General features: G+C 47.4%; 2 protein-coding genes across 7 annotated transcripts in view; one reads left to right on the top strand and one right to left on the bottom strand.

Moving 5' to 3' along the window:
* LOC126525502 (cerebellar degeneration-related protein 2-like) overlaps positions 1–23781 on the top strand; it is a 135839-nt gene extending 112058 nt beyond the window's left edge. For 3 of the 4 annotated variants that reach the window (XM_055067715.2, XM_050173391.3, XM_050173392.3), the window contains 5 exons: positions 2374–2522; positions 5854–6073; positions 7234–7356; positions 11052–11149; positions 21256–23781. In XM_055067715.2, coding sequence (XP_054923690.1) covers positions 2374–2522; positions 5854–6073; positions 7234–7356; positions 11052–11149; positions 21256–22201 — 1536 coding nt within the window. In that variant the 3' untranslated portion in view covers positions 22202–23781. Of the gene's footprint in view, positions 1–13; positions 292–2373; positions 2523–5853; positions 6074–7233; positions 7357–11051; positions 11150–21255 lie in introns of those variants that run through there. The other variant, XM_050173393.3, reaches the window with a different exon arrangement.
* Positions 23782–44801: 21020 nt separating this feature from the next.
* On the bottom strand, positions 44802–233618 carry LOC126525485 (uncharacterized). 3 transcript variants are annotated; one of them, XM_050173374.2, is made up of 9 exons: positions 233444–233618; positions 113141–113476; positions 63649–63737; positions 60890–61182; positions 58661–58991; positions 54451–54741; positions 53162–53425; positions 51826–52026; positions 44802–48530 (listed from the first exon to the last, which is right to left on the bottom strand). In XM_050173374.2, exons 1-9 carry the CDS (start codon positions 233472–233474, stop codon positions 48420–48422), a joined length of 1947 nt encoding a protein of 648 aa, XP_050029331.1. In that variant the 5' UTR covers positions 233475–233618; the 3' UTR covers positions 44802–48419. The 3 variants fall into 3 exon arrangements, with proteins under 3 accessions (XP_050029331.1, XP_054923664.1, XP_054923662.1); XM_055067689.2 differs by lacking the exon at positions 233444–233618 and adding an exon at positions 163845–164189 and having other exon boundaries at positions 63658–63737; XM_055067687.2 differs by lacking the exon at positions 233444–233618 and adding an exon at positions 163845–164189.
* Between the last annotated feature and the right edge of the window lie 30990 nt (positions 233619–264608).

Below are 264608 nucleotides of genomic sequence, written 5' to 3' on the forward strand. Positions count from 1 at the left end.
ACGTCCAGCCCTGCAAGATGAGTCATTTCGCTCGTCAGAAAGAGGAGGCCTCGACTGCGGCGCCTGTGCCGGCGTCCGCGCGCTGGTCCACGTAGTGCCTGCTCGACTCGAGCGCAGATCCCCAGAGCGGGCGGGCGTGCGTGCTTTGTGCCGTGGATATACCGTGGCACCCGAGAGGAGCGCCACGCCATGTGGTCGTCGGATTCGCTTCTTCAGCGGTGCCTCGACGCCATGCTCAGGGGGGACCCCGTGCTCAGCAGCTGCGCCTCCTTTTGCTCCCTGTGTGTCTGGGTGGGTGGTCACTGTGACGTCTTGAGTCTGGACTGTGCCAAGGTATCGGCAGGTTGGTCAGCCATGCGCGCTAAAATTCCAACTTTATCAGCCCGCATGAAAGATTTCGACCTGCTAAACTGGACTGTCCGAACTGCCAGCACCCTTCCAGAGCGATACTTAAACAGCGCGACCGATACGAGGACACACGGAGACGCAAATAACGGAGAACAAGCGCAGTATTTGTGTCACATTGTGTCCTTGTATCGGTCACGCTGTTTGATTTTAGTTCTGAAGATGGACCAACTAGCCATCACCAAAATGTTACTAATGCCAGCACCTGCTTGCTTCTTTCTTTGTTTGTATCGAATGGTTTTGAAGTTACAGATGTGATTTGGTACATCATTTGAGTTAAGCCAATGATTTTTTCTCATGCTAGATATACAAAAAGAGATGAGTCATGCTGGGCGCTTTTCTGTACTGTTGCGTACCCTGTGTCTTTGACTGTTAGCACCACGACTTCAGCGTTTCTGTGCACCTGAATGAACCTGTGTGCGCGCTGAAGTGTCTAATGTTCCTTCCAGTTAACATTTTCTCTTGGATTCTTCCATTGTCATCTATATATTAACGCATATTGTGTGTCTCTTCTTGGTTCGACGTCCTGTCTTTGTGCGCGCATAAGTCTCTAAAGAATCATGTACAACCAACTCGCCCAAAACGTAATGCTTCTGAAATATAGTAACATAGTGGACACATCGTTCTCTGCCCAAATATTTTTATAACGAAGTAGCTTTCTGCCTACGGTTCCCACTAATCTTTCTGTCGATGTGTAAAATTGCTAACCTTGCACGCTGTTGATTCAATCAAACTACGATTGTCTGAAATGCTTTGTAGAAATGTGTTCTTCTATGATGCAGCAAGGCAAATTATTACCATCACTGGTCCCTTTACATCTCTGTTTCCTGCACCTCCCAACTTCTCGTTCTTCTTTTTTCGTTTTTTTTATGACAGTCCTCTTTCTTTATTGATGCGTTTAATGCAAGAGCCCGATTATTGTACCAGTTTCCTATCAGAAGCTCTAGCTGAACTTGCGTCACTACTGGCGAACGTTAGTTTGTGTGTGGCGGGGGATTTTGGGCGGGGGTCATTGAAATTGGAAGTCGGTGCAATGGGGACGTTTTGAATATGCCCATCGAGTGTGTAGCATTTGCATTCAGCTACGCTTATTGGTTCTGAAATGAAATCACCCTGCGCTTCTGGTTATCGTATTTTCTTACTTCTTTTATGGACAATACAGTGCTTCTCAGAATTGTACATGCTATGCAGAGAAACGTCAGGGAGCAATGTACTCAAGGTACTTGAACTGTTTCCAGGTACATTAGGCAAAGCCTGCGTAATACGTGACTATGTTCGCCATTGTTTGTATACAACGAGTATGGTGGCTTGAACAGTAGAGACTGTGGTTGCAGTTATCAACCCACTGTGCAGCTCCTGTGGCTACATGTTGACATGACGACGCGCGTGAGCACACGGCTAATAGCTGTGTGCACTAAGGCATTAGAGTTCTTCGTGTACAAAAGCACGAAGCACATGCTTGTATTGTTTTGGTTCTCGCTCTCTTGTGGATGGTCTATTATAGGCCTGCCTGAGGGCATTTCAAAATTCGCTCATGTTCTCGCAGTACAAGTTGTCCATGTCTCGTACCTTCAGAAGGCCTTTGCATTTTTCAAGTTTCGTATAGTTTTCTTCTGGTTTCTGTCTTAAATCCGCTGTCATTCTTGCATCGTATATCGCTGCCTACACGTAGCCACTTTGTTTGATCTGCCGGGTATCAGCTCCCCATTTTCGTGCAACTTGGCTGGGAGACGACATATTGAAACAACGCACAGGATATAATGAAATGAGACAGCGCAGACGACGGATGCGTCACCGTCAGCTGTGTCATCTTTCCTTTGTGCTGTCGTATGCACGATTTGTATATGTCTCGTCCGGCCTTTGCTTGGCATAACAGTGAGGTCCTGTTCAAAATAACGCTGTCTGTGTGTGATCATGACTAATGGACATGCTTGCGCACTGTTCACGTTTGCTCGTGTTTTCGTGCAGCACTTGAGTCGACAAGCGGCGAGCCTTCGGGAGGTGAATGAATCTCGGCTCAAGATCTACGAGCAGTTGGAGCAGAATGTGGCTGAGCTGGAGAAAAGCAACCAGCGGCTGCAGCAGGAATCGCGTGCCGACAAGAAGCGCATACGCAGGTGCGTGCATGTATGGGATATGCCCTTTAGCAAATCAAGGAGCACCCCCGTGGTGGGCGTTCGTGGTGAGGTCTCCTGCTCAACATGCTAGCGAAGGCCAAGGTAGAGTGCTGAAGCAGGCCTTGGCCGAACTTTATTTCCACACTGCGGCTTCCCTCCTTTGGCCCCGTCTTTAAAAGGCAACGGGTGCATGTACAGACAGTAGTGCCCACCAAGTTTGTATCGAGAAATTGCATGTGTGCACCAATGACCACATGACAACGCAGTGAAATGTAGCCTCTAGTTGTACTTGGAGCATGGTGCCTAATTTAAAGCGACGTACTTTTTTGAGACTGTTAACCCTGAATAAAAAACTCGTTATATTCGTGCAAATACATTAATTCTCTGTTCCTTTGCGAAGCAAACTGGAATGCTATGTTAAAAGCTTATTGTTAGCTTTCGAAATCCGATTACACGCTTTTGGAGGGATTAAGCTTGCAGCCTTCACTAAAAGCAGAATAATGAACAGTATTGTCGATTGCTAAATGCCCACGTTTCATTAAATCATTGTGTCTGCTGCAGTCATGAAAATGCTTCTAGTGTATGTTGTCCTTGTGCTTTCTATACGTCAATTTAAATTCTTGCCACTACCCCTTACCCTAGTGAAAAGTAGCAGGCTAGAGACACGCTCTCCAGGCTGATCTCTTCTCCTTTCATTTTATTAAAATCTCCTCATCCTTACCCGTTTGTCTCGAGCGTGAAAACTGTCCGAAGGACACAGCAAACTTGGACTGGTTTGTTAATTTGGATATGGCTAATTTGACAGCACCCTGCACTCCGTAGCGTTGTTTGGGAAATGTAAGCGCTGCGGAATGACTGGGTAGAGCAATCTTTATAAGAGCAAAGAGTGACTGAGAAATCACCGGCGGGAAAGATTTTTTTACCGTACATTCCAGAAGGGCCCGTTTTCATACCCTTCGCCCTTTCAGGTGTCTGTTGAAAACGTAGGTTCGCCTTAACACCCCCCCCCCCCTGGTTTCTGCAGTACATTAACCTTTATTTCTATGCGTCACGACAAGGCCTGGTATGAAGGGTTCCTACCAAAGGGAGGGGAGCGACGCGAGTGGAGCGAGGGGAGTGAAGCGACTAGAAGGAGGGCGGGTTAGGTAGACCGCAGATGCTGCTTTACCGGCCACAAACATACACAGACAAATGAATAACGACAAGGTGTTAGTATCATTTTTGAAAAATTTTGTACGCACTCTGCGAACGCCCGTATAACTACGAAATATATATGTTACAATGAAATAATAAAGAAACATAAATAGTCAACCAATTGTCGGCGCTGAAGAAGGCATGGTCGACGTACATGGTGATTCAAATGATTCGAGGATGAAATGTTTATTATATATCTTGCCTCTTCTTCATGTTCATGATTCACTCATTTCGTATCTTATTCGTACCGTATTTCACGCGCAATTACGTCTACGTTGTCTCTTTTAGCACCGAGACTTGGTTGACTCTTTCTTTTGTTTGACCAAGATACCAGGCGCAGCGGTCCCAGAGAGAGTGCAATCTATGGTGCAACGAGGTTGATTTTCGAACATATTGGTGTTAATTACGCCCGTACCGTTAATTTTATCTTATCTGTGAATAATTCTCGCTTCTCGTGGGAACCGCCAAAGCCGCCTTCCAGATAGATACCATTACCTCGCGCGAGTGCTGCTTAATTCAAGCGAACTCGTTCCAGTTCGCAAAAGCGTACCTTACGGCGGCTTTGCCTCAACATACCTTTATTTGTGGTGGTGCACCCTTCACAGGGGTATAGTGCAACCTCGGTATTTTTTTTTTCTTTTTAATATTGTTGCTAATTACGGCCGTATCATCAATTTTACCGACTCTCGTACTAATTCTCGTTTCTTGTCTTGTTGAGACCTACATTTTGATACGTTTTGCGATTCGCTACGAAGCTCTGGTGGCGCGAAGGTGCCATTGTTTTCTGGAAATGGTTACAAGATATCCAGATACGCCAAAGCTGTGAAGTCAGCTAAGAAAACTTTATCTTCAAAAAAGAAAAGAAAAAAAGGAAATAGAATAAATGGCAGTAGCAGCGTGTAATTATTCATTGGTTGGCAGAAGTCTTATGCGGTGAAGCACACATAGTGTATTGCGGTGAAGGGAAGTAAGAATTTGGGCAAGTACTAAGTGTAATCAACGTGCCGTTATTTGATATACTTTAGCGACGCCTCCAGGACACCAAAGCGGCAACGCGGGCACAAAAGCTGGACCCCGGCCAGCTATCTGCGTCCTCCGCGTGCCTCGAATGTGTAAACTCTGCTGTCCGTGACAGCGGACAGCCGATCTTGCATGCGGACATTTCCGGCATGCTCCGGCTTGGGTGGCCCCTACCCACGCACCGCCCTGTTTCCACCTTCTTCAGCCCTGTAAATCCTGCGGCGCCCGCTTGGTTATAATCTCAGGTGCTCTACTGAGGCCTCCGTTTCCGATATTTTTATTTTTGCGTGCTAAGTGATCTTACTGGAAAACACTGTGTATGCTTCATTGTATAGCAAGGTTGCATTGCAGTGAAGCTAACTGAAGAGAAGTGGTTCAATATGAAACGGAAAAGTTGGTGCTATCTTCTGGAGCTCTTGAAGGAGCACGGATCAGCACCAATAAATGAAACCGGTTATGGAACGCGTATAAAACCTTACACGTTGGTCTGCGGCAGCTAAATTTGCCTTATTGCACTTACCCTCTTCCACCCCCACCCCCATCCGTGCAGAGCTTAGGTTGCTCTGCTCGAAAATTTTGGCAGCAACCCTCTGCACCAGGCCTTGTGGTCAAGTATGGTAATAAACAACAAGTATTGTAGAAGCCAAAGGGGTAAATGATATAGAGCAGAAGCACATCTATGTTGCTGGATGATACCTCGCGGGACCAAGCATATGTAGAGCATGCCTTCTGGAACATATTGTAAACCACCTTTACCATCACCGATTCTTCAAAAAACTCTTGATACAATTTTGTGTCGTATGTTCATATGTCGCTTTCAAAGCTGCCTTGTTCTAGTGCGCTAAGTGGCTGGTCCATGCACGTCACTGCGGAGCATATTCCTGCGAAACTGCACAAGGCAAAATTAGCATTCAATTGGATGTTCATATATTGTTTAGGGCACATAAATTTAGCAGAAAAAAATTGTATTTTGTATCGTGCCTTATGTGCATGAAGATTTCACCCGATAAACTTTAGCAAACGCATTAAATTAATATATTAGTTGCTACAAAAGAATGTTGTTCTGTTTGATTTGCATGTCCTATTTGTTGTAACCTGTGCCTGCCATGTCCTGCAGCCTCAGCACGAGCGTGGACGTGCTTGAGAAGAAGTGCGAAGAGCTCCAGGAGCTTGCCGACCATCTGCGGCTCAGCCTGAGACCCAGGGATCAGCAAGAGGACACTGACGAACCTGTTACAGCTTGTCACCAGAACACACCACTAGAGGACACACCCAACACAGACCACATAGTGCCTTCAGGGAGCCCCAGTGGAGACACCGATTTTCTTGGCTTTGAGGTATGCCACTCCTTATAGTGAATTGACTCCTTATTTATCACCAGAAAAGCAAGGATTGAAAAAAAGAAAAGCTGCTTTCTACTTCATTTTGCAGGAGTTTTTTTGTTGTTTGGGCTTCTGCTGGGTATTTGTGTGCTGCAGCTGAGTCTCTGTGCCTGTGATGCAGAAGCATTATGCATGTATCATAATCTCACTGGTGAGCTGAGGGCTAACTTTGAGAAGGCTGTGGGACTTTGAGTCGTCAGCTGCTTTCAGTGCATACATAAGTGTAATAGTACTTTGCAAATGATATTCTCACCGTGATTTGTGTGTTTCTAATGTCCAAATTTAAAGAGAGCCCTTTGTGAATAGATTTGGCCCCCGAAGCAGCCTGGGTCAGATTCTTTTCTTTTGCACTAATGTTTTTAAAGCCATTGTCAGTTTACTGCAGCTGCCAGAATTGGATCCACATGCCTACTTTATGTTCGAGTTTAATGAAGCCTAAAGCTGAGGGTGGAGTTGCGCTAAGCCTCTCTGAGGAAGGTGAAAGTTGATGTTGCAACCTTTTATGCAGCACACTGATACACATTTGCAGCAATAGGCGGAATGTCCTAGTTAACCCGAGGAACGTGGTGAATAAAAAAGTTTGTACTGTTCAAGCAGACCGTACATGGCAAGGAACACCAGGTGCATTATTTACAAGATTCATATGCTTAGTGTGGCCTTGTTGACTAACAAGCTAGCCAAAATAAATGTGACACTGATGACGAAAGCACAAGACAGCTCTGCCTAGTCGCCTTCTTTTCTTTCATGCTTCCTGTGCAAAATAGCAATATGAACCATGTTACACACCTTTGGAAACTGCATTCATACTCCAAAAGCATGCAAAATGTATTGTTAGTATTTGTGGTTAGCATAGCTAAGTGAAATACTGCATTGTGAAATTAATACACTGCCTGCTTTAAAACTGCCTTAATTTGATTTTAAGCATGGAGGTTTCTAAGCATAGAGTAGTTAGTCTCAAGTGTATGTTTCAGTGTCTGAACTTAAGCCACTGTTACAAATCTAAGTAAACCTGGAAATGTAACGAAGCATTGAAGTACTCTTGGAATTGTTTGCATTTGAATTTATGCTGATAGTACCTGTAGCGCACAAGGGGACAACCAGCCTACTGTGTGCAGGAGAGCCCTTTTGGTACAGAGCTGGTGCGTCTGCGCTGCTCTTTGTCACGGCTCAAGTGCCAGCTGTCCAAGGAACAAGATACTCGGGAGGAACTCCAGGCTGAGGTAGACAACCTGGTTCAGGTAGGTTATGCAGTCTGTGTGCTTATGGCTGTGCCAAAAAAAGGAGAAGACGTGGAAGCAACACTTGACGTGGAAGCAACAATTGAGCAAATGGCATGAGTTTCCACGTAATATTTTTGCACTGCTGGTGTTGCGATGGCAATGCTGTTAGAATATTCAGTTTGCTGAGCATTTTAACAGTGTGAACAAGGTGCAGTGTAATGTACTTGTACAACCGGTACTTATGTGTATGTCATTTTGTTTGTGCATTCTGCTTCTTTGTGGCCTAATAAGTAATGTTCCAAAAATTGCACCAGCTCGCCCATGAACGAGGCCTTGGATAATTACTTGAGCTATGGATAGGCTATAAATGTCCCTAAGATGTTTTCAGTAAAATGTACAGTCCATATGAGGTTATGTAGTGGAAAATCTGTGCAAAATTTGTTACCAACTAGACCTGAAAGATCTGCAGCTACGCTTCTGACACTCAAAAAATTAGTCACTGCAGGAACTTCAAGACATTCTGTGAAAAATAGCCACTGGAAAGATTTTTTGCGAGCACCACTTCGAAGTTTAGGGGAACCTTTGTAGTACTCATGTTGACATGTTGCCTGTTTACGCTGCTCTAGTCTCGTATTCTTGGCTCCATATAGCGATGTGCACTTGCCTTCAAATTGTGCTCAATCTGTTCACCAACTTCATGAAGCATAATTGAAAAAATGGCACCTGCACTTTCTCTTCATAGGTCAAGCTGAGTGTTGAATGTTTATTTTTTGATCTTGAATACAATATTAAGAAAGGTGCAGGAGTAAAAGATGCGCAGTGTCTGACAGGGGTACCTGTACCCGCACTATATATTGTATAACACGGAGATAGTATTGGTGGGCTAGCTGATTGGTCATTGATGTAGAAGTAGCACATTTGCAAACACATACACAAGCACTAAAAAATACAAGCGTGAGTGATGGCATCTGCTCAACGCTTGTGTTTTCTTTTTCTTTTAGTGTTCATGCATATACAGGCACACCACTTTTACCACAACGATAATAGGTCGAGATTGTAGCCACTCTAAAGAAGGCAAAATAGATTTCATACACTGCCAGCTATTAAGAAATTGAGCAGATGTTATTGTGTTACTCACATGATAAAAGAAATACATGAATAATACAAACACATATAGGGAGTCTGACACCCCCTCCCCAAGCAATGTGGCTCAATGGCAGATTTGGGAGTTTGTTGGCAATAAGACTGTGTTACAAAGTGAATCCAGTGCACCCTTGAAAGGCAACTGCAGTTTAGGTATTGTTAACCATTTGTAGAGCTCTATTGTCAGAGAAGTGGCTTTTAGTGTGCTTATTTTTTTTTCTTTTCATAAGCAGATGTGGAAACTCCTGGTAAGCTCAGGGCATATTTTAATGCTTCCCATGCAAAGAAAATCTGGTGGTTGCTCTGCGATGGCCAGATGGGCAACTTTGCAACACGGCTCCCGTGTAGCATTATATCATGCATAGAAGCTGCAATTATAACTTTTCCTTAGGCCAGTAGGTGTACCGCAAATAACAGTGTTATAAAAAAAAAGAAAAAGATATAAATAAGGTGCACGTTAGACAGAATGAGCACTACCCTTCCAACAAGAGGTTTGTTTGGAAGCACCCTGCACTTCATTGCATCACCCAAGATTTTATATAATTTCCCAGTGTACAGGGACATTACAAATGCCAGGAGCCAAATCATTTAGCCATCGAAGCCTTCGTCATTGCATCACAGCAGAAAAAAGGAGGAGAAAGAAAATGCAAGATGGAAAGAAACACACAGTGAACACAAGTGCTTACTCTCAAAATGAACTTTAATCGAAAACCCATGCCAACTCACCAGTTTTTAGTACTTCTGTAGATGTGAGACATTATCAACGAACGACAGCAAGAAGCATATAGGACAGAAGCACGCAGGTCCATTGTCTTTGTCACGCTAGTTAATATCTCAAGTCTGTAATATTTGTAATAAGCACCAACTAGCCCAACTGTCTTTTCTAATCCTGTGGCCTCGAGCGGCCAGTCGCACGGCAATTTTGCGTGAATTTGCAGGCTTCTTTCATGCTCGGAAAAACACTTTTATGTAGCACGCATTGAGCAGCAGAAAGCTGTATAGGGAGTTTTTTATGTTGCTCTACGATTTTTCATGAACACTTTTCATCTAATTATAATATTTGACAAGTTGATTAATTAATTATGACTGGCTATCTAAGTAGGCAGAATGAAAAAAATAATTTGAATATCTCCTAGCGACGGCAAACAATGTTACCTAGGTTATGTCCAGCTACGTGGCATTTGCATATCTTTAAACTCTGGCTAAAGTTAGCTGGGACACCCTGTATAGTGAAGTGATAATACAGAGACCTGTTGTGGAGCCACAGCATGGCATGATAAAGCATGCTATGCTACCTGTGAGAACTCCTTGGAATGCCAGCAGTTTATTGATATGCGATATAGACAGATGACATCCAATAAACTAGATGGCCGATAGCACTAAGGATTGATGAACATCGTTGGACCTATAAAACTCTCTTCACATTTTTCTCAAGCACAATAGCACCGCCTTGACCTGCAGAGTGCTCTAGCCATGGCTGATATATTGCTTTGAGATTGTAAACTTCAAACATTCTTTCCTTATTTTTGAAGAAGGTGGATTCTAATTATTCAGACAAACAAAATATTTGATGGACATTGAGAATGTTCTTATCAAACATCCAACATATTTGGCATACATATATGGCCCTATATGATCGATACCCAACATGCCCTACATGTCTGAAATATTTGGCAAGGCATGTTGTTCTAGTGTTCCCTTCAAATTACTTGACTTCTTGAACCTGCTACAACATTACAGTGTTTGTGCTATGAACACGCACAGTAGAGTAAGCAGCCTGTGCTGCCAAATGTGCCAGCTGAGGAATATGGTCTTGTGTCTTGGATAAGAAAATGAATCGCATTGTAATATTTTAGGCTGCCCTTTTTTCTTTATTAACTAAGGTTGGTTGTTCCAAATGTAGGAAAATGATGCTGATTTAGAATGTTAATGCTACGACTAGTATGACCCCTTTGAATGCAGAGTGTGAGGAGGCCCTACAAACATTACGAATTTTGAAAACTTTTGAGATGTACTAAAGGGAGCCTTTTTGTTAGCTGAATCACTTTTACATTCGTACCTGCCAACTCTCCGAAATTTTTGTAATGTTTACAAATTTGGGCTTGTTTTACGATCTTATGAGTAATGCATCAGGTTTTTATGAAAAATAAATTCCTTTAGCAAAAAAAAGCTTCACTCGTGGACCCCCGAACCGTCCATTGGAATTTCCAAAGCAGGCGAGATCAGCAACAGCAAGTTCACTAAAACAGCTATTGTTGTCTAAAAACATTATGTTTCATGTCAGAATTTGCTGTGCCAAGTTTGTTGCTGCTCATGTGCTTTGTCTAAATTTAAATCACATTTAGTAAACTTCATATCTATCTTCTGAACAAACTTTTAAAAGAATGCAAGCTATTCCCCACCCTTTTCCATAAAATCTTATGAATTCTAAAGTTCACAGGTTGGCAGGCATAGTTTTACTTGTTACTCTCACTTTGGAAGTAAAATATGAGTTATGTCTTTTGTCTCCATGCTGTACCTGAGTAACTGTGAAACAAACTGACATATTATTTGTTCTTGACAACCTGCAGGAAAACATGAGGCTACAAGAAGAAGTGCTAGCATCTCAAGAAAGGGAGCACCAGTGTCTTAACCTCCAGATGGAGATGGACATCCTCGAAGATGACAAGCAAGTGTTCACGCTGTTATTTTTATGGTGTCTGCCTCAACTCACTGGAAACAGTGCCTTCGTAACCCAAACAAGGTTTTTTTTTTGCAGTGCAGGTCAGAAGTGAAGTGTAATCTACATAACCATTTTTCTGAACTGCAAAATTTACATTTGTGTCTGAAGTTCAGTGTGGAAGCAAACACAAGACATTATGAAAAAGACACATAATTCATCTTCTGCATGAAATGCCAACATGAATCCTTACAAACTGGCTCAGTTCACTTTTTTTTACTAAGCATGCTGGATGTTGGAGCTTGGGTCAAACAAAGGCAGCTGAACATTGTTGCATCAGTTTTCTGCCTGTAGTGAAGCTTGTGTGATAGACATCATTCGCACATTGCTTTAGGGCTTTTTAATGCTTATCTTTTTTACTGAAAAAGGGACTGTAATCACCTGAAAAAGGCTGTATGTGGATTCACATGATGTTACCACTTTCAAAGTGCATGCAGTTAAAATTACGTATTCAAACCTTTACAAGTTACATGAGCAAACTCTTGTATGAAATAAATAAGCAGAACAAACAGAAGAAAAGGAATGTTTGCAGTAGCATGTTGAATAGGGCTGGTTGGTACATTACCGAGCTTGAAGGTAACAGCGCTAAAAAAAAAGCAGGACGATGATGAGAGTAGACAAACACGATGCTGACCAACAATAAATTTTGATTGCATGTCAACATCAATACTATATGCTGTAAATACAATCAGTAGAAGGGACAACAAATGAACAAGGACATAAGTATCACCCTTAACAGTGCAATCTCCCATGCTGGATAGGTTCATAATTTCATTGTGTAATAGCAATAGCAAATGCATATTGAAATAATTTTCACCACTTTTTGGATGGCAAAGGCTTCAAAACTTTGTGTTCACGTAGTTTAGGTATTTTGTAGGCATCATATAGGTATTTACCGAAAACTGCACGCTCAAGAAGCATGAGTTTACAGTTAAATTTCTTGCAATGCCCAGCCAGTGGCTGTTTAAGGAACCTTTTAGCAAGTGCACATGCTCTCGAAGTCTATGATTAATACATTGGTCCATCTGGCTGATGTAGCAATGCCCGCAGGAAAGTGGCATTCAGTAGATCACATACCCAGACATTCGACAAATTGTTGAGCATGCATTATTTTTTTGCAGCATGGTTTTCCACCACCTCGGTTGACTCTCTTGTAAATGCCAGGAAACTTACTGTGTGCATTAAAGATGATTCGTACTCTAGCTTTATGTGCCACTTTTTTTAAATTTAAGCAAGACCTAGTGATGTGAATATAAGGTATAATGGCAATGCTTGTATACTGATCCTTCTTCTCTTTCCTATCGTTTTTTGGTAATTTCTTAGTGACTCAATCACACAGTGACTCAGTGACTCAGCAAATTCTCAGTGAGGCAGAACAGAAAGTGTTTAGTTTTGGATAATAATTATAACGAGCCGGACAATCAAGAACTAATTGATAAGATATTTGGCAAGTTTTTTTCTCTGAAATGAAGCAACCAATTCTGACGTCTGAAGTTCCCTATCACTTGAGACATGCAATTACATTTTAGCAGTGACCACATGTGCTGACAGTACGTTCTTGAAGGGGCCCATTCCTTGAAGGAGGCCTACTTTCTGATACGTAGTGCACTCCTTGTTAGTAAAACGTGGCATTGCGAAATCATATCTATGGGCAGCGCTTTCAAGATCTTGCAATCACAAAGTCAATGCCAGCTTCCAAATTCAAGTGCAAAAGTTACATCAAGCAGGTTTTCCATTGGGATTGAGAAGCATTGCTGTCATTCCTTATGTATTTACATCACAATGTCTTGTGTGACAAAAAAAGTAGCTTGAAAAGCCAGAGCACAAAACGCCTTTAAGAGGAAGCTTTAGCTCAGGTCCAACTCTGATGCCGCCTATTCAAATAAATGTAAAGCACAGAAATGCTTTTCTGAGATAACCCCTTGGTTGATTTTAATGAAACTTGTTGCCTTTGAGAGAAAAGGAATAAATTCTAGTGACTGTTGGAAGCAGAATTTAAATTTAGGTCCTGAATATTAAAAAACAATTGCCAAAAATTGGTAAGGTCAAAAAATAAAAGCACGCTTTTTAGACATCTGTAACTCTCCACCAAGAACAGATATCACAGTTCCGTTAACTGCATCTGCTAGAACATCCGAACTGGACAAATTTAATATGCTAATTTATTTCTTACGTGAATTCTTTTACAATGTTTACAAGAGTTTTGCACAAAGTCCTACTCACACATTACAGCGAAGATGTTTATGGCTAGGTTCTGGCGGATCTAATCTCCATGGACATAGACCAACTATTTATACTCCTCTCCACTGCCGACGCTTCTTTCCCAAATTGTGTCTACACCATGTGCAAAATGCCAACAACGCCACCTGTCGCCAAGGCTGCAAAGCGTAGGCGGGCTCAGGTGAGCACTGTTCCCGTTAGTGCCTATGCGCATGCTGTCATCTTTGCGTTCTTGATCGTAATTTAACGCTTCTGTCAGCCTTCAGTGATGTCTAGAAGCAACTGTTGCATAGTTGGGCGCTTTAACACTTACGAAAACTCGTCAGGCACACACTTAGTTTTCGGTGCTACTTCGCGAGCAAGAGCAGCGGCGAAGGTGGATCATGGCTGTTTGATGGAGAAGATAAGCAATCGCGCTTTGTTTACTGCATTTTTAGATCAGTCACTGTGTTTTTATTTTTTGTTTGATGTTGCTGCGCCTTTAGTGAATGCTTCCACGTTTAAACTTAGATTATTAGATTATGGCGTTTTACGTGCCAGAACCATGATCTGATTATGGGCACGCCATAGTGGGGGAATCCGGAAATTTGGACCACCTTGGGTTCTTTAACATACACGTAAATCTAAGTGCACGGTTGTTTTCACATTTCGCCTCCATCGAAACGCGGCCGCCGTGGCCAGGATTCCATCCCTAGACCTCGTGCTTAGCAGCCCAACACCACAGGCACTAAGCAACCATGGCGTGTTGTTTAAACTTGGTCGCCTCATCTACAGTCCAGAAGATATGATAAACATTAGGTTGTTGTTACTAATGAGATACATGCCCCCTTCCGGAAAAAAAAAAAGTATGTGAAAAGCTAAGCCAGAGAATGCGGAGCGAAGCTGTGAAGCGCTCATTGTGTTTAGATGTTTTGAACAATGGGCGCCATGTTAAAGAGCATGTGATGGCGCCTTTAAAAAAATAAAGTCAAGCAATCACCCACGCGTTGCACGGAGTCGGCTGTTGCTCTACCTATCGATGGCACTGAAATGCGACCTGCACCGTGTAGTGTTTGGTGTACACTCACCTCTGCTATCTGGACTTGCTATCTGGACTCTGCTATCTGCTAGCACGCCTCTGCTATCTGCTATCTGCATGTTGACTGTACAACCTGGTGTCTGTGAGCATTAAAGGCTTTCGACAGGGCATCCAACCTCATTTTGAATGCCTCTTAATATCACTTCGCGCTAATGGGAAACGGCTGAACTTCGAAGCCCAGATGTCCCCAGCTAATGCAGGTTCACTTTACCCCAGCGGTGTCATGCGTTGTGGTCAATTCTGAAACCTTCATGTTTCATTTTTTCTTTTTCTTTTTCTTGCTACAGTCAAATGTTGATACAACGAATCTCAAGGGACCGCTAAAATTGTTCGTTATTTTGAAAAATCGTAATATTGAAAAACATCTAATTCTCATGTAAAATCATAAATGCAACAAAAGCAGTTGCCTACCTGTGCTGGGGAACACGTCTACAAACACGTTAATGTGTAAAAGCACGGAAAAAAAGCACTGAGTATTCGGAAATGAATGCACGTTTATTTGAAGAAATGGTTCTATACCCCACATCTTTGCAATGTTGATTTGCTTTCTTCCAGCGTCCGCTTGAGAAAGAATATTTCAGCGTCCACTTGAGAAAGGGTGATATTAGTAAAAATGTGGGTGACAATAAAAAAATAACGTAAGATATAAAAGCAATATGCTCTCGACTGACCAGGGAGGCAAATATTCAGCTATGGCATCTTCCGTTATCTCACTCGTGTGCTCCCGTGAAATCATCGGACCGCTCTGCCTGTTTAACTATGGAACGGGTGAAATCCATGCTGTACAGACAGTGGTAAGATGCAAGCATAAAGACATTCAACCCTTAATTTTTGCCGGAGTGCTATATGTGCTGTTTTTCTCAAGCTCATTGTGCTGATTTGCAAGCCTTGCCATTACTGGCTTCTCACATTCGCAAGCGCGGCAATGCTCCCTCAACCTACTATAAAAATACACGGCATGTAAACGAAGCAAGTGTGTGCATAGAGAATGTTGGCTCACGGGCCAACAGATGACGAGATAGGCGGCCGGGGCGTTATAATGAAAGCGGCACACTGGCAATGAGCTGCACTTCGTAGGCAAGCTTGTTGATGCTCATCTGCGGCTAACACTTGGCACGTAAGGAGAGAATATCATCCCAGACAGCCGTGAAGTCGGACATGTCTACTATTGTACAATGCAATTTCCTTGCGCACACTGGCACCGCTGGAGTAACTATTTGGGACGCGCCCAAGCAGCAAATCACATGCACACATTTCAGTAATGCCTGCAGTAGAAGCAGGCGTATCTGGCACAAGGCCCGCGTGCGGTTCCAACGGCCGCCGCTACACGGCTTTCAGTGACGCCCCTATAGGTGCTGCACATGGCACATACCGCTGACCATGAGCGCCGTGTCTCTCCCAACATTGCACAATACCACAGCGTGCGCTCTTCGGCGGCCACAGAAAAAAACAATAACAGGGAAGGGGAAGAGAAATGCAGCCATAATGAAGCACAGAGCGCTATGGGGATACAATAGGTACGAGGTGCTCCAAAGGTGTAATGGTTCCAGGACTTACTTTTGAAAATGCGGTTGTTTCCTTTAAATCAGGGGTACAATCAGTATGGGAACCAAAGGTCAGTAGGACGCGTCGCATTGGGCTCTCACGGGAAGGCTACAAATGAACCTGTGCAGGGTGATATGGGCTGGACTAGTTTTGAAGTGAGGGAAGCTCGCAGTAAAATTGAGTATGAGGAACAACTGAGGAATATGGAAGAAAGTAATAAGCTGGAAGAGTGTTGAGGTATCTGTACAGGAAAAACATTGATTTACAGTGGAGGAAAAGAACTAAGTATGGACAGCTGGGCTAGTTGATTATGATTAGCATTATGAAACATAGTTCCAGCGCACATTTGGACAAGGACGAGGAGAGAAAGACAACACGAACGCCGGAAGTTTACCAGCAAATTTGCGGCCTGTAGGGTGGGCAACACAGCAACAAAGAATGTCAAGCGGGAACTCAGAGAGGCTGAAATAATCTCATGGGTGGTGGCATAGGAAAAGAAACCTGCCATGATTAACTACTTAAGAGGAAAAAACAATTATGATAACTCAAAGGGAAGCTCATTACTTTTCGAAGCGAGATCAGGATGCCTTAGACCACGCACCTGTAAAGCGAGATATAAAAAGGAAGAAGAAGCATGTGGTTGCTGCGGTAAAGCTAGGGAAGCTATGGAGCATGTTTTATTAGAATGTGAAGACGTCTGCCCAGCTGTCGATTTAGGCACCACTGGCCTCCTTGAAGCCCTTGGGTTCAGCGAGAGCAGGGGAAACGTAAACATGTCTGCAATAGGGATTAGTAAGAGGCGATTGGAGGATTTGTGGAAGAAAAGTAGGGAAACAACAAAAAACGGAGACGAAGAAAAGCAAAGTTCGCAATAGAGGATCAGAAAATTTGGTTGTAGGAGCTCATAGTGTTTTTTTTCTTTCTTTTTTTCTTGTTTAACCTAGGTAGGACATAAGGTAGTATAATAGCAAGAGCTTGGTGGCACAACCCAACGCCCCATTCCAGAGGGGACGCTCATAAACTCCGTCCATCCATGTGCGGCGTACTAGAGCGCGCACCATGACTGGCGTAGCCGCGCTATAATAAAACGTCGTTGTCTCTATCCACCAATCGTGTGTGACTGTCTTTGGTTCGTCAGAGACTTGGCCACGATTGGCGGCGTGCGCGTTGTGGCAGTGCATCTTCTCTGTAGACGTGGAGCAAGAGACTGTGCGTGGGGCGTGTCGCGATCGAAATGTTTATGGTGCATACATTATGGGAAGATTAGGCCTGCCGACAATACATCCATTGCCATCATGGGAGATCTCAATGTCGATGAGAGCAGACCCGACAGGGCATGGATATGTACCTTCATGTTGGAGCGCTTTGGCCTCAACTGTTTCACCGATGCCACCATAAAAAAAATTAAATTATGGGGTTTTATGTGCCAAAACCACAATTTGGTTATAAGGCATGCCGTATCGAGTCTCCGTAAAGTTGGACCATCTGGGGTTCCTTAAGGTGCACCTAAATCTAAGTCCACGGGTGTTTTTGCATTTCACCTCCGTCGAAATGCGGCCGCTGTGGTGGGGATTTGGTCCCACAACCAATGCACCAATCGTGCATTCACCTAGCCTATGGGAAGAACATAAACACAGTGAAAGGGCAACCACCTGCCGTTTACCAGTGATCACAAGGCAATGATTACAATAGTCACGAAATAAATGATGACAGCTGGGATCTTTGAGTAGATGTCTCTTTATTCACCTAATACAAAACTCACAATAGTCAAATTCAACATAGCAAATCCCCAACATAAAAAAACCCCAACATAGAAAAACCTCAACATAGCAAAAGCAACCATGGCACCAGCTTCGCTGGACTTCCCTTTTCACAGTGCGGAAGGGCTCTGAACTTTTAGTGCTGTAATTAGGATCCATGTATAATACATCAATTTTGTCCACTTTAGATGTACTATTAATGCAACCTACAGAATTGTGGTATTATTTTCGATTGCGGAGTTACACAGTTGCAAACTTGATAGTTTCGTTGTCCAAAGATTTGCACTCTTCAGCAGTGTTTAGTATTAAAACATTGAGAACCTACATCAATAATTCCGCTTTCAAGTCACTAGATTATAGCTTTTTCTATTAAAGACAAGAAGCTGCATCCAATTTAGTGCAGTTGTTGCCAAGAAAAACGATTTCTCCTTTCCCATGTATTTAGATAGGAGCCCCTGTCTAAAGCTTCCTCTTGTGTATGCTACAAGCTTTATAACCTTTGCTAAAGACTCACCAGAAATTGTGCAATGCGACACTGGAAGAACAAGCTTGAGCAATAATTTGTTGAATGTCGAATGCTGTGATCTACCTAATAACGCACAGCTGAAGGCATTGCTACATCGGCCAGATGGGTCGATCTATTAATGATAGACTTGGAGAGCATGCACACACACTAAAAGGTTTGTTTAGCTGCCATCTAGCCGAACACTGCAAGAAATGTAACTGTAAACCCATGCTTACTGACTGTGCAGCTTTAGGCAAATGCGGTATCTTGAATAACACAAACATAAAATACTTGAAGCCTTTGCCATCCATAAAAGTGGTGAAAATTGTGTCGGCATGCATTCGCTATCTCTATGATGCAATAAAATGATGTATCTATCCAGCACAGGGCGTTGCACTGTTAACGGTGATATCTTCTGTCCTCCTTGTTTGTTTTCCCTTCTACTGATTATACTTACAATATATAGTGATGTTGACAAGCAATAAAAATTTCTTGTTAGTCAGTACCGTGATTGTCTCCTTTAGTCATTGCCCTGTTTTTTAGAGCTGTTACCTTCAAGTGAAGTTTAGTTTCTTGAGTCACATCAAAATTTACTTCATCCTATCTATAATTTGTTATCTGTGTTTGATATATCGAGGTTCAAATACTCTACCAATTCTTGTGCATGGTGCAGGAAGCCAATAATCTTGGTCAAAATTTTGCTTGCTCTTTCTCTAAATTTCTGGACGTCCATGCCACTTTTCATGTTTCTTTAACAGGCAATGAAACGTTGTTGCCTTTGGACATATTTTATGCCGTGTCACAGCTAATCAGTGGGTCCAGCAGGACCAAATACACCCTCATTAATGGTATTATTGTTCACTCTGAATTTGCTAAATCAAAGTTTTGAATGACCATCTTGAAAAGTCTAATGACTGCAGTGTTGTATTTATGAGCTTGAGTCCAATCTTCTGATCTTGAGTCTGCTCAAGTTGTGCTGCCTCCTTTATAGTGGAGAGTGCCGCCATCATTAAAGTTAGCTTTTTTGTCTAGGCAGTGCTTTTCCTGTTCCAGTTATGTTTGCATGTACTATCTTCATGAATTCACACTTGAACAACTTGAAAACAACTCTAATGCATTGTTCCATTTCCAGGTTCACCTGAATTTGTAACTGTGGCTTAATTCTGACTCCAGAATGTACATTTGGGATTATTGCATGCTTCAAAACCGGTTAGAGAGTGAATACACATCATGCTTGTAATAACGTGTAATAGGTGCTCTGAACAGATATTTTCTCTTTGCAGTTCAATTTATGCTGATGGCGCCTGAGGCTTATGTGCTCACAACGTGAAATTATCTCAGTGTAGGCTGAGGTATTGTCATTCCCAGGATTGGTTGTTTCTTCTTAATTCTAATTTGCATGTGCACATCATTGGGTCATGTTTTTAGTGGTTGAGTCAAACAAAGGTAAACGTTGCAAAGGGGGAGTGATGACCATCAGGTTTAGTGAAGGTAACGATGTGCTTTGTTCAGAATGAGCTACGGTAAAGTAACCCAACAGCTGCTGTGAACCCTCATAAAATAAACAGGGAAATCTTGTGCCTAATAGGAAAGTGGTGGCATCTACTCAGAGTAAACAATACGATTACTTCAATGCTGTGGTGCTGCCCCAGCCCTTCATTGTGCCACCTAATTTTGGAGGTCATGTCAACACCAAAGGTGAGCGTGGTGGCAAACAGAGCATTGCAAGCATCTCTTTGCATCAGTGCTGCTTCCAGCGCAGTGAAAATGACAAAAAAAAAAAAAAGTAGAGAACCTTTAAAGGCATGGTGTCAGTGACATTTGGCAGCTGATGATTCCTCTTGTATGAGGTGGATTCAAAAACTTTTAAAAAAACATGCCTTTCATGCAAAACTGCTTTTAGTATGCTGAAATCTTATCACCAAGGATAAATGAATGTCATTGTAGCGGCATTTGCAAAGTTTTGACACTCATTCCAACTCTCTTGGTTATCTGCTATGCTGCTACATCGGCCGTCACAAGTAACAGCTTACGAGGTGACCAAGCGAACTGGAGTGAGTGTCAAAACATCGCAATATCCTGCTCCCACATGACGCATACTCTTTCATGATGCAGTATCCTCCTGGGAAATGAAATCAAAACTGGCTGTAGAAAAGCTATTATATTACATTATTTATGCCACTTCTAGGCTTGTCACTACTTTTTCTAGAGTTTACAGGTCTAGCGCCTTAATTTAACACAAAAAATGAATAGTCCAAAATATAATGTCAGTACCCCTTTAATCATACTTCAAATGCAACTGTACTGTGTGGTGAGCCCTTGATACGAATCGAACGCTTGGTAGACAGAGCTGTAACAAATTGTAATAGACATTTGTAAAACAAAGGACGAAAGAATAATATTGCGAAACTTTCATTTGCTAAGAATTAAGCTTCACATTCCAATATATAATTTCTGAAAACCCATGTACATCATAGCCAATGTTAGGTATTGGTAAGAAAAACTGTGTCGTAAATTGTGCTCATGCATACAAGAAAGACAGAAATTCACAGGAAGGTGGAGGCATAAAGTGAATAACAGGGGTCGGTTGTGGAATGTCAGGGGAGCTAACGAGGGAAATCTTGTCTGCAGTAAGAAAGCAGTGGCATCAGGTGATGGTAAACAATATCATTGGTTCAACATCATGGCCCGGTGGTGCTGTGACAGCCCTTCATCATGCCATCCGATTTCTCAGCCATACATTGTCTTCAATATTCATACTGACGTTAAAGATACGTTGAGATTAATAAGTGCACATGATAGTGGAATTAGTTGCAGCTAAATGGCACAATCTTCACAGAGCACCTTGATTGTAGAACTTCTGCTTATTATAATGCACAGCTCTTTTCGAAGTGCAGACACAGGTGAAATATCATGGTTTACTGACACCGGCACTTCTCTCGTGCAGGCGCCTGTGCTCAAACTGCAGGCTGCTAAATAGGCTGGAGCGCTGCGAGGAGCCAGAGGAAGAGCTTGCAGAACTCGACCACTTTTCCATGGTTCAACTTAAGGATGGCCTTGTGGTTTACGGGGACCAAGACAGCTTACCCGATGTTGTTGATTCACGACCTGTCAATCAGAGCCAAGATGCCGAAAGCCAGGTGTCGCTACTGAGTGAACTGGATGCACAGTACCGCCTCCTTATTGACAAATACGAAGCACTGCTAGATGCACGATGCCGGTCGCTGGGTTTAGATGGGCCAGTCACAGAATCCACCTGGGCTGACACCAAGGCTGCCAGTCCTGTCTCGGCTGTGAAGAAGAACGACTACCCATCGCTTTCAACAGGAAGTGATGCAGAGTCGGCAGAATCTGGTGAGGTGTCACTCTCCTCTGGCTTCTCAGAAATGACTACAGAACGAGTATTCACCGACCAGGCTGTTCAAACTGACACAGCATCAGCTGAAGCGAGAAGGCAGTTGGCTTTAGATTTAACTGCAATCAAAAACCAAGGTTGCAATGACCCACTGGGGCAGCATTTTTCACACAGCCCGCCGGAATACAAAAAGTTGTTCGCTGAGATCTTTGCAGTGCTGAAGCGGACAGTGACGGATGGGGCCATCGTAGAAAAGGCCGACTTGTCGCCCGCTGCAGAAACGGCGATAGTGGCTTCCTGTTGCAAGGCGGCTGCAACTGCTAGATCTTCGAGTCCAAAAGCAAGCCGCACACCACCACCGCGCAAGTTGAACACCCACTTGGACATTAGTAAACTATGTGACGTGGCACCAGGACCAGCCTGCCCAACAGAGGAGGTCAAGTATCGTCTGCCAGGTGGCATCACCTATGCCGAAGCGGTTCGAAGGGGTCGGCTAATGCGCAAGGGGACCACGGAGCGCAGAACAGTGAGGAAGTGAAAATGTGGGACTTTGCAGCACTGCTTCAAAAAGGATTTGTGAGGGAGGCCGTCTTTTAAATCATTTCGTTTTTAAGCTCTCAGGACGAGAAATCAAAGTGAGAAGAGAAAGAACATATTGTGCAGGCACAGCGCCAAAATTAAATTTTGGTGCACCAACAGAGTGACCACAATAGATGGATTGAAGCATTGGGCACAGAAAAAGTCAAGCAGAATGCTTTGTAGATAGTGTTTTCACATGTGTTTTAAACATAGGCCCTTTATAAGTAAATGTGAAAAGTAATTTAATATTTTATTTGCATAGCGCACCTCAGCAATGTTACAGTTAAAGTGGATATGGTGAACACTGTTGTGTGCAATGTGAAGAATATCGCTCAACCTTACGTACGAGTCTGTTATTACTAAGTCATCTTTGTGTACCATTGTGTACGTAGATTATTAAAGTGTTCAGCCTACTGTAAAAACTTCAGGCAGGACTCTTATGCTATTCTTTACATTATTAATACAGGGCGTAAAAGGTCACCGTGCACCACAGATATCTACCCCGAGTCAGCCACAGGCATTGGGCAGCAAACATAGAAATGACTAGCTCACTTTATGCTTAGTTTTTAATTCTCTCATTTGGGCAGGAAAAAGCTTTGATTGCATGGTTAACCTTAACTTCCTTTCTCACTGCACCGGTGATTACATGAATGATATCATGAGTGGCAAAGAGGTTGTAGTTTTTGTACTCAACTTTCTTCAGGTATTTATGTATGCTATCTTTACTTTTGCTGGTTCTCCCGTTTTTTTTTTTTGGCTGCACTGTGCTTTGTTAGTCACGTTGGAATTTGTTGTGCTCAAGAATGTGGCACAATAGGGGTCATGCTGCATGACGACTTTGATACTCTTTCATTTATAAGTGGCAACATCTACATAGAAGTGAAAGATTTGAGGGCAGCTTGTTCATTCCGATTATTCATGTATTAAGTTCAATCTTGACTCATTTACAGCAGATTTGTTGAACATCTCAGACAGCAATTACTGCCATTTGATTTGTTTGCTGACTGTTTTGAAGTTTTAAAAACACTCATATTTACACGAGTTCAAGGAATCTCTCGTGACAACACATGTTGGGGCAGAACGCAATGCATTCCATGTTGGTTTTCTAGGCCGAGCACCTGTGGCTAGGATGTTATGATTGTTAGTTCCTAAGGCACAGGTATTTAAAGAAAAGGTACCAAAAGTAGTATTATGTGGCTAGCATATATGCCACCTTTTTTGACCATGTGAAACACTGGTTGCTGTTTGTGTACATAAAACAGAAGAAGCATCTGTATGTTCATGAAAACAACAATGGGAACATGTATGTGTAAATATAATAGGTTTGTGAATGCTTCTAAAAAGTCCCAGAGTGCCAATGCAGGATTTGCCAAGCATACTTTTGTTTGATGCAAAGTTGAAGTGTGTGCATTATATCAAAGTTGTACTTTTGTCATTGTTTCAAAGCATATCCACCTTTTTTTAAGGTGCAGGAATCGGACATGTACAAACACATGTAAACCGTGTAAATCTTGAAAATAAAGCTATACAACATTTTAATTTGCAGTTGACCCATTTCCAGCATCCAGACAGTGGAAAAATCTGCCAACCACACTGACCTTCAAATTATTGTGAGCTTTAATTATTTATGCGAAAGTGGATGCATCAAATTTTAACTCGCATTGTTGAATAAGAAAGAAAAGTAAGCTAAATAACATGAAAGCAAGAAATCGGCAGATTTCACGCATATGGGAGCATTGGTGATAAGTGAGGCCTTCTTTGAGGTTTGTGAAAATGTTAAAGCAAATGTTATGCAAAGATAACACTAATGACATAAATTCAGTGCTATGTTTGTGGAAATGCAGAACAGACATGTAAAATGCAACACAATGATCGAAATGTTCAAAGCAGAGGTGGTGTCCATATCAATGTGACATGGTTACACATTAAATTTGTTTGCAAATGATCATGTTCTGTAGCACGCTTTGCAGCGTAAGAGTCAAAGAAGGCTTTGTTTTAAGAAAATTGGCAGTTGCACCCAAAGGTGAAGCATTGAATGCGACAACAAGCTTTAATGTTGTGCTTGAGCTTCTCTCGTGGTGTTCCAACAAAACCTGAATGCGATATGGTGTGACGTAGCATGAGTGACAACTGCTGTACAGCAGCAACAGCACTCTGGCAGATACCAGCACATAACAGTTAACGCTGATTCGATGAGCGCCGGCATGCAGCGTCGTTACTGGTGTCGCACCTCGATGGTGCTTGAAATGAGACCGACAGAAAACAGTCAGCGTTTGCCAGCTCCCTGTGAAGGGATGAGGTAGATTTAACTTGACATTTACTGTCTCTTCTGCTCAAGCTGAGGGGCGTGTCTGGGGGCTTGCTCAAAAAGGTTCTCAACAAGGTTGCATTTTATGGTGCAGATTGTTCAGTATAGCACTTGGCACTGTCACTTGCTTGATTTTGAAGGAAAAAAAAAAGGGCCATGTTGGCTTCGTCTGCCCCTCCCAAATGCAGCCCCACACGATCAATACAAACAAATCTGCAAGGCCATGCTTTTCCGTCACGCAAACGCCGAAAGATAGCTACCATGTTTTAAACATTACTCGCTGCATAGAGCGCAGTGCACCATGCACCATGATGTATTATGCATGTTAATGTGTGTGCGCACAGCGCTGATGTCGGCAGTGGAAGCCAGATCGCTACCCTGGCTCCTGCAGAGCCGCCTCAAAGGAGTGTTGAAATCGAGAGTCTGATGAAATCTCGTTTGGTAGAGAAGAATCTAGGCGAAAACGGCAAACAGACGCCGACCAAGGTGATCTGTTTTTCTTGACCGACGTTTCGTCCCCCACATGGAAGCCTTGGTCACGAAAGCAAAGCAGGAATGGAACGAGGTTGTATGCGGTTGAGTACGTTACGTAAGGTGTGGGTGAAGATCGGATTAAGATTTCTGCCGTTATGGTTGAAAGCGCGTGCCATTGTCTGAATATGAAGTGACTCGAGATAAAGCCGTCGACTCGGGTTTCTTACACTCGATAGGACGCAGGCGCCGTTCCAGTCTATCTGGTGACCCGTGGAGTCTGCATGTTCTGCAGGGGCTCTGGAGCCCATGTGGTGCTTGTTTACGTCGTATCGACACTCTTTGAGTCTTCTTTCAGAATTTCTGCTTTCATCGATATATTTGTAGTTGCCCTGTGCGTAGGGGATAGCATACATCGCGCCAGGGAACTTCTCACGTGCTAGACTGTCCTTAACGTTCATGAGGGCATTGTTGAGCGTGTGCGAGGGCACGTGCAAGGGTCTCGCTAATGTCTGGAACATAACGAACAGCCACCCGTTTAAGAAATGTAGAGGAGAAGCACGGACGGGCCAGGTTTTGCTGAACGGATTGACGAAAGAGGCGGGATAGCTGCCAGGTCGCGCCACACGTTCTCGTTGTCCAAGACACGGCCTTCTTCATTCGAGCACACCTTAGCAACGTAGACACGACTGACCTTTCGTGTGTAGTTAGATGCAAGGAATTAAAATGCAGGTAGCGACCAGTGTGTGGGTTTTCTGTACACCACAAATTCCAGCCTTTGACCAATCCACTTTACTAAGATATTGAGGAAAGGCAACTGGCCGTTCACTTCCTCTTCCATGCTGAACTGGATCTCACTCTCTATCCGACTGAGACACAAAACGGTCTGACCAGTCCCTCCTGATTGCACAGAATCAGCCATCCTCATAGCGTACGAATACTTTTGGTGGCGGCGTGAGTGAGGCGAGAGCTTGGCTTTCGACGACTCAATTTCATTGCCAAATTAGCAGCTGTGACCGAAATCGATGCACCCATGGCGGTGATGTGCACTTACTTGTAGAAATTTTGCTGGAAGACGAGGTAGGTATTTGACACAGAATTCCAGCAGTCTGTTTATGTCGGGTACCTTGAAATGGGACCTCAAAGGCAGCAAAGTATCCAATTTCAGCACCTTGGTGGGTGCACACCATTGGGCCAGGTCGATTGGTGCACTAGTAAAAAGCGACTTTGCTTCGAAGGATACCATGACCCCGTCGTCAAGTATGACGTCACGGATCTGGTCGACAAAAGCTTCACATTACACACATAGGATCCGCTCTTGCCAACGAGAGGAAAGATGACTCTGTGTAGAAAATGGGACAACTTGTGAAGAGGGGAGTGGGTGAAGTCATCGGAAAAGGCGTCGCTGTAAATTCGCGGCCCTAGCCTTCGCTGCACTGCACAGAAAGACGGAATGGAGTGCCCTGCCTGCTCCGAAGCACTTGGGACCTCCAAAATCCTTCGTTATACAGGCCACTTCTTTGTAAAGATCGAACACCGCACCGCTTGCAATAGAGCAAACTATGCACCTTCAGCGAAATAAAACCTTTATTTAACAAGAATTGAAGAGGCACTTAGCTAAGAAGCTGCACACTTCATCCGACGGAATGTGTGACTGTAGCCGACCTTGTAAGGCATCGACGCTCGCTGCGTGCTCTACGGCGAAACCCGCGAGCGATGCAAGCTACGCCTTCAGAGCGTCGAACGCCTCTATTGCCTCCGTTGTCAACATTCTTGGGCCGTTATTCACGAAAAATTTCTTACGCTAAAGCCGCTCGTAGGGGCAGGTGCCAACAAATCGGAATACTCTATATATTGCTACGGAACAATACGTGCGATCACGAAAAGGCGAGCGTGTGAAGAAGACGACGACGATTAGAAGCTAGCGCGGGCTGTTGCCTCTTGGCCAAGCGCAGCGTATTTTCTTGTAAATATACTTGTAAAATATACTTGTAAACCGGTGGGACCCTACTATTATGCTCGTCAACGTAGTCTTTTACCTCGGTGGCACACCTAGAGTTTGGTATCGCACGCACGAAGATGAGCTCACCAGTTGGGATTCACTTAAGACACAGCTTCGAGACTTGTTCGGCAACCCCTACGGTCACCAACTTGCCGCGCAGAAGGCGCTTTCCGGCCGTGTGCAGACGTCAACAGAGCCCTATGTTACCTATGTTACGTACATTCAGGACGTCTTGGCTCTGTGCCGCAATGTTGACACCCACATGACTGAGTCAGACAAGGTTGCCCACATCCTCAAAGGCATTGCCGATGACGCCTTCAACTAATGCTCGTTTACAACAACGTAGCGACGGTGGATGCTGTTATAAAAGAGTGCCGCCGCCTGGAACTCGCTAAAAGCCGACGTATTGACCAGCAGTTTGCCCGTCTGCCGAACACCCCAGCGACATCTTCCTGTGCCGACACTCCTCGTCCCAACAACACTGCCGATGTTACCAGGATCGTCCGGCGTGAGATCGATGCCGCCTATCCGGCTGCCTTCGACTCCAGTCCCACCAACACATCTGCAGTCACGGTCTCACTGATCCAAGCAGTTGTCCGCCAAGAGTTCGAAAACGTGGGTCTTCACACCATCTGCTCGGCCCATCGTCCTGATACCCGCCAGGCTTCTTCGATTCCGCCCCGTCACGCATCTTCTTACCCACCACGTTTCCGCAACCCATCTGAATGGCGCACTGCTGACGACAAGCCCATTTGTTTCCACTGCCATCGAATCGGGCACATTTCTCGGCACTGTCGCAGTCGCTGGAGTTCCCCGACCCGGTCTACTTATACTGCCTACTCTCGCCCCCCAGGTGGCTCTTCTCATCCCTATGGGAAGGGATGAGGAGCGCGGGGAAAGTTCATATCAACAAGGGACTGAGGCAGGGGTGCCCTTTATCCCCGCTGCTGTTTATGATGTATATGGTGAGGATGGAGAGGGCGCTAGAAGGAAGTAATATCGGGTTTAATCTCTCATACAAACAGGCAGGTACAGTAATAGAGCAGCAACTCCCAGGTTTATTTTATGCGGACGACATTGTGTTGCTCGCAAACAAGCAAAGTGATTTGCAACGTCTGGCTAATGTCTGTGGACAGGAAGGCAATAATTTAGGTTTGAAATTTAGTGTTAGAAAATCAGGTGTTATTGTATTCAATGAAAACAGTGAACAGACAGTGGAGATACAGGGCCAAGAAATACCTCGGGTAACAGAATATAAATACCTTGGTATATGGATAAACGAAGGCAACGGATATATGGAAACACAGGGAAAAACCATAACAGTCAAGGGGAAGAGAAATGCAGCCATAATGAAGCACAGAGCGCTATGGGGATACAATAGGTACGAGGTCCTCCGAGGTATGTGGAAAGGGGTAATGGTTCCAGGACTTACTTTTGGAAATGAGGTTGTTCGCTTTAAATCAGGGGTACAATCAGGACTCGACGGGAACTGTTACGTTTCGCCTACAACGCGTGGTAATGCCGGCGCGGATGCAACGGACGCCGGGGCTTTGTTCAAAGCGGCGGACATTTTGGCCCGTTCGACGCCGCCGCAACGCCTACCCGCCAAGCGTGTCCAGGCGTGTTTCAGTGCCACGTGTCTTCGTGTGTGCGTGTGTGTGTGTGTGCCCTCGCTTGTCAGAGCGCGGCAGCCGGGGAGCGGAGTTCCCCGAATGAGGAGCCTGGAGGTCTCTCGGCTCAACCGTTCGCGCCGTCGTGTGGGCGGGTTGGCGATGCGTCACTGCACTCGGTTCAGCAGGTCTCTCGGCTCGACCGTGCGCGCCGTCGTGGGCTCATGCTCCGCCGTCCCGTGACCTTCATCCCGTGACCTTCATCCCGTGACCTTCCCTTTTGGACCGCGACGCCGAGAGTATAAGAGCAGCTGCCCCCGGACGCCAGGAGAGAGGCTCCGATTTGTACTGTTGAGTTACGTGCTCTCCCGTCTCTCCACTCCGGTCGACCTGACCGGCCGCTCTTTTGCTATGTTAGAATAAACAAGTTGTTCTGTTACCAGTCTTCTCATGCTTTGCCGGGACCTCCAGATGCTTCCAGTGCCCCAGGCCGCCAGGCCAACGCTACCCTTGGGGCTTGCGACCCATTGGCAATAACGGGCGTCAACACCGAGATTCCAACATCTGGTTGCCAGCGGTGAGATCGCGACAACGGAGGCCAGCAGCGAAGAGATGCGGTTGACTGTATGCTGAGCAGCACAACGACCATCCGGGAGCAGTGCAACGAGCCCTGTGTGATGACTGGTTGCCTGCAGCGGAACGACTGCGCTGAAGTCTTGGCTGCGAGGTTTGGTGAGTGCGGGACTTTCTTCTTCTGAGTTTTGCCAGGCTTTTGTTAGTGTTAGAAACAGAGCTGGTAATTGTGGTTGTCGTTGCTGCCGGGTTAGTTTGCGGCAAGACAATAGTGGACAGTAGAGAAAGCAGCATTCAGAGCAGCCATGGATTTGAAGTCGTTGCGCAAACCGAAATTGCTGGAGCTTGCAAGAGAGTTGGGTCTGGATGTCTCAGACAAACTCAGAAAACCAGAACTGCTAAGGGCTATTCTTGAGTTAGAAGCTGAGGATGACGAGCTGTCGGAATGCCTTGAGACCATTGAGGAGAGGGAGACGGCAAAAAGACAGGAGCGTGAACTTAAAGAACAGAAAGAGAAAGATGAGCGCGAACGTAAAGAACAGATAGAACGAGAGCAACAAGAGAAAGAAAGAGAGCGCGACCGTCAACACGCTTTGGAAATGAAGCGTCTCGAGTTAGAGATGGAACGCGCTCGTAATGGAAGTCAGGCACACGGTGCAGGAGAACGAGTATTGTTCAAAATGACTGACCTGATGCGGCCGTTTAAGCTTGGAGAGGACATTGGTTTGTTCCTGGTTAACTTTGAGCGAACGTGCGAGAAGCAGGGGTTCTCTCGGGAAACGTGGCCACAGCGCTTGCTCACTTTGCTACCCGGCGAGGCGGCCGACGTAGTCGCTCGCTTGGAGAGAGAGGAGGCAGAGGATTTCGACAAAGTGAAATCGAGTCTGCTAAAAAAGTACCGGCTGTCAGCGGAGGCGTTCCGTCGGAAGTTTCGGGAAAATGAGAAAGGCAGAAGTGAGTCATATACAGAGTTTGCGTACAGGCTTATGTCAAACATGCAGGAGTGGCTCAAAGAAGAGAAAGCGTTTGGTGACCACGAGAAAGTTCTGCAGTGTTTCGGGCTAGAACAGTTTTATAGTCGGTTACCTGAGAACGTGCGGTACTGGGTCTTGGATAGGCCAGACGTTAGTACGGTGGCTAGAGCCGCTGAGTTAGCCGAGGAGTTTGTGACGCGTCGGGCTCGCGGAGCTAAGGACGGTCAAAAGGGTGAATTTGGCTCCAAGTTTGAGAGGCCGAAGTTCACACCCATGAGAGCAAAGGGGGATACACGTAGTGCGGATGCGAGTGAAAGCAGTCCGACCGAACGTAAGGAGACGGCGGCAACCGAAGCCGAACGCAGAAAGCGGTTCGAGACGAGGCAAGCGCGCGTTTGTTATACGTGCCAGAAGCCGGGTCACTTTTCGGCGCAGTGTCCAGAAACAAAAACACAAGTCGTGTTTTTGTCTATATGCAGCACTGACGAGAACATGAAGCTTCTCGAGCCTTACATGCGAGACCTCCTCGTGAACGGGAAAGAGTGCCGAGTGCTTCGCGATTCCGCAGCTACAATGGATGTAGTTCACCCCTCTTACGTAGAACCCGATATGTTCACGGGCGAGTGCGCATGGATCAAGCAAGCAGTGGAAGCTCATAGCGTGTGTCTGCCGGTAGCAAAAGTGCTTATTGAAGGACCTTTCGGAGCACTTGAGACGGAGGCCGCAGTGTCATCTATGCTGCCCCCCCAGTACCCGTACCTATTTTCGAACAGGTCCGATCACCTCCTGCGCGAGAAGGGGCTTTTGTTTGGTGAGGCTAGCGTTCAGGCCTTAACCAGATCGAAGGTTCGGGAGCTCGCTGCAAAGGCGGTAGTTGCGGGGCCGACGTTGTTGAACGATGAGAAAGGGTCAGAGGCGCAGCAAGCTAGTATTCAGAGCACGCCCGAACGGGATAAAATTGAGCCTGTAGCGTTAAAGGCACCAGATACTGGAGAGGAAATTCCCGATGCGGGAAAGTTAGAAGAGCTTCCGGTCGAGCTTCCGGGACTAGGCTCAGTGACAAACAGGAAAGACACCGATCAAGTCATTAGTGACTTAATAAGTAAAGCATCGCTGTCGCCTGAGCAGAAAACCGAACTACACCAGCTCTTACAAGAGTTTCAAGGTCTGTTCTCTGAGAGGCCTGGTAGGACTTCTGTCCTTACTCATGACATAGAACTTACCTCCCCAGAGCCAGTACGATCCAAGGCGTACCGGGTGTCACCCCGCCAGAGCGATATTATGGAGGCTGAGGTAAAGAAAATGCTACAGCTCGGTGTTATTGAAGCGGGTGAGAGTGATTATACCTCCCCTTTGATTTTAGTTGAGGTATCGGGCAAGGAACCTCGTCCTTGCGTCGACTACCGCAGGCTTAATTCCATCACTAAGGATCAAATTTATCCGATCCCTAACATCGAGGAGCGCCTTGAGAGAGTGAGTAGCGCTCAGTTTATTTCCACCCTAGATCTTGTCAGGGGTTATTGGCAGGTTCCACTTACAGAAGAGGCTAGTAGGTATGCGGCGTTCATTTCACCAATGGGGACATTCCGTCCTAAAGTTTTGAGTTTTGGTTTGAAGAACGCGCCATACTGCTTTTCAAGCCTCATGGATAAAGTGTTGCGGGGACAGCAAGAATTCGCTTTACCGTATCTAGACGACGTAGCGATATTCTCCGCATCCTGGCCGGAACATATGGCGCACTTGCGGGCAGTGCTAACCCGCCTGCGCGATGCGGGCTTGACAGTCAAGGCTCCCAAGTGCCAGTTAGCACAGGCCGAGGTTGTCTACCTCGGACACGTGATTGGTCGGGGTCGTCGCCGCCCCTCTGAAATAAAGGTGGCCGCTGTGCGAGACTTCCCGCAACCGCGCACGAAGACCGATATTCGGTCGTTCTTAGGTGTCGCCGGCTACTATCAGAGGTACATTCCCAGGTACTCGGATATCGCGTCTCCCCTAACGGATGCTCTAAGAAAGACAGAGCCGCAAACAGTCGTCTGGGATGAGACAAAGGAAAGAGCTTTTAGCGCCCTAAAGAGCGCCCTAACAAGCCAGCCTGTGCTACGATCGCCCGACTACACAAAAGGGTTCGTTGTTCAGTGTGATGCTAGTGAGCGAGGCATGGGCGTTGTACTGTGCCAACGGGAAAATGGAGAAGTAGAACACCCCGTCCTGTATGCTAGTCGTAAGCTGACCAGTCGTGAGCAGGCGTATAGCGCCACCGAGAAAGAGTGTGCGTGTATCGTGTGGGCCGTTCAGAAATTGTCATGTTACCTAGCCGGCTCGAGGTTTATCATTGAAACGGATCACTGCCCTCTCCAATGGCTGCAGACCATCTCTCCCAAAAATGGCCGCCTCCTGCGCTGGAGCCTCGCTTTGCAACAATATTCCTTTGAGGTACGTTACAAAAAGGGGAGTCTCAACGGTAACGCCGATGGCTTAAGTCGAAGCCCCTAACGTGGGAATCAGCCTCAAAATTGCTTGTTACTGATGTTTTTCTTCCTGAGGCAGGATTTTTTTTAACTTATTGCTTTTGTGTAGTGTTTCAAAGTGATGATGTGCTTTCTAGTGCAATTTTCCGATTTGTGGACGCGTTCTGAGTGCTGCTAAACTACTGTAAGGAACTAGGCAGCAGTATAAAAGGGGAAAGAGCCTGGCAGGGCTTAGTGAGGGTTGTGCCGTGCTTGCTGACTGAGCGGTTGACTTTCGGCGTAGTTCTAACGCTTGCCGGAAACGAGAACAAAAATGTCAACTCTCCCGAAGTCACTTTGCAGTGTCCTGTGTGCACCTGAACGTGAGAACGAGGCCTTCTCTGTGCACTGCGCTCAAGAAACGCCAAAGGACGCCCGACTTCGGTTATGAGCATCATCGAGCGACATCCCTCCGGACAGCGGATGCAGTCCCCTGACCATCGGGATCTCCTTCCCCCGGCGGGGCGGTCTGTTACGTTTCGCCTACAACGCGCGGTAATGCCGGCGCGGATGCAACGGACGCCGGGGCTTTGTTCAAAGCGGCGGACATTTTGGCCCGTTCGACGCCGCCGCAACGCCTACCCGCCAAGCGTGTCCAGGCGTGTTTCAGTGCCACGTGTCTTCGTGTGTGCGTGTGTGTGTGTGTGCCCTCGCTTGTCAGAGCGCGGCAGCCGGGGAGCGGAGTTCCCCGAATGAGGAGCCTGGAGGTCTCTCGGCTCAACCGTTCGCGCCGTCGTGTGGGCGGGTTGGCGATGCGTCACTGCACTCGGTTCAGCAGGTCTCTCGGCTCGACCGTGCGCGCCGTCGTGGGCTCATGCTCCGCCGTCCCGTGACCTTCATCCCGTGACCTTCATCCCGTGACCTTCCCTTTTGGACCGCGACGCCGAGAGTATAAGAGCAGCTGCCCCCGGACGCCAGGAGAGAGGCTCCGATTTGTACTGTTGAGTTACGTGCTCTCCCGTCTCTCCACTCCGGTCGACCTGACCGGCCGCTCTTTTGCTATGTTAGAATAAAGAAGTTGTTCTGTTACCAGTCTTCTCATGCTTTGCCGGGACCTCCAGATGCTTCCAGTGCCCCAGGCCGCCAGGCCAACGCTACCCTTGGGGCTTGCGACCCATTGGCAATAACGGGCGTCAACACCGAGATTCCAACAGAACCAAAGGTCAGTGGGTCGCCTCGCATTGGGCGCTCACGGGAAGACTACAAATGAAGCTGTGCAAGGGGATATGGGCTGGACTAGTTTTGAAGTGAGGGAAGCTCGCAGTAAAATTGAGTATGAAGAACGGCTGAGGAATATGGAGGAAAGTAAATGGGCTGGGAGAGTGTTCAGGTATCTGTACAGGCAAAACATTGATTCACAGTGGAGGAAAAGAACTAGGAAGCTTACCAGCAAGTATGCGGCCTGTGGGGTGGGCAACACAGCAACAAAGAAGGTCAAGCGGAAAGTCAGAGAGGCTGAATTAATCTCATGGGTGGCGGCAATGGAAAAGAAACCTGCCATGAGTAACTACTTAAGAGGAAAAAACGAAATTAGGAAAAAAACCATTTATGATAACTCAAAGGGAAGCTCATTACTTTTCGAAGCGAGATCGGGATGCCTTAGAACACGCACCTATAAAGCGAGATATAAGAAGGAAGAAGAAGCATGTGCGTGCTGCGGTAAAGCTAGGGAAACGACGGAGCATATTTTATTAGAATGTGAAGACTTGTACCCAGCGGTCGATTTAGGCACCACTGGCCTCCTTGAAGCCCTTGGGTTCAGCGGGAGCAGGGGTAAAGCAAACAGGTCCGCAACAGACATCAGTAAGAGGCGATTGGAAGATTGGTGGAAGAAAAGTAAGGAAACGACAAAAGACGGAGACGTACAAAAGCACAGTTCGCAATAGGGGATCAGAAAATTTGGACGTGGTAGTTCATAGTGTTTTTTTTTTCTTCATTGGTTAACCTAGGTAGGATATTAGGCAGCATAGTAGCAAGAGCTTGGTGGCGCAAGCCACCGCCCCGTTCCAAAGGGGACGCTCATAACATCCATCCATCCATCCATCCATCCATCCATCCGCACGCTCCGATAACGCCGCCGCTGATTCTCCTGCACCGAACCGCTCCTATTCTCGTTCGCCTTCGCCCCAACGACGACAATCTCGCTCTCCCCAGCCCCGTCGCTCCTATTCGCCGACTCCCTTCGGACGCCGCTCCCAGCCGGAAAACTAGACGATGCAGCGCCTCGAGGTAACGCTGCATTGCTCCCTGCGCCGCCAAATCCTCTACTGACGTTGCCCACTCATCTCAACCTTCTTGACGTGCAAGTCGACGGTGTTTCTGTGTCTGCACTCATAGACACTGGGGCGCATTTGTCCGTAATGAGCGCTGACCTTCGTAACCGGCTCAAGAAAATTATCACGCCCGCCACGACGCCTGTTGTCCGTGTCGCCGATGGCGGAACAGCCCCGTAATTGGTATGTGTACCGCCCGCGTTTCCTTCGCCGATCGCTCAACAATCGTGCTATTCACAGTCATCGCCCACTATCCCCACGACATCATCCTCGGCTTAGACTTCCTCTCCGCACATTCTGCTCTCATCGATTGTTCCGCCAGTACTCTCCGCCTTGACCTGCCTGTTCTGGATCCTGCTGAACCACACCCCAGTCGCCTCAGTTCCGTCGACTTCGTTCGCTTGCCACATTCGGCACTGACCTACGTTGACCTAGTGTCTTCCCCACCAGTCCCCGACGGTCACTACATCGCGGCTCCTATGCAAGACGTCCTCCTTACACACGGGATCACAGTACCTCATACAGTTTTATCTATTACGGCGAATTGCGTCTGCCTGCCAGTGGTCAACTTTGGCTTGACGACACAAGTGCTGCCACGCGGGATGTCTCTGGCCCAGCTTTGCTCATTCGAGGATCACTCAGTAGCATCCATTGCAGTAGACGACACTTCATCCGATACTCCTCTACCATCGCAGTCGGCAAATTGTACCATCGCTGACTTACAGAAAATGATCGCGCCCGACTTGCCGTCCGAGCACGCTCGTGAACTCTACCGCGTTCTGTTTTCCTACCACGATATTTTTTTTACTTTAACGATCGTCCTTTGGCCCAAACTACAGCTGTCAAACATCGCATTAATACCGCGGCGGCGATGCCCCTCCTATTCATCGCCGCCCGTATCGAGTGTCACCAGCTGAGCGTCAAGTTATTCACGCAGAAATTCGCAAAATGCTTGCCAAGAACATTATTAAACCATCATATAGTCCATGGGCGTCACCTGTTGTACTGGTCAAAAAGAAGGATGGCTCATGGCGCTTTTGCGTGGACTATCGGCACCTTAACAGGGTTACCAAAAAGGACGTGTATCCCCTACCTCGGATTGATGACGCCCTTGACTGCCTCCACGGTGCTCGCTTTTTCTCCTCTATTGACCTTCGCTCCGGCTACTGGCAGATTGCCGTGAACGATTTCGACCGCGAGAAGACTGCTTTTGTAACACCCGACGGTCTTTATCAATTCAAAGTGATGCCGTTCGGTCTATGTCCACGTGCCTGTGCTACTTGGACGACGTTATCGTATTCTCCCCAACGTTCGCTACGCACCTCGAGCGCCTCTCAGCAGTCCTGGACGTTTTTCGTCGAGCCGGTCTGCAACTCATCGCATCGAAGTGTCAATTCGGCCGTCGCCAGATTACTGTCCTTGGACATCTCGTTGACGCGAACGGAGTGCAACCCGACCCAGGCAAGATACATGCTGTTGCGCACTTCCCTGTTCCGAAGTGTGTCAAGGATGTGCGCAGCTTCATCGGCCTTTGTTCGTACTTCCGCCGTTTCGTGAGAAATTTCGCCGCCATAGCGCGACCACTAACCGAGCTTTTGAATAAAGACGCCCCTTCCCAGTGCTGCGATAACGAGGCCTCTGCATTCTCACATCTAATCGACATTCTCACAACGCCTCCCGTTCTGGCCCATTTCGATCCTTCTGCGCCTACCGAAGTCCGTACTGATGCCAGCGGTCACGGAATTGGCGCAGTACTGGCACAACGCCAACGTGGGCACGACCGTGTTATCGCTTACGCCAGCAAGCTCCTCTCACCCGCGGAGCGCAACTATTCCATCACTCAGCGTGAGTGTCTGGCCCTAGTTTGGGCGGTTGCGAAATTCCGCCCATACTTATATGGCCGACCCTTTTCCGTTGTCACAGACCATCACGCGCTTTGCTGGTTATGCTCACTGAAAGATCCTACAGGAAGACTTGGTCGCTGGGCCTTACGCCTCCAAGAATATTCGTATACTGTCACCTATAAATCTGGCCGACTACACAAGGACGCTGACTGCCTGTCTCGCTACCCGGTCGACGAGCCTGACGACGCCGACAGTAGTAGCGCCAACGGCATTTTCTCTGTGTCTGCCTTCGCTAACCTCGCCGATGAGCAGTACCGAGACGTATCGCTGCGAGCACTTATCGAGCGTCTGCGCTCTACACCTACCGACGCATCCGTTCGCCGATATGTCCTCCAGGGCGGCATTCTGTATCGAAGGAACTTCCTCCCTGACAGCTCTGATCTTCTTCTTGTCGTGCCAAAACAGCTACGACAGACTGTGCTCTTTGAGATGCATGACGCACCCACTGCAGGACATCTTGGGGTAAACCGCACGTACGACCGCGTCCGCCGCCGCTTCTATTGGCCTGGTCTCGCTCGCTCCGTTCGACGCTATGTTGCTGCCTGTGATCCCTGCCAGCGTCGGAAAACACCTCAGGTGCTACCTGCCAGTCATCTCCAGCCGATCACCGTCCCTGTGGAACCGTTCTTTCGTGTTGGATTAGACCTGCTCGGTCCCTTTCCCACGTCATCCTCTGGGAACAAATGGGTAGCCGTCGCGACTGATTACGCCACCCGATACGCTATCACTCGGGCTCTCCCTACCAGTTGCGCCACTGACGTCGCGGACTTTCTCTTGCGTGACATTATCTTGCTTCATGGCGCCCCGCGACAGCTGCTTACTGACCGTGGTCGAAACTTCCTCTCGAAAGTTATCGCTGACATTGTGCGTTCCTGCTCCATTCAACACAAACTGACTACCTCATACCATCCTCAAACCAATGGCCTGACAGAGCGGTTAAACCGTACTCTTACCGATATGCTGTCCAAGTACGTTTACAAAGACCACCACGACTGGGACATGGCCCTTCCTTACGTAACATTTGCGTACAATTCTTCCCGGCACGACACCGCCGGATTTTCTCCATTTTATCTACTGTACGGTCGCGAGCCTACCTTGCCCCTAGACACGGCACTTCCTCCTGCTGCGATCTCAACAACCGAGTATGCGCGCGACGCCATCGCCCTCGCCGACCATGCACGCCAGCTTGCCCGTGCTCGACTGACGGCCTCACAAACCACTCAGCAGTGTCAGTACAACGCCCGTCATCGTGACGTACAGTTTTCGCCTGGTGCGCTCGTGCTCCTGTGGTCGCCCTCTCGTCACGTCGGACTTTCAGAGATGCTCCTTGCGCGATACACAGGGCCCTACCACGTGCTGCGCCAGGTGACGCCTGTGACTTACGAAATTGCTCCTTTGAGTTCAACCTCGTCCTCTCCTCTGGCATCTAGTGATGTCGTGCATGTCAGTAGGCTCAAGGCCTACTACACTGCTTCCGAGTCCGATCTTTAGTCGCTCCGGGACGGTGCTTTTGCAGCCGGGGGTAGTGCTACGGAACAATATGTGCGATCACGAAAAGGCGAGCAGTGCGAAGACGACGACGACGATGAGAAGCTAGCGCGGGCTGTTGCCTCTTGGCAAAGCGCAGCGTATTTGCTTGTAAATATACTTGTACATAGCTTTTCGTCTGCGTCTGCGATAAGCGAAGGCGTCCGGCAAATGGCAAACAGCGCCTACGAACTTTTCGGAAAGCTATGTGAATTCATCTGCAGGCTCACTGCTACCTTCATCGACCCTCGACCCCTTCCTCTCCATGATAGTGTCAACGATGTCGTCGGGCGCCAGTTTCGAGCGTCGGTCCAGGGGTTGTCTAAGAAAAACATTTTTGCGTAGGAAGCTTTAGCTCGGGCCCAACTCAGACGCGGCCTGTTCAAATACATGTAGAGCGCAAAAACGCTTTTATGAGATAACCCCTGAACCGATATTGATGAAAGTTATTGCATTTGAGAGAGAAAGTTAAATTCTTGTGACTGTTGGAAGCTGAATTTTTATTTAGGGCCTGAATTTTGTTACATGAATTTTCAAAAATTCGATAGTTTGGAAGAAAAATAGGAGCACGAAGTTTACAAGTTAATAGCTCTGCATCAAGAACAGATATCGCGATTCAGCAAACGGCATCCATTAGATCATTGAAAGCGGACAAATTTGATATGTCATTTTATATCTTATGTGAGTTTATTATGTTGTGTACATGGGTTCTGCAAAAGCTGCATTTCTATATTACTCAATGTTTCGAGATTCATGTATAACATATCAATTTTGTCCGCTTTAGATGTACTATTAGATGCAAATCACAAAATTGTGATATCATTTTTCCTTGCTGAATTGCAGAGTTGTAAACTTGATAGTTTCGTTTCCTGAATTTTTTTATTTCTGCCAATTTTTAATAAAAAATTGACCATCTAACTCAACAATTCGAAACCAACAGTCACTAGATCTTAAGTTTCTCTTTTGAATGCAACAAACCTCGTCAAATTTGGTGCAGTGGTTGCGAGAAAAACGAATTCTCCTTTTACATGTATTTACATAGGAGCATCCAAGCTAAAGTTTCCTCTTAATAGGCGACCAGTGCATGCCTTATTGCACACATCACGTCGCAGGCATCTCGCTGACTATAGTGCGTCCGTCATTGGGTGGTGCAAGTGACGGCGCGGAGGAGGTGGCGCCACGTCTTCAGTGTATAAAATGAGTGTGTTGATGACCTTCCTAGGTCTACAAACTTTTTGCAGGAATGTTATGTTATGTTTGGAATGTTTGTTATGCCCCAAGGCTGAGGCATAACAAAGCACAAGAGAAGGCAGAGGACGAGAGGTGGGCGAGACAGAGCGCTGTATGTCAACTTCTCACTTAGTGCACCATCTCGTTTTCAGTACCGCACAATAGGGTTCTGTATTCTCGGAGTTCATTTTATGCCACAATCGGAGGGTGTTTTTCGGACTTTACTTTTTCCACGGAAATGAGGAATTTAGCGGAGCTTTCTTTTTATGTTTTTCGCTCTCATACCCCAAAAGCAGCCTTGATTGCAAAAAAGAAAACGCAGTTAATACTATTTGGTTTCTCCACCAAAGTTTTGTCACCACGGAAGCTGCCGCCCCTGAGTGCCACATACACTGTGAAAGTCGGTAGAATTGGGAGCATATACAGGGTGTCCCGACTATCATGCACCTACATTTAAATATATACAAACGGCGCGTAGCTGGACAGAACCAAGGTAATGTTGTTTGCCGTGGCTTGGAGATATTCAGGCAATTTATTGCTTTCCGTCTAATTACATAAGCAGTCTTAAGTAATCAACTTCTCAAATATCATAATTAGATGAAAAATGTCAATGAGAAAATTGTAAAGTAACATCAACTCCCGATACAGCTTTCGGTTGCTGAATACGTTCTACAGAAGAATGTTTTTCCGAGTGTGAAAGAAGCCCATGAATACACGCAAAGCGCCTCGAGCGGCAAAAAGTGTGCGCATCCCACCCACACGTTGTATAGCCAATGTGAAGCGATTAACGTAATGACAAAAAGTCGCAGTATCGCCCAAAAGGCGAAGCATCGATTGCGATAGCAAATCAGTGGACAGCTATACGAAGTAAGGATAGTAGTTTTATCGGCCGTGTAAACTTGTAAACATAGGCACACTAAATAAATTAGCAAGCATGGTGTCGCGCACGCACAACCAAACATGAACACATCGCAGTCGATGTAGGGAGGGTCGATTAATTTTTTTATTCTATTAACGATTAATCATTCATCATTTTAGCCTTTAATCGTTTATTCGCGTTTGATGCAGGGTTATTCATCGATTAATTGAAATTTTTGCCAGGCACTCTTAAAAAGCCTGAAACGGTTATTTGGAAGGAAAAATGTGTTGTCGATCTCTGTTTACACCAACTAGCCCAACGTCGAACCCTTATGCAGTTATGTACTTTTGCAGGACCCTATTTTAATGTTTGAGAGGTGGGACCAAGTTTGAAACACGAGTGAATAAATGTTTGATAAAGGATAATATTTAACTTGCTAAAGACTGAATATTGTTGGAACTAGTGGCATTTGAAAAGATAAACAATATATCTTATAAAATGACACTTACTGCACAATTAAATAAGATACGTGTCACTAGCTAGTGAATCCCTCTACAGTACATTCAAACAATAAAGAAAAAATGAGAAAAGTGAAAGGTGAAGTCCAACTGAAATATGCAAGAAATTGCAATATGCAAAGGGGGAAAGAAAGTTCCTGGTTTAGGATTTTGAACCACACGCTCTTTTCTACAGTGCGAAGGAATGCCGATTGGCTGGGGAGTTTGGGTGAAACCGACACCGTATTTGAATGACCAAACAACTGCAGCATGCGATAACAGATGCGCGGGCGCTATAGATTGCCTGGAATCGACTGAACTCCATCGCTGTGTCAAATACGTGCTCCAAGCCGGTGCGCAAATTGTGCCACTTCTTTAGTGGACTGGGAGTAGCACGACGATCAACGACTGGGTTGCTATGTATGCCTTGCATTGTGAGGGAATTTCAAGCCTCTGCCTTCGGGCGGCGTGGTGGCCTGTTGGGATTTAGTCGGGAAGCGCTCGGATCGGCATCATCCGGGACTTGGAAAAACAGTAGACAGTCGCTCTAGCACTGCTCGTGCGCCACCATTCGAGTACGATTTCAAAATTTTCGCGCCACTCCTGTCAAACTCTCGAAAACGATTAATCGAACAGGTCTAATCGATTAAATGAACAGTCAACATCGAAGAATGATTGTCTTGCACGATAAAATTGATTGATTAATCATTAATCGATGTTACCAACTCTAACTCGATGAACGCGGACACTCGCTGTCGAAACGCTGGCGTGAGCAAGTGCGGCAGCAGCAGCGAGCGAAGTTACCTTGCGGTCTATCGCTTCAACGCAACAGCGGCGAGAACACTGCGCGTACAAAGGTGCGAGGAGTCTACAGATCCCTTTCGAGATACGGAGCGCGTGACCACGCGCGGTCGTGCAAAGTACTTAATTGTTGGCGGAGTCGAAGCCATCCCCAATCCTCCCCGCGCTGCCTCCCTGCTTTCCTCCATATATGGCGCGCTACATTGAGCCACGATCGTCAGTTCCCCTTGCTCCCGGTCGCGAAGTGCGCAGTTACTGCCGGAGTACAACGCCGCACCCCCCCCCTCCCTCCCATCCCCCCCGACCTTTCGTGTGACGGAAGACGTCGCGTTTGCCCTCCGCAGTCTTCCTTCGCGCGCGCCAGATTGACCCGCGATCCTTGGCTTCCCTCGCGCGCTTTCACTCGCACATACAGCATACGACGCGAGCGGCAACGGTGTTATCTCCCTTGGACTTTATACGGAACATTACGGCGACGGCAGAAATATGCGCCCGGCGTGTCCACATAGTTGCTATCGCAATAAATATTTCCCGTTTCATTCGTGCGTCAGCGGCGCAATGCGAACTGGTGCGCGCGCGCCCGGTCCCCGGGCACCTTTCGATAAGCACACGGGCATCGTTGCTTCTCTTGCAATGCTGCAACGCTCAAGCTGCTGGCCGTCGAATTTACAGCGCTGGATGAACCGTTACGGTAGCCGAGTGTAGAAAGCGTTCAGCTCGCACCATCGTAAGGACATTGGCTCGAATAGCATTGCTGATAAAAATATTGCTGGCTCTCCCATAATCGAGAGTATATGTAAGCGTGACTTGGCAATCGGCAAAGCAGATTGGTTGGAGATACTGGCCACAATCTTAAGACGGGTGCAGTGCATGTTCGAAACGGCACATTCCGCTACACAACACCGCACCACGCCATACTGTGCACTGTTCCATGTGAACGCTGCCCAGCTAGAAGAAATCCGGCTGAAGGCGGCACGACAGGCAGCGAAAGACGCCAGGGAGAAAGCGCGCACTGCCCAACTAGAAGAAGACTAGCACCTGAAGGAGGCGCGACCAAACGTCTCGGCAAATCTCGATTGTTGCTCCGTGATCTCGACGCAAGAGCTCACTTGTCGGGCCGCCACTGAGCAAAAGGCCGGCTTCACGGAGCGTTCGCTCGCCAAGGCTGGCTGCATGACGTAATGCTCTCGTCTAACTTTTTCCTTCCTCCCTCGAAGGCAAAGCAGCGCATCAGGCGCATTTTGCGCCATGCCACACCGCAGCTCGGCGAGCGCAGTAGATCCTCAGCAAATTCAATTTCTCATAATTGAAGTGTATGGTGCCCTGCCTTTTGAACGTCGCCTATTGGAAATGACAGAGATAGAGAGATAATTTAATTGAAAGAAGGCAGAGAGGTCGGCCTGAGCTAAGGTGCTCTAGCCTGCTACTCTGCACAGGGGGAGGGGGAACAGGGACATAAAGGTATGATGATGGATGATGATGACATAGCAAGAGGGATGCGCGAAGGTGAAAGCAAGTTCAACACTCTGATGATAAACATTCACAAATGTCATCCATGAAGCCACAATCAGGTTTCGCATCAAGTCTGTAGTCACCAATTCGAGTGAACTTAAAAATAGAGGTGCTAGGACGAAACTGGTGCGTGGGCCTCCCCTGTGTGAATAGCACAAGCGCCAAACGAAATCTTTATAGATAGCATATAAAGAGCTGCGATAAGCGGCTCTAGCACGGCGAGCACTTGTAGGGCACTTTTAGCGGCCTGAGTCTCGAGAGCACCGAGAATCACGCGCATTGACTCTACTAGGTGCTTCAGCATTTTTTGTACACTCTCCTTCTCATTGTGTTCATCTCCTTGCTTGCCCGTAGTGTCACCGGTTTCATTGGCCCTATAATCCTTGGCCTCATGGTGCAGAGGATCGCTAGTGCCCGCTGACATGGCCGTGGGCCTAGAGGGCAGCAAAGGCAATTCCGTGTCTGTATCAGCCGGAGGAGGTGAATGAAATGACAAATAAAGCTTCAGCGTAGTAGGAGTTACAGCTTGAGTGATATTGTGAACAAACATTAGGAACAAATCGGAAGCAATATTTTTTGTAACTTGTTTGGGCAGTAATTAGCGTATGTAGTGCGGTCCTCTACAAATGATTGGGGGCCCGAGCCCTCTTTAGTTTTTTTTTTTTGAAGTTTTGGCTGGTTAACGGAATGATGTAAGTGCCCGGATAATGGCTCTGGCTTTTGGTTCAAGGTTAATTCAATTTTATCGATAAGTAAATTAGTACAAAATCAGTTGTATACAGGAAGGGGTATACGATGATGAATTATAAATCGAGAAATAAAAAGGTCTCTTGAAGGTTGGAGAAAACGGGAAACAAAAGCATTTCATGCTTAAAAATGTCATGGCGCTGCGGCCACCGGGATTCAAACGGACATGCTGCGAGGGCCCAGCTGCGTGCTCGCGCCCCTCGGCTGCCCGAATGCGGTGGACAAGAAGTATACTGTGCCTTTTATAGGTGCACTACTACTCGCTGCCCCGCCAACCCCCTAGGTACCCTAGGAGAGTGGATACTTGGCCCTCCTTTTCTTTTTCTTTTTTTGAGCACTGGTATCTTTCGTGCAAGAGTGGCCGCATCGTCTGGGTTCAGCGACAGTGCAAGCCTCGGTACACGCATCGCAGTGAAACTTTTATGTTGCTCTCACGATGATTCGAACCGAAAAGATGAGGAGAGATAGGCAACATGCTAGATTACAGTAGATGTAGTAACATCTGATTAGCTCAAGCAGGGTAGGTGACTATTTGTCGCTGGCCCGTTTCGAAGGGGATGGCACTAGAAATCTTATCAGAACACACTTGTATGCGCAGAACCGCAAGCTTCATTTTAGATTAAGACTTAACCTTTTGAAAACGTCATCACAATTTATTCGTGCTCCGTTGGAGAACTCATCCGACGGCGTTGCACCTTTCAGCTGTCGATGTCGGCAAGTCGTGCTGGAATTGTACACCCGGAATGACGTCAGAGACTCGCATCTCGGAAGTACATTTTCTTTTATTGAGCGCGCGTGTGACATATACAAGAGCCTCTTCCACTTAGGACGCAGGCAAAGAATAAAAAAGATGGAATGCAAGAAGGAAACCGTTCACACAGAAACAACAACCAGGGCATCACTGTACTGTACACTCAGGCGACTCACATGGTAAGTAAAATCTATCTTTCTTTACAAAATTCCGGAAACGTCTCGTACAAAAGCAGCTGCAGTTCACCTTCGTTAATAAAAACGTAAATTCGAGTGGTAAAATAAAACGGCAGGAAACGTTGGAAAAACGCGAAATAAGTTCTACAACACTAAAGTTATCAAGGAGCTCTAATAATCACGGCCTAGGCAAGTTGTGTGGACGTGTATAAGAACAAAAGCAAGGACAAATCCAAGTAATCGAAGCTGGGACTCGAGGGACACATGTGTTATTCGATCGAAGTCCACTACGATGCCTCGCCAATGCATTACTGGTTCTCTATTAAAAATATCTCTTCAGGACAAAAAGAAAGAACAAAAAAAAAACGTTACAACAAAGTAAGAAGGCATTTTTTTTTGGTCAATTAACATCCTGTCAAGAAGCCCGCAAAACAAGAATAATAAGTGAAGATAGAATTCTTAATATAGTTATGATCGCCTTGCGACTGTAGAACGAAAGTGAAGAAATGGAAATGTAGAAGCAGTCGGAAGCGACCGCGCCTTTGTATGATACACATGTACATGCCCACAAATGCCAAAAACATCAGAATGAACGCATCTTTTTCTTGGCGTACGCAAAGCTCGTCAGCTGACTATTGTACGTTCGCTAACACTGCGGTCAAATTTTTATTGGTATATTTTTAACGCGTATATATAAGTGCGTAACCACATATCGGGAACGTGCAAGCGAATTTCGGCTTGGACGAGTTTGTGCACGAAATTGCAGCCAGAATGTAACTGCGAAGCTGCCTTGAACACGCGAGCATCGCGACGAATTGAAGGCCGCATTCGACGGGAACCCGCTCGTTGGTCGCACAGCAGTCGCGAAACCGGAGCCTCGCATTGCACGCGAACATTGACGGGCCTCGTTTGTACCCGAATGCTGAACGGAAGCTCGCTCTGAAATTTGGTGGGAAGGGAATGGCTGCCTGTTTACCAACTTTAAGCAGGAAGACTTGATATAACACGTATGATCTCCGCGATCGATTGCCCATCAAATGCCTCTAAACGGGTGCTGCTGTATCTTTTCCATTTACAACTTGAGTGAGCATCTCAGACCAACATGGCACTACAAGCTCCCAGTCCAAATGCTTGTTACGCGTGATTTTTTTTTATTAGAGCCGAATTCCCCGAGAGTTCTCGCAAGCGACGTTTTTTAGCTCGCTTCAGAATGCATCACCTGATCCCTTATTTCACCTCATGTAACCTCATCTCAAGTACGACAAAACAATTTTTTTTGTTTTGTTTTATCCATGCAACATCTACGTCTCTACCACCAGCAGCCTCATCAAGCTCTGCACGGTTTTCGGTGAAAAAAAACCAACAACGCAGCGGTGATGCAACTTGAAAATGGAGGGCGCGATGAGAGACGAGTACTAACTTGTTTTTGTTCACCGAAAACCATGCTAACGAGCGGGGCCGGCTGGTGTGAGCCAGGCAATATTGCAAGGTAAAAAGACTCGCTAACTAGACAGCCTGCACACTGCTACTTCTAATGCTACGTTACAGGCTAACAACGTTAAGGCTGACGCCTGACATTGTGCGCTAAAGAAGAAGAAAAAAAAGCAACAACAAGAAACTTCTAAGTAGTCGCGCCTTTCTGCTGCATTACCGTTGCGTTGTTCTCATTCAAAACTGAGCATAACGACAGTCTTACATTAACCATGTTCTGCTTGCAGCGGAAGAGAGGAAATGAAATGTTAAATGAGATGATATAACGCTATAGACGATTAAGAATGGGCAAGACTACGAGACATTTCTCCTTCAGTATTGCTTGGTTGTGACACATTAAAAATGCGATTACTGAATTACTATCTGCAGCTAATTCCATCTAGCTGAAGTGCAACTACAAAAACAAATTGCACATTTTATTGTGAAACTTATTTTTGTGCTCAGCCGTCACTTAACTTGGTGCGCGTTCTTTAACTTCGTGTGCTTGTGCGTCAACTGATTAGACTGACAGCGGTCATCCATTGCGTAACAAGGATCATAACAGGGTAACTGAACAGCAATGCGATCACCGCGTTTCAGCCCAGCACTTCAGACAAGTAATGGAATGTGACGAAAATATCAATTTAACCGCACAGCAAAACGATCTCACTTCCCCCAGAAGTCCTACACAGGATGAAGAAAACCAAAATGCGCAAGCTGCATGGTAAAAGGTAACCTTAGATTCTTCTTTTTTTAATTTTATTGGTAAGCCTGGTAAATTCATATCAACGCAATACTGTGTTTGGTTCAATTCCTTCTGCTTGCCTTCCAGCCTTCTCCTATACCCTGTCAATGAAACGACGATGATGGATGCATGTGACTGATGAGTGCTTGTTTAGTAAAGTGACTTTTCCCAACTCGGGCGAGCACGCGTTTCAGGAGTTAAGTACACGCCCGGCTTCTTGTGCATATACACACAATGGCGAGTCAGCATAGCGAACAGAGAAACCTTGCGGGTTAGCGTGTGGCTTGTGATGTCGTAAGCCGCGGTGTATTTCCTGGTTAAGAGTGATCGCGGCTCGCTTGTGACGTGAATTCTCGGCTATATGTTCAAGAGGAGAGTTGTGGCATCTCAACCTGCACTTTGGAAGAGCAGGATATCACCGTGATGCTTCAGCTGGACCCACTTGCGACACAACTGGAGCTTACGCTGGTGCGCTCTGGACAGAACGGCAGGCAGCTTAAGCAGACGAGCACCTCGACGGAAACCATCCTTGGCTGGTCGCGACGTAAGAGCAAGGCACTTGCTTTCTGTATTCCCATTTTCCTATAAGACAAGATTCACCACGCTTTCGTTTCCAGTTCTGTGAGGCTGTTTTCTTCATTAAGCGTGGTTATTTCCAGCCCGTGATGTGCCCTTGACAGATGATGTGCTCTTGCTATTTAACCCTTTGAATCGTGGCCAAAAGTGCCGCTTTAAATAAATGTATCAATACTGGCAGTAAGATAGCTTTTGTCTATGATATTCTATTATAATACAATATTTGCATAGTAGTGAGTTCCTGCCCAACCGGTGTCGACAGACATTGTTATGTACCGGTTATTTAAGGGTCGTGCCTGGTGAATGGCTAATAATTAGCTCGAGCAGTCGACCTGACGTTTTATATAACGCTGCCTGACACCGAAAGGAATGGCCCAACACCACATAATGTGACAGCAAAGCTTCTGGGCGAAGCACTTGTTTGTCGGCAAGGCGCCAGGGAAGACGTTCATTTTGTGCATAACTCGGTCAGTTTCGGCCCTCGTCCATGCCCAGCCTTGCGTTGAGGACCTCCTCTATGGTCGCACTCGGAAGGCCCTACAGCGCGCTAGCATCACGACCAGCGAGGGAGGACGGCGCTGTGTCCAGTCGCTTGTCCAGGTGGTGCGATACGTAGTGGGTGCAAGTGAGTGACGTCATGGAAGCAGACAGGTTTGTCGGTGACTCAGTGGTGGTATGCGACTGCGTGGTGGTGCTGCTGTCCGTGCTGGTTGTGACCCAGGCCCACGCCCTTCTCGAGCACGACGCCGAACACGACCCTTCCATTGAGGTTCACCTGAAAAAAAGAACACCAGTTCGTTCTGCATTCGACCTTCTCTTGCTCAAGCAAAAATTGCCAGAAAAGTTTTGTTTATGTCAGCCGAACGTTAATAACGGTTACTTGTACGGAGCGACACCGACGACTGATTTAATTTATTTGATAGTACTGAAAATGCAAGACAATTTTTTGTCCCTGCCTTTTCGACAGCTTGTAATTGTCCATTGAATACACATAAATGATATGTAGAAATGGGGAAAAAATGAGTCACCTAGACGTATGCCAAAGAGGATGAAGGCGGAAGCGTGCGCGCTCGAGGGACGTCCATTAAATAACTTCACATTCTCATTCGAATGCGCTGTTACTTCTTATTACTTGTTTTCTCCCACCAAAGGTCGTGGGGTACCTTAATTTACACTACCTTAATTAACTGTGCCTTAATTAACTTCGCCTCAACACAAAAGGTCGTGGGCTCGACTTCTACATAAGCTCAAGGGTTCGACTCCAACCGAAGGTCGTGGGTTCGAGTGCCTGCATTTACTCCGTCTTAATTAAGAGGAAGCTTTAGCTTGGATGCTCCTATCTAAATAGATGTAAAAGGAGAATTCGTTTTTCTCGGCAACCACAGCGCCAAATTTGACGACGTTTGTTGCATTCAAAAGAAAACCTTAAAATCTAGTGACTGTTGGTTTCCTGTGCTTGATATAGATCGTCAATTTTTGAGTAAAAATTGGCAGAAATCGCAAATTTTCTGAAACCGAAACTATCAAGTTTACAGCTCTATAACTCAGCAGTGAAAAACGATATCACGATTCTGTGAATAGCGTCTAATAGTAAATCTAAAGCGGAGAAAATTTATATGTCACACATGATTCTCCAAAAATTTAGTAATATGGAAATACAACTTTTTCCGAAGCCTTGTACGCAACGTAACAAATTCACGCAAGATATAGAATGACACATCAAATTTGTCTGCTTTCAATGATCTAATAAATGCCGTTTACAGAACCGCGATATCTGGTCTTGATACAGAGTTATTAGTTTGTAAACTTGGTGCTTTCATATTTCTTAACTTCCAAGTTTTTGAAATTCTTGCAACAAAATTCAAGCCACAAATCGAAACTACGCTACAAACAGTCACTAGAATTTAACTTTCGTTCTCAAATGCAACAAATTTCATTAAACTCGGTCCAGGGAGTGTCTAAGAAAAGCGTTTTTTGCATTTTACATGCATTTGAATAGATCACGTCGAAGTTGGGCGTCGAAACGGACAGAATCGAGACACGCAGCATCACCGTGTTTCATCGCTTTTCTGTTTGCCGTGTTCCGTTCGCGCTATTGTCCTTTGTATACCCGGTTTCTTAGGTGCCGATGAGCTCTAAGCGCACCACTACCAATAATCTTGTGTGGCTGCCGAAGAGGCTATTTGTTAAGAATATTATTAACAGATCCTAAGAAGATTACAAAGCGAAAAAATCGTGCGCCCAGCAGACTGCAGATATAAGAACGTGGGCTTACAAATGGTAGACTTCATTTGATCCCTTTGTCTGTGTTATCGCTCTACTGTGTCATCATTTCCAGAAACATGTCTTTAGATGACAAAGAACAGGGATGCTGAGGTTCGTACGTTGCCCCGGCGAGGGATCTTTGCCACAAAAGGGAAGAAACTCGGAGCTTTCGTAAAGTGTCACCGCTGCAGCAAGGCGGGAATCCGACGCGCTTGCTGGTCGCGCATGCTGGCACTGCCAAAACACGTGTGTATTGAATTTCCCGCGTCGCCGTCGGACCACCCGCGTCCCATTGATAAGGCGGACACTAATCTCGCGTTTTCTAAATTCGAATTTGGTGCTCTGACCTTGAGAACGCACGCACAGCACCCGTGGAACCACCTCTCACAGTTGCTAAGAGATGCCCACAGCGTCACAAACCGACGCCGGCCACGATACTCTCGAAGTAGCCCTTTCAGCTTTCTGGTGAACACGAAAAAAAGAAAAGCTAGGTAAAGCTTAGCACCGCAAACTCACTAAGTATGGGACAGCATACTTAGATTGTCTCGACAGCTGCGCGCGCGCGTCGAAGGCAGCCTTGCATACTCTCATTTATATCTCGCACCTCTTTCGCAATTTCGTGCACACTGTGACGCAGACCCGTAGGCTCAACAAACCTCGAATTTTCTGACATGTACCTCTAGCGTAGGTGAAGCCTGTGCCTATGATGCTGTAAGGAAATGCGCGACCGACGGTGGGACGGAGGCTCCGTCTTCAAGCACACCGGTGCAACAGCCATCAGGTGCCAAGTTGGGCCCCGCTCACATGCTTGCCTCTCTCGTGCCAAAGTCGCTCTACCAAACGACTGACGCGTGCAACATGTGCCAGTTCCTCGCATTTTTACTCCTGACAGCTAGGACTTTGAGAAGCGCTTTTAGACTGCACTGGCATCAGCCCACCTTTTTACTGGTGGGCTGCCTTTGGGATCGGCCCAAATATTTAAATGAGACTGCACTGTCTTCAGTATCGGCCCACATTTTTAAGAGACCGCACTGCCTTCGGGATTGGCCCACATTCTTCGCCACCCGGTTACCTACAAAGTGAGTGGGGTCCGCCTGTACAGCGCTATAACATTAAAAGAAGCAACCCCACCCAGGCCGTCGCAGTTTCGCCTTAGCGGCTACATGGCGTTGAGCTGCTAAGCACGAGTTTTCGACGACGGTTCCGGGCCGTGGTGGCCGCATCTTGATGGGGGCGAAATGGAAATGTGCTCGTGTACTTAGGTGAACGTTAAAAAGCTGCAGGAGCAGCGTACAGAATCCAGCTACTACCTTGCCACTTTGAAGCACAGTGCGCTTGAGCTGGGCCATGGCTCGAGACAACGGGCTGACCGCTTCACAGTGATGGTTAGGCGTCATCTTAATGGCCACGTGGGCGAATCGGCTCTATATACATGCGAAAGTAGATGCCGATCGAGTGCACTGGCAACAATAAGCAAGAGATGTATGACGCCAACATATACCTGGCGCGATTTAAACTGGTGGGTGTTACACGGCTTCGCCGAATGATGTGATCGATCGAGAGTACGCGTTGCCACTGGCCGATTGGTTTGATCATCCCGAAGTTATAAGTTCACTGCAAAACGGCGGAGTGAACGGCTCGATCCGTATAGTTTTCGACCGCCTGAGGCGAGCCGAAATCTCAGCGAAGGCGCATCCTGCATTCCACGCTCATCGAAACGCGGCCTGCCCAGCTCCAACCAGCAACATCGTGCCGGGCAGTTCTGTGGGATGGAGGCGCGTCGACAGACACGCCACCGGGCTCACCTTTGGCTTAGGCAGGAATGGCAGGAACAGGTTCTTGATGACGCCCATCGGACTGACGCCGTAGTCGTGGTGCGGCGACTGGTGGTCCCCGCCGCCGATGGTAAACGTGATGCCCTTGCCGTGGCCTCCTCCGTGGCCGCCGCTGCTGCTGCCGTGGCTGGCGTACGAGTCGCCCGCGTGGATCTCGAACCCGCTCCGGTCCTGGATAAGCAGCAGATTCGTCAAGCACCTCAGGCAAGTTTCCATGGCAGGGATCGCCGATGAAACCATCCAAAAGCACAAGGAAGTATGCAGAGGTGGGAATCCGCCTTTTGTGTGTGCGAAATACGCTTGGCTGTGCCGCAACAGAGATCAGCTCTCGAGGTTCTACTGGATCTTCTCGTGGACGGTGGCCAGATCAATTATATGTGAAAAGTAGTCTTTGCACATTTAAAATTTTCTCTATGATCAACCTGACCTGTTCATTCTTTTTCTCACGTCTATTTTGGCCGTGATCCACGGACTTGCTTTCTTAGTGTTTTGTAATATCGTTATAGACTTTTGACAATGTTTTGTAATTTCATTACCATTTCTTAACGTTGTTTTTCTTAGCTAAGGTTTTCTGATGGCAGGTCATTTTGTCACCAAACTCATCATCATTTCACAGCTGATGAAGAATAGATTTTGCTCGTGCTTTGTGTAATATTGTGTTTCGCGAAACACCGTTGACTCAGAGAAAGTTGTCATCAAAGAAAAACTGTAGCTAGAGGCTACGTACACGTGTTTTCATGTTTCTTAAAAATTATGGGGTTTTACGTGCCAAATTTCATGTTTCTGACTCCGTGTTTAAAATGGCTCGGCGCTTGAAAAGACACGTTCCACAGCTTCATACGACGTACTGATTGGCGGTAGCTTTTTGCCTTATAGATTTCTTATTCAAAGTATACTGCGCATATTCAACAAGCTTGACCACATGACATACACGAAATTATCAGGATCAAGCACTAACAACATTTTTCATGCTAATAGGGATGCTTATGGTTCCCATTTTTCTTCGCACAGTAACTAACTGCAATAATTATACCGAGCATTACTTGCCAAATTCCTAATAACGACATTTTTTCTGCATTTTGTCCATTGTTTTTCTTCGTTAAGTTATGATTTACGTTTACATATGTTTTAATTTTGTACCATGGTGCGCCATCACTGGTTGGACCCTGCAGTGTGTGCATTAATAAATGAATAAAATAAATAAATATAACGGATAAAGGAAGGTCTGGGATCTATGCCGGCAATTCTGAGCACCCGATTTCACTCCGTGAGGTGGCACACTGACTGGAACTGGCTCGTCGATTACCTTGTTGGGGAAGGCCGACTCCGAGGCAGGGTGCAGCAGTCCCCGCTGAGAGTCGACGGCGTCGTTGTAGCGCGACGGCGAGCCGTAGCGCGAATGGTGGTGGGACACCGGCGGCGGTGGCGGCGGCGGCGGCGGGTTGTACGGCGACTGGGACTGGGCCGCAGGCGCGTACATGTCGTGGTTCTGCGATGCGCTGTAGCCGCCCACGGACTGGAAACCCGGCGCCAGGGGCTCCGGCTCGGGCGGAGGCGGAGCCGGGTTCGCCTGCACCAAAGGACAGAAAGGGGCTCGAACGACGCTGCGCTCTCGTGCGATCGAGAAATCGGATCGTGTCAATCGCTCGGTCACGAAGCCGGCGGCTGGATAACGCCACGCGAAGAGCGCGGAGAAATGCCCTGAGCCGGGCGCTTTGATAGGCAGTGTCTGGCTACACGAACCGGAAGGTGGCGCCGACATGTAGCGAATTTTGAGTTATTGTGAGTCGGGAGAAACGTTTATGCGTACACTATAAATAAAGGTGTCGTTTATGAAGAAGAGCTTCCATACAAACGTTGACCACTACCACGTTATCGAGCAGCGCAGGAGGGCGCAGTTTCTCAAGTTCCGCGTGCCATGCAACCAATCTACCAAACATCGTCATTCGTCAATAAACAACGCAAACGCTTTACACCAGTGTTGCTCGGCTGGGGAGAAGCGGACGGGGAGAAGTCGCACAGCGACAGGCAGTCCGCACGAAGCCGTTGGCAGTGTTCCTGAGGTCCGGTTTAATATACTTTGGGTTATTTCAGTATTAAACCGAATGATCTGCTTGAAAATATTAATTGCAACTAGTAGCAGGCACTGTTGCCGGGCTATCAATGCCGCCTTGTTGATAATCGTGCTCATAATCACATTGACTCGTGACGTTTCTGATCACCATCACTTCCAGGACCACGCGGTAGTTGGGATCCGTCGCTTCGTGATCCCACTTTTGTAGGAGGGTATTGAGGGTCGTCGCACCATGAAGTGTGCCGGAGTTGGTCGGGTTAGTGGACTTGTACGACGAAACCACGGGGATCGAATTCTGCGTTCTTCAGCATAACGCTACAAGATCTCGCAAACGTGGGAGGGAGCATTTCGTGCAGAAATACGCTGCATGCGAGAATGAAAAATGCGTTACTTGTTTCCGTATAACCTTTTTCCTACTCTTTTCAGATCACTTGACGGTCATCTGCACAGGACACTTAAACAGCGTTGTTTGCGCATGCGTATTTCGAGCAAAAGCAAGAGAGCAGTCGCTAGGCGTGTACCTGGAAGCCAGGCGGCGGCGGCGGCGCCTGGAACGGGTTCGGGTTGCTGCCGTTCCTCCGGCTGAGCACCTGCGGCGCCGGCAGCAGGTACTGCTGCCTGGGTGGCAGCGCCGCCTCGTGCTGGTGCGGGTGGTGGTGCGACGCCAGAGGGTGGTACTCGTCGCGCGGCCGGATCGGCACCCTCAACGGCACCGGTGGAGGAGGAGGAAGGTGCGACTGGTGCGGGTGCTGCATCGGCGCGGAAATCACCTCCTGGCTCACCGGTGCGCCCACAGGGTGATAGCGGGTCGCCTGCGGCACAAGCATCGTCCGAAACACGCCCGTTGCAACAGGAAGACACCTCTAGGTGCAGTCATCTTGCCGCGGCCCAGCGCCAACCTCTGCTGAATGCTCGACTTCATCATTAATCTCATTCTATGTCATACGCCATTAATCCACATTCCTGGATATAGTATATAGTCATCCTTGTAGAAGATCTGCCAGAGCACTGCTGCATTATTTAAAGACGACTGGGCTGTGCGCGACCACCTTTAATTATGGGGTGAAAGCTGCCGTTCGTGCTCAAGCATCACTTCCTGTCCCTTTCCTTTTCCCTTTGTTGGCGCTTCCCCCATTGTAGGGCAACAAACCATGTGAAACCTGCTTAACCTCCAGAAGAACTTCAGTTTGGCCCAGTTGGTGTTTACTGCATATCATACTGGCCGCAAGTAAAGACGGGTACAGCGGAAGAGAACACAAAAGAGAACACACGCCCGTGTCGTTATTGTGTACTCTTCCGCTGATCCCGTCTTTATTTGCGGTCAATATGATATGCTACTAGACTTCCCTGCCTTTCCTTCTTTTTCTTTTCCTCTGCGAAATAGTTCGGCCAACACTGCCTGAAACCGCATGATAACCATATTGCCCGTAGCCGCGATGCACTGGGCGACCAAAAGATCTTAGTAAACCTCCTCAACAGGCGTCAACCATATTTTGTGTCCAACAGTTCCGCATCGTCATGCAACACCAAAACCAGGGTGTCTACCAAGTCCACATTTTCAAATTCCCTGAGTTTTCCAGGCTTTCCCTGAGCGACACAGAACTTTATTTTATGTCAAGACTGGCTGGGAGGGACACCACGTCGCCCGATGCTGTCACTCTCAAGTAAGCATAAAAAAACCAACTTGAGCGAGTTTTAATAGTAAGGAGCAGTGTTTAATTTACTCAAAATAGAAAACTGAAGGTAGGGGATAGTAAAATGCACAGCAAATAAAATATCTTCGAGAAATAAAAATGATAAAGCCCATTGTAAATCGAGTCGAACATTTCCAAATAGGAATAAAAAGAGATACATACAGAAGTAAATATTTCAAAAATGAGCTATTTCTATCAAGTGATAGCAAGATCATTGGTATTAGGCCCGAACTTTGTTACAAGCGAGATTTTCTAAGCAGTTGGAAAGTCAACCTCAGCTGTCCTCACATACTGTTAGCCCACGCACAATGCCTCCGTTTTGTGTTTCACTGCTTTCAAGAGTTTATTTTGGTTTGGATTTGCGTCAGCCAACACTTTTCTTTTTGAGCTCAAGCTCCTTCAAAGAAGAGGTGGCACAGCTCCTTTCACGATCATTCCTCAATTCGACGATCATTTCTGTTCTTGTTATCGTTCCGCCCCGCGTTCGCCCCACGGACCATTCGAAGCATCCTCTTGGTCAGTTGTACAGTCAACGTCTGACTTTTCGGACTCCCTAGGGGCAGCGAGAACGTCCGAAAAATTAAATCAGGCAGTCCGAAAAAGAATGCATGTCTTTTACTGCCCTTAAGGGCTCAAATCCTCACAGGAAAGTCCGAGGAAGCTCTGAAGGCATGCCAGTACACTTATTAGGCATATCGGTGCTCGTACTGTGACAGGAGACGGCGGGTGCACGCGCGTATAATTATGGAATACGTACTGCGTCCCGTGACAATTGCCCCCTTCCCACGCTTGTTAAGCTTCACCGCAATACTTTACGTACGCTTCACCGCGTAACACTTCTGTACTGAAGCGAAGCTACCTTTCGAGAACCGGCTTTATGCAACGCGTCATGCTAAGCTTCGAAGCCAATTGCGAGGATTACAAAGGCGGAGTCGGTGCCATTACTGACAACGGCGAATTCTTTCGATGAATAACACGGCACTGAACGGCAAGAACCGTCGAAGCAGCTAAGCCTAGCGTTGCCGCGGGGGTTGCTACGGTTGCCAGCGGATCTGCGTGCGAGAGCGCTGGTTCGAGGCGGCGAGATAATCAAAACGACGGTGTTGGCTTTTATTAACGCCATTTCGGACCTGCGGTGGCGGCAAAAAGTCCGGAAGATTGGACAACGAAGGGTTCTTGCGTCTTAAATTACAGACGTTCTTATACATTGACTCTATGGGGCACGTGGTGGTGCCGCGAAATCGTCCGTATTATCGGGCATTTCACAAAAATCGGGCGTCCGGAAAGTCGGTCGTTCACTGCACACTGGCAACTGCTCCAGCCGACGACACGGCGTCAAAGACAATTCCTTACGATTCCTCTCTTTTACTCGAGCCAGCAGTAGAGCGACTTTCGTTCCCTTTCAATAAAATGGCAGCTAACTTTCGCTGATTGAAGCACAAATCCCCTGAGTTTTCCCTAAGTTTTCCAGACTATTCAATATCCCTGAGAATTCGCTGTTCTTCCCTGTTTTCCCGGTTGGTAGGCACCCTGCAAAGCACTTCTGGGACAACAGGGTCGGGGCTCGATCTTTCATGTCTCACATGAAGCGGCCTTCCCCTGCCATCACTATAATAAATGTAGATATCTTTGCGCATAGGCAGCAGCGGCAAAAATGGCGGCAAGGTGGAGCGCTCTTTGGAAATGAAAGAAAGTGAATTGCGTCTTTATACCTCCCGCCACGAGGAGTGTCACGGCCCCAGAGGAAAGTGCAGAGACACACACAACATAAATAAATAAATAAATAAATAAATAAATAAATAAATAAATAAATAAGTAACGAACCAATGCGCACCGGAAGGTACTCGATGGGACAAGATATGCCAAGAGCTCGACCTCACGTATTAACTAGAACTTCTAGCTCATTTTCGTTCTGCTCCGGATGTCTGGCGACACAAAGGTTGATCGACACGTTATCAACAGCCGATGAACTGTTTGGTTTGCTTTTGGGAAGCATGCTGCCAGGTCCGAACAACACCTAAAATACTAACGGTTATGTGTTCCAAGTATATACAGGTGTCCTGCCAAAGTCAGCTCTTTCTTCTTCATTTTAGCTGGTGCACAGTGAATTCTGGAGTTAGTTGAAGTCGCCCATACGTGGCTCGTTTTCTATCTCTTGGCGTGCAATTTTCATAACTCCTTCTTCTTCTGCTATCAGTTGCCTTTCGAATGCGCACCATGCTGAGGTTGCACGTGCATTATTTCCCGTCTTCATTTTCTGAGTGAGAAATACTTGGACTGCGTGTGGCCCCACGCGACGCTGACGCAAAAGGCTATTCGCGCACTAGTGCAGTTCATGAAGCACGCGGGCCTGAGTGTCCGCTTGGTGTAGCCCTCCCGTGCATACACTCATTCGTGCGCTATGCTCATTTTCACCCTTTGATGCGAACGCGTCAAATGCCCCACCGAGTGAAAAAGGCGGCGTCAGTCGTCTGTAGGAGCGAGACGGCCCCTAGTCACCCGCTTGCTTCGACGCCGCGTCACGAGCGCACCTCGGTGGAGCAGAGCGCGCGAAAGGGAACACCTGCTGGGAGTCTGGACACCGCAGTATTCACATCCACTTTAAATTTACGCGGCACATTTTGGACCTTGAAGCAGTGCTCTATATAGTGCCTTGCGCTATGAAGGCTAGTCTTCCTCCTGAACACTGGTCTGAACGTCTCTGGCCTGAGCTATAGAAAATCTAGAGGCTTCCTACCGTCTGTGGTTGTTCTCGTTACTCGTGCATGTTATGTGCGTATGTACCGAGTATGAGTTAACGGTATGGGCCCTTTTATGCGTCGTCAACGTAATCTGCAGTAGCGTGCTTGATCTCCAGCACCATTAAAAAAAAAAACTTTTCTATCCTTGCTTTATTTCTCTCTCAAACCGACGGAAACCCCCGTTAACGTCGTCTCCTCCCCGCATTCTCCCGGTAGCGTCAAAAAAAAAAAAAAAAAAAAAAGGAAACGGCATCTTTCTGTCGCAGTCACCAAGCAATGTTCTCCGCGAGACTCACCTTGGACAAGTGTTCCAGGTGCTGCTTGTTGTGCTCCGTGGGCATGGGCGCGAACACGACGAACTGCGGAGAGCGGCCGAACCCGTTTCTCGAGGCGTTCAGGATGTGGTTCAGCATGTCGGCGAATTCGGGCGAGTGCGGGTTCAGCGTCGACGTCGCCGGAGGCGGCTCGCTCGGCGCCTGGCTCGTCGTCGGCCGCGGTCGCCGGGTGGTCGTCGTGCTCGTCGTCGTCGTCGTCGTGGTCGTGGTCGTGCTGCTCGGTGTGGTGCGCCGCTTTGTGGTACTCGGCGGCGTGCTTTGGGTACTGGGGGCCACGCTCGAGGCCGGCAAGCTGCAGACGCATGGAAGAGAAAGGTGGGGGTATTTGCCCAAACATGGAGGAGGTTCCACCACAGCAAATCGGTGACTGCAAGACTTCCGTGCTATACCGCGGAAAGCATGGTTATCCTTACGAAGAAGGAACAAGGAAGAAAACAGGAGCTGCATTTTGTAACGATCTATTGTCCGTTCTCAACACTAGTCGTGCTGAGTGACCGATCCCGGTGATAAGACACCGGCGTCCTAGACAACGCCAAAAGGCGAACTAACAGGAGGGAAACGAAACGGATTGATAGAAAGCAGTACGTACTCAGAGACTTATGTCAAAGTGAGCAGCACTCTTACCCTTCCTATCACTGTCATCTTTCCAGAATCTCTCTCTGTTCTCCTCCTTCCCCACAATTCTGATCGATGCTCAGGGGCGGGATCTTACAATGGTTTAAAAAGCGAACCGTTCGCCTGCCCTTACGTTATTGGCCAGAATCGCGCTTTCGTCAGCACATATGCGATTCCGACCACTCACTCGAGGACGAATGAGCGGTTCGCTTTCCGAACAGTTACGGCTCACTCACACTAGGCCCACCCGACACCGATTTCGGTCTGCCGACTGTCGGCGACAGCGTTTTTTTTTTCCTTCGTGTCGGCGTCTCCGTCACACTGTACCGACGGCGAGCTCTCCGCCGACCGTCGGCAGATTGTCGGCGTCGGTACAGTGTGACAGGTAGAGGCGCCGACACGAAGGAAAAAACGCTGTCGCCGACAGTCGGCAGACCGAAATCGGCGTCGGGTCGGCCTAGTGTGAGTGAGTCTTTATAAGCTCGAACCTCAGGTGTTAGCCACGAGCTAGACAATTACGGTGCGGTCAGCAGCTTTTTCTTCTCTGTCAATTTTAATGCAAAAGCTACATTAATTGGACAGACTGACAGTGGAGCATGCGAGGTCTGTGGCACGGAAGAAAACATCGACCACCTGCTGTGCCACTGTCCACGATACACCCCTGAGAGACAAGAACTTGCCAAAGCTTTTCAAAAACTGGACAATCGGCCGCTTTCTATGCAGGTGCTGTTGGAACATCGCCCCCATCGCCCGTCGGCCCATAAAGCGGTGAAGGCACTTTTGTGCTTCTTAAGGACGACGGGCTTGTGCGACCAACTGTGACTATTAATGCAATTTCTGTAAGGCCACACACGTCAGCGAACTCACTGCAATTTCCTTCTTTCCTTCCCTCCTCTCTCTCCCTGTTATCTTTGTTTTTCCCCTTTCCCTTTCCCCCGGTGTAGGGTAGCCAACCGGACATGATTCTGGTTAACCTCCCTGCCTTCTTCTCATCTCTTTTCCTCCTCCTTTAATTCAAAAGCATTATATGTCCCATGAGGCAAAAAAGCCGGCGTTGTACGCAACGAGTGGTACCAAAAATCAATGTGACGTCGTCAGCGTCTTGTATGACGTCAGTAGTAATACTGTAGAGAAGGTACTTAATTGCATAACACCGTTAATTAGTACGAAGCCAACAGACACTGACACCAAGGACAACATAGGGGAAATTACTTGTGCTTAATAAATGAAATAAAGAAACGGTAAATTAACGGAAATGAAAGTGGATGAGAAAATAACTTGCCGCAGGTGGAGAACGATCCCACAACCTTCGCATCCATCGCAACTATCGTTTCCCACCTGCGGCAAGTTGTTTTTCATCCTTCTGGTTATCCTTCGCCACTCTGTGAAAAAGGATGACCAGCGAAGCTGTGTATGTGGGCCCCTTAATGATGAACTGCACCTCCGCCGCGGGTCGGGCCGGCATTGCACTATCGTCGGGATTTTTTTTCTACACGCGGACACGATAGCGGGGAAAGTAGCCCTTAATAACTTCGCTGTAAAAACATGCAGCGCGCGCGACGGTTGCACACTGACCTGTGGGTCGTGGTGGTGACCCTGTCGCGGCCCTTGGCGTCCTTGTCGCCCAGCACGAAGTGCACCACGTACACGGGCTTGTCGCCGTCGACGGCGCCCGTGGTCGTGGCTTCGACAATGGCGCCCGGCTTGGCTTGTGCTGGGAGCACGGGCAACGAGTTGGACGCGTAGTCCATCGACGTCTCGGCGCTGCCGCTCTCTTCGGGCGGCGATGGCGGAGGGATCGCCTTGGCCGGAGGGAGCTTCGCGTACGATGGAGGCTCGTCGAGGCGGTCGTCGTACGAAGACCGATCCTGCGGCATTGACAATGGGCAGTTCAGCGCGTGCGCGACGCTCGGGTCCAGGACAGAGAGCAAAGAAACGTTTGTTATGGACATTCTTCAAGCTTTTGCACCATTTGGGGTGTACATTTGTCCCACAAAATTAATCGTCATCTGCTTTGCTTGCGTTTCCTTTATTGAAAACTCTGCGCTCGCCCCAATGGATGTAAACTGTTTTTATAGTATAATATTCAACTTACACACAGAACATACAACTCGAATGGTGTAAACTTTTTTAAGAGTGTGTACACCGTTTGCGCCCTTTCGGGAGTATCTTTGTCCTGAAACGATAATTGTGATCTGTCTTGTTAGCGTTTCCTTTTTTAAAAAGAACTCTGCGCTCTCTCCATTGGATGTAAACTGTTGTTAGAGTATGCTGTTCACCTTACACACAGACTGATTTGTCTTCCTTTATTTTAAAGGGACTCCGGAGAGAAAGTTAACTTGAGTTATACTGGGTTACCTTTGTAGAATGTATTGGGTTACCTTTGCGGGAGCCACTGTCACCGCGCAAGGAGGCTGGATAAGCGAGAAAGGACGCGTAAACGAAAGCCTGGTGGCGACATCGCCTTCAAGTTCCCGCACCAGCCAGCCGTGAAAGCCTGTAGCTATTTATGCTATCCGTAAGGATGGACTACATTGCGTTCCAAAGGAGCCGAAGACTGGATTGAGCAATTTCCAAGAACTATCGGTGCTCCACAGCGGCCCAATTCCTTGAACGTACTTTGGGACTCGTGACGTCCCACTGTCGTGTACCGGCGCTGGAGTTTCGTCGAGAAATTCAAAAATTGAAAGTTTTGCCTTTTTTTTTTATAAATTATAGTAATTACCCCTCATCGAGAAGTTAACGCAAATATGATATTTAAAGTACGTTTTAAAAATCAATTTAAACTGATTTAGTGTTTGTCTTTGGAGCTCCTTTAAGTTTCTTCCCCGCTATACATTTCCTCGGCACCTGCATATCTAATTTCTTTCACGGTTCGCACGCGTCATGTGTTTGTGTCACACAAACATACGTGTCTTGTTTTATCGGCTCGATTTGCTCCTAGATAGCCTAAGGCATCAGGTCTATCCGAGTTTCTGAACTAATTCACGAGGTGCTGCACGGGCCATTCGTTTCACTCGCTGCAGGCTCCGTGCGGGTTTGACAGCGTCTCCTGCACTCGTCAGAAGCGTAGAGTGCAGCGTTCGCGCGGCAGGTGCCGTGCCGGTTCCGAACGAGCGAGAACTGCACTAGAACTGGCGGGAACTAGTTCGGAAAGTGCGGGGCGAATCGAATAAAACCATACTTTCCAACAGAAATTACCAGAAGGAAGTGTAAACACTACCGTGTTTGCGAGTAGGACGGTTCAGTCTGCAAAGAATTGATTGGTTAGCCTAAACTTTGTCCTTCCGAGTTCAAACGGCTTCGTGGCTTTCTTTGCTAAACTGTTCATTTTCATCGTAATATGACGTTATAAGTACAACATTTTCCAATGATTATTCATGCGCGCAGATACTTTTTATTGCCTTGCTTGGTTTAGAAGGTTATGATTGCTTGGATATTGGGAAATATAAAGCTAACACATAACGCAACAAGAACCTTTGAAGCCACAAGCACGAAGAGCAGAATAATCCACGAACAGTACACATCGTAAGCATCTTCACTTTCTTTCAGTGATCTTTCACTTCCATCTTCTTCTTTTTCGTCCCTATATCCCCTCTCCACCAGCGCAGGGTAGCAAACCATACGTACATCTGGTTAACCTACATGTATTTCCTATATTTTCTCTCTCCCTCTCTTGCGCTAACTGCCAACGGTGGCAAGGGCTGGTGTGTTATGAAAGAGTAAATTAAATACGAGAAACTAAAGAAGCGGACCAAAACAAGAAAAGGATCCCAACTTATAAGGAAAAAAAAAGAACACATTCCTATCCGCACATGCCTCACAAGTAGTGAGCGCTACGCTGGGAACCAGTTCCGATGCCAGAGTTAAGCGCTCAGTATGTATCTGGGTGCGAAGCAAACACCTTCAAACCTTGAGCAGTACAAGATATTCGCTCCAGCCATTACAGCTACTCCGCGGCTAGATAACCGGCCTGCGGATACCTTTTGTGCATAACTGACCACAACCACTCTCTGTTTAGCTTAGCATGAGAACAGCAGGACGCTGTTTCAAAGCCGTCCTAACACGTCATGTATCAACAGCGGCCGCCAAAACATTTATCACGCACACTGAGGCTATGGTATAGGGCGCCGAGAATGTATGAGACCGTAAATAACTGTAAACACAGGATTTTTGAGCGACATGTTTCGGAATTCGTGCTCAATTCAGGCATCGTCTCTCGATATACAAGTAGAAATTCGCCTGTCGTGATGCAACAAGACAACGTTTCGAAAGAGCTAAAATATAAAAAAATAAAAAGAGAGGAAGAATAAAACTGTCCGTTGGATACTCACGTTGCTCACCTGAATTCGGATGGGAGACTCTGTCCTCTCCATGGCGGACGCCATGACTGTCTCAGCGCTCACTGCCCACGCAACAACCCCTGCGAGGAGGAGACAAGAGCTACAGTCCCGTATCAAGACATCTAGACAGCAAGTACTGACATGCATTCATTTCCGTCAAACTTCTTCCCATAATAGCACACGCCTGCAGCAAGTTATGAATTTCGCAGCATACGCACCGGTGTTACTGAATGCATTGTTACAAAACCCTATTGTGACATGGTCTTCACCAGGTGTTACCAAGTTACGGACTATTGCCAGCTCGCACTGCTGTCATTCTACTGCCAATTGTGTACCGGAAGGCATTTCCATTTCATGGCATACCATATGCACCTAACACCAACAGTGTACTTAATGCTTTTCCCTCTGACATGCGTGCTAGTTCGGAGGGCTTGCCGCGAACCAGTGGCGTAGCTAGGTCGTCTGGCACCCGGGGCCCATAGTTCTTCTGTCACACCCCCGCAACCGCCCCCCCGCCCACGGGTGTAGTCGAGGAAGGCGAGGATATCGACAATTTCCGGGTGTCTTCAGACGTCCCCGTTGCTACGCCACTGCCGCGAACGCTCCACGTTAACCACCAATGTATGCGCTGAATTGAAGTGAACTGAATCGAATTGCAGCGAGCACCTTTCTGGCTAGTGCGCCCGACGATTTCTTTCTGCTAAGCACTCAAACATGTGCTGGCCCACTATAATTTCATGGGTCTGTATATTTTCACCCGTCAACGTGGAGAAGTCTTCCTTTGGAAGGCAGCAAGCAGAATACCGAGATTTTGGTTGCCCATGACGTCTCCTGTAAATGTCTTTGCTATTTTCAGTGTTCCACATTCAGATAGATTCCGCATGGTTGATACCAAATTGCCGTCAAAAACTGTTTGTTTAAATAAATAAATAAATAAATAAATAAATAAATAAATAAATAAATAAATAAATAAATAAACCGCAATGTCCTATGAACGCAACAAAAACAGCGGCTTTCTATATAATTTTATCTTGTGGATTACGCTGGGCAAGCGTTTTCGCATGCTCTCCACCAAGTTATTGCCTCGCATTAATCGGGTACGACGAAAAACGCGTAAGTATGTGCGTAACGTGACATGATGTGGAGCAACTCTTTTTATAGCGTGTGAAACAGGCTGTCCCTCTTCCAAGAAACTTCACCGTAGCCCCCTTTCATGCAGTGAGACAGGAGCACGGAGCTCACGCACCGCTCGTATAATACGGTTAATCGTACGAAGCAGAAATCCTACCGCGACTATATCTATAGAAAGGCCATAGGAAACAAAGAAAGCGCTCGGCCGAAAGCCAAGGCAGCAAATTGCATGAATTAGGGACAGCCTAAAATACAAAAGAAGAAAGACCGTAGCTTTCATTTTAAACCCGCTGGTTCTAATCACTTGAGCGGCTTTGTTCTGGTAGGAGACGACTGCGTTCGACCGGACAAGCGACTGCGCGCGAAGCGTCGACGGAAAAAGAAAAAGAAAAACAGACCATAGACGACAAGTGCGCGAGAAGCAATGACTGCTCGCGTCTCGCTCAAGTATCGTGCTCCGTTTTCTGCCGCGTCCGTGAGAAAGAGGCGGGAGAGACGCCATTGTTTTCCAGCTCCCCAACCGTGAAAACGCCAGTCAGCCTTCCGAGCTCGCCGCTTCGGGGTGGTGGTATACACGCGTGTACACAACCTCGCTTTCCCGCCGCTTCTCGCATCACCCGATGCCCGTCAAATGTCCCTGCGTCTTTGCTTGTTATTTTTTTGTGACCACCCGCTGCACGGTCGTCGATCCTTTTAAGTAGATAAAGATACACGTGACTGGCGCGTACCTACATCCGTGCTCTTCAATGCAGTTGTATGAAATACGGCGGCTGCTCTATGAATATGCGGAACCTGCAATGCGGTGGGAGGAGTGACTACTCGTGTACACAGAGATGTGGTTTTATGCCTTTCAAGAGGCGGCGGCGAGAGTGGGAAGACCGCGCGGAATCATTTGTTCTTGCTCATATGCACTCCTTCTTTCGCTGCGATGCCGTTCTGTTTTTCGCCTCACCGCCCAGCCAGAGTGCGTCAGTCGAGTGAGGATGTGTTGTCACTATAAAACCGTGCAGAGCTAGAAGAGCTGGGGCTAGCTTTAACCAGTCATAAGCGCAAGTACGATAACTAACTGGGTATGATCGTCTGTGGTCATACTAAAGAGAATACCGGCTGCTTCGGAAAGACGAGTAGCCTAGCAACGTGGGCTACCAGAATGCCGTCAGCTGTCGAGAGGAGCTACTGTCAGCAGACGGCGTCTCACTGAGGTACAACAACGCCTGGCTGGTCACCTCGAACGGAAACGCATGCGCACCTCTCGTAGACGTCAACTAATGCTAGGGCTTTCTTGCACGTATAATTTCAATCGCGCTGAAGCACCCGAACGGCAGAATATCCGCGCAGAGCCATTTGACGTTCCTCGAGAAAGCTTACTAAGCCACTCAACTAGGCGATGAGAAAATGTTCTTATATTAAAATATTTCGCACGAGAAGCTCGAGCGAAACCGGGCACCCCTTTCAGCTGCACGGTCGCCTCGTGGCGGCGGCGGCCCACGGCTTCCACCGCGGTGCACCGTTTTCGTGTGGCGTATAGCGTAGGGGGGCCCCACTCGCGTGCGCCCGTCGCGGGCGTGCTCGAAGGCCTATGAATAGAGCCGAAGCGAGTCGGTTGCGGTTTCTCCGCTCAAGACGTGCACGGTCGAGCGCCGGAGCTGTCAATCGCGAGAGGCGCGCCGGCGATCGCCGCTGGCTTCGCATGTGCACGCGCTGCTCGCTCGACTGCTGCGCGGCCAACCTCCGAAACGCACCCTCGTCGGTTTCCCCCTGCGCTCCTTTGGGGCTTGTGCGCGGTGATCGAGGATGGCAGGTGTGCAACCGCGGCTCGTTTCCTCGTTCCGGAGGTGGCCGGTGGCCCCGAACTCGGTTGCAGCGGTCTCGTCGCCAGCAAACGCTTCGTCTCTATGTAACCACGCGACAGTGCTTTCTGACTCCACCATGCACACACACACACAGAGAGAGAGAGAGAGAGAGAGAGAGAGAGAGAGAGAGATAGAGAGAATTAAATTACGGGGTTTTACGGGCCAAAACCACTTTCTGATTATGAGGCACGCCGTAGTGGAGGACTCCGGAAGTTTCGACCGCCTGGGGTTCTTTAACGTGCACCTAAATCTAAGTACACGGGTGTTTTCGCATTTCGCCCCCATCGAAATGCGGCCGCCGTGGCCAAGAGAGAGAGAGGGAGCATGAGGGATTAAAGGCAGATAGGTCAGCCAGTGTAACTGTCCGGTTGGCTACTCTTCACTGGTTGACGGGAAGAAAAGATGAGGACGAAAGAAGAGTGGATGCGGAGGTCCGGATTAGGAGTTCGAATCGTTCAAAGATGTGCAGATGCGCGCCGTGTGGATGCAATGCGCTCTCTCGAATAGTAACGCGGCCACTGCATGCCACATGGTTGCGCCACTCAGATCACGCTAGCTGCAGCTGGTGTTTAAGGATAAGGGAGTCCTTTACGCCATTTTCACCTCTGCTGACTTACATGAGTTAATTTTATGCTCTCGAAGGCTGCATTTGTTTCGTCTTTTTACTGTTTTCCTTGCGATCAGGAATAATTTATTTATAAGAAAGGACAGAAAGTCGGCATGGTGTGTGTTCCTCCGGCGAGATATTCTGTGGCAAGAGAAAATGGAAGGTATTTAACCACAGTTGTATTTTTTATTTTTATTTAATCTCTGTTCAAGGAAATGTTTGTGCCTGCAGACGGCGCCGGCTACTCCTATTTTCTTAATTACATGATTGACGGATGTGTTGCAAACTAAAATCGATGCAAAAGCTTCAGACAAAGAATAGATAATATGATAGAATAGGAAAAGCACAAAGGCTAATGGTCACTGACAAAGTTAAATTATGAGGTTCTACGTGCCAATCTGATAATGAGGCACACCGTAGCGGGAGACTTCGGAATATTTTGGACCACCTGGAGTTCTTTAACGTGCACCTAAATCTAAGTACACGTGTGTTTTCGCATTTCGTCCCATCGAAATGCGGCCGCCGGGCCCGCATTTGATCCCGCGACCTCGTCCTTAGCAGCCCAACACCATCGCCACTAAGCAACTATACGGCGGGTTCACCGACAAAGTCAAAAGTTAATCGACGGTTATTCTTGCTATTGTTACGTTATTACTGTGATGCTGCTACACTGCGGGTCGCGCAATGAGGGGCTGCACAACGCAGGCGACCGAGCGAGCCGGAGCGAATGCCAAATCGTAGCAATGCCCTGCTCCCACGTGACCATCTTCTGCGTCATGATATACACCTCCCGGGAAACGAAACCGAAATTGCTTCGTAGAAAATATATCATAGAACATTTATGGCCCTTTGAGGGTTGCCTGTATTTTTTTCTACGATGTTCGTGCTCCATGTAGGACCTTTATGTAACTCAAAAAAATGATAAGTAGGAAATGTCATGTCAATACTTCTTTAAGCCATGCCCGTGTCTTGAGTACTGATTGGCGACTCCGCGATTGCAACGTATTAAGTGGTTAACTAAAATGTAATCACTGAACTTGGTTTAATGGATTGTTAATAATTTATTGCCGCGCTATCCCTGGTGTCCACAGATGCGATTAATGTGTAACCTAAAAAAAAATACCTTTCCATCTTTCGCGTACATTCTGGAATAACAGCCTTCTCCGGGGTACACGCATGCCGCGTTAATGACGGTGCTTCTGAAGAAGCGATCGTCGCCACTACGTCCGGGCCGCGCGCGTCGGAACATCGCGAAGCGCCGTGATGGCAGCCCCGCCGACCCCGCGTTTTCGAGAAGCATTTCCCGAGTGTTTCCCAGCTTCGTCGCACGCACACGTATATGCGGGAGTCGTGATTCGAGTATGAGAGCGCAGCGCCTGCGAGCACGGTACACTTATCCGCCAGCCGCGCTTATTTCTGGAACAAGGAAATCGGGAAAGGACTGTACTCTCGCCACTAGTTTCTTATGAGGCTTTATCTTCTTTTTGCGTTAGCGGTCATTTTTCCTGTTTTTTTTTTTTACTAGCTCCCCAGCAAACGTCCCGCTCCCTTTCGCGTGCATACTTGCACCAGAGTTGCGCGCGCGAAGTCTCTCTCTTATGCATTCTCCCATTTTCCTCGTTCGTTGCGCTCGCGACGTTTCAACTCGCCCGAAACCGCTCGCCGGATAAGGACCTTTCCCTCTGCCCTTCCTCCTCTCTCTCGGCAGCCAAAAAGCCCCCAGAAACTGCGCAAAAGCAGCTTCCAAGCGCACCAACAGAAGCGGCAAATTTCTGACGTTCAAGAATGCCGCATCCCGTACGCACAGCTTGAACACGACGCGCGCATGCATACCGATTCTCGGCGACGCCGTTCAACGGCGCAGCCCGCGTATAAACTCGCCCAAACGAAGCGCGTTCGCGGGGCAATGCGGGTTGGCGACAGTCTCTTGGTGAAACAAAACGGAAGTAGATTAAACGGAAGACGTTTTCCTGCGCGCGAACTGGGACGCGCCAACTTCTTCCGATGTGGGAAACTGATTAGCGCGACTCGTCGCCCCTTTCTCATTGTCTCGTTTCTTCTTTTTCTTTTTTTTTCCCGCATCTCTGGTCCGCACCGATTTGTCTTTGTGCTAAAAGTGCACGTGCGTTCACCTCTGGAGGAGGCCTCTTCTCTTACGGCTCGAGAAAAAATAAAAGAGAACAGCAGCAGTGGCGCCAGAGACGAAGTGGCGCTGCTTGTGAAAGAGGAAACGCTTTCGGGCTGCCTCGATCGGGCCGATCAGATAAGCAGCGTGGTTGACTGTGCGCTCCCCTTCTTTGCGGGCACCGAAGAAAACTGAGGGAAAAATAAGAGTTCTAATTGGAGACGTTCCTCCACGTGGCTTACGGTGCTTCGAGCTGGCTAGGGCGCATGCACCTCGGCAACTTTGGCGTCTATCGACACTTCTGCGCCGACTGTGCCTGCAGGGTGGTGACGAAACTTTATTGTCATTACCGCTTGCTTCAGGTGTTTTAATGAACTTGTCTGGGCGTGGTGCTGGCGCTCTTCTCACTTTACCGTTAAGTGGAAAATGAGAGAGTGAGACTGCGAAGAACTGCACGAACAGTGTTGCGACCTCTCGATCATTCAGACAGTGGCGAGACGAGTAAAGAACGGCCGCCACGAACGATTGCCGATTATAGCTCTAAGCACGACATAGTGGTGACCTGCGCGTCATTTGGTGCGGTCATGAAGAGAGAGAGATGTACTTTAAACGCTGCTTAAGTAAGGAAAAACCATACAATAAAGGAATACGTGGTCCAACTAGCAAAAATAATTTATAACAAAAACAAATATCGCATCCTACGCGCTGTATCTTCTCCTTATCTTGCTCACTCTCTCACACACACAGACAAGGCGTAGCCCCCAGAAAATAGCGAGATGGCGTGCAAGCCTGCAAAGCACTCTCCAGCAGTGTTCTTTACCTCAGCAGTGCGCACGCCCTGCTGTCGTTATCCGTGAACCCCCATCGTTCACCTGAATTCCGTGCAACACCTCTCGCCTAGTGATAAATTCCCATTTTTCTTTTTCATCCTAATTCCCTATAGCGCAGGCGCGGGTCTAGTAACACGAAAGAAGAACGGGAAGGTCAGCGCAGACGACGCATGTTATGGTGGTTGCCGTGCTCTGCTTCGAATCGCTCTTCTGTGAACACTATCACGCAGGTAGCTCTGGGAGGGTGCGCGTCCTCCTCAAGTGGAGTGCTATGTGCCTTGTGCGAACTATCGCGGTTAGAAGGCGCTGACGTGCCGTGCGGTCGATGATCGCTCGTTACCCTTGTAAGTTCGGGGTGTTGTATATTGCGACGAACGCTATGTACATCCTCATTCAATATGAATGGAATACCTCACCCGAAGATTACACACTGCTACTTGTTATGTTGTTCTCCTGTTGAAGAATCTTGCTCATATAACGCGTCGTCATTACGAGAACATGCAAGGAAAATTACCAACTTTGAACACAAATCCGGTGTTTCCCTTCATATTGGCCGAGGGTGTACATTACGTAATATTCAGCAAAATGCTCTCTAAGTAATCCAGCGCTGCTGTCGTTGCAAATCCTGGCGAAATTTACTCGCCGGACTTTCATTTTGTGAGGCCGATGACAGATGTTTGTGGACATCTCCTCATATCAATCAATCAATCAATCAATCAATCAATCAATCAATCAATCAATCAATCAATCAATCAATCAATCAATCAATCAATCAATCAATCAATCAATCAATCAATCAATCAATCAATCAATCACACGAGCGATCAAGTGAGTACAAAGGGTGCCAAAAAGATTATAAGACTAAAGATTGACAGCAGGAAGAGCCGACATGGTTACACTACAAAGGAAAGGGCGGAAGCATTGGAATTGAGAAAGATATTCAAGACGTAAGGTGCACATGGCGCATACGCGCAGAATGTAAGATGGCAGGAGGAGGAAGAATGCGGCAGAGTGAACTGGCTCACGACTATATATGGCGTACGAAATCTGGAACACCGAGAGGGAGCAAAAACAGGGGAGCTCTCGTCTACAGGCGACACTTCTTGTGAAAAGCCGCGTGCGTTTCTTGGGGCCATTAATATCCGACACCGAACCGACGGCTCGAGATGACCGTACGTCCGGGAATCGATAGTGCCCGACACCCACAACGCACAACGAGGACACCCGAGAAAGCCAGGCTGCCTTTCGTTTAACCTAACGCCGTTCTATCACGACTACGGGAACAGCATGGTTACAGAAAGAAAAAAATCCATAAGAGCGCAGTATACAGCCCCCGACGAGTTCCGAATATGCAGCGGGAAACATGCCCAAAAACAGTAACCGGAAAAAAAAAAAAATAGCGGCGTTCGCAAATGATCGTATCGCTGCTGCAGTGGAACGTAATATAGCTGCTCCCCTGGCCGAGTGTCCAGTCACGACTTGGGCGCGGATATCGCGGCAGCGGCGCCGTCGATGGTCCCGCGTGGTCTACTGGGCCCGGACGACGGAACCGCTTCCTATATTGGTGGGCGAGGAGAGGCCGCCCCGAACCGACACACGGTCTGGCCTCGTATATTTCCTGCCCGGCAGCGCCTCTCGGAAGCGCGGTTCGTGGAATCGGAGAGCGAGAGAGTCAGTGAGTGTGAGAGCGAGCGAGATTTTTTCGAAAATGTATTTAAAAATAAGCATTATCGTTCTTGGTTAAGTGGAGGAGAAATTGTCCTCGACTCTCCGTCGCTGGAGCCAAAATGAATGCGACGAAGCAGGCTTTGTGCCTGAACCCGCCACCGCCAACCTGGTCTGCTGTGAACGAGGGAGTCCCCGAGGGAACGTAGTTCGAGGCTCCTTCCCACGCGCCGTTCGAGACGCAAGACAATGGGCACCTTGCGGCGCGCTGCGGGGGTCAGCTCGGGGAATAAAAGGCACCTTTCCTGACACAAGCCCCGAGTCCTACGAAGTCCGTCTGACATCGGCTCCGGACCGTGAACCTGTGCGGAAGTGTGTGTGTGTGTAAGCCGTCCCGCAGAGAGGCGGCTTGTTTACGATGGCTGGACGAACGTTTCCCTCACCTTGGGATCGAGGGAGGACCGAGTGTTTATAAACCGCTGTTGTGCGGCTGCTCAGTGCACTTTCTCAAGCAGTCATGTTAGACTGATGCACTTTCTCTCGCAGTCATGCTAGACTGATGAACTGCTACGTCCTTATGTAGATACTGTAAATAAACCCATATTCCTCGTTCTCGATGAGAAGCAGACCTTCCCTTCAACAACGTCCTCAGCGTGGATAAATTGGACGACGGCATGGGCCAGCTACCTTCTAATTCATGCCCGACTCCAATCTTGACAACTGATTACGAGCGATGGGATGGAGCACCCCAATCCTAACACCATGCTCATTTGAACTTTTGGTATTGGTGTATTCAAAAACCTTTTATCGAATGAACTGTATCGCAGAAAGTTGGCTATGGCGTCCGCAATGCTTAGCGATCGCGTATCAAAGTTACTAACATCGACCGTCAGCCATTTCGGTGCAGTTAGCTATCGCGATCGACCAGCGTGCGGTGCCACCAAAAGAGTTCAACAACAGCTTTCTGCGTCCCTTATAGCCTGATACACAAAACATTTCGTACCAGAGTCATTGATACGACGGTAACAAGAGCTGTTTCGTTCGTTAATGGCTAAATGTAGGTCAAACTTAGTGCAGATGCAGCACATTGTACGCGAAAACCTATGCAGCATCGACGTTGACGGTGCTTGAAAGGTCAATTGCGCATGTGCTGGACCCTGCTATTCTGCCTCGAAATTCGTGTTTCGATCGCGCTCGCTTGATAGCGTATCGTAAGGAAGCTTTGTGAACCCCACGTGTCTCCTTGCGGGTTACAACAGACGATATGTAAAATTCCGTAAGCAGGCTTTCCCACTCACCTAACTCGCCTTAGCAAAGATGGCCGACATCCGGCTGATAAGCGCTGCTGAAGCTAAAAGACGCGTTCCGGAAGCTTGGCTGATGCGTGCCGCGAGGAAACGAGGACCACAGGGACGCCTTATTTGTGATTACAGCCCCAGGTCCACCATCCTTGGTTAGGTCTGCTGTGGTGTGCGGAGAAACGCACTCGTGCGTTTTGCATATAGTCTATTGTGGCTACCCTGACGGACAGTCGGTGTCTACTCTGATTTTAGTTAAGAAATATTTTGCTTAACTGGGCAGTTTTCATGGAGCGATGCTAGTGCCGTTTCACAAAACTGGACTAGTGTTTCTTAACGAGGAGACAAACAGGCAAAAAGCAACCATTGAGATTAAGGTGTAAAAATTCCGTGTTTGGCTCCCGCTCTTGCACAAAATGAACTCCTTTGTGGCTTTTCGGATGGTTCTTTCTGGCCACCCATGGCAAATCGACTTGAATGAGCTTGTAAATGACCAGTATGAAAAGGGTACGAGAAAGGGCGCCGATCAATCGTGACGATTAGAACGAAGTGATAAGAAAGGCGCTGACAATGACCAAGAGATCCTACGGGGTACAGAGCTTAGCGTACAAGGACCTAGAATCTGATTCACAATTTTTTTAGCTGAAGACACAATCTCGTCGCCAGACGCTGCTGCCTTTACCTTGCACGATGCCATCGCCGAAGCGTTGAACAGCGCACTACGCTTGCTGCGCCACATATCGCTGCGGGACATTCTCGGTCACGTGCGCGTTACCCACTAAGGAAGCGCTTCTGGTTTTTCCGAGAATTGCAGGTCTTATCGAGACCTCGCGGATAGATTTAGTCGTGTTTCCGCGTCCGTGGGTGCATGTGCCGATTTTTTCGTTTGTGCGATCACTGTATACGTAATGAACGAGAAAAAATGGGCGCATTTTTGTTAGTTGACAACCATATGAAGCCCACACCCTCCGCATAGGTTTACATATCGTATTTCTCGCGCAACACAGCATGCCGTACCGTCCGCAAGGCTAACATCCCTAGCTTCTGATTATTGTCAGTAGATATCTCTCTCTCTCTTTCAGCGCATGTTCTTGTGGCTCTTTTCCCTGTTGTGTACGACCACCACCCCGAGGGCACTTATGACATGATTGTGCGTAGTATACTGCAGTTCCGGAGACTTCCAGTGTTTTCTTTTTCTTTTTTCAAAGCACACAAATTGTTAATTTCTAGGCGTATCTGTGTACACCTAAATCTTTCATGCGCTCACCCCATGGCATGGTTATTTTTATATCTAGTATTCGTGTAAAATTATATTCTGTATGTGGTAATAGACCAACGAGCACGCTTAAACGCGTAGAAGATGTGTAGCGACTCTTGTCTGTACGCATGAATATTATGCATATCTACTAGCACGCAATATTCTTGTATGCACAGCGCAAAAAAAAAAAAAAAACTAAATAGAGGACCTCATTTTACGGCTCTTCCATTTACTGAACGCCTCCTCTTCCCTACCTTTCCACCAGGCCCTCGCACTTAAGAATTTAAGGAACGGAATAGCCGGTGCCACTTTCTAGGTATATGCTGACTACTCTAGTTGTGCACGTGGGCTGTTTTGTTACTTTCATTTGTTTGAAATAATTATATTTCTCCAATGTCCTTCTCTTACACATCCATCTGCGCGGATGTATGAGAGGCGTCTCTGTCGACTGCACGGAGATGGCGCTGCTCGCGCTCGTCGAGGCGGCAGGCCGGCGTGAGCAGTGTTTGCCGCGGCAGCTGACCGTTCGGCAGCGGCGGGCAGTCGGCTATGTGGGTCAGTGGACCCGGCGAGGCTACCTGGCTGCCGTGCAGACTCGGGAGAGGGAGAGAGAAAAACGAAAGAAAAGCGGGGAGAAGCTCCCGGCCGCCGCCGCCGAATAAACGGCCTACCCCGCGGGCAGTCGTCCGAACTCGAAATATGCGCGATCCGTGCGCCGCTGCTAGGGCAGCGCGCACACATGCAGACTCTCCATTGACGCCGCAAAGGGAAAGGGAGGCGGCGTTGAGGCTGAGCCGCTCGGCCGGACCGTTTTCAGCCCGGGCGCTTCACGTGGTGTGGTTTGTTTTGCTGTCTGCCGAATAACCGTGCCTAACATATCGCTGGAGAAACGGAAATGGAAAAGAGAAAACATGGATGCCGATCAAGCGTAAGAGGCGTCTGGTTGACTGCCCTATGCTGTGGGAGTGGAAGAGGGACACAGAAGAAGAATTACGGAGTTTAACGTTCCAAAACTGCGCACTATAGGTTATCAGAGACGCCGTAGTGCCCCTTCGATTTCAACCATATATGGGGTTCTTTAACATGTACCTTGAGCACTGCGCACGAGATATTTTGTATTCCGGCAACATGGGAATGCAGCCCGTACCTGGTGCTCAGCAGCACAACGTCAATCACTGATCCACCGCGGAGGGAGAGAGAGACAGAGAGAGAGAGAAGGGAAGGGAAGACAGCAGTGAATGCGTGCACGAGCGTGGACGCCATGCAGTCATAGGCTTTCGCACATACCAGTCAGATATTTCAAGAAATGACCAATGGAATTAAGCTGTTGGGTTCAGCGACTCAACTACGGAAGCACATAAGAGCCACTGATGCTAAGTGTACCACGGACACACACACAAAAAAATACTAGTCCAGAACTTAGCACCGCTGTTGCTCTGTGTGCGAGAGCATACTTAGATTGTGATGATTCTGAAGCCTCGGCATTCTGCGCGTGCGTGCGTCAAGAGTGACCTTGCATGCTCGTTTATCAAATTGACGTTTGCATACTTCGCACCTCTTACAAACTTCCGATTTCGTGCACACCACGGCGCACTCGATGGAACAGGGTTCGGCAACTGTCCTCTGTGCATTCTTTCCGCGTCCCGTCCTCAAAAGGCGCCGCCGTTATAGCCATGAATCCACCAGGCCAGCAACCAACTAGCCCGTCTCTTCATCGCGACGTGCCCGCGTACGCTCAACGCACCTCGAGTTTTCCGTTAGATACCTCCAAAGTGGGCGAAGTCCGCCTACGATGCCATAAAGAAATGCGTGAATGATGTTGGGATGGAATCGCTGCCTACCAGGGGCAGCGGCCCGATTCTCTAATCATTAGTGCTTCTCTCGCGCAAAAGTCGCTACGTGAAACGTCTGGCCCGTGCGTCCCGTATACCAGTTTCTCGCATTCGTCCTTCGCAACAAGTAGCGTTCTGAAACGCTTCGTTAGACCGCACTGCCCTCGGAATCGGCCTACATTTTTTAGGCCAGACGATGATACCTCCGAAGCGGGTGAAGTGCCTCTATATAATGTCGCATTAAATCATCTTACTTGTAGGGGCCGCAAGGCGTCGCACTGAAGCGCGTGGGGAACTGCCGCAGTGGCTATGGCCTTCTGCCCGGAGATCGCGGGTTCGATTCACGGAAGCGACCGCAGTGCAAAAAACGCTTCTTTGTCGCGCTTCGGGATCACGTTTTAATGTACACCGGGGTGGGGTGGGCGGGGGAGGGGGTGTATTCTCTAAGTGTCCACTTAGGGGACATGTCCATTTCATCTACTGCTGAAGTGACGATTGGCTGGGCGTGCCTGTTTCCTTCTGACGCATATCCCAGCCCAGCCAATCAGAACTTCAGCAGCAGAAGAAATGGTGGTCAAAATCCTCTACAAGCAGAGTTCTTTTGGTACTGCTCTGAGAGGAAAATTTGTACAAAATCACACAGCTTCGTTTTCAGACAACCCTATAAAGCGCGTTGAAGAAGGCACTACATGCACAGTACGTTGAAAGATCCCTTCGAACAAACCGAAGTTACGAATTATGCGGATTCGATTACCCCGAGTTGACCATAGGATACTTCCCGGTTATTTGATGGTGATTCCTTCTTTAAAAAAACTGGTGTCGCTTTGCGAAATTCAGTTTAGTGCACCTTGGCAAAACGTTTAATAATGTTTCGCTACCACTCCATCACCTAACTTAAGCACATTACCCCTGCAGCGGGTCACCTCATTTTCCACGAAACGACGGTGAGCGCCAAAGTTTGCTACAAACTCAATATGAAGGACAGAGGTCGCTGAAGCTTCGCTTCGCACGCTCGGGTTACGTTTGTGGGCGGTTGTGCATTCAAATGTGCACGTGGGCAAACGAGATTGGGTACTAGGATATGTGTAAATATAGCGCAACACCCGACAATCACTTATTCTATAAGGACGCCCCGGAACAAAAAAAGAAAGTCGGAAGAGCATTGTGGCACTTTATTGCTTCCGTTTTGGAGAAGCACGAATATGGGCCAGGAGCGAGTCACGAGCGAGTTGCTTATGTGGAACACTTCAGTTTTTGAAGCTTTGTGCTACTTCCGTTCCGGCTGTTGTACGAAGCTATTCGGTCATTTTAAAGCTAGGTTTCTCGCGAGGCATTTTGACAAACTAATGGCGGCTTGGTCATTTTTGCATACTATACTATACGAACACAGTTGGCTTCTCTTATGTGATGGAAAACGTAGACGTGGATCTCGTGGTGAAACCATGCACAACGCCTTAAGGGCTGTTCTCAAGTTTTTAAGGGCTTGTGAATTTTACGGCTGTCTTTGAATGTTGTAGCGCTAGCATCGCGTTATTGTGTGAATTTTCCTCACCTTTTTTCTTCTTTCTCCTTTTATTCCGCTTACCCTTTTCCCCAGCCCAGGGTAGCCAGCCGGTACTTACACTGGCTAACCTCCGTGCATTTCCTCCACTTTTGTCTCTCTCTTCATTCGAACTACGATTGGTGTCGTTATTCGGGGCGAAGGCGCAATGCAGAGACATGCGCACTAGATAATTAGGAAAAGGACCATAAAATTGCAAAACAACAACAATAAAGCTCGCATTAGAGGAAAGAAAACGAACAAAAGCAGACCATGTCGGCAAAAAGAAAAAAAAAACTAAATATACATGTTGAAAGTCTTTTCAGAAGTGCCCTGACAGCGTTGGTCTCTTTTAGCCAAAACAAATTACAGTATAACTAGTCAGCGCTATTCAAATAACTGGATCTGAAATACCTGGACGTTAGCCTGTTGCTGTTCCGGCACAAACCGAAACGAGGCACAAAGAGCAGGCATTGCGAGACACCCAGTTAAGCCGCTGGGAAACGCGCATAATTCGGGCGCAGCGTGCCTGGCGCACTTCGTGGCGGGCGGTAATAGGCGGCGTTACGCGCCAGCGCTTTACAATTGCGCCGCTGTTGTCGCTAGCTGCTTGCCCCGGAGAACGTCGACGCCGCCGTCGCTTTTAGAGACCTGTCAAAAGACAGGTAGTGTCGTGTCTTTCCATTTTGAAGCTTTGTTGTTTTTCGTTTGATGATAGTTTCACTTGTCGTTGCTGTTGATAGACTTGTTTTTCTTTCCTTCTGCCTCGGTGTCTTACTCGTTAACTGCCACGCTCGGTTGGCGCCCAATAGCGCCCTTCACAATGGCGCAGGCGTTCCATTAGTGACGCCCGAGCAGACGCCTTTAGCAGACGGCGCGCAGCTCGGCAGACGATCAGGTAAAGTCCATGGAGCTGAGCGCTTTCTCAATAAAACGAAAAAAAAGAAAAGTGCGAAACCGAAAAGAAAAACAAGAAAGCAAGAAAGAGAAGTGCATTCCGAACAAAACAGGAGATGAAAAGTCGATCCTTTAAGCTCGTTTATGTTGTCGTGTTCATTCTTTTTCGAGCACTACGCAGCACTTTCGATGGTCCGTACTGTGCATGTTCGAACTTTTGAAAAGTAGTTGGTCAGGAAACGCTTAGTGCACTAGTGCGACCTGTGGCATCATCGTGAACTAAAAACCATCATTAGCTCCGCCAGAGGCACTGAGGGGCGTCACAGCAATCTACTTCCGGCGATGGTTAGCAATGACTTATGGTTTCTGTCGTTCTTATTTTTTCTATTTGCTTTTTCACTTACGGTAGGATGAAATAAGTCAAATTACCATAACATATGCTGTTTGAAAAAAGCTTTAAAATCAAAGAAGCGTGCTGTATGGATCCTAAAGTTTCAAATTTCATTAGTGAATTATTTTCTCGGGTTTTACACGCGAGAACATCGACATGATTATGAGGGACGCCTTCGTGTAGGACTTCGGATTAATTTTGAACGGTACACGAGTGTTTTTGCATTCTGCCCCCATCGAAGTGCGGCCGCCGCGGCTGGGATCGAACCCGCGACCTCGAAGCTTAGCAGAGACACGCCACCCGCGCTAAGCCACTACGGCGGGTCGAATTATTTTTGATGCGCTCAGTTTGATGCCTAAATTTTCACACTTAAGCGCAATAGACTTAACAGAAAGCCAGTAGTAGCGCTTTTGACACTCTCGAGCGAAATTCCAGTTATATTACTAATAAATAATTAATTACCTTGCTAATTTATATTTTCGTTCAAATTGCATTTCATTGCTCTTATTCTGAGAATATATTCTCCGTGGCCAGAAATACAGATGGGCAAGTTCTAGCTTTCCTTCGTGTGGAGTCTTGGTTGGGATTCCTGGGGTTACACAGGCCCATCTTCTGATTTCGAACTGTTGAGAGCGACGCTTGACATCTATCGTTTACGCCCGTTCGGTATAGTTTTGGCGCTACACGTACACTTGGACAACGCGTATCTTTAACGCCGACACCAAGAGGCACGCGCGCGCACTGTCTGAAGAGTGTGTGCGCACGTGGGCGACGCGTGCTCGAATCATCCCCCCCCCACCCCACCCGCAGGTCGTGAGGAGGCCGTTATATCGCAGCGGCGAGATCTGGTTCCGCCGCTGCCCGCATGCGCGTGCTCCAGCCGGGGCAAAGACACAAGCGGGCCACCAGCGCGTCCATTTCCTCCTTTTCGGGCTCGGCGATCCAGATGGCAGCAACATACGCGCGGCGCCGCTCACTTATGGCGAGGGCGGCGCGCGCTCCCGCAGATCACCGCGAAACTCGCGCAAATGTGGCTCCGCGACTTCTGTAATAATCGTTTGCGACTGGGTGTAAAGCTGCGGTGAAATCGCAACAGCCGAGAAAGATGCGCAATTTTCGAAGCGTGTTTGATGATGTTGTTTCTGTCGCCGTTATATATGGTTGCTGCTGTTGGTTGTTGTTGATACGTTATTTATCGCATAATTAGGACCACCACGATTATCCGCATAAATGAAGAGTCTACTGGCTTAATTTATTAATTTTTCCTCTATCTGACGCTTTCGTCGCCTTTCTCTTTTTTCTCATGTATGAGCAAATACAACTAAAGTGGCCGCTTCAACTAAGTAACCCAGGTTTCGCAGAAACAATGGTAATGAATGGGAAAACGCATTCTTCAAACAGTTTCTTCAACACTCTTACGTCACACAACTTTCTACACCGGTGGTACCGGTATAGGAGAAGCACGACTTCATGAAAAGAAGAAGAAAAAGGCTGAAAAAAACATACCAACATTCATATGCGATCTTTGCATGAAATTTAGCACCGTTTGCATGTGGAAGCACTGCGAGAAAATAGATGCGGCATTTGGATTTCGTGATTTTCTTTCAAGAGAGTACGCACGGGTGAGCCGTCGTTCGCAAATGCGCTGACCGGCCTTCGAGTAGCCGATACGGCGCCGCGTGCGTTTCGCGCCGTCTTAGCTCGAGCGTGTATCGCGAAGGTGCGATCCACGAGGAGAGAGGCTCGCGCACGCCACATGCGTGCGCGAAGCTGCCCCGGACTAGCGCGCAGCGTGTTGATACGTAGGCACGTATAGATGCACTTAATGGTACCGCCATGTGGAACCGCGTTCGCCTGCCGAGACGCGCACGTCGCTCGCAGAACCGTTACGACGGCCGCCGCGGTAGCACCGTATATAGGCTGTCCGAGATGAAAGCCTGCAACATTGCGAGAGCAAGAACTGCGTCAGTCTAGCGAATCGCACGGCCTTTCTCAGTGGCCACATCGTCTTCTTTGGGAATATGGGAATGCCACGGGGGGTGAGGGGATACGGCCGTATCGCCGTCTGCTGCGTGGAAAGTCGTGGAAACTCCGCCATGTGGAGTGCTCTTTCGAGCCTGTCCTTCAAACAGCAACCATAACGGATCAGGATTTACAAACGGGCATTTATGTGCACGCCTTTTTTTGCCGCAGCACGCTGCTGATGGCCTCACAATCGCACAACACATGTAGTAGATCTGCATTGTTTTATGGCGAAGTATACGGAGGGAAGGCAGCTGGGGCGAGAATGTTAGAAAATCTACAAAGTAAAGTCACTTCGGCAGAGTGAAGCCTGAGAGTAAACATCGGGCGGTTACACCAACTTATTCCGGTCACGCGCTGAACTGTGCGCAGCCGAGGATGACGCGGCACATATTACCAGCAGGTACTCCGCCACGAGCTATATCTAGCCGTTGAGTAATGGCTCGAACTCCATAATCTGTGAGAGAAGGCACCCATGCATCTGTCATACCGTTTACGACTATATCACTATATATCTGAGGGTTCTCCACCTTTGTTATCACTACGACCTCTCACGTGACTGATGAATGAAAAAAAACTCGCGTTTGTGAAACAGGTGACAAAGGCAAACTTGCTTCAGATTTGTGTCCCTTCTGCCTGTAGAATTTTAATCATTTTGTGCGCATTTATCACATCAAAATATAGGGGAGTAGTCGCCTATACAGGCGCCAACTACTCCTTAAACATTATTAAAAGAAAAGAAGAGGAAACGCTTCGTTTGCATGAGCCATGGCTCTTATGGGAAGGTGCCTGTGCTGATTAAGGAGCTACACACTGTCCTCGACACAAACATCTCTAGCTGTGTGATGCGGACATGCGACGACGTGTCAGCCTCATGCCTTCCCAAACTGACACGTCGCGATGGCCGTGCCACTTTCCACATCTAGTTCCTAATGCTGATGCAGACAGCGACCGAAGCCGCCTGTGGAAGCGCAGTGTCGATCGGGAACGACTTTTTTGATGCGTGGTAGCTGCCCTTCGAGTGGAGCAGTTCGCTACACGAAGCTCTTAAATCTGCAGGCGGTGCTGGGCCAGCTCGAGCTCGAAAGTTCCTCGTAACGTGTTGCTGGTTCGACAACCTTCAGTGTGTGGAACGTGGGAGTGCATCAACGCTTACGGCAAGCACGTGCTTCCGTATACAAACGCGAGGTCTTAACATTTCTGTCGTTATCGTGCCGACGCCTACAGCCAGGCGATCGATGCATCGAGAGCGCAACGTTCGTCGGCTCTCTGTGCCTGACGCGAGCCGTGTCTCCCGAACTGAGGTGAAAAAACAACACAAAACTGTGTGGCGGATTGCGACGTCTCGAATGCGCACTCCAATCCTTGTTAGATGGACAAGTGTCGCCTGCGTCGTACCGCTTTCGGCTGCAGCCCACAGAAGCCGGTGCTCCAGATTGCTCGCGTTCCGCTTGACAGGAGGTAGTCCCTCGATCAATCATCCACGATAGGCGGCATTCTCGGCCTGAGCTCGCAGTCCAAGAACTTAAAGAGGAAGGCGGGCGCATCAACCTCTATTCTTGAGCGCACAGCGAAGACTGCACATGCGCGCGTTCATCTCTCAATTAAGGGTGCGCCGCTCCGCGTGGCTTCTTCCGTGGCGTTGCGAGGCTCGGAAGAAAGTTTTGGTTTTTACTGCCCCGGGCGAAGCGAAAAGGTCAGCGAGGCCCTGTCGCCACTCCGCCTCTTCTCGAAGACTCGCCATTAAGATGCCGGCGCGCTAGACGAGATGGAGAGTACGTGAAAGGAGCAGGGAGACAGCACTGTGAACGATCGCGACAATGACGCTGTTTTGGAAGGAATGCCCGCTTGCTGGCAACGACGTTTAGTGATTCTGCCTTCTTCGCCAGCATTTTCGACAAATTTTACAGGCGTCGATATGATTTTCTTTAAATACATAATTTAGGCCCTGCATGAGTATCAAAACAGAATGCTATGAAGATTTTCTTGTAAGTGAAACGATAATCGAGGATAATATTACGCGCGAAACTTCTCACTGGATCTCTGAGCTTCACCGAAAATAACGTGTTTCTCATAGCTGCTGCGACAGTGCCAGCGTTAACGTCGCTGTGCAGCATCCACAAACACAATTGAGCTTCTGTCTAGAAGCCGGTAAACCAGCCGTTTTTCTGCCACAGGGCTACTGTTGTGCTAGCCGATTCATTTTTTGACTAGCAAATAGTGCGCAAATGAACGCTCCACAAGAATAAACGAGCAGTGCGATCTCTGTCCTGTGTATGCTTCCTTGTTCCCATTTATTTCTTGTTGTTCTGTTTGGATGACTTATTTGTGCATTGCTTCTGCTAGTAACAACCGTCTTCTTGTGCAATTGCATAATTTCTCGCTCTGTCTCAGCTACAAGAAAGTATACCATGTAAAGAGCCGGGTTCTCGAAGGCACTAACTTCTGTCGCCCTCTTTTTCGATGTAGTAACGAGAGACTTCGCAAAGGCCACCCGAGAATAAAATTCACTTACGATGTAAGTGAAAACGCTCAGCAGCGGTCAATGTGCGATCTCGAGGACACGCCTCGCATGAAGAAACCGAGAGCGCTCTGCAGCGCATTCCAGGGATCTCGCACCTGCGATAACCGCGCTCACACGCGGAGAACCCGTGTTCTTTGTCGCTGTGAAGAAAGTACTCCTCGATGCGTGTGTATAAATGTATATATGTATGTATGTGTATTCTCTTTCGATCGAGCATGTCCTCTCCATTCTCTCGCCAATTATCTACGCAGTGGCGCCAAGCGGCCGAGCCATCGAGGCAGACTTGCACGCGAGCCCGCATCCACAGACACTGCGGGGCATGCGCGACAAGGCTGCAGGCGATGGAAAAAGATACAGGGGAAAGAGGAAGAAAGCGCAAGCAGGCAGAGGGGCACCGTGCCGTCGGCATCCCGCATCGGCTAATGCGCCTCGTCCGTCGTCGCTTCGGTGCGGTGATTCGCGCCGCGAGCGCTCTTCGAGCAGCGAATACCGAAGTTGCGCCTTTTACGCGGGGGGGACGCGCACTTGACCCAAATAGCGTTGCAGCTGCAGTCTGTACCCGCCCTAACGGGGCCCGATGTCGGGCACTGCGCGGGCCGGCTATCGAACATCGCGAAGCATCGACAAAACAGTGCAGTGCCGTTGAAATGGAGTCACTATGTATGCGAGCTAACCGGACAGCGTGTCGCCGGATACACTCTGAGAAAAGTTTACACCATTTGGAGTGTATATTTGCCACACAACGATAATCGTCATCTGTCTTGCCCGCATTTCCTTTCTTGAAAACGATGCGCTCGTTACTTTCCTGTCGGGAATGATATATATCATGCTGATAACGCGCATGCCGTTTGTTACTGGAAAGTACCGGGCTCGCCGCGTTAAAGAGAGCAAATGCGGACAAGACAGATGACGATTATCGTTGTGTGGCAAATATACACCCCAAAGGGCGAAACTGTTTTTAGAGTGAATACAGATGACGATTATTGTTGTAGGACAAGATAAGCCCCAAAGGGTGTAATTTTTTTAAGAGTGTCGCTTCAGACGGCACTTGCAGCTATAGAACACCGCCAAATATAGAGAGCCGCAAATTAGGTTGCTCTTTTTTTGTAATGCATCGCACTGTACAATCTGAGGCGTTCCTAATGTGCTTTAGCAGGATGGGATATACACTCTTAAAATAGTTAACACCCTTTGGGGCGTATCTTGTCCCACAACGATAATAGCCATCTGTCTTGCCCGCATTTCCTTTCTTTAACGCTGCGAGCCCGGTACTTCCCAGTCATGAACGGCACGCGCTTTATCAGCGTGACGTAGCATTCTCGACAGGAAAGGAGCGAGCGCAGCAATCTTAAGAAAGGAAACGCAAGCAAGGCAGATGGCAATTATTGTTGTGGGGCAAATATACACCCCAAAGGGTGCAACAGTTTTAAGAGTGATAGCTGAGGTATAGGTTGGAAATGGTGTCACACTTCACTGCAGCACGGAAAGAAGCAGACGGAGACAACAAAAGAAGACGTGTCGCGTTCTTTATTCGTTTACGCCATCTCGCGTTGCAATGAAGTATGAAAGTGTTTCTTTTTATGGCTATTTACTACACAAGATCACGGCTGCTGCGCAACCGACTATCGCGAGCAAATTGGACAATAACCCGCATTAGCGATCGGTTTTCAGTTTTGCACTACCAGAGCTAAGCGTTCGCTTTCAAGAGGACTTTAGGAGAGATGAAGAAACGGTCGCTATAGTGGGCTAAATTATCGGGTTATAGTCTGAACACACTACCTAGGCTCATTGTTAGAGCGGTTTTGCCTATAGTCGGATGATCGCACAGATGCATCTGGCATCGCGCGGTTCATTAACATGGCGAGGTCTCACGCAGCACAACTGACCTTAACGTCGATAATGCCGCATTATTATTGCTTGAAAATGTTTTCGTACCGGTTGCCCTCGTGCGATGAGGATGAGTTACCTATGCACGGGACATGTATCCCTTCGTTTCAGTCACTGCTTGGCCGATCACCGTCATATCGCGGCGGTTTGTACAGTCAGTACACAGCAGCACAAGAGACGTTCGAATTCGGCGTTACCTTTTCAAGCGAACGTACGACTATTTCAGTATGTTGTTGCGTAGCTTCCGGCCATGCTGTACGGTTTTAGTGAGCACGCGCATAGGCTCAGGGGTAAGTACAGGATACAGCAGGGCGAATAGAGGGGCGCACAGGGGCGGTCGGCTTGTTACATTTCTTTTTCTTCGGAACGAAGCGGCCTCTATATAGGGCGTCCTGGCGCGCACGCGAAGTCTTTCTCCGGGGCATAACAAATGCGCGGGGCCCCTGGAAGGGACGCGAGGGTGCAGTTCTTGCGGTTCTCCTGGAGACGAGAGAAAGTGCTGGCCGCCGCGAATTAGTCTCGAGTGCACACCGCGCGGCAAGGAACTTCAAAAGTTGAAACGCGTGCGTGAATTGGTCCCCGGCACGCGGATCTGACCTTGAGTGGTGCCGAAATTCGATACACCCGAGATGATCTGTAGCCGGAAATGATCGGCTACAAGAAGACTCACATATACAGCACAAGCGAGAGTAAGCAAGCCACCTTGACTTGAGGAGAAAACGAAACCATTGAGAGGAAAATGTAATTTCACAGAAAACAAAAGGTTCTTTCTTTAAAAGTGAAATGCGAAGATCGTGCGTGATTCCTGGACGTGTTCCTGTGCGTCCTCACTTGCGATGCATTCATGCACAGTTCTTAGCTAATCTTGCGAAGGTTTTAAATTCAGCCTATAGGAGGAAAAAATAGTGAATTTGTTCCGCGATAGCTATTGCGCGAATTCAGGCGCAATGTCGTGGGCGAATTTGGTAAATAGGGCCCGGAATATAGACGTCTACTAAGGTGACTTCCGTATATGGTGCATGCCGCGCGAGGCATTGGCTCTTTAAAAAAGTTTAGAATGAGCTGAACGAAAGCTGCGACATCACGTTCATGGAGTCACCTCGCTTTCCGTCGGTTCTCTTTCCTCCAGGGGGAGCCTTGCTAGCTGTGGGCGCACATAGCGTCGCAAAAGCTGTCCGCAACTGCTACGCCGAGCGCCACTCGTAAATCTAGTTAGAGCCAGTCAAAACGCGCTCAGGGATGACTAACTGCGAGGATGGAGTTCAACCGGGGCGCGTACTCCGCACTGTGCTATGCACGACTCCCCATTCACACTCGAGTTCTGTATCGCGGAGGAATTTCCAAGAAAACATCCTTGGAACACCTTCGTTCTGTTTCACTGCGCCAAAATGAGCGGAATCATTGATTGCGCGTCGGCGAAGGAGTAACTCCTGCTACCTATAGTTTGACAGCGCATTGATGGTAGAGCAGGCGCATAAACTGATCTCAGGCTGTAAGCAATGAAATAACAGCTAGTACATTCGTACGATACGCAAAGCGAGGGATACTAGAGAAGTAAGCGCAACGGCGGAGCCGTTGGAGAAATTTCGCGCTCCCGAACCGCAGTGCATGTAAACTACAACTAGTTTGAGGGGCACATACTGCTCTATTTTATATCTTCCTCGCTGACTGGAATGCGCGTCAGAGGTGCCGTAAGCTTTGTCACAGTTTCTCAAATACGATAGCTTGGTGCCAAGGAAAGCTTCAGTGCTGAAAAAAGAAAAGAAGAAAAGAAAAACGCATAAGGAAGAGAAGGGAGGATGAGCTCTAGGTGTACTAGCACGGAATGCGCCACTAGCTTTCAGGCTTTCCATCTAGGCCTTCTACGACGCAACCTTGTCATCTTCGTCGCTGCTGTTGTCTCAAAAATGGCTCATACCCACGAGGGCGATTGGCCTCACTGGAGGTAATGAACAGTGCACCCAACAAAAGACAAAAGGTGCGAAAAAGCGAACAACCAGAAACGATACATTCCTCAAGCAAGTAATTGCGCGAGCACCTCTCCTAATGTGCGACAAGATGCTACCGCGCCTTCCGGAATTGCGAGCCACGTAGTGCATCTCGGCTACCAGAGAGGCCGCGATGCACTTGGCGATCTGCGAGTGCCACGCGCGCTGTCCAGGCGCTACCCGAAGGCAGCCGCGGACGCGTGTGTCCGCGATTGCGCCGCGCGGATCGGTGGTTGACTTCGCCACGAACGAAGCCGGGTGCCCGACGAATAAGCAGCCGCAGGGAGGCCGGGTTCAGCGCTTACAGTGCCTCGCACGGCTCTTCGGCTGACTGCCAGGCTACGAGCCCCCAACCGCCCGCACCCCAGTCGCGCCTCCATCGCGTGTTCGCGCCCATAATGCCCCTGGCTGCGTAGACGCACGTGCATCGGTTCTGCTCCCTTGCGGCCAGCGGCGGTGGGAAACGTGGCCGCGAATAGCTGCCGAGGCCACCGCTGCCTCGAGCGAGCCGCTCTTCCCGTTTGATCTCCGCATGAGGCCAATCACCGTGATGCCGTGGGCATAATTCACGGAGCGCGACCTCTTCGCCAAACCTGCCGTGCGCGCTGTTTCTCTCTCTCTCTCTCTCTATTCGTTTTCGTTTTTTTTTCGCAACGACTGCGGGGCACGATGCGTTTTCCTCGGAGATTCGTGTCTTGCCAGTGGTGCCACTTGGCCGAAGAAAGTTTGAATTGCAAAGAGGAACCGTGCCACTTCAAAAGCAAACTGAGCGCATGGTATCCCAGTGTTTCGAGCCTGGTCGTGAAGATGGTCGTGAAGGGCTTTACAAGAGTTAATGCTTGAAAGGTAGCGCGACAACTTGCACAAGATGAAAGAAAGACACGGAAAGACAGGTGATAAACGTTGACTTTCAGCCTTCCTGTCGTTCTGTGCGTTTTTTTTCCCCGTCCCGTGTTGATGTTCGCGTTACCATACCTGCCACCTCTCTGAAATTTTTTTCGTAATGTCTACGAAATTGGGTTTCCTTTACGATTTTACGAAAGTTGTGTCAACTTTTACGAATAATTCTGTTCGTGAAAATCTTTGCGCTTCCGCTTTCGAACATGTTCTCGGAAATCTTCGAACTCTTAAAGGACAAGAGAGGGATACTTGCTTCGCGCAGGTTTAGTCATACAAGTGCTTATAGCAGATAAAAATAGCTACATCATAGTCGATGCAAATGTTACTGTTATCTAAATAAAACTTGCTCCAAGCTCGTCGGTTTAATGCTGTTAGAAGTTTGTTGCTGATTGTGTATCTAAAGGTAAATCATTGTAATAAAATGCCCACGTATCCCACAAGCCATGCGCGCCCTGGCTAAACTATAAAGAAAGGAAGTTCGGATAGCTAGGTTTATGATGAATACACCCCTGTTACGTTTCGCCTACAACGCGCGGTAATGCCGGCGCGGATGCAACGGACGCCGGGGCTTTGTTCAAAACGGCGGACATTTTGGCCTGTTCGACGCCGCCGCAACGCCTACCCGCCAAGCGTGTCCAGGCGTGTTTCAGTGCCACGTGTCTTCGTGTGTGCGTGTGTGTGTGTGTGCCCTCGCTTGTCAAAGCGCGGCAGCCGGGGAGCGGAGTTCCCCGAATGAGGAGCCTGGACGTCTCTCGGCTCAACTGTTCGCGCCGTCGTGTGGGTGAGGGTTGGCGATGCGTCACTACACTCGGTTCAGCAGGTCTCTCGGCCCGACAGTTCGCGCCGTCGTGGGCTCCTGCTGCGACGTCCCGTGACCTTCATCCCGTGACCTTCCCTCCTTCCCTTTTGGACCGCGACGCCGGGAGTATAAGAGCAGCTGCCCCCGAACGCCAAGAGAGAGGCTCCGATTTGTACTGTTGAGTTACGTGCTCTCCCGTCTCTCCACTTCGGTCGACCTGACCGGCCGCTCTTTTGCTATGTTAGAATAAACAAGTTGTTCTGTTACCAGTCTTCTCTTGCTTTGCCGGGACCTTCAGATGCTTCCAGTGCCCCAGGCCGCCAGGCCAACGCTACCCTTGGGGCTTGCGACCCATTGGCAATAACGGGCGTCAGCACCGAGACCCCAACAACTCGGGCCAGCGGTGCGATTCCTACATCTGGTTGCCAGCGGTGAGATCGCGACAACGGAGGCCAGCAGCGAAGAGATGCGGTTGAATGTATGCTGAGCAGCACAACGACCATCCGGGAGCAGCGCAACGAGCCCTGTGTGATGACTGGTTGCCTGCAGCGGAACGACTGCGCTGAATTCTTGGCTGCGAGGTTTGGTGAGTGCGGGACTTTCTTCTTCTGAGTTTTGCCAGGCTTTTGTTAGTGTTAGAAACAGAGCTGGTAATTGTGGTTGTCGTTGCTACCGGGTTAGTTTGCGGCAAGACAATAGTAGGCAGTAGAGAAAGCAGCATTCAGAGCAGCCATGGATTTGAAGTCGTTGCGCAAACCGAAATTGCTGGAGCTTGCGAGAGAGTTGGGTCTGGATGTCTCAGACAAACTCAGAAAACCAGAACTGCTAAGGGCTATTCTTGAGTTAGAAGCTGAGGATGACGAGCTGTCGGAATGCCTTGAGACCATTGAGGAGAGGGAGACGGCAAAAAGACAGGAGCGCGAACTTAAAGAGCAAAAAGAGAAACAGGAGCGCGAACTTAAAGAACAGAAAGAGAAAGATGAGCGTGAACGAAAAGAACAGAAAGAAAAAGAAGAGCGCGAACACGCTTTGGAAATGAAGCGTCTCGAGTTAGAGATGGAACGCGCTCGTAATGGAAGTCAGGCACACGGTGCAGGAGAACGAGTATTGTTCAAAATGACTGACCTGATGCGGCCGTTTAAGCTTGGAGAGGACATTGGTTTGTTCCTGGTTAACTTTGAGCGAACGTGCGAGAAGCAGGGGTTCTCTCGGGAAACGTGGCCACAGCGCTTGCTCACTTTGCTACCCGGCGAGGCGGCCGACGTAGTCGCTCGCTTGGAGAGAGAGGAGGCAGAGGATTTCGACAAAGTGAAATCGAGTCTGCTAAAAAAGTACCGGCTGTCAGCGGAGGCGTTCCGTCGGAAGTTTCGGGAAAATGAGAAAGGCAAAAGTGAGTCATATACAGAGTTTGCGTACAGGCTTATGTCAAACATGCAGGAGTGGCTCAAAGAAGAGAAAGCGTTTGGTGACCATGAGAAAGTTCTGCAGTGTTTCGGGCTAGAACAGTTTTATAGTCGGTTACCTGAGAACGTGCGGTACTGGGTCTTGGATAGGCCAGACGTTAGTACGGTGGCTAGAGCCGCTGAGCTAGCCGAGGAGTTTGTGACGCGTCGGGCTCGCGGAGCTAAGGACGGTCAAAAGGGGGAATTTGGCTCCAAGTTGGAGAGGCCGAAGTTCACACCCATGAGAGCAAAGGGGGATACACGTAGTTCGGATGCGAGTGAAAGCAGTCCGACCGAACGTAAGGAGACGGCGGCAACCGAAGCCGAACGCAGAAAGCGGTTCGAGATGAGGCAAGCGCGCGTTTGTTATACGTGCCAGAAGCCGGGTCACTTTTCGGCGCAGTGTCCAGAAACAAAAACACAAGTCGTGTTTTTGTCTATATGCAGCACTGACGAGAACATGAAGCTTCTCGAGCCTTACATGCGAGACCTCCTCGTGAACGGGAAAGAGTGCCGAGTGCTTCGCGATTCCGCAGCTACAATGGATGTAGTTCACCCCTCTTACGTAGAACCCGATATGTTCACGGGCGAGTGCGCATGGATCAAGCAAGCAGTGGAAGCTCATAGCGTGTGTCTGCCGGTAGCAAAAGTGCTTATTGAAGGACCTTTCGGAGCACTTGAGACGGAGGCCGCAGTGTCATCTATGCTGCCCCCCCCAGTACCCGTACCTATTTTCGAACAGGTCCGATCACCTCCTGCGCGAGAAGGGGCTTTTGTTTGGTGAGGCTAGCGTTCAGGCCTTAACCAGATCGAAGGTTCGGGAGCTCGCTGCAAAGGCGGTAGTTGCGGGGCCAACGTTGTTGAACGATGAAAAAGGGTCAGAGGCGCAGCAAGCTGGTATTCAGAGCACGCCCGAACGGGATAAAATTGAGCCTGTAGCGTTAAAGGCAGCAGATACTGGAGAGGAAATTCCCGACACGGGAAAGTTAGAAGAGCTGTCTCCAGATTTGCTCATCGCGCCTACGTCAGACGGACTTAACAGGTTGCTAAAAGTCAGCCGCTCGGCTTTGATAGCCGAGCAAAAGAAGGATGGCAGCCTAGAAAACATACGCTACATTATCAAGGAAGGTATCGCCAAGAAAAATGCTCGCTTTGTGGAAAGAGGTGGGGTCCTGTACCGGAAGTATCTAGACCGCAGAGGAGTGGAGTTCGATCAGCTGATCGTGCCTCAATGCTATCGTCAGGATGTGTTGCGCTTGTCGCATGGGGGTTCGTGGTCCGGACACCTAGGAGTTAAGAAAACTAAGGACCGTCTCTTGCAGGAGTACTATTGGCCAGGGTGTTTTCGGGACGCAGACCACTTTGTGAAGACATGCGACACCTGTCAGCGGGTGGGCAAGCCAGGGGACAAATCGAGGGCGCCGTTGAAGTTGGTACCTATCATTACGGAGCCTTTTAGACGGCTCGTTATTGATACAGTGGGACCTCTGCCGGTAACAGCCACGGGGTACCGACACATTTTGACTGTGATCTGCCCAGCGACAAAGTTCCCTGAAGCAGTGCCGCTTAAAGAACTCAGCTCAGTTGAGATAGTCAATGCACTACTGTCCATATTTGCGCGAGTTGGTTTTCCTGCAGAAATCCAGTCAGATCAGGGCACAGTGTTTACTAGCGCTTTGACGACAGCCTTTCTCGAAAGGTGCGGGGTAAGGCTGTTACACAGCTCAGTGCACCACCCCCAGTCGAATTCCGTTGAGAAGCTCCACTCCGTCATGAAGCGCGTGTTGAGAGCATTGTGTTTTGAACATCAAACTGACTGGGAGCTGTGTCTGCCTGGAGTGATGTTTGCTTTAAGAACCGCGCCGCATGCGGCTACGGGGTTCTCGCCAGCTGAGCTGGTGTACGGTCGCTCGCTGCGATCTCCGCTTCGCATGCTTCGAGAATCATGGGAAGGCAGGGGCGACGACCCAGTCGTGGTAGAGTACGTGCTTAAGCTCCTCGAACGCTTAAGAAGGGCACAGGAGTTGTCAGGTGAAGCAATGGCAGAGGCCCAGCAGAGGGCCAAGGTTTATTATGATCGGACAGCCAGGGCCCGTCGTTTTGAGGTGGGCGATGAGGTCATGATATTGCGCACATCGCTAAAGAACAAACTCGACGTGCAGTGGGAGGGCCCAGCACGGATTGTTCAAAAACTGTCGGACGTTAACTACGTGGTGAGTCTGCCAGGAAAGCGGAAAGCACAGCAAGTTTACCACTGTAATCTGCTCAAACCCTATAAGCAACGGGAAGCAGTGGTGTGCATGATGGTAAACGTGCCCGAAGAGCTTCCGGTCGAGCTTCCGGGACTAGGCTCAGTGACGAACAGGAAAGACACCGATCAAGTCATTAGTGACTTAATAAGTAAAGCATCGCTGTCGCCTGAGCAGAAAACCGAACTACACCAGCTCTTACAAGAGTTTCAAGGTCTGTTCTCTGAGAGGCCTGGTAGGACTTCTGTCCTTACTCATGACATAGAACTTACCTCCCCAGAGCCAGTACGATCCAAGGCGTACCGGGTGTCACCCCGCCAGAACGATATTATGGAGGCTGAGGTAAAGAAAATGCTACAGCTCGGTGTTATTGAAGCGGGTGAGAGTGATTATACCTCCCCTTTGATTTTGGTTGAGGTACCGGGCAAGGAACCTCGTCCTTGCGTCGACTACCGCAGGCTTAATTCCATCACTAAGGATCAAATTTATCCGATCCCTAACATCGAGGAGCGCCTTGAGAGAGTGAGTAGCGCTCAGTTTATTTCCACCCTAGATCTTGTCAGGGGTTATTGGCAGGTTCCACTTACAGAAGAGGCTAGTAGGTATGCGGCGTTCATTTCACCCATGGGGACATTCCGTCCTAAAGTTTTGAGTTTTGGTTTGAAGAACGCGCCATACTGCTTTTCAAGCCTCATGGATAAAGTGTTGCGGGGACAGCAAGAATTCGCTTTACCGTATCTAGACGACGTAGCGATATTCTCCGCATCCTGGCCGGAACATATGGCGCACTTTCGGGCAGTGCTAACCCGCCTGCGCGATGCGGGCTTGACAGTCAAGGCTCCCAAGTGCCAGTTAGCACAGGCCGAGGTTGTCTACCTCGGACACGTGATTGGTCGGGGTCGTCGCCGCCCCTCTGAAATAAAAGTGGCCGCTGTGCGAGACTTCCCGCAACCGCGCACGAAGACCGATATTCGGTCGTTCTTAGGTGTCGCCGGCTATTATCAGAGGTACATTCCCAGGTACTCTGATATCGCGGCTCCCTTGACGGATGCTCTAAGAAAGACAGAGCCGCAAACAGTCGTCTGGGACGAGACAAAGGAAAGAGCTTTTAGCGCCCTAAAGAGCGCCCTAACAAGCCAGCCTGTGCTACGATCGCCCGACTACTCAAAAGGGTTCGTTGTTCAGTGTGATGCTAGTGAGCGAGGCATGGGCGTTGTACTGTGCCAACGGGAAAATGGAGAAGTAGAACACCCCGTCCTGTATGCTAGTCGTAAGCTGACGAGTCGTGAGCAGGCGTATAGCGCCACCGAGAAAGAGTGTGCGTGTATCGTATGGGCCGTTCAGAAATTGTCATGTTACCTAGCTGGCTCGAGGTTTATCATTGAAACGGATCACTGCCCTCTCCAATGGCTGCAGACCATCTCTCCCAAAAATGGCCGCCTCCTGCGCTGGAGCCTCGCTTTGCAACAATATTCCTTTGAGGTGCGTTACAAAAAGGGGAGTCTCAACGGTAACGCCGATGGCTTAAGTCGAAGCCCCTAACGTGGGAATCAGCCTCAAAATTGCTTGTTACTGATGTTTTTCTTCCTGAGGCAGGATTTTTTTTTAACTTATTGCTTTTGTGTAGTGTTTCAAAGTGATGATGTGCTTTTTAGTGCAATTTTTCCGATTTGTGGACGCGTTCTGAGTGCTGCTAAACTACTGTAAGGAAATAGGCAGCAGTATAAAAGGGGAAAGAGCCTGGCAGGGCTTAGTGAGGGTTGTGCCGTGCTTGCTAACTGAGCGGTTGACTTTTGGCGTGGTTCTAACGCTTGCCGGAAACGAGAACAAAAATGTCAACTCTCCCGAAGTCACTTTGCAGTGTCCTGTGTGCACCTGAACGTGAGAACGAGGCCTTCTCTGTGCGCTGCGCTCAAGAATCGCCCAAGGACGCCCAACTTCGGTTATGAGCATCATCGAGCGACATCCCTCCGGACAGCGGATGCAGTCCCCTGACCTTCGGGATCTCCTTCCCCCGGCGGGGCGGTCTGTTACGTTTCGCCTACAACGCGCGGTAATGCCGGCGCGGATGCAACGGACGCCGGGGCTTTGTTCAAAACGGCGGACATTTTGGCCTGTTCGACGCCGCCGCAACGCCTACCCGCCAAGCGTGTCCAGGCGTGTTTCAGTGCCACGTGTCTTCGTGTGTGCGTGTGTGTGTGTGTGCCCTCGCTTGTCAAAGCGCGGCAGCCGGGGAGCGGAGTTCCCCGAATGAGGAGCCTGGACGTCTCTCGGCTCAACTGTTCGCGCCGTCGTGTGGGTGAGGGTTGGCGATGCGTCACTACACTCGGTTCAGCAGGTCTCTCGGCCCGACAGTTCGCGCCGTCGTGGGCTCCTGCTGCGACGTCCCGTGACCTTCATCCCGTGACCTTCCCTCCTTCCCTTTTGGACCGCGACGCCGGGAGTATAAGAGCAGCTGCCCCCGGACGCCAAGAGAGAGGCTCCGATTTGTACTGTTGAGTTACGTGCTCTCCCGTCTCTCCACTTCGGTCGACCTGACCGGCCGCTCTTTTGCTATGTTAGAATAAACAAGTTGTTCTGTTACCAGTCTTCTCTTGCTTTGCCGGGACCTTCAGATGCTTCCAGTGCCCCAGGCCGCCAGGCCAACGCTACCCTTGGGGCTTGCGACCCATTGGCAATAACGGGCGTCAGCACCGAGACCCCAACAACTCGGGCCAGCGGTGCGATTCCTACACCCCCAACACCCTCGTAGAACATATTTCGTCGTCAGGATGCGCCTTACTTCGCTTCACAAGACGCCGGAAAGGATATTGCAGATGCGCACATCTCTGTCATAACAGCACATACCGGTCAATGTGCAAGCTTTCTGTTCGCTCATCGCCCTATAGCCTCTTTTTTTCATCGATGTATAGATGCTGGCATTAATGAGAAGCTGTAGATGTTTGCACGTCCGACGACCTGGAACGCCGCTACAGGCATTCGGTGATAAATGTGATATCACTCAGCGGTCATACAAATTCACGAACAGTACATACACGCCCACTCGTACGCACGCGCACTGTTCACAAAGTCTCTGTCAATCCCGTGTATCTCGAGAGTGACACATCGCTCCGGACAACGCTCGAGCGCGCGGCGCTTCAACAGACAAACAATGCAGTGTTCACACTTATATCCGTCGCCTCTGTAATCGTCCCTGTGAATTATAAAGGTGCGATGTGTACTCTTGTGTCTTACTCATGTAACTTCGCACTTCCGTTAAGCGTAGTAAAAATGAGCAACACCGAGAGTATACGTGTAATCCTAACGCACACGCAGACGCGACGAAACGTACAAGCATTGCTAAAGTTTCCCTCCCAAGCGGCCGCCACGCCCATGTTCTCGCGTAAATACATGAGTAGATAAATAAGTAAACAAACAAACAAATAAATGTGGAGACGGCGGGAAACTGCTAAAGGAGGCTTCCCTGGGATTCACGTTCTCTCGCTCTACAGCCGTGTCCGCGGCTTCGATGGCGAAACGCTCGACTGCGCCGCCGACGGAAGCGCGCACAGCGGCAGCCTCGAACAGTGACACACTTCGGCCTCGGCGGCACGGCGGCAGCGGTCAGGGTCAGGGTTCAGCCCTTACGACCTTGGTTGTACCGACACGCCGTCTAGAGGACGACGCTGCGCGACACCGTTTCCGCTCCCCCCCTTTCATTTTTTTTAACGCCTGTCGTATTTGACGGGACAGTTTGCTCGCCGCGCTAAAGGCGCCATTGAGATTCTGTGCGAGGACAGCTTCGGAAACAGCTCGCGAGAAAAACTCTCGTTTGCCTGTGCGCACGCCCGGAGCAGGCTCGCAGCCATGCAGACCAGAGGCCCGCTCGAGGTATCTTCCAGCTTAGCTAGCGTGGCTGTTGGATGCTTAGCGCGGAGTAGGGCAGAGGCCAAAACCCACAACGACCGCGATGCGATTTCTAGATGGTTGCTTTATGTTTTGAGGATGGCAGCTGGTAAAAGATTATTGTTTTCCTCCTTTCTGAAGTTTTATTATTCGCTTGGGTTGTCACGCCGAATAATGTCGGAGTGAAATTATACATAAGCATCTAGGCCCGCCCCATGCAGATACTGCAAGCGTATCTGCAAAGGCCACGGCCCGAAGTCTCCGGAGAAAGGCTTCCTCCACACGAAAAAAGTTCGCAGACACACGTGCACATCTGCTCCCGGTTCATTTGATTGATTCCGTTTTCCTATGCTGTTGTTTTCTTCTGTTTTTCTTGTTCCTGCGAGTATTTATTTAGCGCGGGTCTTTGTCTCTTCCATAACGTTTACCATTATAACCCTGGTTTGAAAAAAGCTATCTTTTCTCCACCTACATACATCCAGGTTGGATCACAAGTATACAGTAGAAGTTCCTGTCTCCCGTACGAATATATTAAGCGATTCCTTCATCCCTACGACAAGCTCCGACTGGAACCACCTTCCTACCACTATCGCTCTTATCCCAGATTCTGGAAAATTCAAATCTGCCGTTTACAGTGATTTTTCTTGAACCAATTGCATATGTATCCCCCCTCTTCCACTTCTCTCTGTAACGCCAACTGGCCTTGAGAGTACTTGAAATAAATAAATAAATAAATAAATAAATAAATAAATAAATAAATAAATAAATTCAAAGTGTCTGGCAATAAACGTTATTTGAAAGCTAGCGCCTTTGCCTGTCGCTTTGCGTTTTGTCGTCCGTCCTTATCTGCACGAAAACTGGATTACCATCTAGCCGGAACCAACGTCTTGCTTGAACTAGACTGATGGTGCAGGTGCGAAAGATGACTGTGGAGTTACACGTACGCACGCAATAAATGCATACGCAACGAAAGTAAATACGCAGCATCGAACGTAACAATAGAACCATTTGAACACAATGTCCAGCGTCAGAGGTGATCTGCCCCTGCGTGTACCACGGATGTCCGTCATCTACTATGGACATGCCCCCAAACAAAGGCGGTCCGGGAAAGGGCAGTTGGGAGAGATGTAAAATTAAGAGCGATGGTTCGTGACCAATACATTTCGTAAGCCGTTGTCATAGTATCTGCATCAAACGGGCCTTCAGGCTTACATATACCTTTATTCCTACATTATGCCGCGTGGCAACTCAGGCGAATAACAACAGAAGAGAACCTCCACTTGAGAGCCGCGTGAACTTGAGCATAGTGTTTGAGTAACAGCACGGCGACTTGGAACGGATTGGTTTGTAAAGCTATTCAACCGTCAATCCGCGTATTACAGCGGCGCGAAGGCAAAAGCTAAGCGTCAAAATCAGGACAGTTACTGCGGTAGAACGTCCCAAACGTGCACTTAGACCTACGAGACGCGGTTGTGAAATGCTTCGGAATCCGCAGAGTGTGAGAATACTGTGGGCAACACGAGGCTCGTCGCTACATGTGACGCGCGTCACAGCGGTAATAAAACTTTGCTTGTAAGCAGCTTCAGCGCGGATGGTGCGTGCATACGGTGTGTACGATCTCACTTTGTGCATCACATTCCTCACCCCACACGTGCCAGGCGATCAGTCAGGCTAATATATATCTCCCGTCTATTGCTATAGCCATTATATTTATCTCTCTCTCTCTCTCTCTCTCTCTCCTTATAATACATCTATACATTTTGTTTATTTCAAGCACATTTGAACTTTCCCGTTGGCCAGTATTTCACTTTACTATGCGTCCCCGCACCCCGCCTTCTTTTTTTTTCCTTTTTTTTTCTGATCCACGTTTTCTTTTAGGGAGGGTTCGTTATTTATGGAGAGATAGCTTGTTGTTCCATAGTCTATATCTTCTCAAACTTTCAGCGTGATGAATAAGGGAATCCGAAGATCTGGAAGGATATCTGGCTTCGCTGCCTGTTTTCTCATATGGTTGTGGTTAGCCGACTTTAGTCAATAATCGGGGCAATGAAATTAGAGGCTAAATCCCATTCACATTAAGCTAGCATAGGCGAAGTGAATCTTTCCCCTTCTTCTCGACGGCATGTCGTCTGCGCCGGTTATTTGAAGGACGTCGTGTGCTTCTCCCCTGCTCTGTTCTGCGCGCGTACATTTACATGCAAGTTCCCAAAGAATGCGACTCACTTTTTTTTTTTTCTTCTTTCGTCGGGCGCACTTGACGCATCCCAGGCGATGCGGAAACCGGGTTTATATACTTCACGACAGACATTATGAACAGAGACGACGCCCAGCCAGCCCAGCCGTTGCCTTTGTGTTTTCGAACGCGCCGGTGCGTTTCTTAAGCCTCACGCAGCGCGGTGTGCACTATGGCGACGGTGATGCTATAGTAGCTCGCTCCGCGACGATTGAATCGCGTGCTAGAAAGTGCACAGCACCGTCGCTCCACGCGTGTGCGCAGAGCAAAGCGACGGCTCGCGGTGAATAAATTAGAGCTTTTTGGACTGTGACGTTTGCAGTTTAAGCGCCTGTGTCGGACCGGCGACGGAAGGCGGTGGCCAGCCTGTCGTCTCGTGACTTGTGGACCTGTCCACACGCTCACGCGAACTGAAAAGCCACTTAGTTTTCTTTATTTTTTAATTTTCTCAGATTCACGACAGTTTTCAGATTGGATTTTGCGAGCTGTCGCGTCTGCGGACACTTTTTTGACAGCACATTGCCGGTCTAGTACTCATCTAATTTCACAGAACACGGAGACAGACGGCTGACATTATCTGTCACTCATCTGCATTTCTGTACACCTGCGCTTAAAATCATTCTGCGGGGTAGACAGAGCAAGCTTGTGACAGGTATCTCTTGACAAACGCAGACAGGCATGTCGTCTGCCTCGTCGTCACATAGAAAATTGTCCACTAGTCGTCACTGGTTCAAAAGATTTTCACGCAGTTTTCGTGTGCCTTTGGTTTGCACTTCATACGCGCAACGTGTGGTTTTGTCGGATGGCGTTACTGGAAATGTCAGCGTCATGCCAACCGTGCTCGCGGCTTTGTTTGACAGACTCTCTCGATTCCCCGTGACTTGCTTTTCACGCACCAGCCCACACTATACATGGCGACACATTCGTGATCCGGCTTATATACTGTCTCTTCTTTCTACACACGAAGAGCTTCTCGGGCATCAAAACTGCGTTGAAATTGAGGACGACGTGGCGTAACGTCCAGGACCTAGAATCCTTGACGGTTCTAGGTCCTAGGCCTTTGACGAAGATAGGTCCTCCTATCGTAACGTTGGCCAGCCTTTCTGTGGTACCTTACCCCTGTTTATAACCTTTATACCACAGTGTGCTACTCCATCTGTCAGCCCCATTCTTCATTTTGGAGGACCTAGAAAGAGTAAGTTTCATTTTGGACAAGCGCATGCTCCGTCAGGTTTTGAGTGGAGACGTGTTGGCTATACCTGTATTTTTGTGTCTCTGTACCATAGTAATGTTAGAGCTGTTTCCCAACATATAAAAACTTTCCATGGTGGTTTCTCATCTGTGTATTTGACATATATGACTGCAATGTGTGTGAACACCACTTTACATATGAATACATTGTGTATCTCGATTGGCGACACAGTTAACTTTCCCGTCCATGAGCAATGGCACTGCAGTCACGCAGTCCGAGATATGACCAGTCTTTCACTGACGTTTGTTGTTTAATGCACGTTATCAGAACATGCACGCACAATTCACTCCTTTCAGACATCAATAGCCTTATCTCTGACGCCTGTAACTATATGTATACGCAGCATTTTAGCAATATTATTTTTGTTTCTTTTCTTCAGACACATTTAGAGTGGAACGGCCTACAGTTTTTCATTTTCTGCAAAAGCGCACTGCCGAAGCGGCGTTCATGTTTCGCAAGACGTCGGCTGTCAACGTGATTGATGCCCTAAGTGAAGTCAAGCCTTCTAATTATTTCACTCAACCATATTTATCTCGCCAATTATGTTTAACTTCTGCATAAGCGCTTATGTCGTAAAAAAGAAGCGTATTCCGACACGCAGTACGCGATCAACTTCTCGAAGGCTCATTATTCGCATAGCGACGAATCAGACAGACAGCGGGACAACGCTTTCGTGGAGACGGCCGGCGCCATTCTGCGAGCTTCTATTTTCGGCAGCAGGCGCTCGCATCGCCGGCGCCCACTCGCGAATGACATCAAATCGTTCTCCGTCAACTCAATCCTTCATGTTTTCGATTTCGCGAGCCGTCCGAACGCGCGTACGAGTGCCTCGCTTCGGGGCGCCGTGGCGAGTTTACTGAAGGTCGCGTCGTCACCTTAGTCGCGGCTTGCAGTTGTAGGTCGACGACGTTGATATAAGGCATGCCTCAAGCGCGTCACCAGTGCACGGTTCTCACTTGCACTCTGCTTTCGGCGCGAAGGAGCCCGAAAAGCGCTCCCAATTGAGTTGATCGACCCGCAACCTTGATTCGTTGATTGATAATGGTTGCCGTTGCGCGAGTGAGACCTCTCCCAAGAACCGAGATGGCCGACCACTCTGCCAACCATCGTTCTTTATCTCTCTTCCTACGTTCTCCCTTACTCTTTACACCGTGCCCCGCTAAATGCGTGCAGTGCTGCAGGGGCGCGGGTAGCGTCAGTCGTTCGGAAGCGCGCGCATACCACAGTGCACCTTAATCATCTGCTGAGGAAGAGTACCTGACTTTACGTCGTCTGCTGTCGGGGCAAGGTATAAGCAGACGACGCTGGAAAACGTGCCGAAGTTTTGCAGTGCTTTCTTCAATTTGGTGATAAGTTGTCCTTCGCCACGCACAGTGAAAAAAAATGGTTGCGCGAGTGAATGTGTCGAGCTTGTTAACTAATATTGTCACCCCGTCAACCTACCAGAAAGTTTTCATATTTAGCAGCCAAGTAGTACTTCCGAAATGGCTGCTCCCATGATCTAAAAATAAGACCAGTGAGATATATCAACGCTGTGATGCATAACGTAAGCTTTTCACACCTTCGGCTTATTGAATTTTATCACGATAATACCTGCTGGTAAAGCGAATACTTGGCCGAGTTGGTAATATATCGCAGCAGCAGCATCGTCATGACCTACTCCGCACAAAAGTAATAAGCTATGCACACATTGGAGCACTGTTGATCAGTTCGCCAGCGTTCCAGTTCATGTGTTCAATATCAGACGGCCAGGAGAGCAAATATAGCCCCGCCATCAAAAATGCGCCAGAGCATAGGTAGCTGCTATTGCTTATGACGAGAGGTTGCTATTCGAGGCACCGTTAAATTCCGTCATGTTGTCGAATTCCTCCACATTGGCGTTTTGAGCCAATCAGAGAGGCCATAGCAGCCTTGTCGGCCAATCAGAACTGACAGGATGGCACATTCGACAGAAAACATCGCGAAATTTGACAATGTCCACAGCAGCCTCCAGTTGCGCAGGATAGCTGCTTCCACAGCGGTGCACGGATTTGGTGCCCGGCCGGCTCGGCGGAGCGCATCGTCATGCTCCTTTCTATAGCCGTTCGGTAGCAGACGATCTGGAGAGCGGTCACCACCGGGCGCGATAGATAGCAGACGACGCTCTCGGAGCCGCTGCTCACCTACATCCTAAAACCGGCCGACGACTCTGCGTTCCAGTTTCACATTTTGAGCTTCGTTTTTATTTCGCGGGGAGGAGGGAAATGCGGGGAAAGGGGACGGCACCTCCGTGTTTTCGCCTCAAGTTGCGCAGAGCAGCGCCGTCGCAATGCAACTACACGTCCTCGCGTTTGACGCGCCCTTGCGTAGCTGCCTGCGGGGTCCACTCGCCGCGGGCTGCGCCGCAGTGTACGACGGAGAGTGCCTCACGTGAAAAGGTCACGCGAGGGAGGATGCCGTATTAAAGGGAGAGAGATAGACAAGAGTAAGCCAGATTAGAGAGCGGGGCGGCGGCTTTTAGTGTGGTGAGGGTAACAAGGAAGAGCCAAAAAGACGCGGAGTAAGAAAAAGTTGTGCAGAAACCATCGAGGACGATTATCCGTAGGTGAAAAGAACGAACGAACGAACGAACGAACGAACGAACGAACGAACGAACTAAAGAAAGAACGAGTGCGAGGGAACGAAGGAGCGAGCAAGCGAACAAAAGAACGATTTCCTTGCCGAGTCAGACCATCGACCAACCACAAAAAACGTCTGAAAAAGCCAAAGAAAGCTACTCGCGTTAAAAGAAAAATGTTCTTCTACCTTTAGCTTTTAAAGTCTCAAGCACTACGACGTAATCGCGGTGAAGCTTTGTGCTTGTTCAGCAGTGTAATACGCACAGTCGCGTAAGACGGCATACTACGCCACGCTGCAAGTCGTTACTACTTTCTTATATTTTTTCATTTAAATGCGAAGTATTTCTTGACGAAAATTTGACGCTTTGACAGTATGTATCTATCTAGCCGGCTACGTCTTGGTGCTCTCATGGTCGTTTTGTTATCTTGGTATGTACCAAAATTGGCATAGTATGACAAGAGTGTATCACGAACTTAAATAATTGGTCATGACATGAATATCATGACATGTGTGTAATGTGGTTCATGAAACAGCCACATGAATCTTGGTGCTCTCATGGTCGTTTCGTTAACTTGGTAGGTACCAAAACTGGCATAGTATGACAAGAGGTTATGACGAACATAAATGAGAGGTCACAACATGAATGTCATGACGTGCGTGTCGTGAAGGTCATGAAATAGCCGCCTATGTCTTGGTGCTCTGATGGTCATTTCGTAAACTTGGTAGGCTCCCCGGACACTGCTTCGCATAACATCGATTCCCGCAATGCGTGGGGTATGCCGGCTTTTTCTTTTATGCGTTGCATATTGCAATCACTCACTTCAGCCCTTGGGCGCGGCCGGACAGCCACCATTGGGGGTATGAGCCACCATAGTGGCTCATACCCCTACACTAGAGTTTCATGCGTTGCATATTGCAATCACTCAGTTCAGCCCTTGGGCGCGGCCGGGCAGCCACCATTGACCTTTAGCGCAACCACGTGACGTGACGTCACGACAGCCGGAGGAAAAGCTGGGCCCCAACACAATATGCAACGCATTCTTGGCTTAACCAAGCTAAGCCTGGCCATTTTTTCTTTTATTTTGCGTTTCCGTTGTTATCGCTTCGCTTCAAAGGGGTGTTCAGTAGTGACACTTGTTGGGACCAGTGTTATTTGAGTGCTTGCAAAGACATTGCTAATAAACAATGCAAGGGTTCTGATAGTCATTCTGCTATCGCTTTAACTGTAAAGAAAACAGGAAAGAAAGCACAACTAAATTTTAAACTTCGTGTTCCGCTGCACAAAACAAAAATGCAAGTTAGAAAGTAGTAGTAGTAGTAGTGTAAACTTTATGTTAGGGGTTTGGGGTGGTAGATGGGTCCCTCAGTCCAGGCGTCCACTGGTCTCTGCGGTTCTCTTGGCTTGATCGAGGAAAGCTCTCTGGCTCTTCAGATCTTCGCTAGCAAGCCAAACCCCCACTGCGTGGTACTCGGCATTTGCGCCGTAAGGGGCGCACTGGAATTTGGAGGGCGTAGTTTTCACGTCCACGTGATGTGGGCAAGATTTGCCTGTTCCCCCGTAAGGTCAGGATGCGGGCGGCTGTATTTATGTCTCTATTTTCTTTGATTTTCGAAGATGTCGAGCGGGTAGATCGAAGGGTAGGAAGCAAAGAAAAAATGATGTCTACATAACCACGGTTATTCATGGGTTGAAAAAGATGAGGCCATAAACAAACGTTGGTCGCACAGGATCTGCCGCATGAGGTATGTCTTGTTATTGAAGCAAGAATCGGTGAATTAGTGAAATCGCGGAAATTTGAAAAAAAAAATATTACGGTAACTTATTGCATGAGTCCCGCATCATGCTGCAAGTTCCAGGTACGTGGTCTGGCCTGACACCTTCATTTAGATGCCCATTTGTCGTTGGAAACGAAAAGAGTAGTAGCCCAATACCCATCCCAATCATATCTCCATGCGATTAGAGAGACTGATTCATGCAGGTGTAACCCCCGCCCCACCTCCATTTCTTTATCTCGCGCGATTGCTTTCTTTCTTCCTTATTCTTTCCAGCTTTATTTTTCTACTTGGCCAACCCCACGTGTAGGCTAGAAAATCAGAAGCTTCTGTTCCGGTTAACACCCTCTGCACGTCTCATTTCTCTTTCTCTCCCTTAGAAAGCTTACTCTGCAAGCGCGTTTGCCCGAAGATTACAACCCGCTCTCTCCTGGGCTTACAATGCCGGGAACGCGCGGCGCTTCGCAAGCTGCCCACCGGCACGAATGTCAGGCCCGACTTCAGAGCCCAATACTGTTCACTAGATTCAACTTGTGGCACTGGCGACATGGGCGAACCAGTCACAGCACGCCATCTGCAATGGACGTGTCCGGGCAGATGTGTGTGTGTGTGTGTGTGTGTGTGTGTGTGTGTGTGTGTGTGTGTGTGTGTGTGTGTGTGTTAACCCCAAAATTCAGCTGACAGGAAATAGCGATACATCAAATTTACTAAATAAGAATGAAAATAGGGAGAAGTCACCGTAACCATTCGGTTTGCTTCAAATGGCCTTGTATGCAAAAAAAAAAAAAGGAGGGGAGGTGGATGTTGTATTTATATCCTGAATCCTCGAAACCATTCCAAGTTTAATGTGTGCATTTACATTTTTCTTTTCATACACAGTCCAGTGCACCCAGATGTATTTAAACGCCGCTCGCCGAGCCACTGCTTTATTCTTGCCAGTTTCCTTATTTTCGTATTCCAATCTTTTTCGAAGTGTTGCTGAAAGTGGCGACTCGGAATAAAACTGGAGCGCGCAACGCCAGCCCCTGTTACGGCAGAACGAGAAACCAGCGGCACAAAAAGAGAGGAACCCGGAAAGCGCTTTGTTTCCTGCTATGATGGATGACCGCGAATAGGAGAGCGTACAAACATAAAGTGCACGAAGTTGGCGCATGCATCGAATATTTATAAAGCCGAGACACCGCACGTCCCGATCACGCAAGATGCCCGCGTGTTGACTTTTGCTATACAGTTACTGGCCGCGAATAGCAAGCATTCACAGTTTCTGGCATACGGTTTCCTACTAAATTCAATAGAAGGAACTCTGGCGCTGCAATCCGTCAGGTACCGCGGGAATGATGGTTAAGTAGAGATGGATTTGCATACGCTTCGTGCTCGCGACTTTCAACGTTCTTGTGAAGCTATTCATTACCCTTTTATCCTTCTATACTTCCAAGCACTCCTAGTTTCCTCAACACAGCATGGCAATCGGTCCCGGCGAAGATGTGCATTCATTGCGAACTGTATCTATAACGGAACATTTTGGCGAAAGGGATCGATTTGCAAAGCCACGCAATCCGTTTGAAGCCCGAAGAACGAAGTTTATGCAAATCCACGTGCTAACCTTTACTCCCGTGATAACTCAACTTGCGGCTCCCGTAGAGTTCCATAGTTTCCGCCAGTAATCTTTGTGAAAAAGTATGGGGGTTATCGGAGTGGACAAACTCAACTATATAGGGCGCCGAGTTTGAATACGCGCCCCGTTTAGAATAAAACGATTTGTTAAAGTTGTTTCTACGGCAGCCAATTAATAATCGATGAACGTAAAACAATTTTGACCCGAGGCAACTACTGCTTAGACCTGATCGAGCACCATGGAGCCCGACCTAAAGGACAACGCAAATGGCCAACGAAGACGTCTCAGTAATAATAAGCGCAGACGAAAAAAATAAATAAATAAACGACGATAAAACTGATACAGAAAGGGCAGGAGATGAATTTAAAGAAAAAAATCGCAGTTTCACTTAAAATACGAAACAGTGTCATGAGCCCGATTTTAAAGAAGACTGAATTGCTCGAAGACGCTCCAGGCTTACATTCTTATTTCTTTTCTTTCCGAATTAGAATGGCCTCCAACGCAGTGTGCGATGAATCTGGTCGTCAGGATACCCGTTAACACGTTCTGTGTGGCTGTCCCCACTACAGAGGGCAAAGACTGCTCTAGCTCGCGTTTATATACCACCATTGTCGGAACAAACCATTTTGGAATGCCGACTTCATAATTCATCGCAGAAGAGGGCACCGAAAGCACCGATACAATTTTGAAGGAAAACAAGGCGGCTGCAAAAACGGCTTGAGCCTTAAATGATGTTCGTTGGGCTGCACGTTATAGAGTGCTGTGGTAGTGTGTGGTGATCATTATTTACTGCGATAGTGAGTGATTCTCTCTCCAATCTTCTTAGCTTTCTAACTCTGCTTCCTCCCTCCCCCAGTGTAGGGTAGCAAACCGGACTTACTGTTCTAGTTTACCTCTCTGCCCTTCTGCTTTCCTTTGCTCTCAGCACTACCGGAGTGAGCTACCGTCTGTTATAAAGAGCAGTTCGATTTCAGTACGTTGGCGACATCAACACTGTATTTCCTCTTCGCCTTTCGTTCTCCAATGAATTGTTGCCAACCGGGCTCAGTCCTGGTTAACCTCCATGCCTTTCATTCTTCCTTATCTCTCTCTCTTTCTCTCTCTCTCTCTCTCTCATCTAGCGATCTCTCCCTCTTATGACAGCGCGAAGCCTTGAATTAGTGTGCGACACAAACAACCGGGCAGTGCTGGCTGTGACGTCACACTCTCGAGCTCTTCGTTTCAATCTCGCAATCACAGCAGTGCGCCAACACAGTCAGACATCCTGCTGTTTCTTCTTCCTTGAATAAACACATCTTCTGTTGTCGTTACTGCGCCTTTAATCAACGACATCTGTTTTATCGCTTCATTCTTTCTTACTTAGTATAGTTATCTTTACCTTCACGTTTGCGACCACTGCGTGTTTCGTGCTGAGCAGTCAGTTTCTCTTAAGCTCCTTCACGGATGTTCAGTGAGTGTTTCGTGAGCACTGCGGTGCACACCCCAACGCTCATGAAGCACAGTGCCCTTCACACCGCTACCACTTTGTCGATGTCACAGGGACGCAGCGCCAAAATGATACAATTGTACTTTTTACTTCAATTTTTACGACCTGTCATTACCGGCTATCCAAAGTGTGGTTTTGAGACATATAATATCAGTGAACTAAGCGTTAGTCGGCTCAGACTGTTTACATTTTACTTTAACATTACCTTGTTTGCTTCGTTTCTTGGACCGACATACTATCTCTTTGATATGTATTGCTAACCTAAGCGAGAGGAAGCCGGCATCACGCACAATGTATCGTATCAGTACTTGTTGCTAGTCTAGTTGGTTCATATACTTGATTTGATGCAATATGACGCGAAACAAAAAATGAGTAAGAACAGGACAGGAGAGGACCCTCCTTTTTGTCCTGTTCTTACTTCATGTTGTTTCGCGTGATATTACACCATCATCCTCCCAAAGCCAACGACACCGACAAAAAATTTTCATAATATTACAGAAAGAGAGAGAGAGAGAGATAAAACATCATTATTGAATGGTCCCTGCTGGGTTCTGGGGGCTGTAGTTCTGTTTGAGTCTCTTCGGGGATTTGTTGTCCAGAGGGAGGTGGGCGCCGCAAGTGACCCTCCCGATTGATACTTGCTCGGGCAGTCCAATTACCCCTGCATGGCCTGGCGTCCAGAAGAGTCGAACAGTTCTTCTGCAGGTATACATGTGTTCCAATGAGAATTCGGTATGCTTGAGGTGATATAAGTCCCTCGGTGTCCTTAATTGCGGCTGCTTTGGAGTCGGTGACGACGCACGATGCAGTGCTTGATGCGTGTGCTAAAGCTATTGCAGCCTCTTCCCCTTCTTCTGAGTGTTTGGTACGCATGGAGCTAGTTGTTGCGATATACATTCGCGACTTTCTTTACCACCACATCACGTTCCATTAAAGGACTATGGAACTTTCAAACAGGAAACTGCCGCCATGGGAGCGGCCCAATCCCCCCTTTTACATGGTTTGGTGTTGCGCACAGGGTTCGTCGGGATTTTCATGGCGCGGGCTACTTGCCGAGCACAGTTCACCGCGGAAGAAAGGCGAGTGTTAGGCCGGCCGACGCCGGTGGCCATTTGGGTAACTTGACCAGCGAAAAATAACTCTGCCTCGAAGCGCATCTTGCTTACAATGCGAGAGCCTCACCGCCAAAACACGCCGAGCGTTATTCGGAGGGCCGGGTTTGTTTTCGTCGACGTCAACTTGGAAGCAAATTTCCTCGCAGAAAGTTGGCGTCGGGACCACCCTCGAGCGTCAGTGCAATCCGAGTCGATGTCTCGGGGAGACGTGCGGCATGCAAATATCCCCCGCCCCCGTTTCTGTGTGCTTCGCAGCGCCGCTTCACCTTCGATGCCAACGACACACTTTCCGCGGGGACCCCGAGCGCGACACGGGTCGCAGCGGATCGCGTTCGCTCGGCTCTTTCCGCGTTCTATTTACTTGTTTACCCACGCCTCCCCGCTGGTGGCGTCCCCGCGTGTCCGCTTCGTTTACGGGCGACGCCAGTGATGTCACCGCGGCTTCGCCAAGGTGAAGCCGCTCCCAGAGCCGTTTACTATTTTCTTGACCTTCGCTAGTACCCGCACCGTCGCGCCGTCGTATAAGGTCAACAAATTCTAGCATTGAAGCATTCAGCATCACGCCACACAGCTGAGGCTAATCCTTATTAACTGAGTAGCATTCGCATGCGGCAATATGGTGTTGCACGAAAATGGTAGCATAACAACATCGATAATTCTGTCGAAAGCGATCGCTAACCAAATAGAAAACAATCAACGCACGCGTAGCAGTAATATACCTAAACCGGATATTATTTCTTTCAGCCTGTGTAAAAAGCAAGCGGAAATGCAAGAAAACAAAGGTACTACGTACGAAAAAAGTGGCACAGATTCCCCGCACTGTGGCAATCTGTGTTATGCGAATCATTTTGCTAATCATCCAGCATTGTTTGGAGTTCGGCAGAGCTTTACCTGGTGGACCAACACGTTCGTATAAATCGAGTAGCGGTGTGTGTGTGCGTGACGCCAGCGTACGTATGTGTTACGAAAGCAGCAAGACGACGACGGTGGTGACGATGATCGTCACGGCATGATTCTTACTGCGTCCGTTCGACGCGAAATCATACGACAGGTAGATTGTTGCCCTGCAGAGGTATTTAACGGGCGTAAGCGGGAGATGCACGAATTTTTACTTAGCCTGCGACTAAGTGTTGTACAATCGTTCCTATACCTGCGTATGTGACATGTGGTCCACGTTAGAACAACGATGACATTAGTGCTTCGGCGAAGAACTGTTAACACGTTATCAACCTGGGTCATGAAAGTGCTACAACGTCGCACAGTTACTACGTAGCGTTAGATGCTACAAGAAAAGTATTGGGTAATGTCGGCCGATCGCGAATGCGGTACAGTCTAACACAGCGTCTCAAAGCGCCAGCTTCCACGCGGAAAGAACACTAGGAACCGGCAAGTGACGCATGCGCGAAAGGTCCCCAAGGACGGCTTCGGCACGAGAGGAGTATGCACGCTACCGTGGCTTAGTTGTTGGAGCATTTAACTGCTGTGCTCGAAGGCAGTGCTTCGATTCCACTGTCGCTGATGCATTTCTTTTTAGCACAGAGGTCCGAAATGAAGTGAGACAGGAATCTACCTTCCTATCTACCTACCTACTATACCCCAATGTGCCTCGAATGAGGCAAAAAGCGCTTCGCTTAAAAAAAGAAAAAAACATACAGCGGGCACAACTGCCCCCTCAGCCAGGTGCGGTGAAGTAAGATCATCAAACATCCCTCCGCGGTTGAACGATCGCTGTAACGACGGCAGCGCCAGACTGCCGTATGGGAATATCTGAATGAATACTCCTCACACGTATATATGCGATCTTTCCTCTTCTATACGCCAGCGCTGGAGAAGGTCAACGACTTCTGGCGCTGTCGCAATCTAGGCGGCAAAGCCCCTGAGAAGACGCCGCAAAGAGCCGAGAAATGAATGAATAAACGTATACAGCTACTCCATATGGACGTCGCCGATCGCGCGAGGCATTACTTTTGCTGTACCGCCAAGTTCCCCGTGCCATTCGCTCCGCTTGAGCGGCCAGAACGGCCCGCTCGTTGGCGGTCACCGTTTCACGGGGTCAAGAAAGGAGAGTTTGCTTCCAGTGAAAAGCGCAGAGGTTGGCTTTACGAGTAGTCGGGAACTGATCAGGCATTTTTCCGAGGAGACGGAGTACAGGCTTTGTAAAAGGGATTTGGAAGGGCAAAGAGCAAATAGCGCTACGGTGGTGTTCTTGGACCTTCCAACGCAAGTGGTTTAAGACTTCGATACCAGTCACACGAGTAAAACCTCGCTATAACGAAGTTGAAGAGGGAGCCACACTTACTTCCTTATATTAGCTTAAACAAAATTTTTGCTTCGTTAAAACAAGATTTTAGATCCCCGGGTTTCTATAGGAAGTACTCAAGGGAAATGACGATTACTTCGCTATGTCGATTAGTTCATTAAAGCCTGTTTTGTTATAATGAGGTCTGACTCATAGACGATAGCTACGCACTCCGGATGCGCCGTTGACAAAATACCCAGCAAATTAGGCTTTGCATTTTACGTCGAAGGATTCAAAGCGCAGAGTTTTTGTTTAGAGTATGAAAGTATGGAGAGTATGAAGTTGTTGGTTAAATTCTTAGTGTCTTGCGGGGCCTCCTGTTGATTATTAATACTCGGCGAGAATTGCTTCGATGGCTAGAACTGTGGGTCGAAGCGTGGAGCAATCAAAATTTAGAAAAAAGAGCACGCCATTGGCGCTTGCGCGAGTGGGCGACTTCACAACATGGAGGTGTGGGCGCAATCGACATTGTTCGCTTGTGCAAGACTCGAGTTAGCAACGATGGTGATAGTGCGTACATTGGACACTTCGGAGCCAAAGCATGATGTATGCCGTGCCTTTTAAGCCATCCGCGTAGTCCAGAAAAGGGCCCAGAGACAATATACCGCAGACGTAGAGGCATCGACGGCATTACAATAAGCATGCTGCACTGTTACGGTTTTTGCGGCGTGCATTAGATGGTTTCTTAGGCGCACATATGAAACAGTCTACAGAAACAGTTCACCGAGAGAGAGTATGAGATAACGTGCGACTTGTGAGCTGTGTGCGATTCGGTACAAGTGAAGTGAACTTGGTCTACATGTACGTTTGGGACAACGCAGAAATAACGGAAATGTATATTAAGCAAAAAAAAAAACAAAAAACAATGGAACCAAAACGACGCGTTGAATTGGCTCTTTACATCGATGCATGTCGTCAATATAACTAGATTCGTAGCTTCGAAACAAAAAGAAAAAAGAAAGTTGGCGAAACCCGAAGTGGTAAGGGCTGCGGCCTTGCGGGCGGGAGGTCGTGAGTGAAAGTAACAAAGCGAATCAAGGTGGTGATAAGGCGGAGAAGGTGGCGAAGAGTGCACCGCCGAGGTCATTAACCCTTGCCCAGTGGTTGCTGCCGCATGAAAGCATCCAGTTTTCTGTTTGCATTTGGAAAGACACGACAAATACGAGACGAACTCTGAATATCAGTACACTCGCGTCCGAGCCACTTTGTCGACCTACATTACCTCCGATTTAATCAAGCGGCGAGCGTTCCTCATTCAAACATGCCCCATGCCCTCATATGCCCTGTATCCATATTCTGTATAATTATATAGCATCCTATATGAAAATCTGTATGTTTTCATATGAACCGATATGATCCTATGTGAGTATGGTATATACGTAAGGGAAATTACTTGTACTTACTAATTGAATTAAAGAAAAATAAATTAATGGGAATGAAAGTGGACGAAAAAAACAACTGGCTGCAGGTGAGATACGAACCCTCTTCTTCGCCTTGTCCGTGCGGTGCTCCTACAAATGCAGCTACCGCGGCGCCATTTTACCATCCACTTTCTGGGGTATTTATGTTTTACTACCAGAACTAACCCTGGGAGTGTTAGCCAGCGCCACCACTAGCAAACCTTGGTGGGGGATGCGGAACACCCTTTCTGCCGCCGGCGTCACAAGTACGTGATCTTATTTGGGTGAAGGCAACCGGTCAATAAACCCACACATGCTACCTGAAGGCATCAATGCTGCCGGATTCGAGACCCTCGTGATGTAATGAACGAGAAGAAAAGGAACCGAAGGGGGCCCGGCTTTCATTAATCATATCACAAGAAGCCTTCTTACGATAGGTGTAATAAAAGTCGGGCCCCTCGGTTCCCTTTTTTTCTCGTTCACGGTATACGAGTCTTTTTTCCAGTAGAGTGAGGGTCGCGACATCCGAAGTCGGTCACCTCGTGCCGGTGACCGTGCCTTCGAGTGCACGCAAGCAGGAGAGACTCACCGATGACCCCCGCGAGCGCGGGCAGTATGAGCCCGAGGGAGATGAGGCACTTCATCCTCCGCCTGCGCGCGCGCGCCGCACTGGCCGCGCTGCCCGGAGCCGGGCCCTTGACCAGGGGCGCCTGTGGCCGGTAGGCGGCGCTGTGCACGCTGCTCGAGCCGGAGCCCCCGCTCGACGAGCAGCTGGCCTGCTGGTGGTGCACCACCGAGGGCTGGTGGTGGTGCGAGTGGGCCACGGAGGCCGGGTGGCCCACCAGGTGGTGCGCGTGGTGGTGGTGGTGCTGCTGCTGCGACGGGTGCCGGCTGGGCTGAGGCCGGCCGCCCACGTAAGCCCGGTCTGCGAGTAGAGGCACGCGGACGTCACTCGAACGGAACGGGAAACGCGCGATCAACATGTCCGACACCTTCGTACCTCTCTCTCTCTTCTATTTCTGCCCACCATCATCTTTCTTCCCCTCCGTCCCAGAATATCACGCAGGCGAATATGCGGAGACGTGCGTCTTCCATTGAACGCAATTAAAACAAAAATATTTTACCTTTACCGTTGCTCAGCAGTGTTCTAGTTCAAGTTTCATATAGCAATGTCACATTTTACGATCCAGAGCTTTCAATACAACACTTCGCACTGTTACAATTGCCTAGATTTACAAGAAAAAAATTGGGAGTTGCCTTCGCCTAGACATTTCGGCATAAGTGGTGTCCGAAATACGGCGACTATAACGTCAACTTGTTGCTTCCATGGTTTGCTGTACGACATAGCAGGACCTTCCATATTGGTTTCTACTACTCGCTGGAGGGTGCATCACGAAGGGCACAAACGAAAACAAGTTCAGAATTTAGCTATTATTTCACATTTAACTATAACTCATAGTGCCTAGTGTTTGTAATCAACGATCTCGAGTATGAAATCTTGCTACAAAACTTTAGAGAAGACAAAGCAGCGCTAAGCACGAAGCACTATTTTTACGATGTGCAGGGAAATGCGCACGTATCGGTACGCCGGCCTAACGCTGATTTTCAACAAACAGCTGTCTACCTCGCAAAAGCGAGAAACGTGCGATCACCTCAGGACGCAATTCGTAAGGACAAGATGACGCAGAAGGCAGGGCGTTCGTCTTACCTTGTACGCTTAAGAGATCGCCCGTCTCTAGATGCGTGCATATTAAACTAAATTGTGATAGACGCATGGAGTACGCCCCACTTATGCCAACTTTACGCGCTACTATGTGCGTCGTTTGCCCGCATTTTAACTATGTCGAATTCACCCTTTCTAGAACCTTGTACGCGTACGTTAATTACGTGCATCTTACTCCGTTTCACCATAGTACAAAGTCGAATCCCGTTATGACGAACTGCAAGACACGCAAACATTCCTGTGATGTAACCAGGAGTTTGGCGTAATCAGATCCGCGTTTCATGAGTTTCAGCCAGGGAACTTCTACTGATGCCCTGATTTGTCTTACGACGCTAGCGAAAGTAAAAGTATTGTCTTCTACGGTTAACTGCCTAATTATAAGAATACGTGACACTTGATGACATTTTCATAGCTTTCGCAGCTAATGCAAAAGGCAAATAGCGAGTAGCGTGAAGTGATTATTAATTTGCTGCAAAAATGTCTTCGTTAAATTGCTCTTAATAAAAAGCATAAACAAAAAAATCAATGGGGATTTAGCGGCAAGTGCGAGAGAAATGCGTTAGCATTGCGTCGCACCTCTTTGTTGCCCCGGATCCACGATTTAAACCGCGCTCACCGCATTGCGAAGTGTTTCTCAGGAGCTCACTCGACAAACGTCCTGCTTCTTCGAGGAGCCGCCGTCAGCTGTGAGTATACTTCACACACATACACTCTTTTCCACTTTTACTATCCTAATGCTAACACAATTAAAATGCTTTCAGACTCATGGTGTATAGAAAGTAATCTTTTTTACCAAATATATTAGGTCCAGGTTCTTAGCAACCAGTCAAAAGGGGGCAGCTGGGTTGGACAAGTTTTAAAGCACGAACGCCATGGCGCGAGTTAAAGTTAACAGTAGAGTGAGATAAATTACGGTGTATTTTTAAAGAGAAATAAATTTTATACTTTACTCAAGCTGTCGAGGGCGCTACCAACGCTGTCATTGAAATGCAAGGAATGTGAACACCATAATGAAGACAAGTGAGCGTGTATTCGTGTAGGGAGAAAAGTGCTCCGTGTTGCATTCATTGCGACATTTAACAAAATCAATACATTGTATATAAACACTGAAACTCTTAGTGTGATTCCAGCTGATCGACACGGGCCGTAATACGAGGAGGAGTGTTGCTCGCTGCTGGAAAGGCTGCGACTCGAGTTTGTCATAAACAATTATCATTTTCTATTCGCCACTGGTACGTGTTCTGAATATATAAAAGAGCGAAGAAAACGTAGGAAGGCATGAATAACGATGTAAAATCAATCAATCAATCAATCAATCAATCAATCAATCAATCAATCAATCAATCAATCAATCAATCAATCAATCAATCAATCAATCAATCAATCAATCAATCAATTACACTTTTATTCTATTTTTGTAGAAAACAAAGTAGAGGCCACAAGAAAGTCGCTGCACTGATGAGCTTGTTGGAGTGGGTGCCAACCGATAGAGGACGTCCACTTGCGACAAAGGCCTCCTCCTTGGTCCCTCGCCGAACATTACGGAGCGCCAACGTGGGCGTTGCTATGTTACAACTAGTAGTGTATATGAAGCTAGTGAAGTAACTATTAAATTAAAATTAATTTGCAGTTACCTGTTAATCCTTGCGGGAAGGATGTGACAAACCTGAGAATTTATAGGAGCCATATAACCGGCGCTTTCCTCGCTCGCTTCTTAATTCCTTGTGCACGTGCTGTTTTTTTTTTCAACGCTTTTTTTGCAAAATCAGAAACCAACTTGCCCAGCAAGAGGCCTTGCGAAATTGCTGCTTATTCATTGGATCAATCTTTATTTCACTGCTTTCCTCTTGTTTATAACTCACTGTTCTCTCTTTGCCCTGTAATACCTTGTAATATTGAGCTTCGCTGTACCAACTATAGTCCGGAATGCCAGTTCTACTTCCCGAAGTATTAGCTACCTAATTGAAGTAGCTAGCTAGAATATATCGCCTTTTCTTTCTTTTTCTTTTTCTGAAATAAGTACAAAAGAAATGGATTCCGTCACCAACGATACCGACGGCAACTCCTTTTCACGTAAGAGTAATAATAATAAGAAACCCATTTTAAAGTAAGCAGTATCATCACACGTCCAGAAAATCGGAGTAGTTAGGTTAGAGAGAGAGAGAGAGAGAGACAGAGAGAGATACGAGCTTTAATGATATGCTGGAGATGTCAACCTGGCTGATCGCCTGACAAGCTACTGCAGATGCTGGGTGATGATTATGATATACAGTGATAAACACTTAAACAGAACATACAGTCACTTACACATTTATACCCTAGAGATATATTTACAAAGTTTGCAGTAAATGAAGTCCACATATAGTCCTATGGACAAGTTGCAACATATGGACAAAAGGCGAGGGCAAGTTGCACGATACACCATATGGAGTGCTGACACACACACGTGCAGTGAATTCCGAACACATACGGAAGGCCGCGATGCGATCCACGATGGGCAGGGGTTACAGATGACGGAAATCCTGAAGCTTTCGTCACTTTCCACTTTGCCAGTGTACGCCACTTGTAGTGGCCACCATCTAAGAAATGACCGAGTTTCTCGCCCCATCTCCACTTCCTCATCCTCTGTGTACGTGCCACTTGCGATAAAGTGCGTTGACAAGGGCCTAGTCCCTGGAAAAACACAGAAGTTGCATATGCAAAAACTGCTGCTGAAATTTCCCCTGCCTAGTGCCATCTCAAATGACATCAAAACTTGCACTGAACGTGAGTGGCCCTCACACCGTCTTGTGCAGTGACCTGCGCTCGCCTTTGGGTCGGACTGCTAAAGTCACGCGGCATTGCTAATTCAACCACCAATCCAAGCTGAACATCGCCCGCCAAACTGGCCTCTTCAGTTATCTGGTAATCGTAACCGCGTTCAATTGGGCTCATTGAAGCGCCTACTACGACCACAGTACTCAGGTATCGCTGTTTTGTTTGGCCGGTGCGTCTGAGAACTGGCTCGGCCACTCCGTTGAAAACTCACGGTTTCGTTCGACTCCGACGGCTATATTATCGCGGAGACGCCATTCGGGAGCACAGTGTCCATGCAAATAGGGATAGATGACGCATCGTCCTAATGCCCACAGGACGCAATATTCACGTCCGCCTGCTACGAAAAGTGCGGCCACGTCACTAGCACCGTAATCATTATCGACAAGTGGTAGATTGAGCAGGAGAAGGACAATACAGCGAAATCGTGTAAAGCACTGGTGATTTGAAACATGCTCGAGGAACTGACGTTATCTTGAAATAGCCAGAAATTCAGGACACGAAAGCCAGAGGATAACATGTAGACACAAGAAGATGTCAAGGAATGCCAGTAGCTGTTTCTCCAAAGACATGAGCTACAGCGGCCTCTTGGGATTAGTCAGTCGAAGGGCGTCACCAACGACCTCTGGGGCCTGGCCATAGTAATGCGGACGGAGCATGCTGTGCTGTCGAAAGATAGAGGATAACAGACGCTAGAAAATGTCAAGAAATGCCAGAGGCTGTTTGCACGCAAGGAAGCAAGCCCCCAGTGACCCATTTGAAGTATAGCCAGTGTAAGGATGTCAGTAGTGACCTCTGGGGGCTGCCCGATGTACTGTGAACGGAGCATGCTACGATGTCGAAAGGTCTCGGCGAAGGGATTACATCGAGGCGCTCAGATACTTCAAGGAAGATCAACCGCCGAGCTAACCCTGACCTGCAGAAGAAATGTCACGACGAAACTGCACCGACGAGGGGAACAGAAGCCTTCTTCGCGCACTACTCATCAGATAGCGGTCGATTTCCTTATTTTTTCGGTGCCAAGCAGGATCGAGAAGGAAAAAAAAGACAAAATAAAACGCCAATTCGGCGTGCTCGTTTCGCCTCTTTTTTTTCCTCAGCCCAGCGGGAATCTTATGGTGGCGATACAGTTCGGCAGCTTCTACAAGAGGAACTTTTCGTCGAGATAAAAGCCGTCCGCCAGAGACTTCTGGTGGAGGAAAGGGTTGTTGGGAGAGGCGGTGTGCAGCCACACAAGGGGCGACGACGCTTGCACGATCACGAAAGCTGCGAACGCGCGCGCTCACCGCTGCGTGACGACTGCTTCTCGCACGACAGGGCGTGTGTGCAAGCAAAACGCGCCTGCACGCGCCTCTGTGCGCGGCAGAAACACTCTCCAGCCCCTCCTCCTCGGCGCGCTGCTCCGCTGTCCACGTTTAGCCTCAGAGCAGCGGAGAGCGAGGAGGTGAATCCCCTCGGTGGAATCGCGCGTTCCGTCTGAGCAATGTGTGTGCAGCGCTCGGGAAGCTATACGGGGAACTCACATAGTGTCACCATTTTGTAGCCATATTTGACGACCAGCTCTGGTAGCGTTCATTAAAGATCAGTTTGCCAATTGATCAATCACTAAAAAAATCGATTTCATTTTCCAGTTTATGCATTGGATGGCGATTTTGGACTAAAATCTACATGGTAAACAGCTTTACACGACCCAGACTGAATGAGTGCGCGACCCGAACTTGTTGTTGGTCGTTAGACAAGTCGCAGCTCAAGAGCACACAGCGAAGGCACGAAGGGGCTGGGAACAAAGCACGAGGCAGGCGTGGCTTAACAGCTCATCCCGTAATGTCGCCTGCAACGCGGTCCGTTTGCGTTAGCAAAAAGTGAAAAGGGCTGGCAGCACGTGTACTCTCAGAACCAAATACGCACAAAAAATATTCGCTGACCAAGTCTTCAGCGAGGTCACGAATGGGGCCTATATTTGATTGTTCATTTTTACTACTTGTGCTACAAAACAAAGGACACACGGCCACCCAACTGGATCAACCTCGTCTTCTCTTTGATCACTCTCTTTATCGGCGGCTTCCAATACCTTCAGTACACATACGAATTTTACACCAGATAATGAAACAGCATCTACGTGTTTGCAGCGTCCTGTTCTCCTTGACAAAAGCTTACAGGCAGCCGTTAATCAGTGTAACCAGGACACCATTTCGGAGGCCTTGTTCTCTTTCCCATACAAGGATGTCTACACAGGCGATTATTCAACTCTGGCAAGGTGTTTTGGCGCCTCCACACATACACAGGCTGCATTTCAGGCTGCCGGTAGCACGCCTAGTTTTCCACAAAACTATCTCGAGGGAAATGTGGCGCTACGTTCACGGTAGCTGCAAAAATGGCAGTTCAGCCAGCATGGAAATCATAGACAGCACACGGATTCGCCTTGACTTGTGGCTTCAAACGGGCTTTGTGACAACGCAAATATACACATTTCAAAGAAATATCGCATTATCAATGCAACGATTCGCAACAATTATGCACGTGGGCGCCGAGACTAATTACCTCGTTGTGTTCGGAAAACTACGAGTACTTGGAATTTTAGAAAGATAAAACATTATAAACGGTTCCACAACTATGCTTAAAGTGCAAACACGATGACTTTAGAAATCCGTGTAAAACCCCGAGCAACGATATGCGGGCCACGGGGTAGGCGAAAGAAAACTGTATTTATTCGTAATTTAGATGCACAAACTGAAATTCACGAGTGCACTGGAAAGGCTAGCAAAGTGAAGTTTGAACTGCAGTCCTCAATTGTAGGTGACATTCAATTAGGCGGTGAAGAAAATCGGCTTCATCGCTAAATCCTTTGTCCGTGTACGTTTGCTCGGAAAAACACTAACCGTCATTTCTGTGGTAGTTAAATTTCAGACGTGAAGTCCCCTCTGGAAAGTATTATAGTAAACTGTCTGGTCGCACAGGCAAAACGCCCGAGAGGAAGCCCGCGCGCGGTTTCAGCAACTGGCTGACGCTTGAGCAAAGCTGCACAGCTTTAATCGGGGCATGGCAACCGACTGCGAGCCTCGGTTCTCTCCATTCATCGCCACGTGGCGCCAAGGAGCTGCGCGCCCACGCAGCCGTTATCGCGCGTGCGCAGCGGAGGAGACGCGCACGAAAGCCGCACGCGAATTCGGGCAGCAACGGCTCAAAGAGCACCGCCACTTTCCTCGAGTCGCACGCGAATAGTCGCGCCGACTCGCTTTCCCTCCGCGCGGCAGGCGAAAGCGGCGTCGGCTCAGGCGCGGGTAGCGATTAACATGTTTCATTTGCGCGACCACTCGCCGTTTCTTCTCAGAGAATCACCAACGTGTACTTGAAGGCGACGCTCAAAGACCTGCCGATGGATCGAGGGATACGTGACGGCAAATAAATTTCGGAACTACTGGTACAGAAAGCGAGACGCAGGATTAACGCGTCGCGGAGATTACTATCAAAATGTTAGGCGCATTCGGAAGGAAACACGCTCTGAAATAACCGCGAGTTAATTAATCCAAAGGAAAGTCCCGTAAGCGATTAGTTCCCAAATTCATACATTCAATTTCTGCAAATGAAAGCTGCACTGTAGTAATCAGCAATGATGAACGTAACCCGGAGACAGTAGCAAACATATGAGAAGTATGTTCAGAGTCAAATACATGGCTACTAATATATTATTAGCATTACAGCAGGAAATGCCGCAGATACAACGAAATGTTTCAAATCTAAGTAAAGCGAAGCTTGCTTGAGTTGGCGAGTGGATGACAGGAGCACGGCCGCTTCGCCTGTAACTGTTAACTCCACGTGTCACGAGGACGAAGGTCACATATGATACTTGTCGAGGGTAGAATGTCGATGAGAGGTGTTTGCGCGCAGGAACACGACCGATATGCAAATGCATTTAAGGTTTCTATAACACTCGTATCACAGTGACGCATACTCATCCTGGGATATTGGCGAAGAATGGGCAGACACCAAATGACCCAAGGTGTCTTTAGGGCACATACCCAGTACCACATACCCAGGTGCACAGACCAAGTAGACCAAGTTGTCATCTGCTAGGAGAGGATAGACGACGAACGTCAAAGCTTGGCTCTAACAATCGTCGAAAGTCACTCTAATTACAAGAGGATATACTAAAAACAACGAAGTCTAAGGCTACATCGAGTAAAATTCAAATTGTATAGCCGAGCGATTGCAGCGTTACGCCGACCTCTGTAATCTTTGTACGAGGCTCAAAAAAGTATCCGCCGACCACAATTGAGAGGGTGGAGCACGTGTGTTGAAGGATGACGTTAACGATATCCAAGGTCGACAGTTCAGCGGGCGCTTATCGAATGAGTGGGCGTGCCACTCAAACAAGACGAAATGCGAGACACTCGAGAAAAAAGAACAAATAATCGTCGTTTGCGCTCGCTTCCAATGGGCTGCACAGGTCATCACGACCAGAAGTTCCAGCCGGGAATAGAACTGTCATTACGGAACTTTTGGTAACGATCATGTCGACGTCGCCGCTTTCCTATCAATAAGTGGTCTTCAGAAACAATGACTTGTCTAGTACATCATAATATTTAACTGCCTTAGCAATTTATTTGTAAAGCTTGCCCTGTGGCATAGATGTGTATTTAAATAAAATGGTGGCGGCCTTCCACGTGTAGAAATTGCAGCAGTGGCTTAGCGAACTTATTGTCCCAAGTCGATGCCTAGCTGTAGCTATATCTCCTATGCGTTCGTAGTTTGGCAGCTCTCAGTATCTGGAAAGAGCCGCAGAGGCAAATTGTTGATTTGGCGCTCTTTCTGACCGTCTATTTTATTTTTCTTCTAGCCACCTTTTGCGCCACAAACATTGAAAGTTGTACATCAACTGGCCCAGCGTCACACTTCGCTGAACCACACACATCTTTCCGACGGTCGGTGGATATCGAACATTTTCGTTTAACTGCAACAAACCTAATCGAAATCGATTAGGTGTATGCCAAGCTGTCTTTAAATTCAACAAAGCGAGGTGGAGCAAAAGAAGTCTCGCGCGGAAGCAAACATGGCTATCGTACCGGTATTTTTTTTTTACTTTTCTGAGTGAAAGTTTGTTACGCTTATTATGAAAGAGATATTTTTGAAAGATGTGTCGTCTGTTTAGATTGAGGAACCTTCTGTCTTGAAGCACGTTCACCAAAGAGTGAAGTGTACACCAGATTGCATAGTAACTAAAATCCCATAATAGGATTACTGAAATCGCTAGTCTTCTACTCAATAAAATAATTAGAAAAGCGCGAAACTTTCGCGTCTCTATTTCGTTAACAGGTAAGAAAATAAAGCACCTTCAGCTGTTCCCAGTGCCGCACCATCATTAGTAGAATATCAACCCGCTCTTGTTAGTACCAGTTAGGAAACTTTATAGCTCACTTGCTCCTGCGGAAATGTTAGTTTTCCTCTCATTAGGTTAAGCGATCTACGTGATTCAGCCTATATAATGAACCACGCCGTTGGGCTGGTTAAGTTCATAGTGCTCGGAAAATATGGGGCGGGACAATTAAAGACCGATGATGAAGACAGCACGAAGAGGCACACTGGCCCCGTCATCTTCATATTTGGTGTTTATTAAAGCGCATCTTTATCTGCCTTTATCCGCTTGCTATTCTCCCGGGTTCGGCGCGGCTGCGGCTGCTGGGTATCTCGGTGCATATATATATATATATAGTCATATCGTAAGAAGCCAACAAACATTGACACCAAGGACAACATAGGGGAAATTACTTGTGCTTAATAAATGAAATGAAGAAATGATAAATTAATGGAAATTAAAGTGGATGAAAAAACAACTTGCCGCAGGTGGGAACCGAACCCACACCTTCGCATTTCACGTGCAATTGGTAGAGCATCGCACGCGAAATGCGAAGGTTGTGGGTTCGGCTCCCACCTGCGGCACCTCCGTATATATATATATATATATATATATACGAAGGTTATATGGGCGCTAATAAGTATATCTATAACACATTCACTTCTTAATGAAATATCGCATTGGAATATTCAACGGCTTCTTTGATTGAGCCACTCGGTATGCGCCACTCGGTGTGTGCCTATTCTTGGCCGGTTCTCTAGAGCGAGCGCGTGCCAACATGGCGTAAGAAGTACACAATCTTTAAATGTAGCAACACATTCGCCGTACTTCTCTGTGCATACTTCTCTGCCATCGCGATTCTTATCTCGACAAGATCGAGAGAGCGAGAGAGGCGCCATGCATCGCCTTCCTCCTCGCGAGATCGCGCCTTAGACGCAGTGTACATCCGCCTGATTTGGTGTTAGCATTTCGAAATAGCTCGTGAGCGGTGCAGTGCATAAACACAAAAATTGCACGAGAATAAAGTAGTGCCTGACTTTTATGGTGAACAAACATAAGCATTGCGCGAGACTTCACGTTGCACAGAGTGAAAGAAAGCAAAATCGTACGCATCGCCGTTTAATTAACCACTTCATGAAAGCTTCACGTCACATAGATTCCAACAAAAGGGCTGGATCTGAACAGTCTTTTTTTTTTTTTCTGCTCGTGCCACAAGTTTCTAGCAGACCCACAGAGCTGTCCCAACAAGACAATGTATATAATGGCCTTAAAGTCTATGTGTGTCATCTCACACTATCGGCCGTGGTATCAGCTGCTGTTCTGCTTTTTTAAGTCAGGCACCTTCTCGCTATATATACTTAATTAACCAAGGAAATTTCTGCATCTTCAAGAGCTAAGAGTCTTGTCCGAGAACAGTCAAGCAGACGAAGTTGTCGTCTGCTTGAGTTTAAAAGATGTAGAAAACACAGTGAAAGATACAATTGTGAAACCTACGGTGTTCAGCCATCAGCGTTCTGACAACCGAAAACCACAGGTCTTAATATTGTATTTCGCCCGCCCCCCCCCCCCCCCCCACTGCGTTTCTTAAATAATTTTATTCGTTCAACAGCTTGGCTAACGTTAGCTGGGACACCCTATACATAAATACTATACTTGAAACTAACTTAAGTGTGTCGCTTACGTGGATAACCTATATATACACCGAAGAACATTATTTGTTTCTTACCAAGTTTTGTTCGTTCCTCCCTTTTATGAACGCGTCATGCCGCGTTTTATTTTCTATAAAAAGAACGCCGTAGCGGTCTACTCGAACTAACATCGCTCAGCTATTTGTTACCCAAATACGTTTGGTCAGTGCGGATGTAGCAAGCGGTGGTCTTACTTTGGTGCGCATTCGCCGGCGCCAGGACCTGCAGTATCGGCAGCGTATCAGTGCGCTAGTTTTGGGACTCGCGCACTGGGACATTAGTCGCCCGTCACATGATACGCGCTGCACTGCTGCAGCGAGCGCGGAGAAACAGGACGCAGATGGCCGTACGCCCTCCCTCCCCCATCTCCGCGCTCGCGCGCACTTCTTCAAACCGCGTCTCTTCGTCCGAATAAAGCGAACGTCTGTCGGTTAGACTCAGTTTTAGCAGCGAGAATAGGCAGATTCCGTCCAGACTGGCGATCCTTCTTTCTTTGCAACCTTGGAATAACGATCCCGTAGATTTAACGGCACGACTATTTTTGGAGCCCCCCGCTGTTTCGAAATAGCCCAAACTGCCACTTTTACGGAATCGCTCGCCCCAACGGTCCTTCGCGCTGAAAACGGGCGCGTTGCAAATTTATTACCTCGAGACATGATGTACGGTCTGGTCTGAACATTAGGAATTGCAGGTACACGGTCTGTGTATTAGGCGGTGAATCAACCGTACATGCAGATCGGCCATTTCTGTGGAATTCGCTCGTTCTTCTGCTCCTCCTGCTCCTCGTTCTTACGCTCTCGCATTTTGTGTGCATCTGGCCCCGTTATAGCACGGAGGGGCAATTGTGCTGTGCACCGCGTTAGACTGCCGGCCACTGTCGAAGATACCGGGACAGTGCACAGACGCGAGCGCTACAGGGGCAGCCGGAGCCCTATAGCTAGTTCGACTCCTGCGAGACATGCTGCGATGGTAGCGTGCGCCACCTTTGGATTTTGCGTGCCCATTTCCGTTTCGGTAATCCTTACCCGTTCTTCACTCTCTAACCCAATTTTCTTTTTCCGCAATCAGCGTAGTAAAGTAAGATTTTTTTCTGCTTAAACTCTCAGCCTTTGCTTTGTTTTTCTCTCTTTCTTGCCAGTGTCTTCCCTTTAGGCACCAGGCCACACCATCCATGTCGCAGTAGATAGCGTTTAGCGGTAGAAGAACATTCGGCGCCCCCACACGGCTGTGACTTTATACTGCGGGATCAACAGCAATTATGGTTGAATTTAATTGTGGGGTTTTACGTACGTGCCAAATCCACGATTTGTTTATGAGGCACGCCGTAGTGGGGGACTCCGGAATATTGAAAACCAGGGGATCGTTAACGTGCCCCCGATACACGGGCGTTTTCGCGTTTCTCCCCCATCGAAATGCGGCCGCCGGGGCCGGGATTTGATCCCGCGACCTCGTGCTTAGCAGCGCAACACCATAGCGGCTAAGCCACCGCGGCGGGTAGCAATTATGGTAACGGTTTTTTAATTCATGCATGCTTAGTGCATTGGATAACTTCGGATAGCCAATCTACGGCATAAAAAATTAAAATAAAGGTCGTCCGTTCTTTCAGATTTAGTGGGACTAGGCGCTGTCCATACCTATGCTATCTAACCCCCCTCTTTTATTTTCCCCGGTCAAGTAGATGATAACAGACGTCAACATAAGAGAATGGGTACAAATATAAGCTAATGCTTTGTTCGTTGTGTCGTTCGTTCTCAGGCGCCAATATTCAAAAGGTCATCCATACGCTATTGAAAGAATATATTAAAAATGCGAGCTGTATTCGGAAAGCATAGCTCGGACAGCCTAAGTGTAATATCCAGGGCCCATATTCACAAGAGAAGCGCTTGCGCTAGAATTGTTCGTAAGAGCGAATTCCAGCCAATCATGATGCAGGTCGCAATATTAGCGAAGGCCACCGATCAAATTTTGTGAATTAGGTCCCGGAAGATGAAAGTATAAGCAGAATAAACCAAAGTAATGCTCAAGTAACAGTAGAAGAAAAGTTAAAAATGTCAATGGCAATGGACGATACTAACTTGGGACGGCAACAGTTAATGCTTCAAGTCTGATATTTTCGTTCTTTTGACTTATTTTTTTAGTGACGCCCCGTAACTTTTATTAATCTATTTCATTTTTAATATGTATCTGTATCCTATGTGAAAAGCAGCAGTCGGATCCGCTTAAAGTTATCAACATCTTCCAATTATTATGTAGTAGAAAAAAATTTGTTTGGTGCAAATCCTGCTTGGTGCAAATCCGGTATGTTGGTGTTCACCAACATACCGCCAGTTAACGTAATGCCTGTCTATACTTCTTTACAGAAGTTGCGTTTTCTCCCGTGTCAAGTTTCAAGCGATACGCGTAATTTAGAGTACAGCTGCGAAACAAAATAACTTTGTGTAGTTGGAACGAACACCAGCCCCAAAAGTTCCCTAAAAGCACAACCGTTTATATAACTCAAAAATGAAATATTGTATTCGTTGCGTCGAACCAGAATTGTCTGACACGAGCTCCACTTCAAGCGTGCGGTTTCGTTGCCATAGATCCAAACCGAGACAACGCACCTCGGTCTGAGAATTGGTTTACGGCATAATTAAATAAAAGGGGGCAAGTTCACAGACTCGATAACTGGAATTCAAACTCGAGCTGACGTTATCGACAGCATTCTGTGACAACCAAAACTAAAAGGAAAACAAGAACGCTCCATTTCTGAGACTGACTTCATTACCAACATCATTGTCATCGTCACGCAAAGGAAATTAGAACCCTGTAGTGAAAGGGCGCGTATATCCTCACCAGATGATGCAGATGGTTTTCCAGCCACAGTGGACTTGTGCGGAGTCACGACACCACAGACGCAAGTGATGAATTACAGACGATCACCACGTGCAACCAAGGCTGCCACTTCGAGTCGCTATCATCCCAGTGCTGCCGGGAATGCAGAGTTGTGCCTCCAGTCAGCGTCACGATGCACCAAGCACAAACGAGTGCCAAGAGAAATGAGCCCCTTACTGTCTAGAACACACAACAGGTAACTCGCGACGGAACGATAAGGCCAAGCGACTCCAGCTCACAGAGAGAAGCAGACGATGCGCAGCAAGGACGGGGTGCTCTCACCAGCCAGCCGAAAATCTCAGTTCCCGTTATAAAAGTGAAAGCCCGGCTGCCCGCCGATTCGATGCGGGAGCCAGCTGAGGGAAGAGGGTAGGGGGCTAGACATAGTGTGAGTGGTATTCTCTCTTCTTTTCGCCCTCCCTGCCGTGCAACTTGTTTCGTTTTGTTTCTATTTCTTTCATCGCATCGCCACGCCGCGCGCGCGCGCAGTGGACAAGAAAAGGTGCCTAGCGCTCCTTGGTTCCTCGTACGAAAAGCCCAGCCGAGTTCGAATCGGGGACAAAGCATGCCTTGGCGTGCGCGGCTGCAACAGGTGAAAGCCCTCTTAAGAAGCTCTCCGACGCGTTCGGTCCGGCGGCATAAATACACAAACAAACCCGGCGGGTAGGTGAGTCTCTCCTGCCTGCGCCCTCACCCGCTTTCTGGCTTCACCCGCATCGTCTCGTAGGTTGCCTCTGAAGGCGTTCCACCAACAAGCAACACAAGGCACACACACACGAGACGGCCATTGAGAGAAACATCTCGTCAGGTGGCGAGCAGGTTGCAGGATGAGCAACGGTCGATATGAAACTTCGGCGAGAGTGCGGGACGCGACGGCGAACCAAAACCAGATCCCGCGAAGACCGTCTGCACCGTTTTGCTTCTTCTTTTTCTTCTTCGTCTGGTTGATTATTTCGACGTTCCCGCGGGCAGCGGGTCGTCTGCCCCTCAATTCGGCACTTCTGCTTTCTTCGCGGTCATCTGCACAAATTAGGCACTTTTCTTTTTTTGCGCAGCTGACCCGAACCTGCCAGAGGGGCAGTTAGATATAGTGCCCTGCGGCTTTTTCGTCTAAATGCCTGTCGCATCACTTCTATTCCGTGTGTCGCACGCGTCTTGTATGGCAAAGGCACGTGAGCATGCAGAGCAAACGATACGAACGCACGCAAACCGCGCTTGCTTTGTCGCTTGCTGCGGCAGCGAGTCGCAGGTGGCACAGCTCGCGATGTGTGCATACACATCTTCCGTGACGTGTGGGTGGCTTCGTGCGCACAAATGTCAGGGTTCGTTTGGCTTTTAGTGACTCTGTCAGAAAGGAAAGCGGATGACCTCTCTTGAACTGCCATTCTCGTCGGCAGCGGTTAGGGGAGGACAGCCAACCTTCCAAGCTCGCCTCGTGATGGGTATAACGGCGGTTCGATTTTAAGACCGTACTTGTTTTATTCTTTGCAGTTCTGTTCATAAAACACTACTACCTGTGGAACAAAATTTTTTTAATGTGACGCAGAAGCCTCGAGGAGGGAAAGACAGCTTCCTCACATGGAGAGCAAACCAGGATAGCCCGTATATACACGGCAGTCGAGACAGAGATTAATGCCAAGTCACCGTAGGCTTCCTACAAGCGGTTCCTGCTTCAACTATAACCTTTCCCAGAGGAATGTGAGGATACCTTTTACGCTGCTGCAGCTGCTTGGTCAAACCTTCCTGTACCATACATTGTATCTCGTAAGACACTGGTGCTACATCCGGGTGTCTGAATCGGAGCGATTTCCGTGTACAACTTCACTGTACGACGGGGGAATGAAACCACGCGCGATCTGATAACGGAAACTCCAGCGAATCCATTTTACTTCGCGCAAACTAAATGTGGTTGGCTGCTGCGCTCAGGAAGCGTTCGACAACGTTGGTTTGCCGTGCATATCCGGGAACTCTTCAGAAACGATGAGCCTGATTTCCGCTTTCTGGCCGTAGTTGTCATTCTATTCTGAACAGGAGGGACAAACTTTTTGCTGGCTTTTGCGGCCGCTGCCAGCATCTCTGGATCATCTTTATCTGGTGCCATCTTTATCAGATAGTGATAGTATGTAGAAAGATTAGAGATTTAGACGAGGCACAATATACTATGACAATATCAAGACATGAGCTGTGAGCACGCTGGAAAATAAAGAAATAAACTATTTACTATATGCCACATAGGGCTAGGTCGTATTTTCTCAATTTAATGCGATACTGAGATACATTAATAACGACATATATGGCGACGAAAGCGCAGCATAGAAGAGAAAGACTCGAGAGAAGTTTCATTCACCTTGGTACGTTGCCATTTTGTCGACTTCTGCAAGAAAAGCACATGATGCATCAGACTGAGTTACCGATGGATCATAGCTTCTGTGTATCTTTAGTACCACTGCAGTTAAGAGCTGGGAAATGAAAAGAATGAAATAACACGATGTTGCACGACACCGATGACGGCTATGTTATTACGAAAGCCGCAATGATGAATAAACACGAAGCAGTACAAAACATACTAACATTATTTAATGACGTTATCCCACACTTAAAGCAATACTAATCCCGAAGAGAGATATTATTAGCTTTTCTTTTTAATTTGTTTAACGTGACAGCACTTTATGGGCCCGCTTGCTACCAACTTCCTGTGAGAATCTGTAACGAAGCTTCAGTAATCCTTGGGACACATTTGAATCCTTCAGTCGAATTTTAAGCGAAATGTTCCTCCAGAGAGCATTTCTCAGCCATGAAGTTATTTTTCTGCCGTAACGACGACGACGACAAAGGACGTGCTAGATGGCTTCCCCGCTGTCGCAATCGTTACAGGCAGCAATTCCGATGCGGTAGGCAAATGATTTTGTGGAAGCTAGTCCAAGTCACCACAGTGAGGGGAAAAAACCATAATCTTGGTTCGAGATATGAGGCGGAATTTTAGAAGAGTCCAGACGATGGCATACTGGTGTGCTGAGAATTTGGCCCGTTTCACATGAACTGTGCTGCAAAGTTTTGTTGCTTTTTCATTGACCGACCCCGCGAATCTTTATTGTTGCATCTGTTCTTGACAGCGGGATGGCTGCCTAATGCGCTGATACACAACTACCTAATCCTGCAAAACAGAGCGTTGTGACCTGTCCGTCAGTCCCTTCCGCGACCTTGGTCGAAATCAGTGCCGTTATTAATCATCATCATATGCCTATATCTTACGATCACTGCAGGACGATGGTCACTGCCACCGATTTCGTGCTGTTTTTCATCAGCTGACGCCATCCTATGTGTTTAGTATGTCATCATCATCTCTCACCACTTTTTTACGTCCCCTCACTCCTTCCGCATGGAAGCTAGGGCAGCTGGTTAAAGAGCGTTGGCTCAAGCTGACCTCCCTGCATTCTTTCAAATAAACGCTCTCTCTCTCTCTCTCTCTCTCTCTCTGCATCTTATGCCTGCATACCCTATCTCATCACACCAGATAAACTGCCGACGTATGCATTTCCTTGTCCTCGGCAACCATTGTGTTACCCTACCAAATCACCGATTATCTGACCTACATGTTATGTAACCTGCCAAACTTAAGTTCTGCCAACTGTTGGAGAACTCTGGAATGAATTTGACCACCAGGGTTCTTTAGGGGCACCCAATGCGTGGTACACGAACGTCTTAAGCATGAAATGCTTTTAGCTCCCGTTGTCGGCGACCTTCAAGAGACCTTGAGCCAAAATCCAGAGCCGTTATCCGGGCACTCAAGACGAAAATGAGACGAGAATGGGGCGAGAACGAAACGAAAGCATCAGGGCATCGCTGCTAGAGCAAAACGAGATCATCCGGGCAACCAGGCAAAACTTTAAAAAATGCGGTCTCTGGCCCCCAACCCCTCGTACAGTACCGCATTACATAGGCTAGTTACAGCCCAACGAGTCACACACAAAAATAACATTGCTTCTGATTTCGTCCTAATGTTTGTTCACAATATCACTCAAGCTGTAACTTGCAGATACGCTGAAGCCTTGTTTGTCATTTCCAATAGGGCGACGTCCAAAAGGCAAATACAGTGCACTATACACTTGATCGTCATCTTTTGGCCCTGAGACAGGGTTGCCTGTGCTCTTATCAACGCCAGCGGTCCGTGAGTTCCGTGGCGCGGGTTTTGCGCCGCCTCCTTCGAGAGGTGGCGCCGCCCTGCGTGACCAGGCCGGCAGCGTCCGGCGCGCCGCGGATGGTTGTTGGATGGTTGTGAGCAATCGTCGTAATCACTCCAACTAGTCTGCTTTGCTGGTAGCCATTTCGTGCTTACTGCTACTCTCGTTTACGGAAGCGCCAGCATCTTTTGCATTTTGCCCCCATCGAAATGCGGCCGCCGCGGTCGAGACTTGGTCCCGAGACCTCGTGCTTAGCAGCGACACGCCTTAACCACTAAGCAACCCCGGCGGGTACCTAGAATATTAGCTACCCGTGTTTTATCTAAAATAGCGATTGAGTCTTTCGGTTTGTTGATATTGATTCTATCATTTGTCGTTCCATCACTCGTTACATGGTTCTCAGCCGGTTCTCAGTGTCGGAAGAACGCAATACGCTCCCCCACACAAAGCTCTCGATAAACTCCAGGCAAGGGACTGGCGCCGCCTGCAAACTAACACATACCCACACTTGTCTCGTCTATACGCAATCTCCCCAGACAGTTATACGTCCCGAACATGTCCCTGGTGTAGCAACCACATAGCGACACTCGCGCACATAACACACGAATGCACCGACCGTCCGGGCGACGCAATTTCGCCACGAGTCACAACACACACACTCACTACGTGGTCTTGGGAGGCGAGACTCTCCGAACTGGACCTGGGAAGCCAACTGGCGACCCTCGACCAGGCCCGGCGAGCCGCGATCGCCAGTGGAGCCCTGTCAGAGGGAACCACCCAGGAATAAACCGCGCAACGGCTTCTGCAATAATAAAGTTCCTCCTCCTCCTCCTCCTCCTCCTCCTCCTCCTCCTCAGCATCTTCTCAACTTTTTTTTTTTTACCTTCCAAATTTCATTCTCATGTAAGCTAGTGCTGGTAGAATCAATACGATTTCTCTATTACAACACATTCACTGTGGGCACAGTGCGCTACCGTTGCATAGTATAGTGTCCGCGCATCGACAGTGCAGAGGGCAACGGACAACAATGGTTTTTCTCACGAATGCAGAATATCTTCCTCAGTCCTCGGTTCCTTTCCTTTCTTTTTTTATACGTTAACGTGAGCTTCAGATGCACGGCGTGCGTGTCAATGGTTTTCTTGAGTGTTACACAATGGTGGGTTTGTCGAAGTATGCTAATGGCGCGCAAATACGCTGAGTCACAGTTCGGTTTCCGTCACGTCTTGCGGCGTTTTCTATCTTCTCCGTGTGACATGACTGACAACAACGTGCAACTATAATTTACTTGCTCTCTTCTCTGTGTGAAAATTCATTACATTACCATACGCACTTACACACTCCCGGTAGCCTTCTATTCAGGAGGTAAAGCTTTTGCGATGCATAGCTCGTGGAGATAGAAGCGTGTTTTCGCAGCACAGTTTAACTCTTTTTCGGATAATTTGCAGAAACACATTCCAATTTCATTTCTCCGAGATACGTGGATTTATTAGGTGATTGTTTAAAATGAAATGGTACAGGCATATTTGTGTAGGAAACAAAGTGGCACCGCACGGAAGACTGAAAGGCATGGGGGAAGGAAACATAAACAGTGTGTCTGTTAGTGTTCCTTCTGTTGCTCTTTTGTCAAGTGAGATAGCATATATATATCGTTTTGAAAATCGATTTTCTCATGTGTGCGACGCGTTGTAGATGAGCAAGCCTATCTTCTTTGGACAGCAACACATCCCTCCACTGAATTGACGTGTTGTTTCTTAGTTTTCTTGTTTCGCTTATATATATGCCCATATGTGGCCTGTGGTACGCGAATAAACATTCTTGCAAGCCCATGTCGTGCTTGTGGTTCCTTCTCACGTGCCCTTGTCTTCCTTGATGTGCCCATTCATTGCTGCGAAATGCAAACATCCCAAGTCTCTTATTTTGCTAACCTCTCCAAATACTATTAAACTTTCTCTCTTTCAACTTGCCTGAACCTCCAAATTTGCATTCAAACCAGAAGTTTGCGCGGATCGCGTCATAACCTATATAGGCTATGTAACGTTGTTTCTACGAGCTTTTACTGATGCCTTCATTGCTGAGCTGCGCGATTGAACTGTTTAAAGGAAACTTGAATAAACAGCCGCACGTGTACTGACATCTTTATTATCGTTACACGCTAGAGCCCAAGTGGTACGAATATAACTGTACAAAGCTCTGTTTTCTGCACCACATACGGGCCAACAGTTTCGCGTGAGTGAAAACTGTCAGAATTGCGCCGGCTCAGTATAGTAACGCTGAGTAGTAACGCCTAAAGCATCATACGCAATAAAAGCACACGCAGTCGCTATTGCTGTTTTTTTTTTGTTCTCTCTCTTTTTTGAGAGAGAGAGAGAGCGAGAGTGAGGGAAGACATAGTTCGAGCGTGCAAAGAGCATTTGCGTCAAAGAATTTCGGAACATTCGTGCACCTTTCCTCGAAGATTTTAAGTAGCATGCACGTATAGCTTTTTCCTTGAGTGTAAAACACGCGGACGTCCACGTAGAAGGAAGAGGAAAGACAAATTTCCGCGATCGCGGCACTTAAGACTGAGCCACAACACCGGTACTAAATGTATTACATACAGACGTGGCTCTGTGTCGACACACAAGAGCGGACACTTTCAAGTAGCGTTATTGACGCTTCGTTAAAAAGTAGTCCAGTCTGCATTACTTAATGCCTCCACGGCTGCATCGCGGACGAATGCCCTCCGGTACCCGAACAAAAGCGCTGTGTAAAACCTTGAATCCCTTGACCTCAGACCTAACCCGGCCTTCTCCTCTCCGTGCTGAGCAAGTCGGCAAGCGAACAGTAATCCTGCGCGTACATGCGGTACGTATTTATAGACATAAGTGCTCCCCCCGGTATAATGACGGCTGCCGTAGCCCTGGTCCGTTGTAAGCAATTGTCTGCTCTCGGCCTTCCTGACTGCTGTCTGCGGTTATACCGGGTTGCTTTTCCCCTACAAACTTTTTTTTTAGCGTCTGCTTCCCTCGCGTTCTTTTCTCGTCGTCTGCTTTCTCAGTTTCTGGCCCTCGCCGGCATTGTCTCGTCCCTGGTCGTCTGTTGCTTGCACCTGACACGCATGCCACCTGTTTCATCAGCTTACGCATTCCACGAGATCTCGCTTGGTTTTTCCGCCTTCCGCTCATTTCGTTTGCTAGCTAACTCATTCAGTTGTCGGGTCCAGTTCTTTCCTTACCAACCAGTGCCGCCGAACTGAGACGGTCCCGGATTTCCCGGGTAGCCGGTGTATAACACTACGCTTCCGCGTCGACAGAGTATATCCCCGCCTATAAAGCTCCCTCCGCCACTGATTCACTCCTTTCCCTACTTTATTCTCCCCCTTTTTATTACTCAAAGTAAAATAAACATGCGACGCTTCATCACCATATGTTGTCAACAGCTACTATATAACATAGTCCTTTCGGCGCAACGAAGACACAATGTTAGTCTTCCTCCGAGACCGCGACCTGAACCGGACAACTGTAGTTGCCCGGTACCCTGTGTGCTTGTGCTTGTTACTTGTGCATGCTGTGCATTCTATGTATGAGTGTGTCATTTCAAGCAACACCCTTGCCATCGGGAGTGGCACGCTAGGCGTATTGCCAGACAAGCTCTTCCAGCCGTCATTAAAAAAAATGTATTGAAATGAAGAGTTTGATGGAAACCCGGATGGTTAGCAGGATACATTGCAAGTTGTTGAAAGTTGGACCTTCACCATAAACATTAAACATAAAATGACGTTTTCTCCTTATTTCTATTTTTTTATAGTCGGCATCCAATTTTCAACTACTTACAAAAATGCATTATTTCTCCTTCTCGGAGCAGGCGTTGCTTCCACTTGAAAATAAAAAATAAAATAAAAAAAAGCCGGCCCTGTGGGAGTCGATGTTACGCGAAGCAGTGTGCGGGGAGCCTGCCAAGTTAATGAAATGACCATGAGAGCATCAAGACGTAGGCGGCTGCTTCATGACCTACATGACACGCATGCCACGACATTCATGTCATGATCTATCATCTATGTTCGTCATACTCTCTTGTCATACTATGCCAATTTTAGTACATACTAAGTTAACGAATCGACTATGAGAGCACCAAGACGTAGGCGGCTAGATAGATACATACTGTCAAAGTGGAAAATGTTCGCAGAGAAATGATTCGCGTATAAAACAAATAAAACAAATTTAAAAAAGAAACGGCAAAGCTTACCCCCCCCCCCCCTCCTATGCTATCGTACTACAAAATAACGAACACCTCCGTCCTTAATACATACGTCCGATATCTGTGCGCGCGTCACAACCACGCTTTGATGTGTAAGTTTTCGATCGGCCGTAATGCCAGTAATGTTCCTTGCCGTGCGGTGCAATATCAGTGTGCGTGACGGGACATCATCGCGGTGTAGCAGTAGTTTGAAGGCGGTGCAATGGCTACACTATAACACCCGGGTCTGTTCTCCGTGCTAAAGAAAGACCGGAGACAGGCACAGCAGAGGAAAGTTGATAGTGCGATATTTTGGTCGTTCTGCGACCGCGAGGCTGTCAGTTGCCGAGCGCGACGCGCGCGAGCTGCCCTTCGATGATAGAGTATGCTGAAGACACCGGGAAGCCATAATCTGCAGGCCTAAAGATAGAAAGCACCTCGTGGCGTACGTGTAAGGCCGTTATTTGCCAAGTAAGCCTCGAATATCTGCGTCTTCTGTCGCGTGCGCGCGTGTCTCCTCCGCACGAGCTGTCACTTGAGACAAGAAAGAAGACAACGTAGAACATCGAGGCGCGCGAGGCGCGGAACCTCTGTCAATGACGCTTTTGAACTGCACCTGACGGCGCGGTACATTCAAAACTGGAACGGTTGTAACGCCAAGCATATACGCCCGCACCTTTTGCAGCCAGTGAGAAGCATCTAAAACAGCTATGGACGCGAGTTTAACGGGATATTGAAGGTAATGCCTTCATTAGCGAGTTACTCCCACTCTTCCGTATCGGGTATTTGGGTTTCTAGCCTTTTTCTTTGCGGGTCAATCCCGAAGACAGTGCAGTCTAAAAATTTCGGCTAATCCCGAAGGCAGTGCAGTAAAAAATTATGGGCCTTTCCTGTGGGTATGTGCAGTCTAAAAATGTGGGCCGATCCCGATGATAGTGCGGTAAAATATTTAAGCAGTCCGACGCTCCTCCTACTCCTCTCACGCTAGGGGTGGCGCGATAGAGTGCCGTGCGCAACGATACCGCTGATCTGACCCCCCGATACAATGATCTGACCCCCCGCTCGCTCAGGAAGCCATTGTCTCTGATCGACTTCAAGTAGAGGTTGGATCGTCTTCCACTCTGTGCTCGATCACATCGATTCCAAACAACGTTCCGCCTTCTAACACTGGAATGCAACACAGCAATTACAGCGCCCGTTTAGTTAAAGTGATCAGTTATGCGCTCGTTTAACTTAAATGAATCTCTCTAAATCCACTTGAGCCACATGCTAAAAGAATTCTTCGCATGTGCCACACACATCGCGAGGTTTCGAATGTATCGAATTCATCTACATCGAAATAAATCACATGATAATTATTCCGTCGTGCATTACCGAACCACCAAACCTCAGAAGGCAAGCTTTCTTCTTCGATGGCAATCTTTACGCCAGGTTATCCGGTCTCCGTGCTACTACACCTCATACCATGATCCACATTGTACCATCTCGTAGACTGCTAGGCAAAGCTACAGTGACAAAGTAATAAATTGGAGCACACCTAAGCACTTCTTATGAATTGTGAATGCGAAAGCATTAATGTCCAAATGAACGCCGCCGAGCGGTCCTTCGAGTTATGAACTCCTGGCGGGAAAGCGAACGCGTTTAGACGCTTGCCGCGTTTTGATTTGGCCCAGTTAGAACGTAGGCCAGAGCTTGCGCGGCTATGGGACGCGCGGATAGCACAGGCTTAATCTGAGAGCGAGGGTGACGTGGCGTCGCGGCGATGCCCTCTCCCCTCACGCAACACCTGGCGCGCTATTGGCGGCGAGGAGTTACGGAGTCGCTATCTGTCGGAAGCGCCTCCCTTGCGTAGTATGAGGGATCACGCGGCGCGCTCCTCATAGGTTTCGCTTACGGCGCTCAATAAAAACACCACGCGGCAGCCCTCCTGGACATTTATGTAGGTACTATCAAAACTAGGGAAGTTCTTGACTGTCGATATAGTAATTTTGAGCAAACTGAAAGCACAGAATCATTTACAGACGCTATCTCTTTACCGAATACGTACAGCACGTGAACGCCACTGCGCGTGGTTGCCGCGATGGAGTCTCCCGAACCGGCTTCTTGCGTGAAAGGTAGGCACACGCTGAAAGTAAACTATGTGAAATATGTTCTTATAGTGGGCTGTCTGTATAGCCAAATGGAGCATAACAGAATGAAGCCTCAATGCAGCGATCGCACGGGTTCGCAGCGACCGAGTGCGCGTCTGCATGCATGTCCGTGCACAATGTTTCGCTTTCACTGCGAGCGCGTTTTCGCACCGTGCCGTGATCTTCAGGCCGCAGCATACGAGCATTTGACAGCATACTATAGCAACCATTGTTGCGTGGACGCTATCAGAACTCCTCAAAAATAATTTCGTTGTGTAAAGACTTCGACGCCTACGGCGACTGTCATCTGCCGTCGTGACGATTCAATCTTTTCTTGTCTTCTAAATTCTTGGACATCTCAATATTATTTCTCAAGTTGCGTCGCACTGTATGTTTATCGGTCTTTCCAGCGTGCGATTTCCCTCTGCTTCTTTTTCGTAATCCACTGAATTAATTGATAACACACACATGACCATATATGCCATGCTTTTTTTTAATGGGCTTCTTACCGTTCCCTTTCCATTCTAGTGAACTTGCCAGAATCTAGTATCAATAAGTTCATAGACCTATTAAAGCGTCATGACATTAGCCGGGCAGCGGGCGCGGGCGAGCGTCTCAGTGCACGTTTTCTGCTACTCACCGAACATCGCGCAGTCCCGGCGCTGTAGCAGAAATATTCTTCGCGTCTGTGTTTGCTGCATACCCCAGTTGTAGCCGATGGCTGTCTGCCGGTTACGAGTTGCGCCAGCCAAGCTTCACGCAGCTCCTTGCCCTGCGGCTACGTGTGAATAAGGCTGACACCGGGCTTCGTTGCGTACGTCCCGCACTGCGGCACCGAGCAGCAGCCTACCATGCTGCATGCCTCCAAAGGCAGCCACTACCTATTATAGTACTTTCAAATGTTGTCAAGCAGACAACCAAGCCGGTAAAGCCTCACAACTTAATCAGAACCGCGGCGCAGGAGAGACTTTAAACTTTCGTTTTCAGCTCGCTTCGGCGCTTCCGAAGCAGCCGACGCGGCCGCTGTGTCCACGTGATCCTTCATGTCACGTCACGCCGAAGGTGGCGCTAGCTTTTCCAGTGGTGGAAAAGCTAGCGTGCAAAACACGTGCAGAACGTTTCCGTTAATTGTGCTTCAGACAAGGGTCATTTACTATCTATAGATTTAAAAGGGTTGTTACGTTTCGCCTACAACGCGCGGTATAGCCGGCGCGGATGCAACGGACGCCGGAGCTTCGTTCAAAGCGGCGGACATTTTGGCCCGTTCGGAGCTCCCGCAGTCTCCCCGCCAAGCGCGTCCAGGCGTGTTTCAGTGCCACGTGTCTTCGTGTGTGCGTGTGTGTGTGTGTGTGTGTGTGCCCACGCTTGTCAAAGCGCGGCAGCCGGGGAGAGGAGCTCCCCAAGTGTGAAGCGAGGAGGTCTGACAGGCGCCAGCTTGGCGATGCGTCACTACACTCGTCTCAACGTGTCTCTCAGTCTGTCCGTACCCGCCGTCACGTGGTCTCGTCACGAGGCCTTCCTTCTTGCCCTCAACTGCGAAAGTATAAGAGCAGCTGCCCCCGGACGCCAAGAGAGAGGCTCCGATTTCTTCTGTTGAGTAACGTGCACTCCCGTCTCTCCACTTCGGTCGACCTGACCGGCCGCTCTTTTGCGATGTTAGAATAAACCAGTTGTTCTGTTACCAGTCGACTCATGCTTTGCCGGGACCTTCGGATGCTTCCAGTGCCCCAGGCCGCCAGGCCAACGCTACCCTTGGGGCTTGGGACCCATTTGCAATAACGGGCGTCAGCACTGAGGTTCCAACAACTCGTGCCAGCGGTGCGATTCCAACAGGGTAGAAGCGTCCTCCTTCTTTCTTATCGTTCTCTCTCTCTTTTTTTTTTGTGTGTGTGTGTGGTACAATGCCGCCAGGATTTTTATTAGATACTATGAACGCCTTGAGTGTTCATTTTGGTACACAGTTCTCGTTTAGCGCTTGTTCGACGACTACAAAGGGCAGTGAGTACTGCACTTTGCCGGTGACAAGCAGTCGCAGGTCTCATAACTGTTAGCATACAGATATGGTGATGCCAGCATTTCGCCCTAGTGCGGTGTACATTTTGTGTTTAACTTCATAGGTTGGTTTAGAATGCATGGACTGCAGGCACACCAAAGCTGAATTAACCTTGTTCAAAATTCCAAATGGTCTTGTTGATTTAGCACGGCAATATTGAGTAGTGTTTGTTTAAGATGCCGCGGAAATTATAGAGCGTGTAGGCATATACCCACTTGGCGTCTCAAAGAATACCTTGGCCAAAATGCTGCTGCAGACTTCCAAAGAACGTTCACACGAAATGGACGTATACTTACTGATGTATCTCACAAACATCTGACCACTTTTCAGACAGCGCTCAGATATATTTCGCAACCCCAGTTTGAATATCCCGAATCCAAGTGCATGCGCGTTTTGGCATTTCGCCTCGACCGAAAATGCTTGCGGCCGCCGAGACTGGGATTCGAACCCGCGACCTCGCATACTCAGTAGCAAATAGCAACAGCCACCGCGCCACCACGGCGGGTATTCAAAGATAGGGCAACACGAAGCAGACGACAGGGACGTGCTCTGTACAAGAAAAGCAGGGCACTTCGCCCTCACTTTCTCAAGACTAGCACAGGATCCACAGGTCGCGCACATGTCTTTGTCGGTTTAAACTCTCAGACACAAGAACACAACCAACTCTTAGCTTGAGTATGCGAGTGCCCGAGCGTGGCGACGCTAGTCTCGGTTACATGCACGAGGAAGGTACGGCCCAGTGGCGACATGCTGATCTGGCTGCTGCAGGAGGAGGTAGCCGTGAATCAGCAGACGAGCGTCATCACGCTGACACGGAAGCTCTGGGAATTCAATGCCGTTGTGAGTACAAGTGTACAGAGGACAGACGATCAAGCGCTCCATTTCGGCGGTCTGGAATTACAGCAGGCCAAGCAACAAGCTGCAACATTAATTAAAGTATCTCTCTCTCTCTCTCTGTGTGTGTTAGCAGTTCTGAACACTGCACGTCGCTTCGTTCTATTACCGTCCTCTAACATCGGCAGCAGAGTTCACAAAGCAAAGTGCACATGATGCAGGTCGGAACTGCCAGCAACCGCGCGCTCACGTGCTTTTAGAAGTGCCAATATCTGCATACGGCAAGAACTGTTTGATTCATAAACGTCGAGAAGCAAGAGGAATTAAAACGAAAAAAGCTACAATATTTGAAACAGCCGCAACGCCGTCTTTTGTTAAAAAAGATAAGACACAGTCCAAACGTGGGCGAAAGTATGTTTGCGTGCGCCATTACCGGCGCATCCACCTTGCCTCACTAATAACGGGGAGCACTACGCACAGCGAGCTGCTTCAGCGCTGAGACCACACTATAGTGCTCCAACCACCGCATGTGTGAAATCAAGAACAACTAGTTGGCGAAAGCCGGCTACATCCATCCCACTACTTCATTTCAATAATTCCAGAAGTTTCGAAGACGATCTCGTACTTTGCACAGTTGTGACCCTTGATGGTCTGACACTTTATTTGTTGTTATTTAATAACGGTAGATAAATTTGGAGGTAGGCTACGTTAGAATCGGCCATCTCAACACACAGTAAAGAAATGTAAAGCTTTTTCCCTATATAACGCGCACTCACATGCCACAAACATACTAAGCATATACAAATACATATAAGCAAGCAAGACAAATGTCCTTGTTTAAGTGGCCCTGAGATGAAAGGCTTAATTTACGTAGACTGTAAGAATCTACAAATGAAATCAAGATAGCATGCTGTCTACAAAGAATTCAATGGTCTGACATGGCCTGGTGACATTTGTTCTATTGAAAGACGTTAGAGTACCAGACGGAGCTTGGACAGTGCGCTGTTAGTGGCCAGGAATTGCTGGTCCATGGTAGCCGTGCGTGCAGTATGCAAATGTTGTCGAGTTCCTGCGCCAATAATTCTAGGTGAAAGTGAAAGCATGTCTTCCAAAAAGACATGCTTGAGTTTTACGGACAAAAACCGTGCTATTATGTTGAAGCACGCCGTAGTCAGGGGTTCCGGATCCATCTGGGGTTCTTCAACGTGCACCCAATGCACGGTACACTGGAATTTTTGCATTTCGCGCCCATCGAAATGCAGCAACCGTGGCCCGGATTTGGTCCCGCGTTCTTGGGCTTAGCAGCGCAACGCCATAGTCACTACGCCACCACGGTGGGTTTGTGAAAGCGTGCCTAAATATACGTCTGTAGCTTCCACGACACTGAACAGTATTTGCGAGCACAAGTGGGTTGCGAGCACATTTCCTACTCTCACAGAGCTGTTCTTATTTTAGTGGTGAGCGCTGGACGGTCACTCCACGTGCGCAAATGTCGCCTGCTGGGTGCGTTTTCCTTACGCGGAGCGTGCGGTTGTTTGAACGGCGGCGCTCTTTGATTGCAGGTTTGGTCTCGACGGCAGTCTGTGCTCACCTTGGCCGAACGCAACTACTATAGTGCCAACTATCGGGGTGGCGCCCACGTGAAGAACTCCAACGTATTTCCACAGCCATAGACCGAGACGGTAAACGCGGTAGTTCTAAAATGAGTCAACATTTGACATTTCGGAGGGAGCTTGCGGGCACGTGGAATGGGAAATGTATGTTGTACAACGCTGGTAAAACTCGGGTCAAGCTGCGAACTACACGTTTGTGAGGTTGTTTCAGGTAGACTACTCAGGCAGGCGTGCATTCCATATATTGCCTGCTGTACCCTAATATGCGCACGAAAACTGCGCGTTTCTGCAAGTACTGCGCGTCGTTGGTTAGCTGTGTGCGTGTCCGATGGACTCGTATGCATTTCTTTTGTAAAAATGCGTACTTTGTACGGCTATACTAACAATTTTTTTATGAAATACACGTAAATACCTCCTATTGTGTATTCAAATGTGAAATGTGACTTCAATTGAGCTGTTACTTCATCTCACTCATCAACAACAGCGAGCACGTCATGCTCATCTCACGTATTTTCTACGTCGCTGTTGCTCATTAGCTGCGACAGAATTGGAACTAATCCCCCCTCCCCCCAACCCTTCCCAACCAAAGAATATCGTAGCTATAAGAACGCTCTAAACAAGAGAAGCATGTGCAAGTAATGAAAGGAAGAAAACCTTTGACAATGGCAAAAGAAAGAGTGAAAAGCAAGAACACAGCTTTACACTAAAAGCATGGCACTGAATCAGAAATATCAAGCGTAAGTTTGAGCCAGCCCGTGAGTTGTTGCAAGCATAGTTAGCCTTTCATCACTCTGTAATAGCTGAGTTCACAAACAAGCAAGTGGAACGTCATTTCCTACGTGTCTCTCGTTCAATCTTAGCATCCAACTTATTCGCAATATTCGCTAAACGAAAAACCATACGACGAACTCGCCGCGAAGCAGATCGTCCATAATTTCGAAACGACAACATCCACTGTGTAGCGCGCGGGGGGACTCGTAAAAGTGTGATTGATATCGAAAATGGGAAAAAGAAGAATCTTGCGAGTAATGCCGCGTTCCCCGTTGTACATCTGCCAGATGGTGTCGTTATAAACTGCCATTCCGCATTTTTGAAAATTCCACCGACCAGAAGAGCGCTTGATTTGTGGGCGAGGAAACGGTGGACGTCGACGTCGATTCACAACGGCATCAGTGGTTGCGTAATCGCAGTATACTCAGCAAGACGACCACGTATTACTAGGTTATGAAGTGTGGTTATTATTCTATCTGCAGCATCCTGTTGAGAAAAAAGAAAGAAAAATAAAGAAAAAGGAAAAGCTCTCCAAACGAAATGGCTCCGCGACTTCATTTATTGGCTTTATTTATTGACTATTTCTTTATTTATTGTTGCTGCAAGGTTGTACAGTATACGAACTTTGTGCTTTAAAAGCTCCCAGGTATAGTTATTCCGAAATCGATTTACTAGCAGGCAAGAAAACCGACGGTGTTTAATTGATTCGCATTGTGATTATTACTTGATACTTAGCTACAGTGGAGCAATACGTTGCTAACCGGTACATCATTCGCTGCCAGTATTAAACAAAAAAAAAAGAAATGGTTACGCTTTCAGGAGAGACCAAGTTCAAGTATACCATAAAGGATACTGAGTGCTAAGCAGTCACTCAGGCTCGCATTCGGATAACCTGGACGCAAGGTAATCCAAAGTCAAGACGGGGGCCAACAGATGAGAACACACTGCGGGATAAAAGTTGTATAAACATGGGCAAAGTGCCTGAGACAGACTAGCCGACATTTCGACGTGTGGACCAGGGTCCGCCTATCGAAATGGTCTGTCTCAGGCACTTTACCGGTCCACCTATCGAAATGTCGGCTAGCCTGTCTGGGGCACTTTACCCCTGTTTATACAACTTTCATCCCAGGACGCTAGGTGGCACTGTTCCGAAGCACATGTTGCAGCAAGAGCCAGTAGAGGATTTAGCACATCACAATGGAATTCCAAGACATTCGCCGGTGCCCTACAAAAGAGCAAGCTGTGCCGTCTCCCGGGACATACAAGCTCTACCGCAGCAGAGCTAGCAGGACTTCACCTTGCTGTGTACCTACTTGCAGAGGAGCTACCAGCGACCCCGGAAGCCATCTTCTGCGACTCCAAGGCGGCACTGCTCTGCCTGCAGAACCCTGACAGGGCTAGCCTTGGGGTTGCGGTGCTGTCTTCAAGGCTGACGGCCCTTCAGAACGCAGGATGCCCCCTATCCCTGCATTGGCTACCCGCACACGTGGGGATCCCGGGCAATGAAGAGGCGGACACTCTTGCAAATAGTGCCCACCACTCAAGCGTCCCTCTCAGCCATGCTGTAACGGTCGCAGACTTCTCGAGACACAGGCTGTGCCGGCACATCATCGCCTGCCACCCGGACAAACGGGTATCCCTGGGCCGGCCTCCACGGCCTTTTCCACAGCACGGCCTCCTACGAAGGGATGCCTCGTTGCTCTTCCGACTGCGAATTGGCTGCTACTGGACGGCAGCCCGCCGGCATCGCCTTGGGAAAGCCACCTCGCCAGCCTGTGCCTATTGTGATGAACCAGAGACTATGGAGCACCTCCTACTGGCCTGCCCTGCTCACCTGCAGCACCGCGGCCGATTTCTGCAAGAGTTCCACCGCCTGGGGCTCCCATGTTCACGACAGGAAGATATCCTCTTCCCCTGTCGTAATCAGCTACCGGCCTTCCTAAGTGTCGTCGAGTACCTCGACTCGTCGGGCCTCTCGGCGAGACTATAGGAAATTTCTACAAAGACGGATGAACGGCCATCCCACCATCTCGGGCTTCCTGATCCGCCACTACTTCACTTCTACTGGGCCACCTCCTATACGGTCTACCTTCAGCCTACTCCTCCGGTCGAACCCACTGGACCCTCCCGGCCGGGCTGCTCTGATGCTGCTAGGACGACCCTCTACCTTTCTCCCTCCTACCCTCTCTTTCTTTTAATCCCATCTCCCCCACCCTGCTGGCGCTGAGCCGTGCTCCCGCATGGGTTGCAGAAGATAGTGCCAGCCTTTCCTCCTTTCCCACAAGAACCACTTCTCTCTCTCTCTCTCTCTCTCTCTCTCTCTCAAGATATTCGCTAAGCAAGAACCGTATGTCACGTTCACCTTCCAGAAGTGCTGGGACTCAACGCGGATGAGAGCACTGAGTGGTGAGCAGTCGAGATAACCAAAAGACGTTTATAATACTAGTGGGGGGAAAAGAGCAGGAAAGTGATACATAGAGTTGGGGTCCTTAGAAGCATAACCAACTGTACAATGTAAAAATATAGGTTTTATTGAAGAGAACTCTTAACGATATATATACAAAATGTTGTAAATTGTAATGCATGCAGTAGAGAGAGAGAGAGAGAGAAAGGCAAAGGCAAGACAGGGAGGTTAACCAGAGATGATCTCCGGTTGGCTACCCTGTGCCGGGCGAGGGGCAAAGGGATGCGATAGGTGAGAGAGAGAAATTTTTTTTTTTAAAAAGCCATACACACACACACACACACACATACATACGATAGAGAACTGTCTCTGTGGGCACTGTCACGCAGTCTGCCAAGGCGTTCCTAGTGTTACGCAGTGTCGCCGTCCAATTCTACGACACACAGTGTACAATCACTATTTGTCACAGAGTTCCGCGTTTTTTAAGTAACGCAGCAGCGCCTTCATAGCGGATCGCGCTGATGTTCGCGCAGGCCGGTTTCCAAGCACGTTGTTTTCCGTTATTGGGCACTTGTCCAGTTACTCTAGGGTGGCATGAGAGGGCTGTTCATTGCGGGTTGAAACGAGGGCACTAACAAAGAAGGTGCACGATTGTTTCGTTGCACCCGCGGAATTCACAAATTGGACTGTTGGCCATTCCGATAAGAAAGGAGTACGCATTGGAAAATGCTACTCCAAGCCATAGACGGACTAGAAGGGTGTACGTCGTGGAAGGCCCGACGGAATACGGAGCTGTAGATAAGGGTCCAGCGTATGAAGTCGTTCACTTGTGAATTTGGATGAATTCCTTTGAGCTTATGTTAGGTCACGCGCAAATGTTTTCGCCGCGTCGGCTCTCCATAGAGGAATAGCAACGCAGTTGACGCCGTCATGGGCAGATTGTGCAGCTGCGCGTCCGCTCGATCATTGTTATGTACGCCACAGTGACTAGGCAACCACTGATAAATTATATCGTGTCCTTCGCCAACTATGTGATGGCGGAATTTTCTGATGTCTGCGACGAGCACCTTCTGTGATCCATGGCGCAGTGCTGAGAGTACACTCAGTAAAACCAGATTAGCTCAAGTAAGCTAGGTGACGCTGTGGCCGCCCCGATTCAAAGAATATGTCAATAAAAAAATTATCACCATCATAATCAAACAATTTTCACTGTTTCCTTCTAAGATTTAAAAAAGCACACGTATGCCTCTAGCGCATCTTGTCACGATATACTGCGTTTCACTCCTCCTTTGCGGTTACTGCAGAAGTTACTGCAGAAGTTACTGCAGCCCAAAGCTTATTCGTGAGCCCACCGCCACTGCGAACCGCGAATCCAGCAACTGCATTGGACAGAGACAGACGTGGACTACACGACTGAAGACCTCCGAACTATTGACCACGTGGTTCTGGCATCGACAGGGGTCAACAACTAGGTGAATGTTCAGTGGATACCACGCCACTGCAGCCCTAAGGCGCATTAGCACTCGCCGTCCTCCAGCACCCCTTCTATAGCCCTGGGCTGAGGGCACTGATGATGATGATGAAGCCTCAGTTAATGGCACAAACCCACTGAGGGGGATAGGCCACGAATCACTTTTGAATAAGATTTTGTTATTCGTCATCATCATCGTCGTCGTCGTCACCGTCATCTCTTTATGTCCACTGCAGGACGAAGGCTCTCCCAGCGATCTCCAATTACCCCTGTCCTGCGCTAGCGGATTTCGGCTTAACCCTGCAAATTTTCTAATTCCGTCACTCAACCTAATTTTCTGCCATCCTCGACTGCGCTTTCCCTCCCTTGGCACCCATTCTGTAACTCGAGTGGTCTACCGGTTATCTACCCTACCCATTCCATGGCCTGCTCAGCTCCATTTTTTTTTTCTCTTAATGTGAACTAGAATATCGACTATCCCTCTTTGCTCTCTGTTCCATACCACTCTCATCCTGCCTCTTAGCTTTACGTCTAACGCTTTTCTTTCCATCGCTCTTTGCGCGATTCTTAACTTGTTCTCGGCTTCTTTGTTAATTCCAAGAATCTGCTCCATATGTTGGCACCCGTAGAATCCGATGATTGTACTCTTTTCTTTTCAACGACAGTGGTAAGTTCTCAGTCAGTATTTGGTAATGCGTGCCTGCCGTATGCGCTCCAACCCATTTTTATTCTTTCGCAAATTTCCTTCTTGTTGTTAGTATTCTAGTTAAAGAAAGAAGAGCGTCGCAATCGAAAGCTGACCGTCTCCTGTTTGCGCTTATGCACGCGTATCTAAAAGGTAATTGTTTACATTAAAGGCCAAGTTGTTGCTCCATTTTTGAAGCTGACATGCACCCCAACCTAGCTGAATGTCTCAAAGGCACGTATAGTTCGCCAAGGAGCGGGTATTCGAAAGGGGGCTCATTTTCCTCTGACTTGCCAAAGGCACGCCAGCGCCTCGTATGGACCAGAAGACACCGAAACCTTGTTTCCCCGAACGTGCTTCGTCTGCTGCACAGTCGACTGCAAGGACGCGACCGAAAGTTTCACTGCCTCGCTGCTCCCACTGCGGGTGCGAAACCGTTCTTCTTAAGCCTGACGGAAGCGCTCTATGTTGGCTCTACTGAATGGTGGGCGCGAGCTTTCGTAGCATACACACTGCCGCATTTTCTTTTTAGGCAACGTACGTACAGACTGCGAGCAAAGGAAATCAAAACACGAGTGCGAACGGCGTTGCACCCTACAGGGCGTGGCGGGATCGAGCTCGACGTGTCGCGCTCCGCGTTCACTCCACTTAGCCTCGTGTAAGTGCGCGCGTGCGGCGAGCCCATTCCACTTTGGGACTTCAGCTGCCGTCGCGGGAAAACGCCCACTCGTAACAGGCCTCCCGTCGCACTCCAGTGGTCACAAACGTCATTTGAGAAAATGAGTTGCGCCCGGTCTGTTTCGGCTTTCCTGCTCCATTCGTCTCCCGCGCGGGTGGCGCAGACGCCCGCCGCTGAGGTGCTTGGTATGCCACAGCGGGTGGTGGGCCCATTCAGGAACGCGTGCAGCTTGTCCCACATGCACCGAATGAGTTCCGGTACCTTTCTCCAGTTGTGTAAGGTGCCTCGGCGGTAGCGCTATATTGCAGCAAAACTAAGCGTTTATTTTGCTTGATTGATTCTGTCAGACAGTGTTCATTTTGGCAACTGATCCTGTTAGACGCTACAGCTATGTTCTTAATCGTATATGGCATGGTAATAACCATAGAGTTTTCTTTACTAAAATTAATTAAATATATTCTGGCCCTGTGATTGTTCGGCTACAATGGGAACGATGGAGAGTACACGGGGATTTTTCTAATATTCGTGTTTTCTGGCCTCGGTCGTACTTGTAGCATTATTTATAACGTTTAATTTTCATTAATTTCTGAGAATTCATAGTTTTCTAAACGCATGAAGGCAATAAATCTCCTCGCACATAAATATTATTTTTATTCATTTCCTTCAAGCATATAATTACCTTTTGTTTTCATAGTTTCCTAGTTCCTGTAGTTTCTCGCATTTCATGCATATTAATTTTCTCTTGTATATGTATGGAGGGGGTACCACAGCATGCCATGCTCTGGTGTACGGACCCAATCGAGTATGTTCAGGCTTCTTTGCCAGTGCACCAAACACCTGGCAGATATTAAACAAAGATAACTTGAAAAAAAGTGAAAGAGGAAAGATTGAATATTCATTGCAAATTGTTGCATTTATAAACCTATGATTCGTTGAATGTGGTCACTTCTAAAAGTTAGGAAGCCGTTTGAAGCCATAATGACGAAGTTTAGGCAAATCTATGAGCGTATGTGTACTGTACCCGTCATTCCCACGCTGCCTGAACCGGTGACCTTGCAGTTGCAGTAAAGACACTAACGGCGCATTTCCCTCCACTAACCATTTGCATAAACCTCTACGGTAATAGTGCTATTGGCAAACACAGAAAAAGAAAGAAGCTGGTAGCTGCAAGCATCCAGAAAGAAAAGCTCTCGTCTTCACACAGCCGCTCAAGCACTATTTCTATATAGAGTGGGCTTCGAGCTCACATATGCCCGCGTATGTCTGTAGCTGTTCGCCAGTATACACAAAGAATGACTGACACGAGAATTCGGCTTGGCTGCTATGGTGTTGCGCTGCTAAGCACGAGGTCGTGGGATCAAATCCCCGGCCTTGGAGGCCGCATTTCCCAGGCGACGAAATGCAAAAACGACCGTGTCCCGTTAATTGGGGGCACGTTAAAGATCCCCTGGCGGTCCAAATTAATCCGGAGCCCCTTACTACGGCGTGCCTCAAAATCAAATCGTGGTTTTGGCACGTAAAAGCCCAGACTTCAATTTAATTCATGAAAATTATCTGCTACGAACACGACAAAGCGCCCGTGTAACGCGCCAGTGAGCGCATGGCAAACTAGCGCCAAACAGGACGGGTATGCGGTTTCTTCCAACGGAGTTCAGTGACGTCATCGGCATTTAGCAATCACCACTCGGGAAAAGGTGATGTCAGCTGGCGTAAGACAGGGGCAATTGGAGATCGCCGGGAAAGGGCTTCGTCCTGCATTTGACATAGAAATGATGGTGATGATTGAGGAAAAGCTCAAATGCGCTCGTTCTGGATTTTATTTCGCACGGAGAAGGCGTCACCGCACCTCATAACATTTTGTAGGGCTAATCAGCACACGGGAAAAGATGTCGGCCGCCCTGTCCTTCCTGAGCAAGCGCGTACGTATGAAGGCTCGATGGGCCACTTAGCACTGTCCTACAAAGTTCACTCAGCAGCGAGTGTGCTTTTCCTGCTGCTCTACCTTGCTTCATAATAAGCGATGGAATTTGCTCGTCCCAAGATGAGATCGAGAACTCACTTTACACTCAATGCCTGCATTGTACAGTGAAGTGAGAGACCTTTACCTTGCCAGCATTTGTAGCACAAACTCTCGCGATCTTGTTGTTAAGCTTTCGTTCGTGGCTCAATGTATGAGGATTTCAACACGGTGTGGTGCAGTGCACTCTGCTTATGCCTGCCGCACCCGAGCTCTCAAGATGCCCCGTAACTGTAATAGCCCTCACACACACACTTAAATTGAAGATTCGTATAATTTGATCGCGCAATTTAATGCACGGTTGCCTTAAGGGAATGTGTTTCGCCCGGTATAAAGTGGTGAGCATGTCCTCGTAAGTACGATCTGCTTCTGAAGCCAATGCTTCTTTTTCACCATTGGCGTTATGTGGCTAAAGCAGGCCACCGTCTTCCAATGACGACGCTCGTGTTGTATAGCTCGGTGTTTACTTACGCGAACTCGAATTCTCAACGCAGAGCCGAAGCGCCACGGTGCGGAACCCAGTTTCAAGACCGCGTAACACCTCGCTTCGTGCGGACTCGCTTCGGTCGGTAAGCGAAGGGCAAGCCCGTGAAATCGGGACGTGTATATATCTCTAGCCAGCGTGTTCCAGAGTTGTTTACCCGTCCAGAAGAGAAAACAAGTCGGACGCCTGACCGAAATAGCGTCAGAGCTACTATGTGCTCGCGAATTGGGTCACCGTCGCGCTTTAGGCCGCTAAAAAGCCGCCGCTGACTAAGTACGACCTGAATGCCGTCTTCCTGTTCTCGACCGACGAATCGGCGAAACGGTATCGGATCGCGAACGAAGCGGCGAACGCGGCGCAGCCCGAACTTGATTGCGAGGAGAGGAGTGTCGCCCGTAACGCGGCGCGATTGCCTTACGATCGACGCTCCTCTCGTCGCCAATGTCGCCGTCTCTGATCATCTCGGTGAAGATGATTGCTGCGAGCGAAATGCGAAAGTGCTCACGTCCCCACAACAGCTGTAATCAAGTCAACCAAAGGTCTTCATCAAAGAGCACCAACCTGCCCAACTTGTCATACTTCAAGTCTAGAGCAGCAAGGTGGATAAGCGGGCTAAGCTGGTTTACGTTCATCGTCGGAACCTTTAAAACGCAACAAAAAGGCGGTATCCAGAGGAACGACCGCTGGACAAGACGCTTGCAAGAGTTTATTGAAGAAGCTTTACGTATTTGCAATGATTGTGCATACAAAGCAAAGCAAAGAATGAAAATCAGAACGATATACCGATGCTTAATTGCGAAGAAACCCAAAAACCTAAAGCCAAACATACACGTGTGCTATGCGCCGAGACTACGCTGCACAAATGCACAACATCCTCTGCGATCTGGACAGCTTCGATGCAGCTGGCTTCCCTTCGCTGGCACCAAAGCGTGCACGTAGTAGGTGGAATCAACAATGAAGGTCCGTCGTTACCAGAACTAGAGTACCTGCATATGTAATGACCGAGAACTGCGGCGGGCCTCTGCACAGTTTATATGCCAGCCACATGGCGGTGTCCGTGTTATCGCTTGTCAGCCCATCTCGCAGATGTGGGATTATCGGAAAACAGTATCGGATGAAACAAAAAATGTAGCAGGGAACGAATGAAGTTACAGCCACTTGTGCATTACAAACTTGAAATTTAGTTTTATAGTGTGTGTGTGAGAGGAAGAGGTGGGGGGGGGGGGGGGGAGTATAAAGTAGAGACAGTCATAATGCTAGACTGCAGCAGATGTAGTAAAACCTGACTCACTCAAGAAGGCAGGTGACTATTCGTCACCACCCCGGTTTCAAAAGTGGTGGTATTAGAAATTATCAAAGCATCTTGACAAATTTTTAAGGCGCAAGAAAGAGACAGCACGAAAGGTCAAACACAGGACAGGCGCCTGTCCGGTGTTTGACCTTTCTTATGTGCCGTGCCTTTTTTGCGCTTTAAACATTTGCCAAGTATCGACCAACTAAGCCCACAGAAAGTTCACGAAATAACCGTAATAATGCATTACTCTTCAGTATATATAGTCCTTTATCAGAATAGCGCCCGAAAGCATAGAGCGCACTTGTCAATGCAACCATGCACTTTGACACTTTTTAGAAGCGGCCTTGAACTAACACAATGGATGACCGGCGCTTGCCGCATCATCTTGAGTAATTGATGAAGTGTTTGAATTGTAACATTTCCGAACATAATTGAATACGAGTGTTCGCGAAAAAGGACCTCCAAATATCGAATATTTTATAATGTCTGCGTGGAGTCCATTTGATAAGAAAAGGTTTATCTACATTGTTGGGTAAGTGCATGTTACGCCATTCACACGTTAAAGAACTGCGATAAGAGAAACTTGTACCTATGTGATGAGAACTTCTTGGCCTTTCCAGTGCATTATTCACTAAACTTTTCGTTCATAGCCATTTTTTTTTTCATTAGACTGTCGTCTTCGATACCAGCATTAGGATTGGCTGAACTTATGTGTTACGAACAATTCCAGCGTATGAACTTTTTTGTGTGTGTGTGTGTGTGTGTCTGTAAGTGTGAATAGGTGCCCTAACGCCTCGCTGCAGCACCCGCAAACGTCCTGCAACAGGATAATTCGAAAAAACCTCCGCCTTGCCTCGGTGTTTTCTTTCCAGAAGCTCCAATAAATGATGTTCACACAGAAACGAACATTCCACAACTTTGTATAGTGAATTATCCAACCGAATACAAACCGAATCGCAAGGACTATTCGACTCATATTCGAAATATGAAAATTTGAACGTCTCTGGTTATTTACGATCATATTCTGGGGCTCTCTGGATCGGATAACATCTGCAATGGTCACAAGTACGATCGGCTTCCCAGCAGTATACGTTTCATGCTTCTTCTGGACTTCGATGTTTGTTGCAAGAAAGCGTTGCGCCCGTTGAAGTACATGTACTGTATCTTCCTAAAACTGCGACATGCGTGCACTTTTTGAAAAATTCGCTGAGACAGAAAGACATACTTCGTTTAGGAAAGATTCACGAGCTTGAAATCACAAAAGATAGAACACCGGCTGCTTCACAAAGAGTGCAGAGGGATGGGGAGTCTGTATTAAGGTGAAGAGCTCTTAACTTTCCAGAGACCCTGTAATGTAAGTACAGCAGTAGCAACAAGAGAGAGAGAGAGAGAGAGATAGCAAAAAGAAGAAAGGCAGGGAGGTCAACCAGACGAGCGTCCGGTTTGCTACCCTACACTGGGGGAAGGGAAAGGGGGAACAGAAAGAGGAAAGCGGTATAGAGGAAACACTGTGTGCACGCAGCTAAGCGCCTTGAAATCAGTCAAGTCGAAGCAAGTGCCCCGCCGATACGTTAGGCTGCCGTCATTCTGCTGTCTGAAGCTTATCTTGGTGCTTCCCAGAAAGTCTTACCTAAACAAGTGACATCGTGGGGGCGTCTTACTGAGAACGCTCCATCTCGCTTGTAACCTTGCGGCACCAGCGCTTGGGTGCATCTTAGTGACACCCATAATGACTCCGCACATCTGAGTGTGACTGTACGAAAGGCTGTAATCATTGCAAGACGTCTTCGTGGTGTTTGTGCAGACAGATTATTTTCATAAATTATTTTCTTCCGATATTTTCTACCCTCCCCCACGGTGCAGAGTAGCCAACGGGACAATTACACTTGTTATAATCGCTCTGACTTCGCCTCTTATTTTCTCTCCGTGAGTACGATGTTTTGCCAAATTAAGCACCAGTTTAACATGTTCGTTCTTTAAAAAAAATTTATTTTGTGCGTGTTCACATCCAATCTGAGCTGTCATATTTACTGATACTGGAACGAGAATGTGTTCATTCTCAATATTAGCAGCCGGGCGCCAACGTACATCCGGCTTGCTTGCAACGAGACAACAAATATTTGCCCATGCTTCCTAGTGCGTAAGCGCAGAGCGCTGGAGCCAAATACACACCTATCAAAGTTCGAAATAGCCGCGGTGTCCATCTATGCGCGAGGCTACGCCCTCGCAGAAGACAGGGGCGAAGCAGTGCGAACACGTTGCGTTCAGTTTAGGGAGCTCGTTGGTCAGAGCCGAGTCTCCGCGGGCTGCCTAACAGAGGTGGCCGTCGGATGCCTCACAATGCGCGCCTGTCTGCGAGCAAGGCCTGGCGGGAGATGCTTCGACAGTGCGAGGAAGAGCCGGTCGCATTGTTTGCTCAAGAAAGAAGGTCAGGAGCGAGGAACTGTTCAAGGACGAAAGGGCCGTTAGCGGCCCGACGAGTACGGACCGACTCTGAAGCAGCGCGGATTCCGTATTCTCCGTTGACCTCCGCGTTCTTCTTACTTTAATCGTTTTAGGGCGCCGCTCTTTCTGCTCTTGACACTTGGCTCCCACGCGGTGCGTTTTTTTTTTCGCGTCCTTGTTATTTGGCTTTTGCGACGTCGCCTTCTAAAGTGTTCCGCAGCTTCCACGGGTTCTTCGTTTCTACGGGAGAACCTCGTTTTATACGGGTAGCTCAGTGGCTATCGCGTTCCGCTGCCGAGCACGAGGTCCCAGGTTCGACTACAGCAGCATTCGGATGGGCGACCGGAATGCGAGAACGCTCGTGCGCTGGTGCACTGCATGGGTGCACGTCAACCAAAGTTAGTCCGGAGGCGTGCCTCGTTATCGAATCGGGATTTTGGAACGTAAGACCCTAGGATTTAATTTCAATTTATACAAGTTACTGCGCACCATTTTAACGTTCGCTATGTCTTGAACTCTGCAGTGATGGTGTCATGAACGTGCCGAGTATAAAATGAGTGTTGGTGTATGAAACATACGGTAGTTCAATTAAAAAAAAAATGACGACCATTCCACTCTGTGAAGATAGAATGGCAGCGAAAGCCGACGACATTCAAAGCTATCAAACGAAATGCAAAGTGTTTTCGCTGCCATTCCATGTTCACAGAGTGAAACGGTTGTTATCTTTTGCGTTGCGAGTCTGGCGTCGTTGCTTGTTCGGAGGTGCCCGGGCTCGCGATTGTCGTTTTCGTTCAGCATCGCGGGAACGTTCTTCGTCGGTAGTCGTTTCGCGCAGGCACCGTTTACGTTCTCGCTGCTGTTCCCTCCGGCGCTCCTCGTACGCATGTTGTTCTTCAGGTGTACGAAATATACGTGTCCGCCCGACCGATAACGCAGCCTTTTTTTAGCGCCGATACCTATCCAGCTCATGTACTGCGATAACTTTGACGTCACGCTATTGTTCACGGCGATCGTTCTAATCTGCTCGGCATTTTGACATCTGCGCCGCCGCACTGCACTTGTATGAATTTTTTAGAAATCGCAAAGTCCGTATCTGTTGCCGGACGCCGAAAAAACAACGGAAGGTTAGCCATATACAGCTTTCACTGTAAAAAACTGTTTGTGCACTGCAACGACCAGTGACATGTTGCAACATAACCGGGCGTCTTTTGTAATGCCTCCGGATAGCAAAACGGTCGAAGCTTGAAGCAGAACTAAGATTTTATTAAAGGAGTATCCTTTTCTCAACGTTCGATTGGAGAAAAAAAAAGCATCAGACTTACGTCAATCGACTTGCTTTCAATATATTTGTTAGCGAAAGATGGAGATTAAAAGAGAGGAGCGATGTTAACCAGAAAAGCACTTGTTTTTCCATGGAGCATTTCCAACGCATTCAACACGGAACTCGGCATCTGTCACCATTGCACACAGTGTGCACAAACACTATGGTTGCTTTATCCCTGCAGTATTTGAGTAGAACTACGAACTCTTTGAAGCTATAGTAGGACGCTCTGTATTGTTAGCCAGTAGGCCCAGCAACTTATAGCGAATTATTAATACGAGAATAAATACAGGCGAAGCTAAATAAACCAATATTGCGCTAAATTTTTGAGCTCCAGGTGCTCATAAACGACAACATGTGCGGAGAAATCCACAATGTTGAAATCGGTCGAACTGAGCTTCTCGATGTTCCCTCAAGCAACTACCACACATTAGCAGTAACATAGAGGAGTGAACTTCCCACGTTTAACTCAAGTCATTTAAACCATTAAGCGCGCAGAACTAATTCTAGTAGTGATCTAGTTGTACGCGCAATCGCTAAGCGTCGTCATGTGCACTTGAAGTGTCTCATACTTAGTCATTCTTCCGTCACCTTTTATGTTTGAATTCCATATTTAGGAGCCATATTTCAGTTCGTGAATGTACCGAAATCACCCGCCGTGGCTGCTTAGTGGCTATGGTGTTGGGCTGCTAAGCACGAGGTCGCGGGATCGAATCCCGGCCACGGCGGCCGCATTTCGATGGAGGCGAAATGCGAGGACACCCGTGTGCTTAGATTTAGGTGCACGTTAAAGATCCCCAGGTGGTCTAAATTTCCGAAGTCAACCACCACGGCGTGCCTCATAATTAGAAAGTGGTTTTGCACGTAAAACCCCATTATTTAATGTACCGAAATCGACACGACGGAGCCGCGCCACGTAAGAACAACGAACAGATTGACCCCCCGCCCTGGCTCATCCCGCCGCATTTCATTAGTAGACGAATAAAACTATTATAAGTATATGTGTAAATCATTGGCATTGTGAATAGAGAAATGTATTACATTTTTGGACATAATCGAGAAGGCCACAAAACGACTGTTCGACACACACACACACACATATATTATATATATATATATATATATATATATATATATATATATATCATAGCAGTCTTAGGGGCTTTCTGGTTGATTCGTTCATAGTGTTGATGTTGGTAAACTTCCGCATTGCCCTATATTAGGAGGACAACGGCTAGTAGTCCCTCGAAACGCACAATTATTATGGCGCTGATGATAATATTGATCAATATTTGCTATGCAAATTCGCCCGTCATTGAGCATAAGTGCTGCATGTTAATTATGGATGGATGAAAAACTTTATTAGGGTCCTTTAGGGCGCGCACTAGCGCGCAGCGGGCCGCTCCCACGTCGGGACAGAGAGGCCGAGCCTCTCCGCCGCGTCGCGGGCCCGTTGGACAGCCCATAACTGTTCTTCGAGGTTGGGGCTGTGTAGGACCGCATCCCAGCATGAAGAAGTGTTGCTTTCATCGCCGCGTAACGCGGGACATCGCCAGAGCATGTGAGGTAAGTTCGCTAAGTCATTGCATAGTGCACATGTATTTGTTGTCCGAATTTCGGGGTACATCTTGTGAAGAAGTAGTGGGTTTGGGTATGCCCCCGTCTGTAGAAGCCTTAGTGTCAAAGCCTGAGGTCTATCGAGTTTGCGATTTGGGAGGGGGTATATCCTCCGAGCCAAGTAAATGTGCTTAGTAATTTCGGTGTACGAGGAAGGAGAGTCCCGATTGTCAGTACCCCCGGCGTCACGCTGCCCGGTAGCTACGCGGTTGATGATCCCTCGCGCAGCTCCGTGTGTCGACTCATTGAGGTTGGGTGGGGCACCCTCGATTTGTCCCATGTGGGCTGGAAACTAGATCAATGTGTGTGGCTTGATCTCCTTGCTTCCTAGTACCCCTAGGGCCAGCTCGGATATGGTTCCTTTGGCAAATGCCCTAACAGCTGATATCGAGTCACTGTAGATTGATGTCCTCTTGTCGTCCAATAAGGCCATCGCTATTGCAGCTTGCTCTGCGATCTCAGAGGATGTCTTCCGAATCGCGATTGCATTCGTTATTTGCCTTTCATGATCTACGCTAACTACAGCGAAGGCCTGTCCGTCGGCGTATACCGCGCTGCGTCTACAAAACTGTTCTCCGAAGCCCGTTCATGAGCCTTTTCCAGGAGAGCCTTCGCGCGCGCCCGACGTCTTCCGACGTTGTGTTCTGGATGGACGTTTCGTGGGATCGGGGCGACAGTGATGCGGTCCCGCTGCTCTCGAGGGATGCTGCAGAACTTTGTTTTGATTACTGTGGGATGAAGGCCCAGCTCCTGTAAGATGTGTCTTCCAGCTCGTGTGATAGATAGCCTGACGAACTACTAGGCATAGTAAATAGAACTACGGTATTTGTATTATTATTCATCACCACCACCATCCTCGTCGTGATCGACAGTTTATCTTATGTTCACTGCAGGACGAAGGCCTTTCCAGCGGCGATTTCCAATTACCCCCCTCTGGCGACAGCCGATTCCATCCCGTGCCTGCACATTTCCTATTTTCATCCCACCGGCTAGTTCTCTATCATCCTCGTCGACGGTCTTAGTTAGAGCCTAATAATATACCTCGATGTCAGCCCGTTCTTAATCCCTCGGCTTCAAGGCATCACCGCTCGAGGAAACGTCAAGAGCAGGACTAAAGCACACACCAGCATTGTTCGCGCGACTCTTGCAAGTCTCCCCCCAGCCCGACAAGCGCGGCGGCTGATCCGCTCAAGTGCGGTCAGCGCTCGGGCCACGGAGGCCGCGTAGCCGACCACGCGAGCAACGTGGCCGCGCCCTGCGAGAGGCGGAAATTTCGGGTTTCTCGGTCGTTAGCATGGTTTTCCTCGGCCGCGGCGCCGGCCGCCGTGCGTCGTCCGCGCCGGTCGCAGCAAACCTATCGCAACCTGTTTCGGAGCCTCGCTCTCGGGCCAGATCCCGCGGCAGGCCGTTTTTAGAACACGTCCGCGAGCGCCTCTTCGCTATTGCGCACCCCTTGAAACCGATTCTGGTGTTGGTTGCGGGTCACCGCTTGTGCTTGGCATGTCGCTATGACAGCGCTCGGTGTCTTGCACTTCGCGATACAATAAATGATTGCATTTCATGTCGCATTTCAGGGAGAGACATCGGAGACGAAACCCAGAGATGTTTACCAGACAAACTGTCCGGTTACACTACAGCAAACGTGGTTTTGATAGCCGTTGTCGAACGTGAATGTCGCTCACACGAGGCATTACGTATTTAAAATCCCCGAATAATTTTCTCTCGCTCGCCATTGTGTCCCACCTGCTCTGTTGATGAGGAGTTGGACCATACGTGTTGTTCGTGAGTACGCTTTACAACCCGAATGGCTGGCTTATGGAACGCTTTCCACGTGCAACACGACACGTGAAGTTCAGCTACTGGACGTCCTTTGACCGTGATAATGTTCGAGATTTGAACTCCACTCTACTATAGAGCACCTGTAGTATTCCTGCGCGACCCAGACCTCGGCGAGAGTCTGTAAATAACTTTTGTGGTGGTGTACTTGTGCTAGTGTACGTGTTGGTGCGTGTGCATGTGCGCTGCGTTTCTTGTCTCGCGCCCTTTCTTTCACCCCTCGCCGTTTTTCCTGTAGTATCGTTCCACGCCTCTGGCCAAGCTAACCTCTCCCGGTGTAATTAAGTGTTCCCTCTCTCTTCCTGTCCGGTTGGCTATTCTTCACTGAGGGCATTTCTCACTGCAGTGAAGAAAACAGAATATAAAAGAATAGAAGATATGAAAACACTGACGTTGCAAATTTTCACTGTGGAATACGGGGTACGGAGTAGGGGAACGCTCCGGAATAACTGTCGTGGTCTATGGCAATTTCACGTACACCGAAGTATTAGTAAGCAGTCGTATTTGTATGCCGCTTCCATCGGAAGTCGAACTCACGACTTCGAGCTCGTAAGAACGTCATAGTCCCTGAGCCACTGCGGCGCATTGTCACTTTATACACGGCATAGTAGGTCAAATAAAAAATGCTTTTCCTTTGCGTCTATGTAGTTTGAAAAAACGCCTCGACGATGCTTATGTTGCATTACTCAAACATTCAGGATCCGCACGGGCCTCGAATTTTCAAGAACAAATTCCTATATCTTATTTAGTAGCAATATGCGGGTATCAGCAAAGCGGCGGATGCATTAAAGGCGGCTTCGGCTTGAGTTGACGCGGTTGCGAGGGTACTCTGGTGCAACCGTTATGAAAAGAAAAAGAAAATGAGTTTCAGGGAGATGCAAAAAAAAAAAAAAAAAACGGGAAATGTCTACTTGCGGGCCGTGATTGCGTGTTGTAAACGGGATTAGCAGATGCATTTGAGCCATTTTTGTACCAACAGCACCGTTGTAAATAATTACAGACAGTGTTTCTACATATGGCGTTTCCAGTACTTTGGTGTGAAAAACCTTCGCCCATGACCCCAAAGGTGTCAACATAGACTGTGCGCGCCTTGTGACCGATTATAACTTTATTATGCATCTATTCTGTACTGTTCCTTTGTATAAATTAATGAACGCGTGGGCCGCATCGTCAGGTATACCTCCATCTACAAATGTGCCCCTTCAGTTATAAGTCGCTTGTTGTGGACAAATTTAGGTGGAGTACATCGATTACTCCATTTCTCGATGTTGTGCAGCAAAATCCAAGGAAATAAATTAATGATAACAGTAAACGATAAACAAATGAACAAAAGGCAATGAAGATATTCATAATGAAGATTACTATGCTGCCACGGATAGCTCACTCGACATCTAAGGTATGTCAGGGCCACCACCCGAATAACACCTTGCAGTCTTTAGTCGTTGGTGCAGGAAACCTTAATGCACCGGCATCTATACCAGCCACTTGGTTTGAAGCAATGCCATTCACCTACAAATTTGAAGCTTCAATGAAGGATTACCTTTATAAAAGTAAGAAATGACAAAACTATAATCAACTGCACAATGTACACATTTCGCGTTTTATTAATGTTCGCCGCTTGTACAGCTACAGCTTTTTTAGCGTTCTCTGAATATTTTACCTATTTTCATCACGATATAATTTCTACAATGTTACTGCATCGATCGCGGACTAACGTTCGTGCCGACACTCTATTCTTTCTCCTTTTCTTCCTGCAACTCGCATTTAACATATATCTACACGTGATATTTCGTCCCGCGCATATTTTTTCGTTTGTACATACATCTAGTTTATACACATACATTTCTAGACATTCTCCCGTATATTACTGTGACTATGTATCTCGATATTTGTCTGTAAAAGTGAAATATCAATTGAAATTTACAAATTCAAGAATAACATTATAATAAATGGCAGGTCCACACGCACAGCGCAGTTCACGTTATGTCCACAAGGGACAGCTTAATTGCGTGATTTCACACATAACTGATCTAACCATGCAGCAGCTGCGTTACGCATTCCTTTACATTAACGCACCATTATCACTCATGCTTTGCCCATTTTTTTCTGCCTGAAAGGAACAAATAGAGCTCTTTACTGCCACATAAGGGCACCCCATTGCAGTAAGCTTTGTGCAGACTGTTTACGCGTCTACCCTTGCCCTGAAAATATTAATGCAGGACATCCATCACCGTCAGAGAGAAAGGGGTTGTGTTCAGTAAGAACGCTCTGTCAGCTTTGTCTAGCTCGAAACTAACTCGCATGTAGTTGGGTGCAACGCTGTTCAACCGTGCTGGTTTTAATTGTGCTCGTTGACATGTACCTAAAGCTAATTGCTCGTGTTTATTCGGGCGGAACATACTGAGAAGCACTTGAAAGGACTTAATTGTGTCAAGCGGTAAGCCAGATGCGAGTCAAGTGTTGTTTTTCACAACTGTGCCTTCCTTGGTAACACCATCAAAAAAAAAAGGAAAGAAGAAGAAGAAGAACACGACCCTGGGAGTATTCCGACTATTGTGTCGAACCGAGGAATGACAGCGAGGTACTCCGGTTAGAAATGCGTGCGTGAATGTAAAATTTGCGCGGTAGATTTTCGGCGTAAAATTCCGGGATGTTTGAAAGACAAGAGACACCATAGCTAAAGGCGAGCGTTTAGGCCGGAGCGAACGGTGCTTTTCATGACCGTGAAGCACTCCACAGCACGAGCGCAAGGGCACGGAAGGTTATCAGGATAAAAATGAAGTAAGCGTTTGCCTCGGCCCTAAAACGCCAGAGCCCAATCTTTTTCTTCTTTATTTGTTGAATTTGTTGCTGCTGGCATATACACATTCTAAACACGAAAATGCAGGATCCTTAGCGAAAGGCTAGCTACGGATACCACGTTCAAACAAATGAATGACAAACCAGCAGTCGGCATTGTTAAAGAAAGTAAAAAATAAGCAAAGATAATTTAATGAATGTAACAAATTTAAGAGACGTTACAACAATTTCTGAACAGTAGGTAACGTACAAAACAATTTTTACTGGCATATGTAGTCGTCAATACAAATTCACAAATAACATAATGCACATAGCTTTTCGCATGCGCTGTTTTCCATCGGTCGTCCATTGTCGCCAAAAACTTCGGATATAGTAACGCGCCTTGCAAGAGCGATAACTTGATTAACAGTGACAACAGCCGGTGAAAAACAGTCACCAGCAAAATGCTAAACAATGTGTGCGTGGCAATATGTAAAGCACCTGGATTGCCTGGCATTTGCTACTACGAACATTAATTGCATAAAAGCTTTTTTGTGAATATGGGCCCAGTATCACCTTTATTTTTGCTTTATTGTTGTTGTCTTTCCTCTTTCTTGGGGGGGGGGGGAGTGTATCTCAGAATCTAGCTTGCTTAAGCCCGTTAAATGACGTAATCCAATACAGTGAGGGATCAACGAAGATAAGGGTTGGCAGCTCAGTGTCTATGCATCGCGCTGCTGCGTTCGAGGACGCTGGTTCGATCCTGGTCGCGGTGGCCGCATCTCCATGGGGGCAGCACAGGGCAAGAAAGAGAGAGAGACAGCAAATGATAAAGGAAAGGTAGGGAGGTTAACCAGGACTGAGCCCGGTTGGCTACCCTACACCGGGGAAAGGGAAAAGGGCACGGAAAGATTAAAAGAAGAGAAAGTCTGCTGGGGATATCGTTCGGTCACTCAGTTCGGATCACAGACGCCGACTCAATTCAGTAGCTTTAAAATATCGCATCAGCGCTTTTGCGGCCTTTGTAGCTGCGATATGCGAGGCCATGGTCCCAAGATCTTGTTCAAAGTGAAAGGTGTTCTATCTAGCACATTGGGTGAACCCCAGGTGATCAAAATTAATCTGGTGTCCCACTCTACGGCGTGCCTCGTAATCAGATCGCGGTTTTGGCCCGTATATGTGCCAGGATTGATTTAACTTTTTGTGACTTAGACGGCAAGTCATCCTCTGATACATTATGTCGCACTGTGTGTACTTCCTTCGATGTACTTCCTTTTTTTTTTGCGTTTTCCTCTCTGTCATCTTTCTAACCCCTATCCCCCATCCCCAGTGTAGGGTAGCAAACCGGAGACTCATATCTGGTTAACCTCCCTGCCTTTCCTCTTCATTCTCTCTCTCTCTCTTCCTTCGATGTGCACATGGTTATAAATGGGTAAGGAGTTATCCACAATGCAGCTGACTGATGTATACGTTGTCTGTACTGTTTATAGACACCCGAAGTGACATACGTGAGCGCCACCAGCGTGACATTCTGGCCGCATTACATGCATTAACGTATGCTTTCCCTGCCTATTTAAAAAATATATATACGAGCCACTGAGCAGCACGAAAAATATACCAGAAGGGAAAATAAGCTCCGCCATTTAACGAAAAACCAGACACATTAATATTCTGTCTCAGTCGGTATCTCTACTCACATTATGACGATGTCACACAGAGTCACGCAAAGATCAGTCGTTTCAAAAATAACTGAGCCACCTAGAAGTAGTCTTAAGCATACGTTGGAACAAGCCTTTTCGCCGTCGTAAAGTGAGTAATTTCACGGCAAAAGTCAACGCGCGGCTAGACAGGCACAGAATAGCTGTAACACATCGTGCCGCGTCACCATCAGCTGTTTCTGTGCGCATCGCGAGACGAGCTCAGCAATTATGATCCTGTTAATTTCTTACACAGTTTTGATGGCCGAGAAAGAACAAAGAAAGGCGGACATTGAAGAGAGCGCACAAAAACTTACCATAGAATTCGGGTGGCCGACACCTGTTGTGATTGGACCTCATGTTGGAGGTTTCTCGTGCGAAAAAAGCGCCGGCGTTTCTAGGTGGCCGCCCACCGGCACTCGTGTTCTGTACAATTCCACGGCTCCACGGGGACGCACCACATTAATCACTCGAGAATCACTCCTGTCACACCGCCGTAGCCGGCGCACGCTGCCGGCGTAGACACATGATGATCACCGCGGCACGCGGAGCGCAGCCGCTCCTCGGAGCAAACGACGACGTCGATGCGGAGCAGACGGACAGACGACGGAGCAGACGACCCAACGCGTTTCTCATCTGCTGCTACCTGCTCGGCGAGCAGACGACGCCGCAACTGTTTTTTAGTTGGGCCGGTGTGGAACGGCGAGGGTGGGCTTCCCAAATAGAGGGCGCCCGGCCTCACGGCGAAGCCACGTTTTCGGTTTGGCCTCGATTTCGGGGGTGCTGCAGCGAGGGCGAGCGGCGAGTCGGATTCCTGGACGCGCGTACGTACGTGTTGCGCTCGTTTTGGGGGAGCCGAGAAAATGATGACGTCGTGCGAGGAAACCCCCTCGAGGCGCGCGCCGTTCTCTTTCTGTGCCGCACCGCCGGCAGATGGAGAGGACGCACTCATCCCGATGCTCCCATCTCACTCCCCCGCTTTCTTATCCAGCATAAGCAGCAGATGTCAGAAAGTTCTCTAGTGACGTCAGCAGTTTCTGAGATCAAGAAGAATAGGTGCCTGAAATAGGCGCGTCTTTCTCGTTCTAAAGAATGCGCAGCGACCTTACGATCGTGACTTTCCATGCGCCTCACCACAATGAACGTGCAATACGAAATCAAACGAGTCCGTGTTGTCATTACAAGCTCCACGCTTCTAAGCCTGTAACGTTACACGTTACGTACTCTTCAAAATCGTTTCGCGTATGTTACGGTTATCATAACAAATAGCAATATAAAATGCTTTTCCTTCCAGTAAGTGCAAATGTAACGACAAAAATCAAACGACAAAAGGTGGCTCATTCGATCCCACTTCGTCATTACTCACGTACAGTGGTCGATAAACATTCTGCGTTTTTGTGTTTGCTGTTTTCCACATTACAAGATGAAATGCATATAGTCACCCCTGAATTAGCGGCGTTCTCCATGAAGTGTGTTGAACTAACCATGAGCACTTGGCGGAGGGCTCGTTAACAAGGATCTAAGGTCTTGCTTCAGTTACAACACACAAATTAAGCCTGCTTTAATGCTGAATACTTAGCTCGGTCGATCCCGCTATAAGTTCGTTTCTTGTTCTAAATATGCCCGTAAATAAGAAACGTAAGCGCATACAAACGTAATTTATTTAAAGGAAGAATGTTAAAACTTTAAGTGAATGAAAGATTGCGCTCCGCACAAATTAATAAGGCTGCAACTGTCTTGTCTCATTCTTCCAGTGGTGGCTATACGTGCACCAAGTCGTAGTGGTGCGCGTTGCGTATGCATGAAGCTGGCACCACTGGCACTCCGTCAGAGTAAAGGCCTTCTCAACTCGTACCGGCCGCTGCTTACAACAGAGCCAACAGGCGGCGTTGGTTTGGCATACTCGGCTGGCAATTGTTCCATGTGAATAACTCATACGCTGTTAACAGTGTGAACAGTGGTCGAACAATAAATGTCATTGGAGCAAACATTTCAGCAAGGAGATCAAAACATTGGCTCCAACGACACTGCTTGTTCAACTATACTTTTCATTGCTTCAAACATCCATCTTCCGGTGAACTTTGGTCTTCTTTGGTTGTTAACACGGGTGTGTCACCAACCATTGATCAACTCGGTGTCTCGGAGGACGGTAATCAAAATGCGCAGAAATATTTTCCTGTTTACTTTGAAACCGTCAGGGAACACTACAGGCGTTCTGAAAGTTCTCATGCGGAAGACCCATCACTCGTTGGCCTTGAAGCAACGCTTATCTTTCCACGTCAAACTGTGTGCACAAACAGGCGAATCAAACAAGCTTGGTTATTGAAGACGGGACGATCATGTTACCCGCTTTCTTCCTCACGTGGTGAGATCGGTGATGTGGAACACTCCGCTGTTATGTAAAGCGTACATGCCGTTGCACTAATCAGAGATTAAGTTACCCAAATGACCGTCGACCGATAGAATGTCGTCTAATCTTTTGTTGCACCGTCGAGAAAGCATTCGATCTTGGTCATAACGAACAGGCTTATGCACTAAAATAAGTTCGATACAGCGGGTAATTCGATATGCCCAGACTCGCTCACAACGAACTTAAACGAACGTTTGTGATGCGGTCATCATATACGGATTTGTCATTTCTAGTGGGGAGAAAAAAAGCAAGGAAGAAATCCATCTACTGAAACAAAGTACGCGTTGTAGGCGGTAATTTCTTCCGGTTTCACGAACTCTTTCTCAGCGCATCACTAGGAAAGGTGTTTTCGATGCGCGCGCTATTGCGTTGTGCAGTTCACTTTTCTTAATGTGGGAACGGTACCAGTTCAGCACATCCTTTAAAAAAGGCATGACGGAAAAGAAAGACAAGACGCTAAATATAACTCCTACTGCGTTCGCGGCATGCGAGCGTCTTTATGGCGCATGCAGCACATTATCGCGTTGTGGCCTGTGCCGAAGAGACCAAGACAGACTGGATTCGGGAGCGTGTGCGGGTTACGCGGTTGCGCTGTCTGCCGCTGCGTTTTAAAAATACATCAGCGTAGCTCGCATGCACAGTGATACACGTCTGTGCCGGGACGCCAAAGTGAAGGAGACAGCATCAAATGTCCAGTTCGTTGAGAGAGTTGCTTCATGTGACTATCGGCCATTAAGTCTTGCGTATTTGATTTAGAGAATAAATTGTGTCATACGGGTTCGCTATAATTAGGGTTCGGATGTATTCCCAGTTCTGAAGACAGTCAGTCCGATCCAGACACGGGAATGAAGAAGTTGTCAGACCAGTTCCGCGGAAGCCCGCAAGGAAAGCTCGTGAAAGGTAAAGTTGTCATTCACCTGACTGTAGCGCACGAAACTAAAAAGCAATATCATTCAGGATTTTTATTTTAAAAAAAAACGCTTCGCCGTTGAACAAAAATACGTCTTCGTCGGGGTGGGTCAAGCCCGGGAAAAATGCGTTATGGTCGCTCTACCACCTGAGCCAACCAAGATCGCAGAGCCAGGCCAATTTAATCGACGACTCGAAGCCCAGGGATACTGAATTTGACAAATCAATTCGTTCTCCGAGTCAAAGGTACTCGGACCGTGAGCACACCAGTCACTGGCACGAAAAGCCATTAGTACATTAGTACACTGCTTGAAGTGCACCCGCTTAAGAGACCGTTTATAGTGTCCCTGTACATCCTCCCACACGCACTCAGTGCTAACTCTCTCCCTCTTTCTATGCCCCTTTCCCGCAACTCCAGTGCAGGGTAGTAAACCGGGTGCTCGTCTGGTTGACCTCCCCGCCTTTCCTGTCCTTGCTCTCTCTCTCTCTCTCTCTCTCTCTCTCAGTTCTGCGGAAATCAGCACAACTAACGAACGAAGGAGTGCGTCTTATGGCCGACGGCATACCACATCAGTGAGTGATAGCGGCAGCACGTGCCTAAGTCAGCCTTCGATTATCTTGCATTAAGAGGGATTCTCACGCATAAACCGTTCGGTTTCGGAAGTGTCCACACGGGTTCCTGACTGACGGCTTCATGCTGCCTTCCCATGAGCATGTGCAGATAGTGTTTGCCTTCCTCCTTGCCCGCCCCCGTGTGACCTTCCAGTTGATAGCCGACGCACGCTTCTGTTGCACTTCACACGTATGTACACGCGTCCTCCTTTCAATGCCACACACTCATAAATCCCTACCACCTTGGTCGCAGATTTCTGTCCGTATAAACACGTGTGAATTTTGCACAACCATTCCATTCTCATATAAGTAAATACATAAATAAATAAATAAATAAATAAATAAGTTTACTTCAGTATCAGGGACACTTGGTGGGTACAGAGGAAAAGCCATCTATCAGGCTTGACAAGGCCTGCACCCACGAACGTTGACAAACAGGGCGCGTGATAATACAGTACGTGAGCTAAATAAACTGAGGATCAAGCAGAAGTCAGGCGTTTTAGTTAAAAGGTCATAAATCAGGTGATTTGAGAAAATTAAGAGAGTAATCTTAAGAAAATTTAAGGAAAATCTAAGGAATTAAATAAATACAGAAAGAAAGAGTCTGAAATGCAAGTCAAAAAGGGAGCGTACTAGCAATTCGTTGTGCAGGAAGCGCTATAGAGCATGAAAATAAGTTGACATGAGTACGCGGACAGCACACTGATTTGTGCATTGTTTCACGATATTGCTTAATCTGGAAACAAAACAAAACAGAAAAGATAATTAACATGAAAACATGAAAAAGATGGTGAATGGCTACAGAAAAGATTGGTGGTGAAAGCGACGCATCACGCAGTGCAGTAAGGCGTCTGGTTTGCGTATAAACGAAGAAAGCAGACAAGCGCCCTCTTCGCATTCGCTGCTTTCAAGTGTTGTCTCCAGAAGGAAGTTCTTGAAAATCTTCCCCAGATATTATTCTCGTCTTCCGACAGAACACACTCCAGTTGAACTTGTCGTAACCGTAGTAATCGTTTCAACAAGCTCGTGGCCGCACGTCGCCTCGCTAAGGACGGGCGCGCACCCGTCGTTCGCCAGAATTGAGGGCTAGACGCACCGCCGTGTCATCAGGACGTCACGCTCAGCAGCAACCCTGCGCTGATAAACGCCGGTGCGAGTTGACGCCATCGGTTCCGCCCGAGTGATTTCCGAAGGAAATTAGGACCGCAATTATCAATATTTGGTTTGCTCAGACGCGTCAGAGCACCAGGCCTGAAGTACGTATTTAAGAGACTTTGCGGGAATCGTGTGGCGTGCCGTGGCCTACACTGTCTGGAGCTCTCGAGCTAATCTTATTCTAGGCTTTGTTATTCATAACCACATAAGCCAACAGACAATGAAGCTGAGGCAAATATAGGGGAAGTTACTTCTTGTATTTAATTGTAGTGTAGAAAAAAATAAATTAAAGGAAAATAAAACTGGAGAAAAAAGAAGAAAGAACATCTTGCCGCCCGTGGCAGCCGGACCCACATCCTTCGCATTAAGCTTCGTGATTGACATCTTGTCATCGTCGTTGCAGTAGAGCTTCTTTTTACTGTTTTAATTAACGCGTTACCAATCTTCCTTTTGAGAATTCCGTCAGTTACCCCACCCTCCTGACAGCAGAGAAAATAGATTACTGCCGTGGCCGAAAGCGGAAGTGCAACCTCACCTTACGGTAAAGAAAAATAATTGGTCAGCCTTAGGAATCACTTTGTCTCGTCAAACCTTACCGCAGGCAAGGTTATATCTGGCTCGATCCCGAAAGACAACAAAACTAAAAAACGGGAGAAAAGTGTTGTCATTCCGTCGCCACGCAAACGCCAGAAGCAGCACTCTCGTTCATCTCCACTGAAATACGCCAAGCGGCCCCGCGACGCTCCAGACAGAGCGCATTCATCGCACGCAGCCGCGGCGTGATTGACAAAAAAAAATTAATTTGCGTACAGGCGCCGTCGATCGATGACCAGGAAGGTGCCTGCCCGCGCCAGGTTCCGCGCTGCGTATACATACGTACCGCAGTATACGCTATGGTATACGTCTAGCCTCGCCAAGGCTGGCGGGTCCGTCGCTGGGAAAAAAGGACATCGCGTATCGCGCCAGGAGAGAGTGCGCAGCCAAATGAGCGCGTCGCGTTCGGCTGTGGCACGCTAATCCCGAGAGGAGCTCGCACGAACTCTCAGGGAAAAAAAAGAAGAGAGCGGTGTGGTGCGTATACACACTCAGCCCAGAGTGTGACGTCGCGTGCATAGATAAGCGGTCGCTGTCATATCCCACGGTGGCATACTGATGCCCACAGCGGCGAGTCTGAGGAAAGTTCAAAGGCAACTCTCTCTGCTCAAAGGGGTCCTCTCATTGTTTCTCGTGCAGCTCAGCCGCACTATAAATGTACAGAGTTGTGGAGGCTACGGGGACAGCAGAGGCAGAGAAGAGCGGTAAAGCCAAGTGAACCGTCACTTGTTTTCGACAGCAGAAAAGGTTAATCCAAACACACGTCCCGGTCGCTTAGAAATGCAGTGTGTTTGTTCATCAATCCACGACACCTTATATTCTCTCCGCATTTGGTTAAGCATGGGAAAACATTCAACACTAGCAGAAGTGAGAAAACTATATCTTCACAAGCCGACGTGATCAAACATGTCAATTATAGATGCAGCCAACACTAGGTGATTAAATTATTTACATAAATTGTGAAGTTTAATGTCCCCATTAACTACAGTGCGGGTTGAAGGGGACGTTGCAGTGGAGGGCTCCGGATTAATTTCGATCGCGGAAAGGCACACGAGCGCTTTTCGATTTCGACCCCGTCTGAATGGGGTGGGCTACCGAACCCGCGCCCTCGTGCTCCATAACGCGACGCCACACGTTCGCTAAGCCACCGCGGTGGACATTCGGTAATGGCAGGACAACGATGGGCGAGTTTCCTTCTTCTTTTCTCTCTCTCTCTCTCTCTCTCTCACTCTATCTATCTATCTATCTATCTATCTATCTATCTATCTATCTATCTATCTATCTATCTATCTATCTATCTATCTATCTATCTATCTATCTATCTATCTATCTATCTATCTATCTATCTATCTATCTATTTCTTCGCTTCTACAGGGGCTGTTACGTTGTGTTTCAGCCAATAAAGAGACATCACGAGCGGCACTAAACCCATACTTCGGAAACGGCCTCAGAGCGCGCGCACAGAACTGGAAACGCAACGAGGACGCGGCGTGCTTGGTGACTTGGCGCACCAGATACTGGCGCACCCCTGATTGAGTGATGCCACACTCGGGCGCCGAAAAAGCCTCCTCGCGGTTTTATAGCGGGCCTCGCAGAGGCCTTATGCCGGCCCAATTAAAAGTGCCGCCTCGCGTCCTTCCCGGTTTCTAAGTCGGGCTGCCGCGGCGGGCAACCGCACCGCTTTACGGCTGCGTGCGCCTCGCTAAGCGTGCGCAGTAGCAACAAACAGCAGCAGCAGCCTCGTAAGCGAACGCGACTCGCGAGCATTTCGCACAGCCGGCGAGGAAAGCGTCGTCGTAACTCGGCGGGCCGTAGACCACTGCGCCTGGGACGTTGCCCCTCGCGCGTGCGTGTCGCAGTGCGCGAAAAAAGTGTTGGCGTGCGCGAACGTTGGCGTGTCTCTCGCGGCGTTCGCTCGGGGTCGTCCCGCCTATAGCGTGCGCTCCCCCGGAAGAATCGTGCACACGATCGAACGTGTGCGTATCGAGAACTCCTGCTACAAAGACGGCTCGTGAAGAAGGTCGCCGCAGGATACACTCCACGCTAGTAGCGGTGTGGCCGCGCACAAAACGCGAGCGCGGGAAAAAGAAGGCAAGAATATATAATTAAACGCCCGAGACACGGTTCCGAACGTTATCCCTATGGAAGCTTGCGGAAACGCCTTTTTTAGAGTGAATGGTCAAACCCTAAAGCTACAGGGATTGACGATTCACTCTTGTATTAGAGAGAGAGAGAGAGGGGGAGCTTATTAAGGCGGAAGCCTAAGACGGCTCATGCGACGAAAAGATCCGATGTCCAGCTTTCCGCCGTCCTGCGTTATGCCACCAAAGATTATAGCGGGTCGAACCCTCAACCTTTGGTGTTAATTAGGCAAATTAGGCCATCAATTTCATCAATTTCCATCAATCAAAAAGGCCATCATCGAAGCCAACGACAAGAAGAAGCGTCAGCACGACCTGTGGTGTTAACGTTAATTAAGGTACAGTTAATTAGGATATAATTAATTAAGGTACTCATACCCTGGAACTTCGGTGTTAATTCATCATCATCATCATCATCATCATCATCATCATCAGCCTGATTACGCCCACTGCAGGGCAAAGGCCTCTCCCATACTTCTCCAACTACCCCGGTCATGTACTAATTGTGGCCATGTTGACCCTCCAAACTTCCAAAATTAAGGCGAAGTTAATTAATGACTCGAACCCCCCACCCGACATTGAGATGTGGCCGAGCGGGCTATATCTTTAAGTTGGATTCCAATTCACATTGTGAAGAATGAGAGTCGAGCCCAGTACCTTTGGTTTTAATTAATGCGAAGTTAATTGAAAGCACGGTTATGAAGGCACGGTTAATTAAGATAAAATTAATGAAGGCACTCGGACCCACGACGTTTGGTGGGTGTCGAACCGCGACCTTTCGTGTTAATTAGGGCGAAGTTAATTAAGACACATTTATTCAGGTACAATTAATTAAGGCACTCGAACCAACGATCTTTGGTGCGCGAAAACAAGTACTAGGAAGCAACAACGCATTAGAATGAAAATGTCAAGTAATGTAATGAATGTCTCGTGAGCGAGCAGGCTTTCGCCTTCATCCTCTGTAGGGCACGCTGAAGTGACTGCCAATTCTTGATCTGCCGATTAGATTATCGCAAAAGGTTCATTTCTGTGCCACCGGATGTTCGAGGCACTCCAACTGTCTTTTGCAATTCTACTCGGATTGGGAAACGCACAGTCATGGCGTACAAGGAGACCCGAGAAAAGAGCCGCACAATACTCGCAGCGAAGACAGCGCCACAAGGGAACACATAAAGAATGCAACAAGACGGGTGCAACTTTTTTGCGCATACCTGTTCGTTCGCCGTTTTCTCATCCATCGCGAATTCGGCGACCGGACTGCAAGCCTCGACAATCACTGATTAGGCGAGGTGGCAGGCGCGTCAACAACTGTCTGCAGTCGCCAACAGCGCCAGCACTTGCCCGTCATCGTAGTGCGTGTGATAACCGCTATGGCGCTGTTTGACGTTTCCCCTGCAGCAGGAACCTTGCTGGCAATCAACGCCTTCTCACGCTGCCGTATACTCCTCCTTCGTCGCTATGTCCTTCGCGTAATATGGCTTTGAACACGAGACGAGTCCACCCACATTCCACGGCTTCCCGGGACAAGGGCGTGACAGCGCGCCTTTTCGCAGGCTCGAAACAGACCCGACCCGCTCATCACGTGATCTGTTGCTATATTCCTTCTTGGTCAGTTGTGCCCAGAGCGAGAACAAACCGCACAGGGATGCGTGCACAGTAGGAATGCTCGACTTCGGCACCATACTCAAAATACATTTCGGATAGAGAGTGAGCGAAAGAAAGAGAGAAAGCAGGGATGTTAATCAGAAAAGCCTCCCGTGGGGGACGGGAACCGGAGAATAGATTAGAACTGATAAATAGAATAAAACGGAAGAATGGAATAGAACAAGGGACTAGAATGTTGGGTGAAGAAAACGGGGGAATACGAAAGACAGAAATAGGCGGCGAAAGTACGAACCGCGTGTAGTCAAAGGTCCTCGCACGAGAGACTCAAAATGCACTAAAAGTGCTTCACTGCGTTCTGGGCCGATTATCGGTAGGGCTCGACGGTGTTCCAGTAGCAGTGGACGATCGCCTAGTCGCCACAGTGCATTTGAAATTGATTGTGTTTGTATGCAGGACGTTTCAGCGAACACTTTCAAAAAATTAAGAAAATTGCCTGTAGCAGATAGCACAATTCTAGTCCATGAGCGGGTCTTCTCGAATAGGTGGCCAGTGCCAGCACAAAAAAGTTTAATGCATAATCGACTAATTGATAAAGAAGTTCACTAATTAAGCAGCTTCTAATTAATTACATTATGGAACATATTGCAATTTACAAATTCTAGTGGGTGAGACTGCAAGGCATACACACTTGAAAAGAATTGTGGGGATGACAACATTTACGAGATATGCGCCGTCGAACTTGCTGTAGAAGTGCTGTGTCGTTTCATTTCCTTTCTCAACAAAACCTTTAAAAGAATTAAGTTATGGGGTTTTACTTGCCAAATCTACGATCTGATTATGAGGCACACCGTAGTGGGAGACTACGGAGTGCGCCTTTGTGTTTCACTGCATAAAACAGCGGTTTCTCGAAAAAGTAACTGGAACGCCAATGCATTTCGTCGGACACTTTGAAAATTCATATCTCGGACCGGGTGCTGTTCAGAGAATTCGTTCCAAGTGGATACGCCATGCTAACTCAGCGGCTATAATTCGTAGATTGAAATATGTAGCGTAATGTAATTAATTATAAAAGTTAATGAGTGTAATTGCGTTAATTATTCAATTGAACATTATGATTCATCGTAGAAGTAATGGCCGCCTCATCGAGTAATTTAGACAAAGGGTTAGAATCGCGCTATCTACCATAGGAAATCTTTAAAAATTTTGGTGCAGATAAAAAAGAAACACCTTGTATACTTTCACTGGTTTTGTTGAAGGTGTTTCTGCCTAGCGATGTTTTTTTAATGACTAAGTCATCGTTGTTTCATATTTATCTTTCGTGTTTCATGGCTTAATACTTAAAGCAGCCAAGGAATCATATGATTCCTCGGCTGGCTCACTTCAGGCTCACGCGACGGTGAGGCATAAAAAGTCACGCCAGATATCGTGGGCGTCAGCTAAGAGCGTCAAAGTCGCGTTTTATGAGCGAAATCAGCCGGAACTCATTACGCTGCAGAAAGTAGTCGCGTGAACTTTTCGAGTGTCTGGAACCGATCATAACTGCTCGGGCAATGCGCAATTCTTGTATTCTTTCAGTCTCGGAAGTCTTGTATAGGGATTAGTCGTCTGATTCTTTCGGTTAAAAAAAGCTGATAAGTCAAATTTTTATAAATAAATCACTGTCATCACTGTCAAATACATCACAGTCATCACTGCTTCAAGTCGATTATTATGTATTAACCTCTAGTGGAAGAAATTCCAAGGATATCGATTAATTGTAGCATACTTCTGATTTTTAAGGAATTTCGAATGCATTTTCTGAAACGCTCGGTATTCAACAGATCTTTCAAGAACTTTTCAAGAGACGGCACCGAAATGCGAATAGTCGCACACAGAACCCCCCACTGAATGGCTTCAGACTTTCTTTTTTCACCTACCAACATACATAAAGAGCGCACAGATTTTCTAACCTGCGCAGATGAGGATGAGCCAGTTTCTTATTTTACTTGATGCGCGTACTCGACCACATTAATTACACTCGAAGGGACACAGATACTAACGGCGTTGACATCCCAAGCAAAAAAGGAGTGTGTTGCTTGTACAAGCAATCTTGTTCTGGTATGGGTATAACCGCTCAGTGTTGTATATATCTACTAGTTCTGATTGCACGTATAGAGAGCACACCTTCCACTGATATAGCTCATAAAGTATCGATGCTTCAATGCAAGTTGGTTGTCACACACATTATACGACCTCGTTAGAACCAGAGCCCATGTAATATCAAGCTTCGAAGTGCACGAGTAGAAATTATAAGTACCTGCCAACGATGGCTCAGTGGCTACATGGCGTTCTTGAACAGGACAGGTGGTATGTCAACGTGGGACGCCTGCAACCCCGTCAGTGCACTCCATCGAGTCGGTCGCCTCTGCGCGTTAATATAGCACAGCAATGTCCGAGGAGCTTGCACGCAGCCGTTACCCCTTTCTTCCGCTTTGTTTGTGCCTCGCCCTTTGGGCCGAATAATTTTCTTTGGCTCTTTCGCCTCTTTTCTTTTGCAGTGGTCGGTGGTGGTCGGACTTTTGCCGCCGATGCAAAGGCGCCGAAGCAAATCGCGCGTACCGTAGCGCGAGAGTTTTGGGCCGCCCGGAGGTGTGGATGTTGTCGTAGGAGCGCCTCTTCTCCGGGTGTCCTCTGTGTCGTTGCTCTGCGGCGACTGCGAGAGAGGACTTCGGCAGTGGAGGGCGGCAGTCGCCTGTCACGCCGGTGCTCGCGCCGCCGGCTTCCACACGCTCATGACGAATGGGCTTGTATGCATACGGCCACCTATAGTATACTACACCGCCACCACAGATGTGCTGGTTAAGGGCTCTGTTGCCTGCGGCACGAGGCAACGAAACAACAAAGACTACATGTGCGCGAATATTCCGACTGCAACAAATATACTCCTTCAAGCGCGTCATTCCTATAATAAAAGGAAGAGCTATATAGCTTTCTAGAAGCATTCGACTAATCGCTTATACAGTGACAATCATCGTCGATTGTTCCTGCACAATTTCTTTTTTTAATTCTCGCACCTTATTTCCAATCATTCGTGTCCCCTCGGTGCTTTCCCCATTTCGCCGCTCTAAATCCTGCATTGCACGCAGTTAAGCATGGATTCAGGCGTCCACCCGCAACTTAATTGAAGCAGCCGGAAGCAGACGCTTTCCCCGCCGATTCTCTCCCCCCCCCCCCCCCCTTAATCATTCCTGTCAAATACCACTGACGCAAGAATGCCGACACGTCCTCGTCGGCTTTCGTCATCGTGCGCGTCACCGGGGGGTGCACAGCCGCCCGAGACACAACGGCGCGCACAATGGCCGCGGTGTTTTGCCCGAGCGGCACGCGGAACCCGTTCCTCGACAGATCGGCGGCTGCACGGCGATGCACGTGAAAAGCCGAGAGCGCTGTACAGCTGTCCCATTCTTCGCTCGTGCGTAATGTATGCGAGCATTGGCCGTTCACCGAGACGTTGTGTTGTGTCTGTTCTCATGGTCCGCCGTGTACTGCGCTTCTACGTGCAACAGCGCCGCGCTTCTATTTCGGTGAGGCCATTATCGAGTCCGACCGCGTTTCGCTCCCACACTTCTTTGATTGTCAGCGGCGTGCCCGCAAGATTTCAGCCCGGCGAGTAGAGCCAAGTGGCGAATTCCTTGCACGGCGGTGGTCCGCATAGATATGCCGTAACACTACGGAGTACTTGTTTTTTTTTTTTTTTTCTATTTCGGGACAAACGGTGTCGCTGACGAAACGTGGGACGCTGCTTCGTTTCCGCTTTGTTCGCACAGCGTGTAGCGTCGCGATGCATTGTCAGAGTGAGGAATTTCGAAGATTAGTCCCGTTCTGGGAGTAGGAGGAGGAGGAAAGAGAAAAGCAGGAGGCAGGGAGGTTAACCAGAATAACGTCCGGTTGGCTACCCTACGCCGGGGGAATGGGAAAGGGGAAAACAAAGATCACAGGAAGAGAGAGGAGGGAAGGAAAGAAGGAGATTGCGGTGAGTTCGCTGACGCGTGTGGTCTTACAGAAATTGCATTAATAGTCACAGATGGTCGCACAAGCCTGTCGTCCTTAAGAAGCACAAAAGCGCCTTCACCGCTTTATGGGCCGACGGGCGATGGGGGCAGTGTTCCAGCAGTACCTGCACAGAAAGCGGCCGATTGTCCAGTTTTTGGAAAGCCTTGGCAAGTTCTTGTCTTTATGGGGCATATCGTGGACAGAGGCACAGCAGGTGGTCGATGTTTTCTTCGGTGCCGCAGACCTCGCATGCTGCTGTCAGTCACTCCAATTAATGCAGAGTATACCTTTGTGAAGGCAACTCCTAACCAAAGGCGACAGAGAAGCGTAGCTTCACGTCGAGGAAGTGCGAGTGGAGGTCGGAGTAGCAGGGAGGGGTTTAGTCGATGCAGTCGCGTAAATCGTAAGTTTGGCGAGTTCCACTCGGTCAGTGAGAGACTGCGTGCCAGGTGTCGAAGCTGCCTTGCTGCATTTGTCCTCGAAAGCGGAATTGGAACGTTGTGCTCTTATTGATTTGCAGTGCGAGCAGCGTTATCGGCGGAATCATTGCCACTGATTCCACAATGGCCAGGTACCCATTGAAAAACGACCTCGTGACCTTTTTGTTGGACGTGATGGTAAAGCTTCACGATTTCGTATGTCAATTGGTCATGACATCCGTGTCGGAGAACTGACTGCGTGCACTGTAATGCCGGTTTTGAATAACAGAACACAGCCCATTTTCTAGGTCTTTCAGAATCAATGAACTCCAGTGCTCGACGCAGGGCCGTTAGTTCTGCCGCCGTTGATGTCGTCACATGCGATGTCTTGAACCGCAGTGTCATTCCTCACGTTTGTATAACCACCGCACCACCAGAACTGCACGACGTAGTCGATCCATCGGTATAGATGTGCACGTGGTTGCTTTACTTTTCATACATAAGAAGTAAGCTCAGCTGTTTTAGAGCAGGGGCCGGTAGATCTGGTAGTAAGAATATGAACGAACAATGGCTTCCGATGACGAAATGAATGGCAAATATTGTTACGATGCCATCAAATATGCCAGTTCGAAGTATATACAAGAGCGACGAGTAATCAAAACTGGCAATTATCGATGCTTACCGAAAGAAAGAAAAAAAAAGAGACGTTATATAGCACGTTACTTCCAATAGGAGATAACTTTTGAAAAGGGCAGTGAATGCAGGAGGAAGCTTGACATGATATTACGTGCGTAAAGGTGTGATCTCATTTACACGTCAATATGTCAACAAGTAAACTTGCCTTCGTGAAGACAACAGTGGTAACATGTGTCACAATATTCTCCCCTTCTATTCTTGACTTCCGTCCTAGAACAAGCGGAGGGCACTAAAGTTAAAACAACAAAGCCTAGCCTCTACGTTATTGACATTTTCCAACGGAGAGCGAAGTTTTCCGCTGCTCTCTCAACATCACGTCCCACTTCAGCCAGACATCGCTTTCAACGATTTTATCCGTAAGTTCTGCCGAAGTTGACGTTTGTGGCCGTGACAAAGAGAAGTTTATATTGTCCTCGTTAATATTTCTGGCTCTGCGGATGAATCCGGGGGTTAGCAGTAAATATTTATCGACAATTGTTCGCAAAATATCCATTGTGATGGTTCAGTGGCAATGACATTCTGCCGTCGAGCATGAGGTCGTGGGTTCGATTGCCCCTTTTTTTTATTGAAATGAAAATAAAAGAAAGAGACGTAGTCACCTTGTAATGGCGATGGCTACCTCCTTTCTCATAGCGGAAACAACAATATAAAAAATATGTAGGAAAATCAAAAGAAATCACTTCATACGGTCAGAAATCCACAGCACAGTCCAATACGCCCATGAACATAACAGTATAAAACTCAAATGCAAGTTCCACCATGCACAATGATTTCGTAAACAAAGTCACAAACACGCACACAAACGGCTCCTCAGTTCCCTGATGGACACCACGCGCTTGTATGCCGAGTTTCGGCTTTCCGCGAATGAACACCGAGCGGTGAAAATTAATTCGGAGTCTCTGCATATCTTGGAGCCCGTATGTTGTTTTGGAACGTAAAGTTCAACAAATTGTAAAGACAACTGTTCGGTTCGCCGCAAGAAAGGCAGCAGCAGCCGCGACAACATACACTCTAAAAAAAGTTTGCACCCTTTGAGGTGTACCTCTGCCACACAACGATAATCGTCATCTGCCTTGCTTGTGTTTCCTTTCTTGAAAACGCCGCGCCAGCTACTTTCCTGTCGGGAATGCTATGTCATGCTGATAACGCGCATGCCGTTCGTTACTGGAAAGTACCGGGCTCGCAGCGTTAAAGAAAGGAAATGCGGACAACACAGATGACGATTATCGTTGTGTGGCAAGATACGACTCAAAGGGTGTAAACTTTTCTTAGAGTGTAAGCGAACTGGCTCCGAGCCGCTCGATGATGACGTGACTTTCTAGAGTGTCCATCTCCCATCAATAAACCTATCTTTATTTTCCGTATACACAGAAATATAAACCGCTGCATCTGTGGAAAAAAGAAATTGTCTGAGCAATTTGCCAAATTCATAACACTTCACCTACTTCGGAACGGTGCATACATGCGATATTAGCAAGAGAGAGAGAGCGAGAGAGAGAGAGAGATGAAAAGGAAAGGCACGGATGTTGACCAGATATTAGTCTCCGGTTTGCTGCCCTACACTGGGGTTGGGAGATAGGGGTTTGCAACAAAATCACTATGCAATATATCGGGCTGCTATGTCAGCTCAACTGAATAAGCAGTTATGATAAACCGCGATAAACACATTGCTGAACATGATTAAATTTTGTAACTGTAGTTAAAGCTCAGCCTCATTGCACGCCTGCTTGATGCTATTGGTCCATTCAGCTATGTCAGTGATCTCCCCGCAACCCCCTCCGTTGTCGCGGAAGGATTGCCAATTGGTGGATTTGAGTGTTTTCCTCTCACGTTTGATTTTGACCCCGTTTTGGACAATGATCTGAGGAGCAAGACTGGGTTGGTAGCCACATGAGACAACTGTGGCAAAAGAAAAAAGAGGCAGGAACCAAGCTCGCCCAAAAAAGGGGCAACCATAACCTGAGAAGGAGAATAGCAGCTCTCAACAAGGAAATTGAGAGCCATGCCCAAACACTAAACAGACAACACTGGAACAACATCTGCGATAGACTAGACGAGCAATTAAGCTCCGTCACCACCTGTAAACTATTGAGACACCTCCTGGTCCCAGACAACACCAAAGCTGAGACCAGGAGAAGAATGCAAAGACAAACACACAATTTCCAGGGGTCGGAGGAGGATATGATCAACCAGATAAAAGAGAGGTAGATAGGGGAAACAAACACCGAAACATTCTCCGACTATAGCGGCGAAAACAACGAGGAGCTAGACCAAGCAATCACCATAAGAGAGGCCCAAGCTGCCTTAAACAAGCTCAGAGAAAAAACTGCGACTGGCCCAGATAGGGTCAACAACAAGAAGCTTAGAAACCTCGATGACAACTCCCTCCAGCAACTAACGGCATTCATGCAAAAGTGTTGGGAGCAGGGGGAGATACCCGGGGAGTGGAAGAAAGCAAATCTAGTCCTCATCCCCAAACCAGGCTTAGAAACCTCGATGACAACTCCCTCCAGCAACTAACGGCATTCATGCAAAAGTGTTGGAAGCAGGGGGAGATACCCGGGGAGTGGAAGAAAGCAAATCTAGTCCTCATCCCCAAACCAGGCTTAGAAACCTCGATGACAACTCCCTCCAACAACTAACGGCATTCATGCAAAAGTGTTGGGAGCAGGGGGAGATACCCGGGGAGTGGAAGAAAGCAAATCTGTCCTCATCTCTAAACCAGGCAAAGAACTCGAACTAGAGAACCTTAAGCCAATATCGTTAACCTCCTGCGTAGGCAAGCTAATGGAGCACGTCATACAGAACAGGTCCGAGTATCTTCGACTCGGTGAACGGTCTCGAGTCCAGTCGGCGTAAAATTTCCCGCAGAGAGAGGCGTTGGATGTCGTAGCGAGGGCAGGTACACAATAGGCGCTCGATGGTCTCCTCGCACCCACAGGAGTCGCACATCGGGCTCTCGGCCATTCTCAGATAGCTTTCCGTTTCCCAGCCTACTTGCTGGGAAACGGAAAGCTATCTGAGACCCATAGGGCTAAAATGCTCGCCGGAAAAATCGGAGATGCTAATCATGATCAAGCAGCAGGTCAATATCCAGCTCCTGGTCAACAAAACCCCGGTCCCAAGGGTGGACAAGATCAGTATACTGGGTATGTGGATACAACAAAATGAGAGAAACACCGAAACGACAAACAGACTAGAAGCCACGACCAACCACACTTGCAGGCTTCTCAGGAGGAGAGCAAACAAAAATGCGGGGTTGAAGGAGGCGAACCTACTTAGGCTTGTCCACTCTTTCATCATTAGCCGAATCACCTACGCTATCCCGTTCTTAAAGACAACTAAAGCAGAGAGAGACAAGTTAGGCATCCTCATCAGGAAAGGTGTCAAAAGAGCCCTAAGTTTACCACTGTGCACATCAACCGAGACGATCCTCAACTTAGGAGTGTCAAAGACCCTAGAGGAAATGTGCGAGGCGAAACTCACGGCACAATATGTCAGACTAACTGGCAGCAAAACGGGCAGATCCATCCTTAGGAAACTGGGCTACCACAGCCCAGAATCGCGAGAGGGGATAACCACTATCCCCAAAGAAATTACCAACAGGTTAAGAATACCCCCCCTACCTCCCAAGAAACATGCGCATCACACACAATGAGGAACGCAGGAGAAGCAGAGTCCAAAGACTCCAAAGCTCCCGCCTCCAAAAACAACGGGTAGTGTACACCGATGCGGCAGAGTACCAAGAAGGGCACTACGCTGCAGTAGTAGTGAGCGACAAAGGCGAGCTAATCTCGAGCTGTAGCGTGAGACACTCTTCACCAGAGGAGGCAGAGATGGCGGCGATTGCCCTGGCAATCACAAACCCATCAACCAGAATAATTATCACCGATTCTAAAACTGCAATCAACGCCTACGACACCGGCAAGGTGTCCAAAGAGGCCGGTAAAATTCTACAGGCAGGCAAGGAGAATGTACCCAACGACCTAATTAGAATAATATGGGCGCCGGCCCATAGTGGACTCACAGGGAACGAGATCGCCAATGAGATCACCCGAGGACTCACACACCGGGCCCCAGTGCAGGCAGACTACTCCCTGTCCAAAACGCGAGACTTAACCACATACAGAGAAATTCTGGAACACTATAAAATGGGCAGGAGAACCCTCCCTCCTCCCCAATATGTCTCTCACAAAGAAGGAAGAAGTAATCTGGCGAAAACTGCAGACGGGTACCTTCACCAGCAAGGTATGATGAAGGGTACCTTCCCAAACCCGTATATCCTACACAAATGGCATCCTGAGGTGCACTCTTCGAAATGCAAAAACTGTGAAGGCATAGCGACTCTAAATCACATGCTCTGGGCTTTCCCAGCGCTAAACAGTCTACATGGGAACGAAGAGTCATGGGAATCCTCCCTCCGCAGCCAGGAAGAACAAGCCCAAAGACAAGTCATCGGTCAAGCCCAGGCCGCCGCCGGAAGCCAACTGATTCCGGCCGACGTCTAGGGGGGAGGCAGACGGTGAAAGGGGGAGCTGCGTCTCACCCCGATCACCCATACTCTCTCACGGGTGCAAATAAAGTGCTTTCTCTCTCTCTGCAGTTAAAACTCAGTACAAAGCCACAAGAAATACTTGAGTTGAGTAGTTTCTTATGTCTAGACATGAAATACGGAGTTCTCGATAAGCACAGGGGAATAAATCCAAATTCTTGCGCTCTAATTTATTTACAGGAGAAGCCAAAGTGTCGCCGTGTACCTAGATCTAAACGAACTACCAGTACAAACTAGCTTTACGTGTGTCGTGTAGTGTAACCTGGAACTTTGTTTTGTAAATGAGCTACCATACACAAATTATATCTGCGTTAATTTTAGTCTTTATAATAAATTTAATGCTTAACCTATGCCTGTAAAGAAAATACAGATCGCATATTGTTCCTCGTACAAATCAACCAATCAATCAATCTCAAACTCTAGATAACGAACTTCCAAGAAAGCCCCCGCGGTCGCTAACATGCGACGCTAAAAGTTTTCTAGAGACGACGCCCTCACGAGCTCTGGCGCCGGCATCGGCGGTTCCTCTGACGCTACGAAAAGAGCTCGGGACTGAATCGGTGCCCTTTCTCGCCCTCTAGAAAGACACGCACAATATCCGACACTTCATTCTTCTCCGCTCCTTGGCAGTGCTTTAGAATGATCTTACCACATCAGGTCATAAGATTGCTATCGGTTACTATTTTTGCACTCATTACACTCAAACTGCCGCGCGAATGGCCGCTCGGGACACTGCGTGTATTCGCGGGCTCCTTTCACGCTCAGAAAAACACTTTCACGTAGCTCGCATCGAGCAACAGGAAGCTGTATCGAGGGTCTTTCATGTTCCTCTACAATTATCTCATTGATACTTCATTCTAATATGTGAGAAGGTGATTAATTAATTCAGTCCAGTTATGTAATTACGCGGAATAAAAAAAATTCTGAGTATCTCCAAGCGACGGCAAACAACATCACCTTCGTTCTGCCCAGCCACGTGGCATTCGCATATTTTTAAAGTTTGGTGCGTGATACTTAATGGGACACCCTGTACACGCATGACACGCGCCGCGCGCGCAATTCGTGACGGCGCCGCCAGATGGTTCTGCGTGTCCAGAGGAAAGTGTGAGAGAGAAGCCCGGCTACAGTGCATACGCCCCAATGCACGGCGCATTCCAGCGGTGGCAATACACGGTGTGCCGCTACATTGATTCACTGCTAATCGCATTAACCTCGACAGCCATTCTGAGACGGTTCCCGCCGTAATTTTTCGCTCCTCACTGAAAACCGTTCATTTATTATTTTCGGAATGCAGCAGACGTAATGTTCAAGTGGAAGGTAACCTATAAGGTAAGATAAGTTAAAGTAAGGTAAGGTAGAGGTAATGTGCACGATTGGTGAGGATCTGCCGAACAGTGGATCGCAATTGAAGATCCAGCAAACTCATCTGCCTTGTATTACTTTGGGCTTAAAAATACATTCCGTGACCAGGAAGTGCACATTGTGGTCATAACCAGCCAGCATGTTCTGTATCGACGTTTGGAGCAGAAATGCGACCACGCAAGGATGTTACCTGCTTGCTGTTTCTAGTCTTCTAATCCGCAGTCACGACGTCCAGCGTGCGGCGCCGCACGGGAGAAACCAAAAGCAAATCGCCGGATCAGGAAACGAAACAAAATTAACATCTCGCACGCGCGTGCCTTTCGGCGTCGCCCGGCGTCCCGCGGACATCTGCAATCCCAGACGCCCCCCTCGCGCGCGTATTCATTAATGTCAGCAGGGGGTTCGCCCGATGTGGAGAGGAACAAGAAGAGGGTTGCTCGGCTTGGCTCCTTTTTTTTTTAATCTTCATTCCCGTTTTTCACGACTGGACTCGTTTCTGGGCCTGCATGGGCGAGCGGGGACGGCCGTGCGTACTTTCCTGCACGAAAGCCGCTTAGCAGGCGACAATGTCCCTAGTAGCAGACGACGAGCAGCGCCCGCTTGCCTGCACAAGAAGCGAGCGTCGTCTGTTTCTCTCCAACGCGTCTTCCTTTCTGCAGCTGCGAACATGTAGACGGCCGCTTTGAAATCGCGCTTCAGATTCATCTCGCGGCGTGCTCGTATAGTTTCTTTTATGTCTCTCCGTCGAGTCAGCCCGTTATACGTTGTCTCTTACTTTTTTTCTTTTTGCTAATCCACGCTCCCGTTCTTTCCTCTTAGGAGCGGTGATTTTCTCTTTGCTTCATTGTTCACCCCAGCCGCATTTCTCGCACCTAACGCTCTGGTCGAGGAAGCTTGCGCTGCTGCGGCGGGCTTCTTAAACGCTTGGCTTAGCTTCGGCACTTCGGAGCCTCAGGTATTTTATCATCCATGTCACCAAACTCCAGCGTTTCGAACGACGGCTTCGCAGACAATGTGGCATCGCCGCCTAAAGTTGATGGCTTATTTTCTGCCTATTCCTCCACACTTCTGCGATTCGCGTCTATCGTGTCACCTATACATGGCTGGCTTATAGTAGACGATGGCGTTTCCTACTTCCTATTTCTGTTCTACTGCACGACGACATTTATTCCCTGACGTGGGACTTTATAGTTATAGCCTTACAAAACTCCTCACTGTGGAACACGGTATTACAAGCGAGTCGCTCTTGGAAACTTCGAGCCCTAACGCTTCGCCCACGGCACTCTATTACGAGCAGCCGAAATCGCGTTATTGCAGACGAAATCGTGTCATCGCGTCTAGCGGTCGGCCACCTTTTTCCGCGTTTTGGTCGAGACACAGGGTAGTTCGCTGACCATACAGTGTCCCCTATACGTTTAGAAGATCAGGCCGACCCCGTTTCCGGTTTCACCTCTTCTGTTTTACCACGCGACAAAATTTATTCGAGCCCGCCTGACCTCAGAGCTACGACCTGACAAGACTCCACGTGCCCTCAACGTCTAGTCTGGCAATAATCGCGTCAAGCGTTCGACATTTTCGATTTTAGCGATACAAGAACTCGCCGAAGCGAGTTCGGCGCAAACGCCTTAGAGCGCTGTCGAGCGCCAGCGATATCTGCCGAACGGCATTTCCTCCAGCGCGACCCCCGCGTGAACCCGATGGAATTCGCAGGCGTGTTCTCTAGCGGCGGCCATATCCCGCCTCCTCAGACGCCTTCGCAGTCGGCCATTCGTGCCAATCATCGGGGCTGAGAATTACAAACGAGCCAGCACCGAATAAACACACACACACTTTGACAGGCCCCGCAAACGTATGGGCAGTACACGTGCGCCGGCGCGTAAGTGGGCGACCTGTTCCGCTTCTGCTTTTCCTGGCGTCTCTCGTTTATTTGCGCGCCGATTCAGAACCCGTCGAGGTGCGAAGATTAAGCATTAGTAGAGCTTGAGCGAGTGCGCCGTCTTTCTCCCTTCTAACCAGCCGGAAACGATACTAATCGCGTCTACTTGCGAGGAAACGCGTAAATCCGTCGACAGGACTGTGGGTTTCCGGGTTCGAACTAAGCTGTTTCAAGCCATTACTGGCCTACTTAGTGAGACAATCCTGTTCCCGAGCGGAATCCGTCGAGTAGACGGCGTCTGAATAAGCTTAATGGCGAATTCGACAAATCGCACCAGTGCGCACCGCCGGCCAATGCGCCGTTTCATCCAATCACGGGCACACGAGGGCGTGAACGCACGCATCGGTGCGATAAAATAATATGTTGACGGCTTTCTTTACATTATATATATATATATATATATATATATATATATATATATATATATGTTGTTACATACTCCGATCCTTCTTAGCAGTAACCTTTACTTCCCTCATGACTATGACTGCAGTTTTTGGCGAATGAAAATATGACTGAATGCAGCGGTCATACAAGTATAGATAACCACGCTGCAGAGAACATATGTGAGGAGCGAAGACAGCCGACACTGGGCGACGCATGCAAATATCAATTGTACCAGAGGGCATTTTAAATGCGCAGCATTTTTCTGCTTACCCAAGGAGAAAACCCGTCTGTCCGTCCGTCACGTAAGACGATCGCTTTCAAGTTCGGGTTCGCAGCTGCGAGCGGATTGACCTTCCTGCAACCACTCGCTTCAACGCAGGCTAAGCGGCGAGAGCACAGCGCACACGAAGCTATCAGCCCTCGCCGCACTGTGCCCCCATCGCAAATCGCTTTCAACGTAGGGCCCGCGCTGCCGCGTCATACGCAGCCACCGCCAGAGTGCGCTCGATCACGGTTGACAACGGTTCGACGCAGATGGATGAGGCGCTAAAGAGCGATGATGGCTTATAATGATCGCAACGTCATCGACGCACCTAGCGCCACCACTTTCAGTAGTTGGCTTGCGTCATCAATTCACCTTGCTCCGCCGTCCGCGGCAGTTCGTGTCGCCGCAGCGCTGTCGTTTATGCTGGTCGGATGAAGTTTTATGACGTTGATAATCACACCGGGCTGCGTGGAAATGAACAGGTGCCACAATGCTTACGCATACTTACACAACTCCCAGAGGAGTTTCTGTGTGAATTTTTAGATTCTGCATACGCAGATTTAGGGGACGCACACCACCGGTATTACAAAAGAACGCCAAAGGAGTAAAAAAGAACGCAAGACGGGCGTGGCGCTTTGCGTACACAAAGCTTCCTTTGGGTAAACGAACCCGTTGCAGTACGCAAGATCTTAGAGTCCCTAATATACTTAAATAGCCACGCTTTGAGTGGCATGACATTCGGTGACCAGCTGTAACGTTTTCAAAAATTAAGACATTGGCTAGAGCATACGAGATCTGTGAGCCTGCACTTACATGGGTTGTGAAGTTGATCACAAATGGTAACTGATGATACATGAAAAAAACGCACTATATATTCATTTCGCTCGCATCGATCACAACCGAATTATAAGCTTACAATACAGGAACCGCTTATGTTAAAATGAAATAAAGCTCAGTCTTTCTGCAAACACAGAGGAAAAAGGAAAGATAATCTTTATTAACTGATAAGTTTCTGTAGTTGCCGCTCAAATTAATTTTATTTAGTAGAAATAAAAATATTATTTAATTGCTTTTCTATAGTTTCTTTTTTGTGTGTGGGTGAACACATGCTCTAGAAGACATGAACAAGTAACTAAAGCTGGGGAAGTGGTAAGGGGAGACAGAAAGATGAAAAGGAGAAGCACACGCATATGTATACAGTCGAACGCCTCTGCAATGAAATGACCTGCATAACGAAGGATTGGTTATGTCCCGGACGAATACCAACCTTTCGCATGTATCAGGAACACCTCTAACGACGAAGGCCCTGCAACAACGGTGCCGCCACGTCCCTCCGCAGGCGTCACCAAGGTGCGTTCTGCGCTACGGCGACAACGCCAGTGCTCGTGGCGGACTCGTTGAAGAGCGTGCCGACCTCAGAAGTGCTGCACTGCTCCAGGAATCGCTCGACTAATAATACGCTGCTTGTCGTAATGCGTCAACGGGTGAATACGTCGCAGTCGATGGCGACGTAATGACGTAGTTATACAGTTTTTTCTTTCTTTTCAGCTGTACCAAATCTTTTAAAAATGCCTGTGGCAGATAGCACAATTATAATACTTGATCTCAATTACTCGATGAGGCGGCCGTAACTTCTACGAGAAATCAAAATAGATAATTGAATAATTAACATAATTACGTTAATTAAATTTTAAATGCACGTTTTACGACACATATTTTAATGTAAGAATTGTAGCTAGTGAGTTCGCAAGGCGTATCCACTTGGAACGAATTCTCAGGGCTGCCCCGGCTTCGAGATATTAATTTTCAGTGTATCCGACGAAATGCATTGGCGTTCCAGTTACTTTTGGGCTTCAATGCATAAAACGACGTTTTCTTTAAAAGGTAACTGGAACGCCAATTCATTTCGTTGGACACGTACTTTGAAAATTAATATATCAAAACTAGGGCAGTCCTGAGAATTCGTTTCAAGTGGACACGCCTTGCCAACTCACTAGCTACTATTCTTAGCATAAGATATGTGCCATTAAATGCATTCATTCATTCATTCATTCATTTCATTTCATTTATTTCTCGTTGTTACATGAATTGTACAAAAAACTCTTGGGCTCGTAGCCAAAGCCTAATGTAGGCCCATATTCAATATGCTTAAATCAGCATCTACAAAATTTAGTACATATTTATTGTCTAGCGATGAAATTTAAAACAATTAGGCGATCACACACATATACAGCTAACAAAAAAATACAGTAGATTATATTAAAAATGAATCAATAATTCTAGGTTGGTACAGCTTTTTGACAGCGATTACAAAATTGTTTGCCACTTTTACTTCATGAGGTATTGTATTCCAAATTTTGGCACCCTGAAACTCAATCAGTCTTTGACCATACGTGTTACGAGAGACATGTAAGTTAAAATGTATATTTGTTGCATTCCTTGTAATACGATTAGGTATAATGAACAAGTCTGACAGCATAGAGTGATTTCCGTGTATAATGTTGTTAATCAGAATCACAACTTTAATTTCGGATGCCAGGGAAAATGGTAGTACGCCGATACGGCTGAATAGCATGGCGTTATTATTATGTGGGCTTGTGTATGTCATAATACACAAGGCCCTTTTTTGTAACCGAGTAAGCGGATCTGTGTAGGTTTTATATGTACCAGCCCATAATTGATAACAGTATATGATGTGGCAGTGGAAGAGAGAAAAGTAGGTAATCTTAATGTTAAGATTAAATCTTGCTCTACATTTAATTAGCACCTAGCAAGCAGAGGCTAATTTTTAGCATATACTGGATATATGTAGTCTCCAACTTAGGTTGCGATCTAATAACGCTCCTAAGTATTATGTCGTGTCTAGGTGTTCAACAGTACAACCTTCGACATAAATTTTCATACCTGTTGTGTCACGTTGAGAATATCGGGAGTGGAATACCACGTATTTCGTTTTAACTCTGTTTAATATTAATTTATTCCACGTAAGCCAGGTTGATATGTTTGATAATTCGCGATTTATACTGTTCTGCAATTCCGTAGCGGATTCACCCGAAAAGATTAGTGCGGTGTCGTCAGCGTAAATAACAGTTTTTGATTATGTTAGTGCTGATGGAAACTCATTAATATATAGCGAGGAAAGTGTGGGCCCCAAAACTGATCCTTGTGGAACATCTATAACAATAGTGTTATATTGAGAGGAAAGGGGACGAGGCTTACACATTGCGTACGTCCGTTAAGTAGCTAGAGAAGACGTTTTTGTTTATTATTATTTATTTTATTTACACATACTGCAGCCTTGGTGAGGCTATGGCAGGAGTGGGCAGTGAGGGAGTGAAGAGAAAAAAAGAAAGCGAGAAAACAAAATACAGGCACAAAAAAATGTCAATATCAAGTAAATGCAATTGTTTTGAAAAATTCTTGCATAGGTAAAGAGCGGATGCTTCCAGGTAGTGAAATCCAGAGTTCAGTGGCCAGTGGAAAGAAGCTGTGCTTGAACATCTCCGTTCGGCAAAAGAAAGGGATGAGGTTGAGATTATGAGAAATCCTAGTGACAGAAGGTGGACTAAAGTTCAAATAATTATTTGGTGTAACGAGGCGCTCAGAATGAACCAGCGTGTGTAAATGCTTCATTCTAAGCGGCGGCGAGATGAAAGAACTGTATGACCTGTAGCTGTATAATGGGAAGAAGGGGAAAAATCACGGCTATAGTTGCGAAAAATGAAGCGCACTGGTTTCTTTTGGATTGATTCTAATTTTTTATTATCGGATTTCTTATGAGGATTCCATATGATGCAGCCATAATCAGGAATGGGGCGGATAAGTGTTTTATACGTCAGCAGTTTGGTATCCTTTGGAGCCTTACGCAATGAGCGATGGAGGTAACCGAGACGTCTAAAAGCTTTGTTACATATGATATCAATGTGTTTCGACCATGACATGTCATGAGAGAAATGAAGACCAAGATATTTAAATTCAGTTACTCTTTTTAAATCCTGACCATGGAAAGTGTACGTGAAAAGTGATGGAGATGGGCGCCTGGAAAAGGACATGGAAACAGCCTTAGATAAATTAATGTTCATTTGCCATTCCTTGCACCACCTAAAAAATTTTGCAAAGGAGTCATTAAGTAAACCATGATCCACTGGTGTGCTTATATTATGATAGAGGACGCAATCATCAGCGTAAAGACGAATATTAATGGACACGCAAAGCGGGAAGTCATTAATATATAATAAGAAAAGAAGCGGGCCTAAAACGGAACGTTGTGGGACGCCGGAGGAAACACTGACAGGAGAGGAAATAGAGCCGTTAAAGTGCGCAGACTGAGAACGTTGGGTTAGGAAGCTATGTATCCAACCAACCAGAGAAGGGTTATTTAGAATGGAGTTAAGCTTGCAGAGGAGTTTTGGGTGTGGGACGGTGTCGAAAGCTTTGGATAAGTCAACAAAGACGCCTTCAATCTGTCCGCCTAAATCTAATGACTGACAAATATCATGCGTGAATTTAATTAGTTGGGTAGTAGTGCTATATCCGCGACGGAAACCGTGCTGGTAATTGGATAGGATTTTGTGGCTTTCAGGAAATTTCGTGATGTGTATAAAAATTATATGTTCGAGTAACTTGCATCAATGGGCAGTTAAGGAAATGGGTCTGTAGTTCTGCAGCAGTTGAGCGTTACCGGATTTGTATATCGGAATTATCTTAGCAAGCTTCCAGGATTGGGGAACAGTGGCGGTGGATAATGATTTGCGGAAGATAACGGAGAGGTATCTGCTTCTCCAAAGTGAGTAGCGAACGAGAAATTGATTGGGTATGTCATCTGGGCCGCAGCTCTTTTTAGCATCTAAATGGAGGATAATGTTCAGAACACCTGAACTAGAGACAACGATGTCTTCAATAGGAGGGTATGAGACACAGCTAAAAGGTGGAAGTGAAGAGTCATCCTGTGTAAACACGGAATGAAAATAGGTGTTAAAAGCGGAAGCAATCATGAGTGAATCTGAAACTGCAACGTCGTTAACAATTAAACTGTTAGAAGTACTGTTACTTGGCACTATCGATTTCCAGAACATACGAGGGTTTGTTTTCATTAATTTTGCCAAAGTAACAGCATGACAGAAATCCTTGGCAGATGTCAGTTTCTGGCGAAGTTCCTCCTTGGCATCATTTAACTCTGCAATTTTGACAGGATTACCATTTCTTTTAGACTTGCGCAATATCGAAACACGACGCGATAAATGCAGTAGTTCTCTTGTCATCCACGGTGAATTGATATTTTTCTTTTTTATTTTCAAGGGAACAAACTGGTTAATACATGTTTCAACAATATGTTCAAAAAACCTAACCATCACTGGTCAAAGATAATTCATGAAGCTTCTCAAACGATTCGCTAAGTGTTTCGGTAATTGCAGCATCATTGGCGCGGCTAAAATCACGAAAAGTGCAGTACTATATCCGCGGTTTGGGAACTATACAGCAAACTGAGAATAGTACGGCTTTGTGGTCAGAAATACCGTCAGTAACGCAGCACTGGAAAACACTCTCGAAAAGACTTGAACTAAGAAAAACTAAATCTAGGACAGCCGTTTCCCTGGTGTTCTCGTGGACAATCTGTTTAAGACCGAGTGATGGAGAAAGGCGCAATAATTTTCTTGAGAAAGACACGTTGTAGCCGGTAACGGTGAGAGGGGGCCAGTGAATGTCTGGTGCATTAAAATCTCCCATAAGTATTATATTTGATGACTTCAAATCATGCAATATGTTGCTAAGAGAACCGAATTGATCATTACAAGAGCCGGGAGGCCGGTAAAACACTCCAATTAGTGCGAATGACCTTTCCAAATGAATCTTGCACAAAAGCAATTCAATTTCACATTGGGTTTCGAGAACTTAAAACTTCTGGTGGGATTGTATATAGAGGGCGACACCGCCGCCTCTGCCATTTGGTCTGTCAACTCTTACCAACGTGTATCCATTTAACGCAACTTCGCAGTCGTATATGTTATGTTATGGAGTCATAGTATGGTTAATTAAAAAGGTAATTAGCGTAGCTATGTTAATTATTCAACAAAGCCCTTTGAATTGTAGCAGAAGTAATGGCCGCCTCACCGAGTAATTTAGATCAAGGGATCAATTGTGCTATCTTCCACAGACATCTTTTAAATATTTGGTGCAGCTAAAAAAAGCACCCTGCATAGCTGACAGCTGACGACGCCTTCAAAGCCATCTAAGGCGGAAATGACGTGAACGTCAAACAGGACAACTGTGATGAAAATCCTGTAAAGGAACCAGGAATTTTCACAGCACGAGAGGCGACAGTGGCATTCGACCATTTGCAGCTTTAATTTGCGCAGATCCCGTGTTTCGCCACATAGCAGGCTTCGAACATCGGCGCAATAAAGGGTAGCAGCACTCGCCCAATCTGTTAGACAAAGCGCGCACGAAACAATTAGCGAATTATTTCACTAAGTGTTTGCTCAATTTATGTTAAAGATGTTTTCTTTTGTTGAAGGGTGTTAGCCTGCTTTATTGTGAGCAGTATCGTGCACCCTTATACAACGAAGTGACCTGTATAACGAAGAAAATCGGAAGACCCGAGCACTTAGTTACGAAGACGTTTGGCTGTAGAAAGGTCACTGAATGTAACAGTGCTGAGGTGCATGCAGATGTAATTTCTCGCCTATATAGGAAAGGCAAGGAAGTATAAAATCCCCGAACACGTCCCGATTTTAACCGAGGCATATTCACAAAATGGAGTCACCCCTGGATTATATTACGGCGCTTTTTCCGTGCGTTTGTAAAGACGCCCCGCCAGACGTACTTATGTAGGTAAAGTAGGAATAAAAGTTACGTGGGGTCACTGTAATGTGATAAAATTTTATTCTTTCTTGCGCTTCGTTTAGTATTGGTGGTGTCCAAAGCCGCGCCTCAACGTCGGTTGACTCAAAGCCACCTGGCTTTGGTTTACTCCGACTGAAAGAAATAGATGTGGCTTTTGCGGGCCGCATGCGCCGGGAGTGGTTGCGGAGCCCATAACGGGATTTTTGCAGCACGCCACCCTGAAGTGCGGAAAGAAAAGAAAATACAACAAAGGGCTAGCAGGGTTAGCGCAAGAAGGACAAACATGTGCGACCAGACAAGTACTCGTATTCGTCCTTTCTTCTTTTCATTCCGCATTTCAGTGCTTCGTGCTGCAAAAATCCCGTCAGGAACTTAGACCAACTCACCCAAATCGCTATTAACGCAATACTGTTAAGGGGCCCCGTGTCGCAGGAAATACGACGCCGGCGTCGACGTCCCGCGTCCAGCGTCGGCTGTTGTTACGGCAAAAATCATTTCGAACCGCGCATACCCAACTGCGCGAGCCCTCCATGTAGCGCAAGGAAGTTACTCAACTAATTGAATTTGTCAAGGTAAAATGCGCCAGAAGAATCGTAAAGTACGACTTACCCAGAGCCTACAGACATGATAGCGTCGGACAGTAATTTTCATATACGAGAAAACATAATAATTCTGTTAGGCGGAAACTCAAAACACAAATCCCTTTTCCAGCGTTTCGACCATTCATAGAGCGGCCATAACCTCCGAGATTTGCGCACGCAAATCTCGAAGGTCATAAAGCAGCGCGCCCGGTTCCTTGCAACACCTCCAGATGGCGTTCGCCTGCGCCGCATCATATAGCAAAGTTCACAATAGGTGTTCAGAAACTTTGGTTATGAAAATTCACCGTGGTTATTTTTCTTTTTTTCTCTTTTTAACATAGGTAGGACATTAGACAAAAAACATCAAGAGCTTGGTGGCGCAACCCGCCACCCCGTTCCAAAGGGGACGCTCATAATATCAATCCATCCATGCATCCATCTATCCATCCATCGCGGCCCACGCAAGAGGCCGCGTCTCTACCAGAAAGCTTGCCTTCGTGCATAGCGTTCGCCGCCGGCGTCTCGCGGTAAACATTACGGTTACATAAGCTACAGTTGCCGAGAAGCGTGAGAAGCAGTCAGGGATCTTTGAATTCTATCACGTCCCACTCTTAAAGGCGAAGCTTAAGCGTTCTCCAAAGTTTTTCTTATTCGTTTACGGAGCTGGAAACACTTCATGGCCGCTATGTCCTAGGCACGACCTATTCCGAGCGGCGCTCCGCCTAAACTAACGGCCGACGATGAACCGCTGATGAGAAGCACGGGAGATCGAGCGAAAAGAATCCTCACATTAGGCCGACCTATGCGTAAAAAAAAAATTTAGCACGCAATGCATTTATACGGGAAATATATCGAGAGAAACTAAAATATGCAAATGAACAGACGGTGGCTACAGACATGCGACCGTATACAGTGTGCCACAGAGCACACCATTTCACGAACACTGAAACGGGAAGCCAGTTCAACGAACCTGCCCTTCCGCTCGACGTCTTCGCTGGCTCCCACGCACGCGTTCGCCGCGAATCCACCCTTTGTTTCGGCACAGCTTCGCGTATACGCGGGGATGTCTGCACGGAGAAGCAAGTTTACTATATTCCTGGCCAGCCCGTGTACGCGCAGCTCACTCCCGACACCATGCAGGCGAGACAATGGCCCTAGCGTGGTCATTCGGCGTGAAGGACTCGCTCGACAAACACACTTTCACAGCCCAGCGCACCTGCTGGACATGCGCTCCTCGTTCCTGTTTCGGCTTTTGTTTTGGCGCCGATCTTCGAGAAGAAATTTTCGTACGTACGCCTGCCCGGAGGGTGCTTGATGACAGCCTCGGAATATTTCTGGAGCAGTGCACACGCGAGATACCGTTTCTGGCGTTGCTCGGGCGTTGTTCTCTGGCTTCGCGATCGGCCGCTCTCGTGGCGGACGCGCGGAGCGTGGTCCCATTGTTGCCGCGACACGAGCACGGGAACCGCGTTTGGCCCCCCACTGCTCGGCATTCCCACGCCGACCGACCCATACGCGCCGAGTCCCCGCATATGTAAACGTGCAACGCCTCGAGCGCCTCCTGCTCGCAACGAGTACGCGCACGAACAGTCGCCCGCGGGTTCTGCCGGCAGCGTTCCTTGCCTTTGTCAAGGAAACGGTGACCGCCTCTACGGTCTCAATCTCGTTGCACATAAGTTCCCCTATGTGCAACATTTTTGCGCATATGTTCCGCTTAGTTGGTAGAAGCTGCCGATTAGGAACGAGATTAATATGTTCCAGTTAGTGGAAATCTGCGTGTGACGAGATTGAGAGTTATATAGACAATAACCCTGGCTCGACAGAACAAATAGCCGACGGTCAAGGAATTTCGTTGCGTGAAGGTACTCACTTCATCCTTTACAGTTAGCTTCTTCGCGTATTCGTGCTTTTTGTTCCAACTGATAACCAAGACTATACCGTTGCAGTCTCTGACTTTAGGGACTTAGTCTGTAGATCAGCAGTATCGAACGGATGGCAGTTTGAATTAATATAATTTGAAACTAAAATTAGACAACAAACACCCCTTGCTCTAAGCTGTTTCGGTACGTCAAGCTATCACACATATACCAGGTCTAACATCAGCCAACGTTTGGCACAGTCAGCTCGAGTGAATATATATAGGTAATAGGACCACGTGAGACCGTAAGTTACAGCGCGGTCAGAGTGAGTCCCAGTGAGCTTGGGACCGTGAAAGTCCAAGGGAGCCTCGGCCGAAGATGTGGCGGCAATATCTACGCTTAATATGCGCAAATATCAGTGTCTTTGACCTAAAAACGCTGATTCTTCTGACACGTTCACGAGAGCGTCAAAGCTTTCCCTCTATCTCTATCTCTCTCTGTCTCTCTCTCTTTTCTTCATGAGCTCGACAAGTTGTTTCCTCATGACCATTCGCAGGTCACATTCTCCGCAACAAAGCAGAATTCTAAGGAGCTCTGTTACATGGATCCCTCAGCTTCTTGTCGTGTGTTCTTCCTCATCATGTTTTAGAAGGTCAGCGCCCCGTTGAATACGAGGTGGCAAGCCGCTAAAGAAAGGGAAAAAAATAATAGAAAGAGAGATAGATCCAGTGGACCTCCCAACAAGCGCACATATTGTACACGCTTTCTACATTACGTCTTAAAATTTCTTGCGCGTTTGTACTTTATGAAAGTTTGCTTACACTATATTTCTATCTTCGAATCTAGGCCATGCATGAGCAGACCGGAGAAAGCGCTGAGTGAGTTCTCGACACAAAAAACCGCACGGCGAGCCGAAAATTTAGAGTGGGTAATTTTTGACGAAAGAAGAGCTTAAAGAGACAATAGAAATATGGAGATTCGAATCACGATGAGCTGACTCGTCTTTTATTTTAATTTTTTCTTCGTTTTTTTTATCAGCTTTTGTTTAACTTCAATCGCGTTGCCAAAAACGCGTCGCTTCTTGGACTCCACGTAGAAAGTCTAATCGTAATGTCACGATCGTTAGGCACCCGTATTTTGATGTCATACCTGCGTTATCTTCGAAACAGTGTGCAGGAGAGTAGCACTATGATAAGACGATGTGTCCGTGGCAATGCGGGCTAATAAGTTATCGGTAGTGTCGCAAAGTGGTATAACCATATACGCTTTTAAATTATGAGGGTTTTCGCGCCAAAAGCACGATCTGATTATGAGGCACGCCGTAGTGGGGGGCTCCTCATCAGTTTTGACCGCTTGGGGTTCTTTAACGTGCACCTAAACCTAAGTACGCCGGTGATTTTGCATTTCGCCCCCATCGAAATGCAGCCGCCATGGTCGGAATTTGATCCCGCGACCTCGTGCTCAGTAGCGCAAGCCACTAAGCAACCACGGCGGGTAACAAATATGCTTTGACTACTTTGACTACTTTGACTTTGGCGCACTCTTTCTTACCCAACCATATATCCAAGTGGAGCTGCACAAGACACCATCACTACGAAGAGAAATATTAAATCTGTGAGTCCAGAAGATATATTTTAGCAAAAGCTGTTGCACACGTTGCTTGTCCAATTTCACTTGAGATGATAAGATAAATGGCTTAGTGACTTCTTTCTTAATTTTTTTTCAGGAACTGTAGCAACTTGTGCGAGTCGGTAATATTACATTTGTCTGACTTCTTCGCGTACTTTTTTTTTTTTTTTGAAACAGCACACAAGCGAGGAAAACGTATTTCTTAAGTTCTTGAGAATATCCGATAAGCGCGACTGACAGCCTAATTAGCAAATTAACTTAAAGATTACTGGCTTCAAAGCATATATGTATTGACAATGTTTCGTAAGGAGGTCTGGCGCCTTCTACTCGCACGTCTACACGACAATGAGCTCACCGACATGTGGTAACATGTCACATGTAAAAAACATCTTAAATAACCAACAAACTGTATAAACGCCTTCATTGCGCAATAGAAGCAAGTACATCCATCCGAACGGAAGACCGAAAGATTACCTTGGAATGATTTCCGGTCGGCGTTACAGATGCCTCCGCTGTATAAGAACGTGGTTTCTGCGTTGTACTCTGTGACTTGAACAACTTTTTTTCCCACAAGCACCTTGAAGCAAATCACTTAAAGCTTTAATCTGCCAGAGTTAAGCTGCCCAAACTTCTACAACCTCGGCGACAACGCACCAGCTTAGCTGGCACTTCAGTTATTCAATGATCATCATCGCGACTGCGCGACGCACCATTTGCGTGAGCACACGTATCATGAGGGCAGAGAGACATCGATAATGTCTTGACGTGACCGACCTCGCCGACCTCGCCGACGACCTCCATACTTCTCTGGCGTTTCATACATTGAATATCAAATAGCTGCAGCTCCCCGAAAGACACTTTCGTACGGCTGGTTACACTTGTGACCAATCAGCTTTATATCGCGTCGGGCTGTACCGTTAATTACCCACGCAGAATGAATGCCGTCGTGGGACCAGTTACGCTTCAGGCGAGGCGGTAGTCGTCTCCGTCGCGTTTGTATAGCAGACGACAGCAAACAAGGTCATGTAGTACGACAGACGCGAACGACAGTCTTGGGAAACAAGCCGCGTTGATGCGAGAAATGTTTGGCCTGCGTGTCGTTCCGTCTTTTACTCCCAGCCTTGACGGTAACCTCTGCTAGCTGAGGTCATCATTGTCTCCCGGATGATGCGAAGTGGCTCGCACGAAAAGTCCCGTATAGCGCTGTTTCACGGTCGAATACAGTTTTGCGTAAGTACGACCGGTTGTGGCTTTTCCTCAGAAACAAAAGCGCAGAGCTTTGCGGAAGCAAGCCTTATGCGCTTAATCAGACGCCCTTGTGTACAGAAAGAAAAATGAAGTGCTGCGTGTGTCGACGTTTCTGACAATGCCCATCGGCCAATCTTGGCCTTCAGTGACGTGCGGACGAAGCTCTTTCCCAAGCAATGTTCACTGCTGGCCCATCTGACTCATGGATTTAACAAAGTTCTGAACGATGAAGCGGATCTCTCAGAGTCCTGCGCTTTTGTGTCGCCTGTTGCGATTGGCGCTGTGGCATTGCGATCGTTGCGAAGCCAGACTTTTAAATTGTGCCCGTCTTGAGAGCATCACACGCTTTGTTGTCACTTTTTCAAAAAAATGGCAGCTTGGAGTCGTGCTGCGTCGTTTTCAGCGACCTATGTTTACCGTTATCGATGGCAGACAAGAAACGGATCCATACACATCAGTGTCCGAATTCACAAAGGCTTCATCGTGCCAACATGATGATTCGCTTGCACGTGTTCTTATGAACACTTTTAGTGCAAGAAGATTTTTGTGAATAAGAGGTCTCATTGAACAGAATAAGCACAGTTTCATCAGGCAAAAGACGCAAAATCTACGACACACAGAAAGACCGACACACAACCAAAGCGTTTTGTATCTTACTGTGCGTCATATTTGTTGCACCTTTTACCTGAATACGCAAGACCAACACGCCCAAGTTTCCATACTAAAGAATAAGCGCAGAGGAGGCACACGCGACTCCGAGTGGGTGACGACACGTTGAGGGTTTCACAGCAATGGACAAACTCCTTGTGAGGCGCTAATGAAGATCCCCCGAGCCGGTGAGTGACGTCCGCGCGTGACACTCGCGGTACATAGCATTCATTTTCGTCTCTTGCTTATCTCTCTCCACTGCACCTCTGGAAGCGCCGCGTGAGAAGCGTGTCGTGGCGCACGCTTCGGAGGAAGATACATAATTTCAAGTGCTGCAGGAATGCAAGGTGTGTTGTGTGGAGGCCCTCGACGCGTGAATGTCGCGAACTAAATATAGGGGGACCAGTAGCGCCGCAGGTGTCGGCAGAGCGTAGGCCGGATGGAACGACCTCTGTCGCGAGACGCCGTACTCTATACAGAGGGAGTGAAAACGCGCCACACATGCACGCTTTATTGGCAGGAGACAAAGGAATTCGCCCGAGGGGGGCCGAAAATTATGGGCCCCACGGGCGGCTCCTTCCTCGTGGTACTATATTCGCCATCCGGACAAGGTCCGGCTCTGCTCGGACGCGCGCTGGCCCTGCAACGCGCGTCAAAGAACACTTCCCTTTAGCCGTGGAAATGGAATAATTGCGTGCGCCCACTCCGCCGATAACGCCGGGGGTAGCGCTTGTGATGGCGAGAGAGACAATGCTTGAGTTCATTCGCATGACGATGCGTTATTGCATGAGGCAATCGACTATACAGGCGGTCGGAGAAATTCCTTCTTATACCTTCGTTCTTCATTCTCCTCTTTCAATCCCTCTTTTCCCTTTCCGCAGTGCATGGGTATACCCTACCGGGCTCAGCCTGGTTAACCTCCCTGCCTTTCCCTAATAAATTCCCCCTACCTTCTTATATTTATTCCCCCCCTTTTTCTTACCCCATGTGTAGGGTGAGCAGCCGGGCGCGATCATGGTTAACCGTCCTGCCTTTTACTTACTAGCTCTCTCTCGATGAACATAACGCACTTTCGGAGTAGCTATATCATTCACCAAGCTTCGAAACTTTCACGAACGTTCATAATGCCGACAACGACAGCCATTCTACTACGCCTGAACGCGGATCTGTTTATAATTTTCGGAATGCGGGTACTGCCGGGTGCACAAAGCCGTGAGAAAGAAGTGTGGGTCACGAATACTGTCACCAGTACATTACGTGCCGAATTGCCGCCAGAGTGCTATGGAACTGTCATAATTTCGCATGCCCCTGTTTATTAATTATTAGTATCTACAATGTTTCTTTTTTCTTCTTTTTTTTTCTGTTACGTGTGGTCATGAGTGTTTGTCTACTGTAGACCACAGAGCAAGAAAAGGCGGTAGAAGTTTGTTTCAGACACCTGCCTAAAAACTGCTTATCTTAAACAAAACAATTCAAGCTATTTAAGGAATTTCATTGCGCATAAAACAAACACATTGAAGAGATTAAACAATCTTTCTGAAAGGAGAATTTCGTTGTTGAGACTGAAAACATCTGTCACCGCACAAGCCGACCTTTGATCGCTATAATTAAAAATTACTGGCACGGAATTTTCGTACGTCGAAAATAGCATTTCGCAAGTCATGCGCCAAAAAGGCGTTGCGAACGAACTCCTACCACTTCGATTTATGCGTCGTTACCACAATTTGCAGAAACGCCGCGCCAGTACTCCGATGAAGAAGAGGACACCGCGACTGTGCATGAGCGTTTTTGTCAAGGCGCAGTGAAGAAGTCGCAGTTGCGCTACAGGTATCAAAGAGGCGACCTGCCGCTGTGCCTCCTGAATAGCGCTCTACGACCCCTGTTCTTGACGTTGCGACAGTATTATAAGTTGGCTATAAGAGGCTTCAAGTAGAGCTCACGTTTAATAGTATCACAGTGTCCAAGTTTGTTATACAAAATATCTCGTCAACGGATACGCGTGTGCGACCCACCACGGTGACTTATTAGTGGCTATGGTGTTGCGCTGCTCGCTAAGCACGAGCTCGCGGGATCAAATCCCGGCCGCGGAGGCCGCATTTCGATGGGGGCAAAATGTAACAACGCACGTGTTACATGCATTGTTGGCCCGTTAAAGATCCCCTGGTGGTCAAAATTAATCCAGAGTCCCCGCTACGGCGTGCCTCATAATCAAATCGCGGTTTTGGCACGTACGTTAAACCCCAGAATTCATTCATTCATTCACTCATGTGTGCTTGTAGTGATCAGCGTCTGAGAATCTTTTTTTCCGGCAGGAGAACGCTAGGAAAAATGAACAAGGTCACAACATCCGTGTTTAATGTCTCAAATGATCGTTAGGTGACCCGGTCTAGCAACCTGAAAACAGAAACGGAAAAATCGATGGGATGTAACAGAACCATGCGACTTCTCAAACCATCGAGAGTAACACATTTAGAGCTCTGACTGTGGTCTGCAAAAAAAAAAGAAGAAGAATAAGGAACGAAAGAAAGAAAGAAAGAAAGAAAGAAAGGAAAAGAATAAAGGCGGTGGTATTTAAGGTTGTCGGCCCTCTATCTTTCGGCAATCAATCTTTCGTAACTCTTGAAGTGCGATCTGGACCGAACGGTCACTGCCGCAGCGGGACTCCATCTTTGTCGCCTACCGGTCGTGCCGTCTGCTCTGCGGGGACATGACAGCCGAGCCGTTCGCCTTGGCATCGCTACGGTCAGTTCACGGGCTTCGATATTGCCTCTGAAATCAGGTCGCCGACGCGCACCTCGCTTTGCTTGACGGCGTTGAGTGCGGAGCACGGCTACTAATCACGCAATCGTCACTATTTGACGCCAAACTGGAGCCGAAGAAAACTTCCGCGTACAACCTACACGTGTCAACGCTATCTTCGCCAACAACGTTGATCTTCGCATCGCACGAGTTCCAACGGCCTGCTGTCCACTGCAAGTTCGCCGTTGGAATGCGTTCTTTTTCATTTTTAAGGTGTTTCTTTTTGACTTCGTTGGGAAATTGGCTCCGTTCTTGAAAGAAGTTATTGGACTCTCGGGACCTTAATCCTGGCTCTTAAAAGCGTGAATTCTGTCCTCGTGACACGAAATTATCTGAACAAAGTGGCCCGAAGACATGGCGAAAAAAATGGAGAGGTTGGCATTGGCCATCGTTGCTCCAATTCCCGTTCTGCGTCTTTGAAGCTTTTTGTCGTCATAAACGCAAAAAAAGTACCTGCTTAACAAATTCTGGATTTGACCCGCTTTTGTACTTAAAAAGTATACAGAAATTTGTTGTAATCTAGAATATGAGACTGCAGAGTATTTGCCAACACTACGTGTGTATGCAAACTGCATATAGAACATAGCCACACGATTTCCTGCAAGAAACAAAAATGATATTCTTGCACAATGGGGTTAATTAAATGACGAACATGGTAACCGTCGTAGACAACGGTAGAAAAACGAAATTCAAGACAAACGCACGTTATCTCGTCCCCTTCGGTCGCGCTTTTATCCACGCTGGACGCAAACAAACTCTCCGAACTTGGTGCTCTCGTCTAATCAGACAGATTTCAATCCTCACGACTCCAACCACAGTTGCCGAACCACTGAGAGCCGCTGCGCTCCAGAATTTATGTGACATAACCTTCTTCCCTTTGACACCGAGTGTAAAAAGGAGTGTTAATGGTGGGCACTTGATGTGGTCACGCAGGCGCATAATTTCCGTTCCGAAAGAATGAAGTTTCTAGACAGCGTGAGATGAAAAAGGGTTTCCTCACGAACGAGCAGAACAGCTAGCTTTCCCGCAAGGGCCGCGAATAGTGCGCGAGCGGTGACTCACGGGGACAGACGTTCGTGGCACACCCGCCGCGGTAACTTAGTGGCTATGGCATTGCGCTGCTGTAGGATCGAGGTCAAGGGTTCAATCTCGGCCGCGGCGGCCGTATTTCGACGGGGGCGGAATGCGAGAACGCTCGTGCACTTAGATTTACGTGCACGCTAAAGCACAATAAAGATTAATCCCAAGTTTCTTACCATGCGGCATGCCTCATAATCAAATGGCGCTTTTGGCCGTAAAACTCCAGAATGTAAGTTTTTAAAGATATAGGACACGGGAAGAGACGTCCAGGCGGGGCAGTTGCTGGTCACTTATGCCAGACTAACCCCGCCTGGGTGACATCATCATCACCAATGATGTAGAACTTTCTTTAACTTTCTCTCTCTCCCTCTCTTTCATGTTCTTCTATGGCATCATGATGTCATGGAAAAGTTCAGCAATATTCTACAAGAATGATTAAGTGTCTTTTTTTTTTTTTTGGAAGCTGAGATACCCACGCATTTGTGTCCAAATTACTCCAGCATTGCATCAGTCCTCGTTCAGCCACGACGGGATTTTTTATTTCTTGTAAAGGGCGAACAAAACATAAATCCTTTCGATTCTCTGATAGTCCTACGCGTGATGTTTGCGGATGCGAGGAGAACATTGACCACTTATTGTGCCATTGTACTCAATTTCAAACACAAAGACAATCTTCGTCCAACGAATTCAGGAAATTCGATGATCGTCCTGTGAGTGAACAGACAGTACTAGAGCACCGTCCCCACCGATCATCGGCTCAGAAGGCACTTTTGTGCTTTCTCAGAACGTCTGGTTTGCGAGAGCGGCTTTAACTCAATTACTGTCCGTACACGTATCTACACCTTCTCTCTCCCTTCTCTCTCTCTCTCCCCCTTCTAACTTCCCCCAGCGTAGGCTCTCTCTCTCTCTCTGCCACGGCAACCTTGCATCAAAACATCAATTCCGCGCGCCCTCTTTTACGTAAAAATAAATAAAAAAAGCTTTTTTAACGGGACTTATTTGCGTATATCCTCTGAAACTGGCAGGAGTGTCGGTGTCCTCTGCTATCTGCACTGCCGATCGCCTGCTACAAAGTCGATATATATTATCGTCTATCTATAGCGGTGGTAACTACAAACCGCGCAACAATTTTCGTGCGACGTCGCCCGCCTCGTCGTGTACTCCGCGACGTCCCAACGGATGGCCTCGCGTCACGCATGCCCGTCCTTGCAGTGAGCCCAAAGCAGGAGGGCCCCCGTCGCTGGGGTTTTCGAAAGCGGGCGGACTTTCTGGAGCGTAGCTTACGAGACTGTCACTCGCAAAGTTGTACAGCTTGTAACGCATGCACTGGACAACGCTTCCGTCTGGGGGCCTAATTATAGACTCTGTTGCAAACCCAATACAGCCTTGGGGGATGAAAGTTACGAAAAAGAAAGCGTTCGGAATAACAAGGGAAGAAACACAAGGAAGTTTCCCGCTGTCGATGGCACAGAAACGGTAAACGCGGAGTAAATTTCATGACCTCTCCATCCAGTCTCTTCCTCCCCGTCATATTTTTGATTTTCATTCCCGCCTTTGGCCTGACTGCCATCTTAAAAGCGATAGGTGCTCATTTTTCACTATCCATAGAGTTCATTATGTAAATATTACGGTTTTATTTTATTCAAAGTACGTTGCGCTTGTGCGTGCGCAAGGAACAATCTTATTTTCTGTCTATTCCAGTCAAAATGCACGTAGATGCCACCTATTTCTTTTTTCTATATCGTCATAAATCTAGACGCGCGCCATAAGTATCACATGTTGGAAGTATTTCCGTCCATACTCAAATGACAGGTGAGTTGACTTGCGTTAAGATATAAGCAAAACTGTACAGTGGGCACCTTGCTCGTGCGTTATGGAAGATACTGCCCATGGTGTAAGCTGACACCTGTTTCATGAATACTTCTTTTCGGGCGAGTTGGTTCATCTTGAAACATATGGGTAACAGCGCACAAGTACACACAAGCGCTTGTGTGTACGTGGCTCCCTTCTTGTGGTCGTCTGTTTGCGCTGCTACCCATATGTCTCTTGAGACCTGTTTGACCGACCGTGAGTCTAGCACACCATGTGTATTGTCCGCGCGACCAATTATTCGCAGATTGTGGGCGACTCGCGAAAGTTAAGCCGGCTCTCAGTAAAACATCTATTCCCAAACAGTCAAACGTATTCACAGTCCAAGTAGGACACAGAGCGTTAGCACGCGCGGATGAGCTCAGCACGCGCACATACATTACAAATGGGCTTTACTGCTAAATCCAAAAAGAAACAAGGAAGTTGTCATACGCTTTGCTGGCTTTGCGTAGGCTGACGAGTCGCTGGCGATGGCGAAGCACTGCTCTGAAGGGTTCCGGAAGTGTCTCGGCCGATGTTCTTTACGCGGCAACAGATCGTTGCACTGCTTCGTGGACCCGGTCTCCGGAGAAGACCCTAACAGTGATGTGTGCGGGTGTAGCGCCGTTGCACTGAGTATCAGCGAGCGAAAAGCGTGATCATTTGAGCACATTGAAGTTCTGTCCAACGGGGGACCAGCTCCGTGGCAGGAGCAACACCGAAGACGTGACAAGTGACAAACCCCGTCGACTTGCCCTCTAGTTTTTTACACACACCTGCTTGCGTCATCTATGGATATGTCGCCTGCATTCCGGTACAGGAGCAGAAAGCAAACTTTCGAAAAGAGGGCATGAAGGGCAAATACCGCTAAGTAAACGTTGCGCAACGCGTTGAAGTCATTCTGTATTCATCACTTCGCATAAAGTGACAAATAACTGGCACAAGTGCTTGCTGGAGCGGCCGTCTCTGCAAACCTCTTAGCTTCCGCACGGCTGTAGCATCTATTGCAACAGAATAGAGAGGTGCATTGTACGCGACGAAATATTGCAGCAAGGGTGAGTTTTCCGGGACGTTCTTACTGGCTGCTTGCCCCGCTGGCTCTTGACGGGCGAAAGTGCCAGGCTCTGGAGAGGTCGGCGCTCTTTTGAACTCAGCGATGCGAAACAGAGTTTCGACATCGGGCATGCAAACTCTCTCGAATATACAGACGAAGGTTCACCGCCGCAGCATCTACTTTCGCCTTCCACATTTATTATTAAGTGTATATACATTTATGCAACTAAGTGTCTCTGTCGCCAATCCTGTTATGTATGAGGTTGTACAGTGTTCGTCGTTTTCTTTTTTTTTCTCATTCTTTTCGCGGTTTCACTTCGGGCCCGCCGTGTCAACTTGCTCAGACTGAACCGCATCACATGAACCTATATCACTAAGAGCAGCAAGCCATCGAGCCCACGTGACATTGCTGTCACGTGGGCATGCAGTGTCTCAGTAGCGCATGCTATGTTAGAGGAGTAAGCAGCCAACGCTTCTACGTCGACACTCCCATGGCCTCGAACGAAAAAAAGCTAGGGCTTTCGTCCACATCTCCTACTGATTTTTGTTTAGATAACGATGTGTTGAAGGTTGAAGCCTAAGGGAGAGAGAACTGCAGCTATGTAGCTTGAGCTCCTCGGCAACTTGTGCCCCACTTAAGCGGAGCGGAACGCGCACAGACGCATAGCTTAAATTTCCCGCCGCGAAAGTCAAGAATGTCTAGCTCTCTCAACTCCGTTGCTTATTTGTTTCATTCCTCTTAGCTACAACTTCACTCAGCTAGGGGGAAAGACACGGATGGTGAGAGGTTAAGGAGGAGGTGAAAAAAGGACAACCAGCGTTTTCGTATACTCAGTTACACAGGAAACACATGCAAAGCCCGATTTAGGCAAATGCGAGCAAGCCCCAGAGCTGCACTCGAGTGGAACTGCAAGCGCTTGGTGCGCACACGGAATCATTTGGTTGGCGGAAGAGCACTTTCAGATGTGCAGCGATTCCTTTTTTTTTTTTTTCCTAAAAGCAATCCCGAAGCACAAGCGCACATCTTGTACGCTTCCGCTAGGATGTTCGCATTTCTCTTGCGTTGGCGTTCTTAACGCTGCGGAACCTCAGTCACTCGATACGGGTGAGTGACCCAGACTTGCAGATTTGCGGCGTCTTGCGAGTATTTCGGAGGCAACAACAGGTGATACGCTACGCAGCACAGCTTTCGAGCGAACTAGCAACTGTTTGCAACGCGATTTCAGCTCGGAAGTCATTCTCAGCGTTCCCCTCGCAAGAACAGCTATTCGCTATCTCGGATAGGTGGCGTCCAAATCCATGTCCCAGCGTCGACTCTTTCTGCGCGAAAGCCAATCCTGAAGGTCATGCTTTTGCTAATTGCGTACGCTTGAAGCAATTGCGGAGCCCGAAAGACGACATAGACGTCATGTTCAGAACGTTCCCTATATCCTTTAACAGAGTCTCACCGTCATCGCCATCGCAAAACCGCCGCCGTAAGGATCACTAGCCTACCGTCGTCATGGTTGTCACCTCACTGTCATCGTGCGGTCATATTTAGGTAACCATCGCCATCGTTTTGTCGTCTTCACCGCATACAGGGAGGAGTTTTCACAGGATCACAGGAAATATTCACAAAGTTACGAGCGTTGCGGGTAGGGGATGGAGCAAATGATGTCGCAGTAAATAAGGAGAAGGCCGCCGAAGTCTTTCTTCTGCGCTGTTGTCGAAACTCGAGATATTCTAAGGATATGTCGAGTGCGTGGTATCAAAGCTTAGCATGTTCAGGAAATTGTCAATCTTAGTTTATCAGAGCGTCCGTCTAAGCATGCTCAACCCTATACGTCCTCGGATTAAGCCTGTACCTCTCCAAGGTCGAAATCAGCGGCCGTTGGCGATAATGATATGCACTCTTCGAGCCTTACGTCCTTGAAATCTGCGAAAACCTCGAGACTTTTAAACATTGAACATCAATGAAACAGTACACAAAAAGCCGCAGTCACTCCGTTTCTCTCCTTTCGGTTACCACTCGGTTACTACACAGCGTATCTTTGATTACTATACACGTCGTAACTGCGCACCACTAGCAGATGCAGCCGTACGCAAGCGTGTTTCCCGCTTCCCTGTCTCGAGATGTCCGCAATCACGTCCGCGGTGCGCGACACAGATCGGCGCAGGAAGAGCCCCGCAGTGGTGGTCGCACGTTCGCTCCTCGCTGAGCGCCTGGTCGCCCCTGTTCCGTGCAGTCCCTGTGCATGCAGGCCGGAGCGGCGGTTCGCCCAGTCGAGTGCGAGTGACAGAACACGCTTGGCCGCATCAGTGTATCACTCTGCCGCCACGCCAATGTGGTTTACGGTCGTCCTCCGACCATAAGACAGTTGGAAGACGACCATTAGACGCGATGAGCAGCGCAAACTGGTGGCGGTATTGTGCCCGTGTAAAACAGAACGAGAAAGACATCCCAAGCGCCAACTGCCAAACGATATATGGCACAGTGACGAAAAGGAAAGAAAGCACACAAAATGGAGCATATCCAACGCACTGTGGGAATCAATGTCATTCGAAGCATTTTGCTGGTAGCCGGCTACACAGAATCGTTTGGGTCTACGCAAAGCGTTACCAGGTGGACCAACGTGTCTGCATAAGACGAACTGCCATGTACCTGATCCGAGCGCGTGGATGACGACAGCAGCAAAACGACGGTGACGAACTCGTCTGACACCGGCGGGGCGATTTTGACTCCGGTCGTTCGACGCGAACTTAGGACATGCAGACTGTTGGGTCCCACATTGGTACTTGACCAGCGTAAGCGAGAGAAACGTGGATTATGACATCGTCAGCGTCGCAGAGTTTCTGCCTTAGCCGCTATGAGGGAAGAACCGCGGAATGTGGGCCGATCCCGAAGACGGTGCAGTCTGACAATGCGCCTCAAAGTGCGAGTTGTCACGAGGAAGGAACGCGAGAAACTGGCACGTGACGTGCGCGGCGACGCACGCGCCAAACGTCTCAAGGAGCTACTTGGCTTTCGCACGAGATGAGAGAGAGAGAGAATAATGCACAGAAAGGCAGGGAGGTTAACCAGAGGTAGTTCCGGCTGGCTACCCTGCGCAGGGGGAAGGGTTAAGGGGGATAAAAAGAGAAACAGAGCGGAAGGGGGAGACAGAAAGAAAGAGAGACAAGCACGAACAAAGCGCGTACACTACAAAGCGGTAGGGGGCGGCATTCTTAGAGTCTGTCGCGAAGCCCCGTAGACCGCAGCAACCTTAATAATGCGAGTAAGGCCTTTAACGCGGATGTTCTCTCGGAGCATTGGCCTAAAGCTTTTATTTCTGATAGTGGACGCACGAGATGAGTACGTGTGCGAGTAATTATAGGCTGCTGTGCTCGAAGGAAGAGCTCCGATTCCACTGTCGGTCGTGCGTTTCTTTCTTTTACGGAGGTCAGAAGTGTCGCGAGACAGAAAATACATATACCTATCTACCGACCTCCCGCAAAGTGCCTGTTGTGAGGCAAATAATGATTCGCCTTAAAAGCTATCTGTGCATGCACGACGGAAGGCAGCATCATCCTCACAAAAATGGATGCAGTTCAAGTGTGACACCCGACAGTGGCATCCTCACGAAGCACTGCGCATCCTGAGTTATCCCTTACAGAAGATCTGGTGCTGCCCCGACTTTTCTTACAGTGAAACCGTGTAAACAGCCCGACACGGAAACATACATTTGCTTGCGCTAAACTTATCCACGAAGGACACATTTTGTGCGTCACTTCAGGCGCCCCCTGGATACGTATCATACAACTCCTGCCTAACCCATCCTCCAACACCACCCCTTTTTTTTCTGTGTTGTTGATTGGAAAAAAATTGTTGTTGTCACTGTTTGCTGGTGACGGTTACTCCTTTTCTCTCAGTTATTAATATAAGATAAATATGTAAAATATATTAATTATTGCGTTAGCTAATACTTAAATGAAATGGAAGAAAATATAGCAGCACGAAAAGTTTCAGCTGAAACAAAATCTGCAGGTGTCAGAGGTACACAAGTATTTTTCAGCACACGAATGAGGCCCGCACAATTATACACGCACGATTGAGACAATCAACGCCCCTGCCCCCTCGAGGTCCCTCTTTTCTCTGCCAGCACACGGCTATGCCACAGAAACTTAGAATTGGCAGAAGAGTTTGTAGTGTAAACAACCGCGCTGCAGCAAGAAAAGTCAGCGTACAAGTAACGCAACGCGGTCGCAAGAAGAAACGTCTTTCCCGTCGGTGCCTTCCTCGAACAAAGGACGGATAAAATATTACACTTTTTATACGTGCGTGCGAGTGGCCACACCTCGTCGAAACCTTCCGTCCGCACCCCCCCCCCCCCCTCCGCTGCACGCAATTAGCGGGAGCTAAAGGAGCCGCTCGCTTTCCTCATCTGCTCGAAGCCCCGGAGAAGAGAGATATTAGTGCGCTCCTTCTTTATCGCTCTCTGCACAACGGGCCGGGCAGCCTCACGTCTTGGGCTGCGACGAGTGTTAAGCGCGAGCCGGAGGCGCTCGCGTGCTCCACTTTGGGTGGGGACCGTTTTTAGACGAGCCTCCGCTATCGGCCGTCCACGCGCACGGAGCCGGGCCCGAAACGAAAGCGGACTTCCTTCTCCCGGTCGACCGCTGCTCGCGGCGCGCGCGCCAACCATTCGGTGGCAGACAGCGCAACGCGCTGCATTGCCTCCGAGACACACGTTTGGTGCAGAGAATGCGACTCGGTGCGAGTTTCAGACGGCGCTATGCGCAGCTCATTGGTCGTGAGCGCAGTTCAAATTGCGACCACTGCCACCCACCGGGACATTAGCGCACATACTCTGCGCCTGCATGCCCAGCATATACGCTCGAGGGACATATTTTAGGTTCTTCTTTGGCACCTATAAACGCCGGACCATTATTGGCCCCACCCGATTTGTGCTACGCTAACAGTATACGAGCCAAGATACAAGTTCCGCACGACAAAGGACTCGAGTGAAGAGTACGCTGCTGTGTTAACGACCAGTATTCATCGCACCTCTATCCCGGTCACCATCGTCCTCGAGTTACCCGCCGTGGTTGCTCAGTGGCTATGGTGTTGGGCTGGTGAGCACGAGTTCGCGGGATCGAATCCCGGCCACGGCGGCCGCATTTCGATGGGGGCAAAATGCGAAAACACCCGTGTACTTAGATTTAGGTGCACGTTAAGGAACCCCAGGTGGTCGAAATTTCCGGAGTCCTCCACTACGGCGTGCCTCATAATCAGAAAGTGGTTTTGGCACGTAAAACCGCATAAAAAAAAATCGTCCTCGAGTTAGCCTTCCCCAACGCTGAGTAGCAGATTAGAGTGAGCTCAGCAATAAGCTCATGCGGACCTCTCTGCCTTTCTACAAATAAAACTACTCCTCCGTCCGAAATCGTCCTCACTTAAAATCTGCCCACCACCCGATCTCGGAGGCATTGCATATAAAGGTCGGATTGGTTTCCTAAGAATGCAGCGTTGTCACCGCTCTCCACCGCTGTCCAGTACACCGCGGTCCAACTCGAAGAAAAAGTGTGTAGATGCGCTATCCAATCATGTCCTCTCTTTTCCGTCAAGTCACGACAGAGGTGAACTTCTTTGAATACCGGCGTCTCTCGGGAGATATGTGTTGCGTCACGGAAACGCAAGGGCAGGATAATGCAGTTCTGTGGGCGTAAAAAAACAAAGGTTACGGCGCTAAGCAGACGACGACGAAGTGAGACACAAACGACATATACGGGCACCATATGTGGGCCAGATGTGTGCATAGCTTGTTCCGACTACTTAGGTTGCCACAGAGTATAGTTTGCCCATGACGGAGAACAAAATCATTTGCGAGCTCTCTCGATCCCAAGCGTTTACTCATGGGAATACCGAACCTGACCTAGCCGTCCTCTGGAAGCTCCTGAGTGGAGTGTACGAGTTTGATGCCTACGCTCGGTTTGTCCAGGCGTCGAGTACACGGTCAACCAACGGAGGTACCTTCCGCAGTGGGCGGTGCATCACTACTGCAGCGCGCGGAGAAAGATATTTAACGAAACACAGGCGGGGAAACCTAGCTCTGGAAACTCCTATAGCTATCCCGCCTCGAATAAGGACACGCCAGAAGGGCGATACAGATCTATGCAGCTCTTGCGTCTGTTTATTCGAGGCAAGAGACGTTCACGCATAGGAACAAGAAATCACAAATGTTTGACACGAAAGCAAAAATGTCAACAGAGCAATCTTCTATAAAACCTAAGCATATATATGCGCTACGCTTCTCGTACAGAGTGGCAATCATTTTTCTTTCGTGTCAGACATATTTCTGTTTCTCATGTGTCTACTTGATCTGCTCTTGAAAACGCGTGTCGGTCGTTTGTTCAGTCACGTGCCATTTTGTTCGCGGAGCATTTTGCCATTTGTTTTTGAGGCTTAACTTGTACTTTGCGACAGTAGCCTCTTTTTTCCTCTGTCACTGAATTAATTTGAGAAAGGTAAAGAAACAAAGGCTGAGAGGTTAAGCACAGTCACACCCGGTTAGCCACCCTACACGTGGGGAAGGGTGAAAGAAAGATAAGAAGGAGAGTCACTGTGTACACACACGCAGGTGAATGTTAACTCACGTATGGTATAGTCACAGACACTCGTCTAGCCCAATTGATTTCAAGCAGCATGTTAGCGCTTTGGTGGCCTTGTGCATAGCAATGTGCGTCGGCCATGGTGCCAGGACCTTTGCTTTCGAGAACGGTCTGTCGTCTAGGCGACTGAGACTGGCAGTCAGATCATATCGTTGAAAGTAAAAGGCTGTACAATGGCACACAATGTTGCTCTATAGTTCTATCACATCCGCAGAATGGCTGAATTAACACACGAAAGCACAAACGCCATTCTACGTGAAAGAAAATTAAACGGCTTGTTCACCTATTTTTCAGATTATGGAGAGCCAATTCGGACCAAAAAACGATAAAATCTTACTTGAGCAAAAAAAGCAATTGATATAGTAATTATTCAGTAATTGTTTTGCTGAACTATATACACAACTGAAAACTCGTTCCAACTTATATAGAAGTCATTGCTATCATAGTATCAGTACTAGCTACTATCGGTACTAGTACCGTTACTAGCTTTGGCTGCAGATCCAAACGGTTCTCGTAATTACACTGTACGCATTCCGTTAAGCTTGCCACGCATAAATCAGAATTTTGATGCATGAAACTCGACGTATCCAGCATGATGGGTCAGGCGTTGCGAGGTTAAAGAGTATCCCGAATTGAGAGGGCAGCGGAACGGAGCCCCAGGTACACGGCGCCGGCGCGAGGCCGCCTTCGACGCAAACGTGGCAAGCTCACTGGCTGCGCATCTGTGCACCCTTACGTAGAGTGTACACTCTTCTCGGTGTGACGCAGTTCAATCTCCGTGTAGTGCTGCACCCTCCACCACGATAGGCAAGATCGCGGATATTGCGGCTGCTCCGCCCAGCCTGGGTCACTAAACAAGTTCGCTTCCGGATGTCAGCGTGAACTTGAGGAGCCCGCGTATGGAGCACCTGCCTTGTGGGGATTCCCGCTGGGGTTTGTCCACCCGACGACCGGGTGCTGCTGACAGGTTGTCCTTTGCGCAGGGGCCTCGCTGATATATTTTTCGTTCATTTAAGAGGAAGCTTTAGGTGTAGGGGACCATCTAGGAAGTGTCCCTATTCTACGTATACGTGTAAAACGCAGAAGCGATCTCACGGTAGACAACCGCTGAACCGATTTCAATTAAATTTGTTGCATTTGAGAAAAATAGAGAGAGAGTTACATTCTACCAACTGTAGGAAAGAAAGTTTTCGTTTATAATCTCGGATTTCTCGCTAAAAATGCCGCAAATTGGTAAGCTTTAAAAAAATAGTATAAGGTTTACAACTTCGGAACTCTGCACCGTTGACATATATCTCAATTCTGTCAACTGCATTTGTTAGAGCCCCTCAAGCAGACAAATGTGATATAATAATTTACAACTTGCGTGAAATAGCTGCAATGTTTATTTTGCAGAAGCCCTACTCAGATATTAGCAGTATATTTCAGATCAGTGCATAATACATCATTTTTGTCCGCTCTAAATGTATTATTCTAGCCCGCCGTGGCTGCTACTGCGTACCGTAAGGTGTCCTGCTACCTACTTTTCGTTTCAATTCCACACCCTCACCCCCAGCAAACCCTTGGTCATTGTCTCGCCTGCCGGCATTGCCCTCTCTGCCCACTAGAAGGACCGTACGTATACATACCGTGCCGAAGAGGGCATATGTCCGCATGTCCAAACGTTGGCTCCTGCTTTCAACTTGTTCTCGTTTTCCTCATCGTTTCGATATATCAACAATATTGCATACTCATACTCGCCTACAACGAACTTAGACGAGCTTTTGTGATTCGCTCGTTATCAGTGTCTTCAATGGGGAAAAGAAGGAAGGAATCCCATGTTTTGAAAGAACAAGAGAGAGAGAGAAAGGCAAAGGAAAGACAGGGAGGTTAATACGAGATTATCTCCGGTTGGCTACTCTGTACTGGGGGAGGGGCAAGGGGATGCAATGCTACGCGTAGTAGGCATACACTGCCTGTGCCTTGAATTTGTGATACAGCAGCTGCCGCAACATGGCGGTGTCGCCTCGGGAAGTTCTCTCAGCCCGTCCAGATCCACGCGTAGTAAAGCAAATGGCCCCCGTTCCTATGCTGCACCGAACGACCACGCGTGCGCATTTCCCGTTCGGCAGCACTGCGTACGCTAAGCCGAGTCTGGCGCCAGTTCACTTCGAATGCTCCTGCACAAAACGCGGTCACCGAAGAGAGAAAACAAAGACAGAGAGAGAGAAACTAACCCTTCAGAAAACACGATATTTCGAATAGAGCGATTTCGTTGTAACGAGAGTTCACTCTGTATACCCATACACCACCCTACGTATTTATTTGAGGATACCGATTTCGAACGGACGCGCGCATATTGTGCACAAATTCCCGCGCAAAATGCGACGAAGACCGTTGCGTTAAGCTTTCTGATCTTTTCACAGTTCTAGGTGCTAAAAATATTGGCCTTATAGATGCGACTTTATAGTCATTAAATTTATTGTCTCGAGTAGAGAAAGGAAACACCTTTAATTTACTTAATTATTACCTCCGGCTAATTAATTACCCAAGAAATAGAGGGCGAAATCTGTAGTGCAAAAGGTGAATACGACGTTACAATCGGAAGCTGACCGGCGGTGCTCGCAACACCGACCCTTACACCGACGGCATCGCCCGGCATTCGTAATCCCACAGCACGCTTAGCCGGTCGGTCCTTGCCGTCTTCAGTGCAGAACTGAAACCAGCACCAGCGCCAACAGCAGCGCCACTAACAAATAACGTTCCCCTTCGCGATAAACAATACAAGCGTGCAACCTAACAAAAGAGGAAGACTGCATCGCCAGCTCCCAAGGAAAATAATTCTGCAGCCGTTGGCGTCGGCCGTCTAGAATCGAAACCCGCTCGAGCGAGCGAGCCGTCTGGTCGCCCGTAATGGCGCCCAATCGGCTGCTCCCATCTACGAGGATGCGAGACGTGCGACGAGCAAGAGCCGCCGCCGCTGCGTGGTCGTCCTCCAGACAGCCTTGCGCGCCGCCAACTCTTGTCACGCGTCGCGGCCACGGCGCCCAGAGTTTCCTGCAATAGAAGTCGCTAGAGGGAACCGTGTCTATAGGAACTGCGAGTATTGCAGCCAGCGCGGTAGTGATGTATGTGGTGCACGGAGTTGCCTAAACTTCGCTCTTCCGGCTTCGAACGGCTTTGGGACTTTGCAAGTTGACCACTCTGTCCGAGCTAAGCTTCGCCAAGCTGCCTAAAACCAGCTTTTTTTCTCTCACCCGTCGCACTCTGTATTGTGCGCGAAGCAATACACGTCTGCTCCAACATGTTGCGTTATGAAATGCGACAATTCGCAAGGATTACGCAGGTGCGCAGATGCTAATTGCCTTGCTGCTTTAAGGTAACTATGATTACTCGGAAATTTATACAGACAAAGCGGAACAAATAACGTCGCAAGAACGTTGGAAGCCACAAACTCGAAGATGAGCAAAATCCACGTATACCGTAACAATCGTTCCCACGGTAACCGAACGGTCGCAGCGCCAGAGTCCCCCCTAGTGAGCTTCGTAGGAAATTCTGTGGACGGTGTACGATGCAGTCTCGGAACGCCGCCGCGCTTCGCATTCCGTCGTTATTAACACGCGCTTATTCGCGCTTCCCGAGTGGAAACATCGTGCTTCACCGCACAGCTTGTGCCTTGTGAGCACCTGCAACAGAGCAGTTCTTAAAATGCGTACCCTCCTAGCTTTAGTTCCTCAGACAGTTGTGACCTATACGGAAACCAGAACGTTAGTTTAAGTTTATTTATTTTTTTTCGTCGATACAGAGAGATATTTGCTGCTTGTATACGCATACACGAGTTAGCAGACGCTTAATATGCAAAATAATAATAATAATAATAATAATAATAATAATAATAATAATAATAATAATAATAATAATAATAAAAGAACAAAGCGTGCCTTCTTGTTCGGTTTATTCTTCTTTTTTGGTCACAAGAATTAAGAGGGCACTGACACAAAGCAGGAAGGATATTAACCTATGATCAATTTAAATATATATATATATACAATAATTAAAATGAAATAAAGTAAACCCTGTCTGGTACCTTCTGTACTCTACCATATTAGGTTGGATCTTAAGCAAAGCGCGATATCTTCACTTATTTTTTTCTTAACTGCCCACAAAACCAGCATTAAAGCACCTGTTCTATTTTCCTCAAAAAGAAAAAAAAACTAGGGGGGGGGGGGGAAGGGGGCAGGGCCGAAGAGAGTAATTTCTTTCAACGGACGTCTACGAACCATAACATGAAAATTTAGCTAATGAAGTATCCAACTGGATTTTTCAGATGTGGGCGCTCGCACAATGCAATTACTGCAGCAGGCAAAACATCTGGGTTGTGTGTTTAATTGCGGTTCGCCTCCGAAAAAAAAGGATGCCTTTAAAATGAGCATAGAAATAAACATTCCGGAAATCGTTACATGTAGCCGACTACCTAACGTCGCACGCTTTTATTCTTTCTCGTCTTCTTTTCTTTAATCTCTCTCTCTCTCTCTCTGTGGGTGCGTGTGTGCGTCCGCACACCTAAACGCACTGAGCGACAACCTGCCGCTATAGGTTGAAACAGTTTTGCAAATCTAGAAAAAGAGCAGGCTCAATTACAACAGCGAGGGGCAGTATAAGATCGAGAATTAGGCCAGTATGGCAGCCAATCATCCCAAAGAGATGTGTCGTCTGTGCCATCTACTCCCTTCTTTGTCATCGATTTCTCTTTCCTCTCAAGTGTCTTTTTTCTAAACTAATAATAATAATAAGAAGAAGAAGAAGAAGAAGAAGAATCTGCTCTCGCGTTTTTTGTGCGCTGCCTTCCCCTTCCTATTTCAGTTTGACGAGAAAGGGAAAGAAATTCAGTGTGACAGAAAAGCTGAGAGCTCGGGCTGAATTAAAGTTCTGACTTGCTGCTCAGCATTGAGAAAGGAGAGGTGAAAGAGAGCAGAGAATTGAAGATGAGGACGTGAACGGTGTGGTCTGAAGACTCTTCAAAGTCTCAAATCCGCATTACTCTCACGCATGAATTTCATGATAGCCTTAAAAACACGGGGAAGGCGAGAGATGGAAATTCAAGACAATGAGCAAAACTAGAACAAGGTGAAAGCAAGAGCCAACGTTTCGACAAGTGGACTTGTCTTCTTCAAGGCATTCCGGAAATCCTTCCTTCCTTCCTTGAAGAAGACAAGTCCACTTGTAGAAACGTTGGCTGCTTTCACCTTGTTCTCGTTTTGCTCATCGTCATGATAGCCTTAAGGGCGACGGAAGGATTCCTTGTAAATCGTCAAGCTCGGTCTTATGTCTGTCTCGTTCAGTAAGTGTTCTGTAATGCTTGCTGCGACGTGCTTGAATTGCCGATTACGTTCGCATTCATATATTTTTTTCTCGCACTGAGGCAGGTAACACCTGTTTCCGCGCTTTCCTGATGGCTGCTAGCGAACACACTGGATGACGAAATAACGTGAAACTGAAATCAAAAGCTGGAAACGCGCCTGCCTGTTGAGGTCGCTAGCCGCATCCCCTGTACAACATCCATCGTGGTAGCATCCACTTTCCCCGTGACTTGAACGTGAAAGGGAACTAGGAAAATTCGAGCTTCGTAAGCGCGAAAAACCAGCAACACCATCATGGAGTCCAACTCGCTGCAATGTGTTTCTGTTATCCACGCGAACCAGATTCAACGCGCGCGTGCATAATGGAGCCGGCAGGACGGTTTTCAGTGCTTATATTTATAGGTCAGACTCGCCCAACATCGAGCGCTCTCACATCGTGCCGCTGTTGATTTCTTTTTCTCTTCTTTCTTTAGTGTTGTGCGCGTGTATGTGTGTACGTCGGTCACGTCGTTAATTGGGCGCTCGCGTGCCACGACCGAATGGACTGCTGTGAAGCCTTCGCGTCACCGCGACATCTCGCAAACTGGCGGGATCGCGCAGACGAGGTCGATCAGTATCGCGCTCGCGGCTTTGCACGAACAGCAACCTTGAAGATGGGGAAGCTAATCGCTTTACGCAAAGTTAAAAGTGTGTCCGCGCAAATCGAATATTGCGTCATACAGAAGAAAGCCTTTTTTTTTTTTTTGTCGCAGCTCGCACAAGCCATTTGTAAACAATCTCTAAAGAAATCCCGTCACGCTGAGCTCGTTTCTCCCACCCAAAGCTCGTGCTAGAAGCTTTTAGCAGAATGCTATTGTGGTGCCGTGAGATACAATACGGCGATTTATTATTATTATTATTATTATTATTATTATTATTATTATTATTATTATTATTATTATTATTATTATTATTATTATTATTATTATTATTATTAGCAGCAGCAGCAGCAGCAGTAGCAGTAGTAGTAGTAGTAATAGTCGGAGGAGGAGGAGGCGTTAGAATGCGAAAACGTGGGAACATAGGCTATACGTTAGAGCTATTGTCCGAATCGCTGCTTTGTGCACGTATGACACCGCTTTGTCTTTACTACAGGACCGGTGTGCTTTTCGATGTCTCCCGCAGACTTCCGATTCACGGAAACTACGCGCCTTCGACTTCGGCACAGGACAGGACCGGACACACATATGCCGAGTAGGCGTATACGCATAGCCACCTGTACTACGCTTTCAGATGCGCCATTCACCGGCTCCGTTCGCTACGGGATGACTCAACGAAATAGTGAACGCTATAATAAACAGGAAATTGGGTGGGGTGATTAAATTAGTAAATTATCAGGCGCTACTTTGAATAGGTCACAGCAAGACACTGGTAATTAGAGATAGATAAGAGAGGCCTTCGTCGCGGCCTAGTGAACGTAAATATAGGCTGAGAAACGTGACAATGCGCACCTTCTTGCGCACTGCAGTGTCCGTTCATGTACGCCATGCTCTGCGCAAGGTGATTGCCCGAGAACAAGTTCTTTTGGGTTGATGGTGATGATGACTCAAACATCCTCACCGTAACAAATAGACGCCTTCAAGCCCTGCATCATTTCTTTAATAAACCAAATTAATTTATTTGGATCTTTCTACCGTTTTAAGGCGAATTGCTTTCTTCGGTTCTCTGGCTCGGTTTCGTACTAATTAGGCCACTCGAACGCAAAAACTTCAAGAGTGCTTTGACCGACCTGCAGTGTGACAACTGTGCAGGCCAGCTTTCCAGGACCATCGGCTCCCAAAGCGACCGGTCGTCAAGACGGGCCAGCGCGGTCTCGAGTGACTGCCTATGTGCGCTGCATCGAGGCCAACGGCAAAGGACGTGTCCAATAGTTCCCTGGCTACCGCAGTGGTCGCAAGCAGCAACATCTTCCCTTTTGATGCGGACAGCAAATGCTCTTGTAAATGGAGACACCGAGCCAGAGTCAGCAAAGTACTGTTGTCTCGGGTCGGGATAGTCCAGGTGTCCCACAACGAAGTCGGAAGCAGGGATCCAGTCGACGCAGACGTGCGTGCTGGAAACTAGATGTGTTCCACAAGAATTGCCTGGAATCACTCGCAAGCACTCCAAATTTCGCTTCTGAGTCTGTTCTTGACAGCGGGATTGGTCCCTGCAGGCCCTCTTCCTGAAAAGATCAACGGCATGTTCTTTGCATATTAAGCCCCAGTGGGTATAGGGAGCCGCCGAAATGTGGCGTCGTTTCCTTTCTCAACGAGGCAATGAATGAGCACTCGGATTTCTAGAATTAATTGTTCATGGAGTCCACGGCGTAACGCAGAAAGCAAGCAACGTACAGATGCATTGACCTATCTGAAAACACTCGATTCTTGAGGTACTTCCTCACGAATTGTGCGAAGTGCGCTACGAAGAGCTGCAAACTCCACGGCTGTCGATGTCGTCTGGTGAGATGTATTGAACTTTACAGTGATTATTTTCGCAGAAAAAATCGCTGGTACCGTTTACTGATGCCACAACGTAGAAGACGGGCAACTGCAGAGCACTTTCCGTTGCCGATGTGCCACCCTCTTCGTATCCTCTTCTCGTTTAAGACAAGGAGTTCATGGCGGAAGCAGCTAATAGAAAAGCCCGACAACGCTACAATCGCAGATGGCAGCCGCGCATGTGCAAAGGGGACAGATGTGTGTTGCCCGCGAGACTCGCTACTTCGCAATTTTCCCGAAACAGATCCCACAGGCTGGAACGGTAGACGCCAAGACAACAAATTCCGTGCTGAAGGTGTACACACACACCTTGAAGTGCGTATGTATCGGCCAGCCGTGGGCGCAGCTGGCCGTGACGTCATGCATGGACGGCGTCTGCTCGAGCCTAGTTAATTCTTTAGGGGTACAGAATTGTATTCCAAAAGAAGCAATGGCTTAAATTTGCGGATTCGAGAACTTTCGCGGTGCCACAACGGGCCAATTACGAAAAAAAAAAGAAAAGCATTGAAATCCGTGAAGCGACTACCGGCGCTGGGGTTCTGGGGCAAGAAAAAAAAACATTGAACTTTTATTTTTCTTTACTCTTTTAATAATCAACATGTTGCCGGGAAATCAACGAAAATCTTGTTTTTAAAGAGTAGTTTACCAGCCTACTTTAATTTGATGCAGAGCTGCGATCATCGCTGGCGGCAGGGTCGCGGCAAGCAGAAACCTTGAAAGCGCCGTTTGGTTCCACTCAGCCAGATCAAAAGCGATGTGAATTCCCACCGTTTTGCGAATGCCAGCGAACCAAAGCGGATGCAGTTTCGGGAGAGCAAAGAGCGGATGGCGCGCTCATGGTAGATCTGCATCGCTGATCTTATGCTCGCCGAATTTTCATGGAGACGACTGCATCTCAGCTGCCTGCGTTTATTTTTTCTCTAGCCTCTGCCACTTGCTGCGAAAACAGGGCGTCTGAGTCAGATTACTGCTCGACTGAGGCTTTCTGTGTACCGTTGTTGCATGGGTGCTCGGTATACGCGAACAGGGTTTAAAAAGCTCGCATATAGTTACTTCCTTGAAACACGAGTTACGAGTAGACGCGCAATTAGCCGGTGTTTTTGTTTGGCGTTGTGATAATCGCTGGAGTTTCATGTACTCCCTCGTAGTAATCATCTACTAGCTAGTAGTGCGCTTAGCGGGCGCGTAACCAGCGACACGGGCCACGTAGTAACAATCGGGACCTATGTTCTCAGTGTATATAGCCATTGTGTTGTATCGCTCGAGTTGTTGTCAGCGGTTGTCTCATTTGCTGCAGCTCATACAAAATAATGCGAGTCACAGCACAGACATTGTGCAGACATGACACACACCTTCACTTTACTCTTTACTATTATTATTATTATTATTATTATTATTATTATTATTATTATTATTATTATTATTATTATTATTATTATTATTATTATTATTATTATTATTATTATTATTATTATTATTATTTTACACTAGCACATTTCACTTCGCTGCGGCTGAGGTTCGCCTGCTGAGGAAACAAACTTTATAGCACCGCAATCATCGGCGTATGCAAGCGACAGGCGATGTTAGATGCGTGGCACACGTACTGAGGGTTCTCCATTCGGCCATACAATCGCCAAATAGAGCAATTAACCTGCTGCCGAATGTTGTCGAGCACATACGATCTAGTTAAGTGCAAGAACGCTAACTAACATACTTGTATATTACTTCATCACACAAGTAACCGCAGTGCCGAGAACGGCGTCCCCGCCACCACCGTGGCAGGCAGCGCAGGACAGCAGCCTGTGCCACCCTTGTTCGCGCACCTGCAACACCCACACCCGATTCCTATCCGACCTCCCGCTGAAGGAATTCCAGATTGGGGGGATATCCTTTCACGTAGCACAACAGAAACGCCTTCAAACAAACAAATCTGGTGTCGTCTACACAAAGAATATTCGACCCTCAAAAAAAATAATAATAATAAATAAATAATATCGCCGTAAGTTGTATGCCATTTAATAGTGTCACTAACATCTCGCTTCACGTAGATTACAACAGGTGCGTTGTATCTGCATGTCTTTTCTTCATTATTATGATTATTTTGTTCAAAGTTTATTTTTGTCATTATTTTCTTTTCGTTTACAATGACGACCATTATGTCTTACTGATGTATTTCCTCTCGCTTCATGTAATAGCTCTCAAGGCGTTTTATTCAGTGGCAGACATGGGCGAATATCAATACTTTCGAATACGAATTGAATACGAATAGTAAGTATCGAATATCGAGTCCAATATCAAATAGTAAAACGCAGATACACATGTTTACAGCAGCTATATTTATTTCGGTATAATTAGGTATCACGCCTGCAATGACTAGTGCAAGTAAAATGGCTAATTATCGTGGGCAAAGGATCAGTGTTAAACAAAAGATCACTAATTACCATCAAATAAACTGCCCGAATAGTCTGTGAGCATATATGCAGCCGGGTTGCAAGTAAGCTTTCCAAGGGTGAATGGCTGCTGCATGACTGGCTTTCAAAAACCGCACAATAAACGGTTGCCAAATAAATGTTTTGTGCGATGTAGATGCGTGTAAAAGGGGCTCGTTGCAAAGGAAAAACATTACTGGTTTTAGCGTAGGAGGTATAACTTACCAGTCTGCTAAAAACAGCAAATGACAGATCATAAGCAAAAATAATAGGATTTTTTAGTTTCACGGCGGAAACCTGCATTACAAACTTTGCATTACTCAATTTGTTTCTGCACGCAGAAATAACCTGGTTTAACGTTCAAGTCAGTTGTTACGTAATATTTGGTTAGTTTCAAATATTCCAAAATACTGAATAGTTATGTTTCGATTACGAATAGTTGGTGCGTAATATTCAATTCGTATTCGAAACTTGGAATATTCGCCCACCCCCTCTCAGTAGTGACTGATGACGATGGGCACGTTAAAGTGGTGACCGAATACCAACCACCTCACGCACGAAACCTGATTTTAAGCGCACGACAGCAGCGAACCAACGGACACGGTTAATTAAAGCAGCACCGGTCGCCTCCCCCCCCCCCCCCCCAAAAAAAAAAAAAAAGCCGACATTCGTCAGCGGCGGCTGCCCGGAGGATAAATACACTCGGACTGGAGCCCAATTTCGCTCACGTATGGCCAACGCGCAGGACGCCCGTGTTTTTATTTCCTCTTCTTCGTCGGACCATTTTCTTCTTTCCTTTTTGTGCACCCTAAGCTGCTGGGTCTTGCCCTTACAGGAACAAGTCGCGACACAGTCGGCACAGATCACGTCACACGGATGGCATCAGCAGCGGCCCGTGCGTTATCGGCGTGGCCCGCAGTCGGATTTAGTGTCCCCGCTATCGGCTGCTACGCTGGGTACCGGTGTATTCCTTCTCTTTTATTGATACAGTGTGTCCCAGTTTAGAAAAGACGAGTCTCGCGCCCGTCTGCCCTCCGGCTATGAAGAGCGCGCGATTGGATCGGAACCACTGAAGGCTCGGTAGTGAAGGAGAGAGAGAGAGATAGAGAGATGGGGGAGAGGGAGAGAGAAAGAATGGGCGCGCGGCTTCCCCCACGTCTGGTCTCTCCCTCGGCTTTACCAAAGCCATGCAGCGATGAAAAACCTGTAAGCGAATGCTATGACACGGTTGTGCACTGCGTTCCTCCGCAGCATGTAGGCATCCGCGACTGCGCCGTCTGCTCCGCTGAACAGGAACAGACGACGCCGCAAGCCTTGCAATCTCGTATGCCTCCGTTGCTGCAAAGTGACGGATGTGCGGGTAGCCGCCGACGAGACTCGTCGCTATATGGATTGTGTTTTCTGCGACCTTTGCGGCTGCTTCCAACAAAATCATGTCAGTGTGTTTTGTTATTACGTGCTATACGTAACCGCGTATGTCTGCTGCCATAAGGGAAGAACGATGTGAGACAAGTAAGCAGTCAAAAATTGCACGGAGGAAGAGCTTCTCAAGTAGCACGACATTTGCTCTTTCGCCTACCTAATAAACAAGAGGGATATTAAAGAATGTCCGATACATTCTGCAAATAGGCAGATTGTGCAAAAGGTAAACATTTCGTGAGAAGTTGAGATTAAAGCATTTTGTTTCATTGCTATTACACAACGCAAACGCTGCCATAACTTGGGGGCACTACCTTCTTCGTCGTATTCCTTGTGGACACCTCTAGGGGGTCTGCGAACATTGAAAACTTTCAAATAACGAATCGAATGTTGTAGTATTCAATTCGGTCCTACAATCGATTAGTCACTATTCGAAAATCGGAATATTTTTCGAATAGCTTTCGAATACTTCACGTCGTCGGCTGCAGGCTATAAAACATAAAATTACGATAACTTTCATCCAATTCACATTGGACATAACATACCATACTATCATCGTACTCATCATATCATCATACCCCATACTATCATCGAATGGAATAAATTACCATCAGACATCGCCACAGAAACTGACATCATAAAATTCCAAGAGTTTCTTCGCTGTGACGGAAATGTGTAAAATTTGCGGTTTTTGTTTGTGTTCATTTTTTTTCTTTTTGTGTCATGCCTTATGTTTTATTGCACTTATTACTGAAATGTATCGCGTTTATTAAAAGCTGTAGCGCCCCCCCCCCCCCGCCTCTCCTGGAGAGCCTTTAGGGGTAACGTGAATAAATAAACAAATATAGGACGCAGTGTCGCTCAAGAAGCCAGACTTCTCCTGCTAAAGTACGATCACTCGCAATAAAATTTAGTTGATGCGTAGCCTTCGGCAGTGGGTATTCTTTGATACTATTTATACGTGTCGTACCTGTGTCCTTTTATCGGAATAAATTTAAATACGTTTGTTGCAAAATACCGGATACAGTAATGGCACAATCTGCCGCGACCGTTAAAACTAGACAAAAGCGTACTTTCTTTTCCTCGGATTTTTCTTTCTTTTTTCTTTCCGCGGTGCCATCGCCGCAGACGACACACATTTCTGGTTTGGTCACAAAAGCATACACAGATGTTTACTGGCACACAAAGTTTTCCTTATAAACGTTATGTGACAATGCATCACCGCGTATTCTTTGAAGAGCTCTAAGTTTGCGAACGAACAGCTTAGTCATTCCTAATAATTTCTTCATGCTTTATAATGCGCAGTGTAATCACATAAACTTTTTAATGTTGCGAATGCCAGGATCCGTAAAATGTTCCATATTATTGGTGAGAAAGCTACAGGATACTCGCAGAATGTTCGAAAAGTATTCAACATTCGTTTCGGTTCGCTTCTGGCACTGTTCGATTCGTATTCAATGCGGTCTCTAGATCTGCTACTCGCACGCCCCTAAAGACACCTCGCAGTTTCTGAAACGCTGCACGGATTTAATTCTTCGGGTCGAGTTTTGCATGCAGTGCGTTCTTCGTGTACCTCCGGACCCCGCCGCTCTCGAGAACCGCCAACAGTGGCTAAACCGGGAAGACTACATAGCGATATCTGCGCCATCTGACGATGGCAGCTGCGATACAGTTGCCTCTGTTTGCTCGGTCTTCCCATCGGCGCTCGTGGGCGCGTGCTAGCGGCTCGCGCACGGACGAGCGGAGTCGTCGAAATCGAAATTGCCGTCACCGCCAAAGAGAACAAGTTCAGCCGCGAACGAACGCGTTTATATGTCGATATGATCACGTCGCGTCGATCGAATGATAAGCACTTTCGTGGGCTTGGTTACTACGCACACGTTGCGTAATCGGCAATCGAGCGTCGCAAGAGCGATCTCCATTTTCTTTTTTCATCCTGACAGGTGTTTGCGTATTTAAACCTGGCAGCTTATATGGTCTGTATCGGCGCACCTACGTCCACTAAATCGCCGAGATAAGCCTCAATTAGAAGATTTCCTTCCTGTTGCTCTTGTGCGAGGATGTCTCATCGTTAGCCTCGGGAGTTCTCACTCGCGTAGACATGTTATAATGCAGCGATAGAGCTACAGCGGATACTTGCACGTGACTTTATTATGCATTAATCAAAACTGCAAAAAAAAATTAGAAGCTGGCAAGTCAGAGGTGTATTTGCAGGACCATCGTTCATACCACTGTGGTAATTAAACCCCCTAATGAAGTGTGCAGCAGCTGTTCAGCCGTTGTAACATTTGCGCCTTTCCTTATCCGATAGTGTTTAAAATGTATCGCTATCTTTTCTTTCCTCTTCTACCACAAAAAATGCAGCGAAATACGTTGCTATGCTTGTGCCAATAAGATAGCGAAAATTACATTCAAGCGATGTGTTCGAGCAACGTCTTCAGAGCAGTACCCAAAGCACAATGCAAAAGTGACCAAGTCGCTGCAGACGCCTATGCGACTCCTGACGGCTACAGGCTACCCTCTGGGCAAGTAGTTCGCTTTCGTTTAAAGAACAGGCAACATAACGGCCGCCAAAATGGTTTCGTAATTCAAACTTTACCGATAAACATCAACCGTCCCGCATTCTATGAGCGCCCGCCCTGTTGAAAGTGAAGACAGTTTCATTATTTAACATTACACTGAAAGGGTTGCAACCCACGCGCTTCAATGGGCAAGACGAGTGATTAACTATCACAGACAACATGTCCAGGCCTTCTGCCATCTGAAGTGTTGATCATAAAGTTTTAACATAAAATAGCGGTTGTCCGTTATATGCTAGAACAAAGGACTTATCGTGAAGAAAACGCAGAGGCAACAAAGACAGCAGGAGTTCTGAGCAGAAATGCATCCATACATATTTGGGTCATAATATCACTTAGATGTTAATACAGTGAAAGAACAACACTTAACATTGTCTTCATCGCCATGCATACTGCCCCTCGAATAGCGTATCCTGTCGATTTTCTGGATACTATCCAATGGCTCTGTGGATGTGCCTATAAAAGTGAAACTGCGTTGGTAATTTAGTGAGAAAGTCGCTAAATTCAGAACGCTTTTACTCTTCTTAACGAAGACTTTACCTGTTTAGTGTATGCGCGACATTTTAGCGAGTTTTTTTTAGTGGTGTAAATTACCAGTGAATTGCCCTGCGAAAAATTACTCAAAGGACTTCGGCTGAGTTCAATGTCTCACTCCCATTTTATCCCTATATATATACGTTACATAACCGGCCTTTGTTGATCGCCTTCTTGCAGGTTTCGAGCAGTGATCGGTTGAGAATAACTGGTTGCTTTATAAAAACAAATTGTTGTCTTTAATTGATCGTTTTGTACCTAAAAGAAAAGCGTCATCGAGTCCTCGCTCTCCGTGGTTTAAGATGTTAAAGTGCATGCGCAACAAGAAAGAAGCAGATATTTCGACGCGCAAAATTAACAGCCAGAACAGATCACTGGTCTTGCTATAAAAAAATTTAGCCGATAATTCCGTACTGCGCTTTCAAAAGCCAAAGCGAAATTCTTTAATAAAACTCTTCCTTTGCTACTACGTTGTAAACCCCGTAAAATTTGGAGCATTATTAACGGTACTAAAAGGACACAAATTTAATTAATCCAATCTTATGTTCCAGTGGTTCGAAGCGAATGCTACAATCTTCTGAACAATGTGTTTGGTACTCACTTTCATAAAAGCACCCCCACAGTATTTCCGCATATACCAAAACCAGCTTCTTACCAATGGATCCCTTCGCTATTGATGCAGTTGGTGCCGAGAGGCTGGCTGACAATTTAAAAGTGTCTTCATCGGCCGGTCCAGATTGCATCTCATCAAAAACGCTGAAGTGTATACAAGTTTATTCTTCGTTGTTATTGTCAAGGATTTCTGAACAGTCGTTACAGATGTCTACACTGCCCTCTGACTGGAAGATAGGGAAGTTGGTCCCTGTGCATAAATCTGGTGATGTACATTCCCCCAATAGTTACCGCTCCATATCATTAACATCCATTCCAGTAAAAATCTTAGAACATATAATATACTCACACCTCTTTGAATTGCTTGAGTCCAATTCCCTATTCAGCATTTATTACCATGGATTCCGTAAAGCAGCTTTGTGCGACACCCAATTTCTATGTTTTACTAGCGACTTATCTATAGTAACGCGGATCATGACTTTGATACTGACTGCACATATTTGGATTTTGCTAAAGCATTTGACTCCATCTCACACAATCTACTTATCTTCGAGCTTAATCAACTTAAATGGAGCCCAGTGTACTTGCATGGGTTAAGGAATTTCTCTCTAACTGTAGTCAGTATGTGACACTTAATGACTTTTGTTCACCTAATTCTGCCGTAACATCTGGTGGCCCGCAAGGGTCCGCTTTGGGCCCTCTGCTTTTCTTGATTTATATTAATGATTGTCCTACTTGCTTTTCTTCCTCAACTATCCAACTGTTTGCTGATGACTGTGTAGTTTACCATAAAATTACTAACCATGCCGATTATCTCAATCTGCAACGCGATCTCGACAGGGTATCTGAATGGTGCAGTAAATGGTTCGTGACACTTAATACAACTTAACGTAAAAGCATGCGAGTTTCTCGCCACACCACTACTCATTGTTGTACTCACTACTCAGTTGTAAATACCTTGGTGTGCACATTTCTTATAGTCTTTCCCGGAATACGCATGCCTAATGCGTAACAACGCGATTCGCATGCTTGGTTATCTGCGCCGAAATTTTTTTGATATCCCGTCGTCCCTGAAGCTAACACTTTACAAAACCTTGGTACGTTCTAAATTAGAGTACGCATGCGCAATATGGGACCCTACTCAGACCACCCTCATTCAAACGCTTGAAGCCATTCAGAATCGCGTAGCACGTTTCATCTTATCGAAGTACTCGCGTCATTCCAGTGTCACGTCTATGAAGAAAAGCCTAAACTCGCCTGGCCTTTCGTTGCGTCGAAAATCATCTCACCTTAATTTTTTTCACAGATCCTATTATTACAACAACGATTTCAAGGACGTGCTGTTTCATCCACCTCATTATATATCTTCTAGGGCCGATCATTGCTTCAAGGTGGGTCTACCGTCTTGTCGCACAAGATTGTGCAATGACTCTTTGGTTCCTAGAACAAGCGTCGCATGGAACCACCTTCACTCCACAATTTCAAGCATAATTGACGACCATGAGTTCAAGATGACTTTACAAAAGGCGTTGCAATATTTTGTTGATAGGTGCACGTCTTGCCATTTCCCCCCAATCCATCCTGTAATGTATCCGGGCCCTGAAAATATTTAATTAATTAATAAATAATTAATTAATTAAAACATGAGCCTTCATTTGTCACTGGTTTTAAAACATGGCGAATAGCCCGTTAGCGAGAAATATGCGCGCATCAAAGTTAATTAGGCAAAGTGCTATATTGAGATCTGATACCGCTCTAGAAATCCGAGGGTAGTCTTCCCTCTTCAAATTTCTATCGCTGACACGGTTACCGCAGAAGGCAAATTAATAAGGAAGGCGTGCGTGAACAATTAAAGAAACCGAAAGACAACATTCTGAGCAAATCCTCATAATCGTTATCACAATTTAGCAACCTCTTTGCCTAAAACGCAGTATTTGAAGCAGAGACTCTGCAACTTGATCCAAAGCTTCCAACACTGATGTGGCGCTGAATTAGGAGTGTACTTGCGGCATGAAATTTATGTAGCTGAGCACCAGCGGGAACTCCACAACTCTGAAGAAAAAAAAAGAACTCGAAGTCACTAGTGCAGCAGAAGTAAATGATGTTTTCCATGTTCTTGCAGTCACTACTGCTTGAAGGGTCCAGAAGTGAGCACGTTGCTCATTGTTCTTAATACGGGCTTGCTTTGGAAGCATCACTCCACATTAACGAAAGAAGTTTCATGGCAAACAGAGAAGAAGTTGTAACAGAACTACGAGTCATTCACCACTCTACGGAACCACACGATCTCCTGTCATAACGCACCTCCGCCTCGTAATATCTTCAGTTCTCCACTGCTAAACACAAGACACGCAAGCAACGGCAATCTCAATTTTCCTGTGTACTTCTATGCATGAGAGGTTAATTGAATTTTACGGTGCTAATGGAATGACTTACCCCTGGAAATAAAAACTGTAACAAACTTCGACCTAACACGTAAGTGCTACTTCCTCTCTTTAACATGTTATACTTATCATACTTTGTATTTATCATACAATTTGTGCGCTTCCTTCGCTTAAGTTGGTTGCCTTTTTTGCTAATTATTACGTCGTTGTTGATATTGTACAAGGAACTGCTTACTAGTTACTTCTTGTGCATAGCAACTGTTTGCATTTATTACTATAGTAACAGTTCGTGCAGTATTCCCAATCATTGTATATGACCTTTTTTCGTTGGAGCTCGCATTGTCAGATACATCTCGATATAATACATGCCCTTCCATCGCCTTAATAACGCAAGTTTACTATGTTGCTTTGTAACTGAGCTCTTTTGGAAAATGTACACGTGAACGAATTACGAAAAAAAAAACATTTTCGCACCATGGCTTGGCTGGCACCACACAAGTTGATGTAATTTCTGATCTCCAGTGTTAACGCATAACTGAAATATTTCTAGCTGCTAATTGTGAACCGAACAAGGCACTGCCGCTAGATTAAGATAGACTTGACACGCAATAATGGTTTGTTCCCGTAGACAAGTTCGTATAAAGTTGTGGACGAAATAAGGCGGAAAGGCTGCTCAAGGGACTATCCCTGTTTACTCGTCCAGCTGGCAACGAATGGGGCGCGAGCATGTGGACTGTAATTACAGTCCTCGTGTCACACGATGGCGCGCTGGAAAACATTTAGCTGTCCATGAGGCAGTTGAATGTGGCAGGCGCGATAATGCGTGCTGTTGTGGCGCGTTGTTGCCATACTGCGGAGTGCGTGAGCAACGGGACTCCCCCTCCCTTCGACCGGCACAGGATTTTTACTTCAGCTGCAGCCAAGCTATTGTCGTTGTTTCCATCTGAGGACGTTACACCAAGCGCGGGACTGCGCCGTAGTAGATAATGGCAAATGTGGCATCAAATGATGCACAATCGTATTTTTTTTTTAAGGGAAGCCTGTTACGTTAGCGCATGCGTGTGTGCGTGTTACATCACGTTCAAACTAACTCTAAAGTAGCGCTGATGTACCGAAGTATACTCGGGTTAAAACACTGCACCTCCCCCAACGTTACGCGGAGAAATTATATACAGGAGATATAGTTAGAAGTCAAGTAACATCACAGTGCTGTATAAATGTTTTAATGGTTTAATAAGAAGAGTGAACTGAGCAAGTTGGTATTGAATAATGTCGAAAACAATGTAGCGCAATATCTGTTCTCTTCCGTACGTCTTTACTGTTTTCGCGCTAAATTTATTTCGACATGTTTTAATAGCTTGTTTGTTTCATGTTATTTTATACCAAACTACCTCGTGGGTATGGGCCAGTATGAGCTATGTTTTGAGGTCACAGCAGCAGCAAGGGTGCGCACAGTAAAAGAGACAGCCACATCGCCGTCAAAGCATCGACTACCGCCCTATGAGCATCACGAACCACAACCGCTCATTAAAACATTATTGCGTTTCATTCATAGTCCCGCAGTCGCTCTCCTCGCATCTCAATGCGTTCATTTCTGCTTTCCAGTGAAAGCAGACGATACAAGGAAGCAAGAAAATCGAAAAGTACAGTCGCACAAGTGACCTTTGAGCGAGTCAGGTCTCCTATGTTCCATGTATAAGACATTTACACGATGCAATTTACCGGCCGTGGTTGCTTAGTAGCTGTGGAGTTGCGCTGCTAAGCAAACGAGGTGGCGGGACGAAATCCCTGTCCCGGCGGCCGAATTTCGATGGCGGCAAAAATACACCCGCACGTACTTAGATTTACGTGCGCGTTAAAGGAATCCAAGGTGGTCAAAATCAATGCGGAGTCCCCCACTACGGCGTGCCTCATAATCAGAACGTGGTCTTGGCATGTAAAACCCCATAACCCCATAACAACGCGATCAGGAGCGTACTCATTACGCTGAATATGAAAGCCATCTTGCGTTACACTGATGATATTAGGGGGCCATAGAAACATGGACGGAAAGGTGGCGAACGCTCTAGGCACTGCTTAAAAAACGATAATAACAAGGTCGAGCAAAGCTTGGGTTCCGCGCATGCGCAAGCTTAAGCCACTTCCGTCCGCATTTGGTAAACTTAGTTGTCGTGTGTCCGATTTCAGTGAGTGTGTTGTAGTCGGGGAATACAAAAATATATAGGAAATCAGCGAGATGAAATTGATAGCGCACATGTGCGACAATTTGTCCGTTTAAAGTCTGCTGACTCGTGTGGATTTGCCCATGAGACTGTTAAAAAATTGAAATGAAAATATGTGTTTTTGCGTGACAAAACCCCGTTCTGATTGTGAGGCACGCCGTAGTGGGGGACGCCGCAAATTTGGATCACCTGGGGTTCTTTAACGTATACCTAAATCTAAGTACACGCGGGTGTTTTCGCATTTCGCCATAAGATCGTATAGAATATTTGGGCACAGCGTTGCTCGTACACTTCTATTTTTTTTTTCGTACTCGTTGTTTTACGCTGCTGCAAGTAGGCAACTGATTATTAACCTACCGAATTTGCTATTCTTCCTGTCCCTTGAGACATTTACGTAAGTTGATTTTATGGCCTCACAATGGTTTATGACTTTGCCAGTTCAGCCTCGTATACATAACGTTTGCAGAGGGTGACGATTTGACTTATACAGATTTTCCAAGAAATCGACACCCATAATTGTCGGTATACGGTAATGGCGCTGTGATACGTGCGAAGATTATCCTGACGGGCGTCTCGCCTGTCGGGGACTCACCAGCACTGTCGTTGAGAAGGCCGAACTTCATGCTTCGAGTTCCGTAAAATCCGTCGTGCCGTGGGCGACCACAACGCCGTCGTAGTGCGCGCACACCAGCGCGGTTATATGGCACTTCCCAGTCGAGCACGTGCGCGATCGAGGTGTACGGCCGCGTCGGCAAGAGATCGGCGTCGCTTTCACCGCCGCCACTTTCACGCGCGCCACAGCTTTCGCGTCGTCTGCATGCCACGCGCGCCAGACGCGCCGTCTTGTCTTTCCCGCGAGGAAGAGAGGAGGAGCGTTTCTTGCCGTTGTTGCTGTATAGGCGCGGCCTCCCCTCCGCTGTCGCCGGACAGCTTCCTTCGAAAATAAGCGCCCACACTGTCCTACGAAAACTGCGCAGCGCTGTAAAAGCTGAAGCAGCCGAGAACGCATATACCGTTCCTCCGCCATGTCTACATGCGTAGCTGCTTCGTCTGCTGTCCGGGGCAGCAGTAGCAGACGACGCTGGTAGTTAGTGTCATAGCATAAATTAAGAAGCCAACAGGAAATAGCTGGGAGTATGCATGTAATCAAAAAAATTCGAATACGAACCCAACCGTTCTTGTTATTTGATTTGCATTGGATTTGAGAATTCAACGTTCGAAATGGTGGAACATTCGGATATGACAGATGACGACACTTATTGGAGCCTTGGGGGCGAAAGACCGACGTAAGCCTGACTGTTCCCAAAGTGGTTCCGAATTATTACAGCGAAGCTGTCTAAAGCTAGGATCTGGGGGAAAATGTGTTCTTGATGTTGACAAAAACAAATCGTCATGTGGGCTGATCCTGGTGATAGTGCAGAAAGGGTCCAAGCTCAATGGCACATACCCTTGTGGGCTCGGGTACCTGTAACGCGCGCTTGAACTACACTTGTCACATGTGGGACCAAAAGAGGTCCCAGGCACACGGGTAAGAACAGATGTTCTGGAAAAAATATTTTCTACAACTTTTTAAAAAGTACTGTTAAAATGTTACCGCCCCTTCCAGGTCGTGAAGATGGTCGAACAGTGAAGCTGTGTTAGCTAAAGCGAGTGTTACACCATGCAAGTAAAACTTCGCAAGCAGTCTATACTGTAAATATTTTGTGTGTGTGTGTGTGTGTGTGTGTGTGTGTGTGTGTGTGTGTGTGTGCGTGTGCGTGTGCGTGTGCGTGTGTGTGTGTGTGTGTGTGTGTGTGTGTGTGTGTGTGTGTGTGTGTGTGTGTGTGTGTGCGCGTGTGTGTGTGTGTGTGTGTGTGTGTGTGTGTGTGTGTGTGTGTGTGTGTGTGTGTGTGTGTGTGTGTGTGGTGTGTTACACACACCATGTGTGTGTAAGAAACACGAAACAAACAACGAAGTTATGATGTTGGCAAAAACAATGCGCCGGAGCGATGAACGCTGTTGCCCAAACGCTAGTCTATGGCGATGAATGTCGAAACGTCATTGCGTATATGTATAAAGTAAAATAAAATGAAATGAAATAAAAAGTTTAAAAACATGAAATATAAAATTATGAAGAAAGACGACACAAACTATGAAGTTATGTGTGTGTGCCTTAATACTTAACCAATATAGCATAACTACCATATAGAACTTAATACGGCTATTGAGCAATACAGCTTCTCTGGTCTTCCATCTGCACGTGGTGGAAGGGCTCCGAATTTTTTTCGCTACGGAAGAGCGGCCGGTTGTCGCGCAGATGCACCGGGCGGGCTGGCGGTGAACGCGCTTCGGCCGGGAATGCCGCGCTTGCAGGCCCACTCTGCGCGCCTAGTCACGTGCTGTTCTCTTGTTTCCCCACGCGCTGTCATTCTCGTAGTGCACCATATAAACGAAAGCAGCTGTTTATCATTTATTTCATCCCCCTCAGTTGACCTGACGTCCAGTTGTGAGCGAAATCACACGCATGTATCAAACATGCATGTAGGCTTTGTTTACCAAGCGGCCTCCAGCGACAAGAACTTTATTGAATTGTCCTGGGGAACTTGATTGAGTCCAGTCAAGTTGGTGGCTCCGCCCACCACGGGACAATTAGGTGGTGACTCTTTGAGACGTCACGGGCCCTCTGGACGGCCTGTAGTTAATGCGTGAATTCCGAGCTCTTCAGCGTGCCTCGACGCATACTTTATATTTCCCTTTGTGAAATAATGGGGAACCATTCGGTATTCGATTCGATATTCGAAAGTTGTTTTCCTCGAATATCCGCATTTGATTCGACTGGGAAATTTCAGTATTCGAACTCCCCTAGAAATAACCGGTCATAACACCTGTTGCGCGTAATAAGAAGAAGGTGCGACATGTACTCACTCCGTGTCCGGTTTATAAGCGTGGAGTACATAGTCCCAAGCGTACGTTTTGGAGTCTGGATAAAGCCGCTGCTACAAATGCAGGTGAACCTGGAAACGAAACAACGACACGGAGACATTTTCGACTTGTTTCAATTTATGCTGATAGCAACTGTAGAAACGCGTTAAAGTGGTGGCGCATAATTCGACTCTGCGACTCGGTAGTGTAGCAATAGAACAATGCGGCACTAAAATTAAATAAAGGCTATTCATTTATCTACGTGCACTATTGCGCGACCTATTTAGCGGTTTCTAAGGCACGAAATGTACCGACACGCTACAGTCAGTTCTGCCATACTTACGCACGAGCACGACACGCCTCTTAAACTCCGCAAGATCGCGCGACAACGCCCGCAACGGTCCCAGCTAAAGCACCGTTCCGTTTTCCTTGGAATTTACGGCAGCGTCTTCTGCGTTCGGGATTCTATCAACCAACACTTTCGAAAAAAAAAGGACGTAAGGGACAGCGAGCTTTCCAGCAGCGACTGCGCGACGCTGCCAGCAGGTATTTTGCTCAATTTGCTGAGGACGGCGCTGGCGTGCTGCTCTGAAGCCGCTGGAGCAAAGTGTAGTTTCGACAGTGAATTTACATGAGCCACGTAATCCTCGAGCGTGACCTGGCTACAGGCCGAGAAAGCGCCCCTTTTACTTCCGCACGAGGTTTACTCGAAAACGAATACATATGCGACTAAGTACCTTGTTCGCACAACTCACAGCGTAACAGGAACGATATGCGATGCAGTTGAGACACTCAAAGCTACACGCAACACCAAGGTGCTTTCCTAAATGGACAAAAAAGTGCAAGAAAAATTTACGCGTGAGCAACATCTATATACATTGGCTGAAAGTACTTGTTGAAGAAAGAAAAGACCCCTGAAAGAAAGGAGCGAGCGCTGCGCGAGTGCAAGAGACTTGCCTGGCAATCGACAGAGTTCCTGTGGCAACGCACCAGGATCTTTTTGCCGAAGCCGTGCGCCAGGATCACCAGTGCCAACGTATAGTCACCACGCTTGGGAGAGGCTACAATGCCAGACCAACTCGGGGGAGACCCTGGAAAAAGGCCCAAAATACAATTTTGAGCCAAAGCTGATTGCTCCACAGCTCCTAGCTAGGCATGGGTAGAAGCATAGGAGACAGAGCTGTGGATCAAGACCGTGAACGAGTTGGCGGTGAAGCTGTGCACTGCGTTCTAAAGCATGCACCACGTGGAAAATCAGGTATGCCACCCAAAAAGAAAATTGTAACGAACCTAAAGAAAGATGCGCTTGAAGTACTACAGGCAGACAAAGAAGGCGGTTTTGTTGTTCTGCCTAAATACCTTATGAACCAGAAATCCAAGCAAGCTATTGTAAAGAATTCCAAAGCTGTTTCTTTCGAACCGAAAAAGCAACAGAGGGCCGCCCTGCAGCTACTCAAAGGCTTGCACCTGGACTCGTAACGGCAGCTTGTGAACAAAGCGGAGACGGAGTTCCCTGAAGTTTTCTTCACTTGCAAAACCCACAAGCCTGAATACCCTTTTAGGGTTATTGTGTCCGTGAAGACGTCATGGCAATGTCATGTAGGAAAAGTTCTACAAGGCCATCTGAAGAAGTTGCAGATAAATGTCCCTTTTCTGGTAAGAAGCTCCGAAGAAGTTATCTTGGCGATAAATGAAGACCAGTGGACTGCACTAACCGAATTTTCAGTATAGGTAGAGGACTTATTCTGTGCCGCGCGATGGTTCGATGTGCGCTGTGCGCGATAGGATAGTAGATTTGGGATGATTCAATCTTTAGAATTCTGTTGGTGTCAACGGCGACAATTTTTTAACGCTTTTATATTTTATCTTCATTCAACTGCTATTAATTATGATGGCCAATTCTACATCCAACGTACTGGCATCTGTATAGTACCAGCCATAGCCCGCATTTTGTGTGGCATATTTTTATAGTCGGTTGACAATGTAATTTCTACTAAGTTGGTGTACACGCCTGTAACGCGAGCGTTTAGGTACGTTGACGGCTACTTAATATGTTATGAAGAATTGTTATGAAGAACCTGTATGCATTTTCATGACGCGGTCGAAGAAATTTTGGACTTGTCCATAAACTCATCGGGAGGACTTAAGTTCACGCATGAATTGCCAATTAACAACCGCATTCAGTTTCTCGATATTAATCTTTGTTTTTCTTTGGACGAGCATGTATGCTGGGGATATCACCCCAGATCTAAGAAAACCTCGTTGCGCTACGACAGCGCACACTCTAAATTGATTAAGAGAGGCATAGCGACCACGTGCATTAAAGCAGCGCTAAGTAAGTCGTGTGAGCATGAGTGCGAGCGAAGTTTTGTTTTTTAAATCGGATAGCACGATTACAGAACGCAGGCTTTCCCTGTTCTATCATCACTTGAATATGCGAAGCCATCTTGCAGAAAGAAAAGAGAATAAGTTCACACACAAAGAAAAGAATGACGACAAGAGACCAGCGCACGTGGTGCCATACTTGCACAAGTTTTCACACAATCTAAAGAAATATTCCAATAGACATAACGTTGATTTGCTTTTCAGATACCCCGTGCAAGCTTTTCTCGATGTGTAATCGTATGAAAACGCGCAATTTGTGCACCACAAATCATAAATCTCGTTTCACTGACTGTAGACAAAACGTTATCTATCAGATACCGCTGAGCTGTGGAAAAACTTATACAGGTCAAACGGGACAGTGTTTCAATAAAAGAGCTCCTCAGCACAGCAGTTATCTAAAGAATGGCTAAAACTTCGCATGCTCTGGAGGGCTGGTTTCAAGTCACAATATATTGCCCATTTGTTGGGCGGTTCTTTTTGAATGTATTCGACAGCAGCGCGAAGAGCGGCCAGTTCGGAACCTGCAGACTACAGAGTCAAAGGCGCTCGCTCAAGCCAGACGTTCTGAGAAAGCACAAAAGTGCCTTCACTGCCTTCTGAGCCGATGATCGGAGGGGACGGTGTTCTAGTGTTGTTTGTTCATTCAGAAGGCCACCATCTCGTTTCATTTAAAGCACCAGAACAATAAAAGTAATAACGCAAAAGAAGACAGGACGACAAGAGACATGTACAGGCGCTTAATTCCAACCGAGTTCAACGCGGGAAAATGATAGTTTTTATTTGTTGCTGTTGTTGTTTTCGCATTAAACTCAGTTGGAAGTAAGCATTTGTGTATGTCTCCTGTCGTCCTGCCTTCTATTGCGTTTTTATTCTTATTAGACTATGGAATACCAGCTAGCCCAAACTGCCACTTTCCTAAGTTATGAGGAAGTTTTTTCTCGAGGTCAACTCCAATTTCCATATGCAAATATATGTCGAACACAGAAATGCTTTCACGAATCAACCGACGAACCGACTTGAATTACATTTGAGAGAGAAAAGTGAATTCTACTAAATGTAAGATGCAAAAAAAAACATTTATGGCCTCAATATGTATTTTTTAATATTGCCGAAAGTAGGGAGCCGATAAATAAATTGAGGCGCATCGTTTAAAAATTCGTAACTCATTACAAAAATAAAGTATCGAAATTCTGTTAAGTGCATTTGTTTGAGCATCTGAAGCGGCCAAATGTGAGATATCAGTTGGCGCCTTACGGGAGACTGCCACAACGTTTACGAGAGTTTTGCAAACGTCCTACTCACAAATCAGTGATATATTACAGAGTGGCGCATACTACTTATTTTTTTTTTCTTTGGATGTCCTAATAGATGCAGTTTACTGAACCTTGCCATCGTCTCTTATTGCTGAGTTACATAGTTGTAAATCAGTACTTTGTATGAAGCAAACCTCATCGAAATCAGTGCAGTGGGTGACGAGTAAGACGATTCCTCCGTTCCTATGTACTTAGATTGGGGTACACCTGAAGTAAAGCTTCCTCTTAAATCCCGTAATTTAATATTTAAAAATTGGTACTGCAAACGTTCGCGTACAGCGACCGCTTCCACTGCACTGCACACAATTCCCTAGGACGCTGTGAACGAGTGTCCGCATGGCTTCCCGCGTGCAAGAAAAGAAGAAGAGTACTGCGCGCATCCCCTCCCCCTCCACCTGCCCGGCGGATCTGTGTCAACCGCCGCTCTGAAATTTCTGCTGCATGTCTTTCTTTTTTCCTTTTCTTTCTTTTTCTTTTGCCCCTCTGCGGAGTGCTTGCATCTCCGTCTGCTTGAAGTTGCAAACTTTCGCTTTCTTTTTTGCTCCATCTCCCTACACGCGTGCTTTCGACTGTTTTGCGTACTCTGTGCGGCGGCGGATGGAATGTGAGCTACAAATCGAACACCAAATATAGATGCAGTACGTATTGGTCAAGTTGTTTCGGAGACCTCGCTCCAAGCCATTTCGTTCGGCTCGGATTACGGATGGAGCTGCTCGGGGCCGCTTCGCGTCACCCGGCGCTTCAACAAAAGTAGCTGCGGCAAACGTACGCAAGAAAATCCAGCCCCAGGCTGTCGGAGCGCGTCGTATTATTGAGCACATAGAAGGGTTCACTGTATGACACACAAGCGTTTGTTTCTCGCAAGTGTAACAGCATTTGTTTAGCTCACAGAGCGAGTCTATATTAGCGAAATGTCTACGAAATATATCAGAAAACAAAAAGCTATCGTTGAGATCAGAACGCGTACCGGTTACGAATTATTCTTAGACAAAGCGAGTTCGAAATAGATGCTTTCTTTCAGGCTTCTGGCGCCGCGCAAGTAATCATTATGTGTAAACTAGTGAGTAATTCCTAATAGTGTGCGACGCATGCACAAGCTGGAGACTTGGTGCTACAACACTTGCTCGTACATATATCACCACACTCGGCGCGCGGCCACAGGCTTTTTCGTATAGTGACGCAATGTGCGGTAAGCATGTTGACATTTGTGAGTTATAGTTGAGGTCGTGGTACGTGGCCTTGTATTTGAATAAATCTGAATGCGTCAGTGCATGAGCAGGAGCGAGCCCTCGGACGTAACGAAAAAAAAAGAATAGACAAAACCGGATATTGTTTGAGCAGCGACTGAATTATTACTATTATTTATTTTTATTTAAGATACGATTAGGGCCATATGGCATCAAAGAGGGGAATGGTTACAGAGTAGTAGTATAACGTAAACAAACAAGTGCAGTCACTTCTGTTAATACAATGATTATTCTGATTATACAATGTTAGCTATTGTTTCGGGGAAAAGTTTGTTATCGGGGGTGGCTACGATACTTAGGGAAGGTGGTCACATTCCTGAGATGTACGGGAGATGAAAGACTGAAAGAAAGACTTCGTGTTACACGAATCAATTCCTACCTTACTGCGATGATCGACGCGGTTTGAGATGTACTGAGGCCGCAGGATGAAGGACGCATTTCTGGCGTGTATACTTTCTACGTGGAGTCGCCGGGATTAGGAATTTCCATAACGCGATGCGAAATATTGACGTTCTCATTGCGGTGGATAGAAATATTATGGGTCTGTCGCTTTGATTGGCAGATAACACACGGTCGCACGGCACGTGCTTCCGGCATATTTTTGGCGTGGCATCGCCCGCCACCGTCGAATCAGTTTCACGTTGTACTATAATTTATTTTGTCATGAACGAAACTCGTGCTAAAGACGTCCTTGTTGGTTCATAACCATGTGGACAGATCACACGCGAAATTGCAGCGACAACTTTCCAAATGGACACAGAAACACCAAGTGACGCCGTGAGAAAGATACATAGTAGTGAACACACTCGAGACGGTTGCTTTTGAAAGCGGAGTTTGTGGCTAGTGAATAAAGGGCGGGGCTCAGCATCGCTATAAGTACTGCACAGTAGCCTATAGGAGGGACGCTGTAGTGGAGGCCTTCGGATTAATTCTGAACATCTGGTGTTCGTTAACGGGCACGGAAATCTGAACATACTAGCGCTTTTGCAAAACTGCTACTACGTCACTACTGGAAGCCGCCTACTGCGAGGTCGATGTGGCCTCGCAGTAAAATTGAGAGCGTCGTCTGCTCGTGTAGTCTCGCCGTCGTCTGCACGACATCGCGCACTGCGGACGCCGAAACGTGATAGTTGTAGGCAGCGAGAAATGACCTGTGACAAATTGCAAAAACGAGCGCACAAAGGAGCCCCAAGGCCTTCAAAACAACAACAAGCGTAATTCCAAAAGTAGTTGTCGTGCTTGAGGTGTGAGTGAACGCTGTCGCGACTCTGCGCACGAAAAATGGAGGACGGCGCACGGCGTTCTCGTGAGACTCGCTCGGCACGGTGGGCCGTGCGTGCATTTTGCAGAGGAACACGTTCGAGGGGCTTCTACTCCGTGCGTGCATTTCGTGGCTGGTTTACCTGCATTTTTCTCTCGATGCCCTATTCTACGTGTCTGTAAAACTCTTTGTTCTTTATTTGCTTATACAAGCGCAACCCTTTCTCAAGCTACGGTTACGTTACGTGAAGATTGAAATTCATCATCATCATCAGCCTATTTTATGTCCACTGCAGGACGAAGGCCTCTCCCTGCGATCTCCAATTACCCCTGTCCTGCGCCAACCGATTCCAACTGGCGCCCGCGAATTTCCTAATTTCATCGCCCCACCTAGTCCTTCTGCCGTGCTCGTCGAGAACCGCAGATTGAAATTATTGCACTCAAAATGTTATTTAACGCATATCTCATTTGTGTTTATTTCCTATGACAAGGTGTGAAAGGTCCAAAAGCTGTAGGTCGATTAATGGCAAGGAGCGAGCGTTATACAGAGACTAAGGCTACACCAAGCTAAAACTAAGTGTTAATTTTATCAACAAAAATTTCGAGTATGTGAATATACAAAATTTCGAATGCGAATAAAATATTATTTGTTATTTGATTCTAGATCTTACTATTCTAAATGACTAATATTCGTTTCTGTTCGAATACAAAGGATAACACACGTTGAAGCCTTGAGGGAGAAAAACTATAGTGGTGTGCGAATAGCGAATTTTGAGACCGAATCGAATACGAATCGAACAGTGCCAGAAGCGAATCGAATCGAAGCTTGCGCCATACTTTAAAGGGATCGCACTGCTGATTGGCTGGTGCGCCTGTGCGCCCGCTTCTCGGCCGATGGTTTCAAGCGCAGGGGAATCCAAACTGTTTAGCTGCACCCGCTGTGCACAAACTGTTATCCCCGACACGTACTTCTAATAGAACCGAGGGCGCTAACTGGTGAGCAGAGCAATATACGACACATACTCGAAACAAAATATGCCTGAACCAGTAGAACGACAAATTATAAAAGAAGCAGCACAAGAAAAGAAATGTACATGCATGTTTCTTGAGACTGAGAACAAGCAATTGAATTGTGCGAAGGTCCTCAAAGTTTGAGGATTCCTGCGAATCCATTCATTCAATATTCCAAAGCATCGAGTTGTCGATTAAATTACTCTCGCTCGACAATATGCGAGCACCATATTTAGCTCAATGGGCACGTATGTAGCACATAGAGCTTACGAACTCAGATACCTCATCAAATATGTTAATGTGTTACTGAGCTGTCTCCTTTTTGTATATTTGTTTTGTTTTAATTTATTTATTTAATATAACATCACTGTATCCCTGTGGTGAAGAAAATAATGCAGAAAGCAGACCTGGCACTTCTTGAGCCTTCTCTCTCCCTCTCCTGCTCTGACCTTTGCACAGGCATCGGTTATTTTGTTTTCACGCAGACCGAACGGAAGCTCAGTTGCCGACGTTTTTATCAAGACATTGGACTACTGACCCAAGTGGTGCAAGACCGACTCAAGCACGTTATTATTCAATAAGTTACGCGACCGATTCCGCCAGCCAAATCTTGGGACAAGTGTGGCACAGGACAATCAACGGCAGTAGTGGGCGTAACACACCACCGCCAGGGGGCGTTGCTTCTTTGCCAATGCCTCGGAAACAACGGACAAAGAAAATGAGTCCGGAGAAGCCGCAGGAAACTTGGTTGCGCAGGGAAAACCAGAGACCACCGACCGCGACGAATGGATACAGCAAACGCAGTGCATGGTTCCAGCAGACGATTCGGAGCGAGGCTTCGAGACCGGACGGCAATAAAAAAATCCCCAAAATGTCGGCTAAAGCTCATAAAAAGAAAAAAAAAATACATGGCATAGACGAGGGATTTGTGGTCAAGGTTCTTGAAGAAACAATAAACTACACAAAGTAGGTTCTTCTTCTTTCTTTCCTTTTTTTTTTTTTTTTTTTTTTTTTTAAGCCGAGGCGGTCGCTGGGTCGTCTGTTCCTGCATGTGGTCCCGGCAGACGAAAGAACGTGGTCTTGCGCGTCGTCTGCTAATGCGGCCTTGAAATTTCTGGGTGACCACGCGGAACACGTTGCGCGACGTCACAGCCTCTGATTGATGGCGGCGAGCTACGCTGAGATGAGCATAACGTATCCCAGTGGTCCATATATTTTCGCTTGGACGAGCTCGTGCCGGCGCACGCGCCGACGAGGAAAGACGAGATCACAGCGCCGATTTGCGCGCCTTCTGGGGAGCGAATGGAGGGTTGGTCATAGCCACCACGCTGGACGGCTGGGGTGTGGTTTTCTCTTGACGCTCTAAAAAGCACGAGATTCGAAAGAAGACACGCCTTCGGTTCCCGATGGGGCGTCTAATCGTTTCTGTAAGCAAACAGCCGTTTTTTTGCAGCAAGCAGCAACCTGTCCAACGAAAATTAGATGTCTGCCTTTTATTCGTGAAGTAAAGATTGCTTTCGTGGTCAATGCAATACCCCTGTCAAGCGGGCAAGTTAAGTGCACTTACGGAGAGTGTCACTCGCCTTTAAGCGGACTTGCCCAAATCTAAACGTCGCAAGCGGAGTGCACTCGCACAAGAGTGCGTTCACGGAACGCACTTGCTCGTCGAGTGCATAGCCTTGCCGCCAGCGGTTCAACGATACAATATGTAATGCACAGCAAAAAGACAGAAGTTCATTCTAGCTGTTGAACAGCTTTTAACAAAATTCTCAGAACTCGCTGGTATTCTGTTCTAGCAGGATCAAATGCCGCCTCGTCGCACGCCGTTATCTTGTTCTGGATTGGCTAGGCATTCGTCTTGGCCGGCCCTGACTTGTAAAGCATTTATGATAAAAATATTTTCGTTTTTTTTTTTGTTGAGTAAATATAAATTAAGATTGTTTTTTTTTTCATTTTTAATAAAACTGAAGCAATCGCTTTCTAGAAGATTTTTTTTTTTATCTACATATTCAAAAAACATAATTTTAGCCTGTCGCCTTTTTTTTTTTTTTTAAGTGCGAATGCGCTCTGCTTTCCCGTTTAGCACCGCGTAGCCTAAAGTGTTACTCGAGGTACTGAAGTGCACTCCCAGTAAGTGCACTTGCCCGCTTGACAGTAGTGTTAGGTGCATTTTGTCTTATAATTCACGCATACAGAGTACGCTATAACTGTGTCGTATAGCGTCAAACTTATCCCAGTACTATTATACTTACACACTTTCGCTGACAGCTGTTATCATAAAAGGGGAAGAAAAAAGACTGTGGAGTCATCGATATATTTATTTTCAACAACGGCAAATGAAGACGCTAAGTCAGCCATGCGCTACATTTTCTAGCCCGTACAACTGAGATTTCGCCAGTTACGAAATCTGCAATTCGAGCACTCCGGTTGGCTCCTTTTGCACCTTTTGCAACAGTTAAGCAGATGGGAAGCATTTCTTGATAGAAAATGGCACAAAAAGATTAAAACATGTTTTGTGGTGATGACGGTGGGACCACAGTGGTGATTATAACAACGTTTAATTTTCCCCGTCAAGTGGGCCCAAGTGAATTGTGCGGTTTGTTGAGTGCAGTTAGCTGAAAAAAAAAAAAAGACGCTAGGTTCGTACGAAAACACGTCTTCAGTTCTCTAATGAGGCGTGTAATCAATTCTGAAAGCAGACAGCCATCCCTGAAGACAGCCCTTCTTGAAGTCGTCGTCATCATCATCATCATCATCATCATCATCATCATCCTGGTTACGCCCACTGCAGGGCAAAGGCCTCTCCCATACTTCTCCAACAACCCCGGTCATGTACTAATTGTGGCCATGTCGTCCCTTCAAACTTCTTAATCTCATCCGCCCACCTAACTTTCTGCCGCCCCCTGCTACGCTTCCCTTCCCTTGTAATCCAGTCCGTAACCCTTAATGACCATCGGTTATCTTCCCTCCTCATTACATGTCCTGACCATGCCCATTTCTTTTTCTTGATTTCAACTAAGATGTCATTAACTCGCGTTTGTTCCCTCACCCAATCTGCTCTTTTTTTATCCCTTAACATTGCACCTATCGTTCTTCTTTCCATAGCTCGTTGCGTCGTCCTCAATTTAAGTAGAACCCTTTTCGTAAGCCTCCAGGTTTCTGCCCCGTACGTGAGTACTGGTAAGACACAGCTATTATACACTCTTCTCTTTAGGGATAATGGCAACCTGCTGTTCATGATCTGAGAATGCCTGCCAAACGCACCCCAGCCCATTCTTACTCTTCTGATTATTTCCGTCTCATGATCCGGATCCGCCATCACTACCTGCCCTAAGTAGCTGTATTCCCTTACCGCTTCCAGTGCCTCGCTACCTATAGTAAATTGCTGTTCTCTTCCGAGACTGTTAAACATTACTCTAGTTTTCTGCAGATTAATTTTTAGACCCACTCTTCTGCTTTGCCTCTCCAGGTCAGTGAGCATGCATTGCAATTGGTCCCCTGAGTTACTAAGCAAGGCAATGTCATCAGCGAATCGCAAGTTATTAAGGTATTCTCCATTAACTCCTGTCCCAAATTCTTCCCAATCCAAATGTCTGAATACCTCCTGTACACACGCTGTGAATAGCATTGGAGAGATCGTATCTCCCTGCCTGACGCCTTTCTTTATTGGGATTTTGTTGCTTTCTTTATGGAGGACTACGGTCGCTGTGGAGCCGCTATAAATATTTTTCAGTATTTTTACATACGGCTCGTCTACACCCTGATTCCGCAATGCCTACATGACTGCTGAGGTTTCGACAGAATCAAACGCTCTCTCGTAATCAATGAATGCTATATATAAGGGTTGGTTATATTCCGCACATTTCTCTATCACCTGATTGATAGTGTGAATATGGTCTATTGTTGAGTAGCCTTTACGGAATCCAGCCTGGTCCTCACATTAACGTCCGATATGATATGTTCGAGCATGTGCTGTTCTTTTCATGTAGTATTGTGCATATATTTAGCGACCCATTTCGCTGGATGAATCAGTGTGATTTAACGCTTATCTTCGATTGGATCCTTTCTTGTGATTTCTTTTTACGATACTTTCAACCAAAGGTATGAGTAAAAAATTAGCCTATAAAAAGAAACATTTACTGTAAGCGCAAAAGGAACATCATGAAGTAACAACTGGCTAGGAGTAGTATGTAGCTGGATGAATGTTATAGGATGAGCATACGCAGGTCGCCACATCGTTCATGTCAAAAGCGCACTATCTATAGAGACGAACATTGAATCAATCAGCTCCCCTCTATAATCTTCACAACGTCTGTTTTACGCAAGGATATTGAAACAATCACTGTTTGTTTTCAGCCGAGGCGCTTTCTTGTCGTGAAGCTAATCCTACAGGCCCGCTAGAGGAGCAAATTTGCGCTGGTGAGGCGGTGGTGGTAGTAACAACTTCATTGAAAATCCGGCAAATTCGTGGCCTGGGCCTAGGCCGCGAACGATATATTAAAGCGAATCCTTTTTTGCTTTTTCCCCGCGGTTTGGTGTTCGTCGTCGTTTCCTCGCTTGACATATATGTGGATATATGGACAACCTCGGCCGTCGGGTATGTGCGCACTGCTGTTGTGTCGAGCAGGCAACTCGGGTGCCCGAATGGACGAACTTGCTGCTGTCTGGCCTATGGAGACGACTTGGCTCACCATAGTGGCACGTGCCCATTCTTGGCCCCAGAATGTCATCGTGGCAAGAGGAATACGAAGCTATATATGTATTTCAGTATGTGCTCTATTTCTTTGTGCATACGTCTTTGATCAAGATTCCATTTCCCCTTCATGACGCAGATAGCCAAAAGCCACGGGGGACGAGGCTATGCTTGAGTCATCCGCTACTGCTGCTACCTCGCTCAGTCGAGCTTCGCGCCGTTTAGATTCCAACGTTGGCCTTTGAATATGCGCATTTTTTTTTTTTTTCATCAGTAAAGCGAACGTAAGAAGCGCTGACTAGCGCTGAGAAAGCATTTCATCTTCAGCGCATGTTTCTTTTTCCTTTCCCTTTAATGCACTTCATTCACGCGGACGAAGATGCCGCCTGGGCCTGGCTGATATGCGCTTTTCTCCGCAGCCGCACGATTTCGGTATGCCCGCGACGAACGGCGGCGGGCACTGGCGGACATCACGCCGACCAGGGGATATGGCAGCTATCGCTGTAAGATATACTGCTACAACCGCAACGACGACTAACTGTACTGCCATGTTAACGCTTCAAATAAGGTCACACGGATCCGGAAATTGTTCTGACGGCAAAGCATGGACGATGATCGGAGGAGGACGAACGCATGGCACTGAATTGTGGCTGTCCGAATTTGTTGTTCGACACCGTGACAAATCGTATAGCGCCAAAAAAACGGCGACGTATAGAAGAAAAAACAGACGGGCGCCAGCTACATCAACAAAGGCTTGTTTTCTGCGGCACGTGTTTATACTAAAACCTACCTAATCGCCACTTCACATGCGCGATTCACTTTCTTATAGGAAGGTTAACTCCTTACCTGACAGGCGCACAGATTGACGTACGCAGAACCAATCAGCGAAATCCTTTCCCCCTCCAGAATTTTACGCGTAAGCTTATAAAAGCTGTTCACCGCCACACGCACTGCAGTACAGGGCAACCCAACCATCGCGCGCATCTCTCTTGACATTGTTACAGGGCCGAAATTCTGGGGTTCTACGTGCCAAAACCGCTATAAAGTGATGAGGCACGCCGTTGTAGGGGGACCCTGCATTAATTTTGTCCATCTGGGGTTCTTTAACGTGCACCCAATGCACGATACATGGACGTTTTTGCATTTCGCCCCCCATCGAAACGGGGCCGCCGCAGCCGGGACCCCTCGGGCTTAGCAGCACAGCGCCAAAAGCCGCTACGCCACCACGGTGGTTCTTGTTACAATGTTCTCTTAGCCGGTCATTTATGCAGCGTCCCGGCTGTTCTACATATTGTTTACAACAAGAAAGGGGAATGCAAATGACCGCGTAACACTATAATGGCGTAGTCAGCAATTTTTTTTTTTCGGGGTGCAATGGGGGGAGGGGGGTAACTTGACCAGGGATCGGGAGGAAGCGGGCAGAGAGGTTTTGAAAGCCGCATACTAACACAAAAATTGGGGGGAAGGGGGGAGCAAGTGTTCGGTCTGCCACCTCCTGGCTACATCAAGGTTCACTAGCACAGGCCACGAAATAAAAGCTTCGTAGTTTTGTTACACAGATGCTGCGCGCACGTGACTATTCTTCCGCTGACTGCACAGCTTGATAAGCTTCTGAGATGCAGAAAACACGGCTTTGAGTTTCGAGCGGTCTGCAGTCTTCTAGATATGATGGGAGAGCTTATGTATGTACGGATTGACAGCTACATTTTCATGGCTGTCAGATGATGCCAGCTCATCTGCCGCAGGCCTTTCGAAGCAGAGATTCTGCAACGGAACACCGTAAAGAGTACTCTGACAACTGTTTAGATTGATAAAGTAGATTGATTCCATCTGGTGAGGACAGGATTTTGAACCGCACTTAGAAAACATAAGTCCACATTCCTTCTCTTTACAAGCTTGGAGTGCGCGGAAGCGTATGGCAGGATCGCTACATGGTTCGTAGCCTTAGCCAGTGTGGTCTGGATGAAGAACTAGCTGAATATCAAGGAATTTGACCGTGCCTGTTTATGGGCTAATTCAAGAGGACTGAATCAGTCACCGAATGAGGCGAGGACATTAGAAGCCTGCGCCTGTATCGTATCTGAACACTTATCAAGAAATATTATATAGTGATGCATACGTGCCTAGATATTTTTGCCACACTCGTGCCTTCCAAACAACCAGACACCGTTCTACGTATTTTAGCCAAAAATACATCACCGACAATTGGGGCGAGCCGATACAGATTCCTTTCTTCTGAAAGTAAAGCTTTCCGTTCCTTTGAATATACTTCAGGTAAAATGTTAGAAGTTCAAAAAAATTGCTTACAGAGACACCGGAGGAGTTTTGAAACCTTAAACAGCCATTATTATCAAAATGCATTCTTCTAATGCAATCAGTAATCCGTCATGAGGTAACGAGTAAAAAGGTGTCTCTGACGTCGATACATCACAGTTAAAATATTAAAAAATCTAACACTTCCAATCTTTTGACAAGAAATGGAATGTCGATTTCTAAGCGATTAAGATAATCTTGTATATACAATGCAATCAATTTCTGTCAAGTGTCCCGTTCAGATATATTAACTATCATTGGCATTAATGGTTTATGAGTCGTCGCACTAAAGAAACATGTCCAGACAGTCATTTTCTCATCTAGAAATTCCATTTAGAACTTGGTTAACGTTCAACTTTTGCGAAGTTTCTTAGCTTCGACTTTCACTTGGACATTGAAAGCTGGTCGTGGCAATCGAACACAGAAGCGACGGTCAGCGGGCGCTTAAAATTGTATCCAACTAATCAAACAAAAGGACGACGAACCCTCGTTCTTCGCCAGCAAGGTGGAAAACCAGGGAATGCGCCTCAACTCGCTTCGTCCTGGCTTGTCCGAAGCGGGAAAGTACGCCTCCCCTGCTTTAGGAACGCAGTGGTCTTGTTCCGGGACGTGGCGGGCCACCTGGCGAACCAAGGCAAGCAGCATGTGGGATGGCGATAAGTTTTAATCAGTACAAACGCAGGGTCGGTGAAGATAAACCTTTGTTGGCGTGGTTAGTGCTTGTCTGTCTTTTCTTTTACTGTCCATTTGTATTTTTCTGCACTGCGGCTTGTCATATGACGTTCGACACAGTTGCAGCCTTGGCGCGCAGTTTGTGTACGTTCGCTACCACGGCTTAAATCAGGAGTGGCGCTGTCTGTCCCACCTCGCCTGGAAAAATTGGCCGTTTCTAGAGTGTCGCAAGTTGGGCGTGTTCGCAAAGTGGCACAGTGACGGATACTGACCGATGTTGTTTGAACATCGGAAATGGCGAGCCCTTCCGAAGGTCTCTCTATTCAAATCTGGCGTTGCGTTACCGACAGTGCAGTTGCAAGCCCATGTTAGTGAGTGAGTGAGTGAGTGAGTGAGTGAGTGAGTGAGTGAGTGAGTGAGTGAGTGAGTGAGTGAGTGAGTGAGTGAGTGAGTGAGTGAGTGAGTGAGTGAGTGAGTGAGTGAGTGAGTGAGTGAGTGAGTGAGTGAGTGAGTGAGTGAGTGAGTGAGTGAGTGAGTGAGTGAGTGAGTGAGTGAGTGAGTGAGTGAGTGAGTGAGTGAGTAAAGTTTTATTTGGTCTAGCAAACGCGATAAAAAGCGCACCCGGCTAATCCCACGACGGGACTGACAGATCTAGTCTGCCGGCCCGATCGCGGGCGCGCTGGACGGCCAGGATTTGGTCCTCAAAGACGGGACTTCGCAGGAGCGCGTCCCACTCTTCCTTGGTGAACTTCGGGCCCAGCAAGCCGCACTCCCAGGGCACACGAGGCAAAGTAGCAACCACACCACATGCCACGCGCGAACAATTCGGATGAATCTCGGGATATATGCTGTTAAGGGACGCCGGATTTTGGTAGGAGTTCGTTTGCAGGAGTCTGAGTGTATGTCAGTAGGCACGTCAATTCCCCAAGAGATTCTCTTTCGCCAATCAGGGACCGGTTATCTAGGAAGATAATTGAAGCTTCTTGTGTGCAGAGGCAGGGCGCCACCTGCGTGAGCCTTATCTCACTTATTAGAAAATTAGATGGAATATAGCTGAACTCTAGATAAAGCAGCAGCGCAGGGAAGACAAGTGCACAAGACGCATAAAACAGACACCACGAGCACTGAACAAACAACTGAGTTTTTATTGCTGACGAACCTACATTTATACGTACAAAATAAAACACACAACTACAGATTTGTGATATGGCACCTTCGGACAGTCGTCGTCTAACATATATCACGTGGTCAGATTTTATTTCTCAGAACTGCGCAGAAAATTAAGTTCTTTTTCCAAAAGCGCAAGTGAATGGGTACTGATACAGTTGTGTTGTAGATGTAAGATTTATTGCGCTTCTAAAATTTTGCGCGTACATTTATCACGGTTTCTGCTCCCAGTTGTTGTTGTTGTTGTTGTTGTTGCTTTCAAACTGTGGCACCTAGCCACAGTTCCTATAGTAAAAGACTCGGCACTCCTTCACTTGCGCTATTGGATAAAGAGCTTCACTTCCTGTGCAGTTCTAGCCAATAAAATCTGATCATATGCTGGGATAAACGACGACTGTCCAGAGACACCATCTCGTCCCAGGAAGCACGCAGCTAGCTAGTAGACGTCTACCTTCAAGCTTGATCTATCCAAGGCCACAGCTAGTAGCCTTCTTTTGTAAGCTGTACTCTAGACCTAGACCACTACAATCCAGCTGGTAGTTCAGCTAGTGCCCATTTCAGGAAGCACTCCTGTAGCTACGGTGTAGACATTCAATGTTCAGGCTTGTTTCAGCTTCGCAGGGGCTATAGTTAGTTCTACTTACCTTGTTTACGATCATGGAAGGTCGAATTCTTAGTTTGCATGTCACTACAAAAGCACAAGCAAGGCAACAACCACAGTAAATTTTCACTTAGACTGTGGTCAGCGCATTTCTTGTGCCAAGATAATTTCCAACCAGATGACCTGTTGTCAAGCCCTTAAGTTCATTCCACTGTAATAGTAATTGCACAAATACTAAACTGATAATAATTTTAGGAAAGAATAAATAGAGACATAAATAGAGACATAAATAAATTGACAAAATATTTTTTGTCAACACATAGCACCAGCCTCGAAATAGTTATACCAACGTTAACAAAGGAATGTAGTTTTGCTTTAAATATTGTTCTCCCACATCTTCCTTCTAAACTGCAAGACAACAGCCTTTTGTCTAAGCTCGCGCAAGTATAAGCATTTCTGGTGATCAAGTGGCACCAGCATTCACCAACTTTAACGTGTACCTAAATTGATAATAAAACATTATTAGAGGTTTTCATACAGAGTCTGACGTCTGCCAATACCCATGTGTGGCAGAAAGAGCAACTTTTCATTATGCCTCGAGCTTTATATTTAAGAACTTAAGGTAATTAGCTTAAACAAATATTGCAATTCAGTCTAAGCACACACTCAATGCACATAAAACATTGCAGTCCACTCATTTTGTTCAGCCATCCTGTTCGAGCACCATGCCTGTAAACTGTTTTTTCTACATTTTCTGCGTCAGAAAGGACCATTGTTTTGTGACAATAGTGGATCGGTATTAGCATACTATACTGTGCATGCCGGCTGTAGCAGTGCATTTAACAGGCGTGTCTGTTGGAAATATTGTAACACATGTAGAATTTTATTTCCCTTGTCCCACAGGGCATGAGTAGATTGCACTGCATGTGCACCTTATGTGTGAAAATGCATGGATCCATAAGCAAAATCCACATATGCCAGTTCCACAAGCAAATACAGCGATTAAATACCGCTATCAGCTCAGGTAAACTGCACTCTAAACGATTGCATGCAGTACTAATGACATCGGAATTGAGTGCAACTGCGTGGAGAGTGCATAATAAGCAAGATAAAGTAAAGTATATTAAAGTTTTCCTACTACTTTACCGGAAAACGCTGGCGGTAAACGCTATGCACAAAGACGAGCTTTCTGGTAGAAACGCGGCCTCTTGCGCGGGCCGATCCCGGAGGTAGTGAACGGCTGCGCCAAAAAAAAACATCATTTTTAGGTTTCTGTTATTGTTTCTCACTTTTCATAATTCAGTCTGAGAAGATTTAACATAAAAGGCACGCGTTGTCGGTGTTTTGTTTCATGACATTTGTTTGTGGGCTGTCATTCTCAATATTCCGAGGAATAACTGTGTCAAGAATGTAAGACAAGGCATGAGCAACTTTAGTGATAAAATGGTGTGGAAATATAGTCTCCATGTCGGACAGCAAGGCATGGCACGTATACATATACCTAACTATACACGGCAATTTTCACTTACAGACAACTCCGCCAGCGCCGACGCCGTCACCGGAATTTCTGCGGCACTGGGTCCTTAGCGCTGCCGCCTTAAAGATGAAAACAGATTTCACACTACATTGACTTCACACTACTCTGCGACAGCTATGCAAGCGACACAGCTGCCTTGACATTCACATGGGTTTGTGGAACCAGAAACTATTCAGTAAAAATAGAACGAAGGTGAACTGACGGTTAAGGTATATATTACCTAAACAAATTTTCAAAAATAATTTATAAGCATTCTATCAAAACAATACACGCAAAAACAATTTAAAGTTCACCATGATTTCTGGATAGGCTTTCTACATTTCACACAGGAACATTGCGAAGAGTCGCACACTACTAAATTTTTTTAACCTTGAAATTGCAAGTTTCATTGAGCTAACGTGTAAAGATGATAATTTATTGCACTCAGAATAGTGACACGTGTACTTGTCTCTATCGGGCGACAAGTTTTGCCGCCGAACAAATGTTATCACACAGCGCGGGACGCGCCTGTATGTATCCGAAGTTTCTGGAAAGTTATCGATGCTTCTACCCGCTGTCTGTTGTCGCCGAACGTTGTGTTATCTGATTTCATCGCTTGACACGAATGGTGTAGAACATTTTAGAAGGCATGCGGGTCCCAACGTTTAATCTGGAACATTCGATGATTGCTGTATAAAAGCCGACGCGCTTGACCCGCTGATCAGATTTTCGACGATCGCCGACTGTGTTCGCCGCTTTCGTTGTGCTATAAGTGTAGCCTGTTTTGTGGGCACAGGTTCGCCCAATAAAAGCTAGTTTTGTATTCCACCGTACTGCTTCTTTCTTCACCGTCACTACCACGTGACAATAGCATGCAGTGCCCGTCAGATTCTTTAATCAATTTAAACATTAAATTTTCATGAAATGTTGCATATGTCTGCTTATGAGCTGCTGCTGATTTTGTTTTGCTTTCTTGTGGCTTCCCTTGGGTCATAATCTTCTGTTCTTTACTGCAACCGTTGCACAAACGAGGCCTCAGCTGCAGGCGGCCGTTACCTTCGGCGACCGCACTTGCTTGCTGCCTGCCATGGGAGTTATTTGCATTGCCTTCATGCCCAGTCGTGCAGCAGACACACTTCCATGAGTTAAATGTGGGGCCATTAGCAGTATTTGTTCCCGATTTGGAAGCTCAACAAACGATGTTGAGGCGACTTTCATGCGATATTTTTGTGGTTTCGCTTATTTTCCGTCTGTAGTCGCAGCCTGCGCGTACTATTTAAGCGATTGTGTTTTAATGAAGTGCATATTGTGATGAATATAGTATCGCAACCGCATATCGAGTGCGTAACAGAATTACGCAGCACCAGTCGTAGCCTGAAAGCCATTACAACATTAAAGTTGCAAAGAGGCAAAAGGGAAAAAAATGCCGCTTACAAACCTAAGAAATTACAGGGTATCTTAACATCTCTCTTAAGAGGTGAACGGCTAAAGCCTACTCTTCCTCCTCCTATCATTCGTCTCTTTCTCTTTTCTCTTTCTCTTCTTTCATTTAGTCATTACTGCTCACTACTAAGCATTTTTAGTCATTTGTAATCAATTGTGGTCATTACAAGCCGTCGTTAGACATGTTGGTCATATCATAGTCATTAGTAGTCAGTAAAAGTCGTTTCAGTCATTATCAGTCATTACTAAGCATTTTAGTCATATCTAATTAATTGTAGTCGTTACAAGTTGTCGTTAGACATATTGGTCATTTCGTAGTCATTACTAGTCATTACAAGCCAGTTCAGTCATTATTAGTCATTACTGCTACCTACTAAGCATTCATAATTTTTTGTAATTTGTAATAAATTGTAGTCATTACAAGCCGTCGTTAGACATTTTGGTCATATCATAGTCGTCAGTAGTCATTACAAGTCATTTCAGACATTATTAGTCATTACTAAGCATTTTTAGTAATTTCTAATCGTCGCTAGACATATTGGTCATATGGTAGTCATTAGTATTCATTACAAGTCATATCAGTCATTTTAGTCATTACTGGTCATTCATCATCATCAGCAGCAGCAGTAGCAGCAGCCTGTTTTATGTCCATTGCAGGACGAAGGCCTCTCCCTGCGATCTCCAATTACCCCTGTCATGCGCCAACCGATTCCTACTAGCGCCCGCAAATTTCCTTATTTCATCGCTCCGCCTGGTCTTCTGTCGTCCTGGATTGCATTTCCTTTCTCTTGGTACCCATTCTGCAACCCTAATGGTCCAACGGTTATCTAACCTGCGCATTACATGACCTGCCCAGCTCCATTTTTTTCTCTTGATGTCAGTTACAATATCGTCTATACCCGTTTGCTCTCTGATCCAAAACGCTCTCTTTCTGTTTCTTAACGTTATGCCTAGCATTCTTCGTTCCATCGCTCTTTGTGCGGTCCTTAACTTTTTCTCAAGCTTCTTTGTCAGTCTCCAAGTCTCTGCCCCATATGTCAGCAATTGTAAAATGCACTGATTGTACGCCTTCCTTTTCAATGTTAACGGTAAGCTTCCAGTCAGGAGCTGGCAATGTCTACCGTATGCGATCCAACACATTTTTATTCTTGTGTGAATTTCCTTCTCATGATTAGGGTTCCTTGTGATTAATTGACGTAGGTAAACGGCCGACTGGCGATCCTGAACTCTTGTTCCTTTGTCCGGCTATTTATCATTATCTTTCTGCATATTAATCTTCAATCCCACTCTTACACTCTCTCTGTTAAGGTCCTCAATCATTTGTTGTAACTCGTCTGCATTGTTGCTGAATAGAACAATGTCATCGGCAAACCAAAGGTTGCTGAGATATTCCCCGTCGATCTTTACTCCTAAGCATTCCCAGTTTAATAGCTTGAATACTTCTTCCAAGTACGCAGTGAATATTATTGGAGAGATTATGTCTTCCTGTCTGACCCCTTTCTTTATAGGTATCTTCCTTCTTTTCTTGTGTAGAATTAAGGTAGCTGCAGCACCTCTGTAGATATTTTCCAAGGTATTTACGTAAGAGTTCTGTACTCCTTGGTTACGTAATGTCTTTATGACTGCTGGTATCTCTACTGAATCAAATGCCTTTTCGTAATCTATGAAAGTCATATAGAGGGGCTGATTGTGCTCTGCGGATTTCTCGATTACCTGATTGATGACATGGATGTGATCCATTGTACGGTACCCCTCCTGAAGCCAGCCTGTTCCCTTGGTTGACGTAAATCCAGCGAGTGTTGCCCTTATTCTATTGGAGATTGTTTTGGTAAATATTTTATATAATACTGGGAGTAAGGTAATGGGTTTATAATTCTTTCAATTCTTTAACGTCTCCCTTTTTGTGGATTAGTATAATATTTGCATTCTTCCAGTTTTCTGGGACCCTTGCAGTCGATAGACATTTCGTATAAAAAGCCGCCAGGTTTCCAAGCAATATGTTTCCTTCATCTTTGATTAAATCGACTGTTATTCCATCTTCTCCTGCCACTCTTCCTCGTTTCATGTCTTGCAAAGCCCTTCTGACCTCATCGCTAGTTATAATAGGAGTTTCTGTATCCTGTTCATTACTGTTTCCAAGTGAGGTATCCTGACTCCTCTGGGTACTGTACAGGTCAGTATAGAATTCTTCCGCTGCTTTTACTATATCTTCGAGATTGCTGATGATATTACCTTGCTTATCTTTTAGTGCATACATCTTGGTTTGTCCCATGCCAGGTTTCTTTCTCACTGATTTCAGGCTGCGTCCATTTTTTATGGCTTCTTCAGTCATTCTCACGTTATAGTTTCGAATACCACTTATTTTCGCCTTGTTGATCAGTTTTGACAGTTTTATGAATTCTATCTTATCTCTTGAGTTGGACACTTTCATTTTTTGTCGTTTCTTTATTAGGTCGTTTGTTACTTGGGAGAGCTTGCCTACTGGTTGCCTTGGTGCCTTGCCTCCCACTTCAATTGCTGCCTCTGAAGGCAACCTAGTTACGGTTTCATTCATTAGCTCTATGTCATCATCATCTCTCTGTTCTAAGGCTGCATATTTGTTTGCAAGTACCAGCCTGAATTTGTCTGCTTTTACCCTTACTGCCTCTAGGTTGACCTGTTTCTTCTTTACCAGTTTTGCTCTTTCTTTCTTCAAATTGAGGCGAATCCTAGCCCTCAGTAACCTATGATCACTGCACTTTACCCTACCTATCACTTCTACATCCTGCACTATGCTGGGATCAGCAGAAAGTATGAAGTCAATTTCATTTCTTGTTTCATCATTGGGGCTTTTCCAGGTCCACTTTCTGTTGCTACGCTTCCTGAAAAAGGTGTTCATTATTCGAAGCGTATTCCTTTCTGCGAATTCTACCAGCATTCCTCTAGCGTTCCTAGAATCGACGCCGTAGTTCTCAATTGCTTGTTCACCAGCCTGCCTTTCCCCACTTTTGCATTGGAGTCACCCATTACTACAGTATACTGAGTTTGCACTTCTTTTATCGCTAATTCAACATCTTCATAAAACTGATCTACTTCCTCATCGTCGTGACTGGATGTTGGAGCGTAGGCTTGTACTACCTTTAATATATACGTCTTATTAAGTTTGATTACGACTACAGCTACCCTCTCATTAATGCTGTAGAATTCGTCAATGTTGCCCGCTATGTCCTTATGTATTAGAAATCCTACCCCGTATTGCTTCTTATCTAGGAGACCTCTACAGCAGAGGACATGTCAGTTATTCAGCAATGTATAAGCCTCACCAGTACTTTTAATCTCACTAAGGCCGATGATACCCCAAACAATGTCTGATAGCTCCTCAAAGAGTCCTACAAAGCTAGCCTCACTCGAGAGGGTTCGGGTGTTAAACGTTGCAAAGGTCAGTTTCCATTGGCGACCTGTCCGGACCCAGAGATTCTTAGCACCCTCTACTGCGTTACAGGTCTGACCGCCGCATTGGTCAGGTGCTCCGCAGCTGCTGGGGACTGAGGGCCATTGGGTAATTGAGCGAGGCATGTGGGGAGATGGTGGCTGAATACTGCACCAGGGAGGCCAATTCTTCTTCTGGTGAAGGAGTGTCTTGTTGAAGCTTAGTGGGCCTTCCCAATTTGGTTGTACCTGGATTAGTATAGCTCCACTCGCTCTCGGCATCTTTTACCGGGGACGGGCGTCACTCCAAGCCTGCAGATGTTGTGCAAGTCATTACTAAGCGTGTTTAGTCATTTCTAATCAATTGTAGTCGTTACAGGTTGTCGTTGACATATTGGTCATTTTGAAGCCATTAGTAGTCATTATTAGTCGTTACTTATTAACCTATACCGATCTCTATTACAACGTTATCATTCACTAACTGTCACTATCAACCATTTTTTCATTCTTTAATTTGTCTTTAATCTGTCTTCATATGTCGTGATGATGCTTCGGCGGACACTCCGGTGGTCAGGTCTGCTGACACAAGCTTCACCACGAGCCTAGAAAGGCTTTCGCCTTAAAACCTACAATCTGAAACAGGCTACGTCAATAGAGAGTTTTAGAATAGGGGCCCTAAACGTTTGGGGCCCAAAGTAATAGCTTAGAAGCCACTGCGCATGCGCGAGACGCGAACTGGAGATTGGGCTTCGCGTCGGGCACGCTATTTCACTGATTTAGCGGGAGCCCCAAAAGTTGCCCCAAAAGATTTGCGTAAACAAACGTGGCTGTAACGTAGCACCAAACTGAGTTCGATTCGTGATAAAGCGTGAAGTTCACAAGCTAGGACAAGTGACTGCGGTTATCGCTTTGTCTCAACTAGCGTGTGTTACGCAGATTGATTCATTAGACGCCGCTGATTTCGAATCCGAATGTGGATTATATGGCTCATAGGCCTAACACGGCTTAGCTTGGCTGGTGAAGGCACGTAAAGTTCGTTACTCAAAACTAGCGCAACTAATTCTTTGCTACTTGCAGAATAACCTCTAAATTGTAATTAAACGCGAGAACACGAAAGTCAAAATTACCATTCTTAATATAAAATGGTATATTTTATTTAATTACTTCTAATAGCTTTTCTTTGACGCTGTAGTGACGCTGTCAGCGCAAGACGCTATCCGCAAACGCAAATCCCTATTCTAAAGCTCTCCACTCCTGCCTGGCCCAACGCTAACAAAGCTCTTTGGGGCCTGTTAAGAACGGCCAGCTGCAGTGCAAGTTTGCCAGCCAGTTACGCCAGCGGTGGTAACCTCATCTTGGAATGCCGCCGCCAACCTCTAGCCTCGTCGCCGTTGCGGGTGAAGGAGTTCGACGAAGCAGGCTTTGTGCTGAAACCGCCAACCTCTAGCCTCGTCGCCGTTGCGAGTGAAGGAGTCCGACGAAGCAGGCTTTGTGCTGAAACCGCCACCGTTGCGCTCTAGCGTCGTCGCCGTTGCATGTGAAGGAGTTCTACGAAGCCCCTCTGACGTCGGCTCCGGACCTTTACACCTGTGTGTGTGTGTGCGGCACGTGTATGTAAGCCCTCATCCTCCTACAAGTCGACAGCCCTCATCCTCCAAAAGGGCGGGTCATCTTGGATGACGTCGAACTATGACGTCGAGCAGAGAGCTTATAAGCAGCGATTGTCGACTGCTGGGTGTGCTCGTCGTGTGCTCGTTGTCGTGCTAGAAATGTACTCGTGAGCGGTGTGCTCGTCTTGCGGGCTCCATTTGGGAGTCACGCTAGACTGTCGATGTATGTCTTGTCTAAGGTGTAAATAATGTAAATAAATCCTGCTCTCCTAAGTCCCGACGAAGAGCCAAGGTCCTCCCTACAACTACGACTGCCAAATCCGACAACTGGTGGTAGCGGTGGGATCGTCCGACAACTCTAATAACTGGTGGCAGCGGTGGGATTGTCCGACGACTCCTACATCTGGTTGACAGCGGTGGGATCGTCCGACAACTCTAATAGACCCCAAACTATTGGGGCCCCTATTATAAAACTAGAGTGTGCTAGAATTTGGTCGAGTGGGACGAGCGGCTGGGGCGGCGCATGCTTTGTAGTGATGTTATAGTGTACTAGATTACGTAAAAATACGACGAAAAATACTGTGGCGACGCTGCGATCGAAGTGGATTGGTCCGTCTCAAGGCCGCGCCGTTAGAAACTGCTGGCGATTCTGCTCGGCGGGGTCGTTCGTACTGCTTCGCGCGCTGCTGTTTACGATCAGACCGCTCAAATGGCGTTTACAATTGTATATGACACATATTTATGCCTTAGGAATAGATGCCTTTCTTTCTCTTCTTGATTTCATTTTATTTCTATTTAATGTCGCTCGGTGACTGCGCGTGCATTGCGGCCGCAGTGTCGGCTTTCATTCTACTATGTCGATTGTACGGTTCCCTTTGGCGAATAAATATTTTTTCGTGTTCTTCAAGCAGCATGTATATCTCGTGTGTACTTTTGCGCAGATAGTTTTTCATCAGAAGGTCTTGCGTAATGCAGACGGAAAAAAACTATATGTAAACTTCCTGCTTGCCACTTCGAACGAATCAAACATAGCCCCATCCGGCGCCCTGTACTCAGATTTACGGGAAGTATTCTTACATAAAAAGGAAAAAAGAAAACTGCAGTGCAACATTCAATTGACGTTTCCGTCTCCCTCGCGTAACAGAACGCAAAGTAATTGGCACGGTTTTTTTTTTATTGCGATCAGCACTCGGGCGCCGAAAACAGTTTTACGTATAGCTGTTATCGATGATAATCTTTGGCCGGCAACAAGTGTGAAATTTTTTGTCCAGTCCATGCTGAACAACATCAAAACAAAACTAAGTGCCCTTGCACATTGTGAAGATGGATGACCAGCGAAGTTGTGTGTGTGGGCCCCTAAATAGCGAACCGCACCTCCACCGCGGCTAGGCCCGGCATTGTACTGTCTTCGGGATCGGCCCAGGTAGGGAAAGTGCTTAACGCCTGCGTCACTACCGCCGCGGGTCGGCCCTACATTGCACTATCTTCGGGATTTTTTTTCTACACGCGGACACGATAGTGGGAAAAGTAGCACTTAAAAACAAAAAGAAAGAAAGAAAAGCGGCGCGATAGCTTAATTAATGGCTGCATATAGTGGATATGGCGTTGCGCTGCTAAACTCGAGCTCACGGGTTCAAACCAGGACGCGGAATTGGATGGGAACGAAATGGAAAAACACTCGTGTACTTCTCTTTAGGTGCACGTTAAAGAACCCCAGGTGGTGAGAACTGAACAGGGTGCCTCATAGGCATATCGCCAGATGTAAAACACTAGAATTTTACTTTAAAAAAATAACGAGAAATAAACAAGGTAGCTGCGTCCTTTGGCTTTCTTCTAAGGGTGAAGGGGATCACGGTCACTGACCAAATCTGTATAATCCGACGTTTCGGAACCGTGTACGGCTTCCTTGTTCGCTGAGTTGGACACGAAATCGTCGTCACTTATATAGCCAGCACGTGACGTAACGAACGTACATAAATGGTAGGCATAGTCCCTGATGTCCGGTTCATCGTAGCTGGCGTCGAATGAATGATTAGAGATTCTAGCAGCCGTCGGGATAACATGTTCTTTTCTTTGGCGACAACAGAGGCATTGCCCCAGTCAATCTTGTGATTATGTTCCTGCGCATGCTCGGCAATGGCGTTCGTCGTGCGACTATCATTTCTTACGTCACGTTTATGTTCCCTGAGGCGTCTGGAGAACTTCCCTGTTTCACCAATATATACTCTGTGGCAATCAGCGCATGGTATCGTATACGCAACTCCTGGAAATGATTCAACAGGTAACCTGTCTTTCACATTCATTAGCTGGCTCCAGAGTATATATATTGGTGAAACAGGGAAGTTCTCACCTGACCGCTGTTGCGTACTCCAGGGCAGCATATCGTACTGCTGCCGAGTAGTAGCGACGCCTGCCTATCGAAGCTCGACCGACGTTGCTATTGGGTAGCGTGGCGTTGTCGGCGGGCTGCAGGCATCCGATAGACCATGGCGACTGGGCAAGGACGAGATGATTTCTAGTGCGAAACTTGCACGGTTTATTGAAAGGTTGATGAAAGATGATGAGAAGAAAATGAAGTGATCAAAAGTGCATTTCGGAGCCCCTTAAATAGGCTCTCTACAATCGTGGGAGAGACCTTGCTTCTGTCGACGTCACGTGAGCGGCGCCGAGTCGATTGGCGGAAAGAGGGCCCCACCTCCGGTTATACCATGCCCCTGGTGGCACCGAGCCTCCTGGAATTGTAGACGCTTGTCCGTCTCTTTTGCGCGTTGCTGGTTCGAGGAAGTTCTCCTGTAGAGTTTGGCCGTTCGAGGAACGGGTTCCTCTAAAGTCGCACACACACACACACACACACACACACACACACACCACACAAATGAGGCCTGTACACTGCTGGACTTCCGCCAGACACTCGAAATGGTCATGGCGAATTAGGAAGTCACGCTTCATTTCGACGAGGCCTGGTGGGTCAAGGTCGGGTGAGAGAAAGTCCTTTCTGCACGAGGTGCGGGACGCCAACCGTGGCAGGAGATGTCACGCCTCATTTCGACGAAGAAGGTCGGGTGAGAGAAAGTTTTTTCTGCACGATGTGCGGGACGCGAACCGTAGCAGGAGAAGTCACGCCTCATTTCGACAAAGATCGGGTGAGGGAAAGACCTTTCTGCACGAGGTGCGGGACGCCAACCGTGGCAGGAGAAGTTACGCCTAATTTCGACGAGGCATGGTGAGAGAAGGTCGGGTGAAATTTCTTTCTGTACGTGGTGCCAGACGTCAACCGTAACACCGCTGACCTGACCAGCAGACCTGACCGCCGGAGTGTCCGCCGAAGCGTCATCACGCCATATGAAGACAGATTAAAGAATAAGAAATGATTGATAGTGATAGTGAATGATAACATTATAATAGAGATTGGTAGAGGTTAATAATGACTAGTAGTGACTAATAATGACTTGTAATGACTACCAATGACTCCGAAATGACCACTATGTCTAACGACGGCTTGTAATGACCCCAATTGATTACAAATGACTATACTTACTAGTGAACAGTAATGACTAATAATGACTGAAATTAATTCTAATGACTAGTAATGACTACGAAATGACCAATATGTCTACGACAACTTGTAACGACTACAACTATTTAGAAATGACTAAAAATGCTTAGTAATGACCAGTAATGACTAAAATGACTGATATGACTTGTAATGACTACTAATGACTATGCAGTCACGTACGGGGGGGCCTGAGACTCCCCCCTGAAATTAAGCTGACTACCCCCCCCCTTCCCGCCCATACCACCCCTCCTCACACATATTCTTAAAGCGCTGCCAAATCAATCTTCAGACTTGACAGCTATTCGGCGCTCAACATTTTGCTGTCTTTTTCACTCCTTTTGGATGGCGGTAGTTATCGGCATCTCTTGGGGTGTGAAGGCTAGTTTTCCCGTCCGCGTGATTAACTCGAGATGCGTTCAGTTGTCACCATATATTCAACGGTCACGCGCATCGCTGTTGCTTCGTTAGTTCAACTTTGTTTATTTAGGCTAATCTAGGGACCAGGGAAGGGATTCGGTTTGTAGTAAGCTGGCCTGTAAGCTCGTAGAACGAGCTGTGGTCGGAGAAAACGCCAGTTGCGTTTAACTTTTCATTTTGCTTCGTTATTTCCTCGAGTGACGGCTCGCCTCGACGCTTGCAGATATGGGTTAGATAAGGTGGT

This window comes from Dermacentor andersoni, chromosome 8 (genome assembly GCF_023375885.2).
Source record: "Dermacentor andersoni chromosome 8, qqDerAnde1_hic_scaffold, whole genome shotgun sequence".
In the NCBI taxonomy this organism is placed as follows: Eukaryota; Metazoa; Arthropoda; class Arachnida; order Ixodida; family Ixodidae; genus Dermacentor; species Dermacentor andersoni.

Excerpts from the sequence above, each read along its gene's own strand:
- LOC126525485 (XM_055067687.2), bottom strand. The coding sequence starts at position 163,887 with ATGAGGTCCAATCACAACAGGTGTCGGCCACCCGAATTCTATG. Across the intron at positions 113,477-163,844 it reads TCGGCCACCCGAATTCTATG|ACCGGGCTTACGTGGGCGGC; the intron begins GTAAGTTTTTGT and ends CTCTACTCGCAG. Across the intron at positions 58,992-60,889 it reads GTCACCACCACGACCCACAG|CTTGCCGGCCTCGAGCGTGG; the intron begins GTCAGTGTGCAA and ends ATGCGTCTGCAG.